At 37.4% G+C, this 288,358-nt stretch overlaps 1 protein-coding gene and 1 long non-coding RNA gene across 4 annotated transcripts; both read right to left on the bottom strand.

Annotated features, from left to right (window-relative positions):
• Positions 1–76,095: 76,095 nt before the first annotated feature.
• On the bottom strand, positions 76,096–78,205 carry LOC311095236. Its single transcript, XR_014608800.1, has 2 exons — positions 77,735–78,205; positions 76,096–77,692 (listed from the first exon to the last, which is right to left on the bottom strand). It is a non-coding gene; the product is annotated as an uncharacterized lncRNA (long non-coding RNA).
• A 3,775-nt stretch (positions 78,206–81,980) lies between these two features.
• Positions 81,981–259,042, bottom strand: pcdh11 (protocadherin 11). 3 transcript variants are annotated; one of them, XM_084133291.1, is made up of 6 exons: positions 258,396–259,042; positions 250,530–251,114; positions 242,398–244,884; positions 182,951–183,010; positions 146,978–147,179; positions 81,981–82,600 (listed from the first exon to the last, which is right to left on the bottom strand). In XM_084133291.1, the coding sequence occupies exons 2-6, from the start codon at positions 251,067–251,069 to the stop codon at positions 82,209–82,211; spliced, it is 3,681 nt and encodes a 1,226-aa protein (XP_083989417.1). In that variant the 5' UTR covers positions 251,070–251,114; positions 258,396–259,042; the 3' UTR covers positions 81,981–82,208. The 3 variants fall into 3 exon arrangements, with proteins under 3 accessions (XP_083989417.1, XP_083989418.1, XP_083989419.1); XM_084133292.1 differs by having other exon boundaries at positions 250,530–251,111; positions 258,396–259,024; XM_084133293.1 differs by lacking the exons at positions 81,981–82,600; positions 146,978–147,179; positions 182,951–183,010 and adding an exon at positions 234,494–236,197 and having other exon boundaries at positions 258,396–259,032.
• Between the last annotated feature and the right edge of the window lie 29,316 nt (positions 259,043–288,358).

The following is a 288,358-nucleotide window of genomic DNA, read 5'->3' as shown; positions in this document are numbered from 1 at the left end:
CTCAATGTTTGGAACATAAAGAAGGTAAAAGACATGTGCATTTGATTTAACAAAATTGTTAGGTCTGATTTATTAAAAATGCAGCAGAAATTCAGTTGAGTATCTGACGTTCAAAATTCTAAAGGGAATGGAGACAAGGGTACGAAATTGCTATGTTAAAAAAAATGCATACACAGCAATGTCACTGTGCCACACACACTTGCAGCATTAGAACTAAAGCCCCTTTGTGATCTGTGTATGGATGTCAATGTTGACAAGTGCTACAGACAGAATATCCTTTCCCTGAGGGAATATGCAAGCTAGGCACTATCATAAAGTGATCTGGCATAAACGAAAATAAAGGGTCTGAGAAGGTTATCTGGAAAACTTCCTCAGCCCTTCAATTCGCTCACATCACCTTATGTACTATTTCACAGATGCCACCTCTGTGATGTCTGAGGAGTAAAGCATCCTCTCCCTATGCTTTGGTTAGAGGCTGGCGGTGCCTTTTAACATATCAGTGCTACTTTAGCTCCTCGCACACCACAGGATGACACATTCTCCAGAATAAAAACAAGTAAAGCACATCAAAGTGCTTTAATAATGCAAATCCCACAGGACACTTTGTCCTGTACAAAAGGAGCTCACAAAATATGAGGTGGCAGTAGAAGTTACGTCACATATCAGTGAACTATGATGCTGGTGGACCTCAAAAACTTGAGATCCCTTCCATGAAAGGGTAAAAACAAGTTAATCAACATACTGTAATTAAATTCATACAACACTCACATACACACATATGCATGCACACACACACACACAGAGAGAGAGAGAGAGAGAATTCTAAAAATAATTTATTTTATTCAGCTATGATGCATTAAATTGATCAAAAGTGACAGTAAATACATTTATAATATTACAAAAGATTTCTACGTTAAATGAATGCTTTTCTTTTGAACTTTCTAATCATAAAACAATCCTGAAAATAATGTATAATGGTTTCCACAAAAATACTGACAAGCATAACGGTTTTAAAATTTGATATTAATAAGATAAATCATTTATAATAAATATCAAGCATAGCCTTAGTTCTGGCAGGTCACGCTAGTTAAGCTCACATCAGCTGACTCTCAGCTGATCTACGTCTACCTATGGAATACGACGCCTATCACAGCAAGCATATATAAGCTCTTTCAGTATTATCAGCAGCTATCGTGTTCTCAGGAGCTAATTACCCTCCTCCATCCCCAGCTCATCCTCTCGTTCAGGATTTGGCATTCTGATTCCCCTTTGAATCAGACTAAATTCTCAAATTATGTTGTACATGAAATATTGACATTAATGATATCTGCAATACATTTATGTTATACCGCCAATCCAAACTGTATGCTAATTGTCAATCGTCTTTGATGATAGTGGTCCTGACAGAAACTGGAATATTCCATAGTTTTGATTCCCTAGTGAAAAAAGCGATACTAAAATCTATCGCTTGAGACTGATATAATTATAATTAGTAATTATAAATAGTTCCACTTTAGCACAATCAAATATACTTAAGTATCTTTAGTTGGACCTCAGCACTATTTCTGGATAACCAAAGTGCATTAAGTACAAAATTAGTTGTTCCAATTTAGCAGATTTTAAGTATACCAATTTACTGTACCAGAAGTACAAATGCAGGCTATTTATATTAAGTACATAAATATAACATTTAATAGTATATTTATTTTCCCTAGGGTTTCATGGTGACAAATTAACAACAAGCCACTAAATTTGTTCAATAACATCACTGGTTTATATGTGAATAAAAGCTCAAATTCAATCTTTTCATCGTATAAAGCGATTGAGTCCCTTGTTTGGACTAAACTGCTCAATCCATATGGATTATTTTTACAATCTCTTTATGAACTTCTTCATCTCTTTAGTTGCGTAGCTGTCTATGGAGGGACAGAAATCTCTCAGATTCATCAAAAAGATCTTCATTTGTGTTCCGAAGATAAACTAAAGTGTTACGGGTTTGAAAGGACATTTTTGGGTAAAATATCCCTTTCAGGAATCAGGTTTAGAAGAAAGAGAAAAAAATAAGTCAGCAGGGCATCAGTGGCACAAGCCTTTCCTTAAAAATGGGAAAGAGAGAGATACTGATGCAAAGACTGAGCTTGTACTTGAATGATTGAGGTTATGCAGGTGACCTCATAAACTAAAATCCATGGCAGCTTCCCAAGGTGAACGCTGAATTATGCTGTCATTAAAGGACAGGCCCTGGCAGCCAAGGTTAGTATGTAAAACATAATCATCTTCTTCCCTCTACCAGTCCTTCATTAGTTGTTCTTATCAAGCAGAATTTATCACACCTTCAACTAGCCCTGCTATCACAAAGCTAGATAAAATTGGATTCCAGCAAAGCCACTGAAATTGGATCTGCAGCTACCAGTCATATTAGGCCCAGTCATGTTTGGTTAAAAAATGATGTCTGATGAGAGAATTATTCTGTCTAGGAGTATCAACAACTCAGTGCGCAAAACTTGATTTCCGATCAACTCCCGACACTTAGCTTTAACCGTGGGGGACGCTCCCGTCAAATCATGAATATTTGGCCACCCGATGCTCATCACCCAATGAATTGCACTGCTGGAGTGAATAAGACCCTCTCTGTGTCATATATGGAAAAATGTTGAGAGCTTACGGAGTTGATTTCATGTTACAAGCAATGCAAGAGGGAATGTGGCTCTCAGTCCCAGCCACTAAACGCTCTTGTCCTTCATTGATCTTCCCTGCTGACTGCACTGGCGGCACACTGCTGCTTTTCTCTGTTCCAAAGGCTTGCAAATGTGCTAATGGTATTGCCAACCCTAAATCTGCAGTGACTGGGAATGTGCCATCATGTTAAGCAATAATTCTTGCTGAGGCTTTTCAGAGGTCACACAGTATGTGAGAAAATATTAAACACAAGACTCCTGCAACACTCTTTATTTTATACGCCAATTAGGATGTATACAAGACTTGCGTAACAGTACACTACTGTATCTTCTTACTGTAGATAATGAACAATTGAATGCAATCTCTGTAGATGCCAAACCTTGGTGATAGAAAAACAATTTGCAAACTGTTGCTTTGTACAACACAGCCTTGTAAAAAAAGTAAGGGGTTTAGACAGCTCTTCTCTTAATATGAATTCTTTGCTTACAACAGCTGTTTGCACTATTTATATGTCACTGAACATGTGAATGTAATTCAGCCTGGCAGATACAGCATTGCCCTTTGAAAACAAATTTGGCCTAACAATAAGTTTGATTGGAAGTAGCATTCCATAATAGGAGCATTAACAGAAAACTTTTTTTTTTACTTTAAGATTCACTTTTATGCAAGTTAATCCATGTTTTAAACTATAAATACTGACCTTAACAATCAAATTTAGTAACAGAGCATCTCAAATAGACATTTGAGATCCATTGACTTTCATAATAGTCCTGGTTTTCCAATATATACATGGTCGAATATATTGGTCTGCACATATTGAATGTTGAACTTTATGCATAGATAACTGTTGCACTGAACATCAGCAAATTAGGAGTAACTTATGTTTAAAAAAAAAAATTCTCTACCAACAAATTATTTCCATAAAAGTCACAGGCATCTGGGTTTGTGTGCTGCAAAGTAACAATAAACTCTAATAATATCTCTTTTATACAACAGTCCAAATAACGTGTATGAAAATTAGGAAAGGCAAAAGAGTGTTCCAAAGACCCTCTGTAGTAGACCCTCACAGTATTGGTGTTTTGTTCCTAAATGATTCATTGTTTTTGAATAAATCAGTTGGGTATATAATTAATTGACTAATTTATAAAGACATTCACTTGTTTTGTTTCTGAATGAATCTGTGTGAATGATTCAAACTACTCGTCATAAAGACTTTCATTCCAGAAGTTATTTTTTGAGTGAATGATTCAATGATTCAACTCACTCATCATGTATAAATGTATCAGCTTTGTTGAACAAATCAGTGGAGTGAATGATTCAATGACTCACTCATCGCTTATGAATTTATCTAGCCTAGAAATCTAGACGCACCCTAGCGGCAGCAAAATGTATTTTGCAGCCAGGGCAGTCTAGCAACTCTCCATTGAATTTCGCGCTGCAAAAACCTAAATTGGGTCAGGCCAATCACGTCGTGTATAGAGTAGGCGGGGCGGGCTTAACATAATAACGACAGAGTTGCGACGGTTCCCTGCTACTTGAAAATAAAGAATGGCTGCTGCTGGAGAACAGTCTTTCGAATCGGCTTTGGCCACGACTCTGGAGGACTTGGAGTTAAGTTTTTCTTTGAGAAAAGAGCAAAGAACGGCACTTAAGTCATTCTTAAAAAAAGGAAGATGTGTTCGTAGTTTTGCCGGCCAGATACGGCAAAAGTTGAATCTATCAACTAACGTTAGCTCCGCTGTTGGGAAAACGCTCTGGTTGGTTGAAGCGCTGTCCTATTGCGTGCAGAGTGAATTTGAAAGACAGCCGTTTATCCCGCCCCTCGGATCTATGGTGTCTATGGTGAGTTGCCAGACCTAACATCTTGATGTAGGTCTGGCTTGCCAGGCTAGAATTTATCAGATTTTTTGAAAGAATTGGATGAATGAATGCTTAAAGGTGATGATACCAGGGCAACTTTTTTGAGCAATGTTGTCGAGTGATGTTGCTTGGGCACTTTCCCATTGAGAATGGGCAACAAATCTGGATACTTTAGATCGGTCGTGGGCCCTGTGTCTCACCTGGTTGCCTGTTGACAGCAACATTGCTCAAAAAGTTGCCCTGTGTATAATCACATTTATTGTAAAGACACTTGTCAAGACAATCACTTGTCGCCACCTACTGGCATAACAATGTAACCTACAAAAAGAGTCAATGAAAAATACTCACTGGAGCAAACACATACAAGCAGAGTGATAGAAACAAATGTCCCAGTGCTGTTAGACTGTAATTATGAGAACTCTTGGAATGCAGCTGGACCAGTCCGATTCAAGGATCAGAAGTGTTGTATACAGTGTTTTTTATCCAGTGTATAGTATATATACAGCAAGAATTCATTGATTACAAATGTGAATTCCCAGCATTTAACAAACTCTGCAGAAAATAACTGATGACATTATTTTATTAATGATTTAGTGCTGAACTTTGCATTGTGCTGACACCTGGGATGTAATGGCTAAGCTGTGAATTAAGTCCCAAATCCCTTTGATTCCTCAAAGCTGCCTACACATCACCATAACTGATTTTTGCAGGGAGAGCCACTGCTCAAGCCATACTTTCTGAGAGTCCGGCTACTTGTTATAATCCTGTATAATGGAAAGTGGAATGTCACCTTGTCTTGAAGGTACCAGATAGCCTTCTGTAAAAATGTCATTTAGCTCAAGTGCAGATCACATTTAATTAGAAGAGGGGATTTAAATTGCCATGCATCAAACACTGTGGATGACCGAAAGGGGGGAAAAATAGGCTTTGGGCCAGACTCCATGAGCTCTTCACAACCCATCAAAATCCCCTGTGCCATGGAGGTCAATAAGCCAACACCAAGCAGTCTTAATTAATGATGACCAAAGCATACGAGAGAGCAGAATGGTAATGCTCAGTCCAAGGGACACGGAGACAAGGATGAAAAGCCATTCAATAAGAAAACAAAAAAGCTTGTGTATCATGAAAGCATCAGATGTGTCAAAAAAGTGCATGATAGTTCAACTCAAATTTACCACACCCTCTACCATAAAGTCTCGCTGTAGCTCTGCAGGTTTCCCATGTCAATACATTCTTCACACCCTTCACTGCCTTACTTGAAACACTTCTATTTATCAATTCAGAGTTCAAGGGAGGTGGGGGTGTTTTCAAGGTATCTGTCAAGAAGTAGCAGCTAATTTCTTGATGCTTGTTAACCTGTCTGAAAGAGTGCCTATTTTGATCACTTTAATACCACCTTCTGTTGTAGAGTAATTCGGCTTTCATTAAGTTTCACAGTACAGTCAATAACAACTACAGAGGTGTCAAAGTCAGTTAGCCCACATCTACTTACTGTATGATGGAGTAAAAATATGCACAGAAACATCGCTTTCACAATAGACTAACTGTTGAAACATAATATGATAGATTGCAGTATGTTTGAATATTTTATCTCTGTTACAAAGAAAGATTTGTCTAATTGTGAACACGCACACACGTACGCACGCGCGCACACACACACACACACACACACACACACACACACACACACACACACACACACACACACACACACACACACACACACACACAAAGCCAAAGTCCTTACATTAGAGTTGAATTATAAGAGCTGGATTAAAAAGGACATCTGAATCCATACAGAAATACTTTTCAAACATATGCAGACACACTGGCAAACATCTAAAACAGTGCAGCAGCTGGACCAATCAGACACTATTATTCATCATATTTAATGAAATATCCAACAGACCCCTCAAGACCGTAAAAAGCAAAGGTCCAAGCAGGTCCAAGCAAACTCCTAGAAGTCTGCTTTCCACTGATCAGTATCAACTTTTATTCCCCTGCTGACACTAACCAGTGAACTTCAGAGACATTCCAGTTGGAGAAAGGTGGCCACATGCAACGGCATGGGCCATAGAAATGACACAGGCCCATAAAACAGACTTCTCTCCATTAATTCATAGACAAACCTTTCTATGAATGAACATGTACATCCCCAGAACATTGTGTGTAGTATTACTGTTTTGTATAGTGTCTTTTTGTATTGTATAATGTTTTATTGATTTCATGCTTCATGTCAAAATCATCCTCGTTTAGTTTCCTTCCCATTGGTGTATATCACATCCTCATAATATGCATTGTATTCTTGTTATATTAATCAGAGTATAAAGGGACACAAAACTGCCAGCCCACTCTGCTTATGCAAATGAGACAACTTCCAAACAAAGAAACTTTTGTCGCCTGAAATTACATCCTCTTCATTAGTCAAGCCAAACTCGTGAGGTGTGACCGCCACAGAAGTTTAAAGGACACTGTCTCAGTGACTCTTCCCTCTCTCCTCTTTTTCTTCTGGTATCTGTTTGTGTGGAAAAGACTGGAGACATCCGGTCCAACCGCGATGCAGAGGGACCTCTGCCCTGGTGAACAGCCAGAGGGGCATCAAAGTGTCAACCAGCCCTGTTGTAACTTCCCTGACCATAACCGAGTCAGACTAACATCACTGAAGTTCATCGTCCTTCACTCAACCCGGATGATTGCAACTTCACCACCATCAAACTATTGAACCATCCAGACTTTTATCTGAGACTACTTCTAGATGCTCGTTCAATGGCTAAGGCATTGCAAGTATATTGTGCATTTAAATAACAGAGGTTAGTATAAGCATGCATAACCCTTTGTTACCAAGGTGCTGATTAGGGCTGTCACAATATCAGATTTTTCACACTACGGTTATAGTTGACATAATAATTCACATTAACGATATATAGCGATATCTATAAACAACTTGAAAAAACAAGACAAAAACAATGTTATCTGTCAAATTCAACTTTTATTTTGTGTTTTGCTTTCTTTTTTTTTAGCCAATGAATCACACCTTGGCTGTGTCCGGAATCGCATACCCACTTGAGCATGTACTTATTTTGAATAAGTAATTACTTCACGACCACTAAAAAATTACATTCTATATAGTATGAATGCGTGTAGTATGAATGTAATCTAGACATAATACATTCGCCATGTTGCCGTTATCATGTGACCTACAGCATCAGTTCCGTTGCTTCACTGCCATTCACAAATCCTCTCCAGTGGCCTCATGGGATAGAAAAATGTCCATCGAATGAACAATTCAGATTCTCACCAGAAGAAGTAGGTCATCTAAGTACTTTTTGCCTACTGATTTATAAGCACTATGAATTCTGACATACTTCTTTTGTCACATACTGTTTTTCACTTACTATATAGTAGGGAAGTATGCGATTTCGGATGCAGCCCATTGTATACGACAAATGCGACTCTGGCTTTCTCTGGCTGCCTAAGAAATAGCCAGGAGAGAGAGAGAGAGAGAGAGAGAGAGAGAGAGAGAGAGAGAGAGAGAGAGAGAGAGAGAGAGAGAGAGAGAGAGAGAGAGAGAGAGAGAGAGAGAGAGAGAGAGAGAGAGAGAGAGAGAGAGAGAGAGAGAGAGAGAGAATACTGTCAAGTTCAACAGTATTATAAATAAGCTTTAACAACACAACTAGTACCTTAACCTGTTCACTTGCATCCCCACTTGGAACCCAAATTTAAGAATGGCATAGCCAAATTAAAATACATAGTTCATGAAGCCTTTGGACTTCAAACATTGTAGATTAATTTAAAAGAAAACATTCAGCAGCTGCTTGTTGACATATCTTCAGAATTAATTAATTCAATGATACAAGTCTGAGATTTATGGACCATTTTTAAACCATGCTAACTTCCCTCTGTGAACTGATGTGACTTCTTATCACAGAGTGAGGCAGAAATTGTATTATTTTATAGTATTATATACAGTGATAAAGCCTATGTCAATTAGCAGTGCATTATACATTATCTTTAAGCAAATAATCAAGATAGCTTGAAGAACACAGATAAACCATTCACTGTCACAATGGTGTGTTAATTATCTTCATGTTTGATCAGTCAAAACATCTCTATCTGCATTTTATTCAGCTAAAGCAATAACTGAATGTCTTTGTCCATATTAGGGATTCCCTGGAATGTCAAAAGTTTAATACTAATCTACGGGTCTCACTTGTGGATTTTTTGCATGACGGCGCCTCCAGTGACGAGTATGAATGAAAGAAATTACATGTGAGAGTTTAGCATTCCATAATACTCACATCCATAGATATCCATATATGGCTAGATGTCTTAAGGCGGAGTCTCTTCCGGCATCACCGGCGGCCATCTTGCCACAGGGAAGCTTTCTGGCGAGCTCTGTGGTATCTGAAGTAAGGTGAGTGATCAGCACGAACACAAATCCTCTTATCTTGCTGAAATCTTGACGGATTTACAAACGGTTTGGTTTCTTACAAACGTTATTAACGTGGCTATAATTCTGAATGCTTGAACATGTTGGTTATAATTATTCATATGTATGCAGTGTCATAACTACATCTCTGACGTTTGTAACAAACCAAACTGTTTGAAAATCGGTAGAAAATTTAGCAAATTATGGTTATTTAAATGTACATGCACCATTAAAACACAATGTTACGAGTGAGCGCGCTCCCTGTGGCAAGATGGCCGCCGTGTGCGGATGTCGACCTCCATTGGCCATCAACGCGGATGAGACATCTAGCCTTTATTATATGATATCTATGCTCACATCATCCTTTTTTGGGTAAACATACAACAAAAATATTCATCTCTAAAAATATTTGAAGTAAACATACGATAATTCACACATTTTTATCCGAATGAGCACACTTTTGGACTAAAAGCCTCAAGGGATGTAAATTTAACACAGAAAGGTTTCAGTAAAAAATTTCCTGTTTCAGTACTAGCAAAATAATTGCAACTTACTCTCTTTATGGTGGCAAAATCCACAGGATGATGGACAAGGAGGTGGGTGAAAAGGTAGATGGTTTTGCAACCTTTTGTGCTCACTGTTGGTTGGCAAGTCCTGCAAAATTGTGTGTCTAACAAGTAATTTTCTCTAAATCCAAAAAAACTCCCATACTGGCAAGCTTACTTTATTGGAGTGTCGGTAGAGAATCTCCTCTGTCTTATCGGACAACATGATTTTGCATGGCAGTAGTAGTGTCACGATGCGGTAGAAACGGGGAGGAAGCAGGATCCACATGCAGCACACTTTATTCAATAAACTGAAAACAATACAAAGACTCAGACCAGGAACAGGACAGGCCAAACAAGCTAAACAAGATAACAAGGGAGCGTGGCTAATCTGAAACACCTGGGGAGACTAATAAACATGAAAAGACAGGGGAACACAGACTGACATCACAACATAGCCCCCCCTCTATGGGCGGCTCCCGACACCCATCAAAACCGGAAACACAGTTTGGGAGGGTGGTGGAGCGGAGGCGGTCCCGGGGGAGGGATGGAGGGCCAGGTCCGCGCAGGGAACGGGACCAGGGAACGTGGGCCATGGAACGTGGGCGGAGCTGGGCCATGGAACGAGGGCGGACCTGGGCCATGGAACGGAAGAGGGCCTGGAGACTGAGTGAGGACTGGTGGCCAGGGGAAAGCAGGCTGCGCAGGCGACCAGGGCGGAGCAGACTGTTCGGGCGGCCATGGAGGTGAAGACCCTTCGAGTGGGCAGGGAGGTGAAGACCCTTCGGGCGGAGACGACCCTTCAGGCGGCCAGGGCGGAGACGACTCCCAGGGTGGAGACAACCCCCAGGGCGGAGACGACCCTTCAGGCGAAGGCAACCATTCAGGCGGCCAGGGCGGAGACGACCCTTCAGGCGGCCATGGCGGAGACAACCCTTCAGGCAGCCAGACGAGTCCTGAGATGGGCATGGCAGAGCGGCATGCTCTGTGTGACAATCACCCTGGCCTGCCACCAAACCCTTAGCCCATCGTCAGACCCTTCGTTTCTCCGGTCCGGAGTGCCCCAGAACAAGTGTCCAGGCATGCTGTGGTCTCCAGAGATGCCTCCAACTGCTGGGGGCTGGGGGGCCACGTACAACAGGCATGCGGTAGCAGGGATCTGGACGGGCCCCCAACTGCATTGGCACATCAACTGCCTCGAGTTGCTCGCAGTACACCTAGCTTTGAGACGCCTCAAAACGCTGCTGCTCGGCAAGCATGTACTGGTCAACAGTGAGCACAGTGTGAAAGCTCTAACCTGTTAACATGGGTGCGGAAAAAAATACGCACCGCATATGCACTGCACACGGAGTAGGGGAGCGCGGGGCACAACCTAACGCGGGGTTAGTTGTAACACGCTTGTTTTAAATACTTCCACACATGCTTGGATGACGAAACTTTGTGTATTTACTAGTTGCCATATCAACACTATATAGAAAAAAAATTCCGCCAAAATTATTTTATTTTTGGAAGATATCCATAGGCATTTATTAAACCATAGCAAAAGTAAATTTCTTACTTAAGTTAATTTTTCATCTCTATTTTTTGTGTTTATTTAAAATAAGACAAATCTGATATTATATTAATCTCCAAGATGTTATTTAACAGTTGAGATAGTTATTTAATGCTTCGCTAACTAGCAGAAGACACTAGCCGGGTTTAAATCCCAGTTGTGCAGGCGGGGGCATGTTGTAACACTGCGTTACAATGTGCCCCTATTAGAAATATGCTATTATATTCTATACTTTTATTAATTTTATTGAGAAAACGTGAGAAAAAGGTGAATAAAGACTGAGAGTCAATGTTCAGAAATTACTAATTATTTATTTGTTTTGAACTATGTTGTATAACTGTGTTTTCATGTGTTCGTAGTCAAAACTCAAAAATGAGTTTATATTTAATTATTAAAAATTGCCATTATTTTATATGAAAAAGTTTTTTAATTGTATTTTATTTAGAAAATATTTTAGTTTGTTTTGTATATTTTTTTTATTAGATCAGATAAGCTGTCATATGTTATGTTACAATGTGCCCCACACGTTACAATGTACCCCTATGTGTGAAACGGGCGTGAAACGGGTGTGACACAGAGAAAGGGACAGATAAATTTATGTGTGTGTACTTCTAACATGTTTGTTTGGTAAAATAAATATGTTGTAAATTCAAATCAGAGCGTCTTCCGTGTATGGAGTTAATGTATTCTTGAGTCTATAAGGTAACAATAATATAATAAGATAACCTTGTTTGAAATGGGTTTGGCTAAAATAAAATTTTGGTTTCGTCTATACTACTAGGTACTTATACTATACTGACTGGGTTAAATAGAATTGCATTACTAAAAAGAGACTAAAACTAGACTAAAATGTCATCAGTTTTCGTCGACTAAAACTTGACGAAAATAGTCATGGATAATTCTGACTAAAATAAGACTAAACTAAAAGAGTATGAACGTGACTAAAACTAATAAAAACTAAAATGACAGCTTGACACAAAGACTAGACTAAAACTAAAATTAAAACAGGCCGCCAAAAACAACACTACTGCCTGGAAACGCCCATTCCATGTGTAACCTCCACATGATACCTCCCTACGGGCAGGATATGGCTTCCGCAGCGTCTCCCTTTCCACCGAAAGGGCACGCTTTCCAAGTGTTATCCAAGTCTGTCTGAGTGGGTCATGCGGAACAGCAGTGGACTTCCCTGGCCTAAGCCCTGTCCCATCTCCGCCTCAATAATGCGGGTTAATTGGGATCCCAATCAGTACGGTACATCCGACTACGTCGAACATGACCGAACTGAAAGGGAATGTCTCGGTTACGTATGTAACCCTCGTTACCTGAAGAAGGGAACGGAGACGTAGTCCCGTCGCCACTAGTGTTGGATCATCGCTGACCCCGGGCTCCGCTTGGCTCCTCAGCGAAAAACAAGTGGTGCGTGCAGTGCATCCGCTTCCGTGTTTATACCCACGCTGCGGGGCGGAACGCGAGATGCAAATCTCGCACGCCAATGTGCATTGACTCATTTTTTCAATACTCAAAGATGACAGGCTCTCCAAGCGTGATCCCAATCAGTACGGTACGTCCGACTACGTCTCTGTTCCCTTCTTCAGGGAACGAGGGTTACATACGTAACGAGGGTTACACTGCAAAACAAAGTCCCTTTAATGATGCGATCAGCTACATGCTCTGAGTAGCACTGTACCCAGTAAGAAGGCTTTTTTTTCTGTGGCCATGAAAATAACCTTTCTGAGAGTTGATAGATGATTAATACTAAGTGTTTGCTGGACAATTATTAATTGGCTGAATATTTATTCTGCTACATCAAGTTAATTTTATTAAATGATCCAAATATTTATATTTAATTATAACGAGTTATATTTAATTGTTAATATTTCCCTTTAGCTAATTTGCTACAACTGCAAATTTTTAGAATTAATGAAAATGAATTGCTGATTTATCTCAACAAATTATTCAAGAGAGTTTTACACAATATATTCAAGCATCTCATCTTAGTATATTTTCTCCAAGTTGAAACATGATTAAATAAGGTCACCTTTAAAACTCTTACTAAGTGCTGTCTTTCTATTTTATCCATTCGTTTATATGCAATGGGGCTTTTACTCACACACCACACAGCTTTTTTCATTAGCTTTATTTGTCAATGCTGTGTCAATTATTGCAGCTCTCTCCTGCAGGTCTATGTTGGTGGCTGGAGTTATGCCAGTTTAACCACATTGATTTTCAGCCCGTATTTTAACGGGGGGGGGGTGGGGGGGTGGGGGGGGGTATGGAGTATAATAAAAATAATTTTTGCAGGTTAGTGACAAGCTGAATGGATGTGTTGGGTTCTGAACAACAGCATGTTTTTTGCTTTTGTTTACAGAAAGTTGTTGTTCTGATAAGATAAAATGAGGCTAAGAGGCATGTCATCTAATCACAAACCTATACTTTCTTTATTTATCAATTTTATTACATAAATATATATATTTCCGTCTCTAAAATCTGATTCAATAGACCATCTTTGAAGTCACAATAAAACAGAATGTTGCTTGGCAACATTCACCAGCCAACAGTTAGGTTAATTAGCTATTTTACTTAAGGAAACAGTGGGTAATGTCAATTAATGTTGTTATTAAATGTTATTATTTATTGAACAGTGGTCTTTAAACAGTGGTTTTATTAAGGGCATGTAGTTACCCCCAAAATGAAAAATTAAAGTTCCGTCATCATTTACTCACCATTCACATTTTAAAGCACAATAAAATAAGAACATTGAGACCTCATCGATTTTTATTGCACATACACACACACACACACACACACACACACACACACACACACAAAAACCTTTAATAACAACACAACTGAAGGAAAATTTCACCCTAAAAAAAACAAAAAAAAACACACACACATAAACCATTCATGAAAGTAGTCCATAGGATTGGCATGCTAAATTCCAAGTCTTCTGAAACCATACAATAGATTTAAATGTTATTCATTATTCACTGAAAATTGTCCATTTTTTTCTTTTTTTTTCTTTTTTTTATAAATTGCACATGAGAACCAATCACTGAGACCAAAACCTTCATGCAACATGTTATAGGCTCATACGTATATGAATATATGTACAGTAAATGGGAATTTGAGAGTTGCAGCAGAGGGGAAAACACTTTGGAATGGGTTTGGAAAGAAATGAGGGTGAGTAAACAGTGACATAATTTTCATTTTTGGGTGAACTAATCCTTTAATGCCTTTGCTATGTGTAGACTTCCTCTCTGAGGGCCTTATTTTGATACGAGTATAAGCTCATTCATTCTGGAGCATTAAAAGACACTGCTAATAGATAACTAAAGTAAAAACTATACTGATTTAAAAAACAATCTGCACCAGAGCAGTCACTTATAAAACATGTAAGACATACAGTAAATGTAAGTCTCTTGCCCCTCTCTGTAAATTGAGGCAACATTGTTCCTACAAACTGCTTCAGCAGCCAATTTCCTTCAAAATGATGAGTCACTCAGCAATCAGTGTGGAGAGCTCCAACAAATGAGTACGAGTTATACTGTTGGCTGTCAGGAGCTTTAGTGATAGTGAGTTTTGTCATCTCATTCATTCAGTGGCCTCAAGGCAAGAAAGCACAAGGACATTGACTTATATTTTCTATAGCTATATATTGTATTGATAAGACATTAAAGCTGGTCATAATGTTCATGTCAATCATTTATAAGCATCAGGAAATTACTTACCTGGTTGAAATGAATGGTAGTCATAAATTAGCTTCATCTTTCAAGCTTTGAGATTAAAATTCAGATCAGATCATAAAGGTTATATCTTTATTCTGTCATTTTTAATGATGTGATCTTTCTTCAGGACTGGTGGAAGTGTTACATAGACAGATCGGTATCAATCAATATATGTTTTCAGTGAATTATGCTGTGTATTAAAGAGATAAGAGTTAAAATAATGAGAGAGGAAAAAAAAAAACAATCTTTAAAAAAAAAAATGTTAAATGTAGTTGCAAAACAACTTAAGATTTTATTTGGTCTTAGGTGTTTTAAAATGACCTTATACCAAGTAGCATTCTGTAATAAACAGATAAAGGGACCGTTTACACGACACCATTTTTAACTAAAAATGGGAAACTGCATTATGGGCATTCATTTACACGACAGCGGCATTTGGGGGCCTGAAAACACAAACTTTTGAAAACCGTTCAGTTTTCAAACGCAAATTTGTGAAAACGGTGATGTCTTGCTATTACATGTTCAGTGTATTAGTCTAGTAGCCAGCCCATAGAGCCCCATTGTGAACCCGGAAATGTTAAGTACACCAAAGTTTTATTGCAGAAATGTGAAGTATGGGTCCCCAGCATACAGAAACGCTCCGGTTACGACTGTAACCTCGGTTCCCTGAAGAGGGAACGAGCGTTGCGTCGAGTTTGACGCTATGGGAACGCTTTGCGTGATGACGTCTTGAAGCACATGTAAAATCAGTCCAATGGTGTAGCGGGACGTCAGAGGCGGGTGACGTCACGTACCAGGAAGCTATAAAAGCCGGCCTGAAGCAGGAAACAACAGCTTAGTAAAGTCTGAAGTCGTGCTGACAGGCATGAAGGAGATATGGCAAGGTGACGCAACGCTCGTTCCCTCTTCAGGGAACCGAGGTTACAGTCGTAACCGGAGCGTTCCCTTTCAAGGGAACTCGCGTTGCGTCGAGTTTGACGCTATGGGAACGTCTATACCAACGCCTCCATAGCTACAAATGTCTGTCCTGTGTGAAATCATGAAGAGCAGCACTAGGATGACAAAACATGAGACCCTGGAGCAGAGTCTAGATCCAGAGAGTAGAACCTGACGAAAGTGTGCGGTGAGGACCAGCCTGCCGCATCACAGACATCCTGTAGTGAAACTCCTGAAATAAGGGCCTTAGAGGCCGCCATACTCCTTGTAGAGTGCGACCGGACAGCCAAAGGAGAAGGCTGCCCAGCCGCCTCATAAGCAAGTGAGATAGCCTCGACCACCCACTTGCTCATTCTTTGCTTAGACACCGGCCCTCCCTTGTTAGGGGAGCCAAAGCAAACAAACAACTGATCACTTCTGCGCCACAGGGCAGCTCTGTGGACGTAGGCGTCTAACGCCCGAACTGGGCAAAGCAAATTATTAGCCTCCTGGTCCGCATTCTGGCTCAATGGGCTCAAAGGGGGCCAGGGACAGGCCTTGTAGAGCAATGGACAAGTCCCATGGCGGCACCCTAGAGCGGACTGCAGGCCTCAGCCTCCAAGTGCCACGAAGGAAACGAGATACCAGAGGGTCCTTCCCCACAGACATTCCACCCAAAGGAATGTGGTAAGCACCTATGGCCGCCACATAGACCTTTAAAGTGGACGGGGTCAGACCTGCAGTGAACCGGTCCTGCAGGAACTCCAGCACTGTACCAATCGGGCAGTGGACTGGGTCCAACCGACGGTCACTACACCAAGAAGTGAATACTCTCCACTTCAGGGCATAAAGTTTCCTCGTGGAGGGAGCTCTGGACTGTAGAATGGTCTCAACAACCTCAGTTGAGAGACCTGACTCTATGAGCTGGGCCCCCTCAGAGGCCAAGCCCACAGGTTCCACAGTTCTGGGCGGGGGTGAAATATTGAGCCCCCTGCCTGGGACAGAAGGTCTCTCCTGACGGGTAACTCCAGAGGATGCCCGTCGAGGAGGGAGACCAGATCGGGAAACCATACTCTGCCCGGCCAACGCGGGGCTATTAGAAGCAGGCAAACCCGGTCCCTGCGAACTCTCTCCAGAACTCCCGGGAGCAGAGCAACTGGGGGAAAGGCGTACAGACGTAGCCTCGGCCACGTCTGAACCATAGCATCCAGTCCCAGAGGAGCTGGATGCGTGAGGGAGAACCAAAGTGGACAGTGAGACGTCTCTCGAGACGCAAACAAATCCACTTGTGCTTGGCCGTACTCCCTCCATATCAGCTCCACCACCTCGGGGTGGAGCCTCCATTCCCCGGGCCTCGGCCCCTGCCTCGACAGAGTGTCTGCTCCTATATTCTGAACCCCGGGGATGTAGGCTGCTCTGAGTGACAGCAACTTCCCCTGGGACCACAAGAGGATATGGCGTGCCAGATTTGATAATGGGCGCGAGCGCAAACCCCCTTGGTGGTTGATGTAGGCGACTACCGACGTGTTGTCCGTATGCACTAACACATGGTGTCCCCTGAGGTCTGTGACAAAGCTCCTCAGAGCCCGGAAGACAGCTAACATCTCTAGGCGATTGATATGCCAGGAACGATGATGGTCTTCCCACAGACCTTGAGCTGAGCGACCCTCCAGGATCGCTCCCCAACCCGTGAGGGAAGCATCCGTCGTTAGCAGTCTGCGACGACAAGAAGCTCCCAACACTGGGCCCTGGGACAGGAACCAAGGTTTCTTCCACATAACCAAGGCACGTAGGCATCGCCGCGTGACCTTGATTGTGCGAAATGGGTTGCCCCTCGGGGAAAACCCCCTGGTCCTGAGCCACCACTGCAGGGGCCTCATGTGCAGCAGTCCAAAAGGTATCACGTTGGAAGCTGCTGCCATGAGACCCAACAGTCTCTGGAACTGTTTGACAGTGAGTAGCTGGCCTAGCTTTACACTTTTCACAGCTGCAAGGATGGACTCTATACGTGGCGGTGACAGGCGCGCCTGCATCGACACTGAGTCCCAAACCACGCCTAGGAAAGTGGTTCTCTGGAGTGGAGAAAGCACACTCTTCTTGGCGTTCAGCCGTAACCCCAGCTCTTTCATGTGGGCGAGAACAACATCTCGATGTTGAACCGCCAACTGATGCGACTGAGCTAAAATCAACCAATCGTCGATGTAGTTCATGATGCGAATCCCCTGAAGGCGCAGAGGCGCCAGAGCTGCATCCATACATTTCGTGAAAGTGCGGGGTGATAAAGCTAGGCCGAATGGAAGAACACGATATTGGTATGCTTTGCCCCCGAAAGCAAACCTCAGGAACTTCCAATGACACGGACGGATGGAAATATGGAAATATGCGTCCTTGAGATCTATCGTGACAAACCAGTCCTCGGACCTGATCTGTGGCACGATCTGTCTCAATGTCAACATTTTGAACTTGAGCTGCATGACTGACTCGTTCAGAACTCGAAGATCCAAAATGGGACGCAATCCCCCGTCCTTTTTTGGAACTATGAAGTACCGGCTGTAAAACCCGGTTTCCCTGTCGGAGGGAGGTACATATTCTATGGCCCCTTTCTCTAACAGAGTGTTTACTTCCTGTTCCATAACCAGAACCTGCTCGGGGCCCACCACTGTGGGTAGGACCCCCATAAACCGAGGTGGGCGTTTCTTGAATTGTATCTGATACCCTTTTCCTACGGTCTGCAGGACCCAACGAGAAACATTTGACAGTAGCTTCCACGCTGTCAAAGATTCTACTAGAGGTACCAGCCTCTCGAGACTGGTTTCTGGATTTTGTTGTTGCTGAGCAGTCAATTCGACGCCCTGTAACGGCGCACCGGCAGGGAGCGACCGAACAGACTGCTCTAACACCCTCCTCGGAGGGGGCGGGCATCCCGAGGCCACTACGTTTCCGGGTGGTCCTTGAGATATGTGCTCGCCGGAGACCGCTGCGCCCTGTAACACCGATGGCGGCAGGGTTGGCAGAACGGTCCCCTGAGGGTACCGAAGAGAGACGGGCACCGTAAAAAGAGGTGTTAACCGCTCTGCTTCGGGGGGGACTACCCTCATTAATCCTGAGCCCTCGGACGTCAGGATTTCTTCCCAGCAGCCTTCTTGGCGGTAATAACGGTCCGCAGATCCGTTCTACCCCTCGAAGACTGCTGGGTTTGAGCGCGCCCTCCGTGTCCCCGAGATTTTTGTGGGGGAGCACGGGAGGACACGCTCTGCTTCTGAGTGGCACGATGCTCAGCACCCTTTTTAGAGGAGTGAGGCTGCTCCCGCTCAGCAGCCTCATAGAAAGAACGGCGGGGGAGAAGCTTTTGGAGAGCAGCTGCTTGTTTAGCGGCTTCTTGTGATTTTGCAACCGCAATATTTACTGCATCCCCAAATAACCCGGCAGTGGAAACCGGAGCGTCTAACAGAACATGTTTTTCTTTGTCCTTAATATCGCTCAGGTTGAGCCACAGATGCCTCTCAGTGGCCACCAGGGCTGCCATAGACCGCCCGATAGATTTAGCGGTCTCCTTGGTGGCTCTGAGAGAAACATCCGTGGCTCTGCGCAGTTCAGCCACAGTGTCGGGACCGATTCCCCCGCCCTCCTCTAAATCCCCCAATAATTCTGCCTGATAGGCTTGTAAAATGGACATCGTATGCAGACACGCTGCAGCTTGACCAGCGGCTGCATACGATTTATTGATCAGGGAAGATGTTAATTTTACTGGCTTTGAGGGAAGTGTAGGAGCCTTCAGGGAAGATGCTGTTGCTGGAGAGAGATAGCCCGCGAGCGTCTCTTCCACCTTCGGCATCCCCCCATAACCATGCTCTTTATATTGAGAAATAGATGAATATAGAGAGGTGTGTGGTGTGTACACTCTGTGAGAGACTGGTCTCCCCCACGATCTCGACACCTCGGTGTGGAGATCGGGGAAAAACGGCAGGCTCCTACGCTGGGGCTGAGCACGAGATGGCAGGAAGCGTTCGTCGAGTTTGCTTTTTGAACGAACGTCCTGCCTATCCTCTGGCCACTCAATAGACAATCTGTCAACTGCTCTCGTGATCACATCGAGCAGTTCTTCAAAAGCATGAGACTGAGGTGGCGAATCCTCAGACTCAGCATCAATACTTACAACATCCAACTCCTCAGAGCTGGATAGTTGCAGTACTGGTGCCTCTATCGGGGGGGAAGTAACCGCAGCGCGTGCTTCCACACCCTGATGAGAGGCACTGGATCTATCAGAAGGAGGCTGAGATAAGGCAGAGCCCGTCTCAACATCCACTGATAGATCCATCTGCGAACCCCAGGTCTGAGATCGACGCCGTGCCTCGGCAGCGGCGGGACCAAAGCCCTGGGGAACGTGGTCGGGATTGAACCGAGCCAAGCGGGATCGGAGCGTACGCAAAGGAAGCGCACAGCAATGCTCACAGTCACCACCCTCGAGTGCTGACTGGGCATGCTCCTCTCCCAAACAAACAACACAAAGAGTGTGTGTGTCACCTCCCGTTAAATAACGCGGGCAGGGATGGACACACACTCTAAACTGCTGCTTGCTCGCCATACTGAATAATATATATATATCAGACAACACCAAATAAGACAGACAGATTTCAACACAGAGCGCTACTGAAGACTCAGAAAGCTGTTGTTTCCTGCTTCAGGCCGGCTTTTATAGCTTCCTGGTACGTGACGTCACCCGCCTCTGACGTCCCGCTACACCATTGGACTGATTTTACATGTGCTTCAAGACGTCATCACGCAAAGCGTTCCCATAGCGTCAAACTCGACGCAACGCGAGTTCCCTTGAAAGGGAACTGCCGGATGCTAATTTACATATGTTGAGCAATTAGCATAATTAGCATAATTAGCATTATTAGCTTAATCGTCCATTTTGACCACATCATTTGTACTGTATGGGCAATTTCTACAATATGTGAGTGGTTTTAGAGGTTTTAGAGGATGCTGATTTCATTTCTGGCACTTTCATAATTCAAAATGGTAATTCTATAACAAATTTGGATAAATGTAAACATTTTTTATTAATTTCGGCCAAAATTTTAGGTTATTTTCATGGTAAACACAATAATCTCACATTTCAGAATTACAAGAGCTCTTGCTCTTTGATGTGAATGTTGCTAACCTAAATTTGTTTATATTTCTTGAGGTCCAGTTATGTTTTTATGCAAATAAGCTGTTGCAGCTAGCTGGTTTAATTGTAATAAGTATGTTGTAAAGCAAGGGAGCATAGTCTAGTTTTAAAGTCGAAATTCTGCTTGCAAATATTTTTTTCTTATATCACCTTAATATTCGTAAAAGTCAGTCAAGGGATTTAATGTTGACATTTTAATGTTGATATTACTTATGTTTTCACATTAAGATAAAAGGTGGACAGAGTTATAGTGACAGTATTGTTCAATACATTGTGAATTTCTAGTCAGATCCATTTTGTGGGTGAATCTGGTGTTCTAAAATTAGTCACCATTATTTAAAAATTTCGGATTCTTCTTATTTTTTAATTCAGACTTCTTGTGGTTTGATAAGGAAAGGATTAAAAACAGTCGATATTCAGTGTTATTGCTGCTTTCTCAAGTTGTTGTGGAGGATTATTTAACCATTCAACTCTAGGGTTAAGTACTTTCAAAACAAAGAGAGATGGTTTGATCAGGTCGAAATGTCAGGAAAGAAGTGTCTGTTTGCTCCATGCAGTGGAAAAGTTGGCAACTTTAAAATATCTGGGTCCAAAGGAATCGCTACTATGCTAATTAAGAGCTCGGAGACACAGCCATACATGAGACTTTGTCAAACATTATTGCTACTGATGGTGCTTCATCAGCTTCTGTGCTATGTCACAAATCTTGCTACAGCTCATATACTACTAGCTCTAGAAACGTGAGCAAACGCAAGTCAGACTCAGCCAGGAAAGCGAATCATTTGTTCTCAACTCTCTGCCTTTGAGTATTCAAAACAGTGCTTGTACTGTGGTCTTATTTGTGAAGAAAAAGACTCTAAAAATCCTAACAGGTGGAATCCAGTTAAAAATGTCAGACTTTAGATAGGCCAGTCCTTCCGCCCTTGAAAGATGTGATTTTGTCTAAATGTGATGAACGGCTAGCCTAGAAATCTAGATGCACCCTAGCGGCAGCAAAAATTATTTTGCAGCCAGTGTGGTCTAGCAACTCTCCGTTGACTTTCGAGCTGGAAAAAACAAACTCTAGTCAGGCCAATCAAATCATGTATAGAGTCGGTGGGCGGGCTTAACAATGACGGCAGAGTTGTGATGGTTCTGCGTGAATTCCCTGCTACTTGGAAAACAAAGAATGGCGGCTGCTGCTGGCGAACAGCGGTCTTTCCAATCGGCTTTGGCCGCGACTCTGGAGGACTTGGAGTTAAGCTTTTCTTTGAGAAAAGAACAAAGAACGGCACTTAAGTCATTCTTAAAAAAGGAAGATGTGTTTGTAGTTTTGCCGACCAGATACGGCAAAAGTTTAATCTATTAACTAGCTCCGCTGGTGGGCAAACACTCTGGTTGGTTGTAGCGCTATCCTATTGTGTGCAGAGGGAATTTGAAAGACAGCCGTTTATCCCGCCCCTCGGATTGAGCCGTGCCAATGGTGAGTTGCCAGACCTAACATCTTGATGTAGGTCTGGCTTTCCAGGCTAATGAACGGCAGGATGATTGGGCAGAAGTTGTGAAGTTACGGGTGAATGGCATCATGGACCTACCTGCAGCTGATGCTCAGTATCACTCCAAGTGTTACAATGCTTTCAGGAAGGTACCTATTGACTCTAATGCAACTGCTAGTAAACCAATTGACAGCTGCCTAGCTTCGGTCATAGACCACATGAGTGCAAACAAGTCAGTGACTTGGACTGTCTCCAAATTACATGATGTTTTTGTAGCTAATTCTGGGAGTTTGTGCCGGAAACTATAGCTATAGCACACCTGTGTGATTATTATGGTGATGCCGTTATTGTACTGAGAGTTGAAGGATGTCAGACGATTGTTGGCTTTAGGCCGTACATTGCTAAATAACTCAAATTAGTAGGACAAACTGGCCTCTTCAATGATGATGATGTCGACAAGTTTGTCAGAAAAGTGCGGGGAGAGGTCCAGAATATTCCATTGCCTCGTGAATACGACCTTGGTGTCCCATTTTTGTCCCAATACAACTTAGGCATGAAAGGGTCATTCAATATACAAGTCCAACTCTCCTTAGACTTGTCTCCAGTCTTGTGTCCAGGGTAGAAACGGTGACCAAACCAGCACTCACACTTGCTCAATGCATCAGCACATCCGTAAAAGCTGGAATCACACAACTTTGGGGCTAGCTGTAAAACTTCATCATAAGCATGGTAGTTCAGAACTGGTTCGGGACCTAAATGAGCATGGTCTTGTTGTAACATATGATGAGGTCCTCCGGGTTCCGGAAATCAGCTGCCAAATACGCCTCAGATGACGCAGATACACTGAAATAAATGATTCGTTGAATTTAATAAAAAATGTTATCGTAAGTGGTTGCATTCAATTTATTTTACCTACATTTAAACAAATGCATTAAGTTGAACTAAAATTAAGTTCAACAAATCTTTTTTTTTTTCAGTGTAAGTACCTGCGGGTATGGACTGAAGAGGAGCATTGGCCCTATTCACAGATGGGGTGATAACTTTGATCTTGTAGTCTTCACACCCAATGGTTGCCGCACAAGACATGCCATGGCCACTCAGTTTGTGCAAAATCCTGCAGGGATCCTGTTCCCTGGAGTGGCGACTCCAGACGGTGGGATTACGTCACTAAAAGTTCCTTGTCTGACAAAGCTCCGAGCTGAGAAATTCTGTCCGGTAGCTAACAGCAGTCTTGCCATTGAACATTATACAGGCCCTAAGAAGCTGACTCCACCCGCTCTGAAAGAAGTGCCAAGAACAGCTACTGTCCAAGAGAGCATCCGAGAGAGGGCTTCTAGAGCATAGAGGAGGGATGATGCTTCCATTCTACTCCTCTTCCCCTGGACTGGTCAGCCTACAATGTTGTGCAAGATCATCACAGTGATGAAGGTGTGTCTAAAATGAAGAATATAAGTGTCTTTGGACCATTGCTCGACTCACCAGGACAGACGAGGATAGTGAAGATGATGAGGCTGCCTTTTGTTAATTAATTGTGAGGCATAGCAGTTTGCCTGAAGGTGGTAGCCAGTGTGTGTTTTGTGTGGTGCGGAGGTGAGGCCCTCTTGGTTAGCCTTTGGTGTGGCGGGCTGACCCGGTTTGGCCAGACTCAGTTTTAACTCTTGCATCTGGCGGAGTTTTAACTGGGTCCCCGTTGGATCTTGTGACTTGCGGACCAACCTGGACAGCCCTTCTGCCATTCGGGAGTTGCCCTAGCGACTTGCGTGGCCTGTCTTGAATGGCATGTATACAGTGAATATTTGTACATAGTTTGTTGATCACACATGGTGATGGGCTTAGGTGATGTCATCTCATTGGGTGTCTTAAAGAGCTACCCCATTAATATGTATCGTACAGTTGCAGGATCCAAGTTATGTCAAATACCCGCATTGCTTTTCCCTCCAGAAATGCATAACATTCAGCCTAACAAAGATTCATCAATATTCACAAGAGCACTCAAGATTCTGAAATGTAAGTTATTTTGTATACCATAAAAATAACCTAAAATTATAACTGAAAGTAATCAGAATTTGCCTAAATAAATCAAAATATGTAATAAAATTAGCTCTTTGAAATCTGAGAATGCCAAAAATAAAATCAGCATCCTCTAAAACCTCTAAAACCACTCACATATTGTAGAAATTGGCCATACAGTGTAAAATATCTGCTAAAAATGGACGATTAAGCTAATAATGCTAATTATGCTAATTATGCAAATTGCTCAACATATGCGAATTAGCATCCAGCAGTTTCTGTATGCTGGGGACCCATACTTCACATTTCTGCAAAAAAACTTTGGTGTACTCAACATTTCCGGGTTCAACTAGTTGGCTACTAAACTGGGTACGTTTACACAATAACGATTTACTGAAAAAAAACGGATTTTTTTTTTAATAGACGCCAATGTAGCCCAAACGATCCCCGTTCACACGGATCCGTGAAAATGATTAAAAATGCTGTATTATTCAGTAGTTGGCGATGTCGCTTTGTAAAGAAACACAACACAGCTATAGACTGAACACGTAATAAGCACAAGACGTCACATTTTTTCACAAATTTGCGTTTTTGTGTAATATTAACGGTAATAATGGTATCATTTAACGGTGTATAATACAACATACAATAACAGTATCGTTTTTTAAAACGTGCACTTTGAAACTAATTTTCAAAAGTTGATGTTTTCAGGCCCCCAAATTGCAGCTGTCGTGTAAGTAAACAGCCAAAATGCATAAAAAAGGTATCAGTTTTTAGTTAAAAACGATGTTGTGTAAAACCTCCTATAGGTGCGTATTGTTTCTTTACAAAGTGACATCGCCAACTACTGGCCAGGCATGCATAATACAGCATTTTTAGTCTTTTTCGCAGATCCATGTGAACAAGGATCTATTGATAACGTTGTAATCTGTACGCAAAAAACTTTTTTTAGTACACCATTGACGTGTAAACGTACCCTAAGGGTGCTCTTGAAGACTTGGACTAGCACAAATAGCACAGCACAGCACATTTTGTATGTTTCTCCTATCTGATCTCAGTTCAGTTCACGCTGCTCTCTCCTAACGAGCTGAATCAGGTGTGTTAAATAAAGAACATACAAAATGTGCAGTGCTGTGGGTGCCCATGCAGGTCGAGGATTGAAAAGCAATGCAATAGGGTATGGTCAGGGTAAAAGTTGCCATGGTAACTAACAACTCAAGACACCTTTCAGAACAGAAAGACAGGGCCAGAAACATGTCTGGTTTTGAAAATTGATTGTAATGGTTGAATAATCTTACAGCCTTGCAAAGAATGTTCAAGACTAAGTTGATTTTCTTTTTCTAACGTTCCCAGGCCTTGGCTTCTTTAATAAATGACCTGTTTTTCAGTAGATGAATACACACAGCGATGTGAGGTTTAATTGCTTGAGAAGTCAGCCAGATATAAATGAAATGTCAATATCTTTAATAGTTTGTGCAATGTGCATCATTGTCAATGAATTGTATGCCATTGTACGCTGCCGAAATTGTCAGTGTATAGATGTTCAGAAAAAGAGAAAAGAAGCACAGGCTATGTGTTTTGAACTTGACCTGTTCATTGGACCCATTCTGAATTCCACATCATGTTTGCCCACATTTTGCCTTGAGGAATAAGGAGTGTGACGATTTTCTGCTATGAATATACGAATCCACGGCTGCTGAACGATGCAATAAAGTTTCACAGGGTTGAACTGAACGTCTCATAATATCTGCATTTAATTCCATAATATCAAGATTTTCCACATTATAATGCCAAACAGAGTTAGGCAATATTTTAACTGTGAAAAGGGCTCTTTCAAGTCTATTAGATATGCAGGTTTTCAAAGCACAAGCATTTTACCAAGGACATTTTTTTATATCACACCATTCTGTCAGCTCCTCAGCATGAAAGCATGCACCTGTAATTGCGATTGCATGACTTCAACATACCCAAAGGGGTTCTCTCTCTCTCTCTCACACACACACACACACACACACACACACACACACACACACACACACACACACACACACACACACACACACACACACACACACACACACACCTTGTTTTCTGTTTTAGTTATTCTTGCATAACTAAAACAGATAGTTACATAACTATCATAACTATATATATATATTACATATCACTTGCATAACTATATATATATATATATATATATAATTTATTTCTCTCCTTTGTATATAGATATATTATTTATTTCTCTCATTTGTAGTTAATTGCACATCTCATCTTCTCAGCCTTTCAGAGATGTTTGTCTGATGCCTTGATGTCTCATTTGTTGTTTAAAAGTTGTGGAATTTTAAAAAATGCATTTGTTTATTTAGAAATGGAATATTAAGATGCATGTCAGCGTTAACATTTTGTCATTATTATTAGACAGAGTATAGTTTTAAAGCCTTACTGGTTGCCTGATTTTCATTTAATCTGCTACAGTGATGCTTCATTGCATACCCTTTATGATCTCATTTTGTTTTATAGTACATGAATTGTTCCTCTCCAGTAATATTTTCATTTATTGTGACTATCAAAAAATAAAACTAATACACAACCCTGTGCTACATTTTTACTCCAAGCAAAATAGATTAGGCATGCCAGAAGTCACTTTCAAACTATTAAAGCTGAACTTGCTAGATTTCAATTGTCGTTATGTGAATCCAAAGACTTTTTTTTAATATGCACTCAGAAACATATATATACTGTATATATATATATATATATATAAAAACAGGCTAAAACGAGACTCTGTCTCACAAACAAAAACCTATTGTGCTGCTCTGCAGAGTCCCATTGCACACTGAGTGAGGAGTATAATCTAAGTGCAGTCCTGAGAAAAGAGAAATTGATCACTCTTTTGTGTCTCTGCTTTCTCTTCCTGTATGGAGTCCTACACTTTTCCCCAACATTTTTCTGTCACTTCCTCAAGTGCACCCAAAATAACAGCACATTCTTAACCATGGGTTTATGAAGGTCTGAAAGTTCAATCTTGTCTTTCATGGACAACAAAGAGAAGCACTAAAGCTTTAATGTTAATGATTTTCTTCTTCTTCTTCATTTTATAATAATCACAGGAAATGCTAAATCACACAGTAAATCCTAGCAAAATTATATACGAATATTGATTTATGCACTATAGTTCATGTCCTGAGATTATAAGGAGGGAAATGTATGAAGACATATAAAAAGAAAACAAAAAATTAAATACACTCACAGTGGAGAATCTTAGGCCAAAGCAAGTCATGCAATATCTGCAAGGCCAATATCTGCCAATACCATTGGAATCACTTTTAGAACTATTTTTTTTCCAGACGATAAATGATAAAAGAGTGACAACCAATCAGAATCCATCCTGATTTAAAGAACTCATGCATTTAAAGCGGCAAATGACAATACTGCAGTGTGAACTTATAATAGTTATCGTTATAGTTATATTTATAGTTATCGTTCTTGATGTGAACGGTCCTTAAACCATATATGAAATTGCTGAAATAAATGTTAAAACTTAAAGCATAACTTAAGTTAAAACTTTATTGCTAAACATTATTTTTCTTTCTTGTATATGCTTCTGTCAAATTGCATTTAAAAGCAGCTCTCGGCTGCATGCCTAATGATGCCCTGATGAAGTAATTCATCCTAGGCATCTGTAACTGAGAGAGGATCCACTTTTGAAATATTGCCCTGGATTTAGCAGACACCAAATACTATACAACCATTCTTGTTGCTGACCAGCTCTGAATTCAATATTGTTGTTTAATTGTAAGCATGCCAACACGCAACTTTTTGGCACCTTCATGACACTTTCCCATCATAGATCTGTCTGTCGGACAGCCATTGTCAATCTCTCAGGGTTTCTAGATGTACTGTCTAAATGAAGACAAAAAAATAATAATAATAGATTCTGGCTGGTGTCATAGCCTCAGACAATGTAGTTATTTATTTGGAATGCAAATGTAGAGCTGATTTAATGCAATAGAACACTTTGAGGAAGTGCTTTCTCCATGGGCCATTATGTGATATTTGTGATCCAACAGTGTGATCACAAATTGTATGATCAGCAGTATTAAATGTGTGCTTGACTTTGAAAAACTATCCATTTCAATACTGGTGAGGCTGTTTTCCCCATTTAAATGACCACAGCTGGTTATTTAGTATCTTTCCTAGTACATGTAAATAGCGAAAATTCTTTGAATTGTCTCCCTAATCAATTGAATAAATTGGGTGATTTTCAACCTGTTTATATATCGTTCAAGGGTAACTCGTTTTTAATACATATTTTATAGCCTCGGGTAAAAATCAGTTTCTTTGATCCCCTGCAAGCCTTTGCATAAAGGATCATAAGGAATTTTGCCATTAGGGTGATGGGAACTGATGCTTTTATCAAATACATCAAAGTTCAGCTAGTGCCTATTAATCATATATATTTGTTTCACTGGACACACAAAATAATGGAAGGCTATATCTAAAAGAAAAAATTTCTTATAATTAAGTCTATTTGGTCATGTTCATGCATGGACATGTTGACATCTTGTTAGTAGATATAGATTCAGGCAAGGTGCTGAGCTATATAACAGAGGTGATGAAAAGCAGAATCATTCTTAAAAGGATAGTTCATCCTAAAATGAAAATTAAGTTATCATTTACTCACCCTGATGTTGTTGTTTGTAGTATGGCATTTTTTTTTTTGGACCAAAAATGTCCCACTCATCCATATAATACAGTGAATAGCTCCCAGCATCAAGCTTTTTAAAAAGACACAAAAGTATCACAGAACAAACCCATGCAACATATATTCCAAGTGTCCTGGTGTATACGATCGGGTTTGGTAAAAAAAAAAAATAAAAAAAAAAATAATATATATATATATATATATATATATATATATATATATATATATATATATATATATATATATATATATATATTTAAAGTTAGACTCTATTAGCGCCGCAGTTCACTCTGACCTGCCCAGAAAAAGCACACAAGTTGTGAGAAATCAACATTAATAAAAACGCGACATTAATAAAAATAGTCATCACTGAATAAATTAAATATATACTAATCATACTAAATAAAGAGCAGTGAGTGATTTCTTTTCTTTGTCTTTTGTTGTGTGATTAACATTAATGACATAGACGGCAGCAGGAATATTAGGCTGCTGTCACTTTAAGGCCAAATGCACAGATCCAATATACTGTTACACATGCAACTTATTTCCCAACTTTTTATGTTCACTTAAGACATAATCAATGGGGTTTAAGTGAATACTCACCAAGCCGGACATTTTTACATATTCCTGTGTGTATTTAAGAATTTAGGCGCAAACTCGCAGCTCAAAGTTCACTTTTCTTGTCTGTTTTGCACTCTCGGAGTCTCGGAGCACGCGCACAGACAACCCCTTGGGGAACAGCTTCACCTTCGCGGTTTAATGCAGTTTTAATAACTCTTTTTATTATTGAGCACGTCCTGCAGTTTAGCAACAGTACTTTATTTTACGACAATCATTGATCTAGCTGACTTGGACGTTAAGTTTTGGCTTAAAAAATATATATTATTAGTACATAATAAGTAATCCTTGAATCCTTCATTCAACCAATTCGTTCAAAATGCTAATTTATTTAACTTAGCAAACAAAATATTTTTATGAATGTATAGCCTAATTGAATCATTTACTCATCTGATTCGTTCAAATACACTGATTCTTTGAAGAATAAAACACTGTTGCTCAGAGATGCAGCGATTCTGCTGTTTGTTCTGTTTTCTTTGATGGAGCAAAAACAGAATGTGTCTATGAAAGTTACTTGTTTATTGTAACTCTTTTATTGAACTGTTGTATTGTCACATTTGCACACTATTGCTTGTGTGATAACTCATATATCATAGACTTGTATTATAAAAATAAAAAACAGGAACTCATTAAATAGATTTTTTTTTACTCATTTTGATGACATTTCTGACCAGTGAGATGGGAGAGAGCGCTCAAAACTCTTCAGATCACATTACTTAGTGGAAAAATAACAGAATTTATAATTATCTGTAAATAAATGAGGTGTGAACATATGAGTCCCAAAAGAGAACTGTCTTTGGGTGTATGCACAGAGAAAAACGTACTAGTTGTCTATCGCGTTTTATCGTGCTTGAACAGTTTAAAATAGTTTGAATGCTTAAACTGCATGGCAAGAATTAAATGAGGCTTTCTAGATTCTAAATAAGCAGATTTTTGATGCAAAGTGGCTAAAAAGCATGATTTCTGCTTGCTGTGATAGTCAGTGTTACCGGTGTTACACGGTGTTCAGCCGATTACATCACAGTGTCGCCCAACGCAACACTGCATCCTATTTGGCAATATTTTGGATTTAAACCTGATGCTAATAGGGGACCTGCAAACATTAATGGGGAGTTTTGTAAACTTTTCCTGATGAAGGTGGCAGCATCCGGAGTAACACTTACACCCCTTCAAGCGCACCACAAGAATGAGGCTTGCGTGCTTATTCGTTTTGTTAATTAAGCCATCTTATTCGCTTTGTTAAGAAAATATCTGTTTTAAGTTTGTCATTGTACTGTTTTGTTGTTGTGTTTTTCATTAAGTATAATAATGAGCCCACCATTCAAGCAATTGCCGCTCTCGAATTGCAGCTAATTCAAAATTGAAGGTAAAATGCGTACCGCCGCACAGGCATTCATAAGCGATTTCAAAGCGAGGTGGAAAAGAGGGGAAAACTCCAACGTATTGAAATCGGTTAATCGGCATAGGGCCAGGGTGGGCCCAGTTTCTGATTGGGTGAGCGCCCCTGTGTTTTTCTGCAGACCAGTATTAAAATCGTCACATTCTCATCTGTATAGAACTTAAGTGTAACATTTAATTAAAACTGTAAGAATAAAATGTATCAGCTACAGCTTACCTTCGGTCTCAACCAGTCTCTCTCTCCCGCTCTTATTTCATTTAGTTCAATTTTTTAATGCTCAAATAACAATTGCATAGAGAACATTGCCAAGGGATTACATATAAATACATAAAATAAAATGTACTTATTGTATAGAATTAAGTAGTAATTCTAATCGAAAGCAGCACTGTTACTGTTTTTCATGTTTAATACAGTCAAACTGCTGCTTTAAAGTAATCAATTGTGTAGTGCTATATAAATAGGTCTAAACATGACGTGACTTGACTAGCACGCTGAATTGCAAAGCTGTGCAATTGCTAATACAATATCCACTATGCTAATATCCACATTGCTAATACACTTGTATGTTCTTTTGGTTAAATTAATAAAATGAAAAATAAAACACTTGGAAGAAAAAAAAAAGAAAAAAACCCCCACAAACAAATAAAGCTAAATAAATAAATAAGGTCATGAGTGATTGGTCCACCTGCACATAAAAACAGTCATGTGTGAGGGTTTTGATTCTCACAGTGGTTCTCAGAAGCTCAGAACTGTTGACCCAACAACATCAGAGACACCCTATGACAAGACATGGCCCCAGCAGCTCTTTAGGAGAACATCCGCTGGAGTTTGTGTGTCTGCGCTCTAATTATCCTGGCAGCTGTGCACCAAAAAAAAAAAGATCTCCATGAATTAATCCTTTATCACCTGGCCTGCCTATATTCCCCCTCATATGTGATCTCACTTAAGGGTCTTTGACGAGCCACACATTTCTCTGTGTACACTGCAGATCCAAACAAGAGAAAAACCCCCAGATGAAATGCTGCTTTGTGTTTGTTTTTGCCTGGTCCTGGAGGATCACATTGCTTCTGAAGACTCTGTCGCTCTCGGCAACAACATCTGCCTTGTGAGTGTGGGGCAAGTCCCTTCAGAGCAGAACTGCCATTTAACAAGACATGCGGGATTTGAGTCAATGAGTGCTCAATGTGGTGAACTTCATCACAGCAATGAATCTCTCCAAAGAGCTTATGGTGATGGCCTTTTTCTCTGCTTGCTGGCTTGATCTCCTAATGGTTGGGTTGCTAACAACAGAACCACTGCGCTTTTGGTTGTGTTTTTATGTCATACTGTTCCAACTGTTCTGGCTCTTTTAGCTCAAACTTTTAGTAAACTAAAAGTTCAACTTATACCTTTTAGGAATACAAAACGCACCTTGTCTATTACGATATAATCCGATTTTTCTTATTCTACTTCCAAGCAGATGGATTTTGTTATTTACAAAGTACTTAAGTATGTAAAGTATTTCATAAGAGTTTTATTTCATGTGATGATGTCAATAGTTTGAAACAACAAGTTCTTGGCTCTCCACGACATGTATATTTCTCATAGAAAATGCACATAAAGTATGGTTCAAAAGTTTGGGGTCAGAAATGTATACTAGTTGCCCCACTATACATTTTATACAATTTAGGAAATCTTATTTCACTTGCTTAATCTAAATAGGTAATTGATAAAAGGAGAATACATTTTAAGTATTGATAACTTCATGTTTAGTTCAGGCAGGATCTTAAAATAACTTAAAATATAATTTAAATTTAATAGAACAGTAAATGAAATGAAATGAAATAAAATAAAATAAAAACATCTCAATTTTAATAGTGTATAATACATAATGAAACAAATATGCTATATTAAAACAATTCATATTGTCTTTAAATACTGTATGTTGTCGTTTATTATTCAATGTTAAAGGGTTAGTTCACCCAAAAATGAAAACTATGTCATTATTTACTCACCGTCATTTCGTTCCAAACCCGAAAGACTTTCGTTCATATTCGGAACACAAATTACGATATTTTTAACGAAATCTGTGACAGTCCACGCAACTACCTCTTTGACGCTTCAAAAAGTTCATAAAGAGAACGTAAAAATAATCCAGATGCATTGAACGGTTTAGTCCTAATTTTCTGAAAAGACTCGATTACTGTGTTTGATAAAACAGATTGAATTAGGATTTTATTCACATATAAACATTGATCAGCAGACATAAACAGAAGCTCAAGTGTACTTGCTTTAATGCACAAGAACAAAGCTCATTGGTTCTTGTGGAAGCTCAAACGTGCTGCGTAACACATGAGAATGAATCTCATTGGTTCTCGCAGGTCAAACAAACATGCTTGAGCTTGTTTACCACAACTGATGTGTGAGTTAATTAATGTTTATGCATAAAAGTCAACGGAGGGACATAAGCTCTCAGATTTCATCAAAAAGGTCTTCATTTGTGTTTTGAAGATGAATGAAAGTCTTACGGATTTAGAACAACACGAGGGTGAGTAATTAACAACATCATTTTCATTTTTGGGTGAAATGAAAGCTTTAGCGTAAGTTCTGCCAGGAAGACTCAATCGTTACGTTACTTATTACCTTCACATCTAACCAATCATGTTCTAATACTTGCAGTATAAAAGATCGGTACTTACACATGTCTGAGTTTGCAGATGCTGACTCCTACATTCACCTCCATCCTCCCCAGCACCACCAGGATGGTCCCTTCCCATACCTCCCGGGGGGTCGGCTGCGCCCCTGCCTTCGTCTTCAGGCAGGAAATGCAGATTCCGCTACCCTCGGATTGCGCGCTACGGATAAGAACTTTATAAATATTTGCTTGCTGGGCTGTTAATAAATATATGCTTTTGTTACATCATTTTATCTCCCGAGTGTTTCTAGTAGAACTAAACCTTTAAGATGCTGTGACGAACAGAGCATCAGATACCGTGTAGCCTATAGTGTAGATATTATAATAAATACAATAAAAACACTATGTTTTACTAGGTATGTGTGCTACAGGACAGAACACCTGCTTTACCAGCTTTAGAATCACTCTAGCTGTCCTATGTCCAGTGCCCAAGAGAGCTGGGGATGAAGTGTACACTAGCATGTGTAATTACAAGCTCTGCAAACCATGTGAGTACACTACTAAACTCGACTTGTGAAAGCCTGTCCTCCTGCATGACATCACAACCATACACATGTCACAAGAGGGACTTTGAGACCTTCCTCAACTTAATGAGCCCCTTGACAGTCCTAACCTCATTTTTGTTAAATTGGCTAATTAAAAAGGCATTTACGACACAAATAAAACCAGTGTGCATTAAATGAACACTGCTTCAGTGGATATACCTTTTAAACAGAATAAATCCACTCCTTTAGACATCATTTCACAATAAATAGCAACCAGAGATGACATTAACCATTGTGATGTATAACAACACAGAAAGCAACTAATAAAAGACAAAAAGTGTGAGTCGTTTGAAAAAAAAAGAAGAAATTCCAGGTTGATCTATGGTGTGCTTTAGTGGTGTGTTAAGTTATCACATATCTGTTTATTTTATTTTATTTTATTTTACCTTTATTTAATCATTCAAGTTTAATAATCTGGCACATATAATTCAGCTTTTAAAGCTTGGCTTTGTAAATCATGTTCCAGCATTTAGGGACTTGTTTTGTCACTGTTTCAATCAACATGTGTAGTCTTGATCACGTTAATTAAACCAGAAATGGCAGGAATACTATGAACTTTTTTTCTCACTCCTCTTCTCTATTGTATGATCTGTTAGCAAGAGACAATTTGCATTATGTGGCATTAGTGAAGGGATTAGGGAACATGATTTATGCCGGCAAGACATTCTTCATTTTCGCAAATGAGTTTCCATTCCCAGTTGAACAATGGAGCACTGTCTGACCCTCCCTTAATCTCAGTGAACAAAAAGGGCTTGCTAAACCATAACTTTGGGACCTTGTTATTCAGACCATGATTAAACCAGTGCTCCTAAATTAACATTACGTTGGATCTCTATTAATTCTCTGTATTATCAGTGTTAATCACAAGTTAGCAGCCAATCAACGAGCAATGACCGAAAGAAGAAAAAAAGAAAGAAGAAGACTGGATTCTGGTGCATAGGTGTCTGCTCTTTCAAATGGATATGCCTGATTGCTAATTTACTCAGAAAAAAATACACAAAAGCGGTAAATTACTGAAGGTATCCAGGCAATTATCCTTTCAGAATATACTGTGTCCTCAATCAATACATAATTGTTTAGGCATTGCCAACATATCCCCAAAATATCTACATAAAATAAAAATGAATAAAAGGTCATTTTTGACCTTCTTACTTTTTCTATTTCAATTGTGAATAAATATAGTCTCAAGTATAGCCAGATATTTGATTAATCAGCAAAAGAAAGGTCTAGTGCACATTGTACTGCATTTATTCTGGCCAAGATGTTGCCATTTAGGTGGCTTTATCTAAAATTGATTGTAGAACAATAATTGAGAGGCATTCAATTATTAAAAAAATAATAACACGTTATATATAGATACAAATAGTAATAATTAATAATAACAATAATAAGTAAGGCATGATGTACATAATGTAATAAGTGGGATAATGTACATCCAGCTGGTTGTGTGATGCAAGTGTCGGGTTTATTCTGCGATAACAACCGGCTGGATGTAGGCTATATTATCCCTTACATAACATACTGCTGGATGGCGCGATTGACCAATCAGAATCAAGCGTTCTACCGATCGGTGTAATAATAAAAATGAAGTAATTAAGTAATGTTATGGCAGCTTTAGTAAATGATTGTAGTGAAAACACAAAACATATAGACAAATTTGTATTAAGTGCAGACTAATTAAGACTAAGTGTTAAGACAAATAAGTACAGACTATTTCACAGATATAATTCAGAAAAAAACAAATACACATCTTTGCCTGTGAATATCTTATTAGCTTGATACTAGATGCCACAAACTAAATTCAGAATATTTTATGCCAGATTGCAGTGTTTATGTCATCCTCAAAAGTGCTCATTCTATCAACCCGGTGCTTTTAAAATAATAATATAAAAATCCTCTGCACACTTATGCTGCCTTTAAGTGTATGGGAAACTCATACCTCGAGTCGTGCATTATTCATTATTACGCAATCAAGTCTGAAACATAACATTGAAGTAGTATAAACAAAAAAGAAATATAAACCCAAATAACATTTGTATTCAAAATGATGAAAAATATTAATTTCTATCACTTTTTTTAAAACATGGTATCTCACTAAATGTGAAACAGAACATGAAAGTTGAGTGATTAACAACATTAGCTATACATACTTGATTTCCCCCATTGTTCTCTATATATACACACCTGGGCAAAAATAAAATACAATAAAATAAAAAGGGTCCAGGCCCAAAATTGATAAACTGCAAGCTTTTAATTGTCTTAACCACAAATTATTGGTCAGTATATTAGCAAAATTTAAACAAATGCACTACTTAAAAATCTATTGCCATCTCAGAAAACATCAACGACAGAAAGTAGTTTTTTGGCAGAATATAGGAAGTTTGATTCAGAGTGGTTCAGCAGAGTTGTGTGGAGTGATTACACACAATGAAACACAAGTTGCATGTTGATGCTCAGAAATGGTGTCTTCGAAAATGAGAAATATAACAACAAATGCATGGAGGAAGAGGTGTCATTGTGTGGGGAACCTTTCCAGCTGCTGGTACTGGTGAGCTACTTCACTCTGAAAAGTAATTAAATGCTTTGAAGTACAGGAGAATATTGCAGAATGGTTTGCTTCCCACAACTGAATGTTGTTATCTAAAGAGGAATGATGAGATGTTATTTTTCAAGACAATGCTCCTGCCCAAAATGCAAACACAATGAAGAAGTGGCTTGATAACAAGTCCATCAGGCTCATGTTATGGCCTGGGCCAGAATCTAGATTTGAACCCTATAGTGAATATTTGGTCTCACTTTTAACTGACTGGAAAACATGTTTCAACTACTCATGAACTGTTTGAAGCCAATAACACTGAGGGGAACAACACTGACTCTTCTTGCTGTAAAAAGCTGTCTGTAAGTTTAGCCACACAGCTTAAACATTTAAAGCAAACAAAGGGCAAGGCTATCCCATACTAAATTACTTTATCAACAGTATTTGTGCAATTCTTGCTAATTTCCTGACCAGTGATTTGTGATTAAAATGGTTAAAGGGATAGTTCACCCAAAAATGAAAATTAGCCATGATTTACTCACCCTCAAGTCATCCTAGGCATATATGGCTAATATGACATTCTTTTTTCAGACGAATACAAACAGAGTTATATTAAAAAATGTCCTGGGCTCTTCCAAGCTTTATAATGGCAGTGCATGGCTGTTTCTGTTTTGAAGTCCATAAAAGTGCATCTATCCATCATAAAAGTGCTCCACACGGCTCTGGGGGGTTAATAAAGACCATTAAAAGACCACTAAATATTGTGCCCTTTTTGGCTTATCTATATTATAGATAAGTGTTCCTGCCATGTCTCAAATCGACATGCCCCTTCTAACATTGCAGTTCTTGTATCATCTAGATCTCTGAGTATCTCACTCATTAATACGACTTTGCTCTGTCATTTATGTGCTCGAAACTAATATTTATGATACTTCTGACTCCACTTGCAGGGCACATTGGCTCCCAAAGGCTGCGTGAAGTCAGCAAATCAGATTAGCGCTAGCTATGCTAAAGAGTGGAAGGGACAGGAAATTTCACTAGCCAGACTCAAACCCACATTTCCCACATTAGCACCACGGCTCAATGTTGCAGTGCATATACGCTAACCCCCAGGCCACAACACTGACGATTTCTGCTGATTTAAAAATGTTAATGTATTTTTGGTGAGTATTGCCTCGGGCTGAAAGCAAATGGAGATGTTTGAAGACGTTCCCATGTTGTTACAGCCGGTTTGTTAGGTGTAATCAATGAGAGAGGATAGGCGTGTGGAGAAGGCAGAATGACTGGCAAGGCCCTGACTGCACTGGCCAGGTGCAGAGTGAGTAGGGACCTCCCTGTTAACACATGGCACACCACTCAGCCAGGGAGATTAATGGGTCTGACTGCATGGCAGCGGAGCGGCCAGGGATCAGGGAGTGTAATTGCGCTGGGGCAAGTATGGACATGGACAGCTGCGCATAGCAGGAGCCAATCACACCTCGTCATCACTTCCATACCTCCAGTTGTTCACCCAAGAGAAGAATATCCCAGTCCGAACTGTGATAGGATACCAAGATGAGGATTCTAGGTGAGTGAAAATGTGTTTTAACTTCTATCTCAAAAGCAATTTTGATGTAATAAAAGTTCTATTTTGGTTAAATGATTGTAGAAGCACTTTTGTGGGTCCAGGTCATGTGTTATGACTTTGAAAGAATCTGTTTCAAAAACTTCAGCAAAAGCTAGCCTATATTTTATTTTATATTAGACAACTGCACAGCAATGTACAGCAAGGGGGAAATCTATAAAAGTTTAACGTGTGGAAAATATTTATGTGGAAATGATCCCATGCGTAATGCTTCTGTGTACATGAAACCACAAATATAAAGCGTAACGTATTTGCGTTCAAAATGAACATCGCATTATAGATATGAGAGACGTTCACAATGAATATCTCATATCTATAATGATGAAATTGCATTTCTGTCTCTCCCTGGTCATAACAATCTGCCTCTTGTTTTGAAAACTGTTTTGACACCCACATGCTCATATAATTTCACTGAAGTCCTTGTTCCAGGGACAGATGTTTAAGACAATGTAAATTCACTGGTGACATTGAGATGGTACTTTGCTATTCAAATGAGCTCTGTCTCCTTCTGAGCTAAACGGCTCCTGTATTGGTTCGAAATATCAGTGTCTCTATAAACAGCTGTGACCCCACGCAGGAAGTCAGGCATCCCACTTCCTGTGGCAAGCTGTGCCTCTGGCTCTCCTGGCCAGAGATGGCTTTCTAATTGGTGTCCTCTCACCTCTTTATACTGAGATGCTCCTGTTTGACAGTTCTTGGCAGCAGGATGAATGTCCTTGAAGAACAAAAAAGTCAAATCCGAAACCTGTAAAAGTAAATCACTTTACGTTCAAGGATTTTCAAAAGGGAAAAATAATACACGCTGAATTCTTCAAAGAGGCAAAAGTTGGCAACAAACTCTCAAACATGTAGGGACAGTAAAAAAATATTGTCACATTTCAGTTCAGAACTCAATCTGTGCTTAATTTACCCTGACTTAAGCTAGTTTTAACTTTTAAGAAATCATTAAACTGATTCCTTATATTTGCCTGAAAATATGTTTGCTTTGCTAACAAGCAGTCTGTATGGTGATTTTCTGAAATGATGACTTCTAGCTGTTTTTTTTTTGTTTTTTTTTGTCCAATGTAAATTAATATTTTCACAATGTTTACACTTCTGGTGTAAAAATCTCTACCTTACACATTCAACAAACAATATAATACTATTTTAAATGTCTATATTAACATTATATTTATTATAGATAAGTATTCTTAATATCAAATTAGTGTTATTTTTACATTGATTAAAATAATAATGTTGTAACAAATATTATAACTGATGTTCAATTATTCACCTTCTTTTCACGTCATTAGTCAACAGTTGCTTGGTAAACATTGCAGATGTCATGATGGTCTCAGGCACTAAAATGGAGAGTGACTGGAGTGACGTCACGCAAGTAGCTTTGCAACAGAGCTGTCATTTGAAGTCGAGGACTTTTCTCCCCCACCTTCAACTGAAGTGGAGGAGGGTGAATTGTTTGTGGACACAGGGCCAGAGCCATATCAATTCGAGCCGCTGGCTCAAACTGCATCCCGCGATGCTAGCGAAGCAGCCGCGCAAGGGAGAATGGGGCCAATGTCTGAGTGAAAATAAATACTTCCTCACAGGGTCGCAAGACGACGTAAAGTACATGCATCTGATGAGTTTTATCGAGTTGATGTCAATAGCGTGCGCTCTCTGTAGGCATATTCATATTTTGCCGCTATGTGAAAAAATTTACTTGAATCAATGAACCGCACTAATAAGGCCCCATTCTTACAGATCATTAACTAAAAAAAGTTGGTTCAGGGTTTAGTTACCCTTTAACCACCTACATTAGAAAAAAAATGTAGTACCTACTATTCCCCACAAGAGGGCGTTTCGCTGTGATGAGTAAAATAATTGAGAAAGAAGGAAGCAGCCATTTTACAAACGAGAGAGAGCGCAGATAAATAGACTGTTGATTCAGAGCCTAACTATTTTAAAATAGTGAAATAGACTGTAACAAATAGTTTCAGTTATTTTTCCAGTGAAATCTGAGGGGAGAAACATCTTTCATACTTGTATTTCGAGGAACTCCGGTGAGTGTTTTGTTCCTCCATTGTTTTTCTGTAATCGGTCATATGAGTTCAATTAATGATTTATGGTAAGAAATCTGACTGATAACTAACAGATGATGAATACATATTGAAATATGCATGTTGTGACAAAGTGATAAAATATAGTTTTGTCATAAAACCAATCGGAGTTGATTCAAATGTTGACACTTGCCAATCGTCGCAAATGTTGTCACATGCCAATTAATGTGCTGTTCATGCAAACGGTGCCATTTTGTGATAGTTTGGTATTATTAATCAACTCTGGGGATATAATGTAAAAAACAAAACAAAACAAAAAACAAAAAAAAAAAACAGTTGGCCTATGTGATTATTTAATGGCATGTATATGAGACATTGCTCTGTTTAGTGTTGATTAGGTGGGTTAGTACTCTACGAGGATTTTTTTTGTAAAATAAGTCAATATGCAGTTGAAGAAAGAAAAGAGTCATTTCATGTGACATATCTGTTGCCAATTCAGATTAAGTGAATGTGAATGAGTGATAAGTTCTCTGCATTGTGAAGGTTTTTTTTTCTTTCATTTATTTATTTATTTATTTTTGTTTTGTTTCCTGTTTTCCTGATGCATAGTACTTCTTGAGTCTACCTTGGACGAGTGTACGGTAAGCAAACAGTGTCTAACGTTAACTGATGTCGCAACGCGTCATGTTCTGGAGCGAATTCAGTATCCTTAGGCCCCGTCCACACTACTGCGTTTTCGTTTAGAAACGGAGACCTTTTGCTACGTTTGCACCTCCCGTCCACACTAAAACGGCAAAAACGGAGACCCAAAACGGAGAAGTTTAGAAACGCTGCCGACCCGTTTTTCGTTTTGAATCTCCGGAGGGCGTTTTAGTCTGGACGGGTCAAAACGGAGGACTTTAGAAACGATGACGCAGAAGCTCACGCTCGGCTCTATGATTGGGTGTCATCAGTCATGGAGTATACACAGGCAATATTCAGTACCAGTAAACTCCACCCACTGGAACAGTTTCTTAAAGTAAGAAGGCGCGGCTCAGGCGCGGTAAACGCGTGCATGCTAGAAATAGAACCTACGGCTATTTTTCATGCGACATGCAAGCGTGTTGGAAGCGTTTCCAGGCAAAGTAGAATAAGGAAAAGATGTTTATAAGTCATTTTGACACAAATACATATTAATAAATGACATTTTGATGTTTGAAAGCATTTTTTTACAGTCTATGTTTGAAAGTCTTTAGGTTTACACCGGCACGCGCATGCCCAGTGTTGGTGAATGGTCACGTGATCCGCGTTTTCAGTCGTTTTAATGTGGACTGAGATCAATTCTAATACGCAGCTAAAACGCTGGTGTGGACGGAGATCGTATTCGTTTTAATTCTCCGTTTCAAAACTAAAACGCAGTAGTGTGGATGGGGCCTTAATCTGTCATAAATCCCTGCAAACAGGTAAGAGAATGCAACACACCATACACTTCGGATACCTTGAGTGAAACTGAGTTTAAAACTACCCAGGTTGTAAATCTTTCTTCTGTCACGTGACTACTTATGGTTTTCTTTCTATTTTTCTTCTACTTCTATTTTTTTCAACTTCTTCAAATTTTTTTTCCGGAAGGATCAGACTTTCTGAACTGCGTTTGGGGAAACATTTATTTGATTTGTTGTACCAAACGGCCTGACTGTATTTGTTTTTAGTTCTATTGACTGTATGTTTGCAACCGTTGAACTCATTTCAATTGATGGTACTAATACAGTAGCCTCAATTTTTCTTCTTTCACAAGTTGTAGTGAAATTGCTGTCTCAAATCCTCCTTACGAACTTAGACGTTCAGTATAGTGTCCTGCTACTGTGCCCATTCAACCTGACCTGTTATAGAACCCCACACTAGAGTGCTATCACGGGTTACATCTGTTTATTCCCATATTTTGTAATATTTGTTTTGTAGACTAGTAGACCAGTTTAACCTGGTTTAAGATATAGGTATTTCTTTCAGCAAGGTACCTACAGTCAGGGCTCGAAATTAACTTTAAGTAGCACTGGTGCTCCCAACTTGGCCTCCCAGAGAGTATATTCAACTACACTGTATTGTTATTTCTGTGTTACAAATATTCTTATTATCACAGAAGAACTTGAATTGGAACTAGAATTAAAGATTATAGTTTGGATATAAACACTGACGTATACAGAAGCGATCAAAATAGAGAAAAGCACCTTTTGAAAGTAACATGGAGCTTCAAATAACAATTGTATCGATTACATTGTTACACCACTAGGTGGCGACAAGTGACTTAAATGTATTTGTTATTGAATCATTCATTCAAGAGATTCGTTCAAAAAACGCTGATTCATCCAGTAATGAAATGAAGTATTTATTATGATATTTGTCAAAATTACAATATAATTAAATAAGCTATGTATTAATATTAATAAAAAAACTGAAATAAAAATAAAAAACATCCTCACCATCAGCATTGGCGTGTTCCACCTCTTTAGGTGACGGCTTACAAAAGAAATCTGTCAGCGTTCGTTTCATCTTCTCTCGCCGATCACACCAAACACGTTTTTCATGTTCGAAAAACGCGAGGTGCACAGCACTGCCCCGGCCACACAGAACGAGCAGTGCGCTGCGTTTTTTATGTTTCTAGGCAACCAACGAAACAGCTGTCCTGTCAGTCAAGTAAACGTCAAATCAGCCTTTTAAATTTTGCGCGGTAGTCACGTGACAACGGAGTGCAGTGAAAGGGAGTGGGAGTGATTGACAGCTAATGTTAACCAATCTAAAATCTGCTTTGAAGTTAAGAACGCAAGGATGAAGTTTGATTGGTTATGTAACGTTGGATAGAATGATGGTCCGGCCACCGCGTATCAGCTCACATAAGGTACACACTGTGCAGTAATTTGCAAACGTTTTGTTTAGTAATGAAAACAGGTCGCACCACAACCATTATTTGCACTCAAATGATGCTCTCAAATATATTTTTAGGTCGCACCGATTAAATTTCAGGAGCATATGCGACCATTTTTGAGCCTTGCCTACAGTGTAAGACACAATAGAGAATGGGTCTCATTCATGAAACATTCGTAAATATACAAGTAAATATGTGAGTGATTTGCGCGTAAAGAGACCTTCCCGAAAACGCTTCTCCTGATTCACAAATACTTCGTAAACGTCAGATGTGATAGTGAAATGTGTGTGTGCGTTAATGAATTCCAATCAGTTGTAAATGGGACGCGCGTGCACGCTCATTCTCAATTACCATAAATCCCGCCCATTAAATCCGACTGACAACTATATATGGGCATCATATTATGACATCAAACGAAGGATTTCAACATGTCTTCTCAAAAGCGAATGAAAAAGAGAAATTTCTCAGATGCAGAAATTGAAGTTTTATTATCAGAAGTTCATTCAAAACGCCACATTTTATTTTCAAGCGTACATAGTGGCGTATCAGGACCTAAAAAAAATATATTATCTGATTTTTTATTACAGCATATTACAGATGCAGTTAATGGAGTTTCATCTGTTAATCGAACAGTCCCAGAAGTGAAAAGAAAATGGTTCGACATGAAGCTTGAATTAATTGAAGTGAATTAATTATTTGATTAAAGTGTTCCGTTTGCAGATGCTATTACTGGCTCTCATAATAAAAGTAAAAAGAAAAAAAACATGTAATTACTATATATAATATTTTTTCAAAATGCTGTGTAAATATGCCTACCCTATTAAGGTGAATTAAAATGCAGCCTTATTAATGAGCAAAACGTTCGGATGTTAAACGCACTATTTACGCGTGGCTGGGAGCAGGTGTAGATTTCTTTCGTACCAACTAACATTTAGAAAATACGAACATTTTAATGAATCCGAAAATTTACGCCAGAACCACTTTACACACGATTTACACAAAAATTTGTTCTGCTCGTGTTTCATGAATGAGACCCAATGTACGTAAAAATGCATACATGATGGATTATTGGAAAATGGTGGGTAAAATATGTAAATAAAAGTTTTGTACAGACAACTTTATGCCTATTGTCACAGGCAGAGAAATGCTCAACGGGACTGAAGTTGAGAGGAGGCTCTTGGGTATGAAGCATTTACATGTCACAGTCATGCAAAACCTAGATAAATAATTCATTTGACCCAGGCAAAGGCTGTTTTAAGAGGTCATCATATAGCTTCATAAGCAATGAGAAAGCTGACAGCAAGCAGGTCAAGTGTTGTCCTCAAAACAACGTTTTTTGAAAGGGCTGGCTTGGCAGCAGCTGTTCAAGCAAGCAGGGAAGTGACCTGCTCAGTAAACCATAAATAAGTCTGAAGAATATGCAATGACTTTGTAGGAACGGATGTTGTTTACATTTCACCCTGCGTTGAGAGACTTATAACAACTTGAATGCGTACCATATATTTACTAATTACTTTAATTATCCCATGCTTTGGTAAATCATGATATAAAATGACTTAGAAAATGTATTTTTATGTCAGCTTTGTATGTCATAGATATATAACACAAATGTGATGTTTATCTAAAATCATTTTTGCTTACGAGTAAGGATCATCGGAGGTCAGCAGCAAAGACATTGGTTTATAAAGTGAGATTAAACATAGCCACCGGTTTCACAGACAAGGCTGTTAGAGCTGTTTTAACTGAAAGCAACTTGCACTTACATGTGTCTTAAAATGTCAATGCCATTGTTTTGTCTCAAGATGCACGCCAGTATTTTTTTTCCTCTAAGGCATGTTTATAAAAAAAAAACTACTTAAATGTTCTAATTGATTTAAGGCCTAACCATGGCTTAATCTAAGCCCTGTCTGCGAAACAAGGGGCTATACCATGAAGCAGGTTTAGTAACTTGCGCTCTACGGCTAACCTGCTCCAGGGCAGGTTATGTTCTGGGTAAGTGATATCAAACCGAAATTGAACCAAGTGATTGACTATTTGCTACTGATGTCACACTATCATGTGCACGTGCTCCATGAACTCGGGAGCAAAGCCTGAGCTAACAGAGAGAGTTGATCAGTGTCATGGTACCAACAAAGCCTGATTGAATTAGTTTGGTTTTGTCAGCTTGAAACTAATCCTGTAACCCTGAGTTTGTTCAACCACCATCATGGAATGGGCCCCTGGCCAAAGTATGTTTGTATTGTTTATAGGGCTGCAACTAACGATTATTTTAATAATCGATTTTTTCGATTAATCGATGAATCGGATAGATTTAAAAAAAACACATTAATTTCCAACCCTTTATTCAAAAATAGAACCGACAGTGCAAAGTGCACAAACAGGTTGCTCCTTGAACATCCCTGAGCTGTTAAAGTAAAAAAAAAAAACACAAAAAACATACACATGCTTTACATCTGCCAGATATACAGGCTTTTTTTTTTAAAATAAAGTGCACAAAAAGATGTATATGTTGTTTAAAGGGACCTGAGCTGTCAGAACAATAAATAATTTATAAAAAATAAAGAAAAATACTCTACACTACACTCACAGACACACACACTCACAAACTCTCACTCACAGATGCACACACTCACAAACAAAATGTTTGACATTATTTAACAAGCACATGCACACAAAAGACAAGTCTCGTGCAGTCTAATAATAGGTAATAATAATAATAGCAATAATAATTATAAGATAATATCTAGTCTATCCTAATATTAATTATAAATACAATGTATTTAAAATATAAATACAATATAAAAAAATAATAATAATAATAATAAAAACATACAATGGTTTGACCACCTGGTATGGTGTGTAAGGTATTTTTCAGCTCATCCTTTCCGAGCATATAGTGAAGTTTCTCTGAGTCATTTAGAGTAAAGGATGAAAAATTCAGTGCTGCACATTGTGGAAAAAATATTCCCCTTGTAGTGGTACTTGGGACAGACAAGAAAGTGTTTTCATCTTCTGTCTATCTGATTCAAATCACAGTCTGCTAATTCAGTGGTAAGAATTTAATTGTTGGTTTTATTTATATTGTTGTCCATTTATCGAACTTCCATGCCTCTTATATAGTAATTATATATTACTATGTACCAATTTACTAATGCTCAGACACACTCGGTCTCTCTCGCGCACTGTCGAGCGCGCTCTCGGACACACTTGGTCTCTCTCGCGCAGTGTCGCTTGTCCAGTCCGGCGCCTCATAGCTCTGCTACGCTCCACGCTCAACTCAAACTTTTTTTTATTTATACTCAAAAATCTCTGCGACTTATTGAGTGGCACAATAGTTACAACAGCGACACAACGAATCGATAATGAAATTCGTAATCGATTCTTTTAATAATCGTTGATTCGTTGCTGCAGCCCTAATTATTTAACGTCATTATTGCAGATTTGCGTAATATTTTGAGCTTGCATTTCCCTGATTTATTCATTTTGAGGAATACTGATTCTGTTTTGTGCAAGTGAGATGAGTAAATGCATGCTCACATTTAGTCTAGAACTACAATTAGCATCATCTTCACACAGCACACACAACACCTCTGCACTTACTCCTGATTTTTCTCAACATGGGGAGAGGAGAGCTGTCAGTCAATAAATGGGAAAACAAAGTAACTTGCTTTACATCTTTGAAAAATAAACTTTTTAGTTACTTTACTAGTTACTTGAAAAAAGTAATCTGATTACATATCTCATGTTACTTGTAATGTTACCCCAACACTGCTTATGACTTTGTCATCATTTTAACTAAGTTTTTTTTTATCTCATAATTATGATTCATTATGATTTCAAATATTTGGCATATTTATATGCCAAAGCAAGCATGCATATAAAATATAAATTTTCTATAAATCGTTGTTTTACATTATAGCCTAGTATTGCGTAATGGTTATGAGTTGTTATAGCTTAAAGGGCAATACCAAGATAGTGGTTGCCTTCAAGATGTAGCCTACAGTTACAGTAACATAATTTAGCAAAACCTTTTACAAAAAGTTTTATTAACCTGAGTTGCAGTATGTCCCAACATAGTTTCTTTCTTAATTATTATTATTATTATTATTTTTTTTGTTGTGTATGTATTCTGAGGCGTAAACCATCTGCTTGTCTGAATCACCAGATTTCCCTCCACCTGCAGTACATTGTCTCACCTGTTTGACACCATCACATGGTGGGCGCTCGCATCCGTTGATTGCTTCACCTGTGGTTTTTGTAGGAGTCTCCTCGGGAATGGAACAATCTGTCCATTCTCAGTAGAGTACTTTTTTTTAATGAAAAGCATAGCACTGCTGCACAAGGTGTTTGGCAAAGCTTCATTGTGTGGGTGCCAGAAGTTGCATTACGCTCCGTTTTATACTTAAACAGTATTTTCTTGGCAATGACTTGGCTGACAACATTGAGTCAAATGTACACTCACATCAAATATGTCAAGTTCATAAAAAAAAAAACGTATGATTTTAATAATAATAGTTCACTTACAGTGCGCTTTTCTATGAGACTGCCAATAAATTCAAAGCCAACCTTGAGAAAAAGGTGATATATAAAAATATAAAAAATAGTGGTATTATTTTACGACTTATAAGTTGGGCTGTCAATTGATTAAAAATGCAATCAAATTAATTACATGATATTATCACAAATAATCACACGCATCTGACTTTGCTTAGAAAAGCACTCAAATTAAAATCTTTCAAAGACATTACGCTCAATTGATGTATTCAATGGACAGCTCCACTTGCAGTTTAAACAGTTTATCTTATTGCATGGACTGTGTTTTTGTCATACCGTGTTTCTATTCCAGTATCAACAGACAACTGAGCCATGATTTACGCATGTAAGAATAGGCTTCAGACATGATTGCCACAGCCAGAAAATAAGTGAATTGTCCTGTTAAACCGACGATTGTGAATCAATTTTATTTCTGTATTGACTGATGTGTGAGGAAAGCCACCTCTTTCTATTAAGACCAATCATTAGCAATCCTTCTTGACGTGTGACATTTTTTGCCAATGAGGCCTCTTCAGACATTCACCAGGATGGTACATAATCTTGAGTACAGTAAAAATTGACAGTTTTATTATTCTTGACAGGCGCACAAATTACTTTTAATAAAGCTGAATTCTCAGCCAGTCTGACGCACTGGTAACTACCCGCACAGAGGAGAGGGTAAGAGAATATCACTTTGTGGAAACTGCCTGAGATTTTTAGTTGGAGAATGCTTAAACTAAGATAATTCATTTTGTTGTGAGCCAGGCTGACTGTCAGGAAGCAGACTTTGACAAGGAAACCGACTCTGACCTTCAATTAGACTCTCGAATGATAATGCTGTGGGGAGAAAGTAGAAAAAAAAAAGCGTTAGTGCAAAAATCAATAGCTCATTTTCTCCTTTTTTGTATAGGGATTTTTATGTTTGCTGAGATAAAGGCCGACAAGACTTAGGAATGGAGTGCTGAAATGAACTTGAAAAGCAGAGAAATTCACTATCACATGGACTCAATTCATTTATTCCACAATTTACTTTTATGTGCAGTATTTTGGGAACATTTTACAGGAGTCATTGCCAGTGAGGAAAACTATTTTAAATCACTACAGTATTTGAACTAAATACAGCTACAAACACACACATATATGATTTTTGTCAAAATAAATCAGTTATAATATTTTTGTCATTTTGAATAGTCATTGTTTTTGTTTTAAATGTCTGGGTTTTTTTTATATTTTTTTTCAAGTAAATAATCTGTTTTTTATGGATTTAGTTTTAGTTAAGTATAATAACCTTGCTGTGTGCGAGTATTAGGTTCAACCGAGGCTAATTGTCAGAAGGGCTAAATCTAAAAAACTCATAAGAACAAGAGTCATAAGAACAAGTACATATGTGATTTCTCCAGCAGTGCTTTTGTATGTTGTTTCAAACAACTAGTTCAATACTAGTTTAAAAAAAAAAAAAAAAAAAAAAAAAAAAAAACATATATATATATGGCCACATTTTACATTTGTGCTGTTTAATTGATTGTTTTGTTTTATAGCCTCATTGTTATAGAAATTTAGCTGCAAATCTGTTGACTAGCAGCTTCCTTTGTAATAACGTCCTGCTGCTGGTAAATTAGAGAGAGATTGATTGATTGATTGATTGATTGATTGATTGATTGACTGATTGATTGATTGATTGATTGATTGATTGATTGATTGATTGATTGATTGATTGATTTGATTTATTGATTGATTGATTGATTGATTGATTGATTGATTGAAGTCAAGACTTAAAGGTCTTTGTAAACTGGAGTAAAAAGTGACAACTAGCCTTCGGTTTCCTCTATGCATTTTCTTGGTAGCTCATGCATCACACAACTTTTGTCGAATATTTTTGTTGCTCATTTCTGGTTTGTAATTCCTGTCAGAATTACATCTAACCGATGTGTAATGGCAAAAACTACTGGTACAGATCTTTAAAGTGAGGAGTCATATTGTGTGCGGATGTAAAGAGATGGAGTCTCTCAAGCATGCCTTCCCCATCTCCCTGATGTGTCTGTCTCTCTTATGCTCTTCTGACAGTCCTGTTGCCTGTTATACCAATCTCCCCAAGAGAGCTGGCAAAGAACATTCGTGTGTGTTTATGAAAAAAATCATCAGAAACACTCATCTCTACGCGGCATGTACAATTGCAGGACACTTAAAGACGTAAATCGTGGTGCAATCACAGCTCACTTACATGGCAATCAATTTCTCTTTATCTCCATACAACCTGTTTTATTTATTTAATTTTTTTGCCTGGTTTATCTTTAGGTGTACAAACACACGTCTAGAAATATAAAAATTGTCCAAGAACTAGAGAGATGTGGTGGAGAGAGAAAGAGAGATAGGGCTGGGCAATAAATGGATTTTATCGATTAACTCGAATGTGTAGTTTACGTCAACTTGTTTGAATGAAAATCGGTTTTCTCTTTAACATCCGCCAACGCTCCCCTCTGGGCTCCCGTAGTTCCGAACGGGCTGAGCGTTTGCCATAGAGATACACAAACAACATGGCAAATGAACAAGACCGCGACAGTACAAGCACACCCGCCAAAAACATTTACAAACGGAATCTGCAGGGCTTCCAACTCTCACAAATTCACTGTGAGTGACTTTTTACACGCTCTCGCGCCGTATCCATTTTCTCACGCAGAGAATAATCGCGAAGCAAAGAGGACACTGACACCGATAGACAAGACAGAGAAGGTTACTATTGATATGAAACAAATTCTCAGCTCTCAGATTGTCAATTTAATTACGAAATTCAAACAATAAACACCGTTTTGGAGCTTGTAAATGTGACGAAAAAAAATGTGTTTTTCAACCGCGGAAAGAGGTCCATAAAACAGCTGGAGAACAATATGGCCTCGTTTACACTGCCAGTGAAATGTGACCCAATTCCGATTTTTTGCTCACATGTGACACAGATCGGATGTGTTCTATGACAGTGTAAACAGGAAAAAAACGCATGCATTCGGATATTTCCAGATCGGTTTCAGGCCTCATTCATATGTGGAAATAAATCGGATATGTGCCAATGCGACTGTCATGTAAACAGGCAGATCGGATTTTCTGAGGCATTAGGCAACGTCTCCGCGGTTTAACGACGAGAGAAACCCCGACGCGCTTCTGCAAAGGGACGGATGGTCCGACGAAACGTTGTGTCATCGTAGGAGAGTAATGTGGACAGGGGCACGTGAAGTGTTTTCACAGGACTTTAAATGTAACGACAATTTTGTTCATTTACATTTATTCATTTTAAACATTTAGTAATTTATTTGTAATAAACACTTTAAGTGGGCTATTTAAATTTAAAAAGTGCTAGGACTATTTTTCAATTATATTTTTAAAACATACGCACAGAGTGTGATGTAACATTGTGTGTGCATAGAAAGAATTCGCCCGCAGCCGCTCAAAAAAGAAAAAGAAAATTGTCCACAGCTGCTCTACTCCTGAGCGTAACTCCACTGTCAGTGTTGTGTAAGTAGGCTACAGGCTCTAGGCATTTTTTTTTTTTGTCTTCATTTCTATTTCCTGTCGCTGTGCAGGCTCTTTATTGTATAACAGTGAACAGCCCAATAACCCTTATGTGCCGTAGATCGGTCCGTTGCATTACGAATGAAAGCAGTATCAATAATGTCAAATATGTGATGTGCAGTCAAGTTCAGGTGTGTGTAGGCTATATGCTGTTTAACAAGTGTTCGCACCGATACGCTTGTGATTCGTGGAGTTTTAACGAGTTTTATAGACATTGTTTCTTATTCAAAAGTGGTGTTTGGTAACTTCGTATATCGCAGAGCATTTTGTATTCTTCCATTTGTGCAAGAGAATTTAACCCTTTAAGCATGCGCGATATGTTTCAGATAGTAGCCTATATGGCAAGTGTAAACACATGAATCGGATATGGGTCACAATTTAAAGAATGTGTAAACAGACAGTCAAAAAAATCGGATATAGGCAACAAATCAGAATTGGGCATCAACACTTGCAGTGTAAACGAGGCCTATGTCACGTAACGTTACATTTACCTCAGGAAAGCCATTTAATGACCATAGCATGTTAGTTGGACTTTAAAAAATTGCTATAGAGAGGAGTATTTTGCTAAATATAACTATATTACATATTTATTATATTTTTACCTATATATTAAAATATTATAACATTGTTATTATAAAAAATGCATTATTTAATTTGAGATGTTATTTTTAACCTTTAATAATAATACCAGCTGACAGGGCTCTGTATGTTTACAGCATTAGGTGAGATTTTTGTTTTTGGAGAACAATTAACATAACACATTAACGTTACCTAATATTTATCCAAAAGAATCGATATTGAATCAAGATCAGAATCAAATCACAAGAATTGAATTGAATTGAAATTGTGAAATGTGTGTCAAGCATAAAATCAGTAGCATACCAGTCATTGTAACATGTAAACATTGTGTTGTCACTAAACTTAATAAAATTCTGTTTAGTGACCAAATGTTTTGACAATCACAATACAATTATTGTGATGCATAATTATTTTTATTTTTTTTACACCAGGAGTGTGTGTGTGTGTGTATGTATGTGTATATATATATATATATATATATATATATATATATATATATATATATATATATATATATATATATATATATATATATATATATATATATATATATTATATTATATTATATTATATTATATTATATTATATACTACGGTGACCGGGAGGGGACATGTTCGGTTCACTTATTTTTGTCGTGGCCACAACATATAAACTCGTGGGAACGTGATATTAAGTCGTGGCCACGAGATCATTTTGTTGAGGTAACGACATCATGTCGTGGCCACGCGATGCAAAGTCGTAGCCTCGAGATCATATGTTGAGGGAACGATATATTTTTCTCGTGGCCACGACTTCATATTTTGAGAGAACGACATCTATTTGTCGTGGCCACGAGTTATGTTGAGGGAGCCACAGCGGCCAATACTGTAACCGTATAGCATTGACTGGGTACAGCAGAGATGGAGATGACAGAAGAAATAACATTTTACTTTAAATTAGGAATGTCATATAAAGATATAGTGCTGTCTTTGGCATTAAGACATGGGTACGTTATAAGTGAAAGACACCTGAAGAACATTCTTAGACTTTTTTGTCGCACGCATATTTAGGGACCGTCTCAAAATTACATGCGACATTGATTGGCATAAACGTTTCTAACTTCAATAGCATTTGAAGACAATGACTTACAGTCATAAAACCAACTGTACATTGTTCACCCAGGTCTCATGTATGATGCACACCTTTTAGATTTTTGATATTTATGACAATAAACTGCTAAATCATATGCAAATATTGCTATATAGGCCTATTTCACTACTGTATGGGATCATACACAAAATATGACAATATTTAAAGCTCAATATCATTTGAAGACAATGACTTACAGTGATAAAACCAACTGTACATTGTTCATCTAGGTGTCAGGCATGATGCACACCTTTTAGATTTTTGATATTTATGACAATAAACTGTTAAATCATATTAGAGATGCACCGATTGATCGGCTGGTGACCGGAATTGGCCGATTTTCACGTGATCGGCCATGACCGGCGACCGGCCGGTCAGTCTGACATATGCCGATTTTATGCCGGTCAAATGCACTCGGGCGCCGCATGATTAACCTTTAGAGCGGTACGGTTTCATATATGGGATTTTTATTTCTGTGCCCCTGAGAGTAGGTAATGGTGCCACATTTAGAATGTTCAGTGATGTCTTATAACTGCCAGATTCAAACTGTGCTTTCGCGCGTTGGCTGGCGCTGAGCCAGAGTCGGACGCGTTCAGCGCTGTCATATGTCACAACTAAGCAGTGTTTTCAACCTCATAATGTTTATTTTAGGTTTCAGATATTTAAATACACATAAGCATGAGTAAAACAATGCATTTGGAGTTTGTAAAATACACACTGATGTCTGTGGAAGCAGCAATAACAATCTATTCAAATATAATTTGCCGACATGTGTTATTCATATCAGACAAACATAGTGGAAGTAACTATAAAGTTTACTCTATGCTTCTCAGTTCACCGGCCACTTTCTTGCATTTATTTCGGGAGAAACTGATGAATTGACGTGCTGTAAGTTAAATCCGACTGACAGGACAACATTGCGACGCCCATCTCATGTTATAGATCAAGATTATTTATAAAGGTTTTTAAACAACCAAACACACTCACTTACACGTATTTGAGAATCGGAATATCAGATAGGCTAGTTGATGACATGGTAACTTAAGCAAGTTTGTGAATATTTTGAATAAAAAAGGAAAAGCGAAATAAAAGCGACACATCTGTCATACAGTATTATTGTGGCTGCGGTGTATCGCGTGACGCGTCGCCATGGAAACATTAAAGGAAACGTTCGCCTTGAAAAAACTCTGGGGGTGGGGGAGTCAGTTAGAATATTTTAAACTTACGCGTGAAAGGGTTAAAGAAAAGATCGAAAATAATGTGTGTGTGCTGTAAAGTGGTTAGAAAAAAAATTAATCGGAATCGGCTAAAATCGGTATCGGCAGGTCAAACTCAATGAAAAATCGGAAATCGGAATCGGCCTAGAAAATTGTAATCGGTGCATCTCTAAATCATATGCAAATATTGCTATGTATTGCACTACTGTATGTGATCATATACAGAATATGACCATATTTAAAGCTCAATAGCATATGAAGACAATGACTTACAGTGATAAAACCAACTGTACATTGTTCATCTAGGTGTCAGGTATGTGACAGTAGTGAAATACATAGCAATATTTGTATATGATTTAGCAGTTTATTGTCATAAATATCAACAATCTAAAAGGTGTGCATCATACATGAGACCTGGGTGAACAATGTACAGTTGGTTTTATGACTGTAAATCATTGTCTTCAAATGCTATTTAAGTTAGAAATGTTTATGCCAATGTCGCATGTAATTTTGAGACGGTCCCTAAATATGCGAATATCGAACGTCCAGCGTCAAACCAACTTCATGCCAGTGCAAAAGTGCGACAAAAAAGCCCATCCAATTTAAGAATGCCAAAGACAGCACTATATCTTTTTATGACATTCCTAATTTAAAGTAAAATGTTATTTCTTCTGTCATCTCCATCTCTGCTGTACCCAGTCAATGCTATAGCTACGGTTACAGTATTGGCCGCTGTGGCTCCCTCAACATAACTCGTGGCCACGACAAATAGATGTCGTTCTCTCAAAATATGAAGTCGTGGCCACGAGAAAAATATATCGTTCCCTCAACATATGATCTCGAGGCTACGACTTTGCATCGCGTGACCACGACATAATAATGTCGTTACCTCAACAAAATGATCTCGTGGCCACGACTTAATATCACGTTCCCACGAGTTTATATGTTGTGGCCACGACAAAAATAAGTGAACCGAACATGTCCCCTCCCGGTCACCGTAATATACTATATACATTTTTTTTTTTTTTTTTTTTTTTTTTCTAGGCCATATCATCCAGCCCTAGGGTGGGGTTAAAATACTCTTAAATCAAACTCTCTTTCTTTCCTAATAGTGAAGTAGAGCAAACACTTGCAGCGTTTGATCTGAGACATTGATGACATAAAGATTAGACGATGCTACAGATGCCACAGTCCCTAACCAGGCTGCCGGGTCTCTAATGAGTCCTGAACCGTGTGAATGTTAAGTGGCATGTGTAAGGTCCCAGGGTACAGTTGTTTGCAGTCAAAGGAATAGAGCTGAACTCCCTAAACACCTGCTCCATGACAGTTCTGCACCTCCCATCCAACTGGAGAAAGCTGTCGTGTGTGTTGCCAGATCCGCAGTGAGCAGGTTGCACTGCATCTTAAAATAAAGCAGAAGCACCACAACAACATGGAAAATTAATCAGCCGCTACAAGGCTGTGAATTTCAATGAAAAGCCTGAGCTTTACTGCTGCAGAAGATGATGATGAAGAAGGAACGGCACGCCATACAACAACAGTCCGTTCCTGCGGGGTCTGAACAACTGAAAAGTGTTTTTGATGGTCAGGAGTTAATCGGGGCAAACTTTGGAGAAGCAGTATACAAAAGTAGGGTGAATCTAGGACGTATTTTGCACTTGTGACTTATTTAACACTTCAGTGCTACAAATGAGATACCGTGGGTATAGTCAAGATGTTTTCTTACATCTGCTTTATCTTGCCTCATCTGCTTTTGATTATCTTGGACAATCTGTAGTGCCCTAATTTATGCAGGTCAAGCCTCTTTTGACAAAATCAAAGAGATTATAGATTAATTTAAATGATTGTTGACTGTGATATTGTAATATCTGAACTTTGCAACAACACAGAAAAAAAAAAAAAAAAAAAAACAGGGATACAAAACTTTCCCAGAACTTTGACTCGTTCTGGCAAGGTTCTCTCAAAGTTATGAGCAAGCATCCTTCCTATACATTTATAGTCAGAGTTATATGGTCTTTAATAATGTTCTCAAAATGATTGTTCAAAAACGTATTTATACATAGTTCATTCAACTTTTTTCTTTTTTTTTCTGAAACGTTTTTTATTTTTTATTTTTTTATGTTTCAGAATGTTCAGAGAATATACCCAAGTAACAATCTCATAATGTTTGCTGAATGATAAAATGGGATGTTCCCTTAACGCTCGCATAACCAAACAGAGTTAAAAAAAAAACACCAAAACCTGGATATTTGAAACATTCAGACTGTTGGCAAAATGTTATTATAACATTGTTGTTATAAGAAATAACAAAGTAATACTAAAAATTAAAATATTAATTAGTAAAATACATTTTAATTAGTATGTTCTAAAGTGCATTTATGCCTCACAACAATATAATGTACAGCATAATAGAAATATAGAAGATGGCTATAGTAATCTTAATGTAAAATTGGGGGAATTAGAAATGAATTGCCCAGTATTGTTACAGATACTTTTAAAAATATAAATGTACTGGTTTTATTTAAGTCAATAATGATAATTTACATTAATTTATAATTGCATACATTTATTTATACCAACAAAACAAATTATATGGGTTAAATCAGGGAGAAACGGCTCTGTGTGGTAACAATTGTAGCTTGCCTTTTTTTTTCTTCTTACTTTCTCTTTATTAACAGTGATATGGTACCGATATATCATGCATGTCATTCTAAAACATTGAATAACTGTGTAACAAAAAAATGTCCCTAGATTTGTTGAAACGCATTTCATTGTGTGAACACATCACAAACATAAGTTTGGAAAGTTGTTTTCTTTTTGTTCTTAACAATAACCACGTGAAAGATCTCATGTTACTGACTTTTGGGATATTTTTTGCTCTTTGACAATTGTCCCCATCTTCCCAGTGACATGCAATCCCATCTGGAATATGGTTGCGATAAAGCAAACAATGCACACATCAGGGTTTATGTGTCCCAATTACCCTAATTCACCTTACATAAAAGCATCTCTTCATTTGTAAGTTCTACGACATGAAATACTCTTAACATCTTTCCTGTCATCCAGTGATTTTATGGCTGGTTTTGTACCATGATCAATAGTCTTCGACAGATCTGTCTGGCATCCGAGAGAAATGCATTTACTGTGGCTCTCATGAGGGAAATCTCTGTCAGCAGATATATCTTTGAATTTGTGCTTCACAGCTGTGACACATGCCAAAACAGTAACAGAAATGTGACTATGGCATGGAAGGGAGGTGTCAGTTATTGAATGACCTCTTATATATTGGTGGAAAGGAATGAAGTGTCACAGCAAGCAGTGGTAATAGACTGGAATACATTAAATAATGGGGAGGATCCATTGAGCTGGAACCAATCTGCGCTTTCTTGAAGGTTCAGGGACCACCAAACCTGACTGCATGCTGGGTATCTTGATTGTGTGTTAGCGATCTGGAATGCGCCGAGCAGACGGGAACAATAAATGACATCAGCTTTGATATTCATTTCAATCAGACCCTATCAGAACAACATAGAGGAACAATAAAATTGAACTCCAGGAATTCAATCAGTGCCGAATATATGTAATGGCACTTATTTATTTATTTTTTGTCCCTTGTTGACATCACATCATACTTATGTAAGCAGAGAAGAACACTTCAAGGTATGCTAGTAACAATTTGTATAGCTTTTTTTTCAGATGAAATAAGCCCATAATACCATATCAGTCAAAAAGGCAACCTATTTAGAAATGGAAATTACATTTCATTATTTTTGCAGTGTGTGTCAGAGAAAAATAGCCTGCTGCCTTTTACATTTTTCCACACTGATTTCCTCCCAGATTTCATAGATTCCTCTCATAGAACATGTCATGATCTTATTTTTTTCTGCTATTTCACATTTGTTGTATACCATCCATCCATCCATCCATCCATCCATCTTCTACCGCTTATCCGGGACCGGGTCGCGGGGGCAGCAGTCTAAGCAGGGATGCCCAGACTTCCCTCTCCCTAGACACTTCCTCCGGCTCTTCCGGGGGGACACCGAGGCGTTCCCAGGCCAGCCGGGAGACATAGTCTCTCCAGCGTGTCGTAGGTCTTCCCCGGGGTCTCCTCCCGGTGGGACATGCCCGGAACACCTTCCCGGGAAGGCGTCCAGGAGGCATCCGGAAAAGATGCCCGAGCCACCTCAACTGACCCCTCTCGATGTGGAGGAGCAGCGGCTCTACTCTGAGCTCCTCCCGAGTGACCGAGCTTCTCACCCTATCTCTAAGGGATCGCCCAGCCACCCTGCGGAGAAAGCTCATTTCGGCCGCTTGTATCCGGGATCTTGTCCTTTCGGTCATGACCCACAGCTCATGACCATAGGTGAGAGTAGGAACGTAGATTGACCAGTAAATCGAGAGCTTCGCCTTGCGGCTCAGCTCCTTCTTCACCACGACAGACCGGTACAGGGACCGCATTACTGCAGAAGCTGCACCGATCCGCCTGTCAATACGTTATATACAATTAGAAAAAAAAGTTATAATTTCAAGATTAATACTACTAATAATTTTTTTTTTACAAAATGTACTATTATTATTATGATTACCTATTACTATTACACATTTATTTATAGAGCACATTTAAAACATCTTGTTTTTTTTTGTTTTTTTACAATCTCGAGATTTAAAGGGGTCATATAATGCCATTTTTGTACAAGCTAATATGATTCTTTAGGGTCTAAATTAAAAGTTTGTAATATACTTTAATTAAAAATCCTCATTAGTATTGTAAGAAAACACTCATTTTACCTGGTCAAAAACAGCTCTGTTTTCAGCACACCGTTTAAGTGCATGTGTCTTTAAATGATAATGAGCTTTGCTCACCCCGCCCCTCTGTTCTGTGCGTACACCATTTGAAATAAGACCATAACCATAACGCGTTGTTCATTATAAACGTGGGATTATGAATTATATTGAGAACGTCCTACATAGAAAACATGCCGTAATGTACCCTGAGTGTAAACAGCCGCATTCATCATGAAGCGTGCTAGCGATTTGCAAAGATTAATATAAATATTAATATAAAGGTTAATAAAACGTTACACTCACTTCTTCTTCTGGAGGTGCAGCAGGAACACGAATAGTTGGTACCGATCCTTTTTTCAGGAGAAGCTTCTTAGCAAAACCAGCTTTATACTGACCCTCGAGCAGTCTGGTGTGTGAAATGATTCGCCCAAACATGCAAGCATTGACGTTGATCGTGGGGAATATTTCCTTCGAAAACAAACTCAGCCACTGCGTCTTCAGCGGTTCGGATTTAGGAACATCAAAATGACTGCTGTGTTCCTTATTACACCCAAGAACAGAACACCACAATCGCTTGGACGCCATTCTGCTCATAGACAGTGCTCCAGCGTATCAACAATGACCGCGCCGGTCCGCGCGGACTATGATTGACAGCTCGCTCACGAGCGAGGGTTGAAACGCTGCTGTCAATCAACAATCGTGGGAGGGGCGTCGATTTTGTGATGTCACCAAATCGAACGGCTTGATTTGAGATGGGGGGAAAACATATGAGAAGATAAAAAAAAAACACTGGATGGATTTTTATCATTTTATGATGGTTGTGTACAGGCACTGCCAACACACATTTCAGTACAATCAACTTGTAAAAGTGCATGTACCATTATATGACCCCTTTAAAGCAATTTTTATAACAACACTAGTAATTAAAAACATTTTATTTCCAGTCTCAAAATTAAAACAATATTTCAAATGATATAATAATAATAATAATAATAATAACAATTATTAAATTATTATATAATAATAAATAATTATTAATCTGAAAGCAACATTTCTAGCTATATTATGGCTGCTGCAATCAGAGCACAATGAAGGAGATTATAAACAAACACAGTCTTTAATCAAAAATCCCCCAAAAAATTCCTTGGTGAGTTTGTCAACTGTTACGGACTGTCAGACTGTCAACTCTATGCCACTAACACACCAATTAAGTGATACAGTTTAAGTGACTCAAATAGTCAAATGTTTTTGGTTTGACATATGTACAGTGATTATTTTTAAAGACTTCTACGCATTTAATTTTTTGCAGATATTTGTATCAAATTCTCAGCAAGGTCACTTAAGGACAACAACATTTATCATACATGTACTTTTAAGATAATTTTTATAGTTTTAATAATGTCATGCAAAACATGCAAAAGAATGTCAGTGTGGATGTAAACTAGTTGCATTGTTTAACATTCATACTTGACAATCACAGTAATATAGTTGACGCAAGTAACATTGACTGGTGACATGGTTTCATCATTTTGCCTCATGATTTCAATGGCAGCCCTTGTCTGGCCAACCAGAAGTTATTTTCTTGATCAGGTTAATCTCACATTTAAATTTTTACTTGAAATAAGATCATACAATTATTGCAAACCATAACAATGTACCCAACATAGTTGATGGGCAATTTATATACTCACTGACAAAAGGTCATTGGAGATAAAATAAAATAAAACAAATTAAGAGGATATTTACAATAATGTGGTCAAAATATCCGTCGCAGAACAACATTACATCACATAACCATTGTTTGGTTAGTAATGTTTTTTGGTTAGTAATTTTTTCGGACATTAATAAAAGGAAAATTTTCTTATTTCAAAGAAGGTATTTAGATTGTAGGAGTACATTTAATATGGATAATCTTGACTTTTCCATTTTTTATCTTTAACTCAAGATAATTAAAAAAACGGACATTGCAAACATTTTAATTTAAGGGGCATAAAGGCAATTTCAAGCAAACTGAAAATCAGTGCATAAAATATTGGTGTGAGATTATAGAATGTATTCTCTTAATGGATCAAATATATTTCTAAAGAAAACTGTTAGGAAAACAATATATATACATATAATTATCATCAATGGACATGAAATGTACCCTAAATTATAGAATGACTCTAAAAGTAATTGTTTTCCCTCGAGTCCCGTTTTCAATAAAATGTTCATCCAAAACATGAAAAGGCTGTTTTCTCAGTGTGATCCAGTTGATTGATTCTATAATAGGACGCTCTGACACATTCAGCCATGACTTCATCATTGAAGAAAAAACATTACTCCCTTATCTATGTGTCTTATGAGGATTTCTTTGACATTTCAAAGGTTTTCGTCCAAGTAAACCTCGCAAGTCATCTTAAACAACTAATCTCAAAGCATCAGGATGCATCAGGACTGAAAGCGGCCTAGATCTGCAGTTTTGTCCTCCTTGGAATTGCGACGACTCCTTACTGATCCAAATAGTCTGCTTTGGGAGACTATGGTACAAAGGCACATGTGTTGCCAGGGAACAATAATAGAAAACTCTATTCCAAGTTCAAAGGACCTCAGGTTTGACACACTGTATATTTCTGAAGGACTACACTCTATTTGCAGATATTGTAACACATATTTCATGGACTGACAGAATGGTGGAGCTCTAGGCTGGTAATCATAGGTTGCTGGATTTACGCTGAACATTATTTGGGTGGGGGTCCAAGCAAATGTCTGCTACAGATTTCAGTGTTTGTTTCTTTTACAGACTGAGGAAAAGTTTCAAAGTCTCCAAGCAAATGCATTTTTAAATGTTTTGAGATCAGCTATGCTTGATGGTCGATATATATAGTTTGTAGTCATGACTACCATGCCGGGTGAAGCACTTAGTGTGTATGTACAACATAACTCTGATATCTATAAAAAACAAGCTAATCATAATATATATATACAGTGAGGAAAATAAGTATTTGAACACTCTGCTATTTTGCAAGTTCTCCCACTTAGAAATCACGGAGGGGTCTGAAATTGTCATCGTAGGTGCATGTCCACTGTGAGAGACATAATCTATAAAAAAAAATCCAGAAATCACAATGTATGATTTTTTTAACTATTTGTATGATACAGCTGCAAATAAGTATTTGAACACCTGAGAAAATCAATGTTAATATTTGGTACAGTAGCCTTTGTTTGCAATTACAGAGGTCAAACGTTTCCTGTAGTTTTTCACCAGGTTTGCACACACTGCAGGAGGGATTTTAGCCCACTCCTTCACACAGATCTTCTCTAGATCAGTCAGGTTTCTGGGCTGTCGCTGAGAAACACGGAGTTTGAGCTCCCTCCAAAGATTCTCTATTGGGTTTAGGTCTGGAGACTGGCTAGGCCACGCCAGAACCTTGATATGCTTCTTACAGAGCCACTCCTTGGTTATCCTGGCTGTGTGCTTCGGGTCATTGACATGTTGGAAGACCCAGCCTTGACCCATCTTCAATGCTCTAACTGAGGGAAGGAGGTTGTTCCCCAAAATCTCTCAATACATGGCCCCGGTCATCCTCTCCTTAATACAGTGCAGTCGCCCTGTCCCATGTGCAGAAAAACACCCCCAAAGCATGATGCTACCACCCCCATGCTTCACAGTAGGGATGGTGTTCTTGGGATGGTACTCATCATTCTTCTTCCTCCAAACACGTTTAGTGGAATTATGACCAAAAAGTTCTATTTTGGTCTCATCTGGCCACATGACTTTCTCCCATGACTCCTCTGGATCATCCAAATGGTCATTGGCAAACTTAAGACGGGCCTTGACATGTGCTGGTTTAAGCAGGGGAACCTTCCGTGCCATGCATGATTTCAAACCATGACGTCTTAGTGTATTACCAACAGTAACCTTGGAAACGGTGGTCCCAGCTCTTTTCAGGTCATTGACCAGCTCCTCCCGTGTAGTTCTGGGCTGATTTCTCACCTTTCTTAGGATCATTGAGACCCCACGAGGTGAGATCTTGCATGGAGCCCCAGTCCGAGGGAGATTGGCAGTCATGTTTAGCTTCTTCCATTTTCTAATGATTGCTCCAACAGTGGACCTTTTTTCACCAAGCTGCTTGGCAATTTCCCCGTAGCCCTTTCCAGCCTTGTGGAGGTGTACAATTTTGTCTCTAGTTTCTTTGGACAGCTCTTTGGTCTTGGCCATGTTAGTAGTTGGATTCTTACTGATTGTATGGGGTGGACAGGTGTCTTTATGCAGCTAACGACCTCAAACAGGTGCATCTAATTTAGGATAATAAATGGAGTGGAGGTGGACATTTTAAAGGCAGACTAACAAGTCTTTGAGGGTCAGAATTCTAGCTGATAGACAGGTGTTCAAATACTTATTTGCAGCTGTATCATACAAATAAATAGTTAAAAAATCATATATTGTGATTTCTGGATTTTTTTTTTTAGATTATGTCTCTCACAGTGGACATGCACCTACGATGACAATTTCAGACCCCTCCATGATTTCCAAGTGGGAGAACTTGCAAAATAGCAGGGTGTTCAAATACTTATTTTCCTCACTGTATATATGTGTGTGTGTATATATACATGTATATGTATGTGTGTGTGTTTTCGACGTGAATGCATAAATAGACACGCATTGAATAAGCCAGTAGAATGACATTAAAGATAATTATGGTGAAATTGGGGTAATGACAAAATATTTGTTTCAATTTTGCTTAAACTGTTATGCTTATGACCTTTGCCCAATAAAAAAAAACAAAAAACAAGATAAGGCACAAGATACAAGATAACTGTCCACATAGGCAATTCTACAATAAACTCTATTCAACAGTTAATGTAACCCTTTGCCAACAACACATTAGCACAATAGAAATATTGGGTAGAGTCAACGCTGATAAAGATTCCTATTGTATAGCAATGGAAAATGAGTCCTACTGGTGACTCCCTTGTTAATTTTCCTCAAGAAGCGACAGTTCGCAGTCCATCTGGATGCGTTTCTGAGCCAGCCAGATTTTAGAAACTCAGAGGGAGGAACTGAGGTTCCAAAAATGTCTGTGAGCAAAGACATGATTAGTCAGATGTGAATATTAAACAATGCTCAGGGATGAGAGCGATCCTTTTTATGACCCTCCCACGAGCCGTCGAGGCCAATATTTGGCATGATGAATGTCATAGGTAATGAACTTTTCACACCCCTGAATTAAGTTCTATTGTGCATCAGATTATACAATTAATGCACACTTTAGTGGAATAATTTAAACCTAATTTTCCATTCATTATAATTAAGAGGCAGCCTCATTGCCATTGTGGTATTCATTTTATTGCCACTGGTCTCCCTGTTTATTACTTTTCTTCATGGTGATCTAAAATTGAAGAATTGTCTCTCCGATTACAGTAGATCAGCAAAAGCAATTATTCCCCCTCTGATACCACATCTCCATTCCCTCTAAGGCTTTCTGCTGTTCTTTGACTCTTAAGCTGTGATTCAATTTGGATGCCAGTGTGAAATTTCGAATTGAAAGTTTGCGCACTTCAACCAGCATCGAGCATCCAATGCATACATTGAGAAAAGTAATTTTTTTAAATTCTTTGTGAGCCGTTTTCTTAATTTTCCCACTTGCCAATATGAAAGCTCCTCGCCTCTGCGAGGAGCGTTCTGTGTGTGCTCTTCACCGTGCTCCTCGAAGATGAATCATTCTGGATGATGCTATTTTCTCAGCAGCATGCAATGAGCCCATCATTCAGAGGCAGCATCGTCTACATAGTGCCATGGCAACAAGCCATGGGGCTGCTCGGCAAGTTATGTGCTTCAAAAAGGTTATACAAGAGGGTCATCCTCCTTTAGGGCCATGGAGACAGAGCTGCAATATCACAACTGTCTACCTTTCTCCCACTTTTTCTTCTTAACTCTCCTGCCAAATAAATTATTCTAAGACTGGCACGAAGATGTTTTGAATTTTCTTTTTGGAGGTCACACAGCGCATTGTGGTCGGAGATTGAAGGAGCATTAGGATAATATAATAAGATTATAAGGATGTGCATACTGATTTACATTACAAGCATTTCCCTCAGCAGTGCGCCTTTTAAAGGGATAGTTCACCCAAAAATGAAAATTTGGTCATCACTTACTCACCCTCATGTTGTTCCAAATCTGTATGAGTTTCTTTTTCTATGCTGAACACAAACAAAGATGCATCATTTTAAAGAATCTTAGTAACCAGACAGTTGACGGGGAAAAAAATCAAAATACTATGGAAGTCAATGGTTACCATCAACTGTTTGGTTACCAACATTCTTCAAAATTTCTTATTTTGTGTTCAACAGAACATACCGTTTGGGAACAACATGAGGGTGAGTAAAGTGACAGAATTTTCATTCTTTTGGGTGAACTATCCCTTTAAATCACAATTAAGTTCCTGGATTTGAATTGAGGTACAGGGCATTTGAGGCATTAAAAGTAAATAAGTACAATTGAAATGAAATTTGCTGCTGTAAATGTAGGCTTTTTAAAGAGTTTAACCTGTTAGAAATGAGCTACAGAAGCATGTGCCTTTAGAAGTTGCAGTACACTGTGTACAAATATAAAGGATTTACAAGACAAACTACCATTTTGGTGGGAAAGTAAAACTTCATGTCTGATTTTTAAATGTGATCATGTTAATCCTATTAGATGACGGAATCAGGATCATATGGATCAGCGGGTTCTCTTGTTTCATTATATATCTGTATATAACTATTCATAACTATGGTTGCATGCGGGTCACCTGTGCAGAGTTGGTTGTGACTCAAAAGTTCAATTTCTGAGTGGCAATCTCTGCCGCAGAACCTACAGGTGAACTCTGAGGCAGGTTGGATAGTTTGGCTCTTGGCCTTCCTTCGCAGCCGCTTTGCTTCAGACTGCCGATTGAATGTCTCCTCGAAGTTGGAGAGGCCTTTCATCACAGCTTGTCTTCACTGAGGTCTGAGGCGGCAGCAGCTTCACAAGATGATAGCCAACCAGATTGGACAGTAAAAGCTTCTATGTTGTTTTTTCCCATTTAATTCACTGTTGTGAATTAAAAGTTGTCCTATTTGTCTACACAAGTAAATATAACTACCACAGTACATTCATGCACACAAACATCAAGTTCTAAACATTTAAACAAGATGTGTTACAAAATGTATTTTATTATTCTACTATTCTACATTATTATTCTAATTTACTGCAAATTAGTCTTCAAAACAGTGTCAAACAACATTATGCCGCTTACATGTAAGGGTGAAAACCTTAAAAGGGATATTTTAGTGATAGTGAAAATTCTGTCGTCATTTACTCACCCTTATGTTGTTCCAAACCTGTATGAGTTTCTTTCTTCTGTTGAACAGAAAAGATATTTTAAAGTTTTTTTTTTTTTTTTTTACTCTTCCCTTACCCCTTAACCCACCCTTAAACCACACCATACCACCAAACCTGTCCCTAATATATAAGCCACCTAATATAAAGTTTGACCCCCCAAAAAACACAATATTTCTCTCTTGTGTGACTGGAAATTCATCTCTGAATTGTTATTCAGTGAATATCTCTTCCTGTCATTCCAGTTCAACACGGGCTGTGGGGAAGTCAACTCAAAATCCAACTCTTGAGAGAGACCATTCCTAAATTCAGAATTTTTGCCCAGCCCTGTGTCTTAGTAAAGAATTCAAGGATACTGCAAATGTTTTCATCCTTTTCTCCTCTTAGTTGCGTGCTATTGCTATGGACTGCTGTACTTAGAATAACTTGGAAATTAGAAGATGCTGTGAGAACATGAACATGAATATAGAGTGTCCTTGTATATATTATTCATAACTCACTTACCAATGCACTTTATGAAAAGATAAAAACCTGCATGGCTATTATCTGTCTCCAGATGGTTAGATGATAGCTCTTGCATGTTCAGCCTTTGGAAAAGCATAGTAATAATGACATTTATAAGCCAACATTTTCTTAATGATGTCTTTATTCATAATCGATCATTATTAATTTGATACTACAGCCAAAAAAAACATAACAAAGCAGATTAGCACATGTGCTAAAACAAAGAAACACAAAACCATAAATGTTTATCCATTTACCTTTAGTCTACTTAATGTTGCCAATTGCACTGCACATTCCTGCTCAACAGCCCGAAACCCTCCCATCAACGCCGTCACAAAGAACTGTGCTGTCTCTAATTAGAGGAAATGTATGGATCATTATCCCGTTGGACAATTAGCATTATTTAAATTAGTCACTGCAATTGTCAGTCATTAATCAGCACATACTGAGGACTTTCTACATTTTGTCAAGCCTGTCAGCTCACGTAGAGCAGATTTGTGTAGCCCTTATTATTTCAATCTCACAATCACCTGACCTGGTCCAGAGCTCAGTTCTTGTGAATGGAGGGGACTATACCTCATTTCTCATTGTTCCATCTGCTCAACTAACAGTGTGGCTTTGAAAGCCTTTTATCTGAGGAAGGGTCTTTGTTAGCAACGGTTTCAGAACTTGTGAAATTGTGAGTGGATTAAAGTTTCAAAACTGAGTTTTGAGTAATGAACAGGAAAGATAAACCAATTATTCATTTTCTTGACAGCGTGAAATCTATAAAGAAGTGATTAGAGACATTTGAAAGTTTCTGCCCCTTGCATTGGTTTTATGTCAACTCATTTTTTTCTTGCCATTCCAAAATAACACACAGTTTTCGTTATCACAGTCAATAATATTTTTTCATTCACTTATTATCTGCTGGCACTGTGTGTGTGGTTACAAAGCTTAATCCATAATGATTGTCAAAATAATCCGAAACTTTAATCAATAATCAAAAAAATAAAATAAAACAAAAGTACATATGATTATAGATCCTCATTAGAGGGGCTTTTAAACACGTGATTAACATCAAATTTAGCCATATAAAGTTGCTGGTTCCAAAACATTCCCAGACTGAGTGTATCTTGCACACACATCCCTACTTTCACCCGTAATACAGTATGATTGTGGGTTTGGTCCTGTAGTATCGCACTGTACTGCACAATTGCAATACTAAGAAAACCAAATCTTTTCATCTCAAGTCACACATACTTCAAAATCACTGTAAACATGATGAGCTCTTGCTGCTTTCTTGTCACAATGTTCTTTTTTACTTCTTATGGAAAACATGAATTGGCCTATGGCAAGACGGTAGAAATTGAATTCGGTGTGTGTGAAGCACAAGAGACTGGACAACATAATACTATTACAGTTTCAGGGCAAGAACCAATGTGCATTGAGCCTAATGATTGAATTAGTTTGACCTGGTTTTTTTTATATTAAACCCATTTTCAGAAAATACAGATCAAATCTAGTTGGACTGGTACAGATACACTGTGTTTACTATTTAAAGGCAGGGCAGGCAATTTCAGCAAGGCTAGAAATAGCCAGCTTTGAAAGTATAAGATCCCAACCTCGCTTCAGAGCGTCTCCAAAGCCATGCCTCCTTCAAAACCAGAGCAGAGTCTGCAAAGCGTCACGAGAGACTGCGTTAAATTACCTCATGTCTCAAAGCACATAACATTGCAAAAAAAATGAATGTAAACAACTGACAGAGCTCTTACTTGTACCACCTGACTGCTGCAGATTCATTTCAGCATTGATATTGTTGCCAGAGAAACGCATAAATCCGAGTCCGAGGACGTGAACCGAAACAGAAATGATTAGTTCACCTCCTGAGTCGTTTGTTCTTTTTTCATGTGACGTGACAGCCGTATTTAGATACAGAAAATAGTTAATAAATTCCCAACCTTCCATACAAAAAAATGCGTAGTTAATTTTTTTACTGTTACAGTACATAATACGTTTCTGGTCTCATATTGCTTACAATTTATAAATTCTGTCATGATGGTTCTTTTCCATAATTCGTGATGAACGAGCGACTCAGACCGAAGACTCAGGAGGTGAACTAATCATTTCTGTTTCCGGCACAGACTGCATAGGTTCAACCTATGGGGTTGTGACGTGACAAAAGAACGAATGACTCAGATCGGGAGGTGAGGTAAACTAACAGACTGCAAAGCCGAACACCCAGCTAAGCAATTCATTTATTATTTATCTTTCTCATCATTTGGCCTTGGCTGCATTTTTTTTCCCCTCTTATATATATTTATTAAATTTATATATTATATTATATAATATTCTAAATGTGATCAACGTTTGCATAAGTTGATGTGTTGGGGAAGTTGGATATTAACATGCAACATTTCAGTTATATTCTGCTGAAATAAAATGATTGAAATGACTTGAAAAAAAGATTTGTTCATTTTGCTGAAAGAGACTCAAAGTCAGTAAAATGATCTGAACTTCCCATCACTATTACATATGTTCTGAATCTTCCACAGAAGATTTATGTATTCTTTTTTTTTTTTTTTATATTTAGACCACTTATATTATTGATTGCTATCAGGATGTGAAGAGAGTTTTAACCAGAGTAACAAAAAGTGATTATGAAAATAATTGCCTACCCTACCTTTAAGGATTAAAGCTACTATGAAGAAACATTAATAAAACATTTGAGTGAGAAGGAGTGAATTGATTTCACTTGTAGAAACAACTGGTATTATCACAAACAAAATAAACAGTAACTAATTTTATTAACTAATTTACAGGGCTGGCACATGGGTTTGTGGGGCCCTAGACAAGATCATGGAAATTGGCCCCACTGGGGTAAAAATGTCATAACATTAAACCTACCACTGCAAACATGGCAAGCTTATTTTTAAAGAGAACACACTCAACATTAGAAAACTGCACATGGGTAGTTGAAAAATAACATGTCCACAAACTTTTTTCAACATTACATTTTATATCATATAAATATATTTATATTTTATAAAAATATATTATAGATTAATAAATATATTATTATATAATATATTTATTTAAATATATTTCAGAGTGTATAATTAGGACTGGTCAAATTTCAGCTAAAATTTAAGATTTTTATTAATTTTTAGCTTTAAGAAATTCACTTTAATGGTGTGACATGAATTATTAAAAGTAAATCATGTTGCCATTTAATTCATAATGTTTAGAATAAATGCGTTAACAGTTAAATATATTGTGTGTTTAAAACGGTTTTAAACTTGAATGTTTGAAACTTAATGTCAACTACCCACATAACTATATATAAATGTTTAGTACAACATATTAAATTAACAACATGTGGGAAGTAATTATGTACAGAACTGATTGAATTATCAGTGAAAATGAGACAAAATAAATAAATGACTAAATAGAAACTCACATACCTTTGAAGATGGGTTAGTTTAGATGTGCATATTAATTGCCTGGACCCTGTTAATAAAAAATGTAATTATGCAATCCAATAAAAATCATGGTTAGACATAATAATCTTTATTAACAAGTACTATTTTTTTTTTTTTTTTTTTTTGACATGCTGATTACATAATTCATCGTTGATGTAGTCACCCAACAACAAACACAAATACTAAATGTAGTTGCCTTAATTTATATGTCTGTCCCTTGAAAACGTGTTGGATAGTTCATAAATACATATGTCTTTTACTTGACATCTATGTAATGGTTCAGTAAATCCATCCATGATGTCAATCAGGATGTACTGCTGTATATAAACCTTCTCTTCTCTGGTTCCATTTTTTATATTAAGGCTTTAGAATCATATTTGCATGAATGTAATCATTTGACATTCAAGAAAATCAGGTCCTGTATCATTGTGAAAATGAAAATATCACTGAGATCTGACTTTAGTCTCTATATGCTTCTTTTTGTATGCGTCAAGCTAGATGAAAGTGTAATATTGATAGGAGTCAGTATTGTCTGAAGGCAATAAAACACATCAGTTGTTATCACCAGCTCAAAAGGAACCTCACCCTTTGTGTAAAAATCTTTTCACTCGTACTGTACTGCTTGATCACCGGATCGAGGGTTCGATTTGAAAATTCATTTAAATAGTTTTGAGCATACAAAGTTCAGAGTGGAGGTCTCTGAAGCAATCTCCTCAATTATGAATTATTCACCAGATATTATTCCAAAGGTCATCTTATAGTAATTAGTATCCTGCTGTTGACTAAACAGCCTCAAGGTACCTGATGGCCAGTTTAATTACAATTTAAAATGAGCATGCTGTTTGACACCCTCTATATGTTCAACCAGCGGCCTCTGCAGATGGCACTTTGAAAACGTAGTGCGTCTCCTCTAAAGAAACATATTTGCAAAGTTAACAAGTGTTCTTGAAGTCAGATACAAATGAACAGTAAGAAGGTGTGAGTTGCTTGTGTGGTGAAACACAAATTATTGCTGTGGTCCTTTTTGACGGTCCTCGTGTATATAAGGCGAGCGGTACGGTAAAACGGGTATTGCGTCATACCTGGCGATCTCACTTCCGGCATCTCGTTGCGCTGCACGAGGGGTATGTATGGGTGTTTTCTCCGTGGTTTTCCGTGTGGTAGATGCTAAAAGTCCTTTTTACATGTTTGTTGTTTGCTAACAGTAATTTCGGTTGGGCTGGCGTTCGGTTGAGTGCTTGTTGCACCCATAGATGATCAACAACCGTTGCTTTGCCGTTGCGCTCCGCTGTATGTGCGAACTGCATGTGATGCCTTTGTGGGTGAATTCTGCCGTCGGCATGTGATCGAATAGAGTGGTGGCTGCCGGATAGATGATGTGTTTTGCACGATTTGGTATGTATAACCTTCTATTTCCCTTTGGCCCTCATAAAGGTAAATGGGGTTATAATTCTTTTATGTGTTTTAGGAGTTGAAACCATTTTGTGAGTGGGCCTGTTTGGCTTCCAGTTTGCATCCTGCAACAACTTGATTTCAGCATGGCTTGCACCTTCAACACTGCTGTTTTGCTTTAATTCTGTTTTGTTTAATGATTTGGGTTGTATTTATTAATTTTGTTTAATCATTTTGTTTTCTATTCTTTTGTGTTCTCATTTTTCTTTCTTTATTTACTTCTGTCTTTAACATTCGCTTTGCTTTCGTTAAATGCATGTTTTGCATCCGTTAAGTTTGCATTGCATTCGGTAACGCTTGTTTTGCCTTTATTGTGTTTTCTTATATTCATTTGTTTTGTATTTATTGTGTTTGTTTTGGCTTTATTTATTTTGCTTTATATTTGGTAACGTCGGCTTGGTATTTAATAATTGTCCTGTTATTTTGTTTTGTTTATTCCTTTATTGCAATCAGTAACGTTATTTTTCTTTTATGGTTTTGGTTTGGTTTTCCTTGATTTGATGCAAACAGTAGGGCTTGTTTGCGATTGGTCAGTGTTGCTCCCATTGATTTTGTTTTGCCAAATTGATGTTTGGTTTGCTGTAATTGATTATTTTTTTGGAAATTGTGACCCCCCTGTTGTTCTTGTGTTTTTGTATTTTGTTGTTTGCTGATATTTCTTTTTGCTGTAACCTTTCTTTTTTTCTTGTACTGGAGCTGGGGCCTGGAGAGGGCAGGCTGACCCTTCCCGTGTGGTTATCTCACTGTTCACCAGAGTGGCGTGGAGTTGCTGTGAATCCTTTGGAGGGTGTGAGTGGTTTGGGGCACGTGTGTGGTTATTATCATCATTATTACTACTACGGGCATTTTTGAAGCCCGGTGTCAAGCCTGCCGCCCTAGTGGTAAGCCCCAGCTCTTTTGTTGTGGTGTTTGTTTTTGTTTCTCTTTTCTTGTTTGTTTTGCAGCAGGTGGTGTTGCTTGCTGGGTGAAATCTTCTTGCTGTTACGTGTGGTTCATTGAACGAGACAATTTTTAATTATTTTTGTTTAATAAAGATGTACAAGTTTTATACAAGGTACCCATGCCTCTTGGTCATTTTCTGAGAACTCGAACCTGTGCCCAACGGGCTTTTCCCAGAGTTAGTTCTGGGTGGCGTAGTCGTTACCTTTTTGGAATCAGTAATAATTTAGAAATTTAAGAGCTGCTGTGCGCCCTTGTCATACCTCTAATCGCCACACTTGCGAATGGCCACTTCAATCAATTTCCTCTTTGGAGCATTGAGGCATTTTTCAGCATCACAGTGGTCTGTTTGGTAGCGAATTGTATTTTCAGGACAAATTACAAACGGCTTGCTCTGCGATTCAGTAGTAACTTTATTACTTTGTCTCCGCACCAGTTTAAACTCTCGCTCGCTCTGTCTTCCTGTATTCGCTTCTGATTTAAAAAACTATTGCTGGTTTTAAACGCTGGGTCAACACGGCAATGAGACATAAGCCACACTGCTGCACTGCCTTCAGCAACCCACTTGAGCAAAAGGAAAAAGCTTTGAGCCGGAGATCTTCAGCGGTGATGTGATGACCCCATCTAGACGCCCTTGATGAGATACTCTCTCTGTACACATAAGCCCCCTCTCTGCAGACACAATGTCACCGCGTAGTAACCTCGAATCTAGCAACTCGTTTAGCTTCTGCGCTCAGATCGCTGCATCAGAGGAAACTCAGGTGGGCTTTAGCCACACAATCAGTGTGAGCCACAGTAGTACACTCACTATCTCTACAGGTAAAGAACAAAACGGACATATTGAAAGCGGTCTTCTAGTCCTCCATTTGAACCGCTACAACTAAACTGGGTGGATTAGCTCTATGCTAGCCAGTCATGTTTCATTCATCTAATGAAATGGCCATGGGGAATAATGCTGGGAAAGTGTGGAAGGGCTCCATGCATGTGTGACTGTAAGACCCCATCTATAACCTTTTGCCCATTACCTTTTATCATGTCTCCCCATGCATATCAAACCATTGTCACATCCGCTTAATGTCTCCACATGCGCGCTCTGGTTGCACACTCCAAAAATGCAGTTTTTACACTAAGCACAGACACAATTGTTTAGAATCCCCTCTTATAGGGATGGTTCAACCAAAAATGAAAATCTGTCATCATTGACAAACCCTATCATTCTAATACTGTCTTTTTTTATTTTTATTCTGTGGAACATAAAATATATTTTGAAAAACAATTTTGTCCCTATTATTAAAGTCAATGGGACCCAAAACTGTCATGCCCCAAAACCGACATAGGAAAATAAATCAATTCACAAACTACAACAAATGGCGACACAATCCTTAAATGCTAACTAATGTTAAACCTTATTGGTTCTTGTACTTCATTGGACCAAACTTAATGGTCCTTGATGTTTGTATCGCCATAATTGAGGTATTGCAGTCCTCTTTTTCTGTTGATGAATGTTTTGCTTTGATTTGATAGTGAATAAAGGCTTAGATTTCAATTCGTTCATCATACAAAGCTATCATGTCGCTTAGTTTACACTAGTCTAGATTTGATTAATATCATGCTACTTTTTTTGTGTTGTTGTAATAAATGAAAAATAAAACTATTAAAAATCATATTTGGTAATTGAAATAAAGCTGTAAAAACAACAATAAATATTAGATAAAAAAAGATACTAAAATACTGCCTTTTTGGACCTTGACACCTTAGACCTTAATGTTTGGGTCCTGTTGACTTATATTTTATGGACAAAAACAGTTTGAACATTTTTCAAAATATCTTATATTTGAGTGAACTGTCCCTTTAAAAGTAGCATTTGCATGCTGTTAAACTCTAATTCATTTTCCTCTACTCTATCTGCATTGCAGTGTGGATGCCCAGTAGTTTTTTTTTTTTTTTGTGACTAACGAGGGAAAGGAAGGATAATTGAGCTCACCACTATATGAAAGCTCACACTCATATGCACATACGTGCTCGTCAAGCATTAAAAATGTAAAGCCAGCAGAAAAAGAGTGTAACTAGGCAGTTCAGCAAAATGTTTAGGAACTTGCAGTGCTGTAGGTAGACCCTTTTGCTCGGATAATCTTTATTCATTTGCTTTTTAAGGCTCCTTTCTTGCTCCCACCTCTGTCTTGGGCTTGGTCCAAAGCTGCAGTACTGGCACATTTGCAGAGCACATAATGGTGGTTATATGCCCAGACTCACCAATTATTCTTGAGTCCACCTAGGTGGCCTCTTCTCTTTCAAACTAAAATCTCTCAGGTGTGTTTCCGAAGCCCTCCTCCTACTGAATCAATGGCTCTAACGGCTGTATAACTGCTATTGTCTGTGCAGACGGACTTAATCATGAGTTCCCCCTGCCTTCCTTTTCCGCAAATAGACAGTGTTTCGTATGCATATTGCTCGCTTTCCCTAATGGAAGCCGGTCCATAACCGAACCACATTTCTTTCTTCTTTTTTGTTAGCATTCTCCACCACCTGCAGTCTACATCAAGGCATTTCTGTCCATAAGAGGAAAATAGGATTAAAGTGTTTTGAAATGATAGGACACACAACAGATTGTCTAAAGATACACAATATATTTAATGGTTCAAGAAAAAATTCAAGACAAGAAAAAACATTACAGCAAATGTAAATGAGCATGTTCTTTTTTCTTTTTCTTTTCATTTCTTTTTCAGTATTTTACAGGGGTGTGATATCAAGATATACTTCAGTTGTTCAACAATGTTCATTTATTGAATGCTGGCACGTGAAAGCTCGTCTCCAAAGAAAGAAATAATTGTGAAATACAACAAATTATGTTTAAATTACAAGCAGATTTAATATATCAGCAGTTTTATATTCTTTTCAGGTTCTATACAAGATACATAGTGTGTACATACATTATCCGGCCAGCTTTGTGCCAGTATACATACATGCACACACACAAACGCACGCGCACACATATAGTAATATACAGTATGCATATGTTTTAAATACATTACAACAGAGATTGTCCTCATTTTCATGATTTTTGTCTTTTATCAACTATTTTCAGTAAGTATAAACCACTTTTCCTTTTGTTTACACATACGGTATGTATTTCCCAGGGTTAATGCTAAGTATATCTATGTACACTTTGCTCTTGCTTTTTTTATATATATATTTTGTTTGTTTTTTTACTTTTTTTTTTTTGTATGGTAATGATGAAAATGTATTTAATTTGTGTATTGACGTGTTGGATGCGGAAAGTGTGTTGCCATTCTAATCCTTCATACTAACTATAACACAACCCGAGAGATATGACCATTTGACAGCACACAGATTCTGATTAGTGTCAGAACAAGGGTTTAGTGGTGCAGAACACAGTCAGCCAGCGAAGGTCAACTGGAACTCATGCAAATGAAGATGCCCGACTACTGAGATGATCTGCCATAATATTTTCCAGAAAAAACGAAAAAAATAAAATAAATAAAATAATTTCAGAGGAAAGAAACACCTCATTATCTAGGCTGCTTACATGATACATCGGGGAACCAACTTTTTAGAAAAGTACAAAAGTGCTAGAGGGGAGAATAACCATGCATATTGGAACTTTCTATGCATTTATTTATCAGTCACATATATTGTTGTTTTCATTCATTCTCGCACATTTTTTTTTTTTGTCCTTGGCACTAATGTAGTTGTCCACTACTCGAAAATGTCCATGTCAGATTTCAGAAAATACTTATCTTCAAGTCCATACATTTTTAAAGTCAACATGAAATAGCATTTGAAAAGCATTTATTTTATTCTGTATTTGTGGTAAATTTCTGATAGAAATGGACTATTTAATAAAAAAAAAATAAAAAAAAAACAGACAGGGTTTAACTCTTTCCCCGCCATTGACAGAAATTTCCGTCATTTGTGAGACAACGCTTCCCTGCCACTGACTATTTTCCATGTTTTCAATGTTATACGGTAGGGGGGGGGGCGCTATTCCACATCTTCTGAAAGAGTACAGAATCTCCTGATCAAAACGCATGCGAAGAAGATGTAGAAACAGTCAATATAATATGTAATCAACTGCATATGTAAAATAACGCGATGACATTAAATGGCATATAAATCAAAACTGCCTAATGTTACTAAATGAAATGTCGACCCAGGACGAGCTTTAGGACTGTGTAGCTTAGGGAGTGAAAGCTTCACTTGATCTACTCCATCTGTGTTTTGATCATCGTTCTGAATATGATCTGGATGTAGTCTTACAAAAACGTGATTTTCTCTGCTTTTTGCTCAATGTTGCTTTTTATGAAGCTTACCCACATTCAAGTGTTGATAAAAAAAGAAATCGTAAAGCTAGAATAAAACAGTGTTTTGTTTAAAAGCAGAGGCTCTGTTCTTTCTTTTGATATATTGTATGTTCAGATATTTATACAACAAGATATTCTGGGGGCCATGACATTTTTGTGAAAATGTAAAAAAACGCTGGCGGTGTCCAAAAAAAAAAAAACGCTGGCGAGGAAAGACTTTTTAATTTAATCATTCGGGATATGACTGGACCATGAAAGGTTTCTATCCCAGAATGATATTATATTACATGATATTATACATAAAATTCTACAATCACTACGCAATAGACCTTATTCACAGCATTTTTTTATTTTTAACAGGAATTAAAACGAGGCTGTGACGGATAGAGATACATCTCTTCAGTGGGTTGTACTGTTATTTAATGTTGTTTTTGGATTGTTCTGCTGACAAAACACTGCACAAATATCTTTCCAAGAAATTTCAGGAGACCAAAAAAACTCCAGACAACATGAGCTGTGTAAAATTATAAGTGATCTAGGAGCTTTATACAGCTTTTTATAGCAGATGCCATTGAAAAGTCTGTCCCTCACAGCCTCACTTTCATACCTGTCATGGCGCTGCTCTGAATTAGGTCTATAAATGAGTGTGTGCTTCTCTCAGAATTCATACAATTATTTAAACCTTGTACAATATGATACAAAAATGAATGAAATGAGCATAGCACGATCGCAAATCAAATAGCCGCGTTGCTGTCTCTACCTGTCTCTCACAAACCAGCTCTCTGTCAAGAGTAATATCAACTAAGACCGAATCATACATATTTTCTACTACTTGATGTCGCTTTGAATTTTTTAAACCTTGAATGATACGATAGGCTACATGATATGTTTCTCTGTCTCACTGTCTCTGGGAGACGGCAATAATTTATGTATTCTTTATCATTTATTCAGATTTGCCATTGGAATGCATATCAGCTCCGACATATATATACCTTGTATGTATATATATATATATATATATATATATATATATATATATATATATATATATAAATAACCACGAAGGGAACATAATTACATTTAAAATGTAAAAAAGCAATATTACAAACTTCTGGTTAAAGCACCACCCGCTTCCGATATTATCTGAATACAGATGCGAATAATTTTTTGTGTAAAATTGTAAGAGATACAGATATTGGCTCCTCTGCACACCCCTAGTAGATTAGCATTTTTTTCTGTTAAAGAAAAATGTGTACAGATGAATATTGTTCACAAAGACCCGGTCAGTTTTGATTTCATGTTGACTTTAAAAATGTAAAACCACTAATAGTATGCAGTTCTGAAAAGAAAGTAAATATTTTTAAAGGGTTAGTTCACCCAAAAATGAAAATTATGTCATTAATGACTCACCCTCATGTCGTTCCAAGCCCGTAAGACCTCCGTTCATCTTCGGAACACAGTTTAAGATATTTTAGATTTAGTCCGAGAGCTTTCTGTCCCTCCATTGAAAATGTATGGACGGTAGGGCTGTAATCAACCAAAGAAAATCTTGGTCGACTAAAGTCCTGAAATTTTCGACTAAAAATCTACTAAAAATGACGTTAGGGAAAAAAAACGTTAAATTAATTAGCTGCGCAATGTGCGCAGTACTTGGTAGCCTTGTTGTCTGCCTAAATGAATTATAAATATACATACAAAACTAGTAGGCTATTTGCAGTATATTAAATCGTTTTTTGACCTAATTATTTTGCACTGAAATGAGTCTGACACACGAGTCTGTCGGCTCTGCAGCGTTGCATCACGTGCATCTGCGCGCAATATCATAGCTTATGATTTCCGAAAATAGTACTATGTTGTCAACTAGTGATATCATCACAAGAACTTTTGAGGAATATGCAACATAATTTAGACAATTGTTTTTGTCATATGTATTATAATAACTGACAGACACTATAATTTCATTGCAGCTCGCACAGAGCGAGGCTGAACATAGGAGCTCAGCTTCGCGGCCGAGACACGAATAGACTATTAACTTAAAGCTTTAACTCTTAAACACAAAAGGCACGTCAACTATAATAAAAAAAGAATGTTTATTAAACAAACCAGATCAAGTAATAATATTCAGCAAACCTTCTAGTAGCCTACTTTCTTCAATCTGTCTGTCTCTTCTCCAGTGGGTTGGGCTAATCCAAAAGAAGTGAAAACAAGGGGGGTGTTCTGAAGACAGACTGTTACCTGTGAAACAAGGGTGCTCTGAAAACACCCCCATTAGTAATTAGTGCTTTCCACCTGATGAAATGAACGCGGCAAAAAATAGGTAAAAACTGATGAAATGAACGCGGCAAAACTAATGAAATGAACGCGGCAAAAAATCGACCAATCAGAATTTTGGTCGAGCAAGAACGTATCGACCAAATAATCGACTAATCGACTGGGAGATTACAGCCCTAATGGACGGTATACTGTCCATGTCCAGAAAGCGTTATTTTTGTTGTTTTTTGCGCATAAAAAGTGTTATCGTCGCTTTATAAACTTAAGATTGAGCCACTGTAGTCACTTGGACTACTTTGATGATGTCTGTATTAGCTTTCTGGACATGGACAGTATACCATCCGTACATTTTCAGTGGAGGGACAGAAAGCTCTCGGACTAAATCTAAAATATCTTAAACTGTGTTCCGAAGATTAACGGAGGTCTTACGGGCTTGGAACGACATGAGGGTGAGTCATTAATGACATAATTTTCATTTTTGGGTGAACTAACCCTTTAATGTGTTATGAAACTCTACAGCTCATTGTTTTGAATTATTGGAAGCTCAAAAGACTTCCAAAAACTGATGATAATCTTTCAATAATTTGCAACTAGGTGCTTTCTGTGGTGTGATGAATGAACACAGAAGCAGAGATTTTCAAACAGTGTTATGCAATACAAACACTACGGCTAATATTAGTATTTCATACCTTGTCTTTCGAGCTTTTCCAGATTTATTGTGTGGATTAGGAGAGTGCGAGTTGAGTCGCTGTCATTACACCGTCACTCAATACTCTTATCCCAGCAATACAGTCACAGCTAGCACCAGGGCACAGCTTCCTTCCATTGATAGAGTCCCACACTGCAATTATTCCTCTTAATCATGAGTGTTCGGCAGACTTTATACAGTTGTATAGGGAACATCTGCCGGAGTGATTGTCAGTTCTCTCACATCAACACACTCCAACACGTCTTCGCTGTGACTCGTTTCTTGTCGCTGGCACGCACACTATTTCATAGTGAAGTAATTTTTTGGATCACTGACCCAAATATTTCTGTGTCATCAGTATATACTAAGGAGGACTGTTAGCGAATTAAATTTGTGCTGATTTCTCAATCCGCATAGCCTCTTTAAGGGATTACTTGATGTCTCTGTTTGAATATACTGAATGTTTTGACAAAAATGTGACACGATTGTAAGCAAACTTCTACTTCAATAAGCAGTCATCACATCCATACAATACACATCTACATCTTAAGGCTGTTTCTTTGACATCGTTATATATAAATCTCACAAACGTATTTTTTCGTAAGTTTTAAAAAGAAGTGCGTACCATTTAGCTAACGAGCAGTCGCATACGCACACACACGCACATACAAAAGGTAGCCAATTATACTATTATAGAGCAGCACTCGGCTTCTATAACGGTTACAGTGATTACTGATCAAAGTAATTATACTATTGGGAGATTCTTGTAATTGGTTCCATGGCACTTATTGTGGTGCATACATTATATATATCAAGAGGAAAACTTGATGTAAGGGTGCGAAAAAACAAAGGATGTCTTTTTAGCCATGTCTGTGCCTCAGCTAATGAGATAATGTAGAAAATAAGCGGGTTTCTTATAATGGGAGAGAAAGGGTGTCAGGTGCATGGAAACTACCAACACGCTGAAAATCAGAGGAAGGCTCTAAGCTCACCAGGGAGAAAAGAGCTAACGTCAAAGTTTAACAAGAAAAAAACACCCTAATATATAAAAGTTTCTATGCGTTAACACCGAGCAAGACTAATTTTTGCAGAGAGGCTTGGCTGTATCTGTAGTCTTGACAGAGCAAGCAGCACATTAAGAGGCATGGAACTAGGTCTCAGTTTATTTAGCAGAATAAAACTGTCTCAGGTGGAAATTCAGCTAGAAACGACACACCTCACCGAAGCCGAAAGAAATACCAGGGTCACCGAGCGCTCGCACATAACACTTAACCTTATTGACTACGCTTACATGCGTCATAATATTCCAAATGCGGTTCTTAACTCAGAGCCTAATTTTCATTGTTTTGTTTATGAGTGTGTCTGCGTTCATGTGCAAAGCACAAAGAAATAAGCACTGGCTTTGCCGTTAGTGAGCACCAATTAAACCAGCGAAGACCGCTAACTGCTGAAATGCAGACGTGCAAGGATACGGATTTATAATTAGACCAAATAATGTTCAGAATATGCACACATTTTCTTTAAGTAACAAGAACATGACACTTACATGAGTTGTTTTTTTTGACTGCAATTTCATAATTAAGAAGGAATATCGGTGTGCATGTAAACGTATGCAATGATTTCCTCTAACAGTGTACACTTAAAAGTAATTTGCTGTCAAGTTGCATTCAAAAGGTGCACAAAAAATGAAATCAAAATCTCGTCCCTTTTGATCAACAGTAAAGCTTAATTCATTTGCCACTAATCAGTCACTAAGACACATATTTAAACCACTTTTTTTTTCGTTTTCGTTTTTTACTTGAGTAGCTACTTTGGTCTATATCTACCATTTGTCTACTGTACATGTTTCAGTTTCATTGAGGATCTTGAAAGCTACTGTCCTTTGTTTTAACTTCCCCTTCTGCCGTGTTTAAAAATATCACGTGTCAAGAAGCGTTTGACATATGCTAATAATCATCAGAACCCGTCAGCTTTTCGTTTTCAATCGCTCTCATTATGCCGTGCTCCGAGGCCTACCCTCGCTTCTACAGCTGATGCTCGCGCAGGAAGGCTCCTCCGCTCGCAGACGTCTGAGGGCTGGACGTGGCGGAAAAGCTGGCTAGAGGGATGACCTTGATAGCATCCTCTTTCTTGCTGCAGTGTCTCTCAAGTGTGTTGTAGAATTGGGGCCGGTTGCTCCCTTTGTCCAGATCATCTTTGGGCACTGACCTGCCAAGAGTGTGACGCCCATCCGTATTGGTCCCCCGCGCCCAGCTTTGTTGAAAACCAAAGGAGGGCAGAGTGGTGGCGCCGGACGTCTGGAATTGGGTCAGCGCTGGCGGCATCCAGCAGCTGTCAGAATGACCCAGGATCAGACATTCCTGGGTACAGGTCTCCGAGGCTTCGGCGAGAGCCTTCTGCAGGTTGACTTCAATAGCTGTGGATGATGAAATGACAAATGCGAAGGCTCAGTCAAGAGGTGAACACAAGAAGACAAAATAAATCATACTTTCTCTTATTGCCAAGGCACTTGGAGACAATAAAAAATTGGCGCTATCAAAAGGTGACCTGTAAATGTCAGCTTCTGAGAGAAATGAAAGGCAGTGATAAATGTTTAATTCATCTCATAATGAGAAAAACAACACCAGTTCTTTTAATTTAAATGGTATTCCCATGGTCCTGAGTGTTTACCTACAATATGCGCTGAATTCCCTGTAGCTTAATTAAATCTTAAAAAAAGTCTCTGTTGTTTGTGTCTGCGATTGGCTTTTTACATATTAAAGAATTAATGAACTGCTCTAAAACCATTGTTTATTTTAATCCTAGTCATCGTGGCACACCTCTCATCTGCTGATGTCTCCCACTTAAATCAAGTCAATTAAGATAAATCAAACAGTAATGCAGCGATTCCTCCTTCTTCGCCTACTTGTTCACGCAGCTGACACGTACAGTATTAGGCTCGGCAAACGTCCTACAGTAGCTGTGAGGATCGGAATGTGATTCACTCAAAGGAAAGAGAACAGTAAACTACAGGACTCAAACTTTCTTATCTCATTAAACCTGCTCTGACATCACATGCAAGATGTGCCAAGGAAAAGGCCTCAGCATTGAGCCCCAGCCATAAAGCCTGTCAACTCTAATAATTAGAATGTAAAACAGTGCTCGCGGAGGCAGGCGGGAGCCCTACAGCGGCGGATGTATATCTTAACCCGCTAAGAAAAGGGTCTGAACATCACTGGTCCCCCCTCCAAGCTGTCATCTAGAAATTATTTAGCATATTTGCATAAGTAAAGGTGTTAGAAATAATTAAACGCGACTAAGTCTGGTTCCCCTTGCACTACATGCTTAGGTTATTTTTACCACCAGGAGCCAATATAGTTTTCCAACAAATATCATGCAAAGGGAACTCAGAAAATATTGAACAGCAGCAATACACAATAAATATTTACGCATTTATCTTACAGTGCACTTGCATTTCCTGGGAATTAAACCCATGACCTTGCTGTGTCTGGCTAGCAACATTATTTACTGTTTGTGCCAAAGATATCTATACGTAGATATTGTAATATATCACTATACGTAAGCCATCCACCATATTTAAACAGTCAAAGCCAGTCCACTCGAGAGCAAGATGACCAAGTATGTAACCATAGTTATTCTCATGTATGAATCTATAATAGTCTTTAGCATCTGATTTTCATATCATGTGCATAATGCAAAATAATACTGGGTAAAGCTCTTATAAATATTATTAATCATCAAAGATCCCTACAATAACTATCTATGATTCTTGGAACCATAGGCTGCATACTATTGCAATATTTTCAATGAAATCTCATGCATTTGTTAATGCCTGAGATGTTGACAGTTCAGAGATGGCAGACCTGTTGACATTTGTCTTCTCCTATTGGAGAAGTAGAATGATGCATTTACGTATTTGACAGGAATGGCAGGATTTAAGCCAAAGTAATCCGGATAAACATAAACATCTGTCAATAAATCCAAGAAATGTTAATTACAAATAAACAGTGTTCAGTGTTTAAGAAACACCAATACAAACAGTTTAACAGTTTACCTCCTCCCAATGGAAAATAACATCTGAAATGCCACTACAAGTCAGACAACCCCAACCTCAGTGTGAAGCTTCATTTGGTGTCATTTCCAAGATGGAGGTGACCGATGAGCATACAGAGCTGGTTTATGTGGAATGTAAAAATACACTTATGTATTCTGCAGCATGTATTGTATGAACATTTAATATGTAATAAATATACTATAACAATAGTTTGTGTATAAATAAATGCCTGTTTTACTTGTTCAATAACTAATAGATAGACAAGAATCTAGAGCTAAAGTCTGGAATAATGTACCACTATATTTAACATTCCAAAAGTTCACTTGAATGGAAATGTACTGATTTGGGGACAGTCGGAACTTTAATTTATGATTTTGCCATGATTGGAAATATTCAACTGGGTTATTTAATCCCCATCTACTGTACAGTTTGTTGTTGTTCTGTCTCTTCCGTTTCTTTTTCGACAGGGCAGTGTTGTTGCCTTGTGGACAAACTAAGGCGCATGAGCGATCTAAGCATACAGTATGCACGCACGGTTAGAAATAATTGGCTGCACATGTACAGTATGTGCATATTGTGCTTATGCTGATATTTGTGAAAAAAACTAAGTATATTGTGGGCTTTAGGCATTTTACTAGGTTTTGGAACAGAGCTGTAATATGCTTGTATTTTGCATGTCGGTTTGTTTAAATACCAGGGAACTGGACAGAATAGCGCAAATATAGAAAGCTAGAAACAGAAAGAATGTAGAGAGAGAGAGAGAGAGATGTGGCCACATCCTCCCGGTCTTTACTCTGCTATAGTCTGCCTCAGAGCATCAGTGCATAAATCAGTGGAGCGGTAAACGTGTCACCTTTCAGAGGGTCACTAACTTCATTAAGGAAAAATGATGCCGCTCACTCACTCTCTGAGCAAGCAGAATGAGTCCTGGCCAGGTCGCTCTCGGAGGCTGCTGTAAATCACCCCAGAGCTGCTTTGGAAATTGGAGGTGTCTTTCAGAGCCATTGTTCTTTTGAGGGCTGAGCGCATCACGCCACGGTGGACAGATACTTGCGCAGGCAGACACATGTAGCGGCCCTAGCACAAGTCCGTAGACACCTTTAGTGCATTTGCCCAGCAGGTCTGTGTGTGCGTGCATGTGTGAAGTCAATCAGCACAAGCAGAGGAGAGTGTGTGCGCAATTACATTATGTGTAAAAGGTGTTTTGAAGCCACGCTGCGTGGCTTTCCAGCGTGCAGAGGCACAGCACGAGCTGACAGTGGCGCTATGTCAACAGCCAGGAGAGCTACTATTTTTCGCATGTGATATTTCACATTAAACGGCTCCAAAAATGTAGTCCGTATCAGTTTCTCCTCCACAGGGACTAGTACTGCTTGACTGATGTGGGTGACAGCGTTGAATGCTTTCGTCAGCCGGAGGCAGTGGCTCACTCTGATGCTGTTTAAGTGCTTTTTGTATTCAGGGGGTATCATTACTCTCCCGTCGAGCTTTTAAAAAAGAATCAGACCCCTTGTGCTCCGGTCTCCGCATACATAAATGCTTGTTGGAAAACCTTGCGTTTGGGGGTAAGAGACAGCATTTTTAATTTCTCCACAAAGATCTCCTGCAGATGATTGGGTGAAGTTGAATGCTGTGTGGGGTAAATTATATTTACATTCTTGCAAAACGTTCGCTTAGAAATGCCAAGCCTATTTACTCTGAGAGTAATAGGGCTTCTAATAACGGCTCGCATTCAAAGCAAATTGTCTATAGATTGAAACATTTTGCAAAATGGCTGCTGGTTATTGATTGAAGTCCCGGGCTGATTCACACCTGTAATTACAGCGGTGCGAACGCTTGAAAATGTTTTCAATCTTCCCCTGCAAACATTGTCTAACACTGTCGTCAGAGATTGGTAATCAGATTGCTCCCGTATGACGAACCTCAAAGGCCTCATCTTTTGTTCCATAACCTAAGCTTATTTTTCCCAACTAAAACAAAAGAAAAAAGACTGAAAAGTAATTGTTACAGAGTTCGTTAAATGTGACATCTCACCATTTACACAGATACACCAGGTTGTGCAACAGTAAATGCTGTTGTGGAAAGGAAAAACAACAACAGTTAACATAAAATTAACAGACATGTTGCTGGGGTATAGTGACATAAAGGAACTGAAAGCACGGTATATGACAGTATGGGTCACTCCTAGACAGGAAGTGCGATGAAACAGTGTTCACAGCACACGGACATGCTGAAGTCAGACAATAAGCACAAATGACAATTTCTGACAGGGCTGTTAAGCAAGGCAGCACGACCTGAATATATCTTGATGGGATTTACATCAAGGATGCCACAGAGATGATTACTCAAGTCATTATGTTAGCATGTGCAAACCCATTACTACCAATTAGAGAGCTAATTGCATAAATACAGAACATCATCGCTCCCTGCTCTCTCTCTCTCTCTCCTGTCTAAACATTATCTGGTTGACTGTAGAGCTTAAGAAAACCAGGATCTGTAGCACCTACAGCACATTTCTTCGTGATGAATGAGAGAATTCAGCCTTGATTTTTTTTTTTAATTCAATAAACATAGAATGTTATTTCAAAAGTGTAACAGGATTCAGTGTAACATTGCTTTTAGTGTCTATGTTTTGAATTTGTAAACTTTTTTTTTTTTTTTTTAGTTGTGTTGAACAGCATAAATAAAAGTTTCATGAGAGATCATGGCAAAGGTTTAAGGGTTATGCTTTTTTTTTTTTTTTTTTTTTAAATGCAAATGATCAAGTAATGAGTCTTCATGAAGTTCATTGAGTCAAAACATGCCCACCGAGGGGGCAGACTGTGGCATATTTGATCAAAGTTTAGTATCCTTTCAGCCATGTATGCAAATTGTACATGTATTTAATTGGTGCACTTGATATGAGCATAGTTAGAACCCTTGGGGACAAGAGAAGAACATGACAAGAGAGAATATGCATACTGAATTCAGGATATTATTACAGTTTAATCAGCTGACAAACTTAAAAAGAGCTGGACTTTCTTGACCCATCAAAAAAAAAAAAAAAAAACATCAAAAAGTTTCTGTGTGCATGCATGCATACTGTAAAATGTAAGAGCATGCAAATTCAGTGGGATCCAAAATTCTGAGAACACCAGTGAAACTACTGCTATTTAGCATTGATTTTGTTTAATGTAGGTTATTTTCCATTACACGTTAGTTAGTAATACATTTACACATTAGTGTAATTAATAGTTAAATAATAGCAGTGTTTCCCCTAGGTTTACAGGTTTGGGGGGGGGGGGGATTTTTTTTTTTTTTTTTTTTTTTGGTGCGTTCCCGAGATTAGACCTTTCTTAACATAATGCCGAAAACCCGAAGTCTCTAGGTGGTCTGATTGAGGAGTAGATAGAAGTGCAAGATTGGTGCGCACAGACGGACAGAACAGAAATCATGAGTTGATAAGCGCAATTTCCGGGGGAAAATTGCGCTAAAAATGTTAACATAAGATATCTGTTTAAAAAAATAAAATAAACATATTTTAATCTTTTTAAAACTGACTTTTGAAAATAACCTTTGTTAAATGTATATAAGTATTTGTTCATATTAATGGACCAGAGCTTAATAGTTTTATTTTTTTAACTAACAACTAAAAAAAGATTTAGAAATACTAACAAATATATTGCTCATTCATTGTTCGTTAATGTGTTAATACATTTATATGACAAACTAATTTTAAATGGGCTTTTTTGTGAGAAGTTTTTATTTCTATGATGCATTTATTGGAGAGAACAATCATGTCAGACGCAGCACTGCTGTGAACGCACATTCACGTTTAAACAATTTAAACAGTGTATTATTCAATGCATTACTTCTATATAATTATATATTAAGTTGCTCAAGCAAGTGGTAAAATACGTAACCATGTACTTATATTAACATCTTTTGCATTTAAATTTTAATACAATAAATCTTGCATGTCACAAAGAACTTGTTTTTCCACCTCCACGAATGTCATTATGTCGCCTTGTTGAGGTAAATTGTTTTCCTTGCTTAACCCCGGTCTTAAAGTGAAAAAAGTAGTATTTAATTAAATAAATTTACTACATTTTATTTAATTAATCGCACTTATGGTGAAATGACTACATTTTCAGGTCAATCTGTGTTCATTTTGCCCACGAAACATGCGCTGTCACTTTAATTCAGCGTTTGCAGCACAGGAAAAAATCATAGACAGTATATAAACGGCAAAAATAGACTCGGTGCGGAAACGATATGCTGTATACGCAGCGCAACTGAAAGAAATCGATCATCGACGGACTGCATCCGCGTGCAGTGTAAAAGCTTTGTAAACATGGGTAGGCTATGGAAAAAAAATACTCACCGCATACACACTGCAAACGAAATATGTGTGAAACGGGCGGAGCAGGAGAGCTACTCCGGCTGCTACTCGCAGTAGAGTGAGTGTTGCCATCTTCAGTTCAGCGACATATTTCCCGCCGCGCGCTCTCTGTCCGCTAGTGCTCATCTGTATTTGACGCAAGTGTTTGTTTGTGTGTGAGTGTGCGCGCTTGCGCACTCATTGGAATAGCTAATTGTAAACGCGCAAACACAGACAGAAAAGACATGCCATCGTGGAAATAAGATAAATAACATATTACTTAAGGGCTATTTAGTTTTTTTAATAAAATAACAAATTGTAATCTGGCACTATAAATAAATTCAAATCAAATTTACTTGACCTTCAAGGGGGGCGGGGGGAGCCGTTAGGAGGGCGGGGCGCCCCCCTTATATAATGGTAGGGGAAACACTGAATAGCTAATTCATTTAAGAGGGTTTTGAACAAGATGTTTGTTGGAAACGAAAACTACTGCTAGAGAAAACACACATTTGTGTGATTGACTCTAAACTGAGATCAAAAAGCATCTCACGCTTCAGCAACAACCAACTCACCATCTGTGAAGGATAAAATATAGTCAGCGTCACAAATATACTTATTTGATTAGTGGACTAGAATTAGTGAACTTTAAATTAGATTTTGAATTCTAAATTTTCAATGTGGTCTCAGTCTCTGTATATGCGTGTAATACAGATTGAACAAAGGGCATAAACTTCAAACAAATCCCATGCTGTCAAACAAAATGAAATTTGAAAGATAATAATTGAGTTTGTAATTACATGGACTTTATCATTTTATTACACACCCACTCTGACTCCACATCTAGATTGGCAAATGGATGGTCATTAATAATAATGGAGCTATTTAACCCCATGGGTGTTTTACAAGGGGAAAGATGCCATTTTTCACTCAAGGGTTGGACAAAACCATCAGGTGAAATAAGAGGCCCACTTTTCATTCTCATGAATCAGGGAAAGGCCACTTACTCCAGGCTAGATGCATTTCATCACCAGCTCCACTCCAGCACCACTCTCATATTTCATCGCTGCTTATGAGTGATTTACACTTTTACTTTTGCAGAGGAGATCCGTATGATTTCATGCTGCTCTTTGCTATTATATATTCATGAAGTCCCAAATGTACAAATGTACAGTGGGATGTAAAGTGTGACATGCATCGCAAAAATAAATTACAACTGGAGGCCAGGGGCATGCAACACTCCAGCGACTGCAATATGTTAAGGAAATTCCGGGCTCCTTGGAGCCATACAACATATTTTCCATATGGAGGTTTTCAGCATCTTTACGAGTCCTGCTTTCTGGATTAATCTTAATGATAACAATTTATAATGCATTTCGTTAACAAATTCAATTAAATTGGTAGCCAATGCACAATCCTATATGAAAATATATAACTCAACATTTCATGGAATTTATGTTGACTAATAATCTAAGAATTACGTAATGGAATAATTTAATATTATGCAAAAAAAGTAATATACACACAAACTATATGTATGTGTGTGTGTGTGTATATATATATATATATATATATATATATATATATATACACACACACACACACACACACACACACACACACACACACACAGTGTGGAGAACAAGTATTTGATACACTGCAGGTTTTCCTACTTACAAAGCATGTAGAGGTCTGTAATTTTTATCATAGGTACACTTCAACTGTGAGAGACGGAAAATCCAGAAAATCACATTGTATGATTTTTAAATAATTAATTTGCATTTTATTGCATGGCATAAGTATTTGATCACCTACCAACCAGTAAGAATTCCGGCTCTCACAGACCTGTTAGTTTTTCTTTAAGAAGCCCTCCTGTTCTCCACTCATTACTAGGCATGTGCCAGTATCAAATTTTCATGCTGTGATTAATTGATTGAGCTTTTATCACGGTATACGGTGTAAAAAAAACACAACTTGCATCACAATAGGTGTAATTGTGATTGTCAAAACATAACTAAACATAATTGTATTAAGTTTAGTGACAACATGTTACAATGTTTACATGGTACAATGACTGGTAGGCTACTGTTTGTATTATTGCTTAACACAATTTTCACGATTTCAATTCAATTCTTGGATTTGATTTCAATGTTGATTCAATATTGACTCATTTGGATAAATATTAAGTAGGCTACAGTAGATAGTCTACATGTTAATTTTTCTTAAGAAAAAATACATCTCACATAATGCTGTAAACATACAGAGCCCTATCAGCTGGTATTATTAAAGGTTAAAAATATCAAATTAAATTAAATATAATGCAGTTTTCATTATAATAACAATTATGTAATGACACAAGTAAAAATATAATAAATATGTATTATAGTGCACATATTTAGCAAAATACTCATCTAACATGCTGGTCATTAAATGGCTTTCCTGAGGTAAATGTAACGTTCTGTGACATAATTGTTGTCCTGCAGTTTTATTGACCTCTTTCCGTGGTTGAAAAACACTGATTGATCGATATTATGTATGAGGCATATATACCTTTCGGTAAGTTGTACTGTATCTTTAAATAAAAAGTAACAGATGATCGGTTTACGTGAATGATGCGCTACAGCGATCTGTCACGTCACATTTACAAGCGCCAAAACGGTATTTATTGTCTGAATTTCGTAATAAAATGGACAGAACCTGAGAGCTGAAATTTTTTTTCATATCAAAGGTAACCTGCTCTGTCTAGTCTGTCGGTGTCAGTGTCCTCTTTGAGAAGGCAACAACTGTTGCCGCAATTATTAGAAAATGGAAGAAGTTCAAGATGACAGTCAATCTCCCTCGGTCTGGGGCACCATACAAGATCTCACCTCGTGGGTCATCAATGATCATGAGGAAGGTGAGGGATCAGCCCAGAACTACACGGCAGGACCTGGTCAATGACCTGAAGAGAGCTGGGACCACAGTCTCAAAGAAAACCATTAGTAACACACTACGTCATGGATTAAAATCCTGCAGCGCACGCTGCAGGTCCCCCTGCTCAAGCCAGCGCATGTCCAGGCCCGTCTGAAGTTTGCATCTCAAGGTCCTGGAGTGGCCTAGCCAGTCTCTAGACCTGAACCCAATAGAAAATCTTTGGAGGGAGCTGAAAGTCCGTATTGCCCAGCGACAGCCCCGAAACCTGAAGGATCTGGAGAAGGTCTGTATGGAGGAGTGGGCCAAAATCCCTGCTGCAGTGTGTGCAAACCTGGTCAAGAACTACAGGAAACATATGATTCTGTAATTGCAAACAAAGGTTTCTGTACCAGATATTAAGTTCTGATTTTCTGATGTATCAAATACTTATGTCATGCAATAAAATGCAAATTAATTACTTAAAAATCATACAATGTGGTTTTCTGGTATATATATATATATATATATACTCACCTAAAGGATTATTAGGAACACCTGTTCAACTTCTCATTAATGCAATTATCTAATCAACCAATCATATGGCAGTTGCTTCAATGCATTTAGGGGTGTGGTCCTGGTCAAGACAATCTCCTGAACTCCAAACTGAATGTCAGAATGGGAAAGAAAGGTGATTTAAGCAATTTTGAGCGTGGCATGGTTGTTGGTGCCAGACGGGCCGGTCTGAGTATTTCACAATCTGCTCAGTTAGTGGGATTTTCACGCACAACCATTTCTAGGGTTTACAAAGAATGGTGTGAAAAGGGAAAAACATCCAGTATGCGGCAGTCCTGTGGGCAAAAATGCCTTGTTGATACTAGAGGTCAGAGGAGAATGGGCCGACTGATTCAAGCTGATAGAAGAGCAACTTTGACTGAAATAACCACTCGTTACAACCGAGGTATGCAGAAAAGCATTTGTGAAGCCACAACACACACAACCTTGAAGCGGATGGGCTACAACAGCAGAAGACCCCACCGGGTACCACTCATCTCCACTACAAATAGGAAAAAGAGGCTACAATTTGCACAAGCTCACCAAAATTGGACAGTTGAAGACTGGAAAAATGTTGCCTGATCTGATGAGTCTCGATTTCTGTTGAGACATTCAGATGGTAGAGTCAGAATTTGGCGTAAACAGAATGAGAACATGGATCCATCATGCCTTGTTACCACTGTGCAGGCTGGTGGTGATGGTGTAATGGTGTGGGGGATGTTTTCTTGGCAGACTTTAGGCCCCTTAGTGCCAATTGGGCATCGTTTAAACGGGAGCTTCGTGCCCTGGATGTGCATCCCACAAATCTCCATCAACTGCAAGATGCTATCCTATCAATATGGGCCAACATTTCTAAAGAATGCTTTCAGCACCTTGTTGAATCAATGCCACGTAGAATTAAGGCAGTTCTGAAGGCGAAAGGGGGTCAAACACAGTATTAGTATGGTGTTCCTAATAATCCTTTAGGTGAGTGTGTATATATATATATATATATATATATATATATATATATATATATATATTTTGCAAGTTCTCCCACTTGGAAATCATGGAGGGGTCTGAAATTGTCATCGTAGGTGCATGTCCACTGTGAGAGACATAATCAAAAAAAAAAAAAAATTCCAGAAATCACAATATATGATTTTTTAACTATTTATTTGTATGATACAGCTGCAAATAAGTATTTGAACACCTGTATATCAGCTAGAATTCTGACCCTCAAAGATCTGTTAGTCTGCCTTTAAAATATCCACCTCCACTCCATTTATTATCCTAAATTAGATGCACCTGTTTGAGGTCGTTAGCTGCATAAAGACACCTGTCCACCCCATACAATCAGTAAGAATCCAACTACTAACATGGCCAAGACCAAAGAGCTGTCCAAAGACACTAGAGACAAAATTGTACACCTCCACAAGGCTGGAAAGGACTACGGGGAAATTGCCAAGCAGCTTGGTGAAAAAAGGTCCACTGTTGGAGCAATCATTAGAAAATGGAAGAAGCTAAACATGACTGTCAATCTCCCTCGGACTGGGGCTCCATGCAAGATCTCACCTCGTGGGGTCTTAATGATCCTAAGAAAGGTGAGAAATCAGCCCAGAACTACACGGGAGGAGCTGGTCAATGACCTGAAAAGAGCTGGGACCACCGTTTCCAAGGTTACTGTTGGTAATACACTAAGACGTCATGGTTTGAAATCATGCATGGCACGGAAGGTTCCCCTGCTTAAACCAGCACATGTCAAGGCCCGTCTTAAGTTTGCCAATGACCATTTGGATGATCCAGAGGAGTCATGGGAGAAAGTCATGTGGTCAGATGAGACCAAAATAGAACTTTTTGGTCATAATTCCACTAAACGTGTTTGGAGGAAGAAGAATGATGAGTACCATCCCAAGAACACCATCCCTACTGTGAAGCATGGGGGTGGTAGCATCATGCTTTGGGGGTGTTTTTCTGCACATGGGACAGGGCGACTGCACTGTATTAAGGAGAGGATGACCGGGGCCATGTATTGCGAGATTTTGGGGAACAGCCTCCTTCCCTCAGTTAGAGCATTGAAGATGGGTCGAGGCTGGGTCTTCCAACATGACAATGACCCGAAGCACACAGCCAGGATAACCAAGGAGTGGCTCTGTAAGAAGCATATCAAGGTTCTGGCGTGGCCTAGCCAGTCTCCAGACCTAAACCCAATAGAGAATCTTTGGAGGGAGCTCAAACTCCGTGTTTCTCAGCGACAGCCCAGAAACCTGACTGATCTAGAGAAGATCTGTGTGGAGGAGTGGGCCAAAATCCCTCCTGCAGTGTGTGCAAACCTGGTGAAAAACTACAGGAAACGTTTGACCTCTGTAATTGCAAACAAAGGCTACTGTACCAAATATTAACATTGATTTTCTCAGGTGTTCAAATACTTATTTGCAGCTGTATCATACAAATAAATAGTAAAAAAATCATACATTGTGATTTCTGGATTTTTTTTTTAGATGTCTCTCACAGTGGACATGCACCTACGATGACAATTTCAGACCCCTCCATGATTTCTAAGTGGGAGAACTTGCAAAATAGCAGGGTGTTCAAATACTTATTTTCCTCACTGTATGTATGTATATATATATATATATATATATATATATATATATATATATATATATATATATATATATATACACACACATAGCCTATATACATACATATAGTTTGTGTGTATATTACTTTTTTGTATAATATTAAATTATTGCATTATGTAATTGTTATTCAGTGCAGTTACTGACTTGATTGAAGACTGAATAGGGACAAATAGAGAGTTGAGGAATTCTATATACGTGCAGTATATAGTTTATGAAGAAAAATGCCCTTGTTGAGATTAAATGACTGATTGACAAACAGCATGACAGTTTCATTGGGAAGTTATAATTCACTATTGCACAGCTGAGTTGCTCTAGGGTCCAGCAGAAATATATATATATATATTTTTTTTTTGAATAATGGCCCCCTGAATACATAAAGTACACATCCCACCATCTGTTAGTCGGCAGTAAAAAAAAAGAAAGAAAAAACTTCAGGGCGACACATGTGCAGTTTCCTGTATTTGAATAAAAATCTGGCACAGAAGATTTCTCCTCATGAAAAAGCATCTTACAAAGGGAAGCATCAGCTTTATGCTTGGCAAATGTTCAGGCTTGTATCTTCTCAATTCGCTAGTTGTTTATAATCTTTCACACCTGCACAACAGACATCGCTTACAACACGAGCGTATTCACAGTGAGAGTGCTGTCATACAGATACATTAATCACAACAACTGTGACCTGTCTTTGTTACTGAGGATACTTAAAAGTGATTTTCTATTTAATTAGACAATTATTATGTTTGCTTATACGTTGCATTCACAAAAATTGGTTGTGGAAGAATTAAGGCTTATACATTTTTGCTAAATAGTCTGAAATTATTTAATATATTTAAACCATTTGTTTCAGCTTTTTAAACCACATCTAATTGCCTCAATCCTTATGAAATGAAAACCTCTGTGGCAGTATGAAGATGTGATGTATTTCAAAATCTGTCTAGTATAAAATATGTTTATCTTCTTAAAAGGTTGGAGTCGACTGACGGCATCTCAACACATTTTTTATTAAGGTGCATATTTCACGGTGCATATTTCACAGTGCAGCTATAAAAAAAGTGGCCTTTCATTGATAGCAGTCACAATCATTAACTAATGATTGCAAATGTTCTTATGTGCAAAAACATTTCAGGTGCGTACTGTACATGCATGAATGTGTTACTATCATTCTAATGTTGATAAATTAGGATTATGCTAAATGAATGTGCTTTCGTTCGTAAAGCCAAGTCGAAAAATTTGTTGAAACACTATAAAGTTATTTTATATAGGGCTAAGACAAAAAGTATTTTGGCTTTTTATGGTTGTCAAACGTAAGTCGAACGTTAATGTGATAAACTACACCTTTGGTGAGTCTGCAATAGGACACCTGTGTGAACTTTAGTCAAACCGACTTCATATATCCACTAAAAATCATCTTGGGACCACTTGGTTAAAAGTAGTAGCTAAAATGGCTGGAAAAAGCCATATTTTTAGTGTGTTTTTTTGCGCAAAACCCACATGGTTTTATATTTATCTGAGGAATGTGAGTGTGGAATAGTTACAGGAATGGTTCATCCAAAATGGAATGGAACTACAGTTGAATATCATAACATTTAATATCTACAAGAACAACATCCGGTTGAGTAAATTAACATTTTTAAAGTGCATCTCTTTAAGTGCCAAAATGCCACCATTCGTAAAGATACCATTCAAGTACCATTGGAAAGTAACACCATAGTACCGTTCAAAGGTTTGGGGTCTTTTTTTTTGGTAAAAAAATTAATACTTGAATACTTTATTTAATTTTAGTTTATACAAAAATATTAAGCAGAATACAACATAATTCAACATTCAACATAATAATATTAAAAACATAATGATAATCAGAAATGTTTCTTGAGCAGCAAATCAGCATATTAGAAATATTTCTGAAGGATCATGTGACACTGAAGACTGGAGTAATGATGCTGAAAATTCAGCTTTGCCATCACAGGAATAAATTTCATTTTAATATATATATATATATATACCATAGAGAACAGTTAATTAAATAAATTCAGCCTTGGTGAGCAAAAGAGACTTCTTTCAAAATCTTACAGACACCAAAATTATAAAGTATCAAACTTCTCCAAGTCTACTTCCTCTATTCCTGATTCACACACACGCCTCTCCATCCCACCTCACTCTCTTCTCTATCCATGCTGTGTTTGACCCAATGCAACGGAAAGTAATTGCGGGCAGAAAACAACATTTAATGATTACTTCATCCCCGAGTCCTGAGGAGAGAGAAGTCACAGGCAGGTAATTTCAACAAAAGAGGGAGACCTTTTTTTCTCCCGACACACCATTTTCAGACAACAAAGAATATTATTGACTTGGCTGAGATTAAAACAGCAAAACAAATAACAGTACAAAATCAGGGACAAAGTGACCACAGAAAGAGGTTGTCCCCCGAACACGGCGGGTCAAACTCTCTCCACTGTCTTTTCTTTTGTTAGCGTTGATTAAAAACAAGCAGGGGATAAAAGATTCCATTTGGTGTCTGATCTAGAAGTAAAAAAAAAAGTAAATCTTCATGCTGTCACTCACACACTCGAAGAATAAGACGCTGGTGTCCTATCTTTCCAAACATCCCTCTCTCCATGTGTTTAAAGTTGGGAATGAGAGGTAAAGGGAATTTAAGGCCTCTTTTTTTTTTTTTTTTTTGGAGGGGACAAAAGATTGGCTACGCTCTACTCCTCTAGCTACTTGACTCCCCCTCCCCCCCTCCCCCCCCCCCCCTCTGATGGTCTTGATTGTCTGGTGTTCATTATGTCTGGCGTGGTCCTACCTCTCCTCTCCTCTCGTGTGTTCAGACCTCTCCTCCATTAGGAAGACACGAGAAGGGGGTGTTAGCATCAACACAATCAGCACTGCCCAAACACACAGCATGGGCTGAATAGAAGAGAGGTACAAACACCATAACAATCAGCAATCAGCACTGATCATGATAATAACATAGAGAGTGCTACAAGATCCATGCTGCGCTCTCCCTCCCTGCCAGGAGGACTTATTGTGTACATGGGCCAGTGTGTGAAGAGAAGCAATAAATTCAGCCACAATTTGAAATGTAAAAAACACAAATCCCCAAGAATAAATGGTGAAAGTTCCAATGATGACTGTTTATGTATTTTTAACGCCCTATGATACACTAGATCGAGGTTAAAATAAATATGAATGTATAATGTGTAAGGGGAAGTACATATTTCAGGTGCTGCAACTTTTACTTCACCATTATAATGACATTTGCTATTTATGGTTAATGGTCCTGTGACTAATTAATTGTGTGGTGTGACATAAGTTTAAAGAACAAAAGAAAAATGCCATATCAATAGTTAAGAAATGAGTTCGTAATGACTAATTTCTTACAGGACCTGTCAAAAGTTTGGAAACATAACATTTTTAATGTTTTTGAAAGAAGTCACTTTTATTTTATGAAGTCTGCATTTATTTAATCAAAAATACAGTAAAAGTTAAAATAAATTAATAAAATACAAGTTTGATGATAATATTTGTGTTAGTGTTAGTATTGTTATATTGAGACGTAGCTAAATTCTTCTGTACAACAGTAATATATTTCTGTCACAACTTCAAGTTGTGCAGAAAACCAAACTTTTATTTTGACGGGTTGCCGTGAAGCTCTTTGAGTTTCTGTGTGTGTATGATATGATGATAGTTTTTTTTTTTTTTTCTCAAATGAAATGGTAAAATGCTCATGAAGTGACTCTCAGAGCGGCTCTAGAGATGAAGTTCATACATTTATGTCCTCATATACTGTAGTCAGGCGGCAGAGGCTGAAAACACAGCGAGCGTCTTTACCTGATAAATGAAACCAGCATGTCTGCGCCATTCATTTTTCACAGAGATACGTGGAACATGTAGGATTCATATTTAAATAGTATTTTTGCGGTGTAATATTCACAGACACTAGTCTATAACGATTCAATTTAAGTGTAACTGACCTGCTTTTTATTTATTCATCAAAAATGAAATTCCACATTATACAGTAAATTCTGTTTTTATGACTGGATTCTGCGATTCCGTCCGCGTTTTCCGCATCACGGAAATCATAGTTTAGTTTAGTTTTTTTTTATATAGCACATTTCTACTGCCTCAAGTGCAGCCCAAAGTGCTGTACAAAGCCATCAATAAGACCAAACACAGAAAATACAAAACACAACAACATAAAATTAATATTTAGTTCTCTCCTGGGTCTCTCCTACACAAATGGCAAATAATAGGGCCCTATTTGCTGTAGGTTGATCCAGCAGAGTTTCCCTGAAACCCTCCACCTCCCCCAGCTCCACCTGCCTAGATTTGTTACTGGATTTACATATGTCTATTTATGCAGAAGCAGCAGCATATCTTACATGCTCACTGCAGCGTGTCTGTGTATCTATTAGCAGTAGCAAGTCCACAGTTGCACTGCAGTAGCAATAATCAACAGCAGTGTAGCAGATCTAGTCCGGCAAGACCAAATACATTAACGTTGCCATATAAAGAGCATAATGCATAATGCGCTTCAAGGAATTTATCTTATTTATGGGAAGATAAAACAGACCAGTACGTACCTCCACTCTGGATAAAAGCAAAGTAAAAGGCTGGATTTACATATGTGCAGAAATCGCAAAGAAAAGTGAAATGTTCAATGGGCAACACTTTTTGAAATGTAAAAGGAAGGAAACAATTTCTTTGGGGTAAAATATCCGCCTTGTATACGGAGCTGGTGCTCTTATGAAGAGATAACAAAGATGGATGAAGCAATATGTGTGAGAGATTACAGAAAGCTTTGGAGGTAAGGGCACAGACAGAGCCATGCACTGCCTACTCGAAAACTCAGGCGCCATTCATATCAGTTTGTAAAGCTGGGATGTTCTCCATGGTGACTGATTTGAACTCAGTTACCATTGGTAGTCCTCAAAATATGTTTTTAGGCTTGCCAAGTACATCTGCAGATAGGCTTTAAGCTATTGGGTATTCTGTTAGGGCTGTTTTTGATGTGTTTACTACAATGCAACGTTGCTGTGGGGAAATATGATATCAAATAGGAGGAAAATAACATAAAAGATCCAAAACTGGTTTAGACGTCAAATTCATGCGTATTGGTTTTGTGTAGATGTATGGCCTGAACCGCTTTCATACTGCAACCATAGTAGCATCGTATACAGGAACACCAGTGGGCTTTTAACTTTTAACACACAATAGTCCATACCTTCAAATAAATTCCTTTGGGATGGGAGGGAATAAACTATGCCTCCGGATCTGCAATATATCTGCTAGTCACTTGTGATTTGTTCTTTTCCCCTCAGCAATATATTTTGGTAACTGCCTCTATGGTCAGGCAGATAGTGAGTACATGGCATCAAAGGTGGACCATCTTTCAAGCTTTTACTGGCAGGACAGAAGGCTAGCTGCCACGCTCGCTCCATTGTCTCGCAAAATAAATGTACCTGCAAATGATGGAATCGTTAACAATGGCGATCCGGAGAAGTGGGGGTGGTTAATTAGCTGTTAGGAATATTTAATAAACAACCTTCAGGGTCTCTTTGTTTCCATGATATATGCCTCAGAGTGATGCACTTTCTATTCGACTTCAAAGAAGGTCCATGTCCAATTCTCTGAAAAAGAGCTAAGAATAACCTGAGTGCTGTGAGGGCGTCTGTTTGAGATGGTTTGTACATTTCCCAACATGGAGGAGATGTTGTCTATGTTATTAGGCATACGGTTCCATAACATTGATGGATTTGTGAATTATTTGCCATTGCTGCTGTAAGAAACGGAGAGCTGATGTTTTTTTTTGTGACTGACTTTGTAACAATAGTCTGCTATTTATTAAAGATGGCCTGGGATACCTCAGGGGGTATGATGATTTCAATAAATCACATTTTCAAGTTCTTAAGCTGTTGTAAAATGTTAACATTTTTGCTTCTCTCGTTCTCTGCAAAAGAAAAGGAAATGATTTGTCTCACTTTCTTGGGAACAGAATAGCACACCCATCCCTGCTCTTGACCCCAACACTCCTTTAAGTCTCTACGCCTGCCTCTGCTCCGCATGGAATAGAAAGTCTTTCAGGCATCAAGGGGACACACCATCAGTTTTGGAATATGTGAATATGTTGTGCCTTCGTCATTATCTCCATTGCTTTTTTCCGTAGTCCATGTTTAAGTCAATAAGGTTTATAAGTCCAACTAAAGGTCAATTGGCCTGGGAAACTTTCATAACTTTATGAGTAAATTCAGAGAACTTTGTACATTCACACAATTTACAAACATTTCGTAAACTTAAACATGCATGTTAATTCATTCAAAATGAGCATAATCCCGCCCATAAATATAACTATGTGAATTTCGTGTACAGAAATGTGGTGGGATCTTCTGGCCTCCCTTTTCTGGTTTAGCTCCAGTATATTACATAAATGAAAAGAGACTATTTGGCCATATGCCCAAAAATATTCAATTTAAGTATTCTTGCAGACATACTACTGATGCTCAGAATAATAATTAATAATAACAAGGAAAAAAAGACTCTGTGGCCGTTTTTAATCATTTTTATCAATTAAATTTCAATGAAGTTTGGAAAAGAATGTTATGGGTAACTACTTTTGAAAGAATACATTTTATGGTAAATAGTGTTCAATATGCAAGTGTCATCAGTTTGCCTAAAGGAACAAAATGTTTGGATGTTTTGCACAACCTTGAGAGCTTTCATGAATCTGAAAATTATGTTAGAACGTTTTTCCGAATGATTTACACAAAAATGCTTGTGTTTCATGAATGTGGCCCAAAGATAAAATGAAGGAAGATCTTAACTTAAAGGCTATGTTCTCGGGTCTTACATTTTTGGTGCTCCATAAAATGTTTGTTTCTTTTCCCATGTTTTCCATTTAAAGTTTAAAGCTACAGTGTGTAGGATTTTCTCCCATCTAGCGGTAAAATTGTATATGACTACCAACTGAATATTCCTTTCTAGCCCCTCCCATTCTGAGGGCATTTTAACTCCTACGGTGGCCATATTATTTCAAATCTGCCAGCAGTCGTGAGTAATCTCCCCCTCGCATTCGTCACGGCGCCACTGAGTGTAACAACGCGAAAGGCGAAGCTTGAATTTCCAGGTATGTCCCTCTTTGGCTAATGTATTTTCAAGATGGAGGCGCAACATGGCTGTCGCCATTCAAACGCGACTCGCTCGTATGTATCCTAAATGGCAGATTATACGCTTACGAGAATACTTGATTAGTTGGTAGAAGTAATTACACATTAATGAGCACATATAATTTTGAAAGTGTTTTTTGCTAAGAATCAACTTAAAACATTACACAGTGTAGCTTTAATGGCAGGTCTCACTGTGACAACTTACAACAACAATTTAACAACAATTTAAACAACAACATTTTTAAAGATATGCTATGTAAGAAAAAGAAAATGCCACTGCACTGTAAAATATTAACACTTTATAATTACTGTCAACAACAATCAATCTGACTTGTGCATATAAATATAAATATATATTATGAACAAGTATGAATCAATTTCATTACATTTAAACAATTTAAAAGTGCATCCACTAATAACCTTTTAAGCATTATGACTTATAAATGAAAGTTGTTATACTGTAAAGCGCCACCAAACATTAATGTTTCATAACATCACAGCCTTGTTCAATTCCAAATGCACAATAGAGCACTATCTTATATAACAGCTGATGTGTTGAGATGAATGTGTTCGATGTATGGCTTCATATGAATATATTTAGAGTCCATACAGCAGACATTTCCAGAGCTTCTCTTCCAAAGACATGTTTTTCCTCCACTCTCTTCCCCTACACTACCTGTCAAACGCCTGTCACCGGCACTTCGGCAAGGCCCAGAATATTGAAGAGATGTGTGTTAGACCAGCATGCCATTCCTCACAAGTAATCACACATTGTGCAGCAAGTATATTAAGATCCTTATTTCTAAAATATGCCATTAAATCTTAGATTTTACATCACATCTTTGCACAAAGTAACATATTTATTTGCCAATACTGCAAACACACTCACATAAAAATTCATGCACAAATATACAAGATGCAGATTTTCTACAGATTTTTATGGAGGTCTTTCATTTTCAGGCCTGTAATTTTTAAATGCAACATCCAGGCATGAATTAGGGCCAGAGCTGTGATATAATAATATCTAATCAAAATGCCTCCAGTTATTGTTCACCTCAAAGCATTAGAGCTAAAATAATTCTGTGTACATGATTATTTACATCTAACTAAATTACGATAATGAGTATTAAAAATGGGAAGGATGTGATTTTTGGTGTTAATGTAAACAGGAAGATCATGTTTCCTAAAACAAACCGTCAACGGTTTAACTAAATCATGTACAGACTCAAAGCTTGCCAGGCTTTAAGAGCAGGGAAGATGTTGTTTAATGTTATCGGTTTGTTGTTTAGGTCCGAGACAATAGGGGGAAATGAAGAAGGAAAAAAAAAATCAATTAGACGTGATACATGAGCTCTCAGTTTTTGCTGTTTTCTCAAAAGCCATTTCACATGCTTGTGCGCATGAAAAACACAATTATTCCTCTAAAGTTTCTCAGCAGCCGCCTTTGTTTATTTGGAGGATTAACTGAACTAAATACTGTTGGTCGATCAATACATAAGAAAACTCAACTCAAAAGAGCTGGATATACTGGATATTTGGGTCTGAAACCCAAAGGAAGCAGACACACCACGGTTCTGGAAAAAGACACCAAGTCACGATGAAGGCAGCTCAGAACGACAAGACTTCTAGAGAGTGTAAGGAATAGAAAATAGCCACAAGGCTGTGTTCAAGAGACAGCCCGAAACCTATTGACCTTATTGCCTTGAGTTTTTGTGTCTTGCCTGAGGCAACTTCTATCAAACGTTAACACCATACACACTGGATTGTTCCTCTATCCAGCCCTAGATAAGCCCTGGTCATTTGTCCTGCAGTGCCAGAGGACTCCAAAGGAACCGGAATGGGGTGTCATCAGGTTCTAGGTATTTTCTTTCCCCCAGATAACCCTTTGTCTGTCACATTTTATGGCTGGCATCTCTTACAGCTGTAATGTCAGGACCCATTAGTGTGTCTCAGTGATGGCATGGAAAGACAGAAACTCCATACTCCAAATGTCATATGCTTTTGTCATCATGTTGTGAAGCCAGGGATGAGGCTTAGCGTCGCCGCTTGTCATCAAAGCCCATTCGGTGGCTTCAGCATCTTGCTATACCGAAACCGATACCATATGTATGATAATGATGTTTCCTCGCGAAAACCAAGACAAGGTGGCCTATACAATAGTTCTCAAGGAGCAGGCTTTAAGGCAATTCAGGCCAGACAGCAGCCTTTAGATTATTTTCATTATTTCATGGGATTTGTGTTTCTGGTTTGAGGACAGAGAGCACAGGCTTTAATTTGGAGCTAAGATTAGTTGCCATTGGTCAGCATGAGAGTTCTCCGCACATCACAAACCATAATATTCCAAGGTGATCCCTTCATAATTTCTCACATTCTTGATCCGTGCTCTCCGCTCTAATATTTCATAATTAGGTGAACCCATCAGGTAGACAATTTCATTTTCAATTAAAACTCTTCGCCCCTCGTGACCTTGAGCGTAACGGGAACGCTGCATATAGACCGGTGCTTAGTATGGACCGGTTCAGGCACCATTTAAAAATACTTTTTAATTTAGGTTGAACCCCTCAGCATCTAATCAGAATGCTTGTTCACCTTCATGGAGACTGGGAGGTAAATTAAGGTGGACAGAGTAAAATGTTAACATGATTTCTGAAAAATGTTAACATGATTTGGCTTCCAGCTGTATGGGTGGACTTGGCAGTTTGGATTCAGCCACATACTGTAAATCACAGACTGAAAAGGGCTCTATATAAACCTTATGTTCCGTATGTGCAGCATACAGAATGTACATATTTCAATGTACATGTGTCTATACATAAAAATCCAAAATATTGTGTTCTGCAAATTACTCAGTAAATGCATTTATAAATAGTTTTTGGATGAATACTGCATAAAAAGAATCAACTATCTAATTTGATTTGATTTATTTATTTTGTATTTGTTGCTCTTTATTTATTATTTGAATTAATGAGTTAATTTAAGTGCAGTGCTCTACTGGTGCTGGTTAGAGTGGATTGCGAGGGGTAAAAAAAAAAAAAACACATGGTAAATTGCCACAACAATTGAGCGAACTCACCCCATACAGTCTTGCCATTGTAGCCTATAGCATGGTTTAGACATGAATACAATTTTGCATAATGCCACAAACAGATAATATATAACTGGTGTGCAATCAAAGAATCCATGAACTCAATGTGGTGCCAATCAGCTGAATGTTTATTCAGCAAGCTCCTGCTTTTCATTTGGAAATCAGCAGAGATGTCGCAGTGAATCATCAGTCAATTGCTCTGAGCTGATAGAAAAAGTTGATTTCTGATGATTCCCCCTCACCCTGCATGTGCCGAATACGCTGTCAGGCATTGCTGGAGCCACATCCAAAAATAGCCTATTATGGGCACTAAAACAGTCAGCCTTCATGGGCCAACAAACTATGAAAACATGAGCTCTATACATCAACAGAGAAATGCAAAACTAATATATACAGTGAGAAAATGACCAGGTAATAATAATAAAAAAAAGGCTTTAGTTAATACCATCTACTGTATATTAAAAAGTCAAAAATATTTAATATCTAAACTAACGGTTGTATTACATACTAATTTTTATTCACTGTATTATGACTAGTTTCATCGGATTACATTAATTTAGCCCCCCCAAAAAAGGCAAAATTAATCATTTTCGAAGTTGGATCAGGTAGAAATATCTCCTTAAAGTGCACATTTTCATTTTTTTTTTTTTAATGATAAATACGATCATATTTATTTTATTTAAATTAGTGAATAACTAAAAAACATCTCATTTAGAGATGGAGATCCCATGGAGATATGAAAACCTACACTCTAAAAACTGCTGGGTTGTGTTAACCCAATTTTGGGTCAAATATGGTCTCACCCAACGTTGGGTTAAAAATTCAATTTAAAAATGGACAAACCCAGCCGTTGATTTACATTTTTAATGTAACCAATGCAATTTGTCCATTTTTAAATTGCATTTTTGTCCATTTTTGATTTTGTCCAAAATGCAATTTGTCCATTTTTAAATTGCATTTTTTAACCCAACGTTGGGTGAGACCATATTTGACCCAATATTGGGTTAACACAACCCAGCAGTTTTTAGAGTGTATAATTGCAACATATAACTACTCTCTTCTGCAGCAATTGTATCACACAGAAAGAACAAATGACAAAAATAGTACTATCTAACTGAAGTAATTGACTATCTGAAAATCCTTACCTTACCACCTTCAATCAATACAACACTCATAGATAAGAGTTTTCATTTTCGATTCCCCAGCTCAGCAATAACATGAAATGATGTGGTTGCAAACCGATAGTGACATTCATTTTGCACAACCCTTTTCTGTGGTCACAACGTCCATCTCGGCACGGTCTAGTATATTCCATACTGAGCACTAAATTATCGTAATTCGTTTTTATTGTACGCAAGAATCACGTAATCAAATACGTTGGCCATTAAGAGCACAGCTCTCCTCCACAGCGGTTTTAAAATGGGGAGCTGTATACATGTTACCAAGATGAATTCATTGAGTTTGACATTTTTACTCCTTCCTGCCTATTTCCCCTTTCCTCCGCTGCATCATCAGAGTCTTAAACCTGCTACGGCTGGTTCATGACCAGAATAATGGACTGAAATCACTAGCTGAAAGCACAAATGATCATTTCTGTGGAAATGTGTTAATGTGAATTCATGTGAAATATAGCAGTGTAAAGTCATAATAGACATTTTGCACCCTAGAAATGTCAAGAACAAAGACGACAGGAATGACAAAACATGGATTCTCAGTGGAGGTGCACAATATTGAATATTCCTTCCAGTTTTTTTTTTTAGTTTTTTTTATTGGATATGCCTCAGCTTAGACTGTCTGGAAAATAACTCTGGGTAACTAGCACGGAAATGCCTAGCAGTGTAGAAATAAATAAAGCAAGAAAGCAAGCAAGAAAGAAATGAAGGAAAAGAAAGAAAGAAAGAAAGAAAGAAAGAAAGAAAGAAAGAAAGAAAGAAAGAAAGAAAGAAAGAAAGAAAGAAAGAACAAAAAAGAAAGAACAGTCATTACAGAAGGAAGGAAAGATGGATGAATTAAGGACAGCAAGAAAGAAACAAAAGAAAGAAAGAAAGAAAGAAAGAAAGAAAGAAAGAAATAACAGCCATTACAGAAGGAAGGAAAGATGGATGGATTAAGGACAGCAAGAAAGAAACAAAAGAAAAAGAAAGAGAGAAAGAAAGAAAGAAATCAGAAAGAAAGAAAGAAAGAAAGAGAAAAGTAAGTAATGAAGGAACAATGAAAGAACAGTCATTACAGAAGGAAGGAAATATGGATGATTAAGGACAGCAAGAAAGAAAGAAATGAAGGAAAACAGAAAGAAAGAAAGAAAGAAAGAAAGAAAGAAAGAAAGAAAGAAAGAAAGAAAGAAAAAGAATAAGGAAAACAGAAAGAAAGGAAGAACAGTCATTACAGAAGGAAGGAAAGATGGATGATTAAGGACAGCAAGAAAGAAAGAAAGACAGAAAGAGAAAGAAAGAAAGAAAGAAAGAACAGTCATTGCAGAAGGAAATATGGATGATCAAGGACAGCAAGAAAGAAAGAGAGAGAAAAAGGAAAACAATCATTACAGATGGATGGATGGATGGATGAAAGAAAGAAAGAGTAAAGTGAGTAATGAAGGAAAACAGAAAGAAAGAGTAAAGTGAGTAATGAAGGAAAACATAAAGAAAGAAAGAGTAAAGTAAGTAATGAAGGAAAACAGAAAGAAAGAAAAAAGTAAAGAAAGAAAGAACGGGAGGGAGGAAGGAAGGAAAGAAAGAAATATTTAAATGTTCCCCTATTTAAGATTGAACCTTGACAACCTTTGTTTTGCTGTGTCTTGCTTCAGTTATTTATTCAGATGGAGGCAGAATTGTTCATCCCCACACGGTTCTGCTTGACTTGTGTAGGTTTGACTAAAGCCTATCCATCTCTCTGGCAAGCTGCAAACTAATTTACTAATTTGCTTGTGGCTGACCTGGGTCATTTTTATTTATGATCCATTAGTGAAATATATTCAGACATCAAACCCCACATTAAGGGAATGATGGAGAATTACATAGCCAAGTAGTGGAGAAGGCCCAAACGTTTGAAGGAGGGAGGCATGGTGACAGGCACCCTTTAAAGTTAAAAGCACAGGCCGAGTGATTTGAAACAGGGCCGGCTGGCAGGAGTGCACAGGGAGAGGAGCTCGCAGGTCTCATTTATAAACTGGACTGCGTTTCATACAAGGCACAGTAAAGTAGGACAATTACCATTTATAGTGGTTGCACGCCCTTTGCAGTTTTTTCCCTTGCCTTTTTATATGAAAAATACTATACATTTTGCTATTGCCTAACATATTGAGTGAGGGGACACCGGTGAGCTGGTGTTTGGGCTATTGAACTTTTGTAAATGGGCGCAGATTGCTCCAATGCTTCAAGTGTCAGTTCCTTATAAGATGAGAGCAAAGTAAAGTAAAGTCATTAAAAAGCACTCCAACAAGAGTTTCATCTTCATTTATATCGAATGCTGCAGTTGATGTTTTAAGTGATGGCCGAAGTCTGTGTCTGCACCGTGTTGTTCTTCGCTGATTTATGGAGCATCTGTTATATCATCAATCATTGCGCCCAGAAGTTAATGAAAATTAAACTGACAAATAATGCACAAACAAAAATTAGCTTCCATATCTGTGGATTGGCCTAACGTGGAGAGTGAACCCCCGCGTAAAAGGCTCACTGGGGCTGACGGAGAGCAGATTTGGATGGAAGGACACTGTAAGAAAAATCATGGGCCCCGTCTTAACTATAAATAGAAAGTAAACCATGGCCACGAGCTATGAAGCAGCGTGAACACATATTATTAATTTTCCTGAATATTTTAGTAGCATGTCGGTCTCTTTTTGAGGAGCTAAAGAAGCTTCTGAAGTGAATCATTCTCGAATTTTCTTACTGCCTGCTTGTGTCAATACAACTTTGTGTGAGGTGTTTCTTGCTGTCTGCAAAGCTCTGATAAGCGTCTCATTCCAAATGAATAGCAATTCACCACAGCGGTCTGTGTACATATGTTCACTTCAAATTGTTAATTAATTCATGTCCTCTTCTATTTGCCTTTGATGTTTTTTTTCTCCATTTTGAATGAGAATCCAAAATGAGGTGAACAATAGACGAGTGTGCTGGCTTTCTCTCTTGCGCGGGGTTGCATATTTATAGATGCGTCATGCAGAAATGAAATAAAGCAAATCAATAAGGTTTAAAAAAAAAAAAAAAAAAGAAATTTCTGAGAATATCACTATTTGGACACAATGTTTGGCAGGGCCATATATACAAGTATAGGACAGGCCATAGCTAGTTTCCACTGGGCTGAATGTTACTCATGGTGGGCTTATTCTCAACACCATATATATATATAAAAAAAAAGCCAATTCACCAGCAGCCAATTCACCCTGTAGCCCAAGACTGGTTGCTCACTGAAGCTAAGCAAGGGTGAGCCTGGTCCGTACCTGGATGGGAGACCTCCTGGGAAAACTAGGTTGCTGCTGGAAGAGGTGTTAGTGAGGCCAACAGGGGGCGCTCACCCTGTGGTCTGTGTGGGTCCTAATGCCCCAGTATAGTGATGGGGACACTATACTGTCAAAGTGCACCGTCCTTCAGGATGAGACGTTAAACCGAGGTCCTGACTCTCTGTGGTCATTAAAAATCCCAGGATGTTCTTTGAAAAAGAGTAGGGGTGTAACCCCAGCATCCTGGCAAAATTTGTCCATTGTCCTCTGTCCATCATCATGCTGATTGGCTTCATCCCCTCTCCCAATAGGCTGGTTTGTGGTGGGCATTTGGCACACTATGGCTGCAGTTGCATCATCCAGGTGGATGCTGCACATGGTGGTGGTGGTAAGCACTTTGATACATTATTAAAAACAAACAAACAAACAGAGAGAGTGAGTGTGTGTGTGCGTGCGTGTAATTTAATAAGGATTTGAACTAGCTGTTGGAAACCAAAAATACAAAACCAAACACATTTTACTCCAGTGATGCAAACAGGCCCGGGGTGGGTAATCGTGAGAATCAGGAGAATTCCCGGTGGGCCGCTTCACTTTTGGGCCGGTCGAGGATTTTTTTTTTTTCACATTTGTTAGTTAAATTAGGCTACACACGTTCCACATTCTGACACCGCAGCGCGCAGCCTCTGCATGGGTTGTACCATGTGAGGGAGTTCTCCCCTCCCCTCCTATAGAGTTGGTTGGGTCCATAGCCCGTCTTTTCAAAACGTTTCCTCAGGTAGGCTACCGCGGCACCACCTACCGATAGCTGGGCCGGCCCTACCGTAACGGTACGCGTCAGGGAGGATGGATGGGAGGAAGAGGCCAGGAGGTATGGAAGCTTGTTTCCGCCACAGAATAAAACATTTTAAAAGATAATTGCGACTTTATCTCACAATTGCGAGTTTACATCTCGCAATTCTGACTTTATTTCTCAGAATTGCGAGATATAAAGTCAGAATTGCGTGAAATAAAGTCGCAATTGCGTGTTATAAAGTCAGAAATGCGAGATATAAAGTCAGAAATGCGTGAAATAAAGTCAGAATTGCAAGATATAAAGTCAGAATTGCAAGATATAAAGTCAGAATTGTGTGAAATAAAGTCGCAATTGCTTCTTATAAAGTCTAAGTGAATTATTATTTAACCTTTACATTATTTGTTGAACCATGGTATTAATACAAACTACACAATAGTAAGAGCTGAACTGTTGCTTCATTTATCCAATTTGGAAAAAGTGCTAATTTGGAATTCCACCATGGAAAAAATGGCCCGGTCTTGGGCCTGAAACTCCCGGGCTGAAAAGTGGCCCCACTCCGGCCCTGGATGCAAAGCATAATTTTCATCATCCTTACTCCAGTCTTCATTTATCCTTTAGAAATCATTCTAATTTGCTGCTCAAGAAACATTTATTATCATTGTCAATGTGAAAATGTTTTTGTTACACTTTATTTTAAGGTGTCTGTGTAACAGTGTAATTATGAATTTAATAATTATATTCAATAATGATAATAATGAACTACATGTACTTAATACAGGGTAATGATTAGAATTGGGGTTTGGTTGAGGGTTAGTTGTATGATGTAATTATGCACAATTTATAGTTATTACTACAGTAACTTCATGCAACGTGTAACAAGGACACTTACCAAACACTTTTGGGAGATGGATTCTTTTTTTTTTTTTCAGGATTCTTTGATGAATAGAAAGTTCAAAAGAATTTATTAAAAATAGAAATCTCTTGTAAAATGATAAATGTATTTTACTGTTCTGTCACTTTCGATCAATTTAATGCATCTTTGCTGAATAAAAGTATTCATTTCTTTACCAAAAAAACCCTTACTGACCCACTGACCCCAAACTCTGTGGTGTAGTAGCTGCTGTCCGATACGCTAGCCTAACAAGGATGCGGGCTCTCTCCTCTTCGCAGCATGTGAAAGGCGAAGGCCTGTTGAAACTGTGCTTGAAGCTCTTTGATCAGTGCGTAGCTATTCCACGCCCTGCTGAGCCACTCTAGCCAGTTCTCAGTTTGATCAATGAAGATGAGTTTCTCTCCCTAATGAAATCCTCACTGGATCATGGGTTTGTCAATGACCACCACAAAAGGTCAGGCCATAAAGAGGTTGTTTCCCTCCTGGAGAAAAAGCATTGCCTTTTGTAATGAGTTTACATTATTTTACATGAAATCTGACACCAGAAAGTCTATGACAAGTTATGCCTTAAGTTTTAATTAGGTAAATAACTGAATATAGACTGGGTTCGAAAATCTCTAGGCTAATTGTATATGACCTCTGAACTAAGTCATTACCACCTGTGTCAAAACACAGCAAGTCATTCTCGAACACACAGTGGGTCAGGTCAGACACAAGAGAAATGAACACAACAACAATTATGAATCCATATTTATCTCATAATTTTAATGTACACCTTCTCTTGCTCTCGGTTTGGCCACCACTGAAAAGCAATTAAATGCTGACCCAGGGAATGCAAGTCTTATTTAATGTGTTTTTTTCCTATTCCTTTTTTGTGTCTTTGTGTCTCAAGTAGGTTTCTTCATCTCCCCCAATAGAAAGACGAACAATTAGCACCACAAAGCCTAATTAAATTTACATTCATGTATTCGTAAGCTTACAAGTCATGTGATTTTTTTTTTTTCTTTTTTAAGGATCGAATGCACATGCACCTTGCATCTTATCACTAACCACTCACAATCCATCATTACCTGGTGCTAAATATGTTCAAATAGTGCTGCTTAGTATTTAAATTAGGTAAATAGTGCAAACTGCCTATGCAAATGAGGCTGATTATAGAATGTGCTGTATTCACAATGTGACGGCACAATTAACAGTGATATTACAGGGATGCACTGATATGGAAATTATGGCTAATACTGATTAAAAAAACCATTTTGAAGCTGATAACCAATACACTGGCAGATATTAGACATAAATCTAAATTCTGTGAGACTGACTACTAAAAAAAAAGCTAACCTTATAAGTTGAGATCTCTGTGCTACAAATAACAGCAAACTTGCAGTAGAAAACAGCACTCTAAAAAGTAATTCAGGGGACCTGTTACCACAACGTTGCAAGTTAAAACATATAATTTATTGTTTTAATTAAACCTTTTAAGTTGCAAACAGAATTTTGTAGAGTTCTGTTGACATAATAATTTTGATCATTACGTCAACTTAATATCGTCTGTAATTTAAACTCAAATTGCTGTGTTAATTGGCTTTAAAAAAAAAAAAAAGGTTGTAGTAACTTTATGATATTGTTTTGATAACTTTGGAAATTATGCAGTGGATTTCTGGAAATTAAGTGTTAATTTATTTGTTTTATTTGTTTTTAGTGAAGGGAAAGACCTGTTAGTGTTTAATGCTGTTATGACATTTAAAAGAGTTTCTGTAATGTTGAAGTTTGCGTGGTTGCCATAAAGAGTAGATACATGAAGGTAAACACTACATTGACTCTATAAGCAATGACTGCGCTAATGCCAGTGACAAGTAATATCTTACTTGTTTATTAAATATACATGTTAAATAAGTTATGTTAAGCATGTGCTATGATAGCTGTTGCTTTGAACTGAAATAGATAAGATTAATTGGTTCCAGGGCTACAACTCTGGTAGTTGGAGTGACTAGTAATTTTTTTTGAGTAATCAACTTAAAAATGTGTGTTTATGCTACAAATTAAGTTCCTCTAACTAAATGTAGCTTGTTGGTTGAACGTAAATTCATTAAAAGTTGTCAACTCTTTTTTTTTTTTTAGAGTGAGTTTTCTGCTTTTAATTTTAAAATAACTCCAGAAAACAATATTTTCTAACGCACAATCATTTAACAAAAAGTATGGCTACTTTGAAGTACTAGAATAAATAGTAAAATAGTTTTACCCATTTGCCATAGGAACATAATTTGATACGAGTATAACAATAGGTAGGCCAACCATAAATAATGTCTGATCCCATTATTGTTGACTGATATAATTACTAATATAAACTGCATCACTAATTATAGTTATTTTTATTTAAAGAGATGTTTGTGAATATCTTCTATTGATCATTGCAGTTCTCCAATGATCGAGAACAGTGTTACAAGCAGACACACTCTCAGCATTTTAAAGAGCTGATTCAGGTGTCTGGACCTGAGCGAATCTGTACAATAACTACTAAAATGTGGTGGTTTGCTACATCCTCTACAACCTATAGCACTCAGAACCAACCCACTAGATGGAGAACTACACCATGTCAATTGCGTTCAAAAAATAAATATGCACCTGACCATATTTCCTTTAGTGAACGATGTGCTAAAACAACATACAGCGTGTGCAAATAAATGACGCCATCAGTGGACATGATTCATTCTCTGCGAATTGTCCCCTGAGGCAAGAGCAAAGGAAATATTTCTAAAAAACTTGCTGAAAAAATCTTCCTATAACATCCACGAGCACAGGCCAGGAGTATCTCTTCTGCCGTTGGCATTTTTGATTCTCTCAACATTAATATTTGATTACTGTAGGAAAGAAATATTACAACACACAGGGAACAAAAAGGAAGCACCTCTCCCTACCAAAGCTGGATATCAGTAAGGAAGTGTCAAGAAATAACCTACACACTGGAACAGACACAGGAGTTGCTGTATACTGAATGTTCTTCCCCAGGTCCATGATATCTAATGCAATGTTCCTTCATACAGTAAGAAATCTCCTCTACTTGGAACAGCTGGCACATTGTGTAAGGAATCATTTTGCACATCCAAGAAAAGCCTCAAACTGTTAACACATTGATGCTGCTCAACACATCTGAAAAGCTCAAGGCCAATGCAGCCAGCAGTGCCTCATCACATCCTATGACCTTTCAACACACACTAAAGAACTCTAGATCTCTGCAAGTTTCAAAAGCATTGACAAGCCAGTGTGTTTTATGCAGTAATAGGGTCCCAATTGTATGAAGCATTCATTGCTGGAGAGGGGAAGGCAGACGCCAGTGGTTTCGTGTTAATATAAGATTTTGTATCTGTAGGCTTTAGAGAAATGCTTTCTGCATTCAGATGAAACCAAAAGAAACCAAAAGCCTTTGATCAATAAAAAACAGTGACTTGATGTACAGTCAACATGGATCATTCTTTATTATGTGGCCTATATAAAGTGATCAAACAAGTAATCATTATCACAATCACATAGAGGGGATTCGGTCCTGCATTGAATTCATAACGTTTTAAGTTTGTTCAACTTCTTTTCTCTCCCTCTCTTATGTTGAACTGCATCCATCATTTTCTTGTTGGCCAGAAGAGGGCAGATGAAATCCCTAAATAGAAGATGCAATGCTTTGAATGATTACCAAAGGCACTGCTTTGAGCAAAATCCTACCCGTTTTTTTTAATGATGTAGTGACAGAGGGGACGTTGTATCTTCCAAAACTGAATACACAACCCCATAGCCACCATTTAAAAGAATACAGTCAAAAGCCCCTGCTTAATTACAGTGCAGGGGGGAAAGAAATCAAGAATGATTCCTGAAAACGTGTCGTATGCCCCACAGATGTTAATTTATACGTGCCAGTGAAATAGCACATCACTGTTCCCCTTTAGAAAGTAATTACCTGATAATTATGTGCTATTTCACATGTGACAATGCATAGATTATGTGGATGTGCCCGAAAACAACATGTCATCCGTCACATGGTCTGTGAGATGGATAAGAGTGCCATTCAATAATGGGAGGACAGGCTCTCCTGTGACAGGTGAAGAAGGTGGCATAAAGCTGTGAGGTTGTAAGACATCTATTTAAAGTGCTGTGTAGGTTACACTACACAGGGCTGTTTGTTTCTCCCCCGATTCTGTGGGCCGGCTCCACCACGCTCTAGTGCTGGATGTGACAGCGTGGCCCATGGATGGACCTGGATTAATGGCTTGTGACAGCTTCGCCAGCCAGAATATGAAGTGACATCTTGCTGCCATTATGTAAGTGGAAACAGCTGTTATTTCAGGAGAGGTTTCGCCTGGTTTCGGTCTTCAGCGAGCGGGGGAACAGTTCACATCCCCCACCCCCAAGAAAAAATATCAAGATGAAATTAAATAAAATACATAAATAAAGTAAAAATACATAATAATACTAACACTAATAATAATGCATTTTATTTATAATAATAATATTACTAAATACATTATTATTATTATTAATTTTATTATTATTATTAGTTGTAATAATATGTAGTAATATAAAATTAATAATAATAATGTGTATATATATAATATATATAATTATTTTGTATATATAAATACACACACATGCATGTATATATTTAAGAAATATTTGCATACATATACTGTATATATTTATATATAATTTATATTATATATAAATATATATATATTTTATATATAAATAACACATTTTTCTTAAATATATACATGCATGTGTGTGTATTTATATATACAAATTTAATTATACACAGTACACACACATATTTAATTAAACACAAACTTTTATTTTGGATGCGATTAATCGCGATTAATCTTTTCACAGCCCTAATATATATATATATATATATATATATATATATACACACACTCTACTGTTCAAATTATAGAGTCAGTAAGATTTATTTTAAATAAATTACTACTTTTATTCAGAAAGGACATATTAAATTGAAGTGACAAATATGCAAAAGCCTCTAAGTGCCATCTGAAATTTTCTTCTAGAATGATCATTTTTATCAAGCTTGTATATTTAAATTCAGTAATTTCACTTAAATGGCAATGAAAATGACCTATTCATTTTCATTGTCATTTAAGTGAAATTACTGAACTTAAATATACGAGCTTGATAAAAATGATCATTCTGTAAGAAAATTTCAGATGGCACTTAGAGGCTTTTGCATCTGAACTCTTCAATATGTATATGTGTATATATGTACATGTATATATGTATATGTATATAATGTTACAAAAGATTTCCATTTAGAATAAATGTTGTTCAAAACTTTTAAGCAGCACAGCTGTTTTCAACAGTGATAACGATAAGAAATGTTGGATCATGTGATTGAAGACTGGAGTAATGGCTAAAAAATCAGCTTTGCCATCACAGGAATAAATTATATTTTTAATTATATTAAAATGCAAATCAGTTATTTTAAATTGTAATACTATTCCACAATATTACTGTTTTCACTGTATTTTCGATTAAATAAAACAAAATATATATATTTTTTTTAAAAACGTTAAAAAAATCTTCCAGAGCCAAAACTTTTGAAAATTAAGTTTTAAACATAAAGTGTAAAGTTTTATATTTACTATTTAAACATATATATTTGCTTTATCTGTTTACGGTTCAAATACATACATATAGTATGTATACTGTGTTATGTATACACAAACAATTCAGTTAAGAAAAGTTACAAAATAAGGAATAAAAGGTAAATGGAAATATTCAAACCTCAACAGCTTTAATGCATCATAAGCATGTTTACTAGATTGTAAAATTATGACCCCATTTAGAAAAGGAAAGTGTGGCTCTGCTGGCATTGTTTGGATGTTGCAGACAAAATTCTGCATACATCTTCCTGCAGACACACTGCTATGCCTCTATAAGACAAAGGACAACAAAACGTAGGAAAGGCTGCCTTATAATTACTCTTTCTCAGTATAAGTACATGTGCTTTGTGCACCGACTACTATGACACAATTAATTGTCTTTATAAGGGTTTCAGTGACTGCGAGGACAAACAGAGGCAGTACACAATTATACCAGAGTACAGAGGCGAGTGGTGTCTACAATTAGATACGCCATCTTTCCTCACCATTCACGTGCAAGAGCAGCTTTGATGCAAAACAATCAGAATTAGATGCTCTATTGTGATGCTTTCATGTTTCGTACATGGCAAAAAGAAGGGAAAAAACACCCTCTTGCCCAAATAAAGACAATAGGTTGTTTTGCATCTTCTTGCAATGTGTATTACAAGGGCTTTACGTCTATTGTATTTGGGTCATTCATATGAGGAGAATTGAAAGCTTGTGTGAGGAGTCACAAATTCCTATTTTTAGTGAGGATGAACAACTGAGAGCAGTAATGATCACTCTCCATTCAAGCCTTTGCTTTTGTTCTCTCAAACAGCGTTCAGGGGAATGAGTGAGCTTCATCAGTGTGCTTGTTGCATTGATAATGTACTATTGTATAAAGCAATCTGGCAGTGAGAAGGAATCGGAGCTCTCTTAGGCACACCAACACAAGCACGCTTAAGCACACAAACTCATAAAACCCAAATCCTACGCGGAAATACACGCGTAGACATGGAAACGCAATGTAGCATATCTTCGGCAACGGGCTGAAAACATACCGTACAAGACAAACCCAGAGATGGGATTCTGCTATAGTCGATGAATAATTTTTTACAGCAGGATTCTGAAATACTGTTTGCATCCTAGAGTTCAGTGTCCTTGCTTAGGATTCAGCAGATGGAACCATGGGATGGAGGTTATCAGGCATCTCATCTCCCCCTGGACTGTAATTCAGTGGTGACAATGTGCTATGGACCCTAAAGGCTGGCCATCTGCTGAAGTTTTCCCTTTCCTAAGGTGAGAAAGACAGACCTCAACCTGGAAGTTCCAAAACACATGCTTAGGCACACGCTCGCATGAACACACACACACACACACTCACACTCATAAAAAATAGCGATGGATGGATTGACCTTGGAATATTAAAACTGCCAACTACTATATTGGACATAACTTTAGACAGAGTTTAATACACAATTGTATACACACTTTTCTGATTAATTAACAAATTTCTGATTAAGAAGTAAAGATTTGAAAAAAGACTCTTCTCTTCTCAACAAGGCTGAATTAATTTAATAAATTACATTTATATATATATATATATATATATATATATATATATATATATATATATATATAACATAATATTGTGAATTACAATTTAAAATAACTGTTTTCTGTTAATAAATTTTAAAAAAGTGATTTATTCCTCTGAAGATGCTAAATGTTCAGCATCATTACTCCAGTCTTCAGTGCCACATGATCCTTCAGAAATCATTCTAATATGATGATTTGCTGCTCAAGAAACATTTCTTATTGTTGAAAAAGTATGTTTTGTAGCTATATAATAGTTCTAGTCAAAATAATGTTCTGTAGTAATCAACATTGTATCACAAATGTATTTTTATCTTGTATTGAATCTGTAACATTCCTTTATTGTTTACTGTAAGCTTTGAAGTTAAAAAAAAAAAAAAGTGTGGGATATGAAGTATTTCTCTTTCTGCTCATCAACCGAGATAGCAGCAGCACACATTCAAAAAGAGAGATCAGTGCTTGCAGGTAATGACAGAGAAATCGTCATCGTCAGTTATTTCACTTTAATTGTGGAGACAATATGTGACGTGCTTTTGTGTTGTTTTATGGTCTCATAATTTTAAATAAGCAGTTGTTCCATAAGTAATTGTGCATTATAATTGTTGTTAATAAATGATCATTTTTGTTAATTAATAAAAAGGAGTCTGATAATTAGCAGTTTAATGTCAATAATGGCATTATGTTAGTTGACTATCACTACTAATTTCTCTGAAATCACTGAAGCATTAAATTTAACAGATATAAGTAATATTGGTCCTGGATCAAAAGCAAAACAAGTGGTATTACCCACTCATACAAAAAGAAAAAAGAAAAAGAAAAAAAAAAAGCTGAATTTTCAGAAAATGAAAACTTGACACCATGAGGGATTCTTAAAACCTTCAAAAATGTAATGAAAGCTGACATTGGTTGTGCCCGGCTAGAGTGTCAGATGACAGAAACTCTGCAATGTTTGGACAAGATTAATTGCACCAATTGAGAAAATAGCTGGGCATTTGTAGGACTGAAACATTTGCTGTGAAACAGATACCAATCAGGATGCCATTAGACTGCTGAAAGGACAACAAGCGTCAAAAGAAAGAAAGAAAGAAAGAAAGAAAGAAAGAAAGAAAGAAAGAAAGAAAGAAAGAGAGAAACAAATAAAATGGCAAGGATCAGATTTCCTGATGCTAACCTCCAGACAAAGACAGGAAGTCATCACTCCCTATAGTCTATTGGCAGGGAGATTTATCTCACCTATGACTCACTGTCTCCAGGTATTCTGCTTCATCTCAGACCTAATTTTGGGATGGATTTGTCATAGTTTGAAGCTCACTTGAATTGGATGTATAAAAATGGTGTACTGTGGTGTTCTCCTGTAGAGGTAATACGGCAATAGACAAGAAAATCTTGCACTGCCAGGACAGAATAGTCTAAAAACAGGAAAATAATCTAAGCAGAAGTAGAAATCACTCGTGCTAAATAACATTCAGAAAATAGTTTCGCCTGCAGCGCTCTTGATTGATTTCAATTGATAAAGTCGCTTCCTGGTTTTTGTTCTACACCATAATGTTGCATTTGCGCTCTGTCTCTCTATCCTTCATTCTGAAATCGTTTCACTCTGAAATAATCACAGCTACGGCACGCAAACTACAACAGCGGCTTCGAGAGGCATGTGTGCCTTTGTGACAAAACTAGACTTCACATCATCATAAACAGAAGCAAGTGACAATGAGAGCAAGAATGATCAATGATTTAGGGTCAAGAAACGCATAAAGAGCCCTTAAAACAAAAGCTAAATTTACATCAGTAGACTGCAGCTGAGTGTTGTTTCTGCTTGGTTTTTGATGATACATGAGGTATGCACCCGTTTTCTGTTCTCTGGAAAAAAAGAGACAGACTAAATGTCGTTTACAAATACAGACTGACAAGTCGGATATTGTTGCGTTGCTTCTTCTTTTCTTTTTTTTCATGTCGAAGACAGGCAGTGACATTTAACAGGCAATAAATAAATAAAAATGACCCTAAGAAATGACCAAAAGGCCTCATGTTTGGATGAATATATGACCTTCACTGACACAGAAAAATAACTGGACATACTATTGTGAGTTTTCCTCCCATTACAGCTTAATATGTCAAAAGTGCAGTAAAATAACCATCTGAATAAATTGCACAAAAGCCCAGACAGAATAATGGGGTGAGACTATCATAATATCATTGAAAATGAAATAAGCATAATGTCAAGCCAACCACGATCATTTACCCTAGGCTTAGTAAACACAACCTTGGAGGAACATGGTTAAAATAATTAGGTGTCTGACAAACCATGTCACTGTTACACTGTGGGAAAGTTATTTTAGTACCTCTCAAATAAATAATGATATATCAACAACCAAAAAAGTTCCCTTTTAACCCGCTTTTCGAACATTGTTTCGCTGTTGCGTGACATGTGCACCTGAATCTTCTCTCTGTGTGCGTCTGCATTTGCCTTCTATTTTCATGCAGGACGAGGCAAATAAAATCCACAGAAATCAGAGCCCTTGAAATGGCCTGTGGCTTCATAAAACAAGCTGAAGGTGGAGGCAGGCACAACGCTGGCTTCCTCCATTAATATCAGAAACAGACACCGGCAGAATGGCATGCATTTCCCAAGCAAGACAATTAAACACTCATGACTTACGAAAAGACGGAAAAGAGTCTTTCCGACACAGACAGGCAGCTTGAAGTGATGCAAAATTACATTTATGTCTGTCTGTCAATTTATTCGTAATTTTAATGGATAAATGGCCATCCATTAGTCTGTGATATCATCATGGAAAGTCCAATCTGAGGAACTGCAATTGCTTTGGGAGATAACGTTAGCGTAACAAAAGGAAAAATCCATGTATCCGCAGTCTCTTCGGAATATTTCAACCAATCAGATACTTTATCAGGCAAACTGTGAGGTTATGAATCGTCTGGGAAGGACGCAAAGCAACATTCCTAGTAAATTGTGCTGACAAAAAACAAAGCGTTTAAACTTAGAAACCCCCTCAGATGCTGAGAGGCACACACTGTAATTTTTAGTTATTAAGAATTCGCACAAGTACTGTAATTAGTGTGTGAATGACAACAGTCAACTCAGTAAGCCCTAATGCAATCACTGAAATGTAACACGTTTTTTTTTTTTTTTTGAGTGAAAACACTACAAACATAATCTTCAGATAATAAGTTATTTCAGTAATATATATATAAAAAAAAGACCAATGAGATGTTTTAGGGTTTTTATTCGTTAAACAGCACAGTTGGGGCAATTATGTGTGATTAACCTCCATTAGTGAAAAAAAAAAAAAAAAAAAGTAGACGAAAGAGCACGTATTGAGAGGTTTCTTCTTTTCTGTGATTTTGCCGATATTTAATATAGGGTTAGGACAAATGTCCCTCAAATCTGATTGGTTGATTGGAATGTTGTTTCAGGAACATCATGTACTTGGTGAAATCAGGTTCACCCAGCTGGACGACAGCCAGCTGGTTCTGAGTTTTATTTTCCTTCTTCAAATTACACACTAGTCACACCTAGTTGCATTTATGAAGCTGAAAAGGTTTGCAAGGAATATTGTACTGCTATACAGAGAGATGATAATACTCATTTAATATTCATTATGAAACAAGAATTATTTTCAAATAAGGTCACATTGTCTGTGACACTGACGTGCTTATTAGCAGCATTAAAGTAGCTGCAATAAACCCTGCTAGAGTTACTAGACACAATAGTAGCTACATCAGGGGATATCAAAGTTTTTGATCACCATATATGATGATCCCATTGCTCCGGACCCCCTCTCTAAAATAAAGAGGAAGAAATACATATTTTATGGGCCAGATTTACTAAACAGGGCAAATTAGCATGAGAGCGCAATTCCAAAAAAGCAGCAATTGGAGTGGAAAGTTTCATTTCCATATTGACCAACCCAATCTACCACTTTTTGGGGGCGGTAAACAGCAATAAATTTGACGAGCGCAAATCGCCTAGTAAATAATATCCAATATAATATCCAATATAATTGGTTATTATATTAAATATTATCAGGAAAATATTAGTAATTAATAAATAAATCAAATGTATTGGTATATACTCTTTTGTAGATGGATTCTACATTTAAAAACCCCTGGCCTGCATCATTCAATGGTTTCTTTTTTTTTTTTTTTTTTTTTTTAAATGGCCACATCAACACGCTAATGCTTTCGCAGCACATTCTTTAGGGCCCAACCGAATGCATTGTTTCAGTTCAGCTGGGTGATGCAATCAGATAATGCAGCAATATATCACTGACATCACAGCTATCAAAGCAATGCATTTGGCAGGTTATACTCCAATCAATCATGTCAGGATGGCGTTGTGGAAAGCCTGCTTAAGCCCAGCAAGTGTAGGTGTGCAGGAGAACATGAAAAAAGGCAAGGATCAGAGCGTGCGCGTGCCAAGCAACAGTCAAAACGAACAAAAGCTAAGGTCATTGAACAAGCCCAGCAATTTTCTTGATAGGCTTTTAAAGCCATGCTCAATCTACCTGAACAATTTTCTGAAAACTTCTCTGATGCGAGGTAAATTGCTGTGCGAAAAAGGCTGTTTGGAGACGTTTGTGTCCATGGATGAATTAATAATGATGGTTTGTATGTCGGTTTATAAAGTTGGCTTGAAATAATGCTTTGTACTAACACAACATACATTTTTATTCCTGTTGTGCTCGTTAAACAGAAGCAGAAAAGAAGATGAAGACAACACAGAACAAAAGTGGAAACGTAGAGCAAATAATCCGCTCCTTATTTTCAAAGAAACTCAACGGCACCATTAATACTTACAAATGTCGATGTCCCATGGCTCCTTCCAGTTATCTCTCAGCTCTTCAGTGTATACCTTTAATTAATTGATTTTTTTTTTAAACTACTGGCTTCTACAATTGTAAGTTTGGTGTGAATTTGGCCGTCTTTATTTTGGCCGCCTGCAGAGCGTGGTGCTTTAATGATGAAAGGAGAATGGCTTCAAAGAGATTAGCTCATCAGTTGATGCCAATAGACGAACAATACGGCACCATATTTCTGCTCGGGCATTGTGCATCTGAATACCGAGCTTTCTGTAATTTGATTATATTGGACCTTCCATTTCAGTCCTTTGAGTAGGAAAGACAAAGACTTGGACAATGACATCTATAATGTGAATATCAGCACAAAAACATTCCTTGCAAAATATAAGTTTCTTAATTAGTAATTTTGTTTTGCTTTTCAGCAAAAATAGGTGAATTTACTTGAGGATTAAAACTTAAGTTGTTCAAACTTAAGTTGTTCAAATTTGATTTTAAAGAAAATATCCTGAGTTACGTTTATTATTCTTACAATGTTTTTCTTGTTTTAAGAGTAAATCAAACATGCAGTAAGGTGTAGGCTTAAATCAAGAAAAACAAATACAGTAGGCCTATGCTTCAGTTATTAAGATTTGATTTCAGAGAATATATCCTGTTTAATTAAGTTTATTATTCATAATCTTTTTGAAAATTGAGTAACTTAAGATATTATATTGTAATTTCAGAAAATACATCTTGAATTGCTTATCAAACTGTCAAATTGCATGTTCTTGTTTTAAGAATAGATGTCTGCAAATACAATTGCGTGAAGTGTGTGCAAGAAAAACCTGTTTGCCAGTTAAGTTAGAAAACAAAGTTTAATCAAAAAACATATATTATCTGAAAACAAGTCTTGTTATCTTACATAACTGTGCTTCTCAAGTAAAAGTATCTTGTTATAAGGATGTTTAGATTTACATGGAAACAAGACAAACACACTGATTAACAACTTTTTCAGTTATGACCTGTTTGAAACCTTTTTTTTTTCTCACAAAAAAAAGCCTTGAGGGAAAGCATTGGAGGAAAAAGATGATAAAAAAAGACTAAATAATTAAAAACGATGGCTCTAACCTTAAGATCATGCTGTGTTGGACCGGGAACACTGCGATGGATGAACTGCTCCGGAGGGTCATCAGGGAGCAGCAGGACGTATAGTTTTTTAGACACAAATGTGTAGCTGGGACCCTCGTTCCACACAACCCCTCTCTGAACTCATGTCTCTGAGCTTGTTAAAAAGGCCCAGTCATGTGGTGTGTTATTTTAACGGCTGTTCCCATAGATTGGCTTCAGTGGCATCATGAAAGCCCATAACGGCAGATTCATCACTCTCATTGTTCACAGAGGGCATGATGGCCCGATACGAGCGCCTTGTAGGTGTGCTAAAGTCACTCATGATGAAATCTGTCAACACAACGGATGTCTCGTCTCAATCCACTGCCATATGCCTTTTATCTCCCATAGGACTAGATGAAACTGCGTTGGCCTTTGACAGTCTTTAGAAATTACTAGCGAGTGCTGACATTTGATTTGTGCAATAGCCCTGCTGTGCTCAACCAGAACTATAACTAATCAGCGATTGATGGCATCAAAACTACAATGACACATACAGTAATGCTGATATACAACGACAGTATAGCATACGACTTTTTCACAGTGCCATTTCTTTTATAATCTCTTTTAACTATCAGGTAGTCATCAGCATTTGACGAGAATTATGCATGAGGTTCAACCCTCGGGACGATCGTGCGCCATAATTTGCTGTGACTGAAATTTCTTACGAGGAACGGCATCTACAAATCTTAACCACCAAAGTTAAGTGTGTGTTTTCCCTAGGAAAATGCATGAAAAGCAACTAAAATGAAATGGATCAATGTGTCATAGGCATCTATTTCTTCAAGCGAGGCATTTGTATCATTTCTGAGGTAATATATATTCCATCAATATATAAAAATGCATATTGTAACAGTGTAGCCTAACTATTTTATATGCAGAACTCCATAGGGAATAGGAAAATATGCTTCCTTATATGCCAAAAATGAATGCTGACTGCATTTTCATCTGGTTTTGTAGGACTGTAAGTGATATCAAGTTTCAATTCAGAACAAATTGTCTTTTATAAGTGCAGATGCAATGCATCCATACTAATATAGCTGAGACCCACATCTTAGAATGCTAATTTTACTAGACGCGACAGAGATTGAAATAGATTTCTTTGAACAGCTACCTTCAAATATATGCAAAAAGATCACATTTCTAAAGCATACAAATCGAATATAAAGTCATTTGCGAAATTATACAAAACTATTCATTTTAACCCCTTCAGAATCACAACAGACCCACATTGATTACAAAACTCATGCTTGGCTGCCACTTCCAGTGACCTTTTCATTATGTCCATATGCCGAGTGGAATCATGATGACATCATAGCACGGATGAACTCTTATTTTCCCCGTCTCTAGACGTCATGTTCAAAGGCAAGCCAAAATCCATGTAAGAAGTTTTGTCTCCACACAATTTCTAATCTTGACAGGTGGAGGATTCGGAAAATGGATTGAGTCTGGATTTGGAAGGGAGGTGTGTCAGGCTGTCTCATTCTATTTTTTTCCCTCTCAGCTCTGCACCAATTTCATATTGATGAGCTCGGCACCAACTCAAATTGCATGTCTTCTTTAAACATTTAACCAGCAAAGCGAGCGATCATACTCTTTACTGAAATCCTGCTCAAATCCAAATGCAAATCCCATTGCAATGAATAGATCATAGAGAAAGGATTTCACAAGCAGCATACAAAGAATCATCACTTTTAAGATTGTTACACACACTTTGAGCAGAGTTTGAGAATGTTTCTTAAAGTTGATTATTATATTCATATATGTATATCACTTCTTTGCAAGCAGCCTCTTTAGAATGCGTGAATATGTTTAAACATGTTTTGATATTGTGTGGATGAAAAGCATCATGATCACTTTGCAAGGGCAAAAAAGAGTCTGTTTTTCTGTGCGATACTCAAGGGAGGCATACATTCAGACAACAATTATCCTATACTCCTGCCCTATTACACCCCTGCATTGACTTATCCATGGAAGCGATACAGAACGAATCAGTTACTCTCTCTGCAAGTACTGGTTTCAATGAATTATTGGTGTTGTGGCTTATGGTGACATGTAATTATACTTTGTCTTAATTTTCTAGACAGATGACAGCTAATTGCTCTGTAATTCTTCAGCTTTTTACTTATATTGGCGCCTTTTTTGAAATATTTTACGTATTTTTTTACGTTTCTTTGGTATTTACTGGGTCAGTATGTTTTTTAAAATGACTCTGAAAGAAGTCTCTTGAGCTCACTGCATTTATTTATTAACAAATACAGCATTAATAATATTATTAAGATTTAAAACAACTCTTTTCTGTTTGAATATATTTAAAAATACAATAATTTCTCTGATGGCAAAGCTGAATTTTCTGCATCATTACTCCAGTCTTCAGTGTCACATGATCCTTCAGAAATCATTCTGATTTGCTGCTCAATAAACATTTATTATTATTATCAATGTTGAAAACAGCTCTGCTACTTAATATTTTTGTGGGAACTGTTTTTTTTTTTTTTTTTGGATTCTTTGAATATAAAGTTTAAAAGAGCAACATTTTTTGTAACATTATATGTTTTTTTTTCAAGTCAATTTTATGCATCCTTGCTGAATTAAAACAAAGCAGTAACACAAATCTTACTGACCACAAAATTCTGAAGTTTATAATTATATAAATAAAGCCATTCTTGTAATATCTATTCAATGACTGATTCATCAGCCATAACAATGAATAAATTAAAAATCTTCATTTGGGGGGTTTTCCTCAGCAAATACTGATACATGCAATTAACTGTGATTAATATGATTAATTAAAACACGAATTATAATAAAGTAATGGATTTGATTAAAAATTTTTAATTGACTGACATCCCTACTATTTGCATACCAATGCAAGACAGTTTAATCACGTACGTAACTTGCTGAGATGTTTGCATTTACAATTCTAAGCTGCATTTAAGAGCTTAGAATGAAGAGAGATATGAAAACCCATGTGTCCTCTGTGCCAGTCAATCCCATCGTCTTGAATGGCCTGAAAGGACACAGCTTAGAAGAGATAATCAAGGAATATATAAAAGAAATCTTTTCTGCCCCAAGCCAACCATTGGTCCTTTTGCAAATTCATCTGCAGCCTTCAGAGGGACTTAGCATTATATCTTAAACTCTTCAAGAGATAACCAAATCAAATGAATAGGGGAGATATGTTTTACTAAACTATTTAATAAACCACGCAATTGTTTTAAAAATAAAATAAAAAATACTGTAATCCAGTGTCATGTGACTTAGTGTCTTCATTGCACAACACTGTAAGCAATAACCGTGTAACAAGCCTATAAATGAACAGTATATTTGGGTGCGTTATTGCTATGCTATTCCGAAGTATCTCCACATGATGGAAAATGAGCTTTGGGTAGTTCGAGCCCAGAGAACTGTATCTGTTGGCAGACAGGTAATCGCTCTAATGGGCTATTTCTAGACGATTAAGAGTCATCTTTTGTGTTTTATTTTTATTGGAAAAAGAAAGCAAGGGAGAGCGGTGCATAAATAATTTTGAAGCGTAAATCACATCCTTGCATGAAATTAGGACATAGTTAAAGAAGAGGAGGGGTTGGAAGCATTGCATCTCTGCAGCAAGAAGCCTAGAATACCCAGAACTATTAGAAAAGGCGGCAATCGCACACCTAATGTATTTGAGGGCAATCCACTTGAGATGGGCTAAATGCCACGCTTGATGCTATATCTTAACTTAATGCTTTGTCAATATTTATTTGCCGCCGTGATGATCGTGAGGTTCTGTAGCTGTGTGTGGTCTTCAGCCTCCTTTAAGTATCGGCTCTCCTGTGGCACATATGTCAATTTGTCTGGTGATTTATGATGTTGACTAACTGAGCTGGTATCACCTAACTCATTTCGGAGAGAGGCTGTACGGGATACTTGGCAGGCGTCCACTTTGTAATGGGAAAAGCAGTAGGCAAGCATAACCCTCATGAGGCAGGCAGGAAAGATGAGAAAATAAGTGGGTCAAGCACTAGGCACAAGGGCACGAGGATGGAACAGGACCTATGAAATCAATGCCGCTTTCTTCAAGAGTTGCTTTTGTGGGATATCGAACACTGCAAAATGTGTAGCAGAGCGGCGGCTGACAGGGACGAGGTGATATCCTTTTATATTTAGCTTTGATTATTTCATCCTCTGGTGATGGCAGTCATTTAAACACATTCCAGCCGACAAGGTTCATATTGTCTCCCCCGCCACGCTATTCTTCTCCAGCCCTGGAGCGTGAGGAGTAATCACGGATTCTCTCTGTGTGTAGACTTTGGCGCCACCAGGAACAAAGCTGTGCGTTAGGAGTATCCTGTGATATCCAAAGCACTTTTACACAAAATTCCCACTTTGTTTAATGACACCACGGCGAAGGAACATTTGTGGCTTTAATGGAAAACAATTCCCGAGACAAACCCCATTGCCAAAACGACTCTGTTGTGTATTCTGCACGGATACCTGAGGTGTGTCCAGCGAACAGCGAATCTCTCACCTCGCTGACAAGATGTCACTGCTTCAAAGAGAAGAACCACATCAGAGATCCAGCATGCTTCTCCCTCGACTTGAAATCATTTATTTATTGCATTCTGGCCATGGGCATATTGCCACTGCTACTCTCAAACCTAAATGTACTGTACTTGTAGCAGTGCCTTAAACATTTCACCGCTTACTACAGGTGTGTTTTCTCAAAGATAAGCCATTTTGCTCTAGGTTAACCTTGTTATCTACCTTACATTGCAGTGTTAGGTTTATCTTGAGTTAGCACTTCCTTTGGTGCCTTGAGGTCTCCCACAGGCAAAAGAGAGGATGTCTGGCTCATCAATTGCTTTCTCATTACACTTCTTTTTTAGTAACAATACAACACAATAGGCTAAGGAAAATTGTAGGGCGTTATCAAGCCTAATGAACATCCTATGAATCAATGGAACGGAACAGAGGTGTTCAGAAACGCTCAGAGGGAATTAAATATAGGAGATTTATCCGGAGCAGTGCGATACTTTCTAGACTAGATATGAGAAGTTTCTGATGCAAGCAACAACGCCACAGGGGAATTCACTGTGAATGAATTATGTGTGCCCAAATTTCAAACATTTTAACGCCAATGGTGCAAATATGGTCGTCTAGCAAAGGATTATTTTCCTAAAAAAGTATCACACAAAAATTCGGTTGTCGGTATCTATATTTTTTCAACGTTTTTGAAAGAAGTCTCTTACTAAGGCTGCATTTGTTTGATCAAAAATACATTAAAAACAGTAATTTAAGTAAATAGTATTATATTTTTATAATTTATCACTGAATTTTCAGCATCAGTACTCCAGTCTTCAGTGTAATATCATCCTTCAGAAATCATTATAATATGCTGATTTTCTGCTCAAGCAACACTTATTATTATTATCAATATTAAAAATAGTTGTGCTGTTTAAATTTTTTTTTTTGTATCTATTTTTTTCAGTATGCTTTGATGAATAGAAAGTTCAAAAGAACAGCATTTATTTGAAATAAAAATATTTTTATACCATTATAAACACCTTCACTGTCACATTTGATCAAATTAATACATCCTTGCTAAAAATTTTTTTTACATATTTTCATATATGCAGACCCATTTATTTCTATATATAATGAGTGTGATATTAGAAAAACAATATGCTTCCAAAATTTTAATAATTCGTTGTTATATTCCCATTGTATATAAGCCAAAATAAGTGATTCAAATATCTGACATACAGTATATTGATCTGATATTAAGTTAAAACCTGATGAAAAACATAAAATTCCAGATGCCAATAGAAAAAACAACAACATTTAATCTCTAAACCGGTCTTTAGAAAGCAGAGTGAATCAGTAATAAATGTAAAACTGTAAATGTAAAATACTACTAAGAACTTTCCGATGGGCCCCCGAGCATTCCCTGACCCCAGTTTGAAAACCTCTGCACAAAAGGAATGACACAAATCACATTACACCACAATTGGGCAAACCAAATCTGTGCCACAATTGTTGAGTCAATTTGCCCCTATTTGTCTGATTGCCAATTCAAGTACTGTATGGTTTTCCCAATCATGACTATACTGATGTAATCAGTTGAAGAAATCATAGCAATCATAGCTTTAATATTGTGTGTGAAATTAGACACTGCTTCTGCAAGGCCATATGGGATGCAGCACAGCTAGAGGTCCGTCTGTCGTATGGATACGAGATGAAAGCATACAGCAAATATAGAAAATGCATGAAAAAAATCCAAAAATCGAATTTCTATATATCTACGGTTAACCAACAGAGCAATACAAAGCAATTGAAGGACGTTTCGCAATTGCTGCTTCTGTAGAAGCAGGGGAAAAAAAGGATAAAACTGCTAGAAGGAGACGGTTTCCAAGCCCTCTTGCATGATTTTAGTAAATGGTTTAATTTGATATAAATCATCGTCGAGCTAGATGGGGGAATATCTCATTTACAAATTGTGTCCTCATTTGTTAGTGGCACGGCACCTCAATTACCCGCCAAGCAGCTTTTTATTTATTCATGCGCACAAAGTCATGTATTCATGAGGATTAAGCAGAGACTCTCACAGAGACTGGCAGCCACAGACAGCATATTTTAACAGAAGGGGAAAATCTGACACAGATTAAACTATAAGTAGATGGGGGAGAATGGAGGACCCGTGGCTTTGTGCATTCATAGGTCAGTGCTTGGTCAGTTTCCCAAACAGCTCCATTCTGAGAAACCATCCTCAGAAAGAAAAGACTTGGGGCACAAACTTAAAAGAATAGGTCATCCAAAAATGAAAATTCAGACATACTTTACTCACCCTCATGTTGTCTCAACCTCCTCTTACCATGAAACGCACAAGGCGATTTTTAAAGTGAATGGGGACTGAGTGTTTCAGGCTCCAAATGGCAATAAATCAGTGGTTCTTCAATAAAAATAAAAACTATTTTTTCACTTTTTTTTTATTTTTATAGTACATAAAACGCAAAGTGGTACTTACGACATTGTGCGTTGTTACATTTTTTGAAGCCATACATTAAGTTTGTATGAGAAACACGCAGGAATGTAAGTTGTTTTTCAACAACCTTACGTTTATGAGAGAATAGCATATGATTTGTGAATGAATCATTCGTTTGAGTCTGTCAATGGTTAACAGCTGGAGAGGAAGATCCTCACTGAACAACAGCTATTGTATGACTTGATAAGACTTAAAGTACATGAGTCAAATGGAATTTTAGCATACTTTTGCATTCTTTTTAAAGCTTGAAAGCTCCATTCACAGTCAATGCATGGAAAAGAATGAGGTTGAGTAATTGATGACAGCATTCTCATTTTTGGCTGAACTGAGAATAAACCTGGTCATGTGGATAAAAAAAAAAGATAAAAAAAAGATGTACTATATATACGTATAGGAATGCATCCCTGTTATGCCAGGCTAATGAATTCCCACTGTATTGTACATGCACAGAAGAGGGGGAGGTGATGTAGTGACATTGTGTAGGAGAATACGAAGAGTGAATTGGTGTAGCTATTCGTGTGACTGATTTTTATAATAAACCACATGACCGCATTAAAACATACAGTGCAGCTTGAAATGCGCCACAGGACAAATACTCATTCTTGTTACTTGAAAGCGAGGAACACCAGAATTCTCCATTTGTCTTCCTGGCTCGCACTCCTCATCAGGAAATCCTGGTTGTTGTTTTTTTTTTTTCTCCAGCCTGTACTCAAACCCACATTAGACACATTTATCAGGATTCAGCAACACCATTATGACAGGCCTTATCAAATTATCTGCCGGCACAACTGGCTGTGAGTGAAGAATTAGAAACACTAACTTCACTGAGGAATGCAATTTGCTTGGATATAGCGTGTCGAATGCTCGCGAGTGTGGCGCGGGGCCCAGTGGAGCGTTAACAGAATGGTCGCTGCATCCTGATTGGCTGTCTGTTGGGACAGATGTCCTCATGTCGCTCCGACTCGAGAGGTGGATGTCCCTGCAAGCCATGACAGATGCTCCGAAAGGTAAAACAGATGGAAGTGACTCGGGGAGCGTGCAGCTATGGGCAGTTAATTTGAGGAATAATGGGAATGATCATTCTAAAAAGCAAAAAGCTGCTCATCACAAAGAAGAAAAGGGGTCCGTGTCCGTGCATACCCAGACAGCCCGGCAAAGGGACAGACACAACCTCCTGAGAATGATTAAAAGCGTCTCCCACTGTTCGGCACAGGCAGCTATAATCAGATGCTTTGCTCTGCTACCCAGTATTTCTCAGACAGGGGAAGAACAGGTGTGCATCATCACACCGGGATCTAAATATGCAAACCAGTTCCTAAGCTCAAGAGTGTTTACCGGTGTTGCTAAGAAATGGAGTGTAAAATGCTTAATTAAATACACCTTGTACACCGTGTTTGCTGAGAATTATAAATTCAGAATACCTTTGGAATAATGAAATGCCCACTAGCAATCTTAATAGGACGATTAGTCACAGGACAGGCCCGTTTGAAAAACGTGTGCTTTGATTTAGCGCTAAGCAGAACCATAATGCAGCATTATGCGTCTTTCTGAAAAATCAGCCTGGCTTGGTGGCGTCTGTGCCACGGAAGACGTTACATTACCGATATGAATCTCAGCCGGCTTGTGTTTTTGCTCCTTCAGGTTCTCTCATTATTAACTTATGAAACCCTCTTCACAGGCGAGTTTAAAAATGAGACAGCAATACAGAGCGGGCACATTTCTCTGAAAATACGGGCCCAGGCAATCATTGGATAAACACGGGACCTGGTTTATGGGTTCTACTTGCGGGTTGCCATTGGAGACACGGTGTCTCTACAAAGACATTCATAATTAACTGAAACTGTAGAGTGTGGAGGTGTAAAAGAGATCTACGAGCAGAAGCGCATCAATACGTCTATTATCAGTCGAGCATCTCTCGTCATTAGAATGCAAATCTAAAATTTCAAGGACAAAACCCTCATCAACTGGTGCAATAGTCCTCCGCTGTCCTCAAGCTGGGCCCTCACGCCATACATTTGCTCTGTGGTTTGCAAGAGCCTAATCCTGTGTTTTGCTTTCCCGCGTGTGTGTGTGCCTTAGCATGCCTTGCCTCGTTTGGAGTTGCATTTTTACACTGACAGCAGGTCTGATCATCAATTATTATAGCTCACTGGCTCTAAAATGGGCATATCCCCTGGTGTGACACTTGCATTTTTGACCATGGGCATGAGAGAGAGAGAGAGACGGGGGAGAGTGAGAGAGTTAGCCCAGAAGAGCAGTGCAACCGCATACACAGTGACATCAGGCATCAAAGTGGCAGAGGCGAACGGCCATGCCGCAAGACAACATCTGCCTCCCACTGTGGACGACTAGTTAAGCCAACTACACAATCAAGGACACGCTCGGCTCCTCTTTTAAGAACCACTGCAAGCCTCCTGTAAAAAATTTTAACAGAAAAAAAGAATGTAAAAATGCAACAGTAAAACCTTTTAAAATGGTTTAATATTAGACATTTTAATGCTGTGGAAAAATATATTAGATTTTACCTCCAAAGGAAATTGGAATTTTAAATTACTGTAAAATTAATGTTTTGAAAGTAAAAAAACAAACATTTGGTTGTAAGCAAAATGAATGATTGAATGAAGGAATGAATAAATAATTAACTATAAGTTGGACTTAAATAATGTAGTCTACACGTTATAGACGTTATTTCATCATTTTAAAGTACAACAGATTAGTTTTCAAGAAGGTTGGTAAATTATTATTTTAATATATAGGCCTAGTTATGGGCTATAAAATATACAGGCACCACATTCATGTAACATACACAATATATGCAGGCACAGGGGGCTGGGTGCCTTCTTAAGTCGTTTTCTGCTGGTATTGAGAATCGAACCTGCAAACATTGGGTTAAAAGTCTGACTCTCTAACCATTAGGCCACAACCACCCTGAAATTATTTTATTTTATTTTATTTTAAGGTTTAAATTTATTCTCAGTGGTAATGCTAATGAGTGGCAACAACTGCTTTTGTAAAAACTTAATTGCATAATTCCATATTGTAGATCTTGATTAAATCATACTGTTTGGACCCATATAAGCACAGTTAATGATGAGACTTAATCAGCAAACACCAATACAGTCTACCCCTCTTTGACTAGAAAGCAGTAAATAAAGATTTATATACAGTATCTGGTTCAGCATGGAACATTTTACATGGTGTGACAGATGTTGAACAGCTGAAACCCCTGGGAGTTACGACCGCCAGGAATGAGAGCAAATCAATGCAACCAAGCAGGTGTGCAGAAGAATCAGGGCATAGGGACACTCGTAGCTGGTCGCTTCTGCGGCTAGTGGTGCACTTTGGTGGCTTGCCTCGACACATACGCCGCAAAGTGGCAGGCAACTGCTTGACCCTCCTGGTCCTCCACTGCCTGGAGGTCCCACAGATGTTTGGGAACAGCAGCATGGCCTGCAAACCTGACCATGGCAAATGTGATGAATGCACTAGTTCTTCTGTGCACAGGCTACGCCTCTGCCAGGCCTCCATGTTCAGTGTCAAGCCCTCAAAATCTCCTGTCATATTTTGTTAGCCCAAACATTTCCTGTCAGGGCAAGTCTAATCCATCCTCTGTGTGTCCCAAATGAAATCCTTTTCCCTCCACACAGCAAAGCTCCCTTGTTCCCACACTCCATCTGTCTGTGTTACTGGCCCCAAGCTCTTTCTGAAGTCATCCATTTGTTTGAGAATACCAATTTATCAAAGAATCAGTGCTAACATTGATCACTGGACTACAGGGTGCCACCAAGTAATCCGGTTCCTGCATGCACACGCACACGCGCCTAGATTAGATCCCACTGACCTGTGTGAAGATAAAGGACTAGGAGCTAAAAAAACGTATTTACATTCGATCGGCCTCATATTTGCTGCGTCTCGCTCCTTTTGTTGATAAATTGGAAATAGAGCAAGCTATGTTTTGCTTTGAAATAACAATATTACAATATTTCAATTCAACCATCCTAAATGGACCAGATGCCTTATACTGTAGGTAGATCGAAATGCCCTAGTTTACAGAAGAATTTGCACATTTGATTTCATGAATAAGCAATACACGATTTTTACTAATAACACCATCTAAAATGGCTTCAACGTGTGTCAAAGCTATGGTTATTAACAAGACATAAAAAAACAAAAAAAATCAATAGAGTTAGTGTCACCAAAAATACAATCTCTAAGATGCTGAGTCTGTTTAGCTCTAAAAGAACATATTGATGCTCGGCTATTTTGGTCAATAAGCCTATTTGAGGCCCATCTTTATCCTTGGCACTGTCTGCATAAGAAAAATGAGAAAGAGGTGAGGACATGCATTTTAATCAATCCGCTGTGGCATATTTTAGAGACCCACTTCTCTGTGTAGCCACAATTGTCCTAACATTAGATGCTGGTAAATAATCATACATAATTTGAGTTAAAATATCATATATAAATAATATAAAATACTCTAAATTTGGGCTCTTGAATCAAATGTCCTCAAATGCATGTTTTTTTAGCACTGCGAAAACAAATAAATTAAGTGAATAAAAATGAAGGTTAAGCTGAATAAAAAAAAATATGATATGCTTTTTTATAATTTAATACTGCAACATAACTCCTGCCTAATATGCTGTTGGTCCTCCACATGCCGTCCCGTGGAATCAGGCACCAAGCTGTTAGCAAGCAGATCTTTCTGTAGGATGTGATTTGGAGCTGTCATGGATCAAACTTGTTGGTCCAGCTCATTCCACAGATGCTCAATTGAAATGAGATCTGGGGAATTTGGAGGACAGGGCAACACCTTGAACTCTTCATCATGTTCCTCAAACAATTCTTGAACAATGTGTGCAATGTGGCAGGGTGCACACTTCTACCAGGGAACACCATTGTCATGAAGGGGTGTCACATGTCAAATTTACGTCCACATGAATGGCCAGACCCTGGGTGTCCCAGGGTGGACCTCCTGGGTGTCCCTGGGTGGACCTCCAGGTCCAGTTCAGTGCATAACTTCTCCAGGTGAATGACACACATGTACACAGCCGTATATGTGATGTAAAAGAAAACAGGACTCATCTGACCAGGCGACCTTCTTCCACTGCTCCAAGGTCCAGTTCCGATGCTTGTCTGCCCATTGTAGGAGTATTCAGCGGTGGACAGGGGTCATCATAGGTATTCTGATCGGTCTGCGGATACGTAGCACCATAGGCAGGAGTGCAATGATCAACGATATTCACTTCAACCGTGACTGGTCATAATGTTTTGGCTCAGCAGTGTAAATTTAGTCTGAATAAAATGCACTAGACTGTTCCATTCTACAGTTTTTTTAAGAACCAATCCAAAGGTTTTTAGGATGTACTATTTGTATAAGAGACCAACATTCTTGTCAAAGCTATCTATAACAAATGGCATTTAATAAAACATCAGTATATCAATTTTTCAGTGGCTTTCTGTGTTTTCCTGCTGCATCTGAATGGGGAAGCAGGTTTGGCTGTTCGTAACTATCCCTTGCATGTCGAATTGAGCAGGCTGGATTCTGTAAGGAGGTGAGTGTTTCTGAAGGATGATAGACTTCTAACAAAATGCGTTTGATTGATGGAACTGGAGTCTGCAGTTCTGGTTCTGTTCACAAAGTGAATCAAGACCATGAAAATTTGATGTGTATCCAAGACATATATCCTGGCATTTTAATGCTTTGATAATGAGCTGCTCTACATATTTCTCTGGCAACCATACATTAAAAGTGGCCACTGAAATCATGCCATTTGGGAGAAACCTAATCAAAATGACATTTAGATGATGATGAAGCCTCAAAGTGTCATGAACAGAAGTGCCTTTGCAGTCCGTGTTCCAGTCACGATTGGTCTATTAAATTCCTTAATGTTATAAGAACAAACATTAGGTCTAACAGTCAAATATTACCTATATCAGTGCTATAATTCTTTTGTCAGTTACTATTATGATTTTTTTTTTATTATTGATGGGTCCACATGTGATTTTTTTTTATTTAATATTTGAAATCAATCAATCAACCAACCAATCAACCAATCAACCAACCAACCAACCAATCTTTATATAATAATAATTAAATTAATAGTAGTATTATTAAGTATTGTCCATATTTAAAAAAAATAACTATAAATTTGAAATATATATATATATATATATATATATATATATATATATATATATATATATATATAAGCAAAATAATAATTGAAATACTAAAAAAAGGTCAATGTGTGAGCCATCATTCTCTCATGCTACATTTCTGATTATATGACAAATGATAAATCCATATATTCTAGGAGTTGTGTAGAAAAAAAAAAACAGATGTCTGTTGCTATGTGCCAAGAAATGTTTTAAACAAATTTGTCCAGCTATGTGAGATGTTATACAAAAGCGATTCTATTAGTTGTTGAAGTTTAATTTGAAAGTCAGGTCCAACCTTCAGAAAATTATCCACTATCAAACCTGTCGATTCTGAAAGCCTGTGGATTACTCCTATTGCAGAGGGAGCATGCATATTTAATTATGTGTTAGTTTGTAAATCTGTATTTCTTTCAGTCTTCACTTTTTTCAAGAGCAGGTGATTTCGATTTTCAGAATCACACTACTTGTCAGAAAAATGAGACACATCGACTTGATAGCCAGTTGTTAGCAAGTGCTTTTGAGCTCAGTGTTTGAAGTTCCCCCACAGAGTTCTGAATAGTTTATCCGGAGATGCAATCAAACGTGACAGCTATTGATCCATCCTCCAAATCAGACATGAGACTTACTGAACATGTTAACAAGCACCAGATAGCTGTTTTAATTGTCAGAGCCTTTGAAAATCCCAGTCAGAGAGTTCTGCGGTGGTTTTCAAGCAGTACTTGTGTTCATTCAGAAAGTGCTTCATATGAGCCTCTGAATAATGTCCAGAAGGACATATTCTTGACTGTTGGACTAAGAATATTTTGGCAGGATATTTTATCAGCAAAAGGTATCTGCTTCTCATTAAACAGTTATTTAATCCCCTTCATAAATTTTAATTAAAAAGTTAATCTGACGATTTCAACCCAATAAATGGTTATGGAAATTCGCTCTGTGTACTCAAACTAGCAGAATATTTTGAAGACACAAACTGAATGAACACATACACTAACACACAGTAAAAAAAATAGTGTTGGTTTAACTGAAAGTAAGTTACCTGGTTGCCTTTTGAGTTAATTTTGAGTTAATTGAAATTAAAAAAATGAGTTAATACAATGGAGACTCAAAATATTATGTTATCTGGACCACATTAATTATCAACTTATCTATATCTATAATTAAGTTGATTTGACAAAAGAAAACAAAATTGTGATAACAAATCATGAATATATACTCATATATAATCATATATATATATATATATATATAATCAGAATAAAAGAAATTGAATAGGAGTGTGAAACCAAAGCTAAATAAATATACATTATGAATAAACACATTTTCTAATACTAATTTCTTGTATATTTGAACATTTCAAGTTGTATAAATTAAACTTTTATGATCAAAAATGAATAAACAAATTATAAATTAATTAATAATAAAATGCTGTAAAAGTATGCATATTTATTTATTTATGTATTTATTTATTTAATGTTTGGCGTTTTCCCCAGCAGCACAACACAGCTGCTTAATACACTGTTTTGGAGCTTTCTTGCATGACACATTTCTAACTCTTCCAGGGAAACAAAGGAGATTTTAGAGCTTTGACTTGACTTTCCAGATCAATACATTGTCTCCTCAAGACAACTATCAATGGCATTTGAAGTACACTAAACACAGGTTCCCCTCAATATCAGCTCAAAGAGTGAACTCTTTCCCAAATCCCTGTTGGCTATGATGGATAAACAGATGAAACCAATCAAATCCCACCTGACCAGACCCAGACATGAAACAGGCAAAGACGGGAGAAAAAAAGGTCAAAACTGGCACAAGTAAAATGTGTAGATTCATATTGGCACTAGTTTCATTTAACTCTGGCTTAATGCAGCAGCTGGAAATAGGTTTCAAAACCCTGCAGCACAAAATCAGTTATTTGTTTGGTTTGAGAGAAGCCAACTTTGCAAATATGGTTTGGTTCAAATGACCGTCCCAATGTGATTACTGGTGTCCCATGGAAGGCCTTTAACAAGCATGCAAGCAAAAAAAAAGAAGAAGAAGCTTTTTCATCTCAGTCGTTTCATTTCTCGTCTGTTTTTATTCCTTTTAAACTCAAGCATTCATGCATGCTGGGCCGAGGATGAGATGACATGCTATGATGGTTGAAATACAGGCACTGCTTTGATGCAGTTGTGTCATATTACAACTTGAAGTGAGATAGTACGCTTGAATCAGTCAGAGTATTGCTATTACAATGAAAAGGAACAACAGCTAAAACTGCTTGCTTTTCAGGCTGTCTCAAAATCAACCAGAGACTCGTTTCATCCACAGCGTTGCTCTTTATACTAAACCTTGATGTAATATGCAGAAATTTAAACAGTTTCAGATTTATAGCCTTGTTTTCTGTTGGTAATAATCAATAATTTCTGGACGCGAGACAGCTCTGTACCTATAAGAAGTCACAATTTGGAGTAAAAAAAGGGGGAGGATTATAAGTGGGAAATGGAAAACATAATGTAGTGTAATAAAGCTGTATATTCATTACCGATAGCTGAATAAAATAATAGACAGCCTGATTTGATTGAATGAACATGCATTTTACGCAGCATCCCATCACTTACGCAGTGTTTATAACATTGTTTTACATGTTCCGCTTGAGATTATCCGAAAAGGCCAACCCAGCGTCTGTTTACACCACTAACTGCAATAACAGCTATGCTCTGCCTAAGTGAAAGAGTGAGAGAGCATTTAATATCTTAGGCTAAACCAAGTCCATGCATGTTTCTGTTCTAAACACTGCAGTGGAAAACAATAACAAAAATTACCCATGAATGCACTTAGGGAAAGTATATACATTAAAGCTCTTACTAAAAGTGTATGGATGTTGTTAAAACTGTAATCTTATTATATTTAGAATGAATAAAATGGATTGGTTTATTTGAATTTATTTATTTTTTATACCAGATTATATATTAGGAAGGCAAGACATAAGCTGGTCACATGAGGCCATATGCTTCACATCAGGAAATCTCTTTACTAATGACATGGCGGCAACACGCTTTTAGCTGGGGAAATGGAGACTCCCCGAGACTAAATCTGTTAGACTGCACTGTAGACGCATGAGAAAATCTTTACATTCGAAAGCAAAAAGAACTTCATGAAGGCACTTGATAAGGTATCTGTCTTCATTAATCTGCATATATGAGTTGAGATTAATGTTTCATTCAGGAGCAAATCTATGAATGTGGCATTACGGCATCTATTCAGTATTTTTTTGTCCTTCAAATTAAAAGTTTTAGACAACAATATGAAAAGAAAATATGTCAGTTCAACCATACATTTTGAACAGCGGTTTCATGTCATCTATATTACACACCCCATGGCCAAATCATAGAAAAATTCAGTTAAAGGCACACTATGCAGTTTTCGTTTTTCTCAAACAGCGACCCCTAGAGTCGCTGTGGAGTACTTGTATTCGCTATTTCTTCGTCGACTCTGCCATGTATCACGTCTGAAATGCGTGCTAGTGTCTTCCATTGAGGCTGCTTCATATGTTGTTGATGTATGTGACGTCGTGCCGTAAAGCAAGTCGTGATTCTCGCAAGATTTGTCTGGGCGCCACCTGTCCAGATATCGACGGCGCAGCTGGGTTGTAGGTTGCCAGGTTGAGCTCACAAATGGACTGAAATTTGTATGATGTGTTGATTGCGCGAGTAGGATGGGTTTCATTCAAGATCTGTGATTATTCATATAACGACGTTTGGGCCATACAAATTACAGGAGTTTCACGGGAGAAATAAGAAAACAGGAGGGGGGCGGGAGATGGGTGTGAAATACAGGAGACTCCGGGGAAAACGGGAGTGTTGACAGGTATGAGTGGGTCGCTTCATGAGGGCAGAATAACTTGCGATCTTGGTAGCCCAACCACCATTGGACATTTTTCACTTTCAGAATAAATTAGTAATAGCTAACCATAAATAGCATTTTTCTATAATGGCCATATCAGCTAGCACAACGTAAACAAAAGAAAATATTGACGACAGCTAGTTCCCAAGCATCTTCATTGGCTGCTCTTTTCCATTAGTCATTTGGTGGCCATACAACACAATGCAATTGCTTCCAGTTTTCCACGAGAAAAAATGTCTGTGAGGGTTATTAACCCATTTAGGCCTAAAACGCCTGCTAAAAAAGGACTTAAACACACACAGATGTGTGATCCGGTTTTAATGGGTTAAAGATGTAAATCAGCACACACCGCAATGCTGCATGAGTATAGATCTATAAATAACCCTTATGTAATTAATCTGACTTATTTGGAAGGAAACAATGTGACTCATGCAATTATGAAGCACACCATTACGGCAAATTAGCTTTGTATTCATCCCTTTCAAAGACTCAGCAAGGCAAGATATAATATAATTGTATATTACCCATCGTATTTCCAAACACTCCATTCACATCCAGAAACAAATCATTTAAGATCAAATTTCCAGAGTTTGTTTGCTTGACAATGACGTAACCACCTGAATTCGACGGCGGCACCGATCACGAACATACACTTTAATGCATAATACTGTTTGATGTTAAGTACAAAGGATTGGCCGCCTGAAGGGACAGTGAAGATTTAAAAATGTTAATTGTATGAGAAGTTCCCTTTTCCCTCTGCCAGCTGTTCGGGAGGAGGGAAGCAAAGGGTGGTGGCAGAGAGACAACAACATCCATGCTAATTCGGCGAACAGCAGAAACGAGTTTTTAGCCAACCGGCCAGAGGCCGTGGCAAATTTGAGCCGCTCAGAGCAGAGTGTGGCGAAAATGAGCAAACTACACTGGTGACCGTCTGATAAAGAGAGCCTGAGGAGGCAAAGCAAAAAGGAGCTATAAAACGAATTGCCTCCTGCCTCATAAATAACAGTAACATAAATGTCACATGAACTTTATTTCGAAAGCGGGCGGTCTAATAAAGATGCTGTTTTAAAAAAGGAGCGGAGAAATACATTGTCATAAGGCGGCCGTATCCTCTGCTTTTCCACCTGCTATTACTCAAGCCGAGATGACACGCGAGACCTTGTCACGCCACCTTTTCGCACGTAAACCTGCTTCACGTCACCTTTTTCCCTGGGTCTGCCACCGGTACTCTCTGTTCTTTCTCTCAATCCCCCTTCGTCTTGCTCTCTCTCTCTCTCTTGTTCTCACTCTTTTCAAATTGAGACGACAAGATAAGCGATTGCCACAGCTACAGCTGCCTGCTGCTCATTGATAAAACCATATCTAATCCGTCTTGGGCTCCCTACGCCTCCGATGCACTCCTCTCACAGTCTCAGAGTCTGCCAACAGAGAGGGGATCTATCTCTCTTTTTGAACTCTCAACCACGGCATCAGCTTTTATCAGTGAACTTTTGGGCTAGGAAATGGGGACTGAATGAGACGGTTGACTTCTTTCCTCGTCGAGCGCACGCTGGGGGTCCCGCCATGCTCGAGGGGACGGCGTCAGCCTTTTCTCTTATGTACCATACTCTTCTGCTGATTATATATAAATGACATGATTTTTTATCAACAGCAAATAATCTTGGGATAAAAGTGCATGATGTATTTTTCATTTTAAGCAATGTTGGATTGCTCATGTTTGTTCATGATGAGGCTGTCAGTTTGGAAGCTTTCAGGTTTTTCAGCTCGTGCTTTGACAATAGAATAAATTATAGTTTTTTTGTTTTGTTTTTTTGCGCAAAGAATGGTTTGCTTGAACGGATGAAGTTGAAGTGAAAAGAAACAGTGCAATACGAATATTGACTTCACAATTCCCTCTCGTATTTCTTGCTATCATTTGCTGTCTGTTGTAAATGAATCACCTGACAGCAGTTTAGCCTCCGGAATCAAATAGAGGGAAAAAAGAAATATATTACAAAAAAAAAGAAAAAAATTATGTCCACTTTGCCAATTAACCCAGTTCCCAAATGACACGAACGTCGTGCTCCCATTTACAAGGCTGATTTTATGAAGCCGGAGATGCATCCATTGCAGAATATTAATGAGCCACAGAGCAATCACTTAGCATATGCAAATCACTGCTAGTGTTATAGTTTGTTCCTTTCTACAGGATGATGCACAGAAGCAGCTCATTATCCAGCCTGTTGTTATCTCTCAGTGTATTAAATAAACAGTTAAAAAAATAAATAAATACAAGGTCATATATGAAATTATTCATTTGTGGACTATTGTATACAAGCCTAAACATTAAATCTTATATTATAACATCTTTGAACATCAAAACCAAGTTATTTTGCATGCTAACTACCAAGTTAGGGAGTAACTAACTAAAAATTATATTTTCCAAAAAGTAGCGATAACTAACCCCTTTTTTTTTTTCTTTTTTTTTTAAATGGTTCGTTTAATAGAACTTTTAATACCCAAAAATGAAAAATCTGTCATTAACTTCACCCTCGTGTAGATCAAAACACAAATTATCATTTTTATTTATTTTTATTTTTGGCCAGAGGCGCAGTTGTGCTAAATGTCAAAACGCTTCCCACGAGGCTATCGGCCCTGCTTGAGAGATTTCTGATCAACACACATACATAGAGAACATCAACTAAGGTATACAGAAGCTCAAACTTGCTTGCTTGATGCGCAAGAACAAACATCATTGGCTCTCACAAATCAACAAGGAATGTTTGAGCTCCTGTTGACAGTATTTAATGTGCTCTATTTATTTGTGTTGATCAGTGTTTATATGCAAATAAAAGCCTAAATTAAATCCTAATTAAATCACCAATGGTGTCTTTTCAAAAGACTTGGATTAAACGGCTTGATTCATATGGATATATTTTATGATTTCTTTATAAACTTTTTAAAGCATGAATGTTAAATGGCTTTCAATGGAGGGAGAGAAATCTTCATTGTGTTTCAAGGATGATTAAAAAGTATTATGCACAGAAAAACATTTTAATTAATAAACTAAACTAAATTTACTGTATGTGTCCAATTGATTTGAATTAAGTAAATTAAGTAAAACTCAAAAAAGCCCCTGTATGTATGTATGTATGTATGTATGTATGTATATATATATACTGTGTATATATAATATGTATGTAATGATTTATTTTTTTTTTTTTAAGTGACCTGAGGGTGAGGAACTGATGACAGAATTGTGATTTTTGGTTGAACCAACCCTTGAAATCACTTAGAGGAGTCAGATTCATCTGGTTCATCTGGACAGTTCATTTTAACAAACTGACTCAAAATCAATTCAGTGATTCAGTTGAATCATCACTCAGTGTTGTTCTTAAATCTCCTACAAGGCATTTCACATCTTCATTTTTGCACTGCAATAATTATTTAGTTTGTAAATACTGCTGTTTATCACCATATTTTTAATTCACTTGTATAAATAAAGAGTTGTTCAGTTTTATTAGCTTACTGTTTAGTGCAAATTTACATGTACTTATTTTAATTCTGTCACTCTAATATCCTTATTGTTTCAGAGAAATAATGCTCAATTAAACATTAATATAATTAGATAATTAAATAATTATGTAAACAACACCTCCTTATGTAATTTAATGTAGCTAGCTACCTTTTGCCAGTTTCTAAAGAGTAGTTTGACTCTATACGTATATAGCCAAGCTATTCAGGCTACTATTTGTGTGTGTGTGTGTGTGTGTGTGTGTGTGTGTGTGTGTGTGTGTGTGTGTGTGTGCGTGCAAAAATGGGTGCCATCATGCACAGAATGATGATAGCATATACTGTACAGTTTATAAGACGCACACATTAATATGAAAAACAGGGATATAAATGCATGGATACAGCTCGGCTTGGGAGAACATTGCATTATCATAGACAGCAGGCCGGTTCAACAACAGCTAATCTAAGAGCAAATACTGGTCATCATGTGCATGTAAATAGCTTGGCAGGAGTAAAGCTGAAGAAATGCATTCATTCTTACACAACACTGTGAGTGTCACAGCTCTGCTGCATTGCAGAATGCAAAGACGTGTGTGCTTCAGTCAGAGATGCTGTTGTCTCATATATGTACCAGACAGAGAGGATATCTGCAGGTGTATGCAAGCCAATTTATTTCACTCCTGTGCTTTTTTTTTCCTCAACTTGTGTTGCCTTAAAAAAACATGAATAAAGTTATGGCAATCCACTGATTTTATTGATGTGTAAGCCAGAAAGAGATGAAGAGATTTGTGTTGATCACAGTCTCCCCACAGTTTCCTGATGATGATGCTGAAATCAACCCTGGAATCAAAGCATCCACCAGCCGCACTGGACCGTCCTACGGTTTTTCTGAGATACAAGGCCTTTACATCCCAGGGTTACGGCAAGAATCAAACACAAAGACCACTTTATATGCTGCATGATGAAGAAGATCTACCAAGCTTACATTCACAAAGAGCAGTCGGTCATACTAATGGCCGTGCGATATAGACAGAGTAGCCCAGCAGTAAATACTAACCAGCTCTTTTGCGCCTCATTAAACAATAACAACTTGAGCAAATAAACACCCTCCCTAAACATGCATTATTTGCTCTGCAAAGCACTACTGCAGAGGGCAGCATAATGTTCACTTAGCAGAAATGTGCCCTATAAACTGTACGTATTTCTATTCTTGCACCAGTGCAGATGGAAAACCAATCCTCAGAGAAGATAGAAAAATAGAGATTTCTTGGATGAGATATAAATGAATGGTCAGATTTGAACTGGAATAGATGTCCATTGATTTGAAGTATGGAACTCAAAACCTGTACTGATTCATAGGTAAGATAAGACCATAAACGGAGAGTTCAGGTTCATAGCGGCTATGTTATTTTTCTGTCTTGTTTTTGAGTAAAAAAGAAAAGTGATAAAACAGTCAGATATATGGATATATATTATACAGATATTTATGTTATATGTTTACATGCATTAATACATATACACTAGTTCAAATGTTTGAGGTCAGTAAGGAGGCATTAAACTGATCAAAAATGAGAGTAAAGACATTTTGTGTGTTACAAAATAATTATTGTCCAAATAAATCTTGGACATTTAGACTTTCTATTCATCAAATGAAAAACAGGAACAGTTTCCACCAAAAAATATAAAGCAGACCACTGTTGCCAAACTTGATAAAAGTAACTATCTATCTAACTAAGAAAAGTAAGAACTATCAAATCATCATATCAGAATGGTTTCTGAAGGATATGTGACTCTGAAGAATGGAGTATTGATGTTGAAAATACAGCTTTGCCATCACAGGAATAAATTATAAATTAAAATATGTTCAAATAATAACAGTTATTTTAATTGTGATCAAATAAATTCAGCCTTGATGTGAGTAAGTACATTCTTACAAGTACAAGACTTACTTCATGAGTAAGAGACTTCTTTCAAAAACATTAAAAAAAATTACCGACCTCAAACATTTGAACTAGTGTACAGGCCTGGGAAATATGTGACAACCATCTGAATGTGTTCATAGATGAAGAATTAAAAAACCGTGCTAAAAACATTGCTTAGCAATTCATCAACCTTGGAGGCTATTTGCAGTAGTGACCTCCTCTTCCTTTCGCCTGTTCAGCTGCTGAAAAAGTGCTGGTAAAGGACAGCGGTCAGTACTTACTGGACTCGGGGTCGGAGTTGCCGTCACCCTCGGTGCGGCTGTTCGGTGAGGTCTGTTCATAGTACTCGTCCTGAGGGAAGCCCAAGGGCAGAGGCTGGGTGGTGCTGGCACCGCTGTTGGGCTCCTGCTCTCCAAGCCCGCTGTCACTGCAGCTCTCCTGAGAGCCGTCCGGGAGGTGAAAGGTCACGCGGCGTTGGGTCTGCTAAAATACACACACACAAACACAACGCATTCAAGCTGAGCAGGCAATGGCTTTAGGCTTTCAGCCAGGGACAGGAGACTTCATTTTGAATATTCGTTCCTGTGCATCAGGATCGGGAGCTCTGGAGCTGCAGCTATAAGTGTTATTGAATGAAAAACATATTTTATCATTTTATAATATCTTAATCAACGTAAAAACAGAAAACAAGGCATTGCTACTTTAAAGCAGGGTTTTTTTTTTTTATAAATAAAACTAAAACTGAAACTATAAAAACAAACAAAAAATAAATAAAAAAAAACATTTCTGTTACATGACAAAATATTTAAAAATATATATATATATAAAAAAACTTTAAAAATTCTAAATTAAAATACTAAAATATTTAGAATAAAAAAAAATAAAGAAACTATTTATTTAAATATTTAAAGAAAAAAAGAAAAAAAAAAGAAAAAAAATGTAAAATAGTGCTGCCTTAATGGTGAAGTGTTCAATTAATCACCAATAGACTCCAAAAAAAATTATAAAAGTTATATATATGTTGAAACAGGGAAATGTATTTCACTATGTAGCAACTACTTCTATTGACCTGATAATTAGAAATGACCACACACACACAGTGCATACATACATACATACATACATACATACAGATACATACATACATACATACAGATACATACATACATACATTTTTTAGCACATGAAGCACATTTTTCGATTACCTGAAAAATACATTTTTTAGAGTGTAGTGTGCTGATGCCAAAGTTATTATTTTGCCAAGTATAAATTGGAGGAATAAACAAAATCAAATAAGCAACGTTATGAGATGAGTGTCAGCAAGAATGGCAAAGTATCATTTGATCCATTTTAATAAAACTGTTCCCATCACTTCTTGAGACACCGGTTATACTCAGCTGCTCTGCCAGGAGAGTGTGCCTGAATATTCCAGCCTCGGCTTCTCCCTCTAAGCATTGTGTTTCTGATTGATAGAGACTGCCCACAGTCATGCAAACTAGTGATTCTTTTTCGCAAGACTCCACTGCTTTCGACCCACTGGCCCAATTTAGACGGAGGAGGAGGATGTGGATCAAGTAGCTTTAACCAGGCAGATCTGGGAACACTATGTAGATTTTCTTGTTCAAAGGAGGAGAACCTCTGTCTCTTTGGGGCTGATTTTGGTATGTAAGGTGACCCTTTTGCAGTCTCTTAATTTGCTGGCAGTAAGAAGATGGCCATGGGCAAGCACAGCCTTTACAGGAATCCATATAAAACAGGGCACCTTTATCTTCTTCATCATCTAATATCACATTAGACTGTAATATGCCAATATCAATTTATTTGCTTTTTCATATTTATGTATTGGATAGCCAGTGACATTATTATAGCCAAAATGAAAGGCAAAGCAATTGAATTCACAAAGTCAAATTTACTGCAAAGAATAAAAGCAATGATACTGATGTGATTGTGTTTGTTTTATTTGTCTATTTTGAGCATTTCATTTATATGAGTATTCAGACTTGAAGGGAAATAATATACCTAAGATATATCTATGTGCTTTCAGTTAACTTGCTCCATATGTTTTCTATTAAAACACCAAACTTGGATTCAAGAAAATAAGTTTGGAATTAAATACAAAAATACACACGCAGAACAAATGTTATTATATTCTTGAAGCAATGTTTAAAGAAATCAAGAATCAAAAGTTAATCATTAGCACATGCTCAAGATGCTCTAGGGAATTTAAACCAGCCTTTTTTAAACGCTTTTCTTCTGTCACTATGATACACAAATAAAGGCCTTATTGTGATTTAAAAATACAGAAAAAAGAAGAAAAAATAAATAAATCTTGGCGCAAATAAAGAGCATGTGTTTCCAAAAACAAAATACACATCTCCAAACTGCTCTATTTAAGACTATTGGTGAGTTGACAAAACTAAATCCTTATGGTTGGCATCCAGAATGCAAAGCTGTGAAGGTTCATTACAGTCTGTGTTACTGCCACTTCAGAGGCATATTCAAAACTGAGAAATCAACAGAAAGAGGTCACGTACAGTAGAGTATCAAGTTAGCTATGGAAATAACCGTTCCAAATAGGTGTAAAGAGTAATCTGAAAACCATAGTCGAGTAAAAGTACAGACACCTTACAGCGAAAATGACTCCATTACAAGTTAGTCACCAATTCCAATACACCTGGAGTAAAAGTCTTGTATCTGATTTTAACAGTACTTAAGTATTTTACTCATACTGATTGTAGGCTCAACACCTAAGAGACATGCCAGTGAAAAACAAGAACGTATACAAACACTCTCAAGTCTCAGTTAACCTCAAGTGCTCAAAAAGGGCATAAGTAAACCAATATCCTTCATAAATGTCTATTCAATATGGCGGATGAATAGAATAATGTTAACTATAATTAAAGCCTAAAAAAGTCAAAGACCTACTTGCACTGGCCGTACTGGTTTTGGCCTCATCACCTGCTGCAGCCACGTCCTCATCTCATGAAACACATGCGATTCAGCAACTACCTGCTAATGCACTCATATTCCTAAAATAGTCTTGTTGACAAGTTTGTGTGAGTAATGGCAAAACGCGCAAGTTATTGTTCCTTAAATACCCTGTAGATGGTGATATCGGCTATTTTGTAGCAGAAATAAACTGCTGCAGAAAAAGTTAGGCGCTATGCAAAATGTAACGAGTAATTACGTTACTCATCACAAATGTATGGAGTAAAGAGTACACATAGTTGTACAAAAACTTAGTACATTTGGGAGTAAAAGTTGCTAATGTCTTGGATACTCAGTAAAACTACCAAGTAGCCAAAAAGATACCTTAGTACAGTAAGTAATTACATTTACTCAAATACTTTACACCACTGCCGTTCCTCAGACATTGTACATGGTTTGTTGACATAACCTTCTTTTCTTTTCTTTTCTTTTCTTTTCTTTTCTTTTCTTTTCTTTTCTTTTTGTAACCCTTAAATGCATTAATGTTTCGGCAATACATATTCGGGTCTTTAGTGACCCGGATCTATATCTAACATGGATGGATCTCTGCCTGTCGCGATAATATAAAACTCTCCTGATATTAGAGTAACAATTACAGAAGAATAAAATAAAGCAGAATTTGTTACCTTTTGGAGCTTGTAAGGGTTCAGTTTGAGCAGATGTTTTATACCATCATCACTGTCCTCATCAGAACTCATTTCCCAGTACATTCAGCATCTGGCTCATATTCGCGATCTCAAAGTTATTCTCAAAACTATAATTTTCAACATTTTCAAAATCAATATTTTGATCGCTGACAGCTTCTTCACCAGATCCACCATCAAGTGACAGTGACACTAATATTTGATTGTGTTCAGTACTTGCTCTGCAGTAAATCACTGAGCCATTTCAAGTTTTGCTGATGATACTTCCTATAGATGAATATCAGATGATGTCACCAACGTCTCCTCACTGACGTCACTCACTTCTAAAACTGTCTGCCGCCATTTTGAGTACCTGATTCACGTCAGTCGCAAAGGAACTAGCTAGCTATGTCTTCAATATGTTGTGCGGTGGGGTGCAACAACAAAAAAGGAGACCCCAAAATATCCTTTTACAGGCGAAAAAAGACACCATAATTTGCGGGTGGGATGGGTGGGACATATCCCCACCACTTTTGAAACATCTCTCGGCACGAATGTACCAATACAAATAAACAAAACATCTCCAGTTAACTAGCAGAGCATTTATTTCGTTCGTTTGTTAAATAAGAGGCGATCTAGCGCTGAAATGTGTTGTTTCTGAAATCAAGTGATCAAAGTGCTCGTTGCCGCTGCGATCAGTGGCATGGATACTGTGTTTGTTTGTGGCTCGCGCACAGTCTTCACTCGGACGCGCGCTTCAATGTGAAGAGACTCTCTATTCGTTCCGGTGAAATTACAAAACAAACTGAACACAAATTCACAGTTTTGATGAGAAAAAAAAAAAAAAACCTATACGAGTGCGGATTAGAACCCAGAACCTCTGACACGTCGGATCAACATATAATATCATTGAATGTCAGGATTGGTAGATCGGTAGCAGCGGACAGAGGCTGTAAGTACGTATCAGGTATCGCGTAGGGATCACACCCTAACAATATTATTTTTTGAAAGTAGCGTTTCTTTTCATGGCAGTCGAGGTGCGAAATGTTGTCTTTCGTAGCCATTTACTGTATTCATACGAAGCTGTAAATAGTAGCAAGCTAGCTAGTAAATGCTTGTCGGTACCATAGACAGTACTCGGTAGGTACTCAAGATGGCGGCAGTCAACTGGAAAAAGAGCGGATGACTTAAGAGGTCACGTGACTGATATTCATGTATTCTTTTGTTTTATTGCCTGCAGTAACTATGAGTGAAAGGACACTTCATCATTGTGTATCAGATATTGCCACCTTGTGGAATAAAGGTGAATTGCACTAATTCAGTCATCAAAGATTCAATTATTGTTGTGCAGAAAAAAAAATATACACACCTTGGGGTTGTTAAAAAAAATGAAGGGAAAACAGGCATTCCTTTATAATTTTTTTCTTGTTATATTGTTTATAATGAATTAATTGAGGAATGCTAAGAAGGTTGATGTCTAACTTTAAAAAATGAATGAGCAGGAGGGTTCCCTACGTAGGTTTGTAATACATTTGCATAATTTCAACCTATGGTCTTCATTGGCTGCCCACAAACACTGTAGTTGTAATGAGGCCTGGAAGAGTTCGGTTCATGTTGTCGACATGTCTAGACAGTTTTCTGCACTGCAAATCCACTTCACATGAACTTCCAAATGATGAGAACTCAGGGTCGAATTGTTACAGTAAAGTACATATTTTAGTCACTTTTTTGCCTTCAATAGTTCATATTAAATTTTGCAGAGTGACAAATTAATTAAAATTAGTTTTTTATTTAATTGTCAAAAACTGTATGGATATTAATTATAAAAGAATAAGCAAAATACTGATGAAACTTATTTTAGATGGAGTACGTCATGCCACACCGCAGGCATCCCAAATGTAACACTAAAACAATATTACTTAACTGTCCAAACATTGAAACATTAAACTTTTTTAGTATTTATAAAAGACAGAGAGAGTTCTTGATCCAAAAATGTTGTGAAATGTTATATAGCACTGCAGCTATATTGTCATGAGCCATCGTTTCATTCTCTGAGGTTCTCTGAGGTTAATTTCTCATTTTAATTATGAGGTAGTCAGTGTGCGTTCACTGCTCTGTCGCAGAAAGCAGCTTCTGACCTCTGAGTGTGATGTTAGGTGGTTCATCTCTGATCTGAGCTGACAGAACAACAGATTGTCGCTGGGGAATTACGCAATCTATAATTCAGAGGCCGCACAGCCACAATAAGGCAAAAGCTGCACTTTTCATGATCCTGCTTAAAACAAAGTATGTATTAGTTGGCTTGATTTGCAGCTGTAAAACAGTTTATTTGCTGCTTTTGGAAAGTAAAATAACATGCATATGATCACCTAACACTAACAGGCTAAATCATCATACATGTCTTACATTTGGCAAAAGAGGCTAGTTAGATTCAAGATGGCTTCAAAATCAAACACAACTGGTTTGAATCTTGAATAAGTTATCATTAACTGCCTATGAATTGTTGAAAGCCATTTTATCTGGTCTTATTCATTTTTTCCCCTCTTCTTTTTACTGAATACTTAATCAGGATCTGATTTGAATCATCATAATGCCCCTTAAGGGAAATTCATTGCAATTTATTGCTGTAAAGATGACAACAGTCAGCTGTCCAGAAATTTGCACAAATATCACTTTAATTCTTCTAATTGCTGTACTCATTCCAAATCTTCTGTCATAATTGATTAAATACATCTGTCAAGGACATTTCAAGAGAATGTATAGCCACAAGGCTCCACTCTCTATTGTAAATCTAAATGGACTGCAAGAAGCAAATGAAAAAGGAAGCAAATGAAGAGGAGACAAGAACATTGAAATGTTAACTGTTGTTCAGACATTACATTTCTGAATATGATAAATAGAGACTAGATAAAACGTGCATGTGCATTCTTGAATGTTTGGACAATGAAAAGTAAAATAAAATGTCTTTACATCTAAAGAACAAACCATTTCACTTATGTGCAACTTTAAAGATAGCACACACCTTCATGAGATCTCAACTCTTTAGGTCAAAACTGATGAGAAATTTCAAAAGCAACCAAGCAGGTGAAAACACCGAAACATAATTCCAAAAGACTTTTGCTGACAAATATATGAGAATTTCTAGGTCCAGGTAACACAGAGAACGAGCAAACATTGCTCATTTACACATACTACAGACATTGTAACAATACAAAGCGGGTTGAAAATGTCTGTGTCATCTCCCCCCTCTCCATATGGGTTAAGGTGTGTGAAACATTATCACTTGTTTAAAGACCATGCCAGAAATCCTTAAAACAAACACAAGCTGCTAGAAGAGATACCAAGACCAAACAAAGCCTGTCCAACAGGATAAAACATCGGCATCAAAAGTATGTGCATAGAGATAAAAAAAAGAGGATAAATAAGCCAAGTTCTGTTGCAAGCCAACTCCTGCCAAAGCCCCTCGCCGGTGGCGACCCAGACAATGTGCAGATGGGGCTGGATTGCTCTGTGAGAGAATTAGATGGTGCTTATATTAACACGAAGAAGAGGGAAGAAGAACATCAGCCACTCTTCTCCAGAGGGAAGTCACAGATCAGTGCATTCTTCCAAGCAAAGCCACAACATCAGTGTTATTCAGAAACAACCCCATTTATTTCAGCCAGGTATCTGTGGACCACCGACCGCATTCTCAGTGACGAACAGTCGTTTTTGTGGGATTTACAAGCCAACGCTGCACAACTTTACAGAGGGTTAATAGGATCTATAAAAAACTAGCTGTAAAAAAACTAATTCCCTGTGAATTGTTTAACAAATGGGACCTCAGGTGCTATGATTTCTGGCAGGAACAGAATATAGCCATCTTTGTCACCATACTGTGTGGGTAGGCTTAGTTGACATTTGCTTATTTAAAGAAAAATAATTAAAAAAAACACACAATTGTCAGAGACAGTAAAAGATAAAAAAAAAAAAAAATCAAATAAATGCTGTTCTTTTGCTAAATGCAAAAACTGTTCATCAGAAAATCCCCCAAAAAAGTAGTACAGTTTCCTAAATGCATACAGTTAAAATTAACTATTAAATATGAACTGTTTTCATCGTTGATAATAATAAGAAATGTTTCTTGAGCAACAAATCAGCATAGAATGATTTCTGAAGGATGTGACACTGAAGACTGAGTAATGATGCTGAAAATACAGCTTTGCCATCACTACATTAAATTCTAAAATATATTTAAAAACATATATTTAAAATATTTAAATTATTGACAAATGTCAATGAAATATATTTAGAAGTAGTCATTTTGAATTGCAATAATACATGCAACAAAAAAAAAAAACATAAAAACAAATCTTATGATCCCTAAATTTTCACACATGTGTTCTCTAAATGTGTTTCAAATTAAGCTATACTCTGAATACTCATCATTAGAAGGGTGGGCTAATAACATGTTCCCATGAATAGGCTAACAAATATGTGAGCACTCACATGGAGTGACCCATAGAGCTTCTGCAGTCTCTTCCTGTCATCATGGCTCTGCAGATCCAGGCAGGGGTGATCTCCAACAGTGCAGTACCGTGAAATAGCATTATGCTTAATTTTCTCGTTTGCTGCTGCTCATGAACTAGTAAGGCACCAACAGACATCTCTTCAGATCTGCACACAAGCTCAGCTGAAAAACATGAGCTGCCTCTCTTTTTATTATTTTTACTAGGGATGTGTGACACTACAGTCGACAAAAAAAAAATATTGCTCCAACTACTCGACATTGAAAATACTATGTTTTTTTGCACAATTAATATTTTCCTTTATCTTTTTTTTTTTTTTTTTTTTTTATAGTGTATAGGTAGGAAAGAAAATAATTAAATTTTACCTCAGACTTGAAGCTTGCGTGTTATACTACCGGTTATGAGGGACAATACCAGTATGAAATTTGACCAGTTTAAAGAGGAGAAACTTGATAACAACAGATCCTATTTCAATATCCAAACAAATAGAATACCCTTAAAGGGGCAGTAGGCTATTTCTGAGAAAAACGGTTGATATTTGAAATCAACCCAAACAAACACACCCCTCCCTTCATTGCTCCGCCCACAAAATGCACCAACACGCAATGCAAAAGAGAATGTCTCTTTATCATAGCTCAAGCCAAGCAAATTAATGCTTCGTGAAAAATAAAGTGAAGATGGCAAACAAACGACAAGGAAGAACAACAAATGAACAGAGTACACAAGAGTATATACAAGCAATAGTTCATCGTTAGTCGCCAGCAACACACCAGCGCCAGAAAAAACAATGACACACAAAACTGTCCTGTTACTAACATTGCGACAACAGCCTATCTTAGTTCTGTGAAACAGCAAAACCAATGTTAAACACATATGGAGCAGAAAAAACGCAACTACGGCATCCGTTTTCAGGCCTTCTCGCATAGGTCATATAGGTAGAAAAGCTGGAAAGCTTTTCTAATATTATGTGGGTCCTAAAGCTCTTGCCTGATCATAACCCTTCTTTTTCCAGTGATATTGCTATGACCTTTTTTCTTTTGTAATGTCTCTTATTCATCTCTCTTTCTACAGTCTTTCTTCAAATCTCCCTATTGCTCTCTCTCTCTCTCCTCCCCCATTATGAGTGTATACGCCCCCTGCTGCTCAGTCCGATCCACTTTCAACAGAGTTTCTCAGAAATCACTTACTGCACCTTTAAATAATGTTTAGTTGCCAGTGCATGTCAGGTTACAATTTTGCGGCTGTCGTGTACTTTTCTTACACAAGAAGTGTGTTCAAACACGGACATGCAAGTGGTGGCGAGGTAACAAAAAACAATATGTGCTGATTTATGTTAACCAACATTTATTTGAGGGATTCTGTTTATAATATCGAGTTTGTACTTGGTTCAGCACTGCCTCTTGATTCAGTTGACTTTAATAAATGTCTATATTGGCAAATGCTGATTAAGTTTAATGCACACAGCACATGTATATACCCATTTTCAGTGGAATTCAGAATGAGATTTGACTGTTTGATTAACAGATAAAGTAGGCTATTTTAAATGGATCCCTTTTACAGACTGTCTTCATAGACTATAAATTTTCGGTTAAAAAATTTCCTTTTAAATGTTAATTAATTAAATGGCGCACATCCCTAATTTCCACTCACTCCCTGCAAATAAACTGAACATTTAAGACCTGAATACATTAATATGCTTGATTTTGAGACCGAGGAGATGTTGTTTTAACCCTTTGCTTTGAGTCAAGTTCTAAAAACCACAAAACCAATCAAATGAATCATTAGATGAGTTCTAAATAAAACCATATGTTTTTGCAAAATGAACAAACGGGGTATGTTCTAAAGAAAAAAATTAAGATATCAGCTACTGAGACAAATGACTAGCGAGTGCAAAGGTCAGTGACAGACTTGTATGTTCTCATCAGCTGAAGGTGAAAACACTTTGTCTTGTTTCGCATTTTGTTGCCAAAGGGCTCAGTGAAGTATGTGAGTAATGACATTGAATTTAGAACAATGGAGATTAGTTTTAAGAACATTGCTTTCATGGTACCGCCGCTCACAGGGACAGCAGGTTATGACTACACCTCAAACGATTAAAAAAATACATGGCAACAGTTTTCAAGGGATTTGAAGTTGACATGGATGGCCGCCTCGAGAGCAACATAATTAACTAAATGCCGAAGATTACAGATTGCTCTAATCATAACTTTGTGCACGCTGACCCTGGGTTAGCACTTCATGATAATGAAAAGATCATCCATGCTGGGGCAAGCACTTCAGACACAAAAAAAGACAATCTCCAACCCCGCCGAAAGCCTCGTCTACGCATAAAGAACACTGATTCACCAGGCATTTGCAAGTGACATTTGCTCAGTATAAATGGCTTTTGATGGAGCAGAATCAGAAAATTGCTTGTTAAATCTGTTGTAGTTCTGACAAGGGCTGATGAAAAAAAATAAATAAACGTGAAAAACAACTATCACTTCATTAGGCATGTGATGGCCAAGGCACTGAAGTCATTACACTCAAACAATCCTGAAATTTTAAGCAAACCCGAGGTGACAATAGAGTGTGATCTATTCGAAAGAGCAGGATTTTTAAAAGCACTGAAACATTAAAGACTCCATGAAATTAAAATCAGAGATCTGTGGCTTTCACTCCATCTCTATTAGTTTTGATGCCACATATTCTTATGTACACTAAATTTAAATGTTCACAAAATTCAGATATATGCACTTAAATACACAATTGTTTTCTTCTAGAAAACAAAAATACTCATTCTGATTTGATAGACCATTTGAACGTGCTCCTCCTAAACTTTGTTTATAAAACATCATTTGTCACTTGAATTCTGACACCGTGTCCTAACCAGACGCAATGTGATAAGATTCAGCGACAAATAATTTGTCTGTCCACACTAGACGTGACGCGCCTGCGAGATGCGTCAAAGTCAATCAAAACCCACAGCCAATCAGAACAGCGTTTGGGCGGGCTCTCGCGGCAAGTGCACAGCAGTAAGAGTAATCTAGTAACTAGAGAGTAATCTTGACAGCACTCGCAAGAAAATGGATAAGTAGGCTACATAATCAAATTCACAAATATTACACCATTTAAACATTTTTCAAATACATAGGCTACTGAGTAACAATCTTTGTTAAATAGTATACTTGTTTGTTCTTGTTTCCATTTGTTTAATTTCAAGATCTGAGGTGAATTATCCATTGTTGCATTTACAGGAGCACTAAATGATATTCAAAGTCACATTATACGCTTTTAACATTAAATAAAGCACATAAACAGTACCTGAGATTATCATTGCCACACTTTGTGTTTGTTGTTCCAGCGCGACGTCGCAGAAAAATAGAAACCGTTTCTTAAATACAATCGTCGCATGTCACCGTCGCGGCTGGTTAGGACAAAAAGTCTGATTAACATGGAAAAGATACCTTTATCGCGTGTCACGGCGTCGTGTGTAGTTAGGACATGGTGTGACAATTAGCTGAACATATACTTGTTTAATAGTGACACTTAGCCTACATTTTAAAATCTTTATTTGAATATAGCAAACATATATAGGCTATCTTTATTTGAATATGGCAACATGATACCTCGTTCTACAATATTTATATGATTAAATCACTGACAGAGACCCTTCCCCCATCAGCCAATCACTGTATAGTTAGTTAGTAAGCATGCTGACATCATCCATCACAAAGAGGTCAACCTCACTCTTTTTCTTAACTTGAGATTTCTCTCTGTTCCTTAGTTAAAGTTGGTCTCAGCAGCTTTGTGAATAGGTTTTAAGGCTTCAAACTCTTACCTAATAACTTTTACTGCTATTTAGGAGAACTCTTAGTGGTAAGATACAGCCCCTGATCTCAAACAGCTATTTAATAATTCTATTTATAATATGAGTGACTAAAATAGTCTAAATATTTTAGTGCCTGTTGCACATTGAATCTTTATGTACACTACCATTTAAAAGTTGGGAGTTGGTAAGATTTTTAACATTTATGAAAGTCTCTCATGCTCAGCAAGGCTGGTTCTTTTGATCAAAAAATACAGTAAAAACTATATTGTGAAATATGTATTATATTGTGAAATATGCAAGTACATGTTTACATCAAAAGAGAGGGCCTTTTTTGATGTGTTGTTGCAAGATTTTCATCATAAGTAACACAATTCTGTTCGAGTGTAAATACTGTTCAGATACTGTTCAACAGGTTTCAACATTTTTTTTTTTTTAACAAGTGCATCTTGTATGTAGCTTCCGTTCATCTCAAGAGAGAAGGTCAAGGCCACTGCCCTAGGTAAATGCAGATTACATGGCGCAGGAGTGTACGCCAGGCTCTTGTTAGTTTCTCTGTAGCTTAGACACTTTGGCAGCAGGGTTAAAGGGATTAGGCAAAGGCTGTTAATGAGGACGGTTGTCCTCTGCTCCAATTATTGTCCAATCACAAAGCAACATGTGCTTTAAACAGACGCATCTAAACAAGGATACGAAGACCATCACAGAAAAGCTTGACTTTCACCTTGGACTCCGTTTACGGAGTTGAGACGCAACTCCAAAATTAGACCAGTACGTATTGATAAGCCACATCACACGTATTTACCTCTGTGAAACTGTTTCTATGGGTTCTGCATGATGTGTCTGATTACGTATTGATTCGGGTGGTGGAGCAGAGTGAGTCTGCAGTCAGCTATGATTACAGCATTAGCAGGTTGACAGAGCTATCGGTGGAGTACATTCTCTGCTCTATGTGAACCTCAAATCAGGACTTCACAGGCAGCCATTGACAGAGAAGAAGACTTTCGTGCATGTCACGGGGAGAACTGCATATCAAATGAAGCATCAAAAATTAACAATAAATAGTGACATGCCTCCAAAACGAGAACAAAAGACGCCTGCAAGGCAGCAAAATAGCATTCTCTCCCGAGGGACTCTGTAATAGCTCAGGAAGAGATAACGTTGTTTAATTTTTAATCACAGATTGTGTTTTCTTTGTTTCGGGGATAATAAATGAGCAATTTGATATTGAAAAGAAAAGCAGGATTGTGATGTCGAAGTAGCAACGGTGATGAAGAGATGCAGAGAACTATGGGACGGGAGAATGACGGTTGCGTCTTTTGAATTGCGTTTGTGAACGGAAACCAAGTATTTGTGTCAACAAATCAACATATCACACAGAGAAGAGAGCCCACGTGCATCTGTAACAGGGGTCAGACGCATTAGCCGAGCATTCGGGACGGGCTGACTGATGTGGCCTGTCAGGTCTTCAAGGCTTCAGACAACATGGCTTCAGAGACGCTCCATGTAGCGTGGGACAACGGCGGTGAAAAGCATCCCTTCAGACGCCACCGACGTAATTGCTTCTGTCATGGAAAACAACTGAGATTCATCAAGGCAATGAAATATTTACACAGAGGCCTCCGGTATACCCATTTAAAACGAGATGTAGATCTCAACAAGCACAACGTTATATCTTCTGGCAGTGTTATAAGTGCAACGGCTCCAACAAAGTTTCACATCAAGCCAACTATCATTACATGAGTTCCAAGATAAAAACACATCGGGCATGGGACGGCCAGATTTGGTGTCTAGATGAACAATATGCAACGCGTGCTAGATTGAATTTAATAAAAAGCACATTCTTGTTTAGATAGATGATTCCATTCAATTTGGAAAGTAGGCTAAGAATAAAGCCTCACTTGGTGGAGGTTAGCCCCATAAACTGATTAATAACTAATGCTTTCACAGTAGGGCTGGGTAATATGGACCCAAAAATTATATCTTGGTATTTTTAGACTCACAATGGTGATATACAATATATCTCAGTATTTCTACAAAGTGGGCTAAATGTTCAGTTTGTTTCATAATTAACACCATGGATAAATTAAGCTTGCAAAGCGCTTTGTTTCAGGGTAGAATACTTTTCACAGCTAGGTTTCACACTCTTTGTACTGCAGTGTATGGTGCTGTTGTAAATTGTGGAAGAGATTTGAGATACTTTCACTTTTGAATGCAACCTACTGTATTTATGACATTCTCTCCAGATGAAATGCTTTTGCTGCTCATTTGATCTTTTAAATCAGAATAATCTTCAAATAACTACTGATTATTTAGAAAATTGATTAATCAATCATTTCTTTAATTAATTGAAAAAAAAATATATATATATTTAAATGAAAAAAAAAAAAAAAAAGTACAGACTTCACATCACTTTCTACAAATGAAATGTAAGTTATTCTCTAAGGAAATTACATCTCGCACATACACAGTATTAGTGCACATGTCAAAGCACTGAACAGGGCAAGTGTAACCTTTAAACTCATACATCGGGTCTTTAGTGACCATTTAGCATCATTCACTACCCTTCTTCTCATTCATAATTTAAAGTTAGACATTAACCTTAGTATTCCTCAATCAATTCATTGTAAACTGTCTATAAATAATAAAACTACAAAAAAATGCCTGTTTTCCCACTATTTTTTTGTAAGAAAAAAAAATGTATAGAGTCTTGTAAGTATATTTAAAAAATAAAAAGTATATAGTTTTTATTGCACAACAATAATTGAATCTTTGATGACTGAATAAGTGCAATTCACCTTTATTCTACAAGGTGGTAATGTCTGATACACAGTGATGAAGTGTCGTTTCACTCATAGTTACCGCAGGCAGAAAACAAAAGAATAGGAAGTATCATCAGCAAAACTTGAAATGGCTCAGCGATTTACTGCAGAGCAAGAACTGAACACAATCAAATATTAGTGTCACTGTCACTTGGTGGATCTGGTGAAGAAGCTGTCAGCGATCAAAATATTGTTTTTGAAGATGTTGAAAATTATAGTATTAAAATATGTTTTAGATGGCGAATATGAGCCAGATGCTGAATGTACTGGGAAATGAGTTCTGACGAGGACAATGATGATCTGCTCAAACTGAACCCTTACAAGCTCCAAAAGGTAAATGAATAAATGAATTTTTTTTTTTTGTAATTGTTACTCTATTATCATCTAAGAGTTTTATATTATTGCGACAAGAAGAGATCCATCAGTGTTAGATATAAATCCGGGTCGCTAAACACCCGAATATGTAATAATGATTGGCGAAACATTCATACATTTAAGGGTTAAACTATATGTTTACTGATATTTTGAAGGGCATAATTTAAAGCATGTCTCATATTTAGGGCAATTTGAACCTTGCATTTTCACCACAACAGCTCACTCTGTGTCCTTGCTATTTTTCAGAGGCATTCACAACATCAAGATATTGTATATCAATATAAACGCTACTGTCTTATCCCATGTAGTTTTTGAAAAAAATAAAGACATACCTTACAAAGTTGATATACCGCCCAGCCCCATTTCACAATTACTGTCACCAGAGAATAATTTATATGTCATGCACAACAAATGCATTTCGTTAGCAATTAATTGCAGACATTAACAACCTGTTCCTTTGGCCAATATCTACCAGTGCTGATTTATCCGAATCAGAAAAAAAATAAAAAATAAATCCAATTTGCTTTACAATTACTTTGACAAACACAAGCCTTAGGTTTGTGTCGCTAAAGGCAGACCGCACGCATCCATAAATACAGGTCATCGACAGGCTGTCAGACTGCCAGGAAAGTCTCCCAGACACCTTTTCGCCATGTCACAGACTGAATTGGTTCATCACAAGGCATTGAGCTTGTGAATTTATTGCCCTTGAATCATGTGGTTGTTCGAGAAGACAAACACTGCCGTGCCACAATCCATCTTGAGGCTGAAAATAATAATCAACAAATTAATTAGCTCATTAGGTTAAAACTATGAATGGAACTGTGCTTTCACTACAGGGAGCCCTTTTTAGCAAGAGATGCATGTGCTGGAAGTTAATGTGAGCTTTGCCCTTGCACTGGGTGACCAAAATGTACTATTCAGATTTAATTGAGAGTGTAATGCGCACATAAATTGTCAAAAGATTGAAACCAGAAACACATGTTTGAAGGAAATGGGCTGTAATATTTCAGATACTGAAGTTCCCTTTCATTCGCTCACATTCGACGTAGTCGACGTGTCGACTGATTGGGATCACGCTTAAGGAGCCTGTCTTCTTTGAGTATTGATAAAACGAGCCAATGCACAAATTGGCGCGCGAGCTTTGCATCCACACTCTGCCCCGCAGCGCGGGTATAAATACGGAAGTGGATGCACACGCCACTTGTCTTTCGCTTCGGAGCCGATCGGTCTTCATGATGGTGTCTCTGAAGAGTGTTGATTCATTCAACAAGCGAATGTGTCGGTGCTTCTTCTGGAAGTCTCTCCTGGTGCTGGTGGTTCTACAATGCGAGTGCAGCGGTAGTCGCAAGCCTTCTGAGCGCTCAACTGCTGTTTTAACAGCATTCCTTTTTGTGTTTGTTTGTCTGACGGCCGATTGAGGGCGAAGAAAGTGAGTGCTTCACTGCTACAGGCTGCACCATCCTTGTCAGTATTGCCGCGATCATTCCCCTGTGTGCTCCGGCACTGGTGAGAGTTTTTCATTTCCTGACAGAGCAACACGGATGCGTTTGCGGCTTTTTTTAAGATGTCATTCCACCCGTGTGTTTCTGGATGCGGTCGTTCCCTGCCCCCCTCTGACGGTCACATTAGTTGCATCACGTGTTTGGGATTACAGCATACTGAAGCAGCTTTTGTGGATAGTTCATGTTCTCATTGCGGGAACATGACTATCGTGGTGTTGAGATCGAGACTCGTCTTCGTCCGCGAAGGTGGAGTCCCCATTACCACCCCCCACCCTAGGGTGCTGTGTGGGATGGGTGATCAGAGGATCATAGTGATGGCTTCCCCACCCGGTAACCAATCCCTGTGGGCCCCTCACTCCTCTATCACACCGCAGCCGGTGGAGCCCCCCAGTAGAGCACGCTGGTCCCTCTGTAATGGACTGACCAGCCGTTTCATTCGGGGCCTCTCCAGAGGACAGGATGCCAATTGGAGGATGAGCTACTGTAGCTTCTGGAGATTATGACTCGGCTGCGTTGTCTCCCTCTGGGAGTGTAACGTTGTCCGAGCCAGATCCAGAAATGTCAGCTATGCTGAAACGGGCCGCCTAGGCTGTTGGACTTGCGTGGAATCCTCCACTGTGTCCCGAACAGTCTCGGTTGGATGATTGGTTTCTTGGGGCGGGCCGCGCTGGTTCTCAGCCCGCCGCCCCAGTGCCTTTCTTTCCCGAAGTGCATGGAGAGCTTACCAGGTCGTGGACGGCACCTTTCTCTGCCAGAAACCGCCTGAGTAGCTCCTCCCCCCTCACTACCCTTGACAGAGGAGCAGTGAAGTCGCGACACACCTGTGTCCGGCGGCCGCTGCCTCTTGGACGGGGGATCCTCATCTCCCCTCTAAGGCCTGTGAGTTCTCGTCCATTCTTACTACTGGCCTGGCATGAATAACACAGCATTTCTAATTGTTTTCACAGATCCGTGTGAACAGAGATAGTTTTGCCAAAGTTTTCGTCTGTACACAAAAAACGCAAAGAAAAAACATTTTTAGCACATCGTTGTCTTGTAAATGTACCCTTTAGTCAAAATTGACTAAAATAGATGGCTATGACCTATTGAAATATTGACTACATTTCAAGAATATTTTCGTCAAGACAAAAAAAAAAAAATTTGTAAAAATTCAGAATGGTCATGTTGCATTCTCGCAGACATGATGGAATGAAATCCAAAATAGTCCATACTAATCCAAATATAGTCTGATGATGAAAAGATTATTTAGGAATTGTAATCAGAATTATTCTCGATAATTCAAAGAAAAGGAGAACACTTCAAATAAATCTAAATTCTCTCAGCCAACCTGCCAGCACAGATCTAAAGGTGTACGTTATACATTGTTGTATGTTTAACAGATGGCAAAAGGCCAGGTCAATGACCCTTGTCTCTCTTCAGTGGCTCTCTAGGCCAGTGTTTTCACAGGGCTTCCACATGTATGCCTGCAAGGGAAATGTGGAGATAAGTGCATTTGTTGGCGCAGCACTTCAAAGAGCCAGAGTGTGTCTCAGTGAGCAATGGCAGAGAGGCATGAACTAGGCCTTTGATCATCCCCAGCTTTCTGATCATTAAAATATTGGATTAATAATTGATTAAAACACCAGGGCTTATTGTGCTGCGTCTCAGAATCTCAATTTAATTCAACCTTGAAATCGCCTTTTCCTTTAAACAATTAAATATACAGATATGCGTCAGTGTTCTTATCTCTAAGATACTTTCATAGTTTTTATTCATATATTTAATTATTTTTTGTTTTATATTTCACATTTTAATTGTAGGTAAAGTCTTAGTAATTTTTTGTGTTTTTGTCATTTTTCTTAGTTTAAAAAAAAAATTTTTTTAGTTTTAGTTACTTTAGTACATCAAGTTAAACAAAATAAATAAATAAATAATGCCTTGGCAACTAGCTGAAATAGAATAAGTTTTGACATTTTTATTCATTTCAGTTTATATTTATTTGAAAATTTTAACAATGAATATAAAATGTATTGTTTTAAGTTTAGTTAACTATAACAAAGAGGATGTGTGTCATCCTGCAGCATAAAAAAAAAAAAATATATATATATATAGCATTGTCTGTTGTGGGATAAACTCATAACAGGGTGTCATTTTGCTTGATATCATGCAGATTGTGAATTCATTTGCTGTGCCTTTGAATAGAGCTTCTGCAGTCGAACAGGCCATTGAAAATAGTAAATTCAAGTAAACCACTAGTCTTCTATTTTAAACATTTGCACATTTTGTAATATAATTCTCATAATTGCATTCAAAACAAAATGGGAAAGAATTTGAAATCTGAGACTTTGTTTCATATCAAAAGTAACAAAGCACAGAGTGATTTATTGGATGGAAGGGGCGCCACAATGTTCTGTTCATTCATCAACAGAAAACAGCACAGGCTAAAAATCGATTCGTGGGATTTAAGAATCGATATCAGTTAGAAAAAAAAAAGAGAGAATTGATTAGAATCGAGAAATTAATATTTTTTACCCAGCCCTAAGCTCTATTATATTCACAGCCAAGGATCCTGCTCAACAGTTTCTCAAATTAATACTCATTCATATAAACTCACCATCCTTTTGGCTCCCTATTCCTTCATTTGGTATTCTGGCAGTACATGAATAAACATCGCAAGAGTGCTCGTTTAGCAAGCCATATGTTTGAGGTGTTTTAAGTACTTGAGCCTTGCGGCGCAGTGCTGTTGTTTAAGATGTCCTTGCTGGGGTCATAGCCCTCTTGTGATGTCTGTGATGAGAAGGAAACATTCACTTTGGGCTCTCAATCCTCAGCGGACTACTTGTTTAGTGTTGTCCTTCAATCGCTCTCTATCCCAAACATGTCTCAGTGGATCTGGCGTGTTGAGGTGCTATTATGGGCTAATTTCAGACCTACCACCAGACTGGAACTGCACTGTTGATAGCTGGACTAAGCTCACACCCCAGGGAGGTCAAATCCCAGCCCTGCTTTAAAGCTTATGTCTCTATAAAACCAAATACTTTGACCGAAAAAAAAAAAATAAAAAAAAAAAATTAGGAGGAAATTCACATTCATGTCAAAGTGGCCTGGAATTTAGGATGAAACATACGATGAGCAAAACCTTCTTCAACAGTCACCCTGGTCTGCCTGGCCTTGAAGAATGATGGCTCCACGGTGTTCACCCCTTCCATTAAGCTAAAATATATTGCTTGTTTGCAGCCAAGCACATGCCTCAGCAAAGACAAAGAACTATTCGTTTTGCCCTTAGGACTGAACAAACTGAGACAGAGGGCTGCTGTTACTGGGACAGAAATATTTCCATATCGATTCCATCTGAGAGGGGGGAAGATGGCTGGAAAAATATTGTGCCATATATAATCCCATAACATCATAATATTATCACATTGGAGGCCAAAATTATTCTAAAATTCCACAGTGTAATATTGACATAGGCCTAATAAGGGTAGGCCTACAATGCAGCTAAAAACTTTTTTCAAGGATTTCTTTCTTCCAAAACTCTAAATAGCAACACCAAAGTACCAATTACTATTTGTAATTCAATAAAAAGAAGACTGATTCACCATTTACTAAATTAGACATTTTTAATAAATGTGTACTTATCTGTAAATGCTACTTAAACAGGCATGTGATCAGAAAGGACAGATAAGAAAGTAAACCTGTTTTTTCCCACCTTCAATATGACTATACAATAAGATGAAGAAGAAGAAGATGAAGACAAAGAAGAAGATGAAGAAGAAGAAGGAGAAGGCGAAGAAGATGAAGAAGAAGAAATGTTTTAATTTAGTTTAAATTATAAAAATGAAAGAAATATTAATATTGCAATGATACTATTGTACTGTAAAATATATAACATGTATTTAATAATAATAATAATTATTATTATTATACAGAACAAAACTTCCAAACAAAAATGTAAAGCTTAATTCTTTTTGCTTTTAAACGTTTAAACTATAGAGCGTTTATTTTGGTGGAAAACCACAGGGAGACCTTAAAGCTTATCTTTAGTTGACAACATATTTATGAAAGATTCTCATACACCAGATCATGAGCTCTCAGGCTTCACTCTGAAACATGCAGTGGCCAGTTATTAGGCGATACATCAAATGTTAGTGACATTACCGTGATAGCTATGCTGCGATATAAAATTATGGAAATATTGTTTATATCGCAATCATGTTAAAAGTTTAGCTCATAAAGGCCGTAAGCCAGTTTTTACTCATGCTGGCAAGTATCACTGCTTCATATACTTGTCAATGTTAATTTTTACTTGCAATTCAATTTATGACTTAAATTTTGAACAAATAATAATAAAAAATTTAAAAAATAATAATAAAAACATCACATCATGTAGTCTACTGTTCTAAAACTAGTTCTCACCAGATACCTGAAAATCTAAACGCTTGTTATTCTCACCCCTGTCTCGATGAAGTCCTTTACTGTCTTCAGTCTAAACCGCGATGGAGTCTGAGGAACAGTGTTCTCTTGCTGTATCCAATGCTTCAAATAGCTGTTCTCATGACTGGGGGCTCCTTGGCAGGAAGTGCCATGTAATGTGCTAAAACAGTGACAGGACGGTCAAGCACAAGCTGTCGTAGTACCTCAGCCGTGCAGAACTGTCTGGCAGGCCTTGGACCTCCACCTCAGCTGTTAAGTGGAGGTGAAAGGATCACGTGACCTGCCATCAGACAGTTGCCCAGGGAGGCTTGTTTATGTGCCTGTATTTGGTGAAATACAACATAGCTTTCAATGTGTAATATCTCACTGCACCTTGTTCCACTGAGGCATGTGCACAACAACCCACACACACAGACACATATAGCTGAAGCATATGCCCACCTCCAAACATAGCAACATTATAAACAGTAATTGGGCATATGCGGACTAATGGGGGGAAATGTTTGACATTCAGCATCACATGATGATTTCTCCCTCAGTTGCAATTATGTAGAAACCATTTAAAGGGGAAGTTCAAGGCATTTCACCAATCCCAGCAATCTCATCACCCTTTCTATTTGAATAAAGTGCTTTGCTAACTGTCAAGTAGGGCTGGGCGATACATCAAATAGTGACATTATTATGATGTCTTTGCTAACAATATAAAATTAGGGAATATTGTGTTCATTGCAATACTGTTAAAAGTTTAGCTTATAAAGACCATAAGCCAATTTCACTCATATCTCAAATATCAAGTATGACAGATGATAGGCACTGCTGTTAAAGTGTGTGAGCTTTCTGTGTCAAATATTTCTATTTACAACATTTTTAATAGCTTTTAGCATTGTAGCCAATCTTAGACATTCCAAATTTTGAATGTCAAAAATGAGTTATTGTTATTTTCACATTCTCTATTACAAAACCTTCAAAATGATATATGATTTGTTGGAATCAAACAAAAAAAATGACTGAGCTACACCTGTTTAAAGTCGTTAGACTTAGCAAAAACCATTATATCGAGTTAAAGTTTTCTGAAGGTTCCAAAACCAAAATCACCTAGCAACCCTACCTTAAAATCCCTTGTAATAACACCAAATTTGGCACACACCAAGTCAAAACCCATAACTATAGGTTGCTACATGATACCACAACTGTCGATTAACATTAATGAAACAAACAGCCTATATATTAAGCATGTATCTAATATAATGTGACACATCAGATGTTTTTCCCAAAAGTTAACCAAACGTTAATTTAAGACATAACAGATAATGTTTGCGTGAATACTTGCCAAGACAGATATTTTGAAATACTGTAATTCTGTGTATATCAGGATCACGCGCTGTCTGAAGCGTCTTTGTGCGCACACTTCAGATGTGCAAGTCAGCGCGAGTAAGATCGTTTTGTTTACATCAGCATGAGTTTGAAAATCACATTTCATTGGTTCAGACTCATGCCATTGAGAATTCGAAAACAAAGTTGGAATGCTGTGTCAATTTTTGAGAAAACCTCAAATTCGACCAAAATGTGAATTTTTCACTTTTTTTCGTCACGTTTCGCCTGTAGCTTGTAATTAGCCTGTGCGCATTCTGACTCATTTTGCCAGCATGGGTCACATATATCGCCCAAACAGTTGATGATCAATGTGGTAATAATTGCCTCACTTCATCCACCTAAATGCTGGTAACAAATTTTTTTAATCTAATTTATAAAACAATAACAGACAGACAGACAGACAGACAGACAGACAGACAGACAGACAGACAGATAGATAGATAGATAGATAGATAGATAGATAGATAGATAGATAGATAGATAGATAGATAGATAGTAAAAGGAGTAAAAAAATGTGACAACTACACTCCTGTGTATCATTTCGCAATGTGTTTAAGGATGTTTTCCTCACACTTTTAAAGGTCAGCTCTGCCCAGCTTTGCTAAGTGTGTTTTGGCAAATCGCCACCACAGATTTCGCTCCTTTTATGGGAAACTTGTGCGTAAGATGTGGAATTATCAATCCCGTGCTGCTCATTAATGTCCGAGACAGCAGGAGTTTAAAGTGGAAGTATTCATGTGATTAATACTTATTCTTGCTTCAGGAATGTGAGGAGAACTGCACACATTTACAGCTAGCATCTGTTCCTCCACTACTCGGGCAAACACAAAAATACTTTGCATATTAGTCACATATTATAAAGATGAACCAGCCAGCCTCTGGCAGTTTGGTTTCGTTCATTCTTCGTCGTTTTAAAACCCAAGGCACAGTGCATCCTTCTCAGTTGATTAGCTGAGAACGTGCTTGCGTAGATCAACACGTCACCACACGATTGCAGTTCGATATGTTGCCACCTTAGAGTGACACCTCTATCTGTGTTCCAGCGGATTCTCATTTAGCACATGCAGGCTGGTTGCCTTTTCATCAACTTATTACTATTAAGTGGTCCTTATTTCCCTGAACAATTCCAGCCCAACTCACACTTAAAGACCTGTATTGATCCTCATGGTACACACCATCCCCTCCTGATTTCATTAGGCCCGGGTGCTGTTAATTACTCCACACTCTAACCTTTCAGTGTTTCATTTGGACCGACAAATTGGGTGAATTAAAAAGGAGCTGAAAAGCAGTGCAAGGCCTGACGGTGTGGATCCCCGAACTGGTACGTCAAATTCCCAAGCGGCGTAATAATTAAAAAAGTTCATCAATGTTCCCTTTGCTCATCACATTATGCAGAGGCTGGGCTCACTGGTAATAGTTCTAGAGGATTCATTTAGGAAATTAGACCAGTTTGATCTGGTTCTTCATCAAGAGAGCAGTCTAAGTCCCCCCCAGTGGATTTGTGTGGGTAAACGGCCACCTTTATTTTAGTGAAATAGATAGAAAGCATGCGAGGCAACACACACTAGACGTTGTACCTGCAATTTTGCTTTCTGAACTATTGATGAGCACAGAACACGGATTTGGTGCCAATGCAGTCATTTTGTGCCATTAAATGACTCTATGATAATAACTTCATCATAATTGGCTTCTAATGCTTGAGAGTGTTGAATACCCATTTTCAGAGGGGAATTAATTGATTTACTGCTTGATTTAATTATGCATTAAAATTCAATCATGTACTTTCAACCAAATTCAAAGTGAGTTTTCTGAAGTGATCCCTAGAATGCAGGTGGAGTTGAAGGACATCTTCACATCTTCAATTTTTAACTTGATAATCAGATCTTATTGATGACATTAGTGTGCAGGTCCAAGATGAAACAGGATGTAGTTATTGATGAAACAGCTTCAATTTTTATGCTATGCATTAGATATACATTAAGTGAAGTCATCATCAAACAAAAAGATTGACTTTGATAGAAGAAAAATTGAGAGCTTGGATGAGCCAGTAAGAGATTTGGCAGCTGAGGGCAAGGTAATATTTTTGCACTCATGAGAAAAGCCATTTGGAGTCCATGTTTAACTGCCCATCAGTCTACAACTGTGCCCTCTACCCTTTACGGCTTCCTGAAATCCCTCATCGGCCGAAGGTCAAAACTCGGTCTACATGTTGTCTCACCACGCACCTGGATTCTGTCATTGCTGCTCAACGTGAAAAGAGAGAGTCAGAAGGTCGTTTGAGTGCAAAGCTTTGACGGACAGGTTATGGGAAAAGTAAGGAGCTAATATCTGCATCAATGTTCAATGTTAGCTTCCTCAGCTTGACATTTAAATTGTTAATGGTTTGGATTGTTCTTTTATTGAATGACTTGACACTTCCATTCATTCGGAGTGGCACTGGCTTTGTCCGCAGCTGATAATGTGAAAAGCCCACTGTATTAGGGCTCATGCTGGAACAAGCAGAGGATCACTTATCACTGTCACTTAGGCCTTGCCTGGCAAACAAGACACCTGATGGTGACACTGATTAATGATGCCAGATAAGTTTGTGTGAACAGCGGGAATCCCACACAGGTTTCATCTGCATCATATTTAAGCATATGGACACCATATGGGTCTAAGCATTTCCATAAATATGATGACCAACCGCAGCGAACCAGGTGCAATATTTGGGGCCTTTTTTTCCCTTGTTGTGCAAATATAGACAGTAATTCTCATTAAAAAGATTCCATTTGAGGGGTCACCTAACCCATTTAATTTTTCAAATATTAAAGGCTTTGCAATATCTTATATTTACTCTTCAAATATATATACACACAGCCGTTCAAGGTAAATTGTACTTAATTCGTCTTCTGGGAAACATATACATGTAAATATCTTCTGTTGCTTTCGAATGGCAAAACATTAGGCAAAAAAACAAACAAAAAAAAACAAACAAAAAAACAACATTTTGCAGGACCTGAAACATATCGACACACACAAGGGTATGTACATTTTTGAAAAGTCATTTTTATAAATTCAGCTATTTTTTTTTTTTGGTCTTGTAATATCGTACTCTGAACAGTACTAAATAAAAAAGAACATGCATTTTGTATGATCCCTCTTATTTTGCTAAAATAATGAACATTTAGCAGATTCTGCAAGGGGTGTGCAAACTTTTGAGCATGACATATAGGTAGGACTAGGTATTTCACTGCATTACTGCAGATGCAGATATCAAAATAAAAAATAAATAAAAAAATGTCTGTTTAAGCTCTATCACTACACGTTAAAAAAAAAGTGTATTGCAATTAATCTTTATGAATGCATACATGCTTCAGTTTAATAACAACATTTTGAAGAGCAATGACTCCCACTTATTTAAGATCTCAAGTGTTTATTTACACTTTTGATACACTTAAAGGTATTGACTTGGCTTTGCCTACTCTAACATTAATAGCAATGGTTATTGATTGTCAAGATTGATTTTAAACTGAGGGAAATAGATGTATACCCATGGTGGACTTAAGTAATTTATACCAAGAGAGAAAGACTGAAGGGGAGATCCTAATAAGCCCAGACTAATTAACTCAATAGCAGTTATCCATGTGCCGCATTTCAAGTATTCATGGTCTCAGAACAGGTCTTTTCTTATAATTTGAGCTCTTTTCTACAGAAACATAATTGCAGTTGTCAAGAAAAGCCTGTCTAGAAGCTTTTCAATATGACAAAAGAGGGGCAGCCTATCTGAGAATTTTTGAGCTTTGATTGCACACAGTCTTATGAAAAACTGTCTGTGAATAGCAGGAGATGAGACTGCAACTCATAAAGCTGAAAACAGAAAGACAAGGTCATGTGTTTTATGTGTTTTATCTTCACATGAAAATGAAATAAAACTAAAGTAATAAACAGTAAAATAAAATTAAATAAAATGAATAAATACATTAAAAAAAAAAAAAAAAAAAAAAGGCTTTATAGTCCACGAAGGAGAACAAAGGACAAAAACAGAGGATAAAAAAACCCCCAAAAAACAACAACTGTGAATCGTAAATCACAGTTTCTGGGCAGGTGGCTTGTAAGATACATTTTTCTCTTTTTCTTCTTCTTTTTTGGTTTGTGATTCGCCGAAAAGGTGAGGTACAAACCTACAGGGATCAAGGCGTACAAAATATTAAAGTAGAAATTCTGCCATAAAAATGGTGTTTGCAGTCAAATCACTTCATAAAAAGATTCCCACACTGGCCTTTCAATATGGATTTTCTACTCTAGGAACACTAAGCACATGGCAGGGGTATTACAGACACTATCTGATATTTGGAAAATGTTCTGGGATTGATGTGCTTGTATTTTGCTGGTCTGGCACTTGCTTTTTCTGTGTGATGTAGCCTCGACTTTGGAGGATATTCCTTTATATCCCGAGAGCTAAGAGGTATCAACATTTTACAGCAGGCAGAGTGTGCCCACTAAAAAAACATTACAGCACCACATGACTCACTGGGACCTAAAAAGAGAACAAAACAGCCCAAGGAAGGTGCACAACATTAAGGTGATAAGAAACAAACAGCTATATGGATGAAAAATCAATGTGTATTTCAATCAATTTGAACCTGAAACAATATACTGTACATTAAAGAGATTGTTAACTCTAAATTTAAAATTCTGTCATCATTTACTCACCCTCGTTTCATTTTGAACCCATATAAATCACTTTCTCAGACAGACAACAAATGATAACAAATATGAAGTGAGAATTACCAATATTTTTGCACTAAAACTTTATTCTTTAAACACTATTTCTGTAAAATGGACGGTTATGAATAATTATGTACAAAATAGTTATTTTAAAACAATAACATAATTATTTACATTGTTTAGCCCCAGAAAAAGTGCTATATTTTGGTGGTCATTTGTTTTGTGTAGATACATTCGTTATTCATTTATTTTACCATGGTGAATAAGCGAAGGGTAACATTGCTTCAAAGCCACTTTGAAAGTTCAGTGCGAATGCCACTAGTGAAGAAATGCAACAATCATATGCGAATGTCGAAGAAATTAGGTGTCACTCTTCACTTTCATTATATATGGAAAAAATCATTATATATTCTTCTTTCCACACAAGAAAGAAAGTAATACAGGTTGGGAGGGTGACTGAATAATGAATATTCCGTAATCAATGACAGACAGCTTTCCAAGCATGACAAAAACTGTTTATATTTATGACTAACTAGATATTAATAATGTATGAGAACAAACACGATACAAAATGTAACCGCCAGAAACAGTGCATGTCTGCACATGAAAAATGCTCTATTAAAACCTGTGACTCAAAATATAGTCTATGTCATCAGCCGAAGTAACAAGGGAGCAAACCTAACATTATTTCTATTCCAGACCTCTCACTGTTTGCTGGCTATGGCTATCAAACGCAACATATGTTGTCACAGTGAACAGTGCAAGAAATCTTCAGAGCTTGATTCAGCCTGAAATCTTCCAGAGCTTGTTTATATTGAGTGTCAAGCCGACTGTTTCAAGACCTGTAAACTACAGCACCACATGGACCTTTAGAGAACAGTCTACAAGTATCTTATTATCAAGCTCTCTGCTGTTTGGGAGATGCTACCAATCAGTTATCAATGCAACAGCGACTCTGGATTGGAGGAGCTTCGTCTATAATGAGGTCATCTGGTAATTGTGTTGTTTTACTATTCATTTTCAAGTCTTAATTTTCATTCCCAGAATATACAATATTTGGAGCAAATTTAAAATTCCAGTTAGTGCATTGCTATCACAGTTCGTTTTTTTTAGTACTTACATCCGTTTAATGATTATCATACCATCACAATTCCCTCCAGCCCGTCCCAAACAAAGATTCCCATCTGTTGACCAGACAGAGGGTCTCAGAAAACCATAAATTCTTGTTTTTGAACCAAACTCACTCATCATTAGGCAAAAAAAACACCTTTAAATATTCCCTTGTCTATTCCCCTCTGCGCCTCTTGGAATGTGGCTGGAAACGTATTTAAGAATAGTATACAAATTATTGCTAAACCTGACAGTGAGAGTCCTATGAATAATAGCATGAAGAGGAGAGGGAGGGAAAGGTTGCGTGAAGGTGAGAGGCATTAATTTGCTTTTAAGCTTATGGGAGATTCTTCCATGCTCCCTGCGCTTAGCCACCCACTGTAAAGATACAGCACCACTCCTAGTGCCTGTGACACAAGCTCATTAGCATCTCACCCTACATCAGGAAAATGACTACCTTCCATGGGTGGATCATTATACCGCGTTATAGGGAATACCATATAACCATAAATGTGGGGAAAGCATGTGCAATAAAGGCTCCAGATGGCTTTTTTTTATATTCCTGAACATGAGAATTGGCTTCCTTGTCAAAACAGGGCACAATGAAACGTGGAGCCGCACAAATCAGGGATCCAAATGATTGATTAATTGCATGACACTTGGCAGCAGGAGTGCGATAACATTGTCTGAAGACCTCTTATTCGCAGATAAAATAGAGGAAAAAGCCATTTTAGAGCCCAGAAACGGGTCATGTGGTCGTCGCCACGCACTGTTTTTCATTCATACTGAAATATTTAGCACTTGAGTTGAATGGCTTTGATCAGTATGGAAGATCAGATAAGAATTGTGGGACTGAAACCGCTCTAGCATTATCTTGATGTCCTACGCTTCAATTGCGTTTTGATTTGGCTCAGTATGCTCATACTATGCACCTTTTTAATTTAACTAGACCTTGTTTGTGGCTGCTCATTTATAGTGGTTCCTATGGAGGTACATTAAGAGCGTTACATCAAAAGCGCTTTAAAGAGTACAAAAAGTAGACGACTCACACTAATCTCAACTTACATTACAACACGGATTCATAATGAGGTGGATAAGCAGTGGTGTTAACAGTACTGAGAAACTGAGGTACTGTACTGCATCGAAAATGAATTCAAAAGTGTCAAACACACTTGCGTAAAAAGGCTGGACTTTATATTTTAAATTGAAATACATTTTATTTGCTATTTTAACGTTTGTCCTTACACTGTGTTGAAAACCCTGTAACACCTTTGATGTTCCCTTTTATTAACAATCACAAAAAATAGCTTAACAAGTGTAACAAGGTGTAGAAAAAAAAACGTACAAAGTACAAACATTTTGGGAAGCAGTTATACCCTATGTGAGAAAGTCAGTAAGTTTTAGTCCAATGCGATAACATTAACTAACATTTTCGGGGAAAAAGAAAATCCTCTCCGGGTCAAAATGACCCGAACACAACACAAGGATTAATGTGAGAGACAACAATGCAATCTCATTAGTAATATGTATCCATATGTAAAATGTGGTTTGATCACTTATAAAATATCTACAAATAAATATCTTATAGAAATATCTATACAATTATACAAATTATACAATATAATAAATTATTGTCACTGTACATTTATCTTATTTATTGTTGAATAAATTGGCAGCTTTAAGGTAACGGTAAGGTTAGGAGCTCTAAAATATGTAAAGTATATCACAGAAAAATTAAACTACACAAATGATTTTAATATCAAAATATACATACAAAGTATTTATAATATGTTTATGCTTCTAAATCTGTGCTATGTTAGCTGTTGCCAATATGACTATACGTACGTTTCAGACAGCATTTATCCAAGCGTACAAAAATGTGTAAACAATACACACATACTCTCATGAATACTAAGGAGATCAGACTGGAATATATGGACATCTTATATATTTGTACTTAGTCAAATTTAGTAGATTTGAGGAAAATTGATTAATTGAGTAAAAGCGCAGTTAAAAGTACAATACTTCAATTGAAATATAAATTCCCAAAATATTTTCAGTATAAATAATTACTCAACACCCCTGTGTGGATAGAGACTGATTTGAACAGTGCAACTGCAAAATCATAAATATTAATAAATGTTATAATTAAAAAAAACATTTCTATTCGAATGCTTCCAGTAAATCCATCTCACAAAAAATAAGAATCCTTTGCATCTTGCCTGCTACAGAAGGAAATTAGGTGAAGTTTTCTCCAGGAGGTCCTCTGAGAGCCATAAGAACCAAGAAACATGAGAGAATTATTAAAAAGTTCAATATATGAACTAAATGACCCCTCAGTGCCAAGCTGCCTCTCCATACAGCATGATCAGCAGATTACCTATACCTGAACTCTGGATTCTTTCACTTCCTATCACAAATTACACAATAATGGCAGAAAACCAGATTATGCTTGATGCTTCTATGTCACGCTGAATGTGGTTGTTGTATCGTGTAACGTTAAATGCAATAACCAAGCAACAGCAAAAAGCAAATCATTTGAATCCTAATGGCTGCCATTCTGTTATATAATATCGAGCTTTCTCTAGGCAGAGCTTTCAAAAAATTAAGAGGTTAAGCTATGTAGTCAAGAGGCTAATGCATGGAAAAAGCCTTTGGACCCTAGCTGAACTAAATCCAGCGCGCACAGTGACACCCCATTAACAGGATGGAGGACACCAGGAATGCCTGAATCCAAACGCTGAGCAGATTTCCAGGTGGACGGGAGTCAAGCACCACGGACTCCTGGGTAACTGCACTCTGACACCTGCACTGATTTGACAAATGATTCTATATCAAAGGGCTGTGCACACATTTGACTTAATTGATTAGACAGCATGTGGCGAAATCCCTGATTGGTTTAACTGAAAGAGCAGGAAATGTGCCATAGTTTTATAAAAAGGCAAGCACTTTGTGGTGACAAGGGGGGTAAAAATTAGTTCCTGTCTTATTTTAAGTATGACTGATTAATATTGAAATGCGCATGAAAAATGAGACAAATTAATCTTGTTCTAACGCCATAAATCATCTAATCCGAGTGGGTTTACAGCTGTAATTCCATAGGTTAGGATTTCTTTCATCTCTTCATTAGTGGGGTCAACCACAGCCAGAGGACCTTGTGAGGTGCAAGTCTATAAACGCGGTACCCTGTGCGCAGACCCCGCTTTAATACGGCTGTAAAAAACCAACATGTCTGCCAATTAAAGAGACACCACATTAACACTGCTTCTGTAATTACAGACAAGAGCACGACCGAAATAAACCGAATGGGGGACCGCAAACACTTCTCTGGAACAAAAAATAGTAGAGATGTCACCCGAGCTAGTCATTGAAAGGCAAACAGATCATCTGATGATTAGAGATGGAAATGGTAAAGAATTGAACAGTTCCAGTTCTGATTCCATTAACAAATCTTTTCGTACTTTTAAGGGAAAAATAAGCACAATTCAATTGACAACTTGATAAGGTAATTTCAATAAAACAATATGATTCAAAACAATTATAGAAAAAGGTGTGTTCACATAAAATGTGGCAACAACAAACACTACTGTTTATATGTTTTTACAAAGAACTATTTTATGCTCACCAAGGCTGCATTTAATTCAGCAGAAATACAGTAAAACAATATATATTGTGAAATATTACAACAAAAAATAAAAAAGTAAAAAAAAGATTTTATTTCTTGTGATGGTAAATGACTTCAGTCTTCAGTGTCACATGATCCTTCAGAAATCAGTCTAATATGCTGATTTGGTGCTCAAGAAAGGTTTATCATCAACAGATGATACTTTTTTTCAGGGTTATTTAATGCACAGAAAAAACAGCATTTATTTTAAATAGACAGGGGTGCATATAACTTTTTTGGTCGGGTTCTCAAGGGAGCACCTGGAGATCCTGCTTGGTACTCACACTTTATGCGGCACACTTATCCTACAAGCTATCATCCTCACTATCTTCTTTTCTCTCGAATATGGTAGATGATGATGATGTTTTTATTTTATTTTATTGTATTAACAGTAATGACAGACAACAGCAGGAATATTAGGCTGCTGTCACTTTACGACCGAATGCCCGGACCGAATATACTGACACACGTCCGGTTTCTTTCTCAATTGTTCACTTTTGATATAACCAAGAGAATACTTGCCAAGACGGGTATTTTGATATAATTTTATGTGTATGTGTCCGTTCAAACACAAGTAAACGCAAAAGTAAAACTCTCTCTCGCGAGTCCAGATTTTCACCTCTTCTTCAACTGCGATCCGTTGCACCCATAATAATTAATGAAGACAGTTATCATCATGATTGCTATCTTACCAGAGAAAAAAATCCTAAACCAGTAAGTAAACGTGTCCCTGTCCCCAAAAATGTTGGTACTCAATGTCCCTCCACGTTTTCTGCTGCGCAGCATTTATTTTTTACCATGCATGCACACCAGTTATGTTATTCATAACTGTTATTCACCCCTGTAAATATATATATATATATATATATATATATTTTGTAACATTATAAATGTTTTTTTAAGTGTCACTTTTAAATAATTTAATACATCCTTGCTCAATAAAAGTGTAAATTTCTTTAAAAAAAAAAATATATCTTACTGACCCCTAACTTTTTAGGCTAGTGCACTTCATTTATTTTATAAAATACTTCTGACAAAACAAAAAATCTAAATAAAAGAATATGTGAAACCTGTAAACAGAATCAAACGTCATTTTATCTAGGTATTTTATAAACTGGTGAAAATAATTAGAATAAGAACCTGTTTTCGTTTCCCAACCCTACTGATGAATCAAAACAGCTATAAATATCCTTAGAACACATGCATGCACACTCAACCTGCTGCATGGCAGACTCAGAGAGTTAGGCGGCCGGTGTACCTTTTTTTTCTTTTTGACATGAACATGCTGTGCTTGCTAGTGACAGGCTCAGCATAGCCCTGCACCCAGAGGTCACAACTGACCTTTCCGATTGTGAGTTTTTCCAGCTCTACTACATGTTTGTCTGAAGATGTATGCCAAAGCATCCTCAGGCACCACACTGAGACGGCGGTATGGGTTCGGGCATTTTGCTGCTTGTCTTCCAGCATCACGCCTACTCCCTCCTGAATAGCGTATGAATGCAGAGCACACTGCCTTGAGTTTTGCATGCTACGAAGCTTAATTGCTGCATGACTAGCCTGTTGTTGCATGGCTGGAGGGATTTCCATTTATTATCTGGTATGAATCATTTTTAAGATGTGCTTATTCACCACCGGTTTCCCCAAGTTCAAAACACCATTTTGAGTAGGATGTGGAGGAGTGCGCGGTCACAAGGTCCAGTTTCAGAGCGTTGACAGGGAGAGAGCAACAACACCCCTCCCTCCCGCAGATGGAATATGTGTCTGTGTTTGCATGGAGGGGTACATTGGTCGCACCATGCCCAGATCAGGCAGCTCGTGCCAGGGTTCTGCATGCATTACGCACAGGGAAGGAAGGGTCAAATTCTGAACTCCATCTGCCATCTGCTTTGGCGGCTCAACGGGGAGGCTCTGCGACGCCTGCTAGGGTTAAATCAAAGCCTTGATGAATGGTGTTTAAATACCTGCAGAATATCAGCCTGGTTGTCCATTGAATCGTCAGAGCAGACGTGCCCACTGTAATGTCAGACAAATGATCACTTTCCTCAAGCCGGGGCCACTTCATCAACGTTAAGCGTTGAGGTGAGGCTTCCTTCACGTTCTGATATGAGGTTTGAAATTGGGACTCTCTCCACTTTCACTACTGACCTATTGTGAATCGCAGTGGCTGGAATGAATTACTGCTGAGAGGACAAACGCATAATGTAAGATATTATTGGGGAATTTAACAATGCTCAGGCCTCAGGGACTCTCACAATGTAATGTATGGCCTTTGGAGTACAATTGCTATGGAAACTAGAAGCCCTGGGTGACCAAGTTGCCCACCCACACGGACAGCCGTTAATCATCTTCACTCCAATACTGGCACAGCAGAATTTGGCCAATGTGTCAAGCAGCAATTATGTATACTTAGTGTTCTCTCCACCCCCCTCGGCTTCGCTCTCGTTCTCCCGCCATCCTTCTCTTCCGCTCTCCTTTCCATTTAATCACGGAGCTTTTAAAAGCTCTCTGTTCATTAGCTCCCTTTCATTGTGAATGCATACAATACTAGCAAAGAAAATAGGAATGGTCTTAGCACCACACAGTACGACATTCCTATTATAGAAATCATATCTAACCGTTTAGCCATTATACTTTCATTCGGAGCTGAGTGACACGCCAAATTACTCCACTGCTCCATTGCTTTCTTTGCATATTGGTTTGTGCAGATCACAGGCGCTAATGGGAAGCGACGAGACAGAGATTATGTTCTGCTGGTCGCGGGGAAACGTTAACGGCATCACAAATCGGTGGCATCCCTTCATTACCTCCATCCAGATCAGCTGTTTCAAGGAGAGCTGACAGCAACATGGGAATTGCAACGCTCTCCATATTTCAAGGACAAAACGCTGCAGCCTGGGTGTCGAGCAGGTGAGTTTGAGCGCATCAGCACTGTATAGAACGTGTTATTAGAGGTGATCTCGACAGGGGTGAAGCGCGCAGGCTCGTGTGAAGGACGGGTCAGCAATTAAGAGCCCTGTTGTGTGCCGAGAGGTTGAGGACAAAGCTGATTGCCTTTTCATACATCTCACAATGAGCACTGGGGAGATTTGTATAAATATTTTGCAGCTTTCCCTTGCAGCTTCAAGTCACTTTTGATGGCAGTTGGTATATTAGGGGTTGTCGAATTGGATCACTTGTTGACAGGCTGTCAGATGTGCCTATGTCTGCCTTTGACTGACTTTTTTTGCGAGGTCTTTCCTCTTGACCTGCCAAGTCAACCAGAAGAGGAAATGAGCACTTTGGCACATTTGAGGTTAGTGGACTGACAATAGTGCGAGGTTTGGCAATATAACACATTATTGCGTTTCTCACATAGGACGCGTGAAAGAACTGCTCAAAAGCAGAGGCAGCCAGCTTTCAAGCAGGAAAATATACTTTCTTTTTGTTCCTCTACACCAAGAATACGACTGATTCTTGTCACTGTTTTGGTAAATCCTGAACCTAAAAGCATGAAATCACAGATAATTCGACATCTTGTAGCAATATTACGGTTTAATTCAGGGCCTTGTTTCCAACATGAGATAAGACACAATAAAAAGGAAATATCTGCTGTCATGCCTCCTTGCTCTGGTACATGGCGATGTGGAGAAAAAGAAATGTTGTTCTATTTCAACGTATCCAAGCAAAATAAATAAAAATGCACAATACATTGGTATCATATCGAATCTGTGTCAGTGAATATTTGATAGATCCAATAGATGTTGGATAATTATTGGACATTTATTTACTTTAGAATCAAAAAATACAAAAATGGTGTGCACATCCCAAACACCCAGATTGGGTGCAGGTGCAGGACAACTAAATAATATAGACAAAATAAAGAAGTATGAAGTCCGCACACTGAAAATTGCTGCTCCAAAAGAGTTTATTTAAGCTAAGCAACGTTTCGACCCTCAGGTCTTCATCAGGCTCAACATTTATTTACTTTGCCATCATCTTAGTTAATGTTAATCTTTCAAGACACTGGCCATTTAATAATACTGTTAATTGTATTTCTAAAGGGAATCTCTAAATAAATATCCAAATAAAATCACCAATTTGTAATTTATTTATACAGAATAGTAGTTAAACCCATGACATTGGCACATGCTCTGCTGTTAGAGCTAGAGGAATGCTCAATTGAAATTGACAACAAAACACAGCCTTTGATGTCAAACAAAAGAAACATTTCCACATTGTTTTTCCCTTCTGTGTGTGTATTCGAACAGTTGAGAACCAATGCTTTACGGAGATGCAGCATGCTGCAACAGCTTAATCACATAGTGAAAATACAATGCCTCTAATAAACAGAACCATTAGCAAGACAGTGACTTACCTTGTGAGGGCACGTGGCTGGGACAACAGAGAATGTTTTATCTGGGGTCTGGCTCTGGTTCTAGAAGAGAAACAAATCACTCTGTGTTAGTTGTTTTAGTAAGAATAAAACTGTTGCATTCAAGCACAGTTCCTATAAATTGCATGTTTCGTAATAAGGCAGAACAAAGTGACCTATTACGTACACTTATTCTGAAGAAATGGAAAAGCCAATTGAGTGAATAAAGGTTAAGGTCATCAATCTGCGCTGGTGGAATATACAGCCAACAAATGGCTACAGCAAAACTTCTCAATGCATGCCTATTCCTGCGCTCCAAATACCAAAAACACAAGCACATAGCACAGGCTTCATAACATATGCAAAGGTTCTCAAACAGGATTTCGTTAACCAATTAGCATATTGTAAATATGGTGCTACATCAGACTGATACATGAAAACCAACACTAAAAAGGTTGCACGTAGGTAAGTCAACAAGGCAACAACAGATGGTCCTGCTGTTTGCGATTATGCATGATGCAGGGCCTCTGCACACTGACAAAGGCAGTGTAGGGGGAAATGACCATCTTCAAGTGACCTCGCATACATATGAGGAAAACGAAGCGGTCGAGCCAGCACAGCGGGGGACAAACTTTTTTCCCTAATACTTGAGGGACGCCTGGTTGATTCCAAGCAGGTGCTGCCAGTCATTCTCTTACACCCTGTTATCTTCTTTTTGTAGAACTAATGCTCTCTGACACTATTAATGGCTTCCTTATGGTATCGCCAAGAGAGATGAAACATTGAGCGGTCCAGACTTCAACATCTATATTTCATCAGCACTTAGAGAAGTCAGCATCAGCTGTATGGTAACCTCACTGCACACACACTGTCGGGTAAAAGACAAACACTGCATGGTCAGCCCTAGGCGTCTGAAATAATAGAAAGGAGTTTTATGCCACTCTTGCAAAGATGAAAATCTAAAGAGACATAGGTTATACAAAAGTACTTTTTTTTTGCGCAATTGACCAATTAAGGAATCATTCTTCTCCTCTTCAACCTGGCTCATACACTCCTGGAGACAGTTTTTCCTTTAATGAGCTAGTTTTAAACAATACATGATATTGTAATCTGAACAGAGCTGGCACAGGAACTCAAGTAGGGGAGGACTAATAAAGAACACATTCTCCTGGTTGCAAGGGCAACTCAGAGGACACAACATGTTTATTCAGGAGAGGCGCTGTCAGCATCACTCGCATTGACCCGTGTCTGCTCTACTTTGGTCAGTCAAAACATCTATTAAGCTCTGTTAAGAACAGTACAATTTGAACTCAATTGCAGCACATGGAACACAAACAACAGTGCTATTCTGATTGTGAGTGTGATATTTTATACAACATTTTACTATAAATAAAGTAAACATTATGTTAATACTGAGTAAAACACATTTAGACACTTCAGACTTTAGTAACTTTAGACACATTGCCGGTTACTTCTTTGCTCCACCAGCAAATAGTTCCAATTATTATTCAATAACTCTCTCCTGAATGAATCAGTGCATTTGAACAAATCGATCCATACATTTCCAAACCGCTTGTCGCTGGGATGCTGGAGCCTAACCCAGCGTCTAAACAAGCCCCATCAGAACAGTTGAACGAGTTGAGTGAATTATTCAATGACTCATTCCAGAATGAATCAGTGTAGCTGAATGAATAGGTTGAGAGAATGGATTGATGACTCAGTCGTAAAGACCAACAGTTGTTTGATTGAACAAATCAGTTGAATTAACCCCCTGAGGTCGGCTATCGCTCGTTTTTTTCCTTATCAGTGCAAAAAAATAACTAAAAATAAAATATTAATTTTTATCTTATATGCTTGTTTTTTTTTTGTTGTTTTTTTAAGTTTATTTGAATAGGGACAAGTATGTTACATAAACTCATGCTACATACTACAACATTTTAGCCGAAGCTAATTCTCAGTGTTCGTCCCTAATGGGCCTTTACATAAAATCAAACAATACATTGGTAAAATAAACATAATAATACAGTGTAACACAATATAAGTGCAATGAACAGTCAGTGGTCGCATTTCTGACCACTAATTAAAGAGTCTTTAAGTTTATATTTGAAGAGAACCCAGTTTGACTCTCCTTTCAGTTCAGTGGGTAAACAATTCCAGGCTTTAGTGCCTTGTACAGAGAAAGCTGATTGTCCAAATGAAGTTTTACATTTCGGGATCTGACAGTATTATACATCAATCGATCCTGTTAAGTGTGTATTATTTTTGTGTATACTCACAATAAAAACCAAGTGTTGTGCTCTTCGCCAAATAAAGAAAAATAAACATGATGCGAGTTCTGCCTCCTCTCTGTCAGTGAAGTCCATTCTGAAACGCGTCCGAAAATGAACCATAACTCAGCGAATACTCAGTCAAACAGACATACAGACACACAGGCATGAAGCTTGAATTCTCTTCTTTTAAATGAAGTAATGTTTATAAAAAAACTAATATTCTCTGTTTATGTAATCTTTATGAAAAGAGAGAGATGTCAGTCATTCTCATCTCAGCTAATTATTTTTAATGTGACTCCGCCCACGGAGAGCGCGCGCTATTCAAACGCAAATGACTGAGGCGATCCGTGCAAACTGTGAACGCCCCCATATCAGCTCAAGAAAACACATCAAGCTTATACAGATCATTGTACTTGTTTACACCGTCTCGCAGCGCTGTGAGGAATAATAATAATAATGGAAAATGTACCACAGAAGTGCTGGTATTTCGAGGAGCAGATGCAGCTGAGCTGAGGAAAACTGTAGTAAGTTTTTTTTTCCATTCTCAAGTGAATCGCGTTTCTGTGTGAATGAATGAACGGCAGAGATGCGCTGTTTACCACAGCTCGCACACTGGCGTTTCTGTGTGTGAATGAATAATCTGCTTTTAGAAAACTGTATTGCTATACTGAGATGAGTAAAAATCGACTGAAATATGTTAAAATAAAATGTATTTGTATAAGCAACGTATTAAACTGCAAATTAACATTTATATTCCTTATAATAAAAACGAAAGACCTATGTTACAGACATATGAAAGACAACATTTCATTGACTAGTTTTGGATAGATTATATATTTTTACTGTAAAATATCTGCCACCTCAAATAAGCTTTTGTTTGCCAATTTTTGCTAATATGTTAAATATAGTATGTTTTGTCAATGTAGGCTATATTCAAAGTAATGAATCCTTAACTTTGAAATATGTATGATAAAATGTTTAGTTTTTACAAAGAAAGATTACACTTGAATTGTTGTTGTAATTGTAAACTTTTTAATAAAAAAAAATATATATTTACAAGGTAGATGTAAACAAATTTTAAAAGGTAAATATAAGCCTTTTCTTTAAATAATTTTTATTGTGTTTTATTATTGACAAATTTGGGGAGAGGATACATATTCCAAAACTGAAAATACAGTATGAGAATTAACTGCACAATTACTAGACATGTTTTCCTTGGATATTATACAATTTGCAAGCACAATTTGTGAATAAATAAAAAACAATAAAATAAATTTGAGATGCTTCCAACTGTGAACCAATGCTCTTGCATTCTTTCTTGTGGCTATAGGTGACACACCTGAATGAATGGCTGCGGGCCCCATTGTCTCCTCAAGGTGTGAATCACTAAATATGCATGATCGCTGACGCCCTTTGCGCATATTGCCTTTCCAAACAAGAAGTGTTTTACAAGATTTAAATCAATGTATTGTGTTATGTGAATGATTAGGCAGGATGATTTTTAGAAAAAACTCTAGGCAACGACATCCATTAGTCAAAAGTCTTATTGACACATATTTAGTATGTGTTTTGTGGCCTTATTTCAGAAACTTTAGTTTTTAGTTTTTTCAATAACCATGCATAAACATTATTCTCTCAAAAATACAAACATGTACATGCACATGGCTCACATATTATGGTAGCCCTGTTTGTGCTAAATAGAGTGTAATTACACCTTTGCCATTAATATGTTTATAAGCAACTGAAAAAAGCACAAATGTCAGGGAATGTCAGAACATCTCAAGGACCCCAAAAATCCCTTAGACCCCAGAGGGTTAATGATTCAATGACAGTATGACAGTATGACACAGACTGACAGTTTGGAATGTGCAAACACAGACAAGCAGAGTTACACAAACAGTTAAAAGGCCAACATCAAGATTTGTTTTTAAAGTCAGAGAATCTGTTTTGTGGCAGACTTGCTCATTGTATTATGGTAACTGTAAAATGCAGAATAGAGCAATATGTGTTCCAATCTGTTACTCTGTGCATTGCTTGGCTTCTTTTTCATTGGTTGAGAAAAATATATAATAAATAACGTGTCAATTGTGTCTGAAACGGAAGTCGCGTATCGTTCAACAGAACTTCTGTATAAAAAGCTATATCAAAACATGCTGTAGAAAAACTGCATTGGTGTTAATGCTTTATTTCCTGTTTAATGTTTTGCTCAGCCACGGTTAATTATTTAATATGACAGGTATGCTACGTGGAGTGTATTAACTTGTCCTGCATGTTTAAATAATATATGATCCCATTAAAATCTGACATAGACGACAGACACACACGCCACTGGGGCTTTATTCATTTGCAGGTACACAGGCACCATTATGAGGCAGAGTTGACCCAGCGTGTTCGATTGAATGGCCTTTCTGTAATGTGCGGCGAAATTATATGTTGCACTGAAAGCCTAGGCTATGCAAATGCAACATAACTGCACTGGAACAAGCTGATGGCGTCAGGGCTCTGCTGTTATTTTGGAGAGTGGAGAGCGGATAACTCTGTAAAATAAGTGCGGATGGAGGGAATGGTTTTCAAATGGTTGCTTTCTTACAAAAAAAATCTTTATTGGTATCTTCCTTCCTTCACAGCTCTCTCCATAATTCATGCGGCGCCAGTAAACTTGTGAAAGCAAAATGTGATTTTGTCAAGGTTGTGAAGTGCAGTCAAATAAACATGATGAAAAATGCCAGATTGAAGGCAAATTTATTATCTCTTCTCATTACATGTTACATCTCTGCTTCACAGTACAGAGACAAATTAGTTTTTATCGAGAAGCCAAATTGCTAATATTAAACCTCTCTGCTGTTCCTCCCCAAAACAAGCCATGGAAGTGATTTCTTCACTTCACTCTGCTGAACGTTTTCCTCTCCAAATGCTAGTGGAGGGGGAAAGAGAGCAAGCGGTAGGCTGCAAAGAGCCGTAATCTCCTTGCCAGCAGTGTTGAGGCTGACTGATGTTCAGTGTGCCATCGCTTTAAAGGGGTGCTCTTTGAAACGACAGCCTCCCACAAGTGCATCAAGACACCAAGTCTTCTTGCTCCTGGTGTGCTCATTTGCTTAGCAGTGTGAAGCCCCTTCTTTTAGACTGGTCTTGAGAGCTGGAAGAAGTCTCAATTAGAACTTTATAATGAGTTAGAGGCACAGGTGAACTGATTCTGAGTTTGGCAGTACAGCTGCATCAGTCTGCATATGGAAAACAAGGTCCTCTGAATGCTGTGACGACAATAAGCACAGCAGGTGGATCGTTCTACAAACTGGGTGCTACGTGTGTCCCATTTATAGAGATCCATTTTTTTTAACAATGAATAATTGTTATTTCAACTCTTAATCTGCCTTGCTGTATGAGCAAATGAAACTAATACAGTACCTTTCAAAAGTTTGGGGTCAATAAGATTTTTTTATTATTATTATTATTATTATTCAGCGAGGACAAAAGTGACAGTAACATTTATGTGACAACAATATTTCTATTTCAAATAGATGATGTTCTATTCATCTAAGAATCCTGACAAAATCTTGTGCATCGAATCATCATATTAGAATGGTTTCTGAAGGATCATGTGACACTGAAGACTGGAGTAATGATGCTGAAAATTCAGCTTTGCCATCACACACACACAATGTGTGTGAAAGCAACAATTTTGAATTGTAATAATATTTCACAATATTAGTGTTTTTACTGTATTTTTGATCAAATAAATGGAGCATTGGCGATTTTCTATTTATTATTTTAAAAAAATGTTTCAATAATGTATTATGATGGTGGTATGTAAAATCTGTTATCATCATTTTTTTTTTTTCATGTAAACTACAGTATAAACTAATACAAATATTTCTATTCTTCAATGGTCTTAAAATGTAAGCCTTGTTACCATGCTAACTGCTGAAATATCTGCATTAAATTTGCTTTCTGAAAAGCAACTTGTAGTTTCACAACCTTTAAATTAGTCTATAAACTGCCAATCATTACTTTATATCATGACATTTTCTATAAAAATAGTTTAATATAGTTTGAAACGGAACAATGCAGTTTATTAGGACATAAAAACTCATTCGTTTTCTATACAAAAGTCTTAAAAAACAGTTTCTTTAAAAAAATCACCATTTCAAAATAGTATGGTAAAGGCACTTTTTTCATAAAATGACCCAGGTATGACTGTGTTTATCAATATAAAAAAGCTAAAACCTGTTTCGCTCATAAGCGCTTTAGGCCACGTAATATTCGAGATCTAATTTGGAATGATATATTTTTTTATTTACGGTTGCCAACAAAGATAAAGCAAATTTTGTCACACACACACAGCTAGTTTAAGAAGCACAGCCACGCAAAATGCTCTCTCACACAGACACTACTGTATCCTTAGGCCATAATGAGCCTGCTATGTGTTTTAAAAGGATTAGCTGCATTAAAAATCACATTTCATTCTCAAGCTGAGCAAAACAAAGCAGTTCATAGCAAACATGTTCATTTACTACTGCTTTGCATGGGTTTAAATACAAGCATGAATATTTCATCACAGCTAATCTAATCTGGTCGTGCTCGTGCGTGCATTTATTATGACACCTAAAGAAAATGACAGATGTACAGTACCGGTCAAAAGTTGTTGAACAAAGTCTCTTATGCTCACCAAGGCTGCATTTCTTTTTTATTTTATCAAAACACAGTAAAAACTGTATTATATATATTAAAATATATTAAACCAGAATTTTAATCAAATAAATGCAAAAAACTTTTCACAGGTGTAGTGTATATGCAACGCCAACAACAAATGACCCAATCAGTCGTTGCCGATGCAGTAATGTTTTCTGTTTGATATTGATGGTGCTGGCAACACAGCTCCTAAAATAACCCGCAAATAATTCTGTTGCGCTCTCTCAGCCAGCCCTCGTGAGATAAAAAGCCTCAGGCTGAGAATTGGCAGGAGCGAGCGCCGAAGTACTTTTCACCCTAAAAGCAATCTTAAAGAGAAGGTCTGACGTCGTCACATTAACTTGTCTTCTCCGCTACGCACCAGGTGGAGAAGACTCACCGCGATCTCAGACGACTCCCATTTAAACTCACAAACAAGAGCACTATTCACCCAAGGCAAAATAAGGAGCAGGGCTTTTCTGGCAGGCTGACACAGTGAGGATGCTCTGGCCCAGTAACATTCTCCTCACACACTGGGAGACTTTGTACTTGTTACTTCCTGGCTGACACTCAAGAGTACTGAGCATTAAATAAGTTGCACACCCCTCGCATGCTCTTGATTTTGTTGTCTCCGTTTATGACACGTTTTTTAGTTGTTGTTGTTGTAATATGAAAAAGCAAACCAAAGAATAAGAACGAAAAACACGAGGAAGCAACAACAACACCCACATTTCCCTCCAAGGGATTAAAAAATGTCTGTAGTTCATGGATAATCAGATGCTTTTGATCACGTGACTTCCATGTTTTTGATCTTGCAAAACTTCTCTCCATAGATCTTAGCAGCTGTGGCACCACATAATGTGAGAACGTGATGACAGTTATGCAAAATAAAGAGTGTAACAGGCCAAGTTTACAATGGAACAGTCACACTACTAAGTTAGTACCCGCTGCAGTTGTCAGATGTGTCTTCCTTATTGCTGTAATACTTATGCATGCAGCATGTCTGCCTTTGGAGTGGGTTGGGCCTCTTATTCTTTTTTTTTCTTGGATTTTTCTTCCTGTTTCCATTTTCGACATCCCCTATTTCTGAAAGAGTAATGGTACAGGGTTTTCAGTGTGAAGCGGGTGCTTCGCACACAACAGTAGATCTGCTTTAAAGTCCCCCGGCACTGCTATCAAAGTGCTTCTTCACAGTTGATCATTAGCAATTTAAAAGCCTTAGGCAACTTGGAACCCTCAAACTGAGCAGTATAATTTAGCGGCTGCCTCGGCCATACAATCAAAGGACCGTACTGTACATTTATCATATTGGGGGCTTCCACTCCCCCAAAAGAAATAAGGGGAATTTGGGTTTGTGACTGATATGGGGCCTGAATTCAATAACCACGGACCAGACTGTCATACATTTTTGCAGACGTATCCAGAGGAGAAAAAAATAAAATAAATGCATTTTATTGTTCTCCAAGATCATTTTCAACAAGTAAGTCCTATTCTGGATAAAATCCACTACGACTCAAAACAATTATTTGATGCTGCTTCAAGGGACGGATGCTTTCAATTTGAGTGGTCCACCTGAAATCATGATAAAGCGTGGTTTCAGGCACAAACCATCAAAGAGAGACCAAATATCATTTTAATGGCAAAATAAATAATAAAAAAAACCCTACCGGGCAGTCAAAGTACCCACCTGCCATATACTGAAATAAGTCCTGTCATTCATATCCAGTCTAAATTTATAAATTCAGATATTGGTTGGAAAAAGAGTCATGTCTGTTGTTTCTGGCCTATATCTGGATTTGTGTGGTTTGTAAATTAGCTTTAGTATTGGAAGGGAGGAAAATATGTACACTGGAATATATCAAGTAGAACACACCAGCACAACAACATCCACATATTTTAACTACATTTGCATTGCCTGAAGGAAATACTCTGTGTCTGTGAGGTTCGGTGTTACATTTTTAGGTAGGTTTTGTTTCTGTGTGTAAATGAAATGCTGCATCAAAGGTGCTTTAACAATGTCATGGCTTCAGGATTTGTCTTATTCTCATTTTAATAAATAAAATGCCCACCAATTAATGTGAAAAAGGACCATTGTCCTTGTTTATAATTAAAGGAATATTTCACACAAAGTTGTTCCAAACCTGTATGAGTTTCTTTATTCTGCTGAACACAAAAGAAGATATTTTGAAGAATGTTGGTCACCAGACAGTTGACGGTAGCCATTTGTCTTACAATGGAAGTCAATTGCTACAGCCAACTGCCTGGTGACCAACTTTCTTTAAAATGTCTTCTTTTGTGTTCAACAGAATAAAGAAACTCATACAGGTTTTGAACAAGGTGAGTAAATTATGACAGAATAAACATTTTTGGATGAACTATCCATCATAGGCATCATTCAAGTAATCCATGTGATTGAAGCGGTGTAACCTCAATTTTATGAAGCTATGCAAGTGCTATATTTGCGCAAAAAAAGCATAATTTACACTTGAATTACAAAATATGATTCTCCAACGACCGTTCATGAGAGCACCACGACGCATGCGTGTTTTATTGATGCGAGAGCAGACGTTGATGTGTGAACGCACGTTGGAGATGAATATTTTGTAAATAAAATGGTAAATTGTGTTTTTTTCGCAAACAAAGCACTCACAACGCTTCATAAAATTGAGGTTAAACCACTGGAGTCACATGGATTACGTTAATGATCTCTTTACTACCTTTCTGATGCTTGCAAGTAGTAGTTGCGTAGGCTGTCAATGGGACAGAAAGCTCTAAGTCTTACGGTTTGAAATGACATGAGGGTGAGTAATTAATGACAGAATTTTCATGTTTGGGTGAACTAACCCTTTAATGAATCAACTAATGAAATGAGAGTATGCATTCATAAAATTTGTAAACAGGTATATCACAACAGAAACATAAACTACATTACAAGTTAACAAATATAAAGTGTATTAATTATTAATAATAGTTATATTGACAACAACCATCTCTGAAACACTTGACACAGAACTTTCTTGAAAAATTCATTGAATTACTTTAAAAAAAGTCACTTATTATATACTTATGATATAGTGATGATTTGAAATGTACTGCAATTTTGCTTTTAAAATGCTTTAACTAGCATTAAAAAGGTTTTGACTTAAATAGCACTTCCAAAGGGTTATTTAGCACCAAAAAGGGTTCTGCTACCATTTTTCTTAAGAGTGTGGAAACAGAATAACAGAAATGTTAACAGCAACCGAGTTAATAAATAACCTTAACCTCTATTTTATTTTTATTTTTTTACTGGTACTGAGGTAGATTTTAATATGTTAATTAGAAAACAAATACTATCTTATTTTTGAAAACAAAACTCTGTGAATCCGAAATGCTTTTTCATATCATGAATAAAAACAAAAGAGAGAATAAATGGGCCACCTCCCTCAGACTCCTTAGAGACTGCTTCCAATCCAAAATAAAAGCATTATGAATGTGTGCTTCATGTAAAATCGCACATAGCAAAAACAAAGCGCATCATAATTATGCACAAACATCCTGTACAGAGTCATGTGCACATACAAACCCTGCAGATATTTGATTTGTGCTTGTGTGTTCAGCTTGTCTAAACTTAGTTCAGATTGCCAATTTGGTGCGGTGTGTTCTGCGAGTGTTTCTTGGCATGTGCCTGGTGGTGTCTCAGACCAATTTGTCATTCCAAGCTGGCTTTGTGTGTTGCCAGCAGTGAGACCATGGCCACGCACCGCTCTGATCCTGGAAGCACCGAGGGACGAGGCCAAGTGTTCCACAGACTCAACTCTAGGACAAATAAAGGATTCTGCCTGCTGATCCTCGTCTCTGAGGCAGAGGAGCAGAAGAACCAGCTTTGCCCAACTTCTCCTTTGCTCCAGTAAAGAGCTCATCCACTAGAATGTGTGTGACAAGATACAGCTTTCTCTGAATGGCTGTGGAGTCTCTGCAGTGATTTAGTGTCTCATTTCTGAAAATGTTAACTGGTATTTGGTCACACTGAATAATTCATAGCCTTTGGAGATTCATGAAACAAACAATACTTTTCTTTTGTCTGCGTCTTTTACAAATATTTTGATTCTGGGATAAATCGTGGCCCAGAAACTCACAACGTGCCGTGATTGACCCAGCTTTAGCGTGCAGCCTTAATAACTTCGACTTTAAAGCAAGTCATGATGGATTTATGTTTTGCTTCATAAAAAGCTTACTGTGAGCACTTCAACACTTAGAGGCTTTTGGTTTCTTTCTTTTTTCGTTTTGTTTTCGAGGCTAAGTGGTTTATAAGCATATTGTTCGATTGAGTCATCTGTTGCTTAAGCCACAGTCAGTGGAGCAACTCGGCCTGGCTTATAAGATTGAGAAGGAAAAACACTGCGGCCGTATGTATGTCGGGATAAATAACATCGGATTTTAAAAGCAAACTGATCCTTGATGACACTTTAATTCTTTGTTTTTTTCTCCTTCTTGTGAATCCGTGCTCTCATTCCCCTTCTTTATCTGCTAAAAAGCACTGTATCATATAAAGATGCAACTGTATGAGAATATTTTGGCAGGCTGATGTATTGTATCTAAATACAGTAATTCTGTGACATTTAACACCACAGCTGCCAGATTAGGGCACTGGATGTTGGAAAGATTCAATTGTGGGACAAAAGAGAAGTAAAAATTTGAAGTGAAATTGGTAACCTCATATGCAAATTGCAGTCTGTTAACTCAATTGCATAGCAGTCAGTCCAAATATTGGTGTAGATGTGAAATCGTGATCTTTATGTTGAGAAACACGAATCCCAATCATTAAGACCTCAGACTATTTTTGAACCAATGCAGGGACGATTATAAAAGACCTTAATATTTCAATGTAGTGCATACCTGATTATTTCTAATACTGGATATTTTAACCTAAAATGCATGAATTTTTGAAGAGCATGTTCATATTTCAGAAGATATGACAGGAATTCAATGCTTTTTGATTAAAGTGCCCCTATTATGCGTTTTCGAATATTGCCTTTCATGCAATGTGTTATATATCTGTTTGTGAATATAAAAGGTCTGCCAAAATTTAAAAGATCAAAGTGCATGACAAATAAAGTTATAGTCTTTTAAAAGAAAGGATTGATTCGGAACTGCTGAAACGAGTTGTCAGCAATTCCAGTCTCACTCTGTTACATACCTACATAACAATGTTACACATTTGCATAATGCCCATGATCTTCATTGGCTGCTTGCGAATAACATCTACTTTGACCCACCCTTTACACCAGTGATCTCAAACTCAATTCCTGGAGGGCCACAGCTCTGCACAGTTTAGTTCCAACCAGCTCCAACTCACACCCGCAAGGAAGTTTCTAGTAATCCTGAAGACCTTGATTAGCTGGATCAGGTGTGTTTGATTAGGGTTGGAGCAAAACTGTGCAGAGCTGTGGCCCTCCAGGAATTGAGTTTGAGATCACTGCTTTACACTGTAGTTGTAGCTGGGGCCTGGAAGAGTTTGGTTAACATCCAGTATTGTCAACATGTCGAGAAGATGCTACAGTGCTATGCATAAGTTTAGACACCCATGCTAAAGTTGACTAAAAAGAGGAATAAAAATCATCTTTTGGAAATTGAACTTAATGCCTTAATTAAAAAAAATTAGGAAAAATCCAGCCTTTAAGGACACCAATTTTCTTTGTGAATGAATAATGTATTGTAAATAAATAAATGTTCTTCCTTAAAATACAGGGTGCATAAGTCTGGACACCCCTATGTTAAATTCCCATAGAGGCAGGCAGATTTTTATTTTTAAAGGCCAGTTACTTCATGGATCCAGGATACTATGCATCCTGATAAAGTTCCCTTGGCCTTTGGAATTAAAATAGCCCCACATCATCACATAGCCTTCACCATACCTAGAGATTGGCATGGAGTACTTTCCATAAGATCATCTCTCAATGCAAATCAAACTAGCTTTTAGGCTAACTGAAATAAAATCATGCCAATCTCTAGGTATGGTGAAGGCTATGTGATGATGTGGGGCTATTTTAATTCCAAAGGCCAAGGGAACTTTATCAGGATGCATAGTATCCTGGATCCATGAAGTAACTGGCCTTTAAAAATAAAAATCTGCCTGCCTCTATGGGAATTTAACATAGGGGTGTCCAGACTTATGCACCCTGTATTTTAAGGAAGAACATTTATTTATTTACGATACATTATTCATTCACAAAGAAAATTGGTGTCCTTAAAGGTTGGATTTTTCCTAATTTTCCAAATTAAGGCATTAAGTTCAATTTCCAAAAGATGATTTTTTATTCCTCTTTTTATTCAACTTTAGCATGGGTGTCTAAACTTATGCATAGCACTGTATTTTCAGTGCTGCAAATCCACTTTGGATGCACTTCAAAGGCCCTGTTTCCACCTGGTATTAAGATGTGTTTTGGTCGATCGGATCACAAGTGGACAATGCTAAATACAGGTGGAAACAGGGTATAAAACGTTTTGAGCTTGTCCACTTTGACCACTTGCAGAGATAGTCGAAAACGCATTTGTAGTGGAAACGCATGTGGTTGTGGATATGTGTCTCATTCGTTCACTTGTGATCCGATCGACCAAAACGCATCTTAATACCAGGTGTAAACAGGGCCAAAAGATGAGGACTCATGCTGGAATTTATTCGGAAAAACGGACGTCATCATTCCTGTTCGTATCACTGTGTATCAAGCACTGAGGAAGCCGAGCTGAAATTTGGACATGGTAATAGTCGTCTACTGTAAGCAGTACACCAATCACAACGGACTAGGCCAGAACAGGCTCTCGAAGGTGAGGGGTTTAGAGAGGGGTTTATCTTCGAACAAACTGGTTTCAGCAGACACTGTTTTATTGTTGTTTATTTTTTTTACATGGATACATGGTAAACCTATTGTAGAAGACCTCCAAAACAAAATTAGGAACCTTTAAAATAGCATAATAGGGGCATTTTTTATATATGATTTGAAATGCTCCATGTCTACAGGAATTACATTGAATAACCCACAATGTCTTGCAACATATTGTATCTCTCCTGCCACTCATTTCTTTCTCATTTTCTTTTTGTCTGCACAAAACTAAATGGCTGTTGTGATGGCGTGGGCTCTAAGGATGGACCAAACGTGCAGCGGCGATTGTGCACGGCACAAAGGTAAGCCGTTCAAAAAGGAACCGCTGGCAGGCTTTAGCTCTCTAGATTACAGCATCCTCCAGCACTAATAAAGAGGCTGTTTGAAAAGACAATGTCACGTCGTCTCCATTTATGGCTACGTCCTTCATGATGATTAAACCAATTCGAACAGCATGCTCCCCTTAATCCTACAGCTCTACTCAGGGCTATCAAATCAGGCCGTGTGCTCGGTTAGTAACAGGGCTTTCAACACTTACACATGTCAACGCTTTCAACATACATCGCACTTACAAACAAGCGCCGGTCAGCCTGCAGTAACAGGTGTGGTACTTGTATCGCCACTTGCTGAGCACTACAGTTGTAGCGTGATGAACTAATGGGTTTAGATGAGGATAAGAGTATAGGCTTTGTGAGCTTTGGTTTCCCATAAAACACAAAGGATCAAATCAGGTTGCTGCTTTACCAAAGGTTACTTGTGGCCAGGGGCGTTCATGGTCCAAGTGTTTTTAGACGATATTTGACATGTTTGAGGGCAAACTTTTATATTGATTCATGTTAACAATTTAAAATGTCAAATATTGCTAAAGGTACCTTACATTGAATTCAAATGTACATTTCATCAGTTCACGCATGTCCATGGGAATCGAACCCATGACCCCATTGTTGCTAACGCCATGCTGTACTGTTTGAGCTACATGGATGTGTAATGCATTTCGGTTTAAAACACAAGCTCTGTCATATTCTGTGGTTGTTTCTGAAGAGTAAGCCCTGCGTGAAAAACAGACTGAACGGAACATCAAAACATCCCACTGGTCTCCCATTTGGTTATTTGGAGTCAAGACATTTACCTAGCTTGCAGAAAATACGGATTTGTGAGAATCACCATTCAATCAGAAGGTTTACTTTGCTGGATATAGCAAATGATGACAAAATGGATGTGTTAAACAAGATATATGCATGCTTAATTTCACGATAAGTATACTATAATTGTGATTATTCACACAAAAATGGTGTGATTAATTGCAATCACAAATTTGTATCTATTGACAGCTCTAGTTAATATATATGGTCGAGGCAAATAAAGTTGTAAATGTAAATGTTAAAAGTACATTTTACCTATTGCCCCCATTCATTTCTGACCCTGGCATAGTGTCACAGTTTTGTGCAAGAAAATCTGCCATACAGAATAATGTATTGAAGTGTGATTTAGGATTTAGGTTGCACTCAAACAAGGCATCTGTCGTGCCACATAAAACCGTGTATATTCAAAACATAACAGCGACAGAGCAATATAACCTTGTATCCTGTTCTCAATTTTCAATCTAGGTTTTTGAGAATGAATTTACTCTCTGATCTCTCAACAGCTTGAGTGTTCCAGAACAGCGGAATCCAGCGTATTATCTCTGATGATGAAACATTGTTCCGATAAATCCCACCTCCCAAACAGGACACGCGGCAGTAAACCCCAAAACCCCTCAACGCCATCATTCCCCATGTATTTTTTTTTTTTCTTGATTATTACAAAAGGAACAATAGAGACTATGTATTAACAACATGTTGAGATTTATTTGTCTTTGGCTGCACCACCCAGTGATAGACACAAATCCTTAATCCTCCCCCAAGATAATAACTATGTAATCCTCATTCCCAGATGGAGCTGTTTCAGAAAAGACAGTCCTAGCCAACACCGTGTCTGTCCAAGATCAAGAGAGGTGGGCTCATTAAAATACAGAGCAATTAAAAAAAAAAAAGAAAGAAATGGTGCCCATTGCCAATCGCAACGCATAAACAATATTATCATATTTCCCTCCATATCCGTAATTGTGGAACAGTGAAAAGCTAACCTACAGAGCACTTCAGCATCACCTCGGCCCCCTGATCGACGACCCACACACTCTGCAAGCGTAATGAGCACGCTTCCTGTATCTCTCCATCCTGATGAAAGCTGATGTGAGAGGTGCTTGGCTTGATTCATTTGCTTGACATTATTCAACATTGTAATTAAGAGTCTTGCATCAACACTTGCGGCGCACTGATTGTTTTCTGCATCTCGCCAGCTAATAAAATCTAGCTGATTGTTATGCAAATCCATTTAAATAACCAAGATAATCAAAAGACTAAGAGCGAACGCATCACAAATGCTAGGAAAGTGGGTGTCTCCTGATTCCAGTCAGTCTATTAAACACTGTCTGGGAAGTAGTTTTCCCACACCACTGATGCAGTGATTCCAAGTCCATCCAGAAGATGCCTTCCGCTCGCTGCCTCTCTGTCTCGCTTTTTCACACTCGCTACCCCACATGAGCGCTGGATGTGAAGGAGGGCTGTCGGCGGGCCAAGACGAGCGCCTCTCCCTGCGAGGCAACCGCTGCCAACTGCAGGCTCCAGGCCACCCCTCCCACCTTCCATACAAGCACCCTGGGGAAAGACTGAGAGGAGAATGGCGAACAAGCCATGCCCACCCGTGTGCCATTGTCTACGGGGAGGAAGGCTTGGAGCCCTTGGCTGCGAGTACAGAGTGCTGCACTGGAGTGCTCATTATGGCTCTGTGGGGACTGTACTCCAGGGTATCCAGTGTGTAGCTGAGGAGCTCATTATGGGAAGGCTGCCTCCGAGCCTTTGCACCTAGAGGCACAGAGCCTGGAGAAGAGATAGCAAGAAGAGGGCTGCCAGATTAAACTTAATCAGAGCCACCTGTAGCCAGAAGTGCCTCCTCCTCATCCTCATCATCATCCTCATCCTTGCTGATGTAATTAACGCAATCACTTTTATTTCTCCGGCAAGGCATGGGCCAGAGGCTTAATGAGGACATCCCTGATGTAGATTTTAAACAGAATGTATAATGCCAATTATGCTTTTAGCATGACATATTCCCTCAGTTCTCCTGTTTATAGAGTATTTTATGGGATTTGGCTGGAATATTTTTACAACTTGATCCCGTGGTTGACTCTTCAAAGAGAAATATTGAGTGACAAATAAATAAATAAATAAGACATCAGCAGAACAGTGAGTGGAGAGGCATTTCGGAATGGTGAGAATGCATTTGATGCAATAATTAATTAGAGAAAGATAAAACGATGCTTTAACTTCAAAAGGATATATATATATATATATATATATATATATATATATATATATATATATATATATATATATATATAGTACAGGTCAAAAGTTTGGAAACATTACAGGGTTTTTTTTTATATTTTTGAAAGAAGTCTCTTGATAGCCTTGATAAGCTGCATTTATTTGATCAAAAAACAGAAAAAATACAGTAATAGTGTGAAATATTATTACAACTGAAAATAATAGTTTTCTATTTGAATATACTTATAAAATAATTTATTCCTGTGATGCAAAGCTGAATTTTCAGCATCATTACTCCAGTCTTCAGTGTCACATGTGACATCCAGTCTATCACATGATCCTTTAGAAATCATTATAATATTCTGATTTATTATGAGTGTTGGAAACAGTCCTGCTGCCTAATATATTTGATGAATAAAAGGTTAAAAAGAACTGCATTTTTTTCAAAATAAAATAAAATATTTTCTAATAATATAAATCTTCTTTACTATCACTTTTTATCAATTTAACACATCCTTGCTGAATAAAAGTATCGATTTGTTTCAAAAAAAAAGAAAAGAAAAAAAAGAAAAAATTACTGACCAGTAGTGTATATTGTTGTTACAAAAGATTTCTATTTTTAAAAAATTTGCTTCTTCCTTTTTTTTTTTTTTTTTTTTTACTTTTTATTCATCAAAGTATCCAAAAAAAAGTATCACAGGTTATGACAAAATATTAAGCAGCAGAACTGTTTCCAACTTGTTTTCAGTTCCAATTATACATTTTATGTAGTTGCTATGATTTAAACGAAGGGCAAAGCTTTGCCTCCGCTAGCCTGCTAACTAAAATTACAGTATTGATGTTGTGTTTACTGTAGCTTTTGTAAGCTCTTGCTGTAAGACTGTTTATTGCCCATTAGGAAAATTATCCATGATTTTGTGATTGATTACTGTTTGTACCACAGTTTTCTGACAAATATGATTAAATGGTGGATAACACTGTATCTATAAGAAGAAGAAAAAAACAAAACAAAAAACATACCACTCTGAAACGTCCTGTGAAAGTTGTGCTTGCAAAGTCTGTGCTTGAAATCCGTTCAGCACGACCCTCTTGTTCAGTTAACATTGTCAGGGTCTGAATCGGGCTCGAATTGGTTTAAAATTGATGCCATCGTTAATATGTACATCTGAGCAGAGCTCGCAGTTATGTAGGGGTGGGAAATTTCCAGAACACACGCTGCCAATCACAACACACTGGGCCAGCTAACTAATCACAGCACATTTCGTATTTTGGAATGAGGGGCTTCATTGAAAAAGACTGGGGAGAGAGGAGCTTGTAATAATGTAAAACGTGAAAAAAACAATATCAAGACTTCCTAAAAGGGCACAATAGGACCCCTTTAAATTATAATCCTAGTGAATCAAACTTGATACCATTTCCATGTCCAAATATATATAATATCTATAAAATACCTCCTACAACAATCAAAGTCTGTCAGGTATTTTTATTAACACAGAGCCCATCAAAATGTCACATAACTCCCTCTGTCATAATTTGATCACATTAAGACATAGATAGATAGATTGAAAAAGTATTTTTTTTCTTTCTTTCTTTTTCTCTCTGCGGGTTCTGCACAGACAGTTTGCAATGTTCAGGTGGGATTAATGAAAACAGTGTGATGTGATTTGCATAACTGAATTGCCTCTGTGATTTCTCCTTCCTTGCACACCTCCCCTTAGGTATTGAAACATTTTGAAACATTCTTTGAAACAAACTGTCAAACGGCTGTCTACTTACAAGGAATACAAAGAGCTCACTGAGCAACAGTACGCCACAGTCTGACATGCTGAAACTGGGGATATGCTTCCCTACCTCAGAATGGAGCTTCTGCCTATAAGCTTAAAATCAAGCCATTCTAATTAGCTTTTGAAATGCATGTTTAATATCATTCACAGAGAGTGTTTGTTTAGCTATATGATCGATGGGTTTTGGGACAACTAAGAAAATGCTTTATGTGTCATGACATCTACATAGCATTTGATGATGAGAACAGATTCATGCATGTAATGTGTTTAGCTGTACCAAACCTTATGCCTGGGTGCAGTTAATGGGGCAGTTTGGGGTGAAGTAGGGTGGGGGTGGGGGGGTGGGGGGGGTCTGACCCTATTAATTAAAGCGTACTGTAAATCCCCCTGATGGATGTCAAAAAGAAAAGCTTGGGGGTCTTGACAAGTATATGTATTTAGCAGCCTTATTTTACACACATTTCCACAGCTCATGAAATTTAGTACAATTAGTGTATGTTTATATTATATAATAGTATATACTACAATGTCTATCACCCCTAATATGGGTCATACTATTGACATTGCCTGAGCGGTGTAATAATGCTTGCAATACTGATCATATTGAAAAAGCATGTTTCGCAAGAAGCTACACAAGAAATATCTCCTTGTAATTGAGTCTCATATTATAAATGGAATTGTGTTTCATGAATAAATTTGCCACACAGTTAAATGATGAAGCTTACCCAGTGTGTTGTTGGAAGCAATCTGTTAAAACCTCTCAAATTTGTCATTTATGGAAGCAGCATATTTTTTCTTGAAATGAATAACAGTGAAAGAAACTCCCACAAAAGTTCAATTACAAATCACAATCTTTTCAAATTCAGGTAAACCTCCACATACTGTTTCCCAATCATTTGAAATTCTGTTAATTGTGATATATACAGATATGAAGGTTCAGCAGGTTACTTGCTTGAACAGACGTGTAACCATAAAACAGTAGAGAAAAGAGCACTTTCCAGGTTATTTAGTGATTAGAGTGCCTTCGTACAGCAAGAGAACAAGTGGTGAGTTAGAGAGGTCAGGTTAAATAAATGCAGATGAGAGAGAGAGAGAGAGAGAGAGAGAGAGAGAGAGAGAGAGAGAGAGAGAGAGAGAGAGAGAGAGAGAGAGAGAGAGAGAGAGAGAGAGAAACTGACTGCTGGATGATAGTGTAAAGGAGATGAGGAGTGTTATAACAAATTTTGTTTTATTGTCTTAACATAACCACACTTATCTAATACATGTTAAAGTTTTTTAGAATTTAACAACATTTCCCTATAAGTGCTGTTGATACAACCTTAACAGGTCAGTGAAGAGATTTGCATTGATGTTATGTCAAAAACATTAAGTATGCGTTGTGCTAAATCTTTTGTTACATTGTTAATGTGTTTACTACCACTTTTGATAAATGTATGCATCCTTGCTGAATAATTTAATGCATCCTTGCTGAATAGAAGTATTCATTTCTATCAAGAAAATGTTCTGAACCCACACTTTTAAATGGATCTCATTTTGAAGCTGCTGATTTTGCTTTTACCTGACTATATGTGATTTGACAATCATTAACATGATAGCAAATCTTAAAGTTACTGTATATTGTCTTACCTCAAACCTTTATATTTCTATACAGACTTTCAGACTGTTTACTGTCACATCAGAAGGACGGCGGTCATGTATGTTTGTGATATCACCCCTGTAGCTCTTTTCTAATCGGTTAAACTAATGGTGCTACAACTCACCACATGTTACAACACTTCCTGCTCTCCCCTACAGAAACTCCAAAAGCTAGAGGAAAAAATAAGTATGTCTTCCTTAGTATATTTCCCACATTGTTTTCTGATGTAACAACACGAAACACCATACAACATTTTTCTGCATTACTTCTGAATTTCCCTTTTTTTACATAATGTGTGCCAAAAGGGAAACGCATGAAAATATAATCTGTAAATAAATAACATTAAGATTCTGACCTCAGCCACTAAAGACATCTCAAACCCCACCACCCTCTCATAACATTGCCCCCCACCCGTATAATCTGTACACTGAATGTTTACCACCATTATGACACCTGCCATGTTTACTGAAGATTTGTTGAATAATGGTTCGAAAAGAAAGTGATTATGAATAAATAATATCCAGGCATCATGTTTGCTTACCTCATGTTTCTGTGCCTCTAGGATGAATTGCTTTTGTTATATTATTTCTCAATTGTGAACCACTTTGGATAAAAGCATCTGGTAAATGATGTACAAAAGTAGTTACTAATAAAGCTACACAACATGAATAGGTCTTAATAAAAAGTATGCTAAAATAAAAATACTGTATATTAAATAATAATAGGTAAGAGGTGCATTCAATATGTAAATGTATGAATTAACATATGATATATATATATATATACTGTTATATATACAATTTAAATAATAATAATAATAATAATACAATTATCCTATCAGTCAAATTCATTTTTACTTAATTTATTTATATAGTTTAAGTAACAGTCACACATATTTGCTACCTGATGATACTGATAAACAAAACTGATAAAATATATTTTAAGACCATGACATGTAATTTATTTAGAGGAGACTAAAATGCTTACCGTTTTTAGATCAATGCAGTGTCAAAAGTATGACAATTTATGTGAATAAGTGTCAGCTGAGTGTTCCTTCTGTGATCTGGTGTGGCTTCTTATCACAGAATGAGGCAGAAATTACATTGTTTTATAATATTATATTATATACAGTTATAAAGGCTATGTCAATTAGAATTGCATTAAAATTGACATTATCTTTAAGAAAATACCCGAAATGGCTTGAAGAACACAGATCCATATTCAACTGTGTGTTTATTCTTTTCATTTCATTTAAAATGTCTCTATCTGCATATTATTCAGCTGCAGCGATATGTGGATGACTTTATCCATATAAAGAATTTCCTGGAAAAGTATGCATAAGCTGCCTTCACGTCATGTTGTAATTACCTTAATGTTGAGATAACAACACATGAAGTTGTGCTCAGAGCTGTTAAAAATGTACTCAGAGAAGTACTTTTTTTTATTTATTTTTTTATAAAAATTAAATTCTCCCAAATGTTTGAACGGTATGCGTATATATCTAGGCTATATCTCATGTATGTGCATTTTTAAATCTGTTATCTGTTCCCCAGTCGAGATGTTACCTATTCTAATATGACATTTGGCAGAAACGTTAGAAGACTACGAAAATATTCAAAAGTATGTAAATGTATTCCTCCTCAAACATTGTTTCACATGTCCTCATTACGTCCGCATTGAGAAGATCCCACACCTGCCATATGACAAACTGCAGATAATAGTTGATTGTAAACAGGCCTGATCTAACTAAGATGACACAAACTCTTGGGGTTTCTAAGGGAGTTCCGCCCCCATCTCCCAATGACACTCCCACACTGTCCAACATCATATGCTTGGTGATTTAACACACAGGAGAAAACATATTTTCACAAATAAAGAACACAATCCGATTATTGTGCTCTTGAACTGCGTGAGAATTACAACAAAGGCGTTCTTATAATTTTTTAGTGGAATCAACAAACACATTAATTACAGCCGTCTAATAAATGAGTCTGCATTGGTGTCGCCCACATAGCACATCAGGCAAAGGCAGAACTCGCTGTTTCAAAGTGTCTGTGCACTAAAAAGCTACAACGTCTCCATGTTTCCCTACATGTGTTGGGAAAAAGTAGGTTCAAAAGGAGCTTTTCTTCTTTTTTCCCCTCCTACTAGAACACAAAGATGAAGATACACAAAGCGTTGGTTTCTCTCTCTATTCTCTCCATGCTAAAGGAGCTTAGCACATTTTGTTTTGCGTTTAGCCTGCAGTGAGGAGGCAAAAGGTTGACATGAAGTGAAAAATGTAAAAACAGATGCTTTTTTACTTGCTAAGAAACATTGTACTGGCAACCTTTTCATGGTCATGAATGGGGAAGTGATTCCCCAGAGTCTGACTGACAGTCACATTTGATAGCTCCCTCTCCTGCTTTCTCTGTGTTGCTGTGAGAGGCAGCATTAGTTGCCTTGCAGTGCTGCGTGGGAGTCCCTTTAAAAAATGGCATGTAATATCTTATCAACTCCCCAACTCCTGCAATCTGTTGTTTAGACCATCGGTTGATGCCACAACCCGGCCATAATAATAGACATCACATCGAGGCTCACCTGCGAGCGATGATTAACGTCAGATGCAAATGTAGCTACAGGCAAAACAAACTGTCAATATTTCTACCGTGACAGCATTTTTGCATGTATCAACCGGCGTTATTTTCGTTCCCATTTGCATGGGGTTAACAAATGGAGATGGGTGCGAAAACAACAGCTTTTTTTTCCATGAGGAAGCTCGATATGACAACAAAGACCTTCATTGACTTAGGCTGAATTCAGGTCAGCTCCTGACACGTTTCTAGACAGATGGTTTGCTCAAAGCTCTCGTTGACCCTAGCAGGGCATGGGGATGTAACACGTCAAAGAATCGAACGTTTTCGATGTGCGCTTACAAGAGACACAGGCAAAGACAACGAAGAGCTGAGAAGATTATCCATGCTGTGTTTTTTTGTAAAATACGACATGGCTTAATCTAGGAGAGCATTATGTTCATGAAATGGTGTGTGACCAACAGCAATAATAATTCAGTAGACCTAAGACTCTTTAGACAAACTAATGCTGCTTAACCTAATCATTTTCAACCAGTCTCAATGTGGCATCCACCAAAACACCTCACGCACGAAAAAAACAATCAGCGGAAACCCCATAACACTAAAGAAATTAGTGTTATCTGCTAAATAGAGGTATTAAATGAAACTCTGGATAAATCAGGCTGTCGGCTGTGACTAGCCGTCCTATAAAACACGACTCCCTCGGCCTGATGTCGTGGAGCTGAGCGCCGCAGTACCAATAGTCATTATCATTACTGTTTTATTAAGGCAGTGTACGCTAGCTGACTCTCCTGCCATTGTGGTGGAAGTTGATGGGGAGCAGGGGGAGGGATTTCTGTCGTAATTTGGGTCAGCGAGTGGCCCGTGTGGAAGAGAGTGACAGACCCCTGCCGGATTGAATCAGCAATACGCATATGTTTAATCGCTATCCGCTCGAAATAATTGGCCTAATTATTCACAATACAGAAACTCAACGGTTTGTCAACTTGGGCCTGCAAAGACTTAACTCAGACACAAACATTAAAGGTGCATTTAGTGAGATGGAGGCCACCTGTCAGGCTGACAGGTTAGGGCCTAATTGCTTTAAATGCGAGTACATGCAAATGCTTTGTGGTGAGGAGAGGAGAGCGCCGGATAGCCACAGGGGAGAAGCAGGCAGTCAGGCTGGCCCACAGACAAAGAGCGAGCGGAGACAGGCGCCACAAACAAGGAGCCGCCAAGTATACCTCACCGCACCGCACATTTCATAGTGACAAATTGTGCGCTCAGCAAATACGCTGTAAAACGGGCTGGAAACAACTAGATCTCTGGACTCTTACATGGTGTTGTGATGAAAAACGCTGGTGGTTCTTTTGATCGTGGCTCATTTAATGATTCCATATAAAAGAAGCACTTATGTCTGTGGAGGGGATCCAAGATAATATTGCCTCAATTTTTATTAAGCGGTAATTGAGAACGCGTATCGCTCAGACGCATATACGCAGTTTAGTCTGTTCGAGTCGTTAAAATAGTCAATAGCCACTCGAGGAGGCAAATGGGGTTTATATATGCAATATTGCACTATTGTTAAATATTCATCTCACTTTATGCTTAACTGGTTATGTTAATAGAATTTCAACTCAATTTATTCAAGTGCTGATCAATGGCATGCAATGATTGCACTTTATGCATTATGCATTTTAATGAAACACACTTGCTGTTTGGTGTGAGGTTAACAGTCCCGATAGGTACGGCTCCCAAAACCTTAAACTTCAAATATATTCCTTTCTCACCTCACAAAGAACAACACCTGAAAAGAGCTAGTGCTTCTGTCTGTGAAAAAATAATTACTTCCCCTTGTCTTTAACCCCCAATTACGATGCTATCACCGAAAGGATTGCTATGGCACATTTTCTGCTCTGTTCATAGAGAAGATCAGAACAAACAGAACAAGGTTATATAAGGAAAATGAAAAATAATAGCTAGTATGTCAAATTGTTAAAGTGTAATTGTCACTTTTGCACATTATCCTTATATCTGGTAATTGTCTTTATATTAGGCCATATACCACATATGGTAACACTTATTATAGTAATGACAGTAAATTATGCATTTTCTACAGGTAAATAACCCTAAACCAAAACCTAACCATAACCCCAAATGTACATGTAGTTAATAATACTAATATTAAATAATATAGGTTGCACAGTATGCGCACTTTCAAAGTAATTACAGTGTACTTACCCACAAAAGTACTGAGTAGTAAAAGGTAAGTAAGATAGTACCTAGTTAGACCCAGTTAGTGTCATTACTACAATAAGTATAGCCTACATCAGAGGTCTTCAATCCTGCTCCTGGAGGGCCACTGTCCTGCAAAGTTTAGTTCCAACCTTCTTCAGCACACCTGCCTTTGAATACTCAAGTGATTCTGAAGTGCTTGATGAGCTGATTCAGGTGTGTTTGATTAGGGTTGGAACTAAACTTTGCAGGACAGTGGGCCTCCAGGAGCAGGATTGAAGACCTCCGGCCTACATAGTATGTTCATGTGAGACTGGACTGTAAAATACAGGACTGGACTGTAAAATAAAGTGCTACACACACACACGTCTATATTACTAACAGGGGACTATTGCTCTACACTGGCCAAGAGGGGACTAGTGTTTCTGGTGATTTTGAAGAAACAAAAATGACATACAAAATTTTCTTTTAAGGTGTTTTTTCATAATATAACTTTAAAAATGCATTTTTTTATTTTTAAAAAAACATGCGGGGTGGGGACCAACCAGTGGGGACCTGCAACTCTGACCGATCTCTACCTATCGAACAGGGGACTCCCATAGCCTGCAATGGAACTGTGTGTGTGTGAACAGTGAAGTGAACTGGCAGTGAAGTCTGTCTTCATTTTGTAACTATATATATATATATATATATATATATATATATATATATATATATATATATATATATATATATATATATATGAAGAGTTCAGATGCAAAAGCCTCTAAGTGCCATCTGAAAATTTATTCTAGAATGGTAATTTTTATCAAGCTCGTATATTTAAGTTAAGTAATTTCACTAAAATGACAATTAATAGGTAATTTTCATTGCCATTTAAGTGAAATTACTGAACTTAAATACACACACACAGTTCCATTGCAGGCTATGGGAGTCAAGGTTTTTTTCATAAACAAAAAATGAAACTAAGACTAAAACTATTGGTCAAAAAACATTTGCGTAAACTGAAATAAAATAGAAATTTCAACCAAAATGAAAAACTAAAACTAAACGAAACTAACGACACTTACTGAAAAACAAACTGAAATAAAATAATAATTAGAAAAATTAAATAATCGTATTCGTAATTAAGAAGCTCTCATCCTGTAGCCATTCCACTGCGTTACTTTATTTTTCAATGTATGACCGTTGTGCTCGAGTCTCGCGTCTTTTGCATCGTTTCGCGAATGACAAACGTTCTAAAAACACAAGCACAATCAAGTTAAAATAAGTTAAACTTTTAAAAGGCATGTCTTGAGACCTTGCACTTTTTTCCCATTCCACTGCCCAGGGGCCGTATTCACAAAGCATTTTATCTTACCACTAGGAGTACTCCTAAATCGCACTAAAAGATTTTAGCTAGGAGTTTTCTCTTAAAAGTTATTCACAACGCCTTTCAGACCTACTCTTAGTAAAGAAAAATGACAACTCCTAAACTAAGAGTGAGTCTTCGTTGCTATGGATGACGTCATTACTCATGCACGAGCTTGACTGAAGTGACCACCTTGATTGGCTGATGACTGTAACGCGGGAATGATTCCAAACACCTCCCCTACGATGATGAGTGACAGGTGACAGGTCTGAGAATGCGTGCGCTACACAAGTAGTGCGAAGGGCGGAAGATGATGAATAACTGAATAAATAGTCTAAATGAATAAAGAGTAAGGCAAAACAAATAGCCTAGTAGCCTAATGAAACATATGGATTGATGCAATATCTTTGCAACATTATTGAATTAATCTGTCACTATATGCCTCTGCCTACGTTTGCAAAGAGAAGAACATTTTAATTTGATTCACAATGAAACGTTACAATTAGTTTACATGCAATGAGTAGCCTAGTTTTGGTTGTTGTTGGTGGCGTTATTGCATCCCTAGTTATGCCTACAATGCAAAATTGTTCCCTCGCGATAGCTTGTTTGCATATGACGTCACGTCACGTCACTGCATTGCCATGGCGTGAAATGCAGATGGAGGGCAGGAAGTGATTTGATACATTTAGGAAACACTATAACAAACTCAAAATGCAGGGCCCGTATTCATAAAGATTCTAAGAATCCTCTCGGAAAACTCTTAATTTAGCTTAAAAACTTTTACGTAGGAGTCTTAGCTTAAGAGCAATTCGGGACCGATCTGAGAGCAACTCTGAGTAAGGAAAAGACAAAAACTTTTATTTTAGTAAGGAGGCGGGGTTGACCCCGTTGCTATGTATGACACTATCTTTTGACGACTGTGATTGGTTGGTTGACCAAGAAGGAAAAAAAGAGTGATTTTAAGTATAGGGTCTATTCTAAGCCTTCACTTTGAAATTACATGCGTAAGTTTTCCTATTTGACCGTTCACACACACACACACACACACACACACATTATATATGTGTATATAAATCCTTTTTTTTTTTTTTACCATGCTGTTAATTTCCTATAAGGTATTTGATTGGCTTAGAATGATAAAAATTGTTCCACTCTTTCCAATTACACTGATTACTGGCATGTCTATTTAAGTGGTGGTTTGAATGTTGGTTTTAATGTATCAAACATGGAATGTTCCCAGTTGCCAAATATCGTAATGTAGTGATTACTTTCATTTCTGGCGCTATGGCATTTCTGCGCTGTGTCGGAGATGTTAGCGTGTCTCTAATAAGATCAGTCACAAACATGATCCCTGCACAATTTAATCTATAGCTTCTTATTAACTCACTGTCATCCATTGTCTGCAACACATTTCTTCTCCTTCTTCGTCTTTCTGTCATTTTCTCCTCTGCTAAAGAAACTCTTAAGCCTCTTAAAAGTCCTCATCCGTGCTCCTAACAATTTTGAACTTAAGACCTCTTTTAAGGGTTAAGATGCTTTCTGAATTACTTTTTTCTTTACTAGGATTTTTTCTTCAATTTTAAGAGTAAACGCCCACATTTCTAAGAATTTTCGTATTTTGTCACTAGGAGCTACTCTTTGCATTAAGATTCTTTATGAATACGGGCCCAGATGTTTTGCGTCGTTTATGGTTGCTCAAATCGATCAAACCACGAGGAGTTTTTATCGTGTACCAAAAGTTGTTGTTCATAAGGAGGACAAATGCAAGAAATTGACCGAAAAACGGCGGAAAAAAATGGCTTGTAAACCTACGTCTGCGGTCGGGAGGAGCCGAATCGGAAAACGCCCGTGTGTGCAGTGATCATTTCGTCAAAGGTGAGTTAATACAACTTATGTGGATGTTTGTGTAACGTACCATTTTCCGAACTTTGTAAAGTTAAAGTAACGTTAATTGTTTCTTCTTTTCTTTGAGTTTGTAAGTTAACGTTACCCCTGTAACTGAAGACAAACGTAACATTACTGGCAAATCTTTAAATTCAGTTGAAAAATCGCTCCTCTTCATAACGTAAGGATCACGTCCAACATATGTTTACATTTTTTGTTATATTTTTCTCTTGTAATAGCCTCTAAAGTAGTACAGTTCGGACTTTACTCCATCTCGTCCATTCCGCTCTACACTTCCTGCCCTCCATCTGAATTTTGCGCGTCATCACAATCACGTGACTGCAAACCACCTATTGGAAGCTCCTGTAGCCGCCGCATACGCATTTCAAAACATCGCAACGTGAAATGCCACAAAAAGCAGTTTGTGAATAGGTCTTAGTGAGTTAGGAGTCCTCTCGACTTCTTTTAAGCTGTCCCAGGCTTAGGTGCTACTTTTAGGGCTAAAATGCTTTGTGAATTACTCTTAGTCAAAAAAATTAGGAGTCCTAAAGTTACGAGTGACACGCCCATTATTTTTAGGAGTTGCTCCTAAATTCGCCAGTTAGGAGCTACTTTTAGCCTTAAAATTCTTTGTGAATACGGCCCCGCATCTTTTTTCTGTTTTTCAAAGCAAAACCGCTTTCTGTGTGAACCAGCCCTAAGAAGCTTTATGCAAGAACTTTATGCAAATACAGCTGTACGTTAATTCCAGCTAAGATAACCATCTCATGTGAAACTAAACCACACATATTAGATTAGATACCACACTGAAAACGGAAAAAAACAAATAGCATGTCTAGCCCAGAAATAGACGTAGGCTACATTTGTCAGAGTAGAAGTAGGCCTATACTAAATGTAGAATAGAACATTTGAATATGAGTATAACTATGAGCATATGATTTTAAATGATGCAATAGACAAAAACATAAATGTATCAATACAATAATAATGTTTGAAAGGATTAATCATAGAAATAACCTTAAAGAATAATCATAATAATCATACACATATTTTTTCCCCTTTTCTTATCCACCATGTTTAACAAGATTTAATTTTTAATATGAATGAGTATGAATGAATAATTTGTACCTTTTAGTTGCATATGTTTGGTTCTTTGTTCATCCTCAAACTATTATTTTATTTTTATTATTAAGAGGTTTTCACAAGAGTTAACTGTAAACTGCAAACATTAAACTTTGCTGAAATTAATTGTCTTTAACTGGAAGTGTTCTGTTAACTCTGCTAAACTAATACTAAAGCTAAAACTGAAACTAAATATATAAAAACTAAATAGAAATGTGCTCACAAAATAAAAACTAAAACTAACAAAACCATTAATGAAACTAACTAAAACTAAACTGAAATTTATTGGAAATTTGAAAATGATATTAAAATAAAAAATAATTTAAAAATGTCAGACTACAAACCTTGATGGGAGTCCCCTGTTGGATAGGTAGACATCGGTCAGAGAGTCCCCTCTTGGCCAGTGTAGAGCGATAGTGCTCTGTTAGTAATATAGACATGTATGTGTGTGTGTGCAATGGCACATAACAATGGCAAGTAAATTGTTAGGGACTGCATAACCAAGCATAGAAAGTATCTATGAAGAGAGGGCGTTAAATAAGAAAAATAATATTATGAATTTTATTAACCCTGAATTACAGTAGAAATACATGTTAATAAACCATTTATTAACACACTAAGTAACTATTACTATGTGTCTGAATAATAAGATGTATGAATGTACATTGAAATAGTTTATTAATCATTTACTTACACCTTCTAAGTGATCTTATGAACCACTGACAACTCCTAAACAACTGGTTTGTAAATAATGCTATATTTCATTTAGAAATGATAAATTGATCATTAATAAAGTATGAAAATACAATTATTAAACACATTATAGATATGCTTTTAAAACAAGAATAAAGCATTTATAACTGTATTTATAAACTGATTTTACTGATTGATGTATTTATAACATGGTTATTAATGTCTATTAATGCTTTATAAATGAATTAACTGTTTACTAATGCTTAACTAATGATTAATAGCGTGGAGTTATTATAAAGTGTTACTGAAAGGTCCTGAACTAAGCAGCCAGTTAAACAGCAGCTCTACAGTCTCAGAGCCTCTCTAGGACATCAAGCCATTCAAACAATAGAAAAGTGTGAATGACGTGTGTTAATGGGCCATTGCAGTTCCTGCTCCAGCCTACAGGAGCGCTGCTGAGTATGGACTTAAACACACACACACATGTAGGTCCCCACTTGGTCAAAAATGTAAAAAATTCACCAGAGCGTGTTTTAGCTGATTTTAACATGTTTTAAAGCATGACCAACAGGGGACTTGAAAAATGTCCCCACTTGGCTCGGCGGTCCCCTGTTGGTGAGTGTGTAACGACACCAAGGTCCCCACTTAGATAGGTAGACGAGTACACACACACACACACACACACACACAAACACTAATGTTTTTTTTGTTTTTTAAATGGAATTATTTGTCTATACTGTATGTATTTAGTGTATTTACGTAAATAAATGTGTGGGTGGGATATTGCAATTTTATTCAGTTCTCGTTAGGTCAGGCAAGAGCCAATGCGTGTTGATATGGAGAAATGCTAATGAAAAACAACATTAAACAAATAATAAATAAATAATTCATCTAGAAGAGGAGGCTGGTCAGTAAAAGGGTTTCAGTGACCAATAGGTCACCAACAAGATCTGGAGTTTTTGTAGAAAGCCTGTTGCTGGGCTAAAGTTGACTCTATAAGAAATTAGAAAATACCACATAGATGTTGTGTACTTACAACAATATGCAAAAATCATATGATGCCATCAGTTTATATCTTTTCGTGCTCAGTGTATATAGTCACAGACATCTAGTGTTCAACAAGTCATATGAAGAACAATAACCGATTGTCAAATAATTAAGTAAACAAATGCTTCCATCCTAAATACAAGAAGCCACATAAGCCGTATTACTCAACTAATTATAAATTCCTACTAATATGCTTCTAGAAGTTGACTGGCAATACACTTGCTTAGATGAAGCATGAGTGTTGAGTGAAAAAAAAAAAAAAAACACTGTCGGAAAATCACTTAGTCGCCAATAAAAGATCCTAGCTGGAAATGGATGTAAAAGCTGCAAAGATGCACTTGCCTTCAACACAGCTTGAGCCTCAGCCAACCATTTTAGCCGGCGCCATCCGTCTCCCTCCAGGTAATGCAATTAGGTGCCACTAATATATCGAGATGCTCTTCAAACCGCTAAACATCAGACAATAATAACCTGTGACAGTGCTCAAACTCTCCATCGAAAAAAGGTCTTTTTGATTGTTTCAATTGATTGAACTGGGGAACATGCTACTTTTAAAGAATTCATAACACAATACAAAGACCTTGCAGGAAGACAGCTGATGTTACTAGGCAACCATCCGAAGTGCCAACATACACAGACTACAGCCATGCAAGTGTCTTGAAACTGTTGTTATGTGTGAAACATTAAAGATTTAACAGTAGAAGTCTACAACTATGAGCAAAATACCAACTCATAAATCCTGTGAATCAAATTAAAAGGGCACTTTTCAGCCCTTTAGACTTCAGCGGAGCAGCACTGACAACAGCCCATGAGAAGAGAATCACAATAAGGCAGGAGTTCATGTTCAGGGCAAGAAAGAGAAGCCGTTATTATAGCAGACCAGATAGACCTTAGCACATTGGTTTGCAAGCTGCCAAATGAGTGGCCCTGGGCCATTATCTGAGCAAAATATGCAACGTTCAATTTGTTTCAGAAGGAGAAAAACCTGACACTGTAATTTAACATGATAATGTCATACTAAAGTCCCTCTAAGGCAAGTCAATCTACTCGCCGGCCATTTTGGTAACACCTCGGCAGCTATTTTCCAGGTAATAGGAATATAATACAGTGCATATGTACTTGATGAGGATGTTTTTTTTTTTTTTCTCAAAACTGCCAGAACTATGTATTAAGATTATCCCTCAAGATTATCAAATCCAAAAAAGGGCTACTGACTCGTTATCCAGAAAGGCGGGACTTCAATTCCTACTGCCGACATATGGAGTGTTATGATTTCTGCCATTAACTTTTTTAAGTTCCCCGCACTCCTCTGCAGAACCTAAACCATGTCAACATTCCAATCAACCAATCAGATTTGAGAGACAATTTTACAATTAGGCTTACAACCAGGGTTAGGTGCTTCTACAACAGTTTTATTTACCTATCGCTTCCCTCTGATTTTAGGGATAACTTAAGGGTAGGTTTAGGGGTAGGGGTAGAGATATGGTTAAGATGAAATTTTCGGACAGGATTTTTTTTCCAGGAAAAAAAAAAAATATAGTGTTAACCCAGGAACGCGTCTAACTCTGCAAAATCAGGACCAGAGTCTCCTCCTGTATTGTCTCGGTTTATACTTATGTATCAGCATTTTCTGAACCACTTTGCTTTAATCTTCAGCACCATGGCAAAATAAATCATATTTGTCTTGATAGAATGTTTGCGGTCTGTATTGAATGTGATGTTATAAAAGCACAGTGTATCACAAAATAATTGGGAAAAAATATCTTTCTAGAGAGCTGCCCTCTTGAGCTGCACACAAAAAACATGCAACCACAGTGCAGTCCGATTTGTGAACAAATGACTCTTATGATTTTTTTTCCCATCATTCTTGTTTTTAGCAAGGATGTATTAAATTGATCAAAAGAGACAGTAAATATATTTATAATGTTACAAAAGATTTCTGTTTTATTAAAGAATCCATAACAAAAAAAATATCAGTGTTTCCAAAACATTGCTATTCATTCAGCATAGTATAATTATTTCTCAAAGATCATGTGACACTGAAGACTGGATGCTGAAAATTCAGCTTTGCATCACAGGAACATATTACATTTTAAAATATATCTAAACAGTAATTTTTGATTGTAATAATATAATAATATTTTACAATATATATGTTTAGTAAAGGATAGGACAGGCTTCCACTGCTGCACACCAACATTATATAGGAAACAATGTCAAGTAATATGTTTGATGGTCTGGGTGGATTATTGTTCTATATGAATGGCTGATGAGTGCGTTAGTTTGTGAACAGCGGCACTACGTGTATCAGAGAGTTAAAACGCAGCTGGGAGTTGAAGTGTCTAATCTAACATTAAGCTGGTAAGTGTTGTAAGTGGTTATCAATCCCAACACTTATCATGAGCCAAGCACTTTAGTGTTCTCTAAAGTAAGTGAAAATAAATAAACAATGAGTGTGACATATTGAAATGACATCAAATAACATCACAATGCTTCTAAACCATAAAGCAATTCATTAAATGGAGATTTAAAATCTGACACGTTCATTAAGAGTTGTATACAGATTTAGGCCTCGTAGATCATGTATATGCAAGTGCCAATGGGAAACCCGGTGCTTCCTTTTCCGCTTTCTCTCTGTAGGATTCGAATTATGACATCGCCTCGGGAGCATTTGCTCAGACACGCGAGAGCAAGCGAGAGCAAGAAAGAGCCAGCGTTCATAGAAACAGCATAATCTCGAGTTAAATCTTTTACTTGAAGGATTAGCTGGAATATCAAGGAGCAGAATGCAATATCACTAAACAAGAGGATAGGGAAGCCAGATAACAGTTGTGAATTCAGCTAGAAGCAGGAATCTGCTCCCTTGTTCTATTCTCCCGCAGGCAACATCAGGGTGAGAATAAAGGATTAACCCCCCCCCCCCCCCCCCATTGTATGCCTCTTTAAACACAAACTGATGCATCAGATATTCATGAATGGATGGAAATCTGTGACAGAAAAACATTCCCCTTAACTTCAATTCTCAAAAAAAAAAAAAAAAAAACTTCATAAACCATATTTACATACTCCTTTAAAAGACACTTTTCTCAAGAAGTCAAATTTCACTTATTTCATTTGTCCGCTATCAATGTCCAATATAGTCGATATACATGAACCGTAATGTACAAATCACCAATCATTTTGTGATTGAAATTAGATTTCAGTTTTGAAATCTCAGGTGACTGAGATTTATTATATTGATATTATTTATATGACTGAGAAGTATTATATTGATATTATTTATATGTTTATTACTATTTACTCAAGCAATATTTACTCAAATGTCTCATATTTAATCTCAAGTTATTTACTGTTAGCTCATTGGTAAACAAGTAACTTTTTAAGAAAAAAATGGGGCAAAGTTATTTGTCACAATGTCTGATGGACAGCCATAAACTTTGCATAATAATAATAATAATATAAATCATTTCTACAAAATGAATATTGGAGTGATTGATGTTAATTTCACTGTTTATCATATTAGCATAGTTTAAAGATAATATTTTTATGATTTTTTTTTAACAGTTTAGGATTGAACTTCTCGGTCTTGGAAAAGGGTAAAACACTCACAGTATCCAAATTAAGCAGCAAAAACTATTGATAAAGGCATGGTGAAAAGTTTTCGTTTTAATGTGGCTTTCAAATAATGTTAATGTTTAATAAAAACCCACCACCGGGACACAAAAGAAACACTCTTAAATTGTTGTACTATTATGTGTGTGGTTTGTTTGAATGGCTGTGAGTCATCCTCTCCCCATTATCCAATGGCAATGAGCTGCATTGGCTTCGGCTTTGTGTTTCATCAAGGCAATGCAGCAAAATCGCGACTTTGTTGTGCACATTAGGATTGTCAACCATACTTTGAGAGAACTCATCAACTCAACTCAACTCAACACTTAATTATGTGTTAATTATGCAAGCTGTAAAGAGACCAACATATCCAGTAATTATCTTTCGGAGTTGCCAAACAAGTGATCACAGACTTTGATGCCAGTCATTATTCTCCTTTTAAGATGGTCACCACACATCGATTTCACAGAGTTTGGTGGAGATCAATTGGCTTCATTCAAGTCATTGAAGGGGGGTGGGATGTATCTAGAATCAGCCGGGTCAGTGATTAAAACATGATTGTATTAATCTTGTCCTGCATCCAACAAAAGTGCATGTCGCCTCTGTTTTGTCTAATGGTTAAGCCCCACTTTGTTCAGAGCAACTGCCTTTTCCTTTAGACTGGCTTTTTGTGTAAGAGGGTGACTTTAATCAGCATTCTTTTGGTTTGGTTTGATCAGATTAGAGAAAAGACAAAAAACCAAACAGACAACAGACATCTAACCAATCTAACAAATGAGCTAATATACTTTTTAAACTGTACTTCGAAATCAATATTACTCATCTAATCTCTCCTATGACATTGCTTTTTAAAATGGAGAATTCAATAGGGAAATATTGAAGGATTAGTTCACCTAAAATTGAACTCAAAAACTCTTGGGAGCTTTAAAAGAAAAAGTTTTGAAGTGAATTGGGGTTTAAAAGCACATTGAAATTATCATAAAAGCGGTCCATGCGACGGTCCAGTTCTCCTAAAGCTTAGTATGAGATGTTTTTTTTTAAAAGGTAACATGGTAACACTTTATTTTAAGGTGACATAGTTATGTGACGTTACTACATGTACTTACTATAGTAATAACAGTAAATTATGCATAATTACAAGTAAGTAACCCTAAACCAAACCTTAACTGTAACTCTATAAAGTACATGTAGTTAATTAATATTTTTCAGTACTTATTTGAGTAAGTACAATGTAATTATGTCACCTTAACCTTTAAACGCATACCTCAGGTCTTTAGTGATCCGGGATGTTCATTTTTTAAAAGTTAGACATCAACCTTCTTAGTATTCCTCAATCAATTTAATATAAATAATATGACAAGATAATAATGCCTGTTTTCCCATTATTTTTTTGTAAAAATTGAGTAGGGTTGCTAACGACCCGAGGTTTGTAACAGTGTAAGTATATATTTTTTTACAACATACAGTTTAATGAAAGTAAGTGAAAACTGGGACTGTCATTGGAGCTTGACAGCCCTGGTTCTCACTCACTTTCATTATACTGTATATTGTTAAAAATAAAATGCCCTCTCGTGTTCTACAGGAGAAAGAAAGTCATCCGGGTTTGGAACAACATGAGGGTGAATAAACTATTCCCTTAAGTAGGACATCACTGCCAGGCCAGAATGCTTGTTCACCCCTGGTTTTATGCATCTGAGGTTTCAGTTGCAATACTTTCAGCTGCTTATAAATTCTCTGGCTTCAGCGGCCTCATGCTTTTATTTGCCGGAGCATTGATCTCCGACTGGATGGCAGATCACAAAGCGTTATCGTTCCACCATTCTTCACACTGTGGCTCAAATACATTAAAGTACACTGCCACCGCCAGATTAGGGTTAAAGTAAAAGCTCAAGTCAAAGTTTTATGTGCATATCTCTTCTATATAGGAGCTTAACATTAAAAGGAATATCACATCTATCTCTAGCAGTAAACAATGATAGAAAGACAGCGGTCTGCAGCAGGCAGCTTAACCTTGGCAACACTAAAACTTTAAAAGTATGTTGCTGTATTGAGGATTGTAGTTTTCATTTATTGATAAATATTTTTTTTTTAGTCTGAACTTTTTCGTAAGCACAAAAGTATACTTTGGCATTGACATTAGATTCCTGAAAAACACATGACCAGATACCACATGGAAACTAGTTTTCGAGTTCAAAGCATCTTGATTCAAACTGAATGCTTAATTCTGTTTTTCTCTCCTGCGAGCTAGAGCTAGTTTAATGTCAGTAACAGCTGCGCACAACGGCTGTTAACATTACAAGTGCTCTTGTCGCAGGTTGATTAAGGAAATAGTTTTGATTCTGAAAACCTAATTGCATTTTCATTATGTTATGTCAAACACGTGCATTAATATAAGACTAAAACGCTAAATTGTTGATTATAAAAGCTGCTTTGTCCAGCTTTGAAGTTGCAGGAAGCTCGGCTCATTTCTCAGCCAGAGATGTTTCATTATTCATGCATTTTAATTCATTTCAGGAGGCCTAGCCAACTAACCAGTTTATATGAAGTGACAGAAAGACTGAGTCAGATTAAATTATCCTCTTCATGTGATTTGCGGCCTTCAGAACCCCTCCCCCTCCAGGTTCCCCTCCCACCGCACTTCCTTTCCATCAACAGCTTGTGTGTCTAAACCGAGCCTAGTCGCACGTCTTTGTTTTAACTCTCCAAGCCTCAAGCGCATGCAAATGAATTTGGCACTTGACGTTTGAAGCGTAAGATGAAGAAAAATTCCCCAAGTGCAAAATCAAACAGATAAGAGGCAGGATCCCTCACTTTGCAGGAAATGTGTGTTTTGACTTGCTCTGTCTTTCATGTCTTCTCTTTAGACTTAAGCAGTCAAGGACAACTGATTTTGAAGACACTTAATTTTCAATATCCAATTGCATTGACGGATGCACTCTATTAATATCATCCATCCGGTGTAACTGGTAAGAAGTGACACTTCATTTTCACGATAGGAATTTTAGAGTAGAACCAAAGAAACCAACCAGCTCATTCATTCATTCATTCATTCATTCAAAAATTCATCAATAATAATGAATGAATAAATTGAATGAACGAATTAATAAAAGAACGAACAAACGCACATAAATAGCCTAAATATTTTTACTAATAGATTTTCTTTCTTTTTTTTTTTACAAGACTTAGGGCCCATTACTAAACAGGACAAATTAGCGTGAGAGAGTAATTCCATAAAAAGCGCAGATGGCAGTGGAAAGTTCTGCGCGTGATCTACTGACGACACGCAAATTAAAGCACACAGACACAGCCGGACCATTTCCATACTGACCAACGCATTCTACCAAGAGCAGCCCAAATTAGTATTTGATTTAAGACATGGTTTGTTTTGGGTGGTGAATAATGGAGCAAATATCAGTAAATTGACTAGCGCAAACCTTAGTAAATTACCTTGCATGATTCATTTAAAAACTCTCCTACCATAAATTTTGTATCTGAAAGGGATACGCCTACAAATGCATATGCAATAAGGTCAGCCGCAAAAATAACCCTGTCCACGCCTTTGCAGCGCTAATTTTTCACTAAGTGTCTTTAGTAAATCCTGACAGTAGTTTTTTAACGCTAAAAGAGGGGTTGAGCTGCCGCAAGCTGTTAGTAAATCCATTAAAAACGTGTGCACTTAATAAATGTCAATTGACCGTTCGCAAAGACCCGCCCCCTTTAGTTACTGTTGCTATGTCCGACAAGCCACGCCACTCTCACGCCACACCATGTTCTCACGCAGTGAAAAAAACATTGCGGAGCGAAGAGGACACTGACAACGGGCTGACAGACAGGAAAGACCAGGTTACTTTTGATATGAAACAAAGTCTCACCTTTCAAATTTGGTCATTTTTTAAAGAAATTTAAACAATAAATACCGTTTTGTGGCTCTTTAATGTGTTGTGACAGATCCCTGTAGAGCCTCAGTTAAAGCTGCTCGTGAACCGATCATCTCTTCCTTCTAGTTAATTTATAGCATCAAATAAACATGAATGAACATAAGAAGGAATGTTGTTTTAACCACGGAAAGACGTCAGTACACACCGTTTTTCAAGTTCAAATCCTCCAACTTTAATCTACTAACTCTCCTGACTGTTTTATCGGACGAAAATTGCGGAATCGGCGGATGGCGGATTATGATTGGTCAGATCGCCTGTCAATTAAACTCCCTGCGAAAGGTTAATTGAATCATACACAACAATATAGTTTAAAAATAATGACTTAAAGCCATTAATGATATAAGCTAAAAACAATATATTTTATGTTCATTGCAATATATTGAAATAATTATGATTTTTAAATGTTTTTGAAAGAAGTCTCTTACACTGTAAAAAAAATATATATATGATCAATAAGTTATGACAACATACTGTATGTTTTTACATTGCGCTAACTACGTTAAATAAGTTAAGCAATTTTCAACTTTTTTAATAAGTTCAACAAATTTTAAGCCAATTTAATGTAATTTAAGTTGAAATGACTTAAATTCATTTTTAAAAAAAGGCAGCAACTTTTTTTTACAGAACTTCACTCTGAGCTCTTTAGATTGAAACCTTACATTGTGATTGCAGAATAATAATCAACACAATCCTTATTGAATAATCACTGCTGCCTGCTCAGTCTTGCATTATACATAGTTTGATCAATGCTTTATATAAAACCTGACAAACAAAGTAATATCCTTCTATTATCTGCCAGCTGAAAATCAATCATTAGATGCTACTGTAGTTCCAAACACCCAGCTGGAACTGAAGCCCTCACTCTCTAGCTTAGATGTTATTTTGGTTTTCTATTGACACATTGCTCATGCAGAAGAAGACACATATTGTTCTGTTATAAAATGATGTGGTCTTGAAGTCCCTTAAAAAAAAAAAAAAAAAAAAAAAACTTAAAGTCCCCCGTAGTCAATAATTTTACCCCTTAAAACTCATCTTTGATCACCAAAATTACATATTTAAACGTTTTTTTTTTTTCCTTGAAAAAAAAGAGCCTTAAACTAGCTTGAATGTAACTCTACTTACACCCTTGCCTCATTTAGTATACATGGTACTATGAATATGCAAATTAGCCCCGCCTCCACTCACTCACACCAGATCAGAGATCCACTCGTTGATGTGATTGGTTACAAGGTAGTTTGTGATGTCAGAAACACCAGCGATTTCAAACCGTGATTTTGAGACGGTTCAGTGCAGTTTTAAGGAGAACATACTCAGCAATGGTGTTGACTTTGCTTGACTTTGAATTTGCTCAAGGTTTGTCTTAAAGCATATTAAATATAAACAAGCTTGATTTTCACCACAGGAGAACTTTAAGAAAATGGTGCATTATGCTTAATTATTTATCAAGTGAAAGGGATTCTGATCTTAAGTGAATAAAATCTTACACCATGGGAAAATATTTTTGAGTAGGTTAGACTGTGTATTTTCATAATGAAGAAGCCTTAAAAATCGAACCACTTTTCTAGGTATTACTGTTCATCCATACGTGTTCCATCAGAGTAACCACCAACGTCAATAAATTGTCCTACGTTGCCAGCAGCGGCAGTGAAAAAGTGCAGGAATCATCTGTTATACTACACCAGGCCACCACGGAATATTGGTCAGCGGCGACAGGACACTTTAAAATAAAAAAAGGCTGACTTTGACGCCCGATAGGGCACAGCAAGGAGATGAATTGAGAGTAAACTCTGTGTTGAAACTCATAAATCTCACATTACAGGCCATATTCAGCTGGGAACATTCAGCATGAGCTGCAGCCCAGTGTCTTTTTTTTCATGAGTAGCCATCTTACTAATTACTCGACATGCCGGTTTTAGCGCTGTGGTCATGACTGAATGCTTGTCCTTGGTAAGTTAGTGAGCTGCATATGCTTTAAAACTTCCCCTGTGAGTGTTATCAAGTTGTTATCAGAAAATAGATAGGCCAAAAAAGAAAAGAAACTGCTACAAGACGGTTCGAGTACCTCGGCATCGCCTCGCCCCCGCCGTTCTGCCAAGGTCTGATGTTTGGATTGTGACGAGGACTACAAAAGAGTCCCTGATGAATTCAAGCTGTGGTCGATGTGAGCAAGGGGTCAAGAAAATGTGGTATGTCTGGGTGACCTTAATCACACACAGGTTCAGGCGGACTCCGGTTTCACTTGTGGGCCTTATTTCAGGTCACTGCCTCAAAGTCAAAGGAGGGCACAGTCATTATCTCCAGCAGGAGAACCCAATCATCCACACAATGAAATGAGCTCCGTTCTCACAATGCACTCAAGTGTTGTCCATCTCCCTGGGCTGAACACATGTATTCGCAGTACGTGCTAATCTATGAAGTGAATTAGCCGTAAGAAATTTGTCCTGGTCTGCTCGCTGTTGCCTCGGCACACAAAGCAGATTTACAACCCATCAAACAGCATTGGTACTGAACCGACATCAAAACCAGTGCCTGGAAAATAGACTATATTAGTCATATTGTGCATTAGGGTTGGCTATTATAGCTAGCCGCTCTGTCTGTTGTGCCCGTTATTGACATTGCACATGCAATAAATGTATTACATTATATAGATTACATGTTCTTTCAACGGTTATTTCTACTAGGCCTTCATGTAGCTCAAAAAGGTAAATGTTACAATAGAGCACCAGCAAAACAGCCAATGGCATCTCATTAGTATTTATAAGTAAAGCGTGGCTCACGTTTATTTATGTTTGGATATAAACATAATGACAGAATCCAAAGTATAAAGTTTATACAAAACTAATATAAAACGTTTTCAAATCCTACATTGGGATACATACAATATTGAATACATTGTTGATTTTACTGTTTTTTTTTTTTTTTACAAATAATCATAATGATAATATATTATTATTATTATGTGTTTATAATAAAGCTTTGATAATAATTAACTTCAGTCATACAAGTAATGCAAATAACTTTACTTTTATTAGGCCCATTTAGATTTGTGAATACAAAAAAATAAATAAATGTTAATAAAAGTTTCTCCATCATGTCTTCCTGCAAACAAACAAACAAATTAATAAATAATAAATCATTGTAAAATGATTCAAAAAGATTTGTCCTTTATATCAAAGGGTTATTTTAGATATTTTATCAAAATGTTGATATTGCACATTTAATAAGTGGGTAACACTTTAATTTAATGCATTAACTAATATTAAATAATAACGAGCAATACATTTTTACAGTATTTATTAATATTTGTTAATGTTAGTTGATAAAATACAACTGTTCATTGTTAGTTCATGTTAGCCCATTAAAGAAAATATAAACAGATACAACTTTTGATTTTAATAATGTATTAGTAAATGTTCAAATTAATATTAACTAAGATGAATAAATAAATTAGTTCATGTTATCTACTGTAGTCAACTATAATGCTAACAAATGGAACCTTTTTTGCACAGTATTACCAATCAGGGTTATTGTCTTTCCAAACACCCAAAATGTACATGTACATTTTATGGTCAGCTGTGGGATCAACCACAACCATCGCTCCTGTAAATACTGCAGCTGAGCTTCTGTAAACTCTTTGTAGACTTGATTTAGAGTTATCAGACTCTAAATCAAGTTAGACAGAGCTGCCAGTCCACAGGCACTCTCGCCTATGTTTAATTAGCACAGACTGACTCCCTCATCAGAGTGACATGTGCTAAAGCAAGACTATGAGCTATGGCTCCCATATCCCTCATTGATTTCAATATCATTCAGTATGATAGCTTTGTTGTGTCTTAACACCTGAGGTCCTTGCCACGCAAACAAATAGAAAACAAGCACAGCAAACACTCTACATTTAAAGCTTGACAGCGCTTTAGTCAGACTTCAAACTACGTGTGACTGCAGCAAAATGACGATCTGCTCTGGTGAAGGCTGAGGTGAATATATTTCATCTTGTGAGATCTAACCAGCCAAAAAAACATCACAAATATACGGTGTTGGCGGAAATCACATGCAATAATCCGTTTAACTGATCTATCAAAGGAAGACTTCACATGCTCAGCTAATGAATCAGTTATGACTCCCAGTCTGATTGTTTCAGAGCGTTCTAAACAGTTTTAACACGTTTCACTTGATTGCATGAGCTCAGCTGTTCATTTTAAGGGACAGTGGCTCAATGTTTCGGGGGAGGAATAACATTATCTGTCCAATGTGCTTGGCTTCTGCTTATTGAGATTTATCATGCCCACCATCCATGGCAATCAAAATGCATCGCCCCATGCAGACAGATTGCAGAACAGCCAAAGCCTGTTTGCATTTATAAAAAATCAAAAATAAAAAAAAGGAGAGAGAGAGATAAAGTGACAAAGCAATATGAAAGTACATAGCTCACAAAAGAGTATGCTGTCTGTTATCTGCCGATAAAACAACTTTAAACAAAAATACAACATTTGAAACAGCAATGACCATATGAGAAGTTTATGCCTTTATGTGTTGTCAAAACATCAGTGAGCTTTGAAAAAAGCAGACGCTTTGGTCTGGTCTTATGATTTTCATTTTTTTTGTGTGTTTCTGTGTTTTTTTATTATTTTTTTATTTTAAGTTTTGAAATACGATCCAAGCCGTTCTCAAACACTTTGAAAGGTGTGCTTTAGGTGTATGTACAGCGCGAAAGAAGAGTGCCTGGTTTGAAAAGGCATTCATTTTGTTTTAGTATTGAAAAGGTGTTTTAAAAAATGTGTTTCATAAAGGAGCGTAAGACTGCACCCAAGGAAAGTAATTTATCTTTCAGTGCCTCTTTGTCCTATTTATTTAGAAAATATACACAATTTTTCAAGCACCCATCATGTGTGACAAAAGCCACTACTGTTAGATGGAGGGAAGCAAAGAGTATGGCAAGGTATTAAACAATACAGTAGCTTTCAAAGTGCTTACTAGGCAAGCGGCAGGCATCCGAAGGCATGCAGGGTCTACAGGGCAGCTCTCTGGGGCCGACAATCTGTATGAACAGTATATGCTTCCAGCTCCTGCTCACATTCCCCTGAACAGCAGGTCTGCCTCTCTTACATTTGACTGCCTGCAGCCAGATTTAATCTAATGAACGCATAATGGCACACACACACTATCCTATAATAAAATCTTCTCGGGTCTGTTTTGCAATGTAATACCGAGCTGACATTTTGTTGACATTCCAGATCTGGATTTTGTACTTAAGTCGAAAGCAAGACAAAGTTTGGATGTCATAAATATATAATGATCCATACTATGAATAGCGATCTTAAAAATAGCAAGGTTTCAGCCCTCATATTGATATTTGCTAATAGCCTCTGCCAGCAAGTTAAGTTTGGAAGAATGTCAATTCAAGCTTGCATAATTCTAATTTCTTTGTCTCCTGGAAACTTAACAGTCTGTCTGCTCTCGTTTACCGTCCTCTGAATGCATCTGGCCGCCTGCTGCACAGACCGTGGAGAGGATGCATATTAAATCGAGAGCACCGGCCATTCAATTTGGCCTCTGATCACACGTTTTTGTCCAATTAAAAAGGAAAGCTAATTGAATTAAATTCCATTTTGCATTTTTTGACCACGTTATACAATGTTGATCCATTCTGTTAACACTTTTTCCCCCTCCGGTCTAGCACCAGTTCACCTTTAAAAGAGCATTATATGGTCTCCTGGCTACGTGACATCCATACGCCATCCACTCCTGTCGTTCCGAGCTCTAATGAGTCTGCTGCCGACTAATTAGATAAATATGTCTCGGTTGCGCTTGTTGTCCATCCCTGATAATGAGGTGGTTAAAAAGTAGGGATACAAAAACGAAAGGTTCATTCTAGTGGCGTTGAGAGAATTTGCTTCTCTATAGCATTAATAAATAGCAAAGGAGATTTAATATAAAACAAAGGTTATACACTACCATTCAAAAGTTTGGGGGCGGTACTTTTAAAAAAAAAAAAATGAAAGAAATTAACCTTTTCATTTTATGTATCAAACTGTTCAAACTGTGACTGGAGAAATTTATAAAATTCTATTTCAAATTAATGCATTTAATTTGAACTTCCTATACTTATATGTGCAGCTGTTTGCAATGTTGATAATAACACGGAATGTTTCTTGAACAGCAAATCAGCATATTCAAAAGATTTCTGAAGGATCATGTGACAGTTAAGACTGGAATAAATTCTGTAAAACAAAGTTGCTGCCTTAAATTTTTAAGTACAATCAACTTGCATGTTTAAGTCATTTCAACTTAAATTACATTAAACTGACTTAAAAAAATTAGTTGAATCTTGTATAACATAAAAAAAGTTGACAATTGCTTAACTTATTTTGATGAGTTAAAGCAATGTAAAAACATATGTTGTCATAACTTACTGATTATCTAATTTTTTACAGTGTAAGCTCAGAGCGGGATTCGAACAGGCATTTCTGTCATGAGGCAGGCGCGCAAACATGGATGCTAAAGGCTGCAGCCGTAGCATCTATCACTAGTGCATCTCTTGAAGCCAGGGGAGTGAGGTTTACCTGCACAGTTCTCACTAGCTGGCCTCCTTTACACTCACCCCCCTAAACTTCACTCCTTATCCGGGTCACGGCACCATTGTAACCCCTCTGGTCCTAGAGGGGTTTTTTTTATTATTATTTTATTATTAAATAAATGGAGCCTTGGTGAGCAAAAAAGACTTCTTTCAAAAACATAGAAAAATATTACGAGCCCAAACATTTAAACGGTAGTGTATTTCAGTATTCCTTTTATTTCTTTTCAAATATCAGAAATGCCATTCATAAGAAGCTATTCAGACCAGGCTTAGGAGCGACAGATGTATGTTCAGCGCGACAAACGCAAGCCTCGTTGAGAGACAGCTCTGTTGAGGGGCTATTATATAGTCAACAAAGTAACAACGGCTTGGAGCAAATCACTTGTCTATTGTGTGGTCAAACATTGTTCGGAGCAGGGTTCAAAAGCCTGCCCTAATTGGGTCTCACTCTAGAGACGTCTACTCCATGTCAGCTATGTAGCATAAAATCGCCGGCAGAGCAGAGAAGAGAGTGTCTGAGGCTCAGTGATTAGCACCCTGCCCAGTTAATTTTAGCAAGGTTTGGATCAGGACTAATCAGGAATTAAGAGTCGGCATCCACCCTAAACCGCCTTCTTTACGCCATCACACTTTCAGGATGGAAAAAAGGCAATTGTCTGCTGTCTCCGATTATCCCCAGGAAAGCCTATAATCTGGCTGACAGTACTTAAGGAGTCAAGCAGCAAATAAACAACATTGATTATCATCCACTGTTCTTTTTTCTCCCTTATTTTTTTGTCCTGTAGATAGATGAGGAAGTTTGGTGGCACCAACCCCCCTTCTTACCATCTGCTTCAGCAAATGTTAAGGCTGGGTAAATACCTCTTAGTCCTCTGTCCAAACCAGATTATCAGCTATTCTAAGATGTGGCTGGGCTCTTATCGTCTTCCAATCTCTTTTGCGAGCGTAAATCAAGAAATCTGTGCTGGATTACCTGGATTACAGTGGCTCTGAACAGTGTCTTTAAGTCAACGCCTCCCAACCTGACTAGCCGATCTTCTGCTTAAAAGATCTCATGCAAACGTCCGTTCCACACGGCACTGTTTCCTAGAAATAAGCCCTGAAGATGGAGGAAGAAGATGCTTTCTTTGGAAAATGAACACACGTTTTGTGTTAGTCACAATTGTGTATATTTCTTAGAGGGAACAGTTCACCCATAAATTAAACTTCTGTCATCATTTACTCACCCTCATGACGTTCCAAGCCTGTTTGACTTTCTTCTCACGGTAAAACACAAAACAAGGCAATTTGAAAAAAATGTCCACGCTGCTCTTTTCTGTTCAAAGTAGCATATATATTTTAAAAGAATTCTTGAAAGAAAGTCATAAGGATTTTGAGAGACATGAGATTTAGTAAATAATGGCAGCATTTTTATTAGAATTGGGTGAATTATTTATTGATTTTATTTAAGTCTGTAAAATAAATAAATAAATAAAAGACCATTTACATTTCTCTGGATGTATCTGTTTGAGTAAAATAAAAATGTTTGATTTATTCTGCAAACTACTGACAGCATTTCTTCGATATTCCACATAAAAATGTTGTCATTTAGATCATTTATTTGCAGAAAATTGACATTTGGTTAAAATAACGGAAAAAGTTGCCATGTTTTCAGACCTTGAATAATGCAAAGAAAACAACAGAGCTTTATAATATATATGCAAATATATTTCACAGCAGCACTAATAGAACTTTTATCATTTGCCTTACAATGAAAGTGAGTAAACCATGTTTTATATAAGATAACCCTCACAAAAAAAAAAAAAAAAGACAAAAAAAAGAAAGAAACAGATTTGGAACAACATTGTAAATTATGACAATATTGATTTTTGGGTGAACTATTCCCCTTTAACAAACATTAAAATCATTAAAACCTCCATGCCACTAATAAATAAATACATAAATAAATACATAGTGAATTGTGAATTATGTTGCAGAGCAGTGCAAAAAAATGTGGCATACAAAATATACCTTGCTAGGATATATGCAGACAAAATGAAAAACAAGCTCTGGAAATTGAATTCTGATCCCTTGTTTTATAAGAATGTATTTCTTAGACAGTGTCTTCCTGAAGATTAGTGTATAACAACATTCTTCAATTGAATTTCGAGAGCATTTAATCAGACAGCAGTGTATTTATTTTGAAGCTTTTTTTACATTTTCCCTCTGGAATAATAAGCCTATACAACCTGGCAATCCTAGACAAACAAGCACGACAATCAAGTTTAAAAGCAATTCCTAATCTCCCCTGAAAACCAACAAAAAGCTATATGGCTGTAGAGCTGCTTTAACGTCAGACGTGCTCCATTTAAGACAATCTCTTCTGCATTAGGATGCTTTTGAATGTGAGAAACAGACTCTCTAATTGACTAAACACATTGCTCAATTCTGTACTGAAAGAAATGTCTGCATACAGACTCATAATTCATTTCCTTCATCAATAACATTAATATCAGCTATCTCAGAGCAATTGTATGTAAATTTGTGCAGCCTAAAAATAGTTATCCCTGTGTGGCTTGTGAATATTTATACCATTGTACTTTTAACCAATGGGCACATTTTAACAAGCGACAACCGGTGTATTTAAGAACTGCTTCGATTTTTGAGCACACAAATGTATGATTGAATTATTCAGTTTGGCAGAGATTTGGCAGCAGGAGTGCGCTGCACTGCCTTGAGTACAAATAACAGAGACCATCTTCCTGTTTCCTACACCGCTGCACAGAAAATGCATAAATAGCACTACATAGAGATAATCAGCAAACCCTCTGGGGCTTGGACACAATATTCTCAGTCTGCAGTAATTCCCTCGTGTACCTGATCATTTATAACGACGGACGACTCTCCGGTACCCTCAAATCCCGGCCCCATTCTGCCCCTCTGTGTGTGATGTAATACTGAGGACACAGGATATGATCGATATGAATTATAAATACGATCTCAAGACATATGTTTTGTTGCACTTTCTCAGCAATCTGATCCTAGTCTATCCTCCTCAAGATACATTTTGTCATTCTAAAGTCCAGCCGATTTATTAATTCATGAGCTCTTCTATGGTGCAGTACTCTCATAGTCAGCACCTGCTGGAGAGGTACTTTCATAGGCATTCAGAGTCAAGTAATGCAGTTCCTCACTGGTTTCACTTTCATTGTGCTGTGGCAGCGTGGCTTGTTTAGAATCATTAAGTTTCTTTATTTTTAGAAATTATTTATGCATTTATTCTTTCCCACCAACGCGCGCAGGAAAGGAAAAGAGAAAATGAAGCTATTTCAGAGGATTTGTAACTTGTGCGAAGTCAGATGTGAAAGTCGAGTGCAATCAAAGGCAACATTAAACATAAGTTCACCCTAAAATTTAAACTGCGTCATCATTTACTCACCCTCATGCCGTTCCAAATCTGTATGACTTTTTCTTCTGCAGAACATAAAAGAAGATATTTTGAAGAACTGTTTTGGTTCATATAATGAAAGTCAATGGGGTCCAAAACAACAGCCCACTACCTTCAACTGACAAAAAAAGAAAAAAAAAAAGAAAAATGCTGACAAGGCTGCATTTGTTTGATCCAAAAAAAAAAAAAAAAAAAAAAAAACAGTAAAAACAGCAATATTCTGAACAATCATTACAATTTAAAATAACTGTTTTCTATTTTTAATATTTTCAAATGTAATTTATTTCTGTGATGCAAAACTGGACTTTTCAGAAATCATTATAAAATGTAGATTTTCTACTCAAGAAACATTTCTTATTATCAATGCTGAAAATAGTTTTGCTGCTTAATATTGCTTGCAGAAACTGTGATACATTTTTTTCAGAATTCTTTGAAGAATAGAATGTTCAAAAGAACAGCATTCATATGAAAAACAAATGTATTGTAATTGTCTCTACTACTTTTGATCAATTTAATGCATCCTCGCTGAATAAAAGTATTAATTTGTAAGAATAATGTCTCACTTTGTGTGTAAATGACTTTCATTTTTGGGTGAACTGTACAGCACCTTTAACCTGTTCAAGGTTGTTTTAGGCTAATGTACTCAATCCCTGAGGCATTTCCATTATTAAGGCTGAAAATTTACAGTTAATCAGTCTCCTTATTGACAGTTGCTTTATTAGATTATGAGCAAACATGCAGGTACTTGCTTTGTGCACACCACATGGAGCCACATAATCCACGGCATGTAGCAGCTAGAGCATTTCTATTTGATTCAATGAAAATTCTTCTTCCTCTAAATGCTGTCAAACAAATAATACATTTAAGCTCAACGCCACAAATCAAGCCAACACACAAAACTCTCCTCAGCTGTCACAGTCAATTTGACGAATAACAATGGCTAAATTACATATCTTTAAGAAACATAATTTGCCAGCAGATGGAGACCAATCTGTTGGAAGATTTTTGCCCATTCTTTAAATCCAAAGACAGTAAGACTCTCTGGAATACTCCACTTTGATTGGTCGATTGCGGCATTCTGCGTTCAGATTTGTATAATGACCACTTGACAGTATACTGTAATTGACCGTTGTAAAAAGCAACTGATTTCCTACATGACTGTGCTAGTCTTTTGTATCATTCTGTGATCTCTTTCTTCTCGAACAACTGATGAAATGATATTTACATTTATGCATTTGGCAGATGGTTTTATCCGAAGTAACTTACACTGCACTAAAGCTTTATATATAATCAATGCATGCATTCCCTGGGAATTGAACCCATGACCTTGGCATTGCTAGCGATGCCATGCGCTACAGTTTGAGCTACAAATCATATCAATTCAAATCACTATTTCATGTATATTCCTTTATTTATTTGGCAGAAGCTGTGATGTAGAAGCAGCAGCCTGTTGATTCTACATTATCTCTTAAATATTTGACACTTTTTTTTTTTTTATGTATATATTTATCTGGAACACATGTTCAAGCTGGAGTGAGCAAAAGGGTTTCACGAAATAGCAAATGTGCTTTGATGATGGTCTTCTCACTCAGTTCTTATGGAAGTGCGCATGCAAACATAGAGTGTACACATAGTTTAGCATATTGAGAGTTTGCATTGTGATATTAATAGCGGGCTGACATTTGCACACTACCTCAGAAAAAAAAAAGGAGACAAGCTCAACGTAGTGCATGTGCACCATTTTCTCTAATCACCAAGGACATATTTCCCTTAAGGGAAATGTGTAGCTCTCCAGTCTTGCAATTTAAAGTAACTTTGATAAGCAATTAAATTGTTTTCCACTGCGCCTCTCATTTCTCCCTTCTTTCATGTGAACTTCTGGAGCAGATGCTTTGAAACCACATACATGGGAACAATGGCTGGCTCTTGGGCCTGCTCACAAACGGATGTTGAGGAAATATGTGATCAGTGAGCCTTACAAATTTTTAATTGTTAAGTCTTATAAAAAGGTACATTTCAATAAATTTCTGCATAAATTCCAGTGCAGTTGCATAATTGAGCTAAATAAATGTGGTTGCGTAATTTATGTACTTCCACAGACTAAGGAGTGCTTGTGAGTTTAAAGAGCCAATGAGGCTCAGCTTTTATGCTTTATATAGGCTTTATTTAATGCACCACAACATTCTTACTTTATGCTTTACAGTAAAACAAACAAACAAACAAAAAAAAATATTGTGAAAAGGAAACTAAGTAATATATTAAATGGAAATATATACAGTGGGGTCCAAAAATCGGAGACCAGATTAAAAATCCTTTTTTTAAATCATCGAATGAAGAAGTAGATACTAATATCAAAGAATACATTTTGTGACATGTTCCCCTTACTTTATTGTTTATAATAAAAATGAGCATTACATTAAAAACTACAATACAGAAACATTATCATAGTGGTCTCAGACTGGACCCCACTGCATATAAATGTAATATTGTTTAGTTAATAAATGACGCATGGAAATGTGCAGTACAATGCAAAAGACTTTAATAAACTTCCAAAGCTCAAACATACATAAAACAGTTATATACAGTTGACTTCACATGTTGGCAAATCAAAGAAGAATACAAAGATAATGTAAGGTGCGTCATATATAATGAAAGTGATGAGACCCTTACATTAAAAAAAAGTCCATTTCTTTTTTTTCCCTCCCATCCTTTTCTTTGTCTATCGCAAATATCCAGGCATGTCTAATTGTTTCTTGCACAGTGCTACAGTTTTATGTGTGAGTCATTCTGTGTTTCCTACTCCAGAGCGTTACACTTGACACCATTAAGACATCTGATACCTCCGCAGGAATAAGAGGTCAAACATTTGGGCCCAAAGACACTTCTACAAATCAGCCCATTTGCTAAAAAGGAGTAAATTACTGCTTGAACAAAAGTGCTATCCATCAAAGCAATTTATTAGTGATGTAATAGTCATTCAAGACGGAAATACCAGACTGCTAAGTTTCACAAAAGAGCTGTAGGATGCTTTTTATCACGACTTTAAAGTGCTCATGTAGTGTGAGTTCCCGTTTGATTGTAAATTTATTGCTGTTGACATAAAATCTGAATAGTCCACGTTGTATTTTCGTGCTCTGTATTGTTTTTTCTACTTTTAATATACTTTTTTTGTGTGTTTTTTTCCATCTCGGTTGTATGAATACATAACATGTCAGTTTCAGAATATACAAACACCCAGGTGATGTAACTAAAACCTACCATCTCGTATGACAGATTGCCGGAGGCTTTCTATTCAAAATCAGTTAAATACATCTTACAGGTTATATTGGCTCTGGTAAAAGCGAACTACACAGACAACATATAAAGGTCAGACCCGGTGTCCCTTTCTACTGCGTACAAGGGGATTCTTTGATTAGAAAGCAGGAACACTGTCCCAATATGATTGTAGCTTAGTAAAGCATTAGGGCTATATTAGACTCTTCCACGTCCCAAATTCGGAGGCAATCAGTGTCACAGCTAAAGTGTGTTGGTACCTCCTATAGAGGGCCATGCATTTCAATGTTAGCCACACGTTAACAAGCCTTGGCAATCAGTGACGAGGAGTTTGCCTTATCAAGGCCGTGATAACGGATCTATCGGATACGGCGCCTGTGCGAGCACAGAATGAACAAATAAAACAGTAATAGCAGGTGAGCAAAGGATATATAGAATGAAAAAAGAAACAACCAGCAGGCACGTCAAAGTTTCATCGAACTTTGTCTAATTCGTCAATCAAGAAAATCAGTGAACAAAATCAATAAATAGACACACAGACGACAAGGACTGTGATGCTTCTATACATAAATACATATCTATATAAACATCCTATACAGAGGTCTTTGCCATAGTCATATTCCATTTGGATAAGCAGAGTGGAGGTGTCTTTTGTGCCCTATTCGGTGCAACCGGTGAATGAGGACAAAAGGGTTTAAACAAAGCATTTCAAACCTCCTAAAAATCACAAGCAGAGTTTCGGACGGTTAAATTAGTCTGATGTTGCTCTCTAGGACTCGTTTGAGGCTGGAGATTCTGTACAGTTCACGTTTTCACCTCTTCAGTGATTGCCTTCCTCTCCCTCCCTCCCTCTCTTTAGGAAATGGCAGCTAGAGATTGATTTTTATCCTGTGGGAGCGAGCTGTACCTGTGCCACAGAGTGTGCCATAGAGTGGTGGTTTCAGTGCCGTCTCCTGTAATATAGAGAGACAGACAGATATAGGGAGATTGTAGTTACAAAATCATCTGGCTTGCTAAGCTGCAGTATGTACTGTGTAAGATGATAATGAAGTCCTCTCTCTCTCTCTCTGGACATATACATTCACATGCATACATGAAGAGAGAGAAAGAGAAAGCATTCTTCAAGGAACAGACTAAAAGAGTTTTGTGCTATTTTTATCTTGTCGGATTTACCTTGAAGAATGCTGGGTGTTATCAACGGGTAAAAGTGACTAGTCAGTGCATGCAGGTAAACCAAATTGCTTTTTGCTCCAAATGTGCCGTTACATCCACCACACTACAGCAACACTCATTCATTGATGACAACAGGAAGCTCATGTGACTAAAACATTTCTTTTTAAGATAGTTGGATAGTGGTTTGGTATAAAACTTTAAAGAAAGTGTTTTTTATATTTATATATTTTTTTTCTACTCAACTGATAGGATTATATTACTTCATTATTACTTTTCTGAGTCAACCTCTGAAATTCATCACTGAAATATATATATATATCTGCAAGCGACAGTGGATGAATCTAATAAGCATGTGCAAGAGAAAAGTACCATTTCAAAGCTCTCTATAGTTTACTCTTCAACAATGCCAACAAATAAAAATAAAAGATAAGCGACTTTTTCAAGCTGACAGTAGTGACATTAAAGTGCAGCTTAACTGGTAGAACACAATGTCAAGCTCATTGTTCATTTCCCAGGAAACACATGCTGATAAAATGTATATAATGGATTTAGGTAAAAATCTACCTCACACTGCTGTTCCTACTTCAAAAATGCAGAAACACATGTATAGATTTCTATGGGAGCCCATTTAATTATTGTATGACCACAACTGAAAAGCAGAAATTTGATCAAAACGTTTTTTTTTATTGTTTTTTTTTTTATGCAATAACCAAATCATCCATAAAGCCTCAGGGCAATACTGTTAATGGCAAACTTGTATTTCACTTACGATTCTCTATGGCTGAAACAAATGGTTAAAAAAAGAGAGAGAACAGTATTAAAAGAGCATGTAGAATACATTACTAAAGTCCAAGATGCAAAAGAATTGCGGATGGGCAATTGCTGATTGTCTAAAGGCAAACTAGGAAGTCGCCTAGGGCAGCAGCACAGTCAGGCTGGTAAGAAAGAAAGAGTTTTATTTTTTTTATTTAATTCATTCATTTATTTTTGGGACATTAATTTATAATTATTGGACTTATATTCGAAAAGTTATCACCCCATTAGTTCTAAATCTAAATATACTTTCCATCATTCTACTTAGTAGTGCCACTCCCGCCCCGCCCCGCCCCACCCCGCCCCACCCCCACCCCACTCTTTAGAGCGGCACTGGTCTACATGCAAAACACCCTGATGTACAACCAAAAATGTCATCAAAACGAATAAAACTATCAGGACATGAATACAAAAGATGACGACTTTTACTGCTGGAGATGACTAACGATTTTGAAGCCCGACACTCACTTCTGAAAGGTAGGGTTATGTAGCTCATGTGTTTGTGAGAGAAAGTGGGGGAGAAGTGATGTAGTTCACCTTATTGTGTGCATAATATTTGTTTACGCCATATATTAATATTTATAATATTTATAATTCCGGATTTATAATATTTATAATTATTTAGGGTGAATGAGCATAGCTTGCACACCGTGGCTTCGCAGCTACCAGAACTACCACCGATTTGCTGCTTTCCATGTGTCTCTAATTGAAAATGAACTAGAGACCTGTGCTTCCGCGTCCCATGTAAAACTATCTTTATGTCGAAGTGGTACTGCGGCCCACCTGGAATTATACAGAATCTTCCGGGAGATATTCTTATTAATAATATAATATGGAATTTGTATTTGCAGATTTTAAAATTTAAAATATTATAATCAGAAAACATGCTTGTATTTCCTTTTATTTTAGTGCAATTGTATCAATAAACAAATCCATCTCAAAGATCGTGTTTAATTGTGAGTGTGAAGTGGGGGGCGGCCCGACATTTTTTTGCCTAGAGCGGCAGTTGAGCTTGTGCCGGCCCTGCTGATGGGCTAAGCACTGAATAAATTGCCTGGAGTTTGACACAACTGGAAGTAATCAATAGAGAGAGAGAGAGAGAGAGAGAGAGAGAGAGAGAGAGAGAGAGAGAGAGAGAGAGAGAGAGAGAGAGAGAATTAATCACTTCATGAATTTCTAAAAAATGTGTTTGTTAGAAATCTAGGCACATCTGCCCTATACCCGGTGAGATTCAAAAATGAAGTAGAATTTGAATTATTGAAACGAGGGTGGGTAAGATTACAAACTGTGGACTCAAGGATGCCTCTCCCATATTTTATGATGTTTTTGAAAAGCTGAATGGAATGTACCATGAAGCCTGATGCAAAGAAAATGTGGTTGACTGAGGGCATATTCATACCAAGCCGAATGTAGACGGCTTTGCAAGTAACATGAGGTTAGAATGGTGAAGCTACTGACCTCAAATACACCCCATCTCTGAATATAGAGGCCTTATAGTGTTTGATTTAACTAGTGTTCTTGCATATTCATGGCCTTACAGGGATCAGTCAAGTATGATGGAATTTACTTGATCTGCCACAACAAAAAGTGTGTATTCAGACAGATGCCCCACCACCACCGGATGGACTGACCTCTAAAATCACTGTCTGAGAACAAGGAGTGCAAAAGATAAAAGAAAGGCAGAAATGAGTGAAAGGGGTGGGAAAGAGGTTTGTGGTGCTGAGCAGAATGCAGAATGGACCTCTGATGGTATTATGAGCCATATGGCCCATAACTATGTTGTATTTTGACAAGCTGTTCTTTGATGCTGACATCATTCCCAGCCCCCTAAGCATCCCATTGACCTTCATCAACGAGTGTTTCCTGGGAGAAATGCATCCTTTAATGGTCGCTACAAATGTTCTTGCTCCTATTCATCATGGCACATTCAGACATGATGTTTCTCAGACATCGAGATGGGGCCACTAAAGTTAAGTAATGCTGACATTTGTGTCACTGCTTTATAGCTAACATGAGACACCAGAGCTAATGCACCAAATATGGGGCCAACCGGTATGGGACATGATCCGATATTTCAATATCTGGTGTCTGACTGTCAGTAATGTCTCTCAACTGCTTTCCAAGTGTTGTTTACAACGACTAAGTAAGAAGAAACATTAAAAACAATAGCTATTTTATGAAAGCAAAAATAAGGTTTGCCCAAAGTGGAATGCTTAGATACTACATAAAGAGCACTTCAGAATTGAAGATGATTCAGGATCATATCATTTTTTTTTTTTTTTTTTTAATGGGCTATTTCAATAGTCCATACCTGTCAAAGCATACAGGATAACCTTAAGATGTATAGGAATAACATATATCTCTAAGGCATGCACTGTTATTTAACCCAATGTCTTTAAATATTGAATAGTTTTAAATTTAGTAGAATAATAAATAATAGAAATAATATAATAATAATAGAAATCATAGAAAGATCTACCCTGCGGTAGGTTTTGAACTGCTCAAAGAAAGGGTTAATGTCTGTTCGAAAGGGAGGATTTTCGAGAATGCAATCTTTTACTACAGTATATCCCTGTCAATAAAATAATAATAATAATAATTAAAATAATAAAATCTCTCTTGTTTACAATCTCGCATTGTAAACAGTAACGGCGGTGCTTTGAATACACCCAGCATCCTAATTTTCCTTATCTACTTTGTACTTTTTGATCAACAAACAAACAAAAAAAATATATAATTTTGACGGCATTGATGAACCTGTGGTGGTTTCTGCGGTAGGGAAGAAACGTAAGCCATCGAAATCTAATCATTTACGTGAGGAGATTAAGAAGATGAGGCACTCGGGAGGAGGAAAAATGCCGACTGTTGCTTGTTCTCACACTACAGCATCAAACGTCTGTCACGCTGACACGTTGACCCCAGGGGATCTTTTGAAAAACTTTCAATTGTTTTACTCAAAGTCAACGAAAACCGATCAGGACCAAGCCATTTTACAGCTGATCGCCATCAAAAAAGTTCAGGAGGTATTTCCTAGCGATGGCTGATTGAATGTATTTTTAGTCCAGTGCCTGAATATAGGCCTAAGATTAGTATTGACCGAGTTCAGAGGCTGTTATATGTGGATCAACTTACTTTGTTTTTGTATTTTCAACCATTTCAATCTGAAAAATAACTTTTATATAGATTCAATGGATTAATTGCATTTTGAACAAAAAAATGTGTCATGAATTTATTGCATTTTGGGGAAAAAATAATATGTTTTTATAATAAATCTTTGAAAATCAAAATCTGGATTTGAATTTGTTTATGTTATAATAACCTAAAGATGATATGTGGAAGTTTGAAACAGAAAACATTGGTTTTCATCTTGACACTTTCTTCATGAAGAGTTTGGTTCCAAAACGCGATACATCCATTTTGATTAATTTGAGTAAAAATGTGTTTTCTATATTTTCTGTATATATTAATTTGCTATAGTAACTGTAGTACTGACAGTACAAGGCACCACAAGGCACCATCTGAATAGGATTTTTTCACAAACATTTCAAGAAGAATCTGATGCAAGGTTTCAAAACCTTCAACACATATTTCTGCATATTTCAAAACGTACAGAAGCAGGAGGACAACTTTGGCAGGGCAAATTACAAACCTAACCTGAATTATGTGTCATTCCATAATCTCACTATGTAAGCAGGCTTATAATGCACCATGGCAGAGTGTTGCTTTTAACTGCATTTTAAAATAAAGGCCTCATGGTGAAAATGGAACATCAGCTATGTGTGGGTGTCACCTTAAATTACCATGCGCACAATGTGTCTGAGTGGATATACTGTAATTTGTAAGAAATATGCAGAGGGGGATTTTCTTCAATAAGGACAAGAGCTCACAGTGGATGACATGATATTACAGAAAAATACAAGATTGTCTGTGATTGAATACTAATGCTAAACAAAAACAGAAATAAATATTTTGGCAAGCTAGTTACTGTTCATGTCGATAGTGTCTTATATAGTGTCCTATCACTATTTACATCCTCAGTCTTGTTTGAATCTGGGCCTCTGGAGTATTGCCAACTTACATTCCTGACCGCAATCCTGTGCTTTCTAACCTACTCAAAAAAATGGCTATGCGGCAGACTCAATGCCTGGTCATTAAAAACATGCAGTTGATAGGTAAAATGAATGGTGTTTCAAGCTATTAGTGAATATGCTTCTATTTAAGTCTCCTGGTCCCACAGCTCTGTCTTCACCTTGATCTCTCTGACCTACAATCGCACAGCTCAGTCTTCCACTCTGTGAGAAAGACCAGTTGCCGCAGCGAAGCCACCTCTCTCTCCACCCCAATTTACATTTATGTCCCTCACCTGCTTTTATTTATTAGCTATTTTGCATTTGGCACATCTCCTCTGGAACCATAGACTAGAATACTGGTATTCAAATGAACCTTTGTCTCATTAATGCTGGCAATTTCCCTCAGAGACAACTTATAATGTTTCCTTTGGACTGAGTTCGGAATTCTATTTAAAAATAATCATCCTTTCCCTACTATGTTACAAGTTTTAGCTCTAATGAGTTCTATCAAGCATTTCTGTGGGAAACAATTGTTTCAGCAGTGTGCATCTGTTCAGTTGTGCCTGTGAAACGCAACCCTATCTTGTTTGGTTTTCTGTCAAGCATGCTTGGTTTTAGCATGTCAATCAAGAACAAACATAGCTGTAATCTCAAGCTAGCACTCTTGTTTTCCGTACACACAAAAAGTTGTTTTGCTAATAATTACTCTTTAGAATTAAATGTCTAATTTGGAAAAGAAAGAAAAAATATCACATAATCAAAGCTATCCAACTTCTCGCTATCTGTCACAGTCTTCCTAATATGTAGAATGTTCCTTCAGTTGATCATTTGTGGCATTTTTCTACAGTATTCTTCAGCGAAGAAGTGAAATGGCATTTTTGTTAATATGAGCACACAACCATAAAACCAAGAACCTCCCAATTTTAAGTTTCAGATTTTCATTTGTGTATTGTATCCTTACATGCATGCATATTTGAGCCCTTGTTGAAGCTCAGAACATGTGGCTGCCACCCTCCATTCCACATCTTTCTCACAGAAGGACAGTACAAATGGGAGCTAGAGCAGCAAGTGGTTGAAGAAAGGAAGTTATGAATTACCTGTCTGGTGTGGATTTGTCCAGGTGCCTTGAAGCTCCCTTGACAGCTGCACTCTGAAACGCTGTAGGGATCGGAGCTGCTGGAGGAACATTTGGATAGTGAGTCACAACCCACGACGAATGTGTTGTCCAGTGGGAGTTCCTGGATGACATGATGCTTCTTGGGAGCCACAGGGGTCTCTGGTTTGATCTGGAATGTTGGCTGAGGGGAAGCGGATTTGTAGTGCTTGGCTAAGTCAGGACTGTCAGGTTTGAAGGTAGTCGGTGTGGTAGCCCAGTTGTACTTTCCCATTGTCTGCTCCTCAAGTTCAACAGGGAGGTCTAAGGTGCCATTGATGTGCTCATGGGTAGGGTCATCGGACTTGGATTCCTCAATGGTTACGAAATTCAACAGCAAACTTTTTGGAGACCTCTTCTTCTTCTTCTTTTTCTTTTTAATCTGCCGACCTTCCTGGTTTGGTGAAACCCACTCACCACTCTGCTTGCTCTTCTGGACAACTTTGTGTCTCGGTGTCTGTCGACAGCGTACCAGAGCAGTCACAAAGATCACCAAGATAACAGTCATAGTCCCAGCAATTATGGCAATAACGACAATCACGTAGCCATTGGTCTGGGGTGTCACATCGTTGTCCCCAATGTTCCGCTCCAAGGGAGTCTCCAAACTCTTGCGTAGTTGCTCCTGGATGAACGTGGCATTAGACACAGTATCATTCACAAACAAATGAACAAGGGCAATTGCATGTAAGGACTCAGGCTGTCCCAAATCCTTAACCTTTACCACTAGCCTATGGAGACCTTGGTCTGTCGCTATAATCTTCTCCTGCAGAGTAATGTTGCCTGTCGTTTTGTCAATGGCAAACAATCCTCTCGGCGACCCTCCAATAATACTATACTGCAGCTCTGCGTTCATGCCTGTGTCATTGTCAATGGCAAACACTCTGGTCACCACAGATCCAGGGCTGGTGGTTGAAGGTACTAGATCATAGGAGTAGTTTGAGGAGGGGATGACAAACACCGGTCGATTGTCATTGACATCTACAACATTTATGGTGACCTTGGCATATGAGGTGGTTTGCATTTGACCTGCGTCCACAGCCTTGACAACAAATGTGTAGGAACTTTGTTGCTCCCTGTCGAAGGTAATGTTTGGTTTGATCACCCCGGTTTTTGGGTCGATGATGAAATTGTCCTTTCCATTTATGATCGAGAGGGTAATGACTGCATTGTCGCCAGCATCTGCATCCGTGACAGTGATCAAACCGACTGTTCCATACAAAGGCAGGTTCTCAGGCACATAGAAGTTGTACTCGGGATGGGTGAAGGCTGGACTGTTATCATTTTGGTCTTGGACTATTAGCTTTACGGTGACGTTGCTTTGAAGAGCGGTAGAACCATTATCCCTGGCAATGACTGTAAATGAATACTTCTCCTGCTTCTCTCTATCCAGCCTTTTGACAACAGAAAGGATACCAGAACGGGGATCTATGTTAAACCCATCAGGAGCATCTGGCCCAAGACTGTAAATAATAAGGGCATTTGAACCACTATCTGCATCTGTTGCACTGATTTTTATCAACTGTGTGCCGGGGTCATTGTTTTCTGGAATGGACAGCTGGATTTCAGGTTGAGGGAAAACTGGGACATTGTCATTCTCATCCTTGATTTTAATCAGAACCATTGCCGAAGTGTTCAAAGGAGGTTTCCCAGAGTCAGATGCGACTATCCTAATCGCATACTCGCGAGTGGTCTCAAAATCTAAGGGAGCGGCAGTTTCAAGCAAAAACTGGTCATTGAAGACCGGCTTCAGTCTGAAAGGTACATCATGATCAGTGTAACAAGTTACTTTACCGTTCAGATCTGCATCTTTGTCTGTCACAGTAATTAGAGCTATTTTTGTGTTAAGGGGGGCATTTTCAGACAATAGCACAGTGCCATTAACTAGATTAATTATATAACGGGTGTCTATAGAGGGGACATTGTCATTAATGTCTGTTACATTGACTATCACTGTAGCCCTTGAAGGAGTAGAGCTTCCGTCACTGGCCAGCACTATAAGCTTGTGCACTGGGTTGACTTCCCTGTCCAATGGCTGCTTGACGGTAATCAGTCCAGTTGTGCTGTCAATAGCAAAATGTCGTTTGGTGGCAGGGGAGATTTGGTTGCTGAAGGAGAAGTGAATCTGAGCATTGGACCCCAGATCAGCATCTGTGGCATGAAGGTGAGTGACAGATGTTCCCATTGGGGCATTCTCAGGAACGTTTACCTCCACCTCGCTGTCCTTGAACACCGGCCGATTGTCATTCACATCTGAGACAGTCACCTGCAGAATGGCTGTGCTGGACTTTGGAGGTGTGCCACCATCCTCAACTTTAATTTTCATCACAAAGGTGTCCTTCGTCTCCCGGTCGAGACTCTGCTGGACTATGAGTTGAGGCCATTTGTCTCCTTCAGGTGTCTCAATGATGTCCAGGCCAAATTCGCTCACACTCTGGAAAATACAGTCAAAAAAGTATTGTAAACAGTTTGCAGTATGTAAAAAATAAAACACCTCCACTTGATGTTTATGTTTGAACTAAAAATCTCATGCTGCATTTTTCCATCTGCTTCATATGTTATTGCTGTTGTTGTTGTTGTTATTGTGCATATAACTAGTTTTTCTTACTTTAAATGCATGTCAGAACTTACAGACACAAGTCAGAAACATTCAAATACTAATGTGTTTGAGCCAGTCATTTATTCTGGCTTTTAACAGATGTTGGCTTTAGCTTCAGCATTAAACCTTGGGGTTAAAGTTCTTTAATCCTATGAGCAACTGCACAAGGTCTTCAAAATATTTACTTGAAAAGCCCATCCGGGGGATATTATTCTATAAAGCAAACACTGGATCCCCACACAGTAAACAGTTCCATCGAGCACCTGAAAACTAAAATATGTGCCATAAACGATGCACTGAACACTGTTTCTCCCACCAAAGTAAATAGGTCTAAGATGTGGTAAACAATCAAAAAAAATTTGCTGGACAGGAAATGACCTTGTGTCATTCCATATTTACTTGGGTGAGCATGAATCGATGCACATATTCCTGCATGAAATATTACAGCAAGCCTTTTATTAACCCTCATGTTTGTTTGTTTTTTTGTTGTTTTTTTGCTCCCTGACCTTTATGGATTCCTTAATAAACACACTTAGTTAACTTTTTTGTATTTTAAAACCATTTGCCAGTCTGACATAAAATAGCAGATTTAACATTAAAAAACAACATTTTCTACCAACCAATACAAGTAACAAAGCCACAGTGCATCTCATAACAGTATAATAATGAAACAGTGAGTTCTAGCCCAATCCTCTGGTGTATTCTGTTTTGCTGCACACAACTTATTGTTTTACCCAACTAGCAAGACTCTGATTTAGTGTATGGAAGACAACTTGTGCAGTTTCAAGTTCATATGTGAGCAAAGCAAAGGAGTAAAAGAGATTTCCATTTTAAACATACTGCAAGACCACCACAGATTAAAGAAAAGGAAAAACCTGAACATAAAAAAAAATAAAAAAAATCTCCTGGCAAGGAGCTAAATCTAGGCAACAGCAAAGCCTGAGGAAAATGAAAACAAATGCATATGTAATCCCCGTGAGAGACCAGCTTTGACTGTTTAAAATAATTGCCTTCCTACCAAAACTAGCCCTAATATTTATGATTACAGATCAGGCTACATGGTACGACAAAACATCACATATATTCTATATTTCCGTGGTTGGCGAGCGAGGGAGACAGGGGAACAGTGCCTGAATGAGAGTCAAGCACATTTGTGAAACAAAGAGGCTCTTTGAAGCTCTTTCAGTCAAAAACATTTTCATGCTAGAACAAGAAGAAGCAACTTCCTTAAGAGATAAGCTTCCTGACACACATGAAGCTGGGAAAGATTACTCTGTCTAGGCACACATTTCAAATGTGATTACGATATTTATATGCATTCATGCTATGGGTAATCTTGAGTCATTTAGTCTGGCACTAACAAACCACTTTTCATTGGCACAATGCATGCAGCTACAGTACATGTTAACTGTTCTACAATATCAAACTACAATTTCTTTATTTGGTTGACAAAGTAAGCTTTGTACATGCTAAAATCATGTAACACCTCCCTTTGGTGGTTCTTGGCACACTTTTGTGACCATCTGTGGTCTACTGTCAGTACTACCAACACATGCGAAAACACACATATCAAGACTCATCCAAGACATAATTAGCATCAAAACCAGAAAGGTTATAAAAGGAACAATTTGCAGAACAGCACTTCTTCCATATACAGTCAACACAAATCAACAAAGCTGACTGCCGTAGTAATGTTTATATGAGACTCAACACAACAATCTGTGAGAAGCGGATCTGTTTGTCAGTTACAAATACATGCATGGTGACTAAAATGCCTTTTTTTTAACTAATTATATATGACTCTTTTGGATTTATTCAGGGAGATAAAACACAGTTTAGCTAATGAGTCTGGTTTTAAAATGTCTAGCAATGAGGGGATCAATCATAATTTTTTTTATGTCAGGCCCATAGAAAATGAGGCTGGGGGATTCTGATTATCTTTAGACGGACTCAGGTAGAGTCAAAAGAACATGAATCACAGGCCCATGGGAAGTGAAAAATGTCTGAAATCAATCCAGGTAGTGCATAAGAATCTACATATTCATACCAACTAAACTGTAGAGCATTATGATGGACACATGGGATAAACCTCTTTCGTTCGAGTAAAAGACTGACTGGGGATGATACTGGGTGTTAGACAATGAAAAAAAAAAAATGAAAAAAAAAAAATGAAAAAAAAAAACTTGCTTAAACTGAACCCAATTGCAATCAAGAAATATATGCAAAAGCGAATGTCAGTTATAAATAACAGAAAAGAGAGCGGTATCCTAACAGTAGAATATATCAGTGGGCTCCATTTTGCATAGTTCAACCCCAGAGTTTCTCTCAGCTTTGCAGACTGGCTGAATAATCTGTTGTATGAATCAATGAGATGAACTTCTACAGCAACAACTCAGAATGAACTCAGTACCAACAACTGAGAAATTGAATATTTTAGACCCTTGTACCATTGCATTGTGTTATAACACAGAATAAAAGTAATAAATATGAATATCATACAACATATGAATCCATAAATAATATGCACATTAAGCCGTCTTAATTTATACCAGTACCAACTATAATCAAATTTAATCAGATTTGAGACTGAGACCAAAACACAAGCATTGTCTCCTAGCCAGGTCACACTTTGGCTGAAGAATCAGCCAAAAATTAGGTACAAATGAAACCTGGAACCAACTGACAGCCAGTAATGTGATTAGAATCTGCTACAATTTCCCCAGCGTTCACTATTGTCCAGAACACTCCCAGAAATCAGTTTACCTTATCCACTCACCCTTAAAGTTGATTCACTTTTACTTTTAGACTGATAAAGACTGATTCTCAAGGGAGTAAAATGACAAAACATTTGGTTTAATGAGCATATTCTCTCATAAGCTAATTGTTATAATTATTCTTATTTATTTTATATAGAAGATCGACGGCACTGACCTACCAAGAACCGAGACATTTAAGTATCTTGGCTAAACGATTGCAGTTGATGGAAGTCTGAACCATGAAGCCACTGCGCGAGTCAACGCTGCCTGGCTGAAGTGGTGCACGCAGACCAGCTTCACGTGCGATTGGAAGACCAGTGACCGTCCTAAGTCAAAGGTCTACCGAATGTCATTCTCATGTCATGTTGCTCTTTATGGTGCTGAGTGTTGGCCCGTGACGAAAGATGTAGAACGCCGTTTCTGTGTCATGGAAACAAAAATGCTGCGATGGATCTCCGGCATCACACGCTTCGACCATGTCTGTAATGATGACACGCTGCACAACGATCTCAAGCTTACCGGTTTGCACCCCGATCAAGCCGACAATCGCATCAAATGGCGCCAGCGATCCAGAAAAGCGGACCCTGCTACTATGCGGGATAAACACTAAAGAAAAAGAAGAAGACGATTCTTATTTATTTTATACTGCAAGCGATTCTTGGGTAACTAACCTTTTGTGGAAAGAGTCAGAACTCTTCAGCTCAACTTCAGGCACAACAATTACTTTGTTCAAAGAGGATGATATCTTTCTCAAGAATCAATATGAAGCCTTTGTGGTGCAACATTCATAGAAACTCTTTATGGCATGTTACTTGTCAGCCCTTGATCATTAATGCATCATTCAACTGGCTCTACACATTGTCTTCAACTGAAATAACTGGAGAAGTGAGAACTTAAATAAAATAAAAATCACACTTTCAATAAATTATTTAAGCTGAGCTAGTTTCTCTTCTATTTCAAATCAGAATCAGGCACAGATGAAACCAAAATACACATAAATTATTTAAATGAAATGATAACGTTAACGCTGACCTTGACTGCCCAAATAAGCAAGCCAATGGATACTTTATTTTCTTAAGTTTCGACTGTGCCGCAGATCTAAAATAGCAATACTAACGGTCCCAGGTGATTAAAAACACACAAATGGCTTCAAAAGAGAGAAACTTATTTCTTAATGTGAGGTTAGAGTGCTTAAATGGCAGGGTAAAAATAACAATGAGTTGGGTGGAACACACAACAGAAAAGTCAATATCCTCATCCCATGAGCCTGATCTGATCCACATGGTTCCAGATAGGACTTGTAAAGAGGTTCTCTTTAAGTGATAAAAATCTCTTATAATGGAAAGCACTCCTCCAGCCATGCATGGTATTACTTTCTGTAGGCTGACCTTGATAGTGTCCAGAGGTGCTTCTGTGCATCGTTCCAGGTGACATGGCAACACTAATGCTGATGGAACAATTAATATGGCACCGCAATTAAAACCAGGGTAGGCAATAACGGCCCTCTGTGTCATAAACGAGGGCTTCCTCCTTAGGGGACATGACTGGAATGAGTAAAGAGCAGAAGAGGGATTGCTATCAGAGCTCTTTCAAAGCTATGTGCGCAGCAGCTGTGGCCCACAATGCTAATCGTGCAGCTCCATGCTGACGGTGAGCCGGTCTAAACCATTACTGTGTGGGAGCTTCAGAGATTCATACTCTCATAGGACCATGCAAACGCAGTCCAAGAGGTGGATTCACGGCCAGATGCTGCTCGTGGGATGCTTTCAACAACCTCAGAGGATGAAACATATCCTCCCTTTCCATTTCTGTTTACTTAGATCTACCCTCACCAAACTCGCATGCATGATTCATAAAAAGAAACACTACACTTGCAGATGAAGAACAAATGAAATCATCTAAAAGGAAACAGCGCCTTTACATATTAATTGTAATTTTATGAGGCAACGCACTGGTCATTTTCCAAGCACAGGCAATCGAAAGAGCCACAGCAGGATTGGCAGAGAGAGAGAGAGAGAGAGAGAGAGAGAGAGAGAGAGAGAGAGAGAGAGAGAGAGACTCTTTAAAAATGCAAATTGGTAACTTAATCAGACATGAAAAGCAAGGATTCAGCTAATTCTCAAAAGAAAAGGTACAAATTACTCTTTCACACTTTAATGACAGTCTTGGGCTCTTTGTTTCACACTGTATTTGAATTTCACACAGTATTTGAATTTTAATTAAAATACAGGGCGATCTTTCTAGGGAATACCCGTTCATTCATTGAACGATGTTGTGTCGCAATCTTCTGCTTTTTGACCGACATCCCAGACGAGTGTGCTTAGTGACTTTTTACCACTTCTCAGCTGATTGGCCCCTCTGACACTGTATAAAAGGCTAAGTTAAATACACATGCAACATATCTGCTACTGTATATCATTTAATAGCATGCATATCATTATCCTACTTTCCAGTTTGAGCACCTATATTAAGCCTCTGAGAATATTATGCTAGTTTCTCAGAGGACATCAATTAGAAGTACTAGTACTGTTCACCCCATTGTTCATATCTATCTTAGTGGAATTACCAACTTACCTTAAACAAAACAGAGGAAATTACTTTTAAAACCTTGAGCCAAATTTTTATTTATTTTTTATTGCTTACTGTGCTATTTTTATTCTGAACATTAAGGGCCCATTAAATGGCAGCGTCACATAATAAATCACAGCTGAATGTTGAACTCACCTTGACAAGCTCGTAGTGTTGAATCCCATTGATTCCTATATCAGGGTCAAATGCAGAAGGGACAGGGTAGCGACTGTTGATGGCTGTGTTTTCTGGAATGGAGATGTTGATAACCGTCGATTGGAAGAGCGGGGCGTTGTCATTGATGTCTTCGATAAGGAAGCGTATCTTGACCAGTCGGAAAATCTCGTCTGGTAGCACGGCAACCTCGATCTCGTAAAAGCAGCGCTTCTCATTGAAGACTCCGGAGCAGAGTTTCTCACGGTCGATGCGGTTGGCTGTGGTGAAAATCTCTCCTGTGCTGGCTTCTACCCTGACCAAAGGCACATCACCTGTCTTGTAGACAGGTTTAAACTGAAGTGCTGAAGACAGTTTAATGTCTGGATCTAGGTTCAAGTTTAGGTCTTTGCGCAGGTTTCCGATGCGCACATTCTCCGACTGCTCCTCTTTTACTGTGTAGTCCTTCTCTTGAGCCCGGCACATCAAGAATAGGCAGGTGAGTAAAACCACCAGAACATGGGCCTCACTTGCCAAGTCCATACTCAGAGTAGGTGCTGCACTCTCTTCAAAGATCTGCAAGGTCTGCTAGAGGAAGAAAGGGGGGAAAAGAGAAAGATGGTCATATTCACAACTGTGAAACAGTTTTGCTACAAATAGCTTTTTGATCCTTTGGCTTCTTTAAAAGATTAAAGAGAGAGTTCAGCCACATTAATAAAAATCCTGTTCATTCCTCTCACTCTCGTGTCCTTCCAAACTTGTATGACACAGAAGTGAACACACACAAAAAGGGAATTTTTGAAAAATGTGCTGGTTGCTCTTTTCCATCCCTTTACAATAATGGGGGAGGTTTTAAACCTTCAGTCATGTTTATCAGAGTAGCAATGTGAACAAGTTACTCTTAAGTTTGAACGTTTTTAAACAAATCAGCTGATAGTTTACAAAACTGATGTGAATAATTTGTTCACGAATTAATTTGGTTTAAGTTCTCACTGTGTCATCTTACTGAATCAGTGATTCAAACGTAGCAGTGAGCAGATCACTTTTATGATACTTTTATGGTCCTTTGCATCTTTTTTAAAGCTTGAAAGCAAGACAAAAATATTTGCAGTGAAGCTTTTAAGCAAAAATATATAGAATAAACAAGAGGAGTGGCTAGCCGCACACTGATCCACTCAAGACTGGAAGTCTACAAAAACATATTTTATTTTTCAAAGTGCATCGTGCAAAAAAGCAAAAATACATAAACATCTGAAAACAAGACTATAGACACAAAAGATCCTTGTTTTAATAGAAAACGCAAACTACTGAGGTTTTTCTGTAAAATGAGAAAATGAGAGGGAAAAAAACAATTTGCTAATGCGGTAAGAAATATAACTGCACAGAAAAGAATTTTTTTCTCTAAAGTATAAAGTAACATGTATTCTAAAGAAAGAAAGCCATACAGGTTTGGAACGGCATGAGGGTGAGTAAACGTGGGTGAGTTTTTTCATTTGTTGTTTAGACAAAAGGAAAAATAAGCTGTTTTAACAATATGATTCATTGTTTAAAATGGTCAAATGCTATAGAGAGGCTCTCAAGATTTCAGACTGCAGATAATGGACTTTTGTACGCCATTGGCAACACTCAACAGAACTACAATGCATGATATCAGATTACAGTATGTTGATATTTTGAGTAGTCAAGATGCAACTGTAGGGTAAGTAGGAATTTTATTATTTAAAGTTTAAGAATTGAAAGACATAGGCCCAAAATGACTGTCAATAACCATCAGAAGAATAGCACAAAGCCATAATTCAAAAGCACCAAGACATGATTTATGAATCAGCATTTCAGTGTTTGTTGCCAACTTGCTCGATGGCCACACAAATCCTGTCAGGGCATTATATAAATAAAAGTAGCCAGAGGGCTGAGGCTTTCACAATGTGCCAACAACTCAACTAGGTCACAGAGAACTGGTGGTGGAGATGCCTAACACTTCCAGACTCTGGGTTCTGTTAGTGTACAGACTTGTCCATGCAGTGCTATTTCTGTTTGAATATGCCCTTAACCTTAACAACATCAGAAACTCCACACTGAGTTTGACTTTCTTTTAAAGTGATCGTAATAATGAACAACTATCTAGATAATTAATAAGTTGCACTTTTTTTTTTTTTTTAAAGCAGGAATATCCAATGTAGTAAATTAAGCAGTATGATTTAGTAAATTAATTAATTAATATTCAGATATATGTTCAGATATAGCATGTTACTTACTATAGCCACTGAGAAAAAAACATCACACCATAATGTTTTTGAAATGGGATATGGAATACTGTTAACAATGCCTTCCCATTTGTCAAGTCATTAATGTGTAATTTGTATGTGCCAAAAGGCTGTTTGTTTAAAAACAAAGCTGAACGTAGCAGAGAAACATGATCGTGTACCTTGAAGATGTGCTTCACACATCAAAAATTCATCACAAAGGCAGATTTTTTTAAACACACAGAGAGTTGAAGGCCCCGTTTTTTTTTAGCCGCTCAAGTCTCGGCTGTCAGCGAGATGTTCTGTTTTTCACAGTGAACACTCCGGCTGGACTGTAGGGACTCATTAAAGGTTTGTTGGGCAGACGTGCACCACTCACAGTATTTACATGACAGTGATCAATGGCCAGCTTACTATCTGCACATATTATCAGACTGTTATGTTTTTCTTTGAAGAAGGTAGTGAAAAATTATTTGATTTGCTTTTGAAGACTGCACCATTTTTGAGTCGGCGAGAGCATAGCAATTACTATTCACCTACTGTACTCTGATAAGCCCGAAAGAGTCCAAGGCAGTATCCAACAATGCATAATGAGGAGGACTTACTGGCAAAGGAGTGCAATGCAGAGTAGTGCATAAAAGATGAAAAGACGATCTACATCTAAATAACCACAACTGACATTAAGTATAACGTGGACGGGCCTTTAAAACACCCAAGAAGGGCGACGGGTCTCTTGCACTGCGCGTTCCATTGCATCTTTAGGTAATCAGTTTACTGTCAACAATAGTGAATCGCATCGTCCCGGGGAGAGTGAACACCGATGAACCTGTATAACCCAAAATAGCACCAACTAGTGTAGGCAGTGTAAGTTCTAGCTCTCAGTAAGTGATGTCTGGCATTTTGTATGGAGCTCTGCTACCCTGGGACATGGTTCTGGGATTAGACAATTCCACACGGGAGCCCACATGTCACTCCTCCCCATATTTAGGACAGTTTATGTTGTTGTGAAAACTCGCAGAGCCATTTTCAGATTTACTCCTGGGAATGATCCTTTCAAAACTATACTCTGGATGGATTTGCAAAGCTTTGAGTTTCAACTTTCCCAATCTTTGGAAACTTCCAGCTTGAGAGTGAATAGAGAGAATTAGCTGGGAAAATTGCACTCATGGGTATCGGTGAGACTTTCTCCCTGCTTGCACAGGGTTCCAGTGATCTATTCTGAGCAGCGGACCATGCATTCCAGGGAGTTTGTGAAAGCCGTGCTTCCCTCCGGAGCCTGGAGTGAGCGGCACACAGACTTTGGAGCGCTTTACGTGACAATGTGATGGACAGGCCTGCCTGTATTTTGATTTTGAGCTGAGCTGTCAAGAAAGAAAATAATTTTACATGTCAACCACAAGGAACCGAATGCTGCAGAGGTGTAAAAATCAATACAGTTCACCTACCAAACAGGCACCAGATAAAAACGATCAAATTTAATAACAACGGTAATTAAAGCAAAATGACATTTCGAATAATGATTAAAGCCGCTTATGGAAGTTAAACTAGGACAACTGCCTGAAGCGTGTCACTTAACTTATTCTTATCAGAAGCATCACTCTCTATATCGGTTTAAAGAAACCCTGTGTAAGTATGATTCTTTGACATTTCGATATAGTTTGAGTTTGCCCTCTACCTTTTGCCATCAGCAGCTTGAGACCCATAACCCCCTGCCAGCTGTTCGCCCGGCCTACCTGCTGTCTTTCTTGTGTAGTCAGGATGTCAGCCTTTTCATCAACAGGAAACATGTTTTTAATTATTTATTCAGCCTTTATGTATCATGAAGACATCTCTTTTATATCAAATAGGTGGTAATGAAAAGCTTCTGGTATAATTATTAAATATGTTTATTGCTTTTATTATTGTTGTGTTTTTGTTATGCAACATCATTATCGTATTTTTATATCTGTTAATTAATCACTCGTATGTACCTGAATAGGCTAGACTGATGCGTCGTATAAAGTTAGGATCCTACTGAAATACACAAACTGGCTTTGAGTAGCTTCGATGGCGACTACACTGATCCGAAGGACCAATGATCAATTGAATGATCAATAGGGAGGTATTAACATACCAAACAGGCTGCCAGTCGCAACGGATAAACAGATGTAGCCAACGCGATGGAGTCGATTTATATCCGTCAGCAAAGATTATGCATCCAAACAGTCATGTCTGCCATTCATCAATTTATCAAAGTTCCCATGCGGTCAGATGACAAAATAACTTATGGCTATAGCTTTAGCCGAGAAGGAACCGAGAGTGATTTTGTTTACGTAAAATAGTGAGCCATGAATCATCATCATCGAGATTTTTCTAATTTGAATCATAAATAATCTTAGTAAAACTTGATTTAATTCTTTAGACCCAACATCAGGCAATTTATCGTGGGCACTTTCAGTGGAACAGCATGTCAGTTGTTGATATATCATTCTCCTATGATTTTATATTGACAAACATTGCAAAGTGTATAACATGCCAATGAAACTAAATCTTAAAGGATGGTTTTTGGCCTATGATGCACCATTCATCTTCACTCTTACCCCTTGAATTTTCTCTTCAAATAAATAAATGATTAAATGTATTAATTCTAGAAGTTATAAATGACAGCAGGGAATCACAAGGGATTTTTACAAATGAAGGATAATTTATTATGGACCTGAAGATGATGGAATCACTCTTTTGATCTTTTTCCACTACAACTTTTATGGTTCGTCTTATGTCGTATATTTACAGAACAATTGTCAATTGAATTTTTCAAAACACGTACCCATGCATTTTCACTTCAACAAATTATATCAGTTCACCTTGTTCTAAAACACAGTACATTATTAAAATGTAATAAATAAATAAACAAATAAAAATATAAAATACGCTACTTTATTATCTTATTTATTGAAGGTGGTAAAGCATTATTTTTCTCTTATTGCAATGCAGGACAAGATAAATAAATAAATAAAACTGCCAATAGAGGGCACTGGAGTGGTCAGTGTGGTCAAAATAAGACAACTAATATACAATAAATAACCATTCATATTAATAATTAATACAGGTGGGAGGCAAACTCTTATTCTAATGTTCAGATAATGCAAGACCACATTGTATCAAGTGAAACCACCTTGACCAGCACTGCAGTGCAGTTTCAGTATTCGGCATTGACAGGGATAATCGTTGTCGCATTAATCTTTTTTTTTCTGCCAATTTAGTATTTCTACTTTTTTAAGTTTGCAGAGGATAACTGTAAAATTGATATCATTTTACTGCGTCTCTACTAGGTAAGTTATTCACTCAAATTGTTGTTACTATTAACATTGATATTGGTAGCTTATAAAACAATACAGAAATGTGTATTAAAACATTTGACTTCACCATGTGGCTATAATCAGTTACTGAAACCTTAACCATTTATGTTGCATTATTGGATTACAGGCAACTACATTACAGTCAAAATTGTTTTGAGACATGCCCTGCATATCGCTTTCATGTTACAGCAGACATCATCATCATACTTTTAGTGCTCGATCAAGACAGAAAAAAATCTTGTCTTCTGTTTCATATACAAACAATAATCTTAACTCACACCTTTGTATGTGCCAGAACTTTGCTCTATAAAGATACATATTTTGTTTGCATATAGTTTACTGCATATATTGTGACAACACAACATTCAATATATTTAGAACCACAAAGAATTGATAAATAAATTGAAAATATAGGCTAGACGTAATGCATAAAAAATTAATAAGTGTTACTTGTGGCAACAAAATATGCTATCTAAAACTGGGATTTTTGGTTTCTTGCATACTGTTAAAAATTTCACAACATTCTTTCAGCATCCACTCTAGGGGTTCAGTACTTTCCACACTTCATGAGGGGCTGTGAGAACTTATAAGAATTACTACAAACAATAAGTTATAAAGAGAAAGGCCTGTTGAATTTCTCCATATCTGAGTGTTGCTCAACCACCAGAGATACACTGTAAAAATGAAAACCAGTTGCATCATTTTGCCTTGGAGCATGAAACAATGTTGAACTCTCGTCCCTATGAAAATCTAAATTAGAAATTAATCAGATTTGACACTCATACGTGTCGCCAAAGGTCGCTTGATGCAAAACTTAGTGACAGAATGTGAGCAAAGCAAGCAGAATGGACTACATCTACAGTACATCGCGATCCAGTGTAGGCTACATTTGGACACTTAAAAATTACCATGGTAACTATTGTAATTTAGCAGCTAAATACCATAGTAACAACAGCTATTACTAAGGCAAGACTAATAAATGGAAATGGGATTACCTACAAACAGTGTAAGGCTTTAAGAATCTTTGCTATTTGCATTTCTGTTTTTTGTATGACACATGGACATTATCAAGTTAACAACCATTTTTAAAGAAGTAACCATAAATGTAGTAGCCTATCTACACTTTAATAATAAGGGTTGCATAGGTTAAATAGGATAAACGTTTTATTATTAATATTAGGCTATTGACTATTTTTTTATTGTTGTCAAGAAAACTTTCTATACACTGATTTAAAGAACCACAACGCTAATACTGATAATAACTTTTTAATCTAATGAGAACCAAATATTCATAAAAAATAAAATAAAAAACTTCACAGCCAAAACCGGTTATGGCTGAAAATATAAGCAATTAATTAACCTTTATTTCTAAGAGCGTATGGAATTCTTATGGGAACTATAAATGGTTAGGCTACCATAGGGTTTTTTTTTTTGTTTTTTTTTTTGTTTTTTTAAGGGACATGATCTGTATTTGAATCAGTATTTCTGTTTTGCCTCGTCCAGTACACCGCTTTAGAAAATGACGCATCCTGGATCAGCTTCCGACTTCATCTGCTGATGCTCTTCTGTCTCGCGAGCTGCATACAGTCGTGCATTATTGAGTAGCCTAACCTATGCGATGTGGCCATTTCCTTAATAGCAAGCTATGGAATAAGATATTATTATTATTTTGCTCATAGCTTCTAAATAATTACAAAGCAAAAATCATCCCAAAGCCAACGGTTACATAGAATGCTTCAGAAGTTGTTAGATGGTGTCTTGCAGTTGCTATGCTGTTATGATTCACGTGTTGGCAGTAGACGTTCTGACTGAAATGCTTTACCCGACTTTACCTTTGCGTTGAATCGGACACGTTGCACGATACTTTTGTGTAATAAAGCCAAGTCATGATCCGAACTGACAAACTAGACTAGCGCATCTCCAAACGGAAAGTGAAGCGGTAGGGTAGCTTAGGAAATTCTGCAGTTCGTGTTATTATAAACCATACATATTTTTTAAATATTATAACCTAATGAATTTGTTTTCCTCGGGCAAACTTAAACACATCGACTTTTGTGGACAAAGGGCCTTCGACTTTTCTTTTTTTTTTTTTTTTTTTCGAACAGTGGAAGTGCCTATATTTAATCTAATTCGCGATGTTTTAAAGACATTAAAGTAGACTAAGTAGCTACGACTTGCCGTCTTAAATAAGTAGGTAGCGCGGTAAAATCCTACAATTTTTTGCTTGACGAAAAATGCATAAGATAAATAAATAACCTTTAAATGAGCATAAAGAAGACGTGTCTTACCTCGGATTTCTCAGTGAATATGGAAACTCTCAATTCCCGTCACGTAGCGGCATCACTGCTGGAGGAGATGAAGTGCCGTGCAGACTGAAGAAAATCCCAGAATCAAACAGCTTCACGTAGTGACCAGTCGGTATCCAACTAGAAAAAACGATCCATGTCCATGAAAAAGTCCACGGTCCACGCACGAACAGCGAAAAACATCTGTGAATGACTTTTAGAAGAGACGATGTAATTCCTCAGATGTCTCGCGCCTGGCTACTGCTTGAATCCCACGCGCGCGGAGAGATAGTGGTGCTCCAAATGGGTTTGTCAATGTGCAGGACTTCTTATTTCAGTGCATTCATACAGTCATCACGGGAAAACCTGGGAATGCTCCTCGCATGTATTTAAACTGTTTAATTAAGTTGTTTTTTCATTTTTTGTGCGTTAAATTAACGACTAAAGAACTTGTACATCGTTTAAATAAACGTCCTCGGACGCGTAATTTAACAGCATCCCGTGGTTTGGCAGAGTGATAGAGAGCTAATATCAATTTTGAGAAAAACTCATGGACTGTCAGTGCAACGGAGCAGGTGGACAGTGTGCCTATATGTGCAGCTTCACTTCCACACACTGAGGCGTTTTGCCGTAGTTGTACGCAGAGCTCTAGCAATCTCTGTTGTATTGTATGAACTCAGTTCCTTAGTACTGCCCACCTCTCCACCTCCGATTGACATCATCGCTGGAGGAGGAGCCTGCGATAAATTTCACAGCCTTCATCATCTTAAAGCCGCACTGCTGCTGGAGTCAGAGCCCCGCTTGCTCGCACTCACCGCGGACTAATACCTCACATCAACGCCGCTACTCGCCTGAGAGGAAAAGGGGGCACTGTTCGCTTTGCTTATAAACACGAGTTTGTGTGTGAAGTCCAACGTTAAACTACCTCATTATACTTTATACGTACGTACGTAAAAGATAGATAGATAGATAGATAGATAGATAGATAGATAGATAGATAGATAGATAGATAGATAGATAGATAGATAGATAGATAGATAGATAGATAGATAGATAGATAGATAGATTGTACTAACTATAAGTAACTTTGCAACTACATTTCAACTAACTCTCAACAGAGTAATAGTAGGCTGTTAGGTTAGGGTTAGGTGTTAAGGGTTCGGGTTAATACATTTGCATGTAGTTGCAAAGTTACTTATAATCAGAATGTATTTTGGGGGAGCATCACAATAAAGTGTTAGCAGATATTAAGCAGACAACCTACTATCCTAATACTCTAATGACTGGTAGTTCAAATGTTGTTGGTTACTTATAGTTACTTATAGTTAGTAGAATGTCTAAAGTGGACCATCGAAATAAAGTGTAGCCTACCAAATATATATATATATTTTTTTAATCTGAGATGTGGCTCAAAAATAAATTACAGTTGTTTCAACATAATGTACTACGACATGCCCGGTCCGCACTAATGCATTCAAATCAAACATATAGAATTTAAAGAAAGAACACCGGTCACTTAACCTATCTGAAAAGTCGTTCGTCAGCACAATTCCAGCACTTTCTATTGCCATGGACGGCTGAAAATCTTGCACAGCCCCACATTCAATAAAGGTCACTCACACAACATGTACACATTGATCTTCCCATTAATTTTTACACTGCTGCAATGTAACAAATCAGTCTTTGACTGGTCCCCTCAAGCTAGCTTTTCTTACCAAAAGCCATAACCTTCGTAACATCAATCATGTCCTGATGCTTCACCTCAGCAAGCTTTTAAATGGTCACACTTTCAATTGAGTGTGACCTGTACTTAAGGTTGGAAAGCTGGCATTTATTAAATATAATATTCAATTCTTGTGTACAATTACATGTTTACAGTTCTTGAACTCCAAGGCTAATGTGTATTTTATCATAGTGTTTAACATCCCATTATACCAGGCATTATTTTAGGGCTACATTTACAATGGCTTCCTTCATAACACCGCAGGAAAATGTCTCCCCATTTAGACAGCATGGTCATGCTAATTTACACAATCTACTCCAGGAAATCTATATCTTTGGAGGAATTTGGAGTGTCCAGGAGCTTCTCTCCCTCATCAAGTAATGTAGCTATCCGAGAGCTATACCTAAAAGGGTTGATCCCTTCATATTTTTAAGATTCCTACTACATGTCACTGAAGGACTTCTCCTAGGCATGTTAAAGAAATGCAAATCTGAAAGCCTTAAAGCAAAATGAAAGGCACAAAATACCACATGAATTATTCAGATGGCTATTTTGCCACCCTCAAAATGAACTTTTAGAGAAACCATTTATGCATTTCTGATAGGGCTAGAGAATCCACCAAATGCACAGAGCAGTTTAAATGTCATGCTGCACATCTAATCTTGGACATTGTTTTATTTCATGCTGTAATGGGACGGTGAGTGTAACATTTGTGAGGAAGCATATGTGAATAAAATCTTAAATGCATTGGTAACATGTAAAGAAAGCACCAGTGATAATGATTTCATAGAGTCGTTGCTGTTGTCCTTGCTCCGTCTGCTACAGATTGTCTTTCAATAGAACTGTATAGCAAGCATTTTCAGATAGCTCTTCTCCACCATCTCAACCATGATAATCTAATGATGTGTGACACTGGATACCTGTGTCTGAATTTTTAGGGCCACATAAAGGACAGAGTGACAATATTTAACGGTGTGAAGTGTTCGCTTTGTGCTCAGTAATTAAAACACTCACTGGTTAACTCATGCCGGGTTCAGAATGCAACATTATATTAATTTCCAATGTACAAAAGCCTGCAGTAAATTTTTTCTCGCTGCTTAGGTTTTCCCATTTTTGGCACAGCATCATTACACTGTATTTTTTTATGGTAAAAATATCTTCTAATTTACAGGAAAAACTGGAAGGAAGCTGACCTACTAATGTGTTATAGGCATAATGAGAGCCATTTCAGTGACTAACTATCCCTAACTTATAGAGTTCATAACTATGTCATTAAAAGTTTAAATGTTAATATACCAACTAATTTTGATCTACTAAATATGTTAATAATGATAATGACTTCTAAAGAAAGTTTATCAAAAGTGGCCTTTCCAACAAATGTTGCCAATAATAACAAATGAAACAAAAAACACACACAATGCACATAAAAAAAAAAAAAAAAAAAATCTAACTTACTAAAAATCAGATAAATGAGATGGTTAATTTTTTGTTTTTGTTTACGATATTTATATACTTTAATATAAAAACGTACAGGTCTACAGTCAGAATACAACACATGAATGCATGAGACAACAACTGTATCATATTTTCCAGCCTCTTAATTTAGCTAGAACATTAACAGCAAAGTTTTACACTACTTTTCACATTACACCCAGTGGCGAATGGTGGTTTCTCCTGGTATAAAACACATCAAGCTGCGACTTCCCATGGGCAAATCAGATCGAACCAACACTTGTAATCAAGATGACTACACAGAGTGTTAATTACACCTCATGTAGTAAAATCTAAACTAATGTTTTAATGATTATGCAGTTTCTTTAATGTGATAAAAAGGTACTTGTGTATATGAGATCCTGTGAATGAAGCTAAAGAGTTGCACAAAGCTGTTTCCACATTTTTTTTGTTTTGCTGATATGATCAAATGGGGTTTTCCTCTATTCATCCCTTAGTCTGCATGTGACTGGCCCCCCTACCGGATCCATGACTCATTACTAACGGCACAAAGAGAAATCATTGGAGGAAAGAACACACTAATATACCTTATCAGTCTAGCACAGCTTGGCAGGGAACAGTGCTGAAGACCAGGGAGGTAAATTGCAAGGTGTGCCTCAGTATATTAACATTCAAGTTCTTTCAGAGAGGATTGATCTTTCTTCCCTATAAAACATGACCATGCCTCTGTATTATCCAACCTGCCTTTAAAGAATGACTTGTTACTCTTCCCCCTTCCTCCAGGCATTCATTGGCCTCTTAAAAATCCTGTCAGGCTATGCAGAGGATACGTATTATTTAGACAATCAAAGTTACTTCTCTGTTAGCATACTGATGGACATGGGTCGACTAAACAGGCTTGTATTTAAAAGATGTTTAGGAAACTATAACCTTGTTTTCGTTATTAGCCTTGCATATACATTTGACTCACCACTGTTGTCTATCTCTAACAGGATGATTGAATTATCATCAGCTATAATTGAAGTCTATTATGTCCTATACATGAAGACGTCCCTGCACATAGGCGGACACTTTCATCCTACACCGGCTAGCTGCCATCATCTATTGAACATAATGAAAAAAGACACAGAGGTGTCTGAGGTTGAAAGGAGCTTCATATCTTGACCTTCGCCTTCAAACACAACATTCAAGACCTCGGCTCAACCCGGCAGAGCAAGCCTGCGTCCAGACGAAAGCAACCATGATGATCGCCAGCACTGTGGTGGAAAATGGCGAAACGTAAACAAAAGTGGGCAGTAATACAGTCAGTGCCATGAATTATGAAGGCCTTTGGAATATAATGAAATGTGTAAAGATTTAGGCCATCTGAACTAGATACTATCTTTTTGTCAGGTAGGTATAAAACCCTTTCTGTCTACAAAAGCGGAGGAAGGTAATCCTGTCTGTCTCTCCAAATGTCAATGACTTGTCAGGGGTGAGCGTTAGGGGTATGCATTCAATAAGGAGAGAGTCTGAAATAAAAGATTTCAGATTTTGATGCACACATGGCCTCACAAAGCTGTCTATTATTGTCAGTCTTGCAGAGCTGTTGTATGGCTCATGGAAGAGGCAATTGCACAGGCCATGGGGTTTCTCAGTTAGATGAGACGAAGCGATTCAGTGAATGCTGGTACTCATGAATTGCCTGGCATGAGCCAGCTTGGTGATGGCCGGGGTGAAGGATAGTTGTTTGTTTGTGTGGAAGTCAAGGTTGATTGCAATCATGGAGTGGATCTATGCCATGTCCTTGGGGAATATTACGAGGTGAGGGGGCCAAGGAGATATCTGACAGCAAGGATACATCTGTCCCGAAGCCCGCTTCCACCAATCCGTGACAGCTACGCTTGTGTAATGCTGGATGTTTTCCATGGTCCTGAGCTGAATGTTGAATGTTGGAGGATGCATGTGCAAAGAGCCACAAAGACTAATAAGGGGCTTCAATTGATGTAAATATGGACCAATTATTATGGCATACCAAGGACACCTACAGTAATGCCAACTGTCCAGATGTTGCTAGGTGGAACTTTTAATGAGAAATAAAAATTCCTTGGATATTTATTCGTCCTTTTAAAAGCTATTTGAAGGGTTTTGTAGATTCTGACAACAGGCTATTCATTTTGTTTATGACTATAAGTCATCACTGCAACATAATCATACCACACTCAAAAAAATGAACTAGGAAGGTTGTACACTTTACATAATATATTTATATTTAGTTTACTTATAATAATTGTGTTTGTTGACTTGAAATGTTTTTTTCTATTAAGGTCCACGTAATTATGTCTCAACTTAACAGTACAAAATCCTAACGTGTTGTCTAAACACAAACCATTTATGTTAAGTAAAAAAATTCTTACATCCAGAGGGTGGCAGTATAGTGCGACGCCAACTGCCATTTTGCCCTAACTTAATTTGATTGTGTTCAATCTGCTTAATATGTAAAATTTAAGTTTACTTAATCCGTTTGTGTTGGATTACATGAATGATTTGTGTTGCATTAACTAAAAATGGGCAGTGCTAGTTAGTTCCCAGCATGCTTTGCATATGGTTGAATTAAGAGAGAATAAATGTTAAAATTAAGTGTTATTTTATGTTTTTTTAAATTATGTGTTTTTTAATTATGTGTCACTAAAATAAATAAAATATGAATGGGTGAATGAAAATAACAAACACATAAGTTGAATGCAAATTAAGTAAATTAGTTGGGCTGACACTATTAAATTAAGCTGTGTCCAACCATAGTAAATAAGATGAATCAACCTTAATAAATTAAGTTGACCCAACATAAGTACATTAAATTGGAATAACAGAATTGCATAATGCTGAAATAAAGCAAGTTAATCATGTGGAAATCATTTCCATGATTTTTTTATGTTCATTCAAAGAGTTATTTTTTTGAGTGCAGCTCTTGCTTCCTGATTGTTTCAGATTTTTTTTTTTTTATTATTCTGTTTACATACACGTTGCACGTTGACGAATATGTTCATGGCAGGCTGCTAACTTGTTTTTCCTATAATACCAGTGGGGAAAAAAAATGGATCCGGTTGCAGTAAATGGAAGTTAAAATGTAGAAAATGTCTCTGGCTGTCTCTTTTTTGCTGATATTTATCAAAATGTCTCACAACAATGTATTGAGTAATACAAAAAATCAGACGAGAAATGCAAAACAGACAATAATTTAGTGTGTCACATCGTAAACAAATTTATTCTAATGAAGAGGATAAAACGTTCAGTGAGAAAATGACATGAAATGTGTCTTTATAGAAGGCAAAAAAAAACAAATTTGTCTCCCTGAATATGTGATGTATTAGTTCATACATCAAGCAATGGAAAAATACAGCTTATTATTGTTTGCACATCTTGCCATGAATGAGAGACACTGTTTGTCCTTTGCATTACATTTGAATAAGAAATAATATTAATGCACTGTAGTCATGCTGCTCATCCACATACATCACTGCATGCAACATCTGCTTTCTGTGACAGAACAGAGCAGGATCAATTTGTTGTGTGCATGCATAACTAATTTATCACATTGTTCCCCCCCATAGATCTCGGCTGCAATGCACGCTCATGAACCATTCACACTCACACACAGGAAAAAAAGAAGGATGGAGAGAACGAGAGTGTGTGCTAGACAGAGGAAAGAGAGGGTGACAGCAAGAAAGAAGAATTGAAGAGAGGAGGGGTTACATTAAAATACTTTTTGTCTTGAGAATCATGTTTGAAAAATCAAGGCATTTGGTTGCGGAGGCTGCATGTTGAAAAAAACATGCGTTTAAACAAAAAAACCTCTCTTTTTGAGACATGTGCGTAGTTTCGATGGGGTCTTTTTGCTTTTAAAAAGCCCATTGATGTATTATGCCTTTTTATGCCATCTGTCTTTCTTTTCTTTCGGACCAATGGACCAATTGTAAGCAAACTGTTCTTTTTCATTCTCAGAGGGAACTCATGAATATAAAGGGATCAGACCACTACATTTAACTCCCACCGATAATCACAAGTAAATGGAGGAAAGAAACTTATCAAGTGCTCCTTGACTAAATTACAGGAGACAGAACAAAATGCTTGAACGTAATGATTCCTCTGCATAAAACACCAATAAAAGCATGAATATTAATAAGCAGTTTACAATTAACGAGCGATTTGATATAAACAAGCTTAATTCAGAATGTGCCCAAGTGATGCCAATTAGCTTGCGTATGGCTCTCAAAGTCTAGTTAAGGGACCAGTCTTTGCATAGGAAGGTTGCCGAATTGATTTTAAATACATTTTTATGTGTTGAAGATCTCAATCTTAATGACTAGCCTTTGTAAGGTCAGGGATTAGACCGGCCTTGATAGCAACAAAAGCAGGTGAAATGAATGGCATGTGGCGACTTGAGATCCTCCACCAACCAAGAGGAGGCCCGGCAGCCCTGCCTGTGAAATTTTAATGGAGCCTTTTCTTTTAGGCACAGACAAGATGACGGCGGCTGCATGAAAACATCATCGTGTCCAGATATTTCTCCGCACTACACAAATATAAGTGAAACACAACATGCATTAGCGAAGCAATGGTCATCATTTGGCGCTTGTAATGTGGTCCAGATGGTTCGACGCTTGATGTTCAAATCACGTTTAGCTGCGGTTTTCAAACCTTGAATGAGCTGTGTACACAACCATTGTTTGAGGAGGAAAATTGAAGGCATGCCGTGTAAACCGCCATCGTCTGATGCAGGAAACGGGGCGATTTGTGAAGGATGCTCGCCGTCTCCCAGTCTAGCCTCTGAGGTGTACGTTTTGTGGCTAGAGTAAGTGTAATGATTGCGACGCATGCTGGGATCGAGATGGTGGTGCATCTTAGGCAGGGGGAAGAGATAGATGAGCGAGAGGGAGAGGACTTGGGTTTACATGGATGAGACAATTTCTCTTCAGGGTTTTGGTGTAATTTAGGTTAAGCGATGCTCCTCCTCTGACAATTGAAGTGAAGGCTCCATGTAATTAACCTAGAAATAGGATGAAACCCCAGCTCAACTCCGAGCTTCAATACAACACTGCCATCATCTTATCCAACAATTCAATTTCATCTCCTCCCTATTCCTCCATTGAATAAACACTTTAATGAAATCATAATTAGGCTACAACTCTTTATGGGGTCAACCCTTTTAGTACTGGCTAATATCCCTTGAGTTTTCTACAACTTTATTTGATTTTGTAGCTCTTTAGACGGTGCCATTGCCGTTTTGATGTGTGATATATTCTAACGGCGCAATAGCCTACATATATTCATGCAACAATCCAATCATTCACGCTGCCTAAGACATCTTAATGCATTGTAACTGCTGCATGGTACAAAGGAGCAACAAGACCTGTAATATAATACAAATTATTTGTTGATTCATTACACATGCATGAGTTATACATTATAGATGAGAGCATTGTCAAAGATGTTTCTGCTAGACTATTGATTTATCATTCCTGCACCAGTTGAATTACCATGTAGCCTAAGTACTAGTCTCAAATCTATTTTCCATATTCCTGCTTTAAATTTTAACGTACTTTGCACATTAGGAATCCAGAAACTGACAGCCAATACCTGCAAGATATGCAAATTTGCACTGAAGAGGAAGAATATAGCACTTTTATATGGTACGGTGGGAGTTTGTGAATGTTTTTTTTTTTTTTTTTGTGGCTTCTGGGAATTTGTAAATAAGGCCCTAACTAGGAAAGAGAGAACAGCAGATATGTCAGGTAATACAATACACACATTCAGAGGCAGGTGTTGTGTATGGTCCTTTCAGTAACATTCAGTTTCAATGGTTACACAAAGGGACCACTGTAAATCAACAACAGCAAAAATTTACTGACAGTCAAATTAAAACATATTTTTGAAACACAAGTGTATTAATTGCCCCCTTACTAATTTCCCTATTTCTTCTAACCTTAACATCAGCATAAAAAGTTTACACATGGTCAAAAATGATAACTTTGTTGGCAAGCTAAGTTACATTGATTGCATCTTACATTAATCTTTAGCTAATAGTAACAATGGAATCAAGTAAAATTCAAGCCAAATCAAATGATCTTATTATAGATAATATGCCTTTCTCTCTTCAAATGTGAATAAGGGTCTGCATATATAAATATGACATGAGAAGGTTCATAATGTTGAGTTGATTGATCTAGAACACATGTGGACTGACCTCTACCAGCAATTATTACCTCCATCTCAGTCATTACCCCCTTCTGAATTCATTAACACCTTTGCAGTGTTATTTTGCAGGTACCAACTGGTTGCAAAATGTTGATCCTTATATAAAGTGACAGACATTATTTCCATATACTTTATAATGATCTTAAAAGTAGCTATTAATTGTGAACTCTCTGAGACCTACTGTAGCTAAATTCCAACATTTTCTTTTTTAAACCAATTACATATTTTACAACAGCCTCGCATACCAAAATGACACAACATGGTCACTGCACACAGCCACTATCGTTGACTGTTCTGAATCACATTTCCAAGTGAGTATTTGTACAATATTTTTTTTCTCAGTAAATTATATAATTATGATACTTTTTCCCCTGAATTTTGCAAAAATTCTGTAGTCAAACCATTATGTTATTCACATACCAGATCTCATTCAGTCAATCAAATCCAATACATATTATATATGTATGTAGTCTAGTGAAACTTTAGAGAGACAAAGGGCTGTTCTGAGATTAACATTCTGAAGTTTCATGTATAAATACACTACTGTTCAAAAGTATGGGGTTGGTGAGTCTTTTAAGGTCACTTAAGGCTGCATACATTTTAATTAAAAAATACAGTAGAAGCAGAAATATAGTGAAATATTATTATATATATTATATATATATTAATGTAATCTATTCATATTATGAAAGCTGCATTTTCCAACGTGATCTCATGAGAATACGTGTGTATTTTTACGTAAAGTGTAGTTCTACCATACATACATTTATTTACGTTTTATACACACAGAAACGTATAATACTGACGTATTTACAGCACTAAAACGTATAAAATGCACGTAATTGACAGCACAAAAACGTGATTTATTTACGTATTAAACAACTTTACCGACGTACAAATTTGTACGTATTCCTATTTAACTTATGCATATTCAAATCGTGGCATTAATGTTTTGACTCTATTGCATTCAATTGTCTTATCAATTAAATTTTCAGTTGTTATTCACATGCATTTATTAGTTTAACGTTACTCATATAATAACGTTAGGCTACTCATAAATAATAACATTTCGCTCTGTTCGTGCCTTCTGCTGCAAACTCGTTTTGGAGGATTAGCCTACATGGTGTTAAACAAGAATAACGTTACACTTTAAAACCTTAAAAATACCTTCTTTAATCGTTTAACCATTTTGTAATATTTGGTTTATTTACCGTGAGACACAAAAGGCGTTTTCTCCTATAGACCTATAATACACTAAAACACAACATAAATTCACAAAAGACATCAATTTTATTAGCTTGATGTAATCCAAATCTTTAGAATCCATACATTGTTTGCAAGAAACAGATCCAAATTCAGCCCTTTATCCAGCGATCTCCATTCTCAGCAGAGACCGTAAACGTCAAATCCCGCGCTCGTAGTGAATTCAAATTCAAAAATTGCGCCCGAAGCGTTACATGTTTTACGGCAGTGATATCAAACGCTCATTGGCTCTCGCATGCTTCGTCACAGATTGCGACATGCTGTTTAAGTTGGTGTGCTACATTTGAAATGGAGAAGCGCGCGCGCCTTCACAGAGCGAACAGCGAACCGAAACCGTATTAACATTTTCATGGATTAATAACTTAAATTCTGCTCTGTAACGTTACCTCATACACAACTATTATATACTGCCAGAGAGGACTGCGACACATCGTCATGTGAACGAATTTTGGTACCGGTTTTGACATTTTCTCAATAAATAAATTATTGTGATTATACGTCTGTCTATTTTTCTTTATAATTGTAACGTTAGCCTACGTAGTTTTAAGAAATTGTTAGGGGTAGGGGTAGGATTAGTGGCTCAAACTATTTTTGAATGCTATATTGTTAATAAAACTCCCATTTCCCTACACATATGTCCATTACGTTTTAATATTGTCAATAAAATGGGTATGTTTAGGTGTGGGAGTAGGGTGAAGGGATCTTACATTTATAATCTATAAAATGGTAAAAAGGAAATTATACAGATATCTTTATGATATGAAATATTAGTAAATAGTTTACGTTTTTTAGCTGTAAAAACGTAATAATACGTACGTTTAAACGTTGAAGGAACGTCCATATTATACGTTTCAGCATCTATTCAAACGTACAAAAAAGCGTTTTCTATCTTTGAAAATTACGTATTAATACCTACGTATTAACAATGAGACCATCAGGCTGCATTTTCAGCATCATTACTCCAGTCTTCAGTGTCACATGATGATCCTTCAGAAATAATTCTTCTATGCTGATTTGCTGCTCAAGAAACATTCCTTATTATAATAAAAGTTGAAAACATTATTTTCCTGCTTGTGGGAAATCAGAATAAAGAACAGCATATGAATAAAAGTAATGTATTTAAAAAAGAAAAAAATCTCACTGACACCAAAATTTTGTACTGTAGTGTATATAAAATATTTTACATTACATTTTCTATATAAAAGAAAAAGAAAAGTAAAGTAACAGATTTAATGAGGTGGATTCCTACAACACATTTAAAGGAGGAAAAAAAATCATTGACTAAATCACCACTGAACCACCCGATTGCAACATATTCTTCAAATCAATCTAAACTGCTTAGGTGACTTTTTATTTTTATTTTTATTTTTTTTAGAAAATCTGTGGATTAGTTTAGCAGAATACTTCAAAGTGTGTGTGTGAGAGAGATTAATAGTGCACTGCTAGTGGCATTTTTCATGATTCTAGCAGCCATGATTTCCACAAGGTTTGGGAAAGCCTAATGATGACTTATACAATTGACCCTAACATTGTTCATAATTAAGATGATTTTCTTTCTGCTATAGTAATGAACTCCTTTCTATAACTGCTAAGAGGGGATAAAAACCTTTTACTTAAACATTCCTCTTGTAAACAGCACAGCTTTTCATGCCCAACTGCCTGCGAATCATGGCTTTGCAACACTAAAGTCACATGCCATAGAGTACACATTGGTTTAAAAAACCCTAAACCCTTTGAGAAAGACTAAACTTTTAATTATTAGACACAGGTAGACACATTGAAAGCACTCTCACTCGGCCAACCAAAACTAATGGCATGCTCTCCCATGGTCTGTGGCACAAATTCATCTCCACATTAAAACTACGGATGTGAAATTATATAGTTAATTTTCTTTAGTGCTGATGAATGCATTATCAGCTGTAGAATGACCTTTTGAGATATTAACACAAGCTCGAGTCTTCTCTTTTCCCTGTCATTAAGGCCAAAGGGGTGAGTGACAGGTTCATAAGATGTAGGCCTACGCGCACACAGAGAATCACAGCACTAAAGAGAAAGCTGTGCCTTGCGTGTTATGACCTCTGAAATGGCTTAAGGCTGTGTTATCAGATTTTTCACAAGCTAGTTCTACTCCCACACTTTATATAAGATGTGGTTGATAAGCTTTTATTATACCTTAAAAATAAAGAAGGGCAGATGAACTGTTTAGCAGTTCTGAGATCTCTCTAGGTTACTATCCTATGTGTCGGCGTTCCCTCCTTAAATAATAACATCCATCTGATTTTAAATCTGATATGTGACACATACTCCCTCACGAACGCATGAAATAAGCCAGTGCTTTCCAAAGGTTCTTAGTCACAGACAGTGAGCTTGGTGAAGCAAGATTTTGAACAATGGTCACAACTGTAGGTATCGCGTATGTGCTCTACCAAAGGAGCCCTACTTAAACTGGGTCTTCTGGGACTGCTTGTCTCATTCTTGAAATCACTTTAGCCTCTTTTCCGTTTCTTTCGGCTTTTAAGAAACAGTCTCAAGTAATGCTCAGAGGGATGCTTACGATGACATTTAAAATCTTTCACATGAGCTATCAGTGTACTACTAAATAAATCAGAGCTTCAAACAGATGTTCCTCACATTAAACACTGAATCCATTAACATTTCAATTCTTCTAGCATTGCCATTACCCAAACGATCAATATATCTTCAATACACTGCCTTAAAGGTAGGGTAGGCCATTTGTTTCATAAACACTTTTTGTTTCACTGGTTGAAACTCTCTTCACATCCTGATACCAATCAACAATAGAAGTAGTCAAAATATTAAAACATGTCTTATGTGGAAGTCACAGGAAGTCACAAAAAAAAGGTCAGAATGCAATGATACAATGTCCTACCTGCCTGTCAACATTTGTAGTGCGTTCCGAATGACATGGTCCCTGCGCAGTGTTCACTGCTCCCTACTCCCTCGCTGACAATAATCGCTCATTTCATCAAAGAAAGGCAGATTAAAAAGTAACATACATATTGTAATTTACTTTAACATTTAGGCTATCATACCAAAATCATTTAATATACAAATACACATCAAACATTAGGCCTATATAATGCATAGCCTATAATTAATACATGTTTGTTACATAGTATATGTGTATATTTAATTGACTATTGAAGCTATTAACTGACTATTAGCCTAACAGATTTGAAGCTGCAGTGTTACTTTAATTCATTATGAAATTATTTTTTTAAATTGTAACTATTGGTAAATGTGTTCTTGATTAATGGCCTTAATAATTGTAGTGGTCTCATCTTAAACATTCCTGAGGTAAATAAAGTAAAATAAAAAATGACACAGCCTCAGCTGCTTCTCAACACTTGTAATGTTAGCTAGTTTGTTTACATAACTCTTCATTCAATAGAATATGCAAATGTAACATTAATCTCCATTATCATTCATAATAAACATTCTAGTTTGTATAATATTAATAACAACAACATATTTATGAATACTCACTAGGTAAACTCCACCGCAGAGCCGTTTAAAAACTCTTCCAACTACGTTAACTCCATGGTTAGATGGTGGCGTGATGAGCAATGACAGTTGGATGATTTTCGCTCTCCACTTTCTGTAAAGTGATGTTTCGATGTTCCCTTATTCCCTATGCCGTTCGCAGTGCCCTTGGAACTGAATATGTTCGCTCCCATCGGATTAGAATCTCACTTAAGATGGCGGAATACAGTGAAGTCCATTTCGCAGTCCACTAACGGTCGAATGGAACGCAGCCTTTACAGTCGTATGGAAAGCACCTTCATACCTCGCGCACCTGCTCGCGCAGACATCACCCTTTATCGTCGTTCTGTGATGGAGAGTTAGACACAGCAGCCGCCTTTTAGGGCGTAAAGTTACTCATGAACTAAAACAAGGAGTTTATGCTGAGTTCACGCCATGTCCCTAAATAACGAAATGGAAACCCGTGACGTTATACCCGGAGCTGTTCACGTCCTCAGACTGGATGTATGTGTTTCTCTGGCAACACTATCAACGCCGAAATTAATCAGCAGCAGTCAAGTGGTACAACTAGAACTTTGTAAGTTGTTTACGTTCATTATTATTATTATGTTATGTGCTTTGAGACCCCGTCTCTCGTCGCTTTGCAAACCCTGCTGTCTGTGTTCAGGGGTCTCATTTATAAACGTGGCGTACGCACAAAACGGGGCTGAAAATGTGCATACTGCTTCCGACACATAAGTTGTGATTTATAAAAACAAACTTGACGGGAAAATTTGCGCACCAGCACGCAAACTCTGACCCATGCGTACGAACGTTTTGGAGTTTGGCGACAAACTCCAAAGCAGATATGCAGATGAGGATATGCATAGTAAAACTAGGCGTTGTAAGCTCCATATATGGTAAATGCATATGGAGCATTTACCATATATGTTTCCATATCTTGTTTCCATATAAAAACTATATAAATACTGTTCGTATTCTCACACAAACCGCTCGTTTCGTGTCTTAGGCCATCAATGTGTACTTATGATGGGGAATTGTTTAATTTGGACTTCACTGTGCATGCTCTTTGAGATAGTGACCATAGACCTGCATTATATGACTGACAGACAAGAACGGTTTCGATATAACGATAGAAATACTGTTCGTTTTCTCACACAAACCGCTCGTTTCGTGTCTTAGGCCATCAATGTGTACTTATGATGGGGAATTGTTTAATTTGGACTTCACTGTGCATGCTCTTTGAGATAGTGACCATAGACCTGCATTATATGACTGACAGACAAGAACGGTTTGACCTAAAAATATCAAAATTGAAACTACTGCGGAAAAAGACACCTACATCTTGGATGCCCTTGAGGTAAGCTAAAACATACCAAAATTTAATTTCAAAGTGAACTATCCCTTTAAAGCTAGCTATTGCTACTCTGTCCAAAATTGCCTACCATTTACCCAGTGATCATTCCATGTCCATAATCTTTCAAAAATATAGTATTAGAGAAAATCTCACTATGGGAGTGATTGAAACAGTCTCAGACAAAGGAAATACATGGAGAAAGCAATGTTATCATTCCCATCTCAATGCAACAAACATTTTGTCATGTTACACAATTACTTTTAAATAGCTTTCAACAGAAAACATTTTTTCGTATGTAGCATTTACATGTATGCTTGGATAAATGCTGAAATGTACAATATGGATATCTTGACAGCATTTCAAATGTAAAAGTACTTACATATGTTAAGCTTTAGAAACAATTATACATCTTTATATTATGAATACATTTTGTGTAGTTACATTTTACTATTACATAGATTTTTTTCTGAGCCCCCAAGCCAAAACACTTATATCTCAACAATATAAATAGTAATGGGCAGATGAACGTACAGTGACAATCATTAGTTACTATATATTAAGTACAGTTTTGTTATTATTATTATTTATTTTTTTAAAGAATGTTATGATTGTCAAATTAGGTAAATGGGTTTAATAAATGTGATGGTATTGAAAATTTAGGATAATTAATCACATTGATTAAATACAATATTCATTCCATAAATTCAGTATTATAAAAGGATTCATAAACATTTGTTCATCTCTATAATTGTTTGCATGTCAAATTATTACATTTTAGATGCTGTCAGTATGTTAATAATGTATCAGTCTCAGTTTATACAAAAATATGAAAATATGTGCAATAGCCACCATGTACGATTACTAATGAGATTGTATTGTTCTGCCAACTAGCCTAATATTTGGCTTTAGACAATAATGCTATAAAGATACTGAAATAATCACCTGGCCTGATCTTAAGCATCATTTCTGATTTGATCTGTCAATCAGTCATGCTATTTGCTTCAGTAGACTTAAATATAGTGCAGCCAGTCTTTTCGAAGGAATGTTTCTTTTTCACTGTGTCGCTATCAGCTGCAGAATGCACCGTATTGATTTCATGTCGTGTGACCATAGGAAGAACAGTTGGAAGTGATAGGCTGTGGCTCAGCATCCTGGTGACACAAGCTGCACTTGGCAGCCGTCAGTCATTCAGAACAAAGAACTGATTCTTACACTACACACACACACACTGATAAATGAATGGCAGATGAGTACTTTCAGACTGAAAGCCATATTCTACATTAAATGTTTTAGAAAATATGTTCACGTAAAAAAAAAAACAGTATTTTTGTGTTGTCTGACTGTAAAAATCTCAATTTGCATGAGAAGAAATATAATGTAAAATAACAGCGATGCCATTGAAGAACAATTTTTGGATCCCCAAAGAACATTTCAGTTAACATTTCTTAAAAAAAAAAGAACTGTGTTTTCCTACTGTGACGGTCACTTAAAAAAAAATCAAAAACACTTGTTTTTACAATGGTTCCATGGATGTTAAAGGCTGATTAGGACCATAGAGTGTAAACAAAAAACACGTCACCCGTAGGTTTCTGAAGAGCATTTTCGAAGCCCAAAGTGGGCAGAGCCATCTTGGCAGCGCGTCACCGCCCGTCATTTTATTGTGTTGTGATAAACCGAAATTGGACAAAGAGGCAGGATTAGGTTGAGGTGACATGACAGCTAGCAGACATACGGCTAGTAGTGAAAGCAGCGGCAATCCATCTGTCACTCAAATGGACACGCCCTTAATTATGCAGAACTTTAAGGCTTAATATGATTTAAACAGATTTTTCATAAAAAAAATTCACCCCCCTCAGTTTTCATGTAGGGGAAAATTATCTATATAGACCAAAACCACTTTTTGTACCAGGCTGTAAACATATTTTTTTCTGCTGTAAAGTTGGGCATTTTAACATGGGGGGTCTATGGGATTGACTCTCTTTTGGAGCCTGTCTCTAGCGGCCAGTCGATGAATTGCAGTTTAAGTCACTTCCGTGTTGAATTCAAGAGACTAGAGAGAGACCGGAAGGTTGCCGCTTGATTAGGACAGATACAAGTCATTATTATTATTATTATTATTATTTTTAGATTTTAAATGCAATCACAACCCTCATCTCCAATTAATATATTTAATTCTGTCTCCCTTTTTAGTAATCAGAAGAACAGTCCTAATGGCAGTTTGACATATTTGATGAATCTGGCTGCCATTCAAGCCCTTTTACCATTCCCTGTGGTCCCCATTTTACAATCCATGCCACATTCTCCCCATTCCATTTCAAGAAGCTTCATTTATCCTCAATGTGATCTGATTCAAAAGCTTTTCCGCTGGACACCATTAGACACAGAGGAATCCTGCTTTGTTTTGGTCAGTTCGCTGAAACGACACGGTAATCTCAGTATCCATTCACCCATCATCCGTGTCCGCCCCCATAGCTCCTCATACAAAATGCAGCTGAATAATTGTCTGTCATAGTCATGGAGAAATGACCTTAAGTTGTTTTTGTACTTAGTGTCAGCGCTTTGTGGAAATGATGGAGATTAAACATGGCAGAGCGGGACTGTTTGTTTCACCATCAAAACATTTGTTTAAAAGAATGCAAATGATTCCCTGTCTGATGAAGCTTTTCTTGAGAGCGGTTTTGTACGGCTATGTTTACAGACAAGCTCCTTAAGTTGTCCCCTCTAGCTGGCACGGGCAATAATGGAACTGATCTCAATTTTGTCATCAGAGAATTAAATGGCTTCTTTTTGAAGTGTGTATTTCTGAGAATGAGGAATGGGCTTGTAACTATGTTTTTGGTGCAGAGATTTGCATAAAAGCCCCTCAGTCTGGTAAGTTTTGAGCGGATTGTGGCAAGAGTGGAGTTAGGATGTGAGACAAAATGAAAGCCCCGGGGGAGAAGGTGAGCCTCCGTATGTCTGGGTATGAAAGGAGTAAATCCGACTTGGTTGGTAAACAGAGGCTCTGGGGACTGCTTTACTTTCGCATGTGCGCTACTGAGGGAAAGATGCGGCCCTCTGTGATTCTAATAGAGTAAGCACAACAAAATGCCAATAAATCATACGCAATGTCGACACATTCGTGTTTTATAGGAAAAGATATGAGACACTCTACATAGTGTAAGTGAGACCTGCATAGCACGTCATCAACATGTTCTCATCAACTGTGTCTTTTAAATGAATCAAAAATTATCCATATGTTGCCATAGCAATAGACTCCACACAAAATAAGAAAAAATTAGGAGAAAGCGAAGCTAGTTATCACACTTTCACTCTACTGAATGCTTCTCAGGGTTTGGTTTTGAAAATCAATTTCAAATAATCAGAAGAACATACACTGACTACAAAATTTGTTTTGAACTTGTCCACCATTCATGCCCAGGAAAAAAAGATGCAGCACACTAAACACAATAGCAGGGCATAATGTCACACTATACGGGGTAAGTTGTTACCTGCCATTAAACATATTTAACCTATTTTTTGTTTTTCAGCTATATTGTATTTTTACATAATAAAACCACGCCTTTATCTATCTGTGACAACTAGCCCTGGTCTGCTTTATACGTCTGATTAGCATAAAGTGACACATACCAAATGCTATGTATTCTTATTCTAGAATAGCACATGAGTTACTATTCTATTTTATTCTGGCTTAGTACTAACCTCATTCTGTGCATTTGTTCTAATTAAGGGTTTCGCCTAATAATAACAAAAACATGAATTTCCATTTTCTGTTCCTCTTGTTTTTGCTTCATTCTCTGTCTGCGGATAAGAATTACCCTGCTAATAAGCAGGATAATTAGCTTGTCATTTTCTTCACAGATTAATACATTTTTAATGCTCTTTTGAAGTGATGTTATCAAATGCAACTATGTATAAAACTGGTTTCCCGCACGGGCAATCAGTTATGCAGTGCTGACCATTAAATGCCATGATTGACCAATCAGACAGAGAGCGTTTAATAAGATTTAAGAAAGATTTTATTCAGGTATTATTATTAGTGTATTTGAGAATACACATTAAAACACATCTGTCCATTACAGTGGTCACCATACATAAAGAGACATTTCTGTTCAGTGCATTTCAGTGAGAATTTCCAGTCAAATCTACTATGTGTGACTAAGAGTGTTTGTAAGAAAATGATGCAACTTGCCATGATATTTGAAATAAACAATACCAACCATAATTCGTTGCAAATTAAGACTTGCAAATTATATATTGCAATGTTAGTATTATGCAGAATAGGAAGACATATGGATATACAGTATGGATACAAAATAAGGATATGAATGTGCTAATAGGAGGGCTGCGTATGCACATGCAGACTTCAGTCCTCAGATCATAATTCATTACAGTATGTTATTTTATAAGTTCACATCGTGTAAAAAGAGATTTAGTTTCTCGCAATCTACAGACGTATAACTCTCTCAAATTGTATTATTATAAAAAAAAACCTTAAATGTAGGTTTGTACTTTGTAACTTTGCCCTCTCGCGGTTAAAAAACAAGACTTCATGCATTTTGCGCAAGAACATTGTTTTGTTTGTGCTTTGACTGAGTGACTGTGTGAGTGAATATGGCTACTGCTCATAAAACATTAACTACTAGGCTTAAGAGATATAATCAGTTTAGAGGGAAAGGATCTCAAGCTGACTAGCTGAAAATGTTACTGTACAGTAGCTATACCCATTAATAAACATTGACAATTCAATTGACAATACATTCCAGCAGAGCTACAACAACCAATGAAATGACCCTTCACAAAATAACTCTTAACAATGAACTCTGTTAGAGAGCTACATATGGAAATGTATCTGTTTAATTAAAAATTCACCTGTTGAGCAATACAATTTTTATTTCAAATCCCCCAGTTCTCGCCATCTCCGAAAAGCCAAGCCAGTGTTGATACTTGTTTTATTACGAGCTCTATCACGTTTTCTTTTTGCCAGCAGACTCTCCTCTGTTCAACATTTTTTAAAAATAGGTAATTCCCCGTAGGTTCAAGATTTAGCGGCTCCATGTCAACCTTTCTCGCTCGTTGTGACAACTAACCTATGCCACTCCCACACAATACACACATCAAAGTAGCCAGAGCAACTTTTCTCTATTGACGGGTTGGACAAAACATGTGCGGAGTGGCATATGTACAAAGCCATCCCCCCAGGTTTAAAATATAAACACTTATAATAGGCTTACCAGTGAATCAGGGTAAGACAAATTTTGTTAATTTTGAAAATTAATACTCTTGGAAATTAATAATAATATTAAAAAAAATAATAATTAGGAATAATCATACCTTTTTTTAAAGGTGCCTTTAAAAAGACATTATGCATGGAAGACTGAAAATCCACACCCCTTTTGCACTTTCATATCACACTTCTTTTCATCACCTCTCTGTCAGTTTAGTTTTGCACATTGGTTGCAGCATTCAAATGGAGAAGAAAAAAAAAAACAAGAACAAAGATGAAGAAGAATGTCTGTAAATGCTGTACATATGTTAGGCTGGGCGCAGCATGTGGTACTGACAGCTTGAACAGATAAACATGTGACTTTGTAGGAATGCTTCTTAGTCAAGCTTCGATGCAGAAATTTTGGATGTTTCATGCCCTGCAGTTGGAATGCCAAAAACAGCTAGGCCTGCATGAGTAGAAAAGTGGAATAAGCCACCTTTACTGTATGCTTGATTTGAGTTGTAAATCTGCTTTTATTTGGCCACATTCGAAGTCATAGTAAAACGGCCAACTAATACAGCACACCATTAGTTGAATTCTATAATACATTGAAGTACAGTTCATGCAAAAAAAAAAAAAAAAATGAAGTTCCTAACCTACATTATTAACACCCTGTTATTATTTCTAGAGAATATTCAAACAGCTCTTTTCCAAAAAACTACAGTTTATTGACAATGTCTATCGAGCTCAAAAAAAGAAGGACAAAAACACATCATAGACCTACTGTATGTGCAATATGAACAGACCAAAATGTAAACTAAATGTTATTTAATTAAATTTAATTTAACATTATACTGAAAATCTTCCCCTCCTCTGCAACTCTTCCCTATTTCGCATATTCAAAATTACACATTCGATTACAACACACAAGAACCAATGCCATTTTATGTCAACAGCAACACTCATTAATTTGTATGACTTGGCTAATATGGAAAAGTATAGTGGAAAACTTAAACAGTATAGTTTAGTTTTTTCCCCGATTACAATCAGGTATACAGTGTTTGGGTAAACTGCTTTGTTGTTAGACTTATGATTGCCACATTTTGTGCAAATCTTGTACAATTTAAAACGTAATATAATCAATAATAAATAAGTTTAAAGATCATCAGAAGAGGTGAACATCATCAGTGAACGACTCACACATAACTGTCATATGGCTTTACAGACACAATTAAGTGTCCTTATATGAAGATGCCTAAAGATTCTTCAATTAATTTTGTGTTCCACGCTCCTAGAAATAACGTCTCCAAAAGGAGGTTTTCACAGCTATGCCATAGAAGAACCTATTTTTGGTTCCCCAAACAACCTTTCAGTTAAAGGAGCAATCTGTAAGAATGACTAGTTCAAAATAATTCAAAATATCAGAGATTGTTGTTTCACCGCCCCCCCTCCTTCTCAGACTCAATGCTCATGCGGGTTGCATGCGGACACGCAACCGAAACGAGCGCAATTGACAATGAAAGCAGAGGAGACTTACACTGCTCTCTTTCATAGAGATTTTTAGATGGATGTCGAGGCTTTTTAGGTTGTGTGGAATCTGCAATCTCTGACCCAGTTTGTTTGCTGGCTGCAAAACGGTGTGTTTCCTGCTGGGGTGTCGAAATACTTTTGGGTGAACTGGCAGTGGGCGAGATCACACAGAAAACAGAAAACAAAAACTGTCAGATAACACGGAACGTGTAAATTAATGAGTAAAATAACTGGCTGTCTTTTTCAGAGAAACGAGTATGTGAACTTAGCATGTTTCCTAAATATCTGCAAACTTTTTATGGTATTTTTATGCTTTAGTGGAGTGAAAAAGTTACATACAGCACTTTTAGGAGTTCTTAAAATAAACTTTTTTTTTTTTTTTCTTGTGAAGAACATTTAAAAAATGAATCTTTTTCCACTATAAATAACCTTTTGTGCAAAAGAAAGGTTCCACGCTAAAGGTTCTTTAAGGAACCATCAATGCCACAAAGAACATAAGAGTGCATGGAGGAAAATAATAACGATATACATCGGTCTGGAACAGAATGAGAGTAATGACAGAATTTTCTTTTTTGAGAGATTTCTCTCTGCAATGCACAAAATGCTACATGGCTGTATATAACCTATCCCAATGAACTATATTACTTAGAGGAACAATTGTTTATTGTGATCATTACTTCTAATAATATTAATAATAAAGTTAATTATTTATTGAACTTTATATAATTTTGCTGTTGCCACTGTTTCATAAAACCCTTTTGTCATGCCTAACAAATCACTTGTGTGGCTTATTGCTTTATTTTAACATATTTTCTGTATAAAAACCATGTCTGATGGATTGCCACTGTAGACACAGATGATTATAATTAATGAGTTATGGTAAAAACAAGATAATCAAGTTTATTTTATTTCTCTATAATCAGTTGATTAACAGTGTGGATTGTGCATATTACTACATCATCAAGTAGCATTAACTTTTATGATAGGCATTTAAAAATAAGAGTTTTGATGTTATTTTACATGGGAAGAATACCTGTAATTTGTCTTCATCAGTCTGTATGGACATCGCCGGTTCTAGCCTGAGGAGGATCAAATCAACTCTACAATTTTCAGAAATGACAGATCCAATTTAATGTACGTCCCTGCAGCATTCCCCAACTGTTGCTGTGTTGACCTCTCACCCATTCTGCAATGCTCTTTTTGCTGTATGGCTGCAGTTTTGTAAGATTGTGCTACATCCTCTGTAAACCTTCTCTTATGTTTGGCAGTAACATAACTTTAAAAAATAAGAAGTGACAACAGCAAAGCAACAAAATCACATGCAAACTGATCAACAGCCATATTAATGATATAAAATGAGACGTTCCCAAAAGCATTTTCAAATCTAAGCACATTCTACTGTGGTTCACAGTATGCGTCCTAATAATCATTTGACACCTTTTCTCAACTTCTGTTAGACCAACTTTCGTTTCTACCTTTTAGTTATACTTACCTTTTTCTTAAAACACTCACCTCTTTTTTTTATATGAGATCCGATTGCTATCCCTTCATATTGTTCACAGTCACCTCGCTGACCTCAGTTCATTATGAATTCATTGTAACACCTACAAATTGTTCATTATTAGTGAAAGTGCTCTTACTCTGTCAGTTCTGTTGGTCTTAACAGACCATGACTCTCTGGATTATTACACCAAACATCACACAATACACTAACTGGCGTTTGTATATGATTTGCTGTTTCATAGGTTTCTCTACTGTAGACGGACTATTGCATTAGTTACTTCTAAGAGGGTTTTTTTTGTTGTTCACCCCAATCCATGTAATCGCTAACAGAAAACAAGACAGCAAAAAAGAAAGTTGTACTTTTGGGACTGTGAAATAGCAGGTGAAATAGTGCCCCAGATTTGATGGTGTGACTATTTCTCACTTCTCCTCCCTAATCTCACGAGACAACATTCTGGAGTAAATACTTGTCAAATGACATGTAATAGAAAGAATGGTTTTGCTTGGGGGAAAAACATAGACATCTTTTTTGTTTTTATCAAATCCTTAGATTATCATTTGATGTGGTGCGATGAAAGCAGCAAGAAACATATCACAGATTTCTGCTGAGCAAAATCTTATAAACAAAACACAACTTTTTTTTAAAGACCAAAATAGAATCGTTGCCCATCAAACATTTCCAGAAAAAGTCCAACGACAAAATGCATGGTAAGACATGGTATAAAGTTGTTATTTGGCACTGATTCACTTGTTAGGAAAGATGTTTTACGCTGTTGCTTGCATAGCATAGCAGATCGCCAAATCCTGAATATATGGAAAATAGCAGATGAGCAGAGGGCTGTCTCTGAGCACATGTCAGATGAGACATGAGGCAGATCCAGAAAGTACGGAGAAAACAGAGTGTGATGGCACTGAAGCAAAAATGCAGCAAGGAAATCTGTCAAGGAATCAAAGTGCTGACATGTTGAAGGGAAGGATTCAAATGCAGCAAAAAAACACACAGTGTTTCTCACTAAACAAGGGAGTCGTAAAGCCAAGCGTAATCTAATTCACTGAGGTATTTTTCACTGCCCACGCAAATGTTAAGCACTGTACGTAGGTATTGCTGGTCCGACCCGCAGCTCTCAAAAAGGTCAGCGTTATCCTTCAGTTTTGACCTTTTTGGACTGTTTAAGCATGGAACCCTTGTGCCCGATGTATAGCGAACAGTTGATTTGCATACTCTGAGATTTTTGCATTCCCTATCTGCTGATGATTTCTTATTTTTTTATGTCAATTCAACATTAAAGTTCTACTTTGACATGGATCAGCATTTATGATAAGAAATCAAAACTCTAAAATTCTTGTATGTTTATAATATGTTTATATTATTGTCGCAGCAGGGTGGGAAGGATTCTGTAGTGTAGTAAAGTTTTAAATACAATTATAAATAACAACTAAATTATTTTAAATAAATACAATTCTATTAGAATTTAACTCACCGGAAAAAAAATGTAGCCCAGACTTTGACGGCCTATTATTTGATAATTGTATGAAATAAGAAAAAAGCACAAACATGGCAGAGATGCCAAGTTCAGAGGCTGGAATTAGCTTAGGTGACGTGATGGCTAACATACAGCAGACAAACGGCTAATGTCCTTAAAGGAACACCTTAAGGTCCTTTTTTTTGGAAATAGGCTCATTTTCCAACTCCCCTAGAGTTAACGATTAGACGTTAAACGTTAGACGATCTCTGGGTCTGGCGGTAGCACTTTTAGCATAGCTTAGCATAGATCATTGAATCTGATTAGACCGTTAGCATCTCTCTCAAAAACATGATAAAAGAGTTTCGATATTTTTAGGATAAGTTTCTTAAAGTTAGGAACTTTGCTGCCGTACCATGGGTGCAGCAGGCGCAATGATATTACGTTGGAAGTTACCTAGCTGGGGACTATTTTCAGGCGCTGCGTAATATCATTGTGCCTGCTGCACCCATGGTACGGCAGCAAAGTTCCTTGATTATTACGCAGGAATGAGGGTATAGTTCCTAGCCATATCGGCCTAGAAAATCGCAACTTTTCATTTTCCGTCGGTCTTACACGATGTAACTACAGAAGAGTCAAGTTTTAAAAAGGAAAAATATAGAAACTCTTTGGTCATTTTTTTTTTTTTTTTGAGAGAGAGATAACGGTCTAATCAGATTTAATGATCTATGCTAACCTAGGCTAAAAGTGCTACCGCCAGATCGGCTGAATGGATTCGAAAACGGTAAAACTCAACTGTTTAACTCTAGGGGAGTTGGAAAAAAGTGGAGTGTTCCTTTAATTATGCAGAACTTTAAGGCTTAATATAATTTAAATGGTTGAATTAAAAAAAAATGCACCCCCCTCACAGCTGTCATTAAGGGTAAAATTATATATATAGACCAAAACATCTTTTTGTACCAGGCTGTAAACATTTTTTTTTTTCTGCTGTAAAGTTGGGCATTTTAACATGGTGGGTCTATGGGGTTGACTCTTTTTTGGAGCTTGTCTCTAGCGGCCAGTCGATGAATTGCAGTTTAAACCACTTCCGTGTTGAATTCAAGAGACTAGAGAGAGACCGGAAGGTTGCCGCTTTACTGGATCTCACATTTAATTTTTTTAGTAACTCCATTATTTTCTTATAATTTTATTGAGACACTGCCTTCCTCGCTTTCTTAAAAAAATGACCCTGCTGTAGATTATGTACTGTAGTTGCTCAAAGCATATTAAGAAACCTATAAGAAAAAATGTTTTCCCTAGCATCTTTTCTGTGTGGGAAAATGCCTCTCATGTGTGTTTTATTGGCCATGTACTGGGAAAAACTTGCAGTTCACTATAATAACCTCATTCAATGTGTATGTGTACCTTGTGCTATGAGTATACAACGGAGGTGAGAAAGGTCAAAACAATCCCTTTTCAAGAAGTTGACTTAGCCCAAGTAATCAGGTTTTACAATATGTTTCATCTCAATTCTGTTGAGGATCTCTTAGTTTTCAAGTGCCTTCAAGTACCAAGTTTTGTTGGTCCAAAATTACCAGCTAGTCTTCTAGATGCAATCTAAAATTAATTTACTACCCCTGGGCTTTACATTGTGTCCTTCAGACATGTGCATATTTCAGCAGGGTGAAGTCGAAGGTGACTGTTATGATTCTTGCTACCTTGATAAATTTTGCTCATATGGTACGACATATCTAAAGCACTCACGCAGAGCCTGGCGTGACTTTTATGATCATTTGCTACCCCTGAAGTGATTAATGGCGAGTCATATAAACCTGCCATTGTTTTTTAATTGTACATTCATTAAAGGTCTGTTTTAAAGGATTAGTTCAACAAAAAAATGTATTCTGCCATCATCTACTTTCCCTCATATCATTCCAAACCTGTGTGACTTTCATTATTCAATGGAACACAAATGCTGAACTTTTGAATAATATCTTTGCCACTATATATTTGCATAATGACCCTGGATGACAAAACCAGTCATAAGTCGCACAGATATATTTGTGGCAATAGCCAACAATACATTGTATGGGTCAAAATCATCGATTTATCTTTTATGCCAAAGATCATGTTCCATGAAGATATTTTGTAAATTTCCTACTGTAAATATATAAAACATTTATTTTTGTGAGTGAATGCAGCACAATCGCGAACAGAAATGCACAACTTTAAAGTCGATTTTCTCAATGTTTAGATTTTTTTGCACCCTCAGATTCCAAATTTTCTAATAGTCGTATCTCGGCCAAATATTGTCCTATCCAAACAAAACCTACATTAATGGAAAGCTTATGTATTATGTATATTATGTATAAATCTCAATTTCAAAAAATTTACCCATGTGACTGGTTTTGTGGTCCAGGGTCACATATTATGAAAGTAAGCAAAAATCTTGATTATCCATGCAAGCTGGTCTTGGTGTATTCATGAGAGAAGAAGCAATGTCAGATTTGTTAACAAATGATTCTTTTGAATCAGATTTTTTTTTTTAAATATCTTGCTGATCATCACACAAAAATATTCTATGCCTTCAGAAAAAACTTAAATGCTCTATGTTGAGTGTTGACATGTATTAAAGGGTTAGTTCACCCAAAAATTAAAATGATCCTATAATTTACTCACCCTCAAGCCATCCTAGGTGTATATGACTTTCTTCTTTCAGCCAAACACAATCGGAGTTATATTAAAAAATATCCTGGCTCTTCCAAGCTTTGTAATGGGAGTGAATGGTACCTTTTTTTTTTTTTCTTTTTTTTTTTTTTGTAGCCCAAAAATCCATCCATCCATCATTAAAGTAATCCATACGGCTCCAGGGGGTTAATAAAGGTCTTCTGAAGTGAAGCGATGTGTTTTTGTAAGGAAACTATCCATGATTATAACTTTATAAACTGTAATAACTGGCTTCCTGTGACATCCGTATGTGAGTCTACTTCCAGTGGAAGAGTGACCTCTGACCATACGCATGACGCATTGACGAACACAGAAGCCCAGAGGATATAGCAAAACAAAACAGCGGTCACGATTCACAAATTAGAAGTCTAAAACGAAAATGTATAAAGAGAAATGTCGGAGGAGCTTGATTTTTTTACCTAGCCCTATTTGTTTGAACCACAAGAGGCGTCGACTCTCACCTAATCTTGCGCTATGCCTACGTCATACGCCAGAACTCGACTCTCATGTGAACGCACAGACGGCCTTTACCGGAAGCTAGTGATTACAGTTTATGAAGTTATAATTCTGGATATTTTTCGTACAAAAACGCATCGCTTCACTTCAGAAGGTCCCCCTGGAGCCTTGATCTTAAAACAAATGGTACCATACACTCCCATTATAAATCTGATTGTGTTTGGCTGAAAGAAGAAAGTCATATACACCTAGGATGGCTTGAGGGTGAGTAAATAATGGAATCATTTTAATTTTATTGGTAAACTAACTGTTTAAGCTAGACAGCAGTCACCATTTATGCATGTATTGAAAAGATCGAACAAGTACATTAAAATAAAAAAAATCCTTAGGTTGCGTTAAACTAACTAACTAAATAAATGTAGGTGAGTAAATTGTAACAAAATATTAATTTCTGGGCAAACTATTCCTTAGATGAGAGATAAGATATTTTGGAAAATCTTCTTTTTTTTCTTTTTTTTTTTTTTTTTTCATAAAATTTCAGTCAAAACAAAACTATTTTGTTATCAACATTCTTCAAAACATCTTCTGTAAATGACAGAACTTGCATTTTTGGTTGAACTATCTCTTTAACAAAAACAAACAAAAAAAATAATAACAATACAAATTGTTCCAAGACAAAATGTATTTAATATGCAGTATACACCACTGAAATTCATTTACTTTATGCTGTTCCCTTTTCAAGCCCATAATAAATTCAATTTTCCTCATCCCAAGTCATTCTTCCCCATGTGTCCCTTAATATTGGACACCTTAATATTATTCAGATCTTGCTGCAGATACCTCATAGACAATATGAAAGTCAATGATATTTTGGGGAGGAAATGATTACAATTAAAACTAATGATGGCTGAAATAAAAGCTATCTTTCCCAATTACTTGAGGCTTCCTTATCAAGGATAATATGACCAGCAAGCTCTCTAGAATGCTGATGAGATTGTGGCACTTTTCTTGGCTCTCCTTGCCTCGTCCTTTTAGTGTTTGACAAACATGTAAACAAAGCTTGTACAGTGGCTGTCAAGAGTCCTGCAAATGCAAGCTTGATTGTTGGTTTAATCAACACAAACTCAAAATCTAAAAATGGCTGCATTGTTATTTGTGTTTTGTAATTCAGTAGCACTACATTGGAGTGTTCCTTTCGTGATTGATTGACTCCCATGTAACATGTAAATGACCTGCAACATTTACTTAAATTTGGATAGTTCTTCTCATGGTGTGACATATTTGTTTAAAAAAATGGCATTGCTTGAAATGTATCTGCACTTATCTTAAAGGGATAGCTCACACAAAAAAACGCCTCGGTTACGACTGTAACCTCGGTTCCCTGAAGAGGGAACGAGCGTTGCGTCGAGAATGACGCTATGGGGAACGCTTTGCGTGATGACGTCTTGAAGCACATGTAAAATCAGTCCAATGGTGTAGCGGGACGTCAGAGGCGGGTGACGTCACGTACCAGGAAGCTATAAAAGCCGGCCCGAAACAGAAAACGAAAGCTTCGTAAAAGTCTGA

This window comes from Abramis brama (assembly GCF_963993115.1).
Source record: "Abramis brama genome assembly, chromosome: 13".
In the NCBI taxonomy this organism is placed as follows: domain Eukaryota; kingdom Metazoa; phylum Chordata; class Actinopteri; order Cypriniformes; family Leuciscidae; genus Abramis; species Abramis brama.
Note: the sequence above shows the minus strand (reverse complement) of the source record. Positions and strands in the feature narration are given on the sequence as shown.

Coding starts and splice junctions, on each gene's coding strand:
- pcdh11 (XM_084133291.1), bottom strand. CDS start 251,069: ATGGACTTGGCAAGTGAGGCCCATGTTCTGGTGGTTTTACTCACCTGC. Junction 147,180..182,950: donor CAGCCACGTGCCCTCACAAG/GTAAGTCACTGT, acceptor TGTGTATTTTAG/CAGACCCAACGCCGCGTGAC. Junction 82,601..146,977: donor CAACTCCGACCCCGAGTCCA/GTAAGTACTGAC, acceptor CATCATCCACAG/CTATTGAAGTCAACCTGCAG.